This window comes from Cetorhinus maximus, chromosome 18, assembly GCF_964194155.1.
Source record: "Cetorhinus maximus chromosome 18, sCetMax3.hap1.1, whole genome shotgun sequence".
Classification (NCBI taxonomy): domain Eukaryota; kingdom Metazoa; phylum Chordata; class Chondrichthyes; order Lamniformes; family Cetorhinidae; genus Cetorhinus; species Cetorhinus maximus.
In genome coordinates this window covers 70,304,077-70,592,434 of record NC_135896.1, presented here as the reverse complement: position 1 = coordinate 70,592,434, position 288,358 = coordinate 70,304,077, and positions in this window count along the sequence as shown.

The window sequence follows — 288,358 nt, the reverse complement described above, 5'->3', positions numbered from 1 at the left end:
TCCGACTCCAGGCACTGACTCTAGACACCGATTCCAGCTTCCGACTCCAGACCCTGACACCAGACCCCGACTCTTCCAGACCCTGACTCCAGACCCTGACTCCAGATCCTGACTTTGGAACGCCACTCCAGGCACTGACTCCAGACCCCAACTCCTCCTGACTCCGACTCCAGACCCCGACTCCTCTAGACCCCAACTGCAGACCCTGTCTCCAAACCCTGACACCAGACCCCAACTCCTCCAGGCTACGACTCCAGTCCCCTAATCCAGACACCGACTCCTCCAGACCCCGACTCCAGACTCTGACTCCAGACTCTAACACCAGACCCCGACTCCTCTAGATGCCGACTCGCGACCCCGACTCCAGTGTCCGACTCCAGACTCCAACTCCAGACCCCGACTCCAGACCCCGACTCCAGACCCCGACTTGAGACCCCGACACCAGACCCCGACTCCTCAAGACCCCGACTCCTCCAGACCCGGACACGTCCAGACCCCAACTCATGACACCGACCCCTTCCGACCCTGACTCCAGACCCTAAGTCCAGACACCGATTCCAGCTCCGATTCCAGACCCTGACTCCAGACCCCAACTCATCCAGACTCCGACTCCAGAACCCGACTCCAGACCCCAACTCCAGACCTCGACTCCAGACCCCGAGTCCAGACCCCGACACCAGACCTTGACTACTCCAGGCCCCGACTCCAGACGCTGACACCAGACTCCGACTCCTCCAGACACCGACTCCAGACTCCGACCAAGACCCCGACTCCAGACCCCGACACCAGAACTCGACTACTCCAGACCCGAACTCCATACCCCGACTCCATACCCCGACTCCAGACCCCAACTCCAGACCCCGACTCCATACCACGGCACCAGACCTCGACTCTCACAGACGCCGACTCCAGACCCCGACTCCAGACACCGATTCTAGCCTCCGATTCCAGACGCTGACACCAGACCCCAACTCCTCCAGACCCCGACACCAGACCCCGACTCCAGACACCGACTCCAGACACCGACTCCAGACCGTGACTCCAGACCCCGACTCCAGACCCCGACTCCAGACCCCGACTCCAGACCCCGACTCCAGACCCCGACTCCAGACCCCGACTCCAGACCCCGACTCCAGACCCCGACTCCAGACCCCGACTCCAGACCCCGACTCCAGACCCCGACTCCAGACCCCGACTCCAGAGCCCGACTCCATACCACGGCACCAGACCTCGACTCTCCCAGACGCCGACTCCATAGCCTGACTCCAGACCCCGACTCCAGACACCGATTCTAGCCTCCAATTCCAGACGCTGACACCAGACCCCAACTCCTCCAGACCCCGACACCAGACCCCGACTCCAGACACCGACTCCAGACCATCGACTACAGAACCTGACTCCAGACACCGATTCCAGCCTCCGATTCCAGACCATGACACCAGATCCCGACTCTTCCAGACCCCGACTCCAGACCCCGACACCTCCAGACCCTGACTCCAGACCCTGACTCCAGACCCCGATTCCATACCCTGACTCCAGACCCTGACTTCAGACCCCGACTCCAGACCCTGACTCCAGGCCCCGACTCCAGACCCCGACTCCAGACCCCGACTCCAGACCCCGACTCCATACCCTGACTCCAGACACCGATTCCAGCTTTCGACTCCAGACCCTGACACCAGACCCAGACTCCAGACCTTGACTCCTGACCCCGACTCCTCCAGACCCCGACTCCAGACCCCAAATCCAGACCTTGACTCCAGACCAGGAGTCCTGACCCCGACACCAGACCTCGACTCCTCCAGGCCCTGGCTCCAGACCCCGACACCAGACCTCGACTCTTACAGACCCCGACTCAATACCCCAACTCCAGACCCCGACTACAGGCACTGATTCCAGCCTCCGATCCCAGACCCTGACACCAGATCCCGACTCCTCCAGACCCCGACTCCAGACTCCGACTCCAGACCCCGATTCGAGACCCCGTCTCCAGACTCCAGTACCAGTCTCCAGTCCCCAGCTCCAGATCCCGACACCAGACCTCGAATACTCCAGACACCGGCTCCAGACCCCGACTCCAGACACTGACAGCGGACCCCCACTCCGCCAGGCACCGACTCCAGACCCCGACTCCAGACCCCGACTCCAGACCCCGACTCCAGACCCCGACTCCAGACCCCGACTCCAGACCCCGACTCCAGACCCCGACTCCAGACCCCGACTCCAGACCCCGACTCCAGACCCCGACTCCAGACCCCGACTCCAGACCCCGACTCCAGACCCCGACTCCAGACCCCGACTCCAGACCCCGACTCCAGACCCCGACTCCAGACCCCGACTCCAGACCCCGACTCCAGACACCGACTCCAGACCCCGACTCCAGACACCGATTCCAGCCTCCGATTCCAGAACCCGACACCAGTCCTCGACTCCTCCAGACCCCGACACCAGACCCCAAATCCTACAGACCCCGACTCCAGAACCCGACTGCAGACCCCTACTCCAGACCCCGACTCCAGACCCCGTATCCAGATCTCGACTCCAGACCCCGAGTCCAGAACCCGACACCAGACCTCGAATCCTCCAGGCCCCGACTCCAGACCCTGACACCAGACCCCGACTCCAGACACAGATTCCAGCCTCCGATTCCAGACCATGACACCAGATCCCGACTCTACCAGACCCTGACTCCAGACCCCATCTTCAGACCCCGACACCAGACCTTGTCTCCAGGCCCCGACTCCAGACCCCGACACCAGACACCGACTCCAGACGCCAACTCTTCCAGAACCAGACTCAAGGCCCCGACCCCAGATCCCCACACCAGAACCCGCTTCCTCCAGTCCCCGACTCCATACCCCGACTCCATACCCCGACTCCATACCCCGTCTCCATACCCCGACTCCAGACACCGACTCCAGACACCGATTCCAGCTTCCGACTCCAGACCCTGACACCAGACCACGACTCCTCCAGAGCCCGACTCCAGACCCTGACTCCAGACCCCGACTCCTCCAGACCCTGACTCCAGACCCCGACTCCTCCAGACCCTGACTCCAAACCACGACTCCAGACCCCGACTCCAGAACCTGATTCCAGACCCCGACTCCAGACCCCGACTCCAGACCCCGACTCCAGACCCCAACTCCAGACACCGATTCCAGCCTCCGATTCCAGACCATGACACCAGATCCCGACTCTTCCAGACCCCGACTCCAGACCCCGACTTCAGACCCCGACTCAAGACCTTGACTCCAGGCCCCATCTCCAGACACCGACTCCAGACACCGACTCCAGACCCCGACTCCAGACACCGATTCCAGCTTCCGACTCAAGATCCTAACACCAGACCCCGACTACAGACCCCGACTACAGACCTTGACTCCTGACCCCGACTCCTCCAGACCCCGACTCCAGACCCCGACCAGAACCCGAATCCAGACCTTGACTCCAGACCACGAGTCCAGAACCCGACACCAGACCTCGACTCCTCCAGGCCCTGGCTCCAGACCCCGACTCAATACCCTGACTCCAGACCCCGACTACAGACATCGATTCCAGCCTCCGATTGCAGACCCTGACACCAGATCCCGACTCCTCCAGACCCCGACTCCAGACCCCAATTCCAGACGCCGACTCCTCCAGACCCCGACTCCAGACCCCGACTCCAGACCCCGATTCCAGCCTCCGATTCCAGACCCTGACACCAGATCCCAACTCCTCCAGACCCTGACTCCAGACCCCGACTTCTCCAAACCCGGACTTGAGACTCCGAATCCAGACCCCGACTCCAGACCCTGACTCCAGGCTCCAACTCCAGACGCTGACTCCAGACGCTGACTCCAGACCCCGACTCCAGACCCCGAATCCAGACCCCGAGACAAGATCTCGACTCCCCCAGGCCCCGACTCCATACCCCGAATCCATATCCCGAATCCATCCTCCGACTCCAGGCACTGACTCTAGACACCGATTCCAGCTTCCGACTCCAGACCCTGACACCAGACCCCGACTCTTCCAGACCCTGACTCCAGACCCTGACTCCAGATCCTGACTTTGGAACGCCACTCCAGGCACTGACTCCAGACCCCAACTCCTCCTGACTCCGACTCCAGACCCCGACTCCTCTAGACCCCAACTGCAGACCCTGTCTCCAAACCCTGACACCAGACCCCAACTCCTCCAGGCTACGACTCCAGTCCCCTAATCCAGACACCGACTCCTCCAGACCCCGACTCCAGACTCTGACTCCAGACTCTAACACCAGACCCCGACTCCTCTAGATGCCGACTCGCGACCCCGACTCCAGTGTCCGACTCCAGACTCCAACTCCAGACCCCGACTCCAGACCCCGACTCCAGACCCCGACATGAGACCCCGACACCAGACCCCGACTCCTCAAGACCCCGACTCCTCCAGACCCGGACACGTCCAGACCCCAACTCATGACACCGACCCCTTCCGACCCTGACTCCAGACCCTAAGTCCAGACACCGATTCCAGCTCCGATTCCAGACCCTGACTCCAGACCCCAACTCATCCAGACTCCGACTCCAGAACCCGACTCCAGACCCCAACTCCAGACCTCGACTCCAGACCCCGACTCCATACCACGGCACCAGACCTCGACTCTCACAGACGCCGACTCCATTGCCTGACTCCAGACCCCGACTCCAGTCACCGATTCTAGCCTCCGATTCCAGACGCTGACACCAGACCCCAACTCCTCCAGACCCCGACACCAGACCCCGACTCCAGACACCGACTCCAGACCCCGACTCCAGACCCCGACTCCAGACCCCGACTCCAGACCCCGACTCCAGACCCCGACTCCAGACCCCGACTCCAGACCCCGACTCCAGACCCCGACTCCAGACCCCGACTCCAGACCCCGACTCCAGACCCCGACACCAGACCCCGACTCCAGACACCGACTCCAGACCCCGACTACAGAACCTGACTCCAGACACCGATTCCAGCCTCCGATTCCAGACCATGACACCAGATCCCGACTCTTCCAGACCCCGACTCCAGACCCCGACACCTCCAGACCCTGACTCCAGACCCTGACTCCAGACCCCGATTCCATACCCCGACTCCAGACCCCGACTTCAGACCCCGACTCCAGACCCCGACTCCAGGCCCTGACTCCAGACCCCGACTCCAGACCCCGACTCCAGACCCCGACTCCATACCCTGACTCCAGACACCGATTCCAGCTTTCAACTCCAGACCCTGACACCAGACCCAGACTCCAGACCTTGACTCCTGACCCCGACTCCTCCAGACCCCGACTCCAGACCCCAAATCCAGACCTTGACTCCAGACCACGAGTCCTGACCCCGACACCAGACCTCGACTCCTCCTGGCCCTGGCTCCAGACCCCGACACCAGACCTCGACTCTTACAGACCCCGACTCAATACCCCAACTCCAGACCCCGACTACAGACACTGATTCCAGCCTCCGATCCCAGACCCTGACACCAGATCCCGACTCCTCCAGACCCCGACTCCAGACTCCGACTCCAGACCCCGATTCGAGACCCCGTCTCCAGACACTGACACCAGACCCCGACTCCAGTACCAGTCTCCAGTCCCCAGCTCCAGATCCCGACACCAGACCTCGAATACTCCAGACACCGGCTCCAGACACAGACTCCAGACACTGACAGCGGACCCCCACTCCGCCAGGCACCGAATCCAGACCCCGACTCCAGACCCCGACTCCAGACCCCGACTCCAGACCCCGACTCCAGACCCCGACTCCAGACCCCGACTCCAGACCCCGACTCCAGACCCCGACTCCAGACCCCGACTCCAGACACCGACTCCAGACCCCGACTCCAGACCCCGACTCCAGACCCCGACTCCAGACCCCGACTCCAGACCCCGACTCCAGACCCCGACTCCAGACCCCGACTCCAGACCCCGACTCCAGACACCGACTCCAGACACCGACTCCAGAACTCGACTCCTAACCCTGAGTCCAGACCCCGACACCAGACCTCGACTCCTCCAGGCCCCGACTCCAGACGCTGACACCAGAACTCGACTACTCCTGACCCCGACTCCATACCCCGGCACCAGACCTCAACTCTTCCAGACGCCGACTTCATAGCCTGACTCCAGACCCTGACTGCAGACACCGATTCTAGCCTCCGATTCCAGACGCTGACACCAGACCCCAACTCCTGCCGAGTCCAACACCAGAACCTGACTGCAGACCCTGACTGCAGACCCTGACTCCAGACCCTGACTCCAGACCCTGACTCCAGACCCTGACTCCAGACCCTGACTCCAGACCCTGACTGCAGACCCTGACTGCAGACCCTGACTGCAGACCCTGACTGCAGACCCTGACTCCAGACCCTGACTCCAGACCCTGACTCCAGACCCTGACTCCAGACCCTGACTCCAGACCCTGACTCCAGACCCTGACTCCAGACCCTGACTCCAGACCCTGACTCCAGACCCTGACTCCAGACCCCGACTCCAGACCCCGACTCCAGGCCCCGACTCCGGACCCCGACACCAGACCCCGACTCCAGATCCCGACTCCATACCCCAACAAGAGAACTGGACTACTCCAGACCGCAACTCCATACCCCGACTCCAGACCCCGACTCCAGACACCGACACCAGAACTCGACTACTGCAGACCCCGACTCCATACCCCGGCACCAGACCTCGACTCTCCCAGATGCCGACTCCATAGCCTGACACCAGACCCCAACTCCTCCAGACGCCGACTCCAGACCCCCACTCCAGAACCCGACTCCAGACCCCGACTCCAGACCCCGACTCCAGACCCCGACTCCAGACCCTGACTCCAGACCCCGACTCCAGACCCCGACTCCAGACCCCGACTCCAGACCCCGACTCCAGACACCGACTCCAGACCTCGACTCCTGACCCTGAGTCCAGACCCCGACACCAGACCTTGACTCCTCCAGGCCCAGACTCCAGACGCTGACACCAGAACTCGACTACTCCTGACCCCGACTCCACACCCCGGCACCAGACCTCGACTCTTCCAGACGCCGACTCCATAGCCTGACTCCAGACCCTGACTCCAGACACCGATTCTAGCCTCCGATTCCAGACGCTGACACCAGACCCCAACTCCTGCCGAGTCCAACACCAGACCCTGGCTGCAGACCCTGACTGCAGACCCTGACTGCAGACCCTGACTCCAGAACCTGACTCCAGACCCTGGCTGCAGACCCTGGCTGCAGACCCTGACTCCAGACCCTGACTCCAGACCCTGACTCCAGACCCTGACTCCAGACCCTGACTCCAGACCCTGACTCCAGACCCTGACTCCAGACCCTGACTCCAGACCCTGACTCCAGACCCTGACACCAGACCCTGACTCCAGACCCTGACTCCAGACCCTGACTCCAGACCCTGACTCCAGACCCTGACTCCAGACCCTGACTCCAGACCCTGACTCCAGACCCCGACTCCAGACCTCGACTCCTCCAGGCCCTGGCTCCAGACCCCGACACCAGACCTCGACTCCTACAGACCCCGACTCAATACCCCAACTCCAGACCCCGACTACAGACACTGATTCCAGCCTCCGATCCCAGACCCTGACACCAGATCCCGACTCCTCCAGACCCCGACTCCAGACTCCGACTCCAGACCCCGATTAGAGACCCCGTCTCCAGACACTGACACCAGACCCCGACTCCAGTACCAGTCTCCAGTCCCCAGCTCCAGATCCCGACACCAGACCTCGAATACTCCAGACACCGGCTCCAGACACAGACTCCAGACACTGACAGCGGACCCCCACTCCGCCAGGCACCGACTCCAGACCCCGACTCCAGACCCCGACTCCAGACCCCGACTCCAGACCCCGACTCCAGACACCGACTCCAGACCCCGACTCCAGACCCCGACTCCAGACCCCGACTCCAGACCCCGACTCCAGACCCCGACTCCAGACCCCGACTCCAGACCCCGACTCCAGACCCCGACTCCAGACCCCGACTCCAGACCCCGACTCCAGACCCCGACTCCAGACCCCGACTCCAGACCCCGACTCCAGACCCCGACTCCAGACCCCGACTCCAGACACCGACTCCAGACACCGACTCCAGACACCGACTCCAGAACTTGACTCCTAACCTTGAGTCCAGACCCCGACACCAGACCTCGACTCCTCCAGGCCCCGACTCCAGACGCTGACACCAGAACTCGACTACTCCTGACCCCGACTCCACACCCCGGCACCAGACCTCAACTCTTCCAGACGCCGACTTCATAGCCTGACTCCAGACCCTGACTGCAGACACCGATTCTAGCCTCCGATTCCAGACGCTGACACCAGACCCCAACTCCTGCCGAGTCCAACAGCCGAGTCCAACACCAGAACCTGACTGCAGACCCTGACTGCAGACCCTGACTCCAGACCCTGACTCCAGACCCTGACTCCAGACCCTGACTCCAGACCCTGACTGCAGACCCTGACTGCAGACCCTGACTGCAGACCCTGACTGCAGACCCTGACTCCAGACCCTGACTCCAGACCCTGACTCCAGACCCTGACTCCAGACCCTGACTCCAGACCCTGACTCAAGACCCTGACTCCAGACCCTGACTCCAGACCCTGACTCCAGACCCCGACTCCAGGCCCCAACTCCGGACCCCGACACCAGACCCCGACTCCAGATCCCGACTCCATACCCCAACAAGAGAACTGGACTACTCCAGACCGCAACTCCATACCCCGACTCCAGACCCCGACTCCAGACACCGACACCAGAACTCGACTACTGCAGACCCCGACTCCATACCCCGGCACCAGACCTCGACTCTCCCAGATGCCGACTCCATAGCCTGACACCAGACCCCAACTCCTCCAGACGCCGACTCCAGACCCCCACTCCAGAACCCGACTCCAGACCCCGACTCCAGACCCCGACTCCAGACCCCGACTCCAGACCCCGACTCCAGACCCCGACTCCAGACCCCGACTCCAGACCCCGACTCCAGACACCGACTCCAGACCTCGACTCCTGACCCTGAGTCCAGACCCCGACACCAGACCTTGACTCCTCCAGGCCCAGACTCCAGACGCTGACACCAGAACTCGACTACTCCTGACCCCGACTCCACACCCCGGCACCAGACCTCGACTCTTCCAGACCCTGACTCCAGACACCGATTCTAGCCTCCGATTCCAGACGCTGACACCAGACCCCAACTCCTGGCGAGTCCAACACCAGACCGTGGCTGCAGACCCTGACTGCAGACCCTGACTGCAGACCCTGACTCCAGACCCTGACTCCAGACCCTGGCTGCAGACCCTGGCTGCAGACCCTGGCTGCAGACCCTGACTCCAGACCCTGACTCCAGACCCTGACTCCAGACCCTGACTCCAGACCCTGACTCCAGACCCTGACTCCAGACCCTGACTCCAGACCCTGACTCCAGACCCTGACTCCAGACCCTGACTCCAGACCCTGACTCCAGACCCTGACACCAGACCCTGACACCAGACCCTGACTCCAGACCCTGACTCCAGACCCTGACTCCAGACCCTGACTCCAGACCCTGACTCCAGACCCTGTCTCCAGACCCTGACTCCAGACCCCGACTCCAGACCCCGACTCCAGACCCCGACTCCAGACCCCGACTCCAGACCCCGACTCCAGACCCCGACTCCAGACCCCGACTCCAGACCCCGACTCCAGACCCCGACTCCAGACCCCGACTCCTGACCCCGACTCCAGACACCGACTCCAGACCCTGACTCCAGACCCTGACTCCAGACTCCGACACCAGACCTCGACTCCTCCAGGCCCAGACTCCAGACGCTGACACCAGAACTCGACTACTCCTGACCCCGACTCCACACCCCGGCACCAGACCTCGACTCTTCCAGACGCCGACTCCATAGCCTGACTCCAGACCCTGACTCCAGACACCGATTCTAGCCTCCGATTCCAGACGCTGACACCAGACCCCAACTCCTGCCGAGTCCAACACCAGACCCTGGCTGCAGACCCTGACTGCAGACCCTGACTGCAGACCCTGACTCCAGAACCTGACTCCAGACCCTGGCTGCAGACCCTGGCTGCAGACCCTGACTCCAGACCCTGACTCCAGACCCTGACTCCAGACCCTGACTCCAGACCCTGACTCCAGACCCTGACTCCAGACCCTGACTCCAGACCCTGACTCCAGACCCTGACTCCAGACCCTGACTCCAGACCCTGACTCCAGACCCTGACTCCAGACCCCGACTCCAGGCCCCGACTCCAGACCCCGACTCCAGACCCCGACTCCAGATCCCGACTCCATACCCCAACAAGAGAACTGGACTACTCCAGACCACAACTCCATACCCCGACTCCAGACCCCGACTCCAGACACCGACACCAGAACTCGACTACTGCAGACCCCGACTCCATACCCCGGCACCAGACCTCGACTCTCCCAGATGCCGACTCCATAGCCTGACACCAGACCCCAACTCCTCCAGACGCCGACTCCAGACCCCCACTCCAGAACCCGACTCCAGACCCCGACTCCAGACCCCGACTCCAGACCCTGACTCCAGACCCCGACTCCAGACCCGACTCCAGACCCCGACTCCAGACCCCGACTCCAGACCCCGACTCCAGACACCGACTCCAGACCTCGACTCCTGACCCTGAGTCCAGACCCCGACACCAGACCTTGACTCCTCCAGGCCCAGACTCCAGACGCTGACACCAGAACTCGACTACTCCTGACCCCGACTCCATACCCCGGCACCAGACCTCGACTCTTCCAGACGCCGACTCCATAGCCTGACTCCAGACCCTGACTCCAGACACCGATTCTAGCCTCCGATTCCAGACGCTGACACCAGACCCTAACTCCTGCCGAGTCCAACACCAGACCCTGGCTGCAGACCCTGACTGCAGACCCTGACTGCAGACCCTGACTACAGAACCTGACTCCAGACCCTGGCTGCAGACCCTGGCTGCAGACCCTGACTCCAGACCCTGACTCCAGACCCTGACTCCAGACCCCGACTCCAGACCCCGTCTCCAGACCCCGACTCCAGACCCCGACTCCAGACCCCGACTCCAGACCCCGACTCCAGACCCCGACTCCAGACCCCGACTCCAGACCCCGACTCCAGACCCCGACTCCTGACCCCGACTCCAGACACCGACTCCAGACCCTGACTCCAGACCCTGACTCCAGACTCCGACACCAGACCTCGACTCCTCCAGGCCCAGACTCCAGACGCTGACACCAGAACTCGACTACTCCTGACCCCGACTCCACACCCCGGCACCAGACCTCGACTCTTCCAGACGCCGACTCCATAGCCTGACTCCAGACCCTGACTCCAGACACCGATTCTAGCCTCCGATTCCAGACGCTGACACCAGACCCCAACTCCTGCCGAGTCCAACACCAGACCCTGGCTGCAGACCCTGACTGCAGACCCTGACTGCAGACCCTGACTCCAGAACCTGACTCCAGACCCTGGCTGCAGACCCTGGCTGCAGACCCTGACTCCAGACCCTGACTCCAGACCCTGACTCCAGACCCTGACTCCAGACCCTGACTCCAGACCCTGACTCCAGACCCTGACTCCAGACCCTGACTCCAGACCCTGACTCCAGACCCTGACTCCAGACCCTGACTCCAGACCCTGACTCCAGACCCTGACACCAGACCCTGACTCCAGACCCTGACTCCAGACCCCGACTCCAGACCCTGACTCCAGACCCCGACTCCAGACCCCGTCTCCAGACCCCGACTCCAGACCCCGACTCCAGACCCCGACTCCAGACCCCGACTCCAGACCCCGACTCCAGACCCCGACTCCAGACCCCGACTCCAGACCCCGACTCCAGACCCCGACTCCAGACCCCGACTCCAGACCCCGACTCCAGACCCCGACTCCTGACCCCGACTCCAGACACCGACTCCAGACCCTGACTCCAGACCCTGACTCCAGACTCCGACACCAGACCTCGACTCCTCCAGGCCCAGACTCCAGACGCTGACACCAGAACTCGACTACTCCTGACCCCGACTCCACACCCCGGCACCAGACCTCGACTCTTCCAGACGCCGACTCCATAGCCTGACTCCAGACCCTGACTCCAGACACCGATTCTAGCCTCCGATTCCAGACGCTGACACCAGACCCCAACTCCTGCCGAGTCCAACACCAGACCCTGGCTGCAGACCCTGACTGCAGACCCTGACTGCAGACCCTGACTCCAGAACCTGACTCCAGACCCTGGCTGCAGACCCTGGCTGCAGACCCTGACTCCAGACCCTGACTCCAGACCCTGACTCCAGACCCTGACTCCAGACCCTGACTCCAGACCCTGACTCCAGACCCTGACTCCAGACCCTGACTCCAGACCCTGACTCCAGACCCTGTCTCCAGACCCCGACTCCAGACCCCGACTCCAGACCCCGACTCCAGACCCCGACTCCAGACCCCGACTCCAGACCCCGACTCCAGACCCCGACTCCAGACCCCGACTCCAGACCCCGACTCCAGACCCCGACTCCAGACCCCGACTCCAGACCCTGACTCCAGACTCCGACACCAGACCTCGACTCCTCCAGGCCCAGACTCCAGACGCTGACACCAGAACTCGACTACTCCTGACCCCGACTCCACACCCCGGCACCAGACCTCGACTCTTCCAGACGCCGACTCCATAGCCTGACTCCAGACCCTGACTCCAGACACCGATTCTAGCCTCCGATTCCAGACGCTGACACCAGACCCCGACTCCAGACCCCGACTCCAGATCCCGACTCCATACCCCAACAAGAGAACTGGACTACTCCAGACCGCAACTCCATACCCCGACTCCAGACCCCGACTCCAGACACCGACACCAGAACTCGACTACTGCAGACCCCGACTCCATACCCCGGCACCAGACCTCGACTCTCCCAGATGCCGTCTCCATAGCCTGACACCAGACCCCAACTCCTCCAGACGCCGACTCCAGACCCCCACTCCAGAACCCGACTCCAGACCCCGACTCCAGACCCCGACTCCAGACCCCGACTCCAGACCCTGACTCCAGACCCCGACTCCAGACCCCGACTCCAGACCCCGACTCCAGACCCCGACTCCAGACCCCGACTCCAGACACCGACTCCAGACCTCGACTCCTGACCCTGAGTCCAGACCCCGACACCAGACCTTGACTCCTCCAGGCCAAGACTCCAGACGCTGACACCAGAACTCGACTACTCCTGACCCCGACTCCATACCCCGGCACCAGACCTCGACTCTTCCAGACGCCGACTCCATAGCCTGACTCCAGACCCTGACTCCAGACACCGATTCTAGCCTCCGATTCCAGACGCTGACACCAGACCCCAACTCCTGCCGAGTCCAACACCAGACCCTGACTGCAGACCCTGACTGCAGACCCTGACTGCAGACCCTGACTCCAGACCCTGACTCCAGACCCTGACTCCAGACCCTGACTCCAGACCCTGACTCCAGACCCTGACTCCAGACCCTGACTCCAGACCCTGACTCCAGACCCTGACTCCAGACCCCGACTCCAGGCCCCGACTTCGGACCCCGACACCAGACCCCGACTCCAGATCCCGACTCCATTACCCAACAAGAGCACTGGACTACTCCAGACCGCAACTCCATACCCCGACTCCAGACCCCGACTCCAGACACCGACACCAGAACTCGACTACTGCAGACCCCGACTCCATACCCCGGCACCAGACCTCGACTCTCCCAGATGCCGACTCCATAGCCTGACACCAGACCCCAACTCCTCCAGACGCCGACTCCAGACCCCCACACCAGAACCCGACTCCAGACCCCGACTCCAGACCCCGACTCCAGACCCCGACTCCAGACCCCGACTCCAGACCCCGACTCCAGACCCCGACTCCAGACACCGACTCCAGACCCCGACTCCAGACACCGACTCCAGACCTCGACTCCTGACCCTGAGTCCAGACCCCGACACCAGACCTTGACTCCTCCAGGCCCAGACTCCAGACGCTGACACCAGAACTCGACTACTCCTGACCCCGACTCCACACCCCGGCACCAGACCTCGACTCTTCCAGACGCCGACTCCATAGCCTGACTCCAGACCCTGACTCCAGACACCGATTCTAGCCTCCGATTCCAGACGCTGACACCAGACCCCAACTCCTGCCGAGTCCAACACCAGACCGTGGCTGCAGACCCTGACTGCAGACCCTGACTGCAGACCCTGACTCCAGACCCTGACTCCAGACCCTGGCTGCAGACCCTGGCTGCAGACCCTGACTCCAGACCCAGACTCCAGACCCTGACTCCAGACCCTGACTCCAGACCCTGACTCCAGACCCTGACTCCAGACCCTGACTCCAGACCCCGACTCCAGACCCTGACTCCAGACCCCGACTCCAGACCCCGACTCCAGACCCCGACTCCAGACCCCGACTCCAGACCCCGACTCCAGACCCCGACTCCAGACCCCGACTCCAGACCCCGACTCCAGACCCCGACTCCAGACCCCGACTCCAGACCCCGACTCCAGACCCCGACTCCAGACCCCGACTCCAGACCCCGACTCCAGACCCCGACTCCAGACCCCGACTCCTGACCCCGACTACAGACACCGACTCCAGACCCTGACTCCAGACCCTGACTCCAGACCCTTACTCCAGACTCCGACACCAGACCTCGACTCCTCCAGGCCCAGACTCCAGACGCTGACACCAGAACTCGACTACTCCTGACCACGACTCCACACCCCGGCACCAGACCTCGACTCTTCCAGACGCCCACTCCATAGCCTGACTCCAGACCCTGACTCCAGACACCGATTCTAGCCTCCGATTCCAGACGCTGACACCAGACCCCAACTCCTGCCGAGTCCAACACCAGACCCTGGCTGCAGACCCTGACTGCAGACCCTGACTGCAGACCCTGACTCCAGAACCTGACTCCAGACCCTGGCTGCAGACCCTGGCTGCAGACCCTGACTCCAGACCCTGACTCCAGACCCTGACTCCAGACCCTGACTCCAGACCCTGACTCCAGACCCTGACTCCAGACCCTGACTCCAGAACCTGACTCCAGACCCTGACTCCAGACCCCGACTCCAGACCCCGACTCCAGACCCCGACTCCAGACCCCGTCTCCAGACCCCGACTCCAGACCCCGACTCCAGACCCCGACTCCAGACCCCGACTCCAGACCCCGACTCCAGACCCCGACTCCAGACCCCGACTCCAGACCCCGACTCCTGACCCCGACTCCAGACACCGACTCCAGACCCTGACTCCAGACCCTGACTCCAGACTCCGACACCAGACCTCGACTCCTCCAGGCCCAGACTCCAGACGCTGACACCAGAACTCGACTACTCCTGACCCCGACTCCACACCCCGGCACCAGACCTCGACTCGTCCAGACGCCGACTCCATAGCCTGACTCCAGACCCTGACTCCAGACACCGATTCTAGCCTCCGATTCCAGACGCTGACACCAGACCCCAACTCCTGCCGAGTCCAACACCAGACCCTGGCTGCAGACCCTGACTGCAGACCCTGACTGCAGACCCTGACTCCAGAACCTGACTCCAGACCCTGGCTGCAGACCCTGGCTGCAGACCCTGACTCCAGACCCTGACTCCAGACCCTGACTCCAGACCCTGACACCAGACCCTGACACCAGACCCTGACTCCAGACCCTGACTCCAGACCCTGACTCCAGACCCTGACTCCAGACCCTGACTCCAGACCCTGACTCCAGACCCTGACTCCAGACCCCGACTCCAGGCCCCGACTCCAGACCCCGTCTCCAGACCCCGACTCCAGATCCCGACTCCATACCCCAACAAGAGAACTGGACTACTCCAGACCGCAACTCCATACCCCGACTCCAGACCCCGACTCCAGACACAGACACCAGAACTCGACTACTGCAGACCCTGACTCCATACCCCGGCACCAGACCTCGACTCTCCCAGATGCCGACTCCATAGCCTGACACCAGACCCCAACTCCTCCAGACGCCGACTCCAGACCCCCACTCCAGAACCCGACTCCAGACCCCGACTCCAGACCCCGACTCCAGACCCCGACTCCAGACCCCGACTCCAGACCCCGACTCCAGACCCCGACTCCAGACCCCGACTCCAGACCCCGACTCCAGACCCCGACTCCAGACACCGACTCCAGACCTCGACTCCTGACCCTGAGTCCAGACCCCGACACCAGACCTTGACTCCTCCAGGCCCAGACTCCAGACGCTGACACCAGAACTCGACTACTCCTGACCCCGACTCCATACCCCGGCACCAGACCTCGACTCTTCCAGACGCCGACTCCATAGCCTGACTCCAGACCCTGACTCCAGACACCGATTCTAGCCTCCGATTCCAGACGCTGACACCAGACCCCAACTCCTGCCGAGTCCAACACCAGACCCTGGCTGCAGACCCGGACTGCAGACCCTGACTGCAGACCCTGACTCCAGAACCTGACTCCAGACCCTGGCTGCAGACCCTGGCTGCAGACCCTGACTGCAGACCCTGACTCCAGACCCTGACTCCAGACCCTGACTCCAGACCCTGACTCCAGACCCTGACTCCAGACCCTGACTCCAGACCCTGACTCCAGACCCTGACTCCAGACCCTGACTCCAGACCCTGACTCCAGACCCTGACTCCAGACCCCGACTCCAGACCCCGACTCCAGACCCCGACTCCAGACCCCGTCTCCAGACCCCGACTCCAGACCCCGACTCCAGACCCCGACTCCAGACCCCGACTCCAGACCCCGACTCCAGACCCCGACTCCAGACCCCGACTCCAGACCCCGACTCCAGACCCCGACTCCAGACCCCGACTCCTGACCCCGACTCCAGACACCGACTTCAGACCCTGACTCCAGACCCTGACTCCAGACTCCGACACCAGACCTCGACTCCTCCAGGCCCAGACTCCAGACGCTGACACCAGAACTCGACTCTCCTGACCCCGACTCCACACCCCGGCACCAGACCTCGACTCTTCCAGACGCCGACTCCATACCCTGACTCCAGACACCGATTCTAGCCTCCGATTCCAGACGCTGACACCAGACCCCAACTCCTGCCGAGTCCAACACCAGACCCTGGCTGCAGACCCTGACTGCAGACCCTGACTGCAGACCCTGACTCCAGAACCTGACTCCAGACCCTGGCTGCAGACCCTGGCTGCAGACCCTGACTCCAGACCCTGACTCCAGACCCTGACTCCAGACCCTGACACCAGACCCTGACTCCAGACCCTGACTCCAGACCCTGACTCCAGACCCTGACTCCAGACCCTGACTCCAGACCCTGTCTCCAGACCCTGACTCCAGACCCCGACTCCAGACCCCGACTCCAGACCCCGACTCCAGACCCCGACTCCAGACCCCGACTCCAGACCCCGACTCCAGATCCCGACTCCAGACCCCGACTCCAGACCCCGACTCCTGACCCAGACTCCAGACACCGACTCCAGACCCTGACTCCAGACCCTGACTCCAGACTCCGACACCAGGCCTCGACTCCTCCAGGCCCAGACTCCAGACGCTGACACCAGAACTCGACTACTCCTGACCCCGACTCCACACCCCGGCACCAGACCTCGACTCTTCCAGACGCCGACTCCATAGCCTGACTCCAGACCCTGACTCCAGACACCGATTCTAGCCTCCGATTCCAGACGCTGACACCAGACCCCAACTCCTGCCGAGTCCAACACCAGACCCTGGCTGCAGACCCTGACTGCAGACCCTGACTGCAGACCCTGACTCCAGAACCTGACTCCAGACCCTGGCTGCAGACCCTGGCTGCAGACCCTGACTCCAGACCCTGACTCCAGACCCTGACTCCAGACCCTGACTCCAGACCCTGACTCCAGACCCTGACTCCAGACCCTGACTCCAGACCCTGACTCCAGACCCTGACTCCAGACCCTGACTCCAGACCCTGACTCCAGACCCTGACTCCAGACCCTGTCTCCAGACCCCGACTCCAGACCCCGACTCCAGACCCCGACTCCAGACCCCGACTCCAGACCCCGACTCCAGACCCCGACTCCAGACCCCGACTCCAGACCCCGACTCCTGACCCCGACTCCAGACACCGACTCCAGACCCTGACTCCAGACCCTGACTCCAGACTCCGACACCAGACCTCGACTCCTCCAGGCCCAGACTCCAGACGCTGACACCAGAACTCGACTACTCCTGACCCCGACTCCACACCCCGGCACCAGACCTCGACTCTTCCAGACGCCGACTCCATAGCCTGACTCCAGACCCTGACTCCAGACACCGATTCTAGCCTCCGATTCCAGACGCTGACACCAGACCCCAACTCCTGCCGAGTCCAACACCAGACCCTGGCTGCAGACCCTGACTGCAGACCCTGACTGCAGACCCTGACTCCAGAACCTGACTCCAGACCCTGGCTGCAGACCCTGGCTGCAGACCCTGACTCCAGACCCTGACTCCAGACCCTGACTCCAGACCCTGACTCCAGACCCTGACTCCAGACCCTGACTCCAGACCCTGACTCCAGACCCTGACTCCAGACCCTGACTCCAGACCCTCACTCCAGACCCTGACACCAGACCCTGACTCCAGACCCCGACTCCAGACCCCGACTCCAGACCCCGACTCCAGACCCCGACTCCAGACCCCGTCTCCAGACCCCGACTCCAGACCCCGACTCCAGACCCCGACTCCAGACCCCGACTCCAGACCCCGACTCCAGACCCCGACTCCAGACCCCGACTCCAGACCCCGACTCCAGACCCCGACTCCAGACCCCGACTCCAGACCCCGACTCCTGACCCCGACTCCAGACACCGACTCCAGACCCTGACTCCAGACCCTGACTCCAGACTCCGACACCAGACCTCGACTAATCCAGGCCCAGACTCCAGACGCGGACACCAGAACGCGACTACTCCTGACCCCGACTCCACACCCCGGCACCAGACCTCGACGCTTCCAGACGCCGACTCCATAGCCTGACTCCAGACACCGATTCTAGCCTCCGATTCCAGACGCTGACACCAGACCCCAACTCCTGCCGAGTCCAACACCAGACCCTGGCTGCAGACCCTGACTGCAGACCCTGACTGCAGACCCTGACTCCAGAACCTGACTCCAGACCCTGGCTGCAGACCCTGGCTGCAGACCCTGACTCCAGACCCTGACTCCAGACCCTGACTCCAGACCCTGACTCCAGACCCTGACTCCAGACCCTGACTCCAGACCCTGACTCCAGACCCTGACTCCAGACCCTGACTCCAGACCCTGACTCCAGACCCTGACTCCAGACCCTGACTCCAGACCCTGTCTCCAGACCCCGACTCCAGACCCCGACTCCAGACCCCGACTCCAGACCCCGACTCCAGACCCCGACTCCAGACCCCGACTCCTGACCCCGACTCCAGACACCGACTTCAGACCCTGACTCCAGACCCTGACTCCAGACTCCGACACCAGACCTCGACTCCTCCAGGCCCAGACTCCAGACGCTGACACCAGAACTCGACTCTCCAGACCCCGACTCCACACCCCGGCACCAGACCTCGACTCTTCCAGACGCCGACTCCATACCCTGACTCCAGACACCGATTCTAGCCTCCGATTCCAGACGCTGACACCAGACCCCAACTCCTGCCGAGTCCAACACCAGACCCTGGCTGCAGACCCTGACTGCAGACCCTGACTGCAGACCCTGACTCCAGAACCTGACTCCAGACCCTGGCTGCAGACCCTGGCTGCAGACCCTGACTCCAGACCCTGACTCCAGACCCTGACTCCAGACCCTGACACCAGACCCTGACTCCAGACCCTGACTCCAGACCCTGACTCCAGACCCTGACTCCAGACCCTGACTCCAGACCCTGTCTCCAGACCCTGACTCCAGACCCCGACTCCAGACCCCGACTCCAGACCCCGACTCCAGACCCCGACTCCAGACCCCGACTCCAGACCCCGACTCCAGACCCCGACTCCAGACCCCGACTCCAGACCCCGACTCCTGACCCCGACTCCAGACACCGACTCCAGACCCTGACTCCAGACCCTGACTCCAGACTCCGACACCAGGCCTCGACTCCTCCAGGCCCAGACTCCAGACGCTGACACCAGAACTCGACTACTCCTGACCCCGACTCCACACCCCGGCACCAGACCTCGACTCTTCCAGACGCCGACTCCATAGCCTGACTCCAGACCCTGACTCCAGACACCGATTCTAGCCTCCGATTCCAGACGCTGACACCAGACCCCAACTCCTGCCGAGTCCAACACCAGACCCTGGCTGCAGACCCTGACTGCAGACCCTGACTGCAGACCCTGACTCCAGAACCTGACTCCAGACCCTGGCTGCAGACCCTGGCTGCAGACCCTGACTCCAGACCCTGACTCCAGACCCTGACTCCAGACCCTGACTCCAGACCCTGACTCCAGACCCTGACTCCAGACCCTGACTCCAGACCCTGACTCCAGACCCTGACTCCAGACCCTGACTCCAGACCCTGACTCCAGACCCTGACTCCAGACCCTGTCTCCAGACCCCGACTCCAGACCCCGACTCCAGACCCCGACTCCAGACCCCGACTCCAGACCCCGACTCCAGACCCCGACTCCAGACCCCGACTCCAGACCCCGACTCCTGACCCCGACTCCAGACACCGACTCCAGACCCTGACTCCAGACCCTGACTCCAGACTCCGACACCAGACCTCGACTCCTCCAGGCCCAGACTCCAGACGCTGACACCAGAACTCGACTACTCCTGACCCCGACTCCACACCCCGGCACCAGACCTCGACTCTTCCAGACGCCGACTCCATAGCCTGACTCCAGACCCTGACTCCAGACACCGATTCTAGCCTCCGATTCCAGACGCTGACACCAGACCCCAACTCCTGCCGAGTCCAACACCAGACCCTGGCTGCAGACCCTGACTGCAGACCCTGACTGCAGACCCTGACTCCAGAACCTGACTCCAGACCCTGGCTGCAGACCCTGGCTGCAGACCCTGACTCCAGACCCTGACTCCAGACCCTGACTCCAGACCCTGACTCCAGACCCTGACTCCAGACCCTGACTCCAGACCCTGACTCCAGACCCTGACTCCAGACCCTCACTCCAGACCCTGACACCAGACCCTGACTCCAGACCCCGACTCCAGACCCCGACTCCAGACCCCGACTCCAGACCCCGACTCCAGACCCCGTCTCCAGACCCCGACTCCAGACCCCGACTCCAGACCCCGACTCCAGACCCCGACTCCAGACCCCGACTCCAGACCCCGACTCCAGACCCCGACTCCAGACCCCGACTCCAGACCCCGACTCCAGACCCCGACTCCAGACCCCGACTCCTGACCCCGACTCCAGACACCGACTCCAGACCCTGACTCCAGACCCTGACTCCAGACTCCGACACCAGACCTCGACTAATCCAGGCCCAGACTCCAGACGCGGACACCAGAACTCGACTACTCCTGACCCCGACTCCACACCCCGGCACCAGACCTCGACGCTTCCAGACGCCGACTCCATAGCCTGACTCCAGACACCGATTCTAGCCTCCGATTCCAGACGCTGACACCAGACCCCAACTCCTGCCGAGTCCAACACCAGACCCTGGCTGCAGACCCTGACTGCAGACCCTGACTGCAGACCCTGACTCCAGAACCTGACTCCAGACCCTGGCTGCAGACCCTGGCTGCAGACCCTGACTCCAGAACCTGACTCCAGACCCTGACTCCAGACCCTGACTCCAGACCCTGACTCCAGACCCTGACTCCAGACCCTGACTCCAGACCCTGACTCCAGACCCTGACTCCAGACCCTGACTCCAGACCCTGACTCCAGACCCTGACTCCAGACCCTGTCTCCAGACCCCGACTCCAGACCCCGACTCCAGACCCCGACTCCAGACCCCGACTCCAGACCCCGACTCCAGACCCCGACTCCAGACCCCGACTCCAGACCCCGACTCCTGACCCCGACTCCAGACACCGACTCCAGACCCTGACTCCAGACCCTGACTCCAGACTCCGACACCAGACCTCGACTCCTCCAGGCCCAGACTCCAGACGCTGACACCAGAACTCGACTACTCCTGACCCCGACTCCACACCCCGGCACCAGACCTCGACTCTTCCAGACGCCGACTCCATAGCCTGACTCCAGACCCTGACTCCAGACACCGATTCTAGCCTCCGATTCCAGACGCTGACACCAGACCCCAACTCCTGCCGAGTCCAACACCAGACCCTGGCTGCAGACCCTGACTGCAGACCCTGACTGCAGACCCTGACTCCAGAACCTGACTCCAGACCCTGGCTGCAGACCCTGGCTGCAGACCCTGACTCCAGACCCTGACTCCAGACCCTGACTCCAGACCCTGACTCCAGACCCTGACTCCAGACCCTGACTCCAGACCCTGACTCCAGACCCTGACTCCAGACCCTGACACCAGACCCTGACTCCAGACCCTGACTCCAGACCCCGACTCCAGACCCCGACTCCAGACCCCGACTCCAGACCCCGTCTCCAGACCCCGACTCCAGACCCCGACTCCAGACCCCGACTCCAGACCCCGACTCCAGACCCCGACTCCAGACCCCGACTCCAGACCCCGACTCCAGACCCCGACTCCAGACCCCGACTCCAGACCCCGACTCCTGACCCCGACTCCAGACACCGACTCCAGACCCTGACTCCAGACCCTGACTCCAGACTCCGACACCAGACCTCGACTCCTCCAGGCCCAGACTCCAGACGCGGACACCAGAACTCGACTACTCCTGACCCCGACTCCACACCCCGGCACCAGACCTCGACTCTTCCAGACGCCGACTCCATAGCCTGACTCCAGACACCGATTCTAGCCTCCGATTCCAGATGCTGACACCAGACCCCAACTCCTGCCGAGTCCAACACCAGACCCTGGCTGCAGACCCTGACTGCAGACCCTGACTGCAGACCCTGACTCCAGAACCTGACTCCAGACCCTGGCTGCAGACCCTGGCTGCGGACCCTGACTCCAGACCCTGACTCCAGACCCTGACTCCAGACCCTGACTCCAGACCCTGACTCCAGACCCTGACTCCAGACCCTGACTCCAGACCCTGACTCCAGACCCTGACTCCAGACCCTGACTCCAGACCCCGTCTCCAGACCCCGACTCCAGACCCCGACTCCAGACCCCGACTCCAGACCCCGACTCCAGACCCCGACTCCAGACCCCGACTCCAGACCCCGACTCCTGACCCCGACTCCAGACACCGACTCCAGACCCTGACTCCAGACCCTGACTCCAGACTCCGACACCAGACCTCGACTCCTCCAGGCCCAGACTCCAGACGCTGACACCAGAACTCGACTACTCCTGACCCCGACTCCACACCCCGGCACCAGACCTCGACTCTTCCAGACGCCGACTCCATAGCCTGACTCCAGACCCTGACTCCAGACACCGATTCTAGCCTCCGATTCCAGACGCTGACACCAGACCCCAACTCCTGCCGAGTCCAACACCAGACCCTGGCTGCAGACCCTGACTGCAGACCCTGACTGCAGACCCTGACTCCAGAACCTGACTCCAGACCCTGGCTGCAGACCCTGGCTGCAGACCCTGACTCCAGACCCTGACTCCAGACCCTGACTCCAGACCCTGACACCAGACCCTGACTCCAGACCCTGACTCCAGACCCTGACTCCAGACCCTGACTCCAGACCCTGACTCCAGACCCTGACTCCAGACCCTGTCTCCAGACCCCGACTCCAGACCCCGACTCCAGACCCCGACTCCAGACCCCGACTCCAGACCCCGACTCCAGACCCCGACTCCAGACCCCGACTCCAGACCCCGACTCCAGACCCCGACTCCTGACCCCGACTCCAGACACCGACTCCAGACCCTGACTCCAGACCCTGACTCCAGACTCCGACACCAGACCTCGACTCCTCCAGGCCCAGACTCCAGACGCTGACACCAGAACTCGACTACTCCTGACCCCGACTCCACACCCCGGCACCAGACCTCGACTCTTCCAGACGCCGACTCCATAGCCTGACTCCAGACCCTGACTCCAGACACCGATTCTAGCCTCCGATTCCAGACGCTGACACCAGACCCCAACTCCTGCCGAGTCCAACACCAGACCCTGGCTGCAGACCCTGACTGCAGACCCTGACTGCAGACCCTGACTCCAGAACCTGACTCCAGACCCTGGCTGCAGACCCTGGCTGCAGACCCTGACTCCAGACCCTGACTCCAGACCCTGACTCCAGACCCTGACTCCAGACCCTGACTCCAGACCCTGACTCCAGACCCTGACTCCAGACCCTGACTCCAGACCCTGACTCCAGACCCTGACTCCAGACCCTGACTCCAGACCCTGACTCCAGACCCCGACTCCAGACCCTGTCTCCAGACCCCGACTCCAGACCCCGACTCCAGACCCCGACTCCAGACCCCGACTCCAGACCCCGACTCCAGACCCCGACTCCAGACCCCGACTCCAGACCCCGACTCCAGACCCCGACTCCAGACCCCGACTCCTGACCCCGACTCCAGACACCGACTCCAGACCCTGACTCCAGACCCTGACTCCAGACTCCGACACCAGACCTCGACTCCTCCAGGCCCAGACTCCAGACGCTGACACCAGAACTCGACTACTCCTGACCCCGACTCCACACCCCGGCACCAGACCTCGACTCTTCCAGACGCCGACTCCATACCCTGACTCCACACACCGATTCTAGCCTCCGATTCCAGACGCTGACACCAGACCCCAACTCCTGCCGAGTCCAACACCAGACCCTGGCTGCAGACCCTGACTGCAGACCCTGACTGCAGACCCTGACTCCAGAACCTGACTCCAGACCCTGGCTGCAGACCCTGGCTGCAGACCCTGACTCCAGACCCTGACTCCAGACCCTGACTCCAGACCCTGACACCAGACCCTGACTCCAGACCCTGACTCCAGACCCTGACTCCAGACCCTGACTCCAGACCCTGACTCCAGACCCTGACTCCAGACCCTGTCTCCAGACCCTGACTCCAGACCCCGACTCCAGACCCCGACTCCAGACCCCGACTCCAGACCCCGACTCCAGACCCCGACTCCAGACCCCGACTCCAGACCCCGACTCCAGACCCCGACTCCAGACCCCGACTCCAGACCCCGACTCCTGACCCCGACTCCAGACACCGACTCCAGACCCTGACTCCAGACCCTGACTCCAGACTCCGACACCAGACCTCGACTCCTCCAGGCCCAGACTCCAGACGCTGACACCAGAACTCGACTACTCCTGACCCCGACTCCACACCCCGGCACCAGACCTCGACTCTTCCAGACGCCGACTCCATAGCCTGACTCCAGACCCTGACTCCAGACACCGATTCTAGCCTCCGATTCCAGACGCTGACACCAGACCCCAACTCCTGCCGAGTCCAACACCAGACCCTGGCTGCAGACCCTGACTGCAGACCCTGACTGCAGACCCTGACTCCAGAACCTGACTCCAGACCCTGGCTGCAGACCCTGGCTGCAGACCCTGACTCCAGACCCTGACTCCAGACCCTGACTCCAGACCCTGACTCCAGACCCTGACTCCAGACCCTGACTCCAGACCCTGACTCCAGACCCTGACTCCAGACCCCGACTCCAGACCCTGACTCCAGACCCCGACTCCAGACCCCGACTCCAGACCCCGACTCCAGACCCCGTCTCCAGACCCCGACTCCAGACCCCGACTCCAGACCCCGACTCCAGACCCCGACTCCAGACCCCGACTCCAGACCCCGACTCCAGACCCCGACTCCAGACCCCGACTCCAGACCCCGACTCCTGACCCCGACTCCAGACACCGACTCCAGACCCTGACTCCAGACCCTGACTCCAGACTCCGACACCAGACCTCGACTCCTCCAGGCCCAGACTCCAGACGCTGACACCAGAACTCGACTACTCCTGACCCCGACTCCACACCCCGGCACCAGACCTCGACTCTTCCAGACGCCGACTCCATACCCTGACTCCAGACACCGATTCTAGCCTCCGATTCCAGACGCTGACACCAGACCCCAACTCCTGCCGAGTCCAACACCAGACCCTGGCTGCAGACCCTGACTGCAGACCCTGACTGCAGACCCTGACACCAGAACCTGACTCCAGACCCTGGCTGCAGACCCTGGCTGCAGACCCTGACTCCAGACCCTGACTCCAGACCCTGACTCCAGACCCTGACACCAGACCCTGACTCCAGACCCTGACTCCAGACCCTGACTCCAGACCCTGACTCCAGACCCTGACTCCAGACCCTGACTCCAGACCCTGTCTCCAGACCCCGACTCCAGACCCCGACTCCAGACCCCGACTCCAGACCCCGACTCCAGACCCCGACTCCAGACCCCGACTCCAGACCCCGACTCCAGACCCCGACTCCAGACCCCGACTCCTGACCCCGACTCCAGACACCGACTCCAGACCCTGACTCCAGACCCTGACTCCAGACTCCGACACCAGGCCTCGACTCCTCCAGGCCCAGACTCCAGACGCTGACACCAGAACTCGACTACTCCTGACCCCGACTCCACACCCCGGCACCAGACCTCGACTCTTCCAGACGCCGACTCCATAGCCTGACTCCAGACCCTGACTCCAGACACCGATTCTAGCCTCCGATTCCAGACGCTGACACCAGACCCCAACTCCTGCCGAGTCCAACACCAGACCCTGGCTGCAGACCCTGACTGCAGACCCTGACTGCAGACCCTGACTCCAGAACCTGACTCCAGACCCTGGCTGCAGACCCTGGCTGCAGACCCTGACTCCAGACCCTGACTCCAGACCCTGACTCCAGACCCTGACTCCAGACCCTGACTCCAGACCCTGACTCCAGACCCTGACTCCAGACCCTGACTCCAGACCCTGACTCCAGACCCTGACTCCAGACCCTGACTCCAGACCCTGACTCCAGACCCCGACTCCAGACCCCCACACCAGAACCCGACTCCAGACCCCGACTCCAGACCCCGACTCCATACCCCGACTCCAGACCCCGACTCCAGACCCTGACTCCAGACCCTGACTCCAGACCCTCACTCCAGACCCTCACTCCAGACCCTCACTCCAGACCCTGACACCAGACCCTGACTCCAGACCCTGACTCCAGACCCTGACTCCAGACCCTGACTCCAGACCCTGACTCCAGACCCTGACTCCAGACCCCGTCTCCAGACCCCGACTCCAGACCCCGACTCCAGACCCCGACTCCAGACCCCGACTCCAGACCCCGACTCCAGACCCCGACTCCAGACCCCGACTCCAGACCCCGACTCCAGACCCCGACTCCAGACCCCGACTCCTGACCCCGACTCCAGACACCGACTCCAGACCCTGACTCCAGACCCTGACTCCAGACTCCGACACCAGACCTCGACTCCTCCAGGCCCAGACTCCAGACGCTGACACCAGAACTCGACTACTCCTGACCCCGACTCCACACCCCGGCACCAGACCTCGACTCTTCCAGACGCCGACTCCATAGCCTGACTCCAGACCCTGACTCCAGACACCGATTCTAGCCTCCGATTCCAGACGCTGACACCAGACCCCAACTCCTGCCGAGTCCAACACCAGACCCTGGCTGCAGACCCTGACTGCAGACCCTGACTGCAGACCCTGACTCCAGAACCTGACTCCAGACCCTGGCTGCAGACCCTGGCTGCAGACCCTGACTCCAGACCCTGACTCCAGACCCTGACTCCAGACCCTGACTCCAGACCCTGACTCCAGACCCTGACTCCAGACCCTGACTCCAGACCCTGACTCCAGACCCTGACTCCAGACCCTGACTCCAGACCCCGACTCCAGACCCCGACTCCAGACCCCGTCTCCAGACCCCGACTCCAGACCCTGACTCCAGACCCCGACTCCAGACCCCGACTCCAGACCCCGACTCCAGACCCCGACTCCAGACCCCGACTCCAGACCCCGACTCCTGACCCCGACTCCAGACACCGACTCCAGACCCTGACTCCAGACCCTGACTCCAGACTCCGACACCAGACCTCGACTCCTCCAGGCCCAGACTCCAGACGCTGACACCAGAACTCGACTACTCCTGACCCCGACTCCACACCCCGGCACCAGACCTCGACTCTTCCAGACGCCGACTCCATAGCCTGACTCCAGACCCTGACTCCAGACACCGATTCTAGCCTCCGATTCCAGACGCTGACACCAGACCCCAACTCCTGCCGAGTCCAACACCAGACCCTGGCTGCAGACCCTGACTGCAGACCCTGACTGCAGACCCTGACTCCAGAACCTGACTCCAGACCCTGGCTGCAGACCCTGGCTGCAGACCCTGACTCCAGACCCTGACTCCAGACCCTGACTCCAGACCCTGACTCCAGACCCTGACTCCAGACCCTGACTCCAGACCCTGACTCCAGACCCTGACTCCAGACCCTGACTCCAGACCCTGACTCCAGACCCTGACTCCAGACCCTGACTCCAGACCCTGACTCCAGACCCCGACTCCAGGCCCCGACTCCAGACCCCGACTCCAGACCCCGACTCCAGATCCCGACTCCATACCCCAACAAGAGAACTGGACTACTCCAGACCGCAACTCCATACCCCGACTCCAGACCCCGACTCCAGACACCGACACCAGAACTCGACTACTGCAGACCCCGACTCCATACCCCGGCACCAGACCTCGACTCTCCCAGATGCCGACTCCATAGCCTGACACCAGACCCCAACTCCTCCAGACGCCGACTCCAGACCCCCACTCCAGAACCCGACTCCAGACCCCGACTCCAGACCCCGACTCCAGACCCTGACTCCAGACCCCGACTCCAGACCCCGACTCCAGACCCCGACTCCAGACCCCGACTCCAGACCCCGACTCCAGACACCGACTCCAGACCTCGACTCCTGACCCTGAGTCCAGACCCCGACACCAGACCTTGACTCCTCCAGGCCCAGACTCCAGACGCTGACACCAGAACTCGACTACTCCTGACCCCGACTCCATACCCCGGCACCAGACCTCGACTCTTCCAGACGCCGACTCCATAGCCTGACTCCAGACCCTGACTCCAGACACCGATTCCAGACGCTGACACCAGACCCTAACTCCTGCCGAGTCCAACACCAGACCCTGGCTGCAGACCCTGACTGCAGACCCTGACTGCAGACCCTGACTACAGAACCTGACTCCAGACCCTGGCTGCAGACCCTGGCTGCAGACCCTGACTGCAGACCCTGACTCCAGACCCTGACTCCAGACCCTGACTCCAGACCCTGACTCCAGACCCTGACTCCAGACCCTGACTCCAGACCCTGACTCCAGACCCTGACTCCAGACCCTGACTCCAGACCCTGACACCAGACCCTGACTCCAGACCCTGACTCCAGACCCTGACTCCAGACCCTGACTCCAGACCCTGACTCCAGACCCCGTCTCCAGACCCCGACTCCAGACCCCGACTCCAGACCCCGACTCCAGACCCCGACTCCAGACCCCGACTCCAGACCCCGACTCCAGACCCCGACTCCAGACCCCAACTCCAGACCCCGACTCCAGACCCCGACTCCAGACCCCGACTCCAGACCCCGACTCCAGACACCGACTCCAGACCCTGACTCCAGACCCTGACTCCAGACTCCGACACCAGACCTCGACTCCTCCAGGCCCAGACTCCAGACGCTGACACCAGAACTCGACTACTCCTGACCCCGACTCCACACCCCGGCACCAGACCTCGACTCTTCCAGACGCCGACTCCATAGCCTGACTCCAGACCCTGACTCCAGACACCGATTCTAGCCTCCGATTCCAGACGCTGACACCAGACCCCAACTCCTGCCGAGTCCAACACCAGACCCTGGCTGCAGACCCTGACTGCAGACCCTGACTGCAGACCCTGACTCCAGAACCTGACTCCAGACCCTGGCTGCAGACCCTGGCTGCAGACCCTGACTCCAGACCCTGACTCCAGACCCTGACTCCAGACCCTGACTCCAGACCCTGACTCCAGACCCTGACTCCAGACCCTGACTCCAGACCCTGACTCCAGACCCTGACTCCAGACCCTGTCTCCAGACCCCGACTCCAGACCCCGACTCCAGACCCCGACTCCAGACCCCGACTCCAGACCCCGACTCCAGACCCCGACTCCAGACCCCGACTCCAGACCCCGACTCCAGACCCCGACTCCTGACCCCGACTCCAGACCCCGACTCCAGACCCTGACTCCAGACCCTGACTCCAGACTCCGACACCAGACCTCGACTCCTCCAGGCCCAGACTCCAGACGCTGACACCAGAACTCGACTACTCCTGACCCCGACTCCACACCCCGGCACCAGACCTCGACTCTTCCAGACGCCGACTCCATAGCCTGACTCCAGACCCTGACTCCAGACACCGATTCTAGCCTCCGATTCCAGACGCTGACACCAGACCCCGACTCCAGACCCCGACTCCAGATCCCGACTCCATACCCCAACAAGAGAACTGGACTACTCCAGACCGCAACTCCATACCCCGACTCCAGACCCCGACTCCAGACACCGACACCAGAACTCGACTACTGCAGACCCCGACTCCATACCCCGGCACCAGACCTCGACTCTCCCAGATGCCGACTCCATAGCCTGACACCAGACCCCAACTCCTCCAGACGCCGACTCCAGACCCCCACTCCAGAACCCGACTCCAGACCCCGACTCCAGACCCCGACTCCAGACCCCGACTCCAGACCCTGACTCCAGACCCCGACTCCAGACCCCGACTCCAGACCCCGACTCCAGACCCCGACTCCAGACCCCGACTCCAGACACCGACTCCAGACCTCGACTCCTGACCCTGAGTCCAGACCCCGACACCAGACCTTGACTCCTCCAGGCCAAGACTCCAGACGCTGACACCAGAACTCGACTACTCCTGACCCCGACTCCATACCCCGGCACCAGACCTCGACTCTTCCAGACGCCGACTCCATAGCCTGACTCCAGACCCTGACTCCAGACACCGATTCTAGCCTCCGATTCCAGACGCTGACACCAGACCCCAACTCCTGCCGAGTCCAACACCAGACCCTGACTGCAGACCCTGACTGCAGACCCTGACTGCAGACCCTGACTCCAGACCCTGACTCCAGACCCTGACTCCAGACCCTGACTCCAGACCCTGACTCCAGACCCTGACTCCAGACCCTGACTCCAGACCCTGACTCCAGACCCTGACTCCAGACCCCGACTCCAGGCCCCGACTCCGGACCCCGACACCAGACCCCGACTCCAGATCCCGACTCCATTACCCAACAAGAGCACTGGACTACTCCAGACCGCAACTCCATACCCCGACTCCAGACACCGACTCCAGACACCGACACCAGAACTCGACTACTGCAGACCCCGACTCCATACCCCGGCACCAGACCTCGACTCTCCCAGATGCCGACTCCATAGCCTGACACCAGACCCCAACTCCTCCAGACGCCGACTCCAGAACCCCACACCAGAACCCGACTCCAGACCCCGACTCCAGACCCCGACTCCAGACCCCGACTCCAGACCCCGACTCCAGACCCCAACTCCAGACCCCGACTCCAGACCCCGACTCCAGACCCCGACTCCAGACCCCGACTCCAGACACCGACTCCAGACCTCGACTCCTGACCCTGAGTCCAGACCCCGACACCAGACCTTGACTCCTCCAGGCCCAGACTCCAGACGCTGACACCAGAACTCGACTACTCCTGACCCCGACTCCACACCCCGGCACCAGACCTCGACTCTTCCAGACGCCGACTCCATAGCCTGACTCCAGACCCTGACTCCAGACACCGATTCTAGCCTCCGATTCCAGACGCTGACACCAGACCCCAACTCCTGCCGAGTCCAACTCCAGACCGTGGCTGCAGACCCTGACTGCAGACCCTGACTGCAGACCCTGACTCCAGACCCTGACTCCAGACCCTGGCTGCAGACCCTGGCTGCAGACCCTGACTCCAGACCCTGACTCCAGACCCTGACTCCAGACCCTGACTCCAGACCCTGACTCCAGACCCTGACTCCAGACCCTGACTCCAGACCCTGACTCCAGACCCTGACTCCAGACCCCGACTCCAGACCCCGACTCCAGACCCCGACTCCAGACACCGACTCCAGACCCCGACTCCAGACCCCGACTCCAGACCCCGACTCCAGACCCCGACTCCAGACCCCGACTCCAGACCCCGACTCCAGAGCCCGACTCCAGACCCCGACTCCAGACCCCGACTCCAGACCCCGACTCCTGACCCCGACTACAGACACCGACTCCAGACCCTGACTCCAGACCCTGACTCCAGACCCTGACTCCAGACTCCGACACCAGACCTCGACTCCTCCAGGCCCAGACTCCAGACGCTGACACCAGAACTCGACTACTCCTGACCACGACTCCACACCCCGGCACCAGACCTCGACTCTTCCAGACGCCGACTCCATAGCCTGACTCCAGACCCTGACTCCAGACACCGATTCTAGCCTCCGATTCCAGACGCTGACACCAGACCCCAACTCCTGCCGAGTCCAACACCAGACCCTGGCTGCAGACCCTGACTGCAGACCCTGACTGCAGACCCTGACTCCAGAACCTGACTCCAGACCCTGGCTGCAGACCCTGGCTGCAGACCCTGACTCCAGACCCTGACTCCAGACCCTGACTCCAGACCCTGACTCCAGACCCTGACTCCAGACCCTGACTCCAGACCCGGACTCCAGACCCCGACTCCAGACCCCGACTCCAGACCCCGACTCCAGACCCCGACTCCAGACCCCGACTCCAGACCCCGACTCCAGACCCCGACTCCAGACCCCGACTCCAGACCCCGACTCCAGACCCCGACTCCAGACCCCGACTCCAGACCCCGACTCCAGACCCCGACTCCTGACCCCGACTCCAGACCCCGACTCCAGACCCTGACTCCAGACCCTGACTCCATACCCCGGCACCAGACCTCGACTCGTCCAGACGCCGACTCCATAGCCTGACTCCAGACCCTGACTCCAGACACCGATTCCAGCCTCCGATTCCAGACGCTGACACCAGACCCCAACTCCTGCCGAGTCCAACACCAGACCCTGGCTGCAGACCCTGACTGCAGACCCTGACTGCAGACCCTGACTCCAGAACCTGACTCCAGACCCTGGCTGCAGACCCTGGCTGCAGACCCTGACTCCAGACCCTGACTCCAGACCCTGACTCCAGACCCTGACACCAGACCCTGACTCCAGACCCTGACTCCAGACCCTGACTCCAGACCCTGACTCCAGACCCTGACTCCAGACCCTGACTCCAGACCCTGACTCCAGACCCCGACTCCAGACCCCGACTCCAGGCCCCGACTCCAGACCCCGACTCCAGACCCCGACTCCAGATCCCGACTCCATACCCCAACAAGAGAACTGGACTACTCCAGACCGCAACTCCATACCCCGACTCCAGACCCCGACTCCAGACACCGACACCAGAACTCGACTACTGCAGACCCTGACTCCATACCCCGGCACCAGACCTCGACTCTCCCAGATGCCGACTCCATAGCCTGACACCAGACCCCAACTCCTCCAGACGCCGACTCCAGACCCCCACTCCAGAACCCGACTCCAGACCCCGACTCCAGACCCCGACTCCAGACCCCGACTCCAGACCCCGACTCCAGACCCCGACTCCAGACCCCGACTCCAGACCCCGACTCCAGACCCCGACTCCAGACCCCGACTCCAGACACCGACTCCAGACCTCGACTCCTGACCCTGAGTCCAGACCCCGACACCAGACCTTGACTCCTCCAGGCCCAGACTCCAGACGCTGACACCAGAACTCGACTACTCCTGACCCCGACTCCATACCCCGGCACCAGACCTCGACTCTTCCAGACGCCGACTCCATAGCCTGACTCCAGACCCTGACTCCAGACACCGATTCTAGCCTCCGATTCCAGACGCTGACACCAGACCCCAACTCCTGCCGAGTCCAACACCAGACCCTGGCTGCAGACCCGGACTGCAGACCCTGACTGCAGACCCTGACTCCAGAACCTGACTCCAGACCCTGGCTGCAGACCCTGGCTGCAGACCCTGACTGCAGACCCTGACTCCAGACCCTGACTCCAGACCCTGACTCCAGACCCTGACTCCAGACCCTGACTCCAGACCCTGACTCCAGACCCTGACTCCAGACCCTGACTCCAGACCCTGACTCCAGACCCTGACTCCAGACCCTGACTCCAGACCCTGACTCCAGACCCTGACTCCAGACCCTGACTCCAGACCCTGACTCCAGACCCTGACTCCAGACCCTGACTCCAGACCCTGACTCCAGACCCTGACTCCAGACCCTGACTCCAGACCCCGACTCCAGGCCCCGACTCCAGACCCCGACTCCAGACCCCGACTCCAGATCCCGACTCCATACCCCAACAAGAGAACTGGACTACTCCAGACCGCAACTCCATACCCCGACTCCAGACCCCGACTCCAGACACCGACACCAGAACTCGACTACTGCAGACCCCGACTCCATACCCCGGCACCAGACCTCGACTCTCCCAGATGCCGACTCCATAGCCTGACACCAGACCCCAACTCCTCCAGACGCCGACTCCAGACCCCCACTCCAGAACCCGACTCCAGACCCCGACTCCAGACCCCGACTCCAGACCCTGACTCCAGACCCCGACTCCAGACCCCGACTCCAGACCCCGACTCCAGACCCCGACTCCAGACCCCGACTCCAGACACCGACTCCAGACCTCGACTCCTGACCCTGAGTCCAGACCCCGACACCAGACCTTGACTCCTCCAGGCCCAGACTCCAGACGCTGACACCAGAACTCGACTACTCCTGACCCCGACTCCATACCCCGGCACCAGACCTCGACTCTTCCAGACGCCGACTCCATAGCCTGACTCCAGACCCTGACTCCAGACACCGATTCTAGCCTCCGATTCCAGACGCTGACACCAGACCCTAACTCCTGCCGAGTCCAACACCAGACCCTGGCTGCAGACCCTGACTGCAGACCCTGACTGCAGACCCTGACTACAGAACCTGACTCCAGACCCTGGCTGCAGACCCTGGCTGCAGACCCTGACTGCAGACCCTGACTCCAGACCCTGACTCCAGACCCTGACTCCAGACCCTGACTCCAGACCCTGACTCCAGACCCTGACTCCAGACCCTGACTCCAGACCCTGACACCAGACCCTGACTCCAGACCCTGACTCCAGACCCTGACTCCAGACCCTGACTCCAGACCCTGACTCCAGACCCCGTCTCCAGACCCCGACTCCAGACCCCGACTCCAGACCCCGACTCCAGACCCCGACTCCAGACCCCGACTCCAGACCCCGACTCCAGACCCCGACTCCAGACCCCAACTCCAGACCCCGACTCCAGACCCCGACTCCAGACCCCGACTCCAGACCCCGACTCCAGACACCGACTCCAGACCCTGACTCCAGACCCTGACTCCAGACTCCGACACCAGACCTCGACTCCTCCAGGCCCAGACTCCAGACGCTGACACCAGAACTCGACTACTCCTGACCCCGACTCCACACCCCGGCACCAGACCTCGACTCTTCCAGACGCCGACTCCATAGCCTGACTCCAGACCCTGACTCCAGACACCGATTCTAGCCTCCGATTCCAGACGCTGACACCAGACCCCAACTCCTGCCGAGTCCAACACCAGACCCTGGCTGCAGACCCTGACTGCAGACCCTGACTGCAGACCCTGACTCCAGAACCTGACTCCAGACCCTGGCTGCAGACCCTGGCTGCAGACCCTGACTCCAGACCCTGACTCCAGACCCTGACTCCAGACCCTGACTCCAGACCCTGACTCCAGACCCTGACTCCAGACCCTGACTCCAGACCCTGACTCCAGACCCTGACTCCAGACCCTGTCTCCAGACCCCGACTCCAGACCCCGACTCCAGACCCCGACTCCAGACCCCGACTCCAGACCCCGACTCCAGACCCCGACTCCAGACCCCGACTCCAGACCCCGACTCCAGACCCCGACTCCTGACCCCGACTCCAGACCCCGACTCCAGACCCTGACTCCAGACCCTGACTCCAGACTCCGACACCAGACCTCGACTCCTCCAGGCCCAGACTCCAGACGCTGACACCAGAACTCGACTACTCCTGACCCCGACTCCACACCCCGGCACCAGACCTCGACTCTTCCAGACGCCGACTCCATAGCCTGACTCCAGACCCTGACTCCAGACACCGATTCTAGCCTCCGATTCCAGACGCTGACACCAGACCCCGACTCCAGACCCCGACTCCAGATCCCGACTCCATACCCCAACAAGAGAACTGGACTACTCCAGACCGCAACTCCATACCCCGACTCCAGACCCCGACTCCAGACACCGACACCAGAACTCGACTACTGCAGACCCCGACTCCATACCCCGGCACCAGACCTCGACTCTCCCAGATGCCGACTCCATAGCCTGACACCAGACCCCAACTCCTCCAGACGCCGACTCCAGACCCCCACTCCAGAACCCGACTCCAGACCCCGACTCCAGACCCCGACTCCAGACCCCGACTCCAGACCCTGACTCCAGACCCCGACTCCAGACCCCGACTCCAGACCCCGACTCCAGACCCCGACTCCAGACCCCGACTCCAGACACCGACTCCAGACCTCGACTCCTGACCCTGAGTCCAGACCCCGACACCAGACCTTGACTCCTCCAGGCCAAGACTCCAGACGCTGACACCAGAACTCGACTACTCCTGACCCCGACTCCATACCCCGGCACCAGACCTCGACTCTTCCAGACGCCGACTCCATAGCCTGACTCCAGACCCTGACTCCAGACACCGATTCTAGCCTCCGATTCCAGACGCTGACACCAGACCCCAACTCCTGCCGAGTCCAACACCAGACCCTGACTGCAGACCCTGACTGCAGACCCTGACTGCAGACCCTGACTCCAGACCCTGACTCCAGACCCTGACTCCAGACCCTGACTCCAGACCCTGACTCCAGACCCTGACTCCAGACCCTGACTCCAGACCCTGACTCCAGACCCTGACTCCAGACCCCGACTCCAGGCCCCGACTCCGGACCCCGACACCAGACCCCGACTCCAGATCCCGACTCCATTACCCAACAAGAGCACTGGACTACTCCAGACCGCAACTCCATACCCCGACTCCAGACACCGACTCCAGACACCGACACCAGAACTCGACTACTGCAGACCCCGACTCCATACCCCGGCACCAGACCTCGACTCTCCCAGATGCCGACTCCATAGCCTGACACCAGACCCCAACTCCTCCAGACGCCGACTCCAGAACCCCACACCAGAACCCGACTCCAGACCCCGACTCCAGACCCCGACTCCAGACCCCGACTCCAGACCCCGACTCCAGACCCCAACTCCAGACCCCGACTCCAGACCCCGACTCCAGACCCCGACTCCAGACCCCGACTCCAGACACCGACTCCAGACCTCGACTCCTGACCCTGAGTCCAGACCCCGACACCAGACCTTGACTCCTCCAGGCCCAGACTCCAGACGCTGACACCAGAACTCGACTACTCCTGACCCCGACTCCACACCCCGGCACCAGACCTCGACTCTTCCAGACGCCGACTCCATAGCCTGACTCCAGACCCTGACTCCAGACACCGATTCTAGCCTCCGATTCCAGACGCTGACACCAGACCCCAACTCCTGCCGAGTCCAACTCCAGACCGTGGCTGCAGACCCTGACTGCAGACCCTGACTGCAGACCCTGACTCCAGACCCTGACTCCAGACCCTGGCTGCAGACCCTGGCTGCAGACCCTGACTCCAGACCCTGACTCCAGACCCTGACTCCAGACCCTGACTCCAGACCCTGACTCCAGACCCTGACTCCAGACCCTGACTCCAGACCCTGACTCCAGACCCTGACTCCAGACCCTGACTCCAGACCCCGACTCCAGACCCCGACTCCAGACCCCGACTCCAGACCCCGACTCCAGACACCGACTCCAGACCCCGACTCCAGACCCCGACTCCAGACCCCGACTCCAGACCCCGACTCCAGACCCCGACTCCAGACCCCGACTCCAGAGCCCGACTCCAGACCCCGACTCCAGACCCCGACTCCAGACCCCGACTCCTGACCCCGACTACAGACACCGACTCCAGACCCTGACTCCAGACCCTGACTCCAGACCCTGACTCCAGACTCCGACACCAGACCTCGACTCCTCCAGGCCCAGACTCCAGACGCTGACACCAGAACTCGACTACTCCTGACCACGACTCCACACCCCGGCACCAGACCTCGACTCTTCCAGACGCCGACTCCATAGCCTGACTCCAGACCCTGACTCCAGACACCGATTCTAGCCTCCGATTCCAGACGCTGACACCAGACCCCAACTCCTGCCGAGTCCAACACCAGACCCTGGCTGCAGACCCTGACTGCAGACCCTGACTGCAGACCCTGACTCCAGAACCTGACTCCAGACCCTGGCTGCAGACCCTGGCTGCAGACCCTGACTCCAGACCCTGACTCCAGACCCTGACTCCAGACCCTGACTCCAGACCCTGACTCCAGACCCTGACTCCAGACCCGGACTCCAGACCCCGACTCCAGACCCCGACTCCAGACCCCGACTCCAGACCCCGACTCCAGACCCCGACTCCAGACCCCGACTCCAGACCCCGACTCCAGACCCCGACTCCAGACCCCGACTCCAGACCCCGACTCCAGACCCCGACTCCAGACCCCGACTCCAGACCCCGACTCCAGACCCCGACTCCAGACCCCGACTCCTGACCCCGACTCCAGACCCCGACTCCAGACCCTGACTCCAGACTCCGACACCAGACCTCGACTCCTCCAGGCCCAGACTCCAGACGCTGACACCAGAACTCGACTACTCCTGACCCCGACTCCACACCCCGGCACCAGACCTCGACTCGTCCAGACGCCGACTCCATAGCCTGACTCCAGACCCTGACTCCAGACACCGATTCCAGCCTCCGATTCCAGACGCTGACACCAGACCCCAACTCCTGCCGAGTCCAACACCAGACCCTGGCTGCAGACCCTGACTGCAGACCCTGACTGCAGACCCTGACTCCAGAACCTGACTCCAGACCCTGGCTGCAGACCCTGGCTGCAGACCCTGACTCCAGACCCTGACTCCAGACCCTGACTCCAGACCCTGACACCAGACCCTGACTCCAGACCCTGACTCCAGACCCTGACTCCAGACCCTGACTCCAGACCCTGACTCCAGACCCTGACTCCAGACCCTGACTCCAGACCCCGACTCCAGACCCCGACTCCAGGCCCCGACTCCAGACCCCGACTCCAGACCCCGACTCCAGATCCCGACTCCATACCCCAACAAGAGAACTGGACTACTCCAGACCGCAACTCCATACCCCGACTCCAGACCCCGACTCCAGACACCGACACCAGAACTCGACTACTGCAGACCCTGACTCCATACCCCGGCACCAGACCTCGACTCTCCCAGATGCCGACTCCATAGCCTGACACCAGACCCCAACTCCTCCAGACGCCGACTCCAGACCCCCACTCCAGAACCCGACTCCAGACCCCGACTCCAGACCCCGACTCCAGACCCCGACTCCAGACCCCGACTCCAGACCCCGACTCCAGACCCCGACTCCAGACCCCGACTCCAGACCCCGACTCCAGACCCCGACTCCAGACACCGACTCCAGACCTCGACTCCTGACCCTGAGTCCAGACCCCGACACCAGACCTTGACTCCTCCAGGCCCAGACTCCAGACGCTGACACCAGAACTCGACTACTCCTGACCCCGACTCCATACCCCGGCACCAGACCTCGACTCTTCCAGACGCCGACTCCATAGCCTGACTCCAGACCCTGACTCCAGACACCGATTCTAGCCTCCGATTCCAGACGCTGACACCAGACCCCAACTCCTGCCGAGTCCAACACCAGACCCTGGCTGCAGACCCGGACTGCAGACCCTGACTGCAGACCCTGACTCCAGAACCTGACTCCAGACCCTGGCTGCAGACCCTGGCTGCAGACCCTGACTGCAGACCCTGACTCCAGACCCTGACTCCAGACCCTGACTCCAGACCCTGACTCCAGACCCTGACTCCAGACCCTGACTCCAGACCCTGACTCCAGACCCTGACTCCAGACCCTGACTCCAGACCCTGACTCCAGACCCTGACTCCAGACCCTGACTCCAGACCCCGACTCCAGACCCCGACTCCAGACCCCGTCTCCAGACCCCGACTCCAGACCCCGACTCCAGACCCCGACTCCAGACCCCGACTCCAGACCCCGACTCCAGACCCCGACTCCAGACCCCGACTCCAGACCCCGACTCCAGACCCCGACTCCAGACCCCGACTCCTGACCCCGACTCCAGACACCGACTTCAGACCCTGACTCCAGACCCTGACTCCAGACTCCGACACCAGACCTCGACTCCTCCAGGCCCAGACTCCAGACGCTGACACCAGAACTCGACTCTCCTGACCCCGACTCCACACCCCGGCACCAGACCTCGACTCTTCCAGACGCCGACTCCATACCCTGACTCCAGACACCGATTCTAGCCTCCGATTCCAGACGCTGACACCAGACCCCAACTCCTGCCGAGTCCAACACCAGACCCTGGCTGCAGACCCTGACTGCAGACCCTGACTGCAGACCCTGACTCCAGAACCTGACTCCAGACCCTGGCTGCAGACCCTGGCTGCAGACCCTGACTCCAGACCCTGACTCCAGACCCTGACTCCAGACCCTGACACCAGACCCTGACTCCAGACCCTGACTCCAGACCCTGACTCCAGACCCTGACTCCAGACCCTGACTCCAGACCCTGTCTCCAGACCCTGACTCCAGACCCCGACTCCAGACCCCGACTCCAGACCCCGACTCCAGACCCCCGACTCCAGACCCCGACTCCAGACCCCGACTCCAGACCCCGACTCCAGACCCCGACTCCAGACCCCGACTCCTGACCCCGACTCCAGACACCGACTCCAGACCCTGACTCCAGACCCTGACTCCAGACTCCGACACCAGGCCTCGACTCCTCCAGGCCCAGACTCCAGACGCTGACACCAGAACTCGACTACTCCTGACCCCGACTCCATACCCCGGCACCAGACCTCGACTCTTCCAGACGCCGACTCCATAGCCTGACTCCAGACCCTGACTCCAGACACCGATTCTAGCCTCCGATTCCAGACGCTGACACCAGACCCCAACTCCTGCCGAGTCCAACACCAGACCCTGGCTGCAGACCCTGACTGCAGACCCTGACTGCAGACCCTGACTCCAGAACCTGACTCCAGACCCTGGCTGCAGACCCTGGCTGCAGACCCTGACTCCAGACCCTGACTCCAGACCCTGACTCCAGACCCTGACTCCAGACCCTGACTCCAGACCCTGACTCCAGACCCTGACTCCAGACCCTGACTCCAGACCCTGACTCCAGACCCTGACTCCAGACCCTGACTCCAGACCCCGTCTCCAGACCCCGACTCCAGACCCCGACTCCAGACCCCGACTCCAGACCCCGACTCCAGACCCCGACTCCAGACCCCGACTCCAGACCCCGACTCCAGACCCCGACTCCTGACCCCGACTCCAGACACCGACTCCAGACCCTGACTCCAGACCCTGACTCCAGACTCCGACACCAGACCTCGACTCCTCCAGGCCCAGACTCCAGACGCTGACACCAGAACTCGACTACTCCTGACCCCGACTCCACACCCCGGCACCAGACCTCGACTCTTCCAGACGCCGACTCCATAGCCTGACTCCAGACCCTGACTCCAGACACCGATTCTAGCCTCCGATTCCAGACGCTGACACCAGACCCCAACTCCTGCCGAGTCCAACACCAGACCCTGGCTGCAGACCCTGACTGCAGACCCTGACTGCAGACCCTGACTCCAGAACCTGACTCCAGACCCTGGCTGCAGACCCTGGCTGCAGACCCTGACTCCAGACGCTGACTCCAGACCCTGACTCCAGACCCTGACTCCAGACCCTGACTCCAGACCCTGACTCCAGACCCTGACTCCAGACCCTCACTCCAGACCCTGACACCAGACCCTGACTCCAGACCCCGACTCCAGACCCCGACTCCAGACCCCGACTCCAGACCCCGACTCCAGACCCCGTCTCCAGACCCCGACTCCAGACCCCGACTCCAGACCCCGACTCCAGACCCCGACTCCAGACCCCGACTCCAGACCCCGACTCCAGACCCCGACTCCAGACCCCGACTCCAGACCCCGACTCCAGACCCCGACTCCAGACCCCGACTCCAGACCCCGACTCCTGACCCCGACTCCAGACACCGACTCCAGACCCTGACTCCAGACCCTGACTCCAGACTCCGACACCAGACCTCGACTCCTCCAGGCCCAGACTCCAGACGCGGACACCAAAACTCGACTACTCCTGACCCCGACTCCACACCCCGGCACCAGACCTCGACGCTTCCAGACGCCGACTCCATAGCCTGACTCCAGACACCGATTCTAGCCTCCGATTCCAGACGCTGACACCAGACCCCAACTCCTGCCGAGTCCAACACCAGACCCTGGCTGCAGACCCTGACTCCAGACCCTGACTCCAGACCCTGACTCCAGACCCTGACTCCAGACCCTGACTCCAGACCCTGACTCCAGACCCTGACTCCAGACCCTGTCTCCAGACCCCGACTCCAGACCCCGACTCCAGACCCCGACTCCAGACCCCGACTCCAGACCCCGACTCCAGACCCCGACTCCAGACCCCGACTCCAGACCCCGACTCCTGACCCCGACTCCAGACACCGACTCCAGACCCTGACTCCAGACCCTGACTCCAGACCCTGACTCCAGACCCTGACTCCAGACCCTGACTCCAGACCCTGACTCCAGACCCTGACTCCAGACCCTGACTCCAGACCCTGACTCCAGACCCTGACTCCAGACCCTGTCTCCAGACCCCGACTCCAGACCCCGACTCCAGACCCCGACTCCAGACCCCGACTCCAGACCCCGACTCCAGACCCCGACTCCAGACCCCGACTCCAGACCCCGACTCCTGACCCCGACTCCAGACACCGACTCCAGACCCTGACTCCAGACCCTGACTCCAGACTCCGACACCAGATCTCGACTCCTCCAGGCCCAGACTCCAGACGCTGACACCAGAACTCGACTACTCCTGACCCCGACTCCACACCCCGGCACCAGACCTCGACTCTTCCAGACGCCGACTCCATAGCCTGACTCCAGACCCTGACTCCAGACACCGATTCTAGCCTCCGATTCCAGACGCTGACACCAGACCCCAACTCCTGCCGAGTCCAACACCAGACCCTGGCTGCAGACCCTGACTGCAGACCCTGACTGCAGACCCTGACTCCAGAACCTGACTCCAGACCCTGGCTGCAGACCCTGGCTGCAGACCCTGACTCCAGACCCTGACTCCAGACCCTGACTCCAGACCCTGACTCCAGACCCTGACTCCAGACCCTGACTCCAGACCCTGACTCCAGACCCTGACTCCAGACCCTGACACCAGACCCTGACTCCAGACCCTGACTCCAGACCCCGACTCCAGACCCCGACTCCAGACCCCGACTCCAGACCCCGTCTCCAGACCCCGACTCCAGACCCCGACTCCAGACCCCGACTCCAGACCCCGACTCCAGACCCCGACTCCAGACCCCGACTCGAGACCCCGACTCCAGACCCCGACTCCAGACCCCGACTCCAGACCCCGACTCCTGACCCCGACTCCAGACACCGACTCCAGACCCTGACTCCAGACACTGACTCCAGACTCCGACACCAGACCTCGACTCCTCCAGGCCCAGACTCCAGACGCGGACACCAGAACTCGACGACTCCTGACCCCGACTCCACACCCCGGCACCAGACCTCGACTCTTCCAGACGCCGACTCCATAGCCTGACTCCAGACACCGATTCTAGCCTCCGATTCCAGATGCTGACACCAGACCCCAACTCCTGCCGAGTCCAACACCAGACCCTGGCTGCAGACCCTGACTGCAGACCCTGACTGCAGACCCTGACTCCAGAACCTGACTCCAGACCCTGGCTGCAGACCCTGGCTGCAGACCCTGACTCCAGACCCTGACTCCAGACCCTGACTCCAGACCCTGACTCCAGACCCTGACTCCAGACCCTGACTCCAGACCCTGACTCCAGACCCTGACTCCAGACCCTGACTCCAGACCCTGACTCCAGACCCCGTCTCCAGACCCCGTCTCCAGACCCCGACTCCAGACCCCGACTCCAGACCCCGACTCCAGACCCCGACTCCAGACCCCGACTCCAGACCCCGACTCCAGACCCCGACTCCTGACCCCGACTCCAGACACCGACTCCAGACCCTGACTCCAGACCCTGACTCCAGACTCCGACACCAGACCTCGACTCCTCCAGGCCCAGACTCCAGACGCTGACACCAGAACTCGACTACTCCTGACCCCGACTCCACACCCCGGCACCAGACCTCGACTCTTCCAGACGCCGACTCCATAGCCTGACTCCAGACCCTGACTCCAGACACCGATTCTAGCCTCCGATTCCAGACGCTGACACCAGACCCCAACTCCTGCCGAGTCCAACACCAGACCCTGGCTGCAGACCCTGACTGCAGACCCTGATTGCAGACCCTGACTCCAGAACCTGACTCCAGACCCTGGCTGCAGACCCTGACTCCAGACCCTGACTCCAGACCCTGACTCCAGACCCTGACTCCAGACCCTGACACCAGACCCTGACTCCAGACCCTGACTCCAGACCCTGACTCCAGACCCTGACTCCAGACCCTGACTCCAGACCCTGACTCCAGACCCTGTCTCCAGACCCCGACTCCAGACCCCGACTCCAGACCCCGACTCCAGACCCCGACTCCAGACCCCGACTCCAGACCCCGACTCCAGACCCCGACTCCAGACCCCGACTCCAGACCCCGACTCCAGACCCCGACTCCTGACCCCGACTCCAGACACCGACTCCAGACCCTGACTCCAGACCCTGACTCCAGACTCCGACACCAGACCTCGACTCCTCCAGGCCCAGACTCCAGACGCTGACACCAGAACTCGACTACTCCTGACCCCGACTCCACACCCCGGCACCAGACCTCGACTCTTCCAGACGCCGACTCCATAGCCTGACTCCAGACCCTGACTCCAGACACCGATTCTAGCCTCCGATTCCAGACGCTGACACCAGACCCCAACTCCTGCCGAGTCCAACACCAGACCCTGGCTGCAGACCCTGACTGCAGACCCTGACTGCAGACCCTGACTCCAGAACCTGACTCCAGACCCTGGCTGCAGACCCTGGCTGCAGACCCTGACTCCAGACCCTGACTCCAGACCCTGACTCCAGACCCTGACTCCAGACCCTGACTCCAGACCCCGACTCCAGACCCTGTCTCCAGACCCCGACTCCAGACCCCGACTCCAGACCCCGACTCCAGACCCCGACTCCAGACCCCGACTCCAGACCCCGACTCCAGACCCCGACTCCAGACCCCGACTCCAGACCCCGACTCCTGACCCCGACTCCAGACACCGACTCCAGACCCTGACTCCAGACCCTGACTCCAGACTCCGACACCAGACCTCGACTCCTCCAGGCCCAGACTCCAGACGCTGACACCAGAACTCGACTACTCCTGACCCCGACTCCACACCCCGGCACCAGACCTCGACTCTTCCAGACGCCGACTCCATACCCTGACTCCAGACACCGATTCTAGCCTCCGATTCCAGACGCTGACACCAGACCCCAACTCCTGCCGAGTCCAACACCAGACCCTGGCTGCAGACCCTGACTGCAGACCCTGACTGCAGACCCTGACTCCAGAACCTGACTCCAGACCCTGGCTGCAGACCCTGGCTGCAGACCCTGACTCCAGACCCTGACTCCAGACCCTGACTCCAGACCCTGACACCAGACCCTGACTCCAGACCCTGACTCCAGACCCTGACTCCAGACCCTGACTCCAGACCCTGACTCCAGACCCTGACTCCAGACCCTGTCTCCAGACCCTGACTCCAGACCCCGACTCCAGACCCCGACTCCAGACCCCGACTCCAGACCCCGACTCCAGACCCCGACTCCAGACCCCGACTCCAGACCCCGACTCCAGACCCCGACTCCAGACCCCGACTCCTGACCCCGACTCCAGACACCGACTCCAGACCCTGACTCCAGACCCTGACTCCAGACTCCGACACCAGGCCTCGACTCCTCCAGGCCCAGACTCCAGACGCTGACACCAGAACTCGACTACTCCTGACCCCGACTCCACACCCCGGCACCAGACCTCGACTCTTCCAGACGCCGACTCCATAGCCTGACTCCAGACCCTGACTCCAGACACCGATTCTAGCCTCCGATTCCAGACGCTGACACCAGACCCCAACTCCTGCCGAGTCCAACACCAGACCCTGGCTGCAGACCCTGACTGCAGACCCTGACTGCAGACCCTGACTCCAGAACCTGACTCCAGACCCTGGCTGCAGACCCTGGCTGCAGACCCTGACTCCAGACCCTGACTCCAGACCCTGACTCCAGACCCTGACTCCAGACCCTGACTCCAGACCCTGACTCCAGACCCTGACTCCAGACCCTGACTCCAGACCCCGACTCCAGACCCCGACTCCAGACCCCGACTCCAGACCCCGACTCCAGACCCCGACTCCAGACCCCGTCTCCAGACCCCGACTCCAGACCCCGACTCCAGACCCCGACTCCAGACCCCGACTCCAGACCCCGACTCCAGACCCCGACTCCAGACCCCGACTCCAGACGCCGACTCCAGACCCCGACTCCTGACCCCGACTCCAGACACCGACTCCAGACCCTGACTCCAGACCCTGACTCCAGACTCCGACACCAGACCTCGACTCCTCCAGGCCCAGACTCCAGACGCTGACACCAGAACTCGACTACTCCTGACCCCGACTCCACACCCCGGCACCAGACCTCGACTCTTCCAGACGCCGACTCCATACCCTGACTCCACACACCGATTCTAGCCTCCGATTCCAGACGCTGACACCAGACCCCAACTCCTGCCGAGTCCAACACCAGACCCTGGCTGCAGACCCTGACTGCAGACCCTGACTGCAGACCCTGACTCCAGAACCTGACTCCAGACCCTGGCTGCAGACCCTGGCTGCAGACCCTGACTCCAGACCCTGACTCCAGACCCTGACTCCAGACCCTGACACCAGACCCTGACTCCAGACCCTGACTCCAGACCCTGACTCCAGACCCTGACTCCAGACCCTGACTCCAGACCCTGACTCCAGCCCCTGTCTCCAGACCCCGACTCCAGACCCCGACTCCAGACCCCGACTCCAGACCCCGACTCCAGACCCCGACTCCAGACCCCGACTCCAGACCCCGACTCCAGACCCCGACTCCAGACCCCGACTCCTGACCCCGACTCCAGACACCGACTCCAGACCCTGACTCCAGACCCTGACTCCAGACTCCGACACCAGGCCTCGACTCCTCCAGGCCCAGACTCCAGACGCTGACACCAGAACTCGACTACTCCTGACCCCGACTCCATACCCCGGCACCAGACCTCGACTCTTCCAGACGCCGACTCCATAGCCTGACTCCAGACCCTGACTCCAGACACCGATTCTAGCCTCCGATTCCAGACGCTGACACCAGACCCCAACTCCTGCCGAGTCCAACACCAGACCCTGGCTGCAGACCCTGACTGCAGACCCTGACTGCAGACCCTGACTCCAGAACCTGACTCCAGACCCTGGCTGCAGACCCTGACTCCAGACCCTGACTCCAGACCCTGACTCCAGACCCTGACTCCAGACCCTGACTCCAGACCCTGACTCCAGACCCTGACTCCAGACCCTGACTCCAGACCCTGACTCCAGACCCTGACTCCAGACCCTGACTCCAGACCCTGTCTCCAGACCCCGACTCCAGACCCCGACTCCAGACCCCGACTCCAGACCCCGACTCCAGACCCCGACTCCAGACCCCGACTCCAGACCCCGACTCCAGACCCCGACTCCTGACCCCGACTCCAGACACCGACTCCAGACCCTGACTCCAGACCCTGACTCCAGACTCCGACACCAGACCTCGACTCCTCCAGGCCCAGACTCCAGACGCTGACACCAGAACTCGACTACTCCTGACCCCGACTCCACACCCCGGCACCAGACCTCGACTCTTCCAGACGCCGACTCCATAGCCTGACTCCAGACCCTGACTCCAGACACCGATTCTAGCCTCCGATTCCAGACGCTGACACCAGACCCCAACTCCTGCCGAGTCCAACACCAGACCCTGGCTGCAGACCCTGACTGCAGACCCTGACTGCAGACCCTGACTCCAGAACCTGACTCCAGACCCTGGCTGCAGACCCTGGCTGCAGACCCTGACTCCAGACCCTGACTCCAGACCCTGACTCCAGACCCTGACTCCAGACCCTGACTCCAGACCCTGACTCCAGACCCTGACTCCAGACCCTGACTCCAGACCCTGACACCAGACCCTGACTCCAGACCCTGACTCCAGACCCCGACTCCAGACCCCGACTCCAGATCCCGACTCCAGACCCCGTCTCCAGACCCCGACTCCAGACCCCGACTCCAGACCCCGACTCCAGACCCCGACTCCAGACCCCGACTCCAGACCCCGACTCCAGACCCCGACTCCAGACCCCGACTCCAGACCCCGACTCCAGACCCCGACTCCAGACCCCGACTCCTGACCCCGACTCCAGACACCGACTCCAGACCCTGACTCCAGACCCTGACTCCAGACTCCGACACCAGACCTCGACTCCTCCAGGCCCAGACTCCAGACGCGGACACCAGAACTCGACTACTCCTGACCCCGACTCCACACCCCGGCACCAGACCTCGACTCTTCCAGACGCCGACTCCATAGCCTGACTCCAGACACCGATTCTAGCCTCCGATTCCAGACGCTGACACCAGACCCCAACTCCTGCCGAGTCCAACACCAGACCCTGGCTGCAGACCCTGACTGCAGACCCTGACTGCAGACCCTGACTCCAGAACCTGACTCCAGACCCTGGCTGCAGACCCTGGCTGCAGACCCTGACTCCAGACCCTGACTCCAGACCCTGACTCCAGACCCTGACTCCAGACCCTGACTCCAGACCCTGACTCCAGACCCTGACTCCAGACCCTGACTCCAGACCCTGACTCCAGACCCTGACTCCAGACCCTGACTCCAGACCCTGACTCCAGACCCTGTCTCCAGACCCCGACTCCAGACCCCGACTCCAGACCCCGACTCCAGACCCCGACTCCAGACCCCGACTCCAGACCCCGACTCCAGACCCCGACTCCAGACCCCGACTCCTGACCCCGACTCCAGACACCGACTCCAGACCCTGACTCCAGACCCTGACTCCAGACTCCGACACCAGACCTCGACTCCTCCAGGCCCAGACTCCAGACGCTGACACCAGAACTCGACTACTCCTGACCCCGACTCCACACCCCGGCACCAGACCTCGACTCTTCCAGACGCCGACTCCATAGCCTGACTCCAGACCCTGACTCCAGACACCGATTCTAGCCTCCGATTCCAGACGCTGACACCAGACCCCAACTCCTGCCGAGTCCAACACCAGACCCTGGCTGCAGACCCTGACTGCAGACCCTGACTGCAGACCCTGACTCCAGAACCTGACTCCAGACCCTGGCTGCAGACCCTGGCTGCAGACCCTGACTCCAGACCCTGACTCCAGACCCTGACTCCAGACCCTGACTCCAGACCCTGACTCCAGACCCTGACTCCAGACCCTGACTCCAGACCCTGACTCCAGACCCTGACACCAGACCCCGACTCCAGACCCCGACTCCAGACCCCGACTCCTGACCCCGACTCCAGACACCGACTCCAGACCCTGACTCCAGACCCTGACTCCAGACTCCGACACCAGACCTCGACTCCTCCAGGCCCAGACTCCAGACGCGGACACCAGAACTCGACTACTCCTGACCCCGACTCCACACCCCGGCACCAGACCTCGACTCTTCCAGACGCCGACTCCATAGCCTGACTCCAGACACCGATTCTAGCCTCCGATTCCAGACGCTGACACCAGACCCCAACTCCTGCCGAGTCCAACACCAGACCCTGGCTGCAGACCCTGACTGCAGACCCTGACTGCAGACCCTGACTCCAGAACCTGACTCCAGACCCTGGCTGCAGACCCTGGCTGCAGACCCTGACTCCAGACCCTGACTCCAGACCCTGACTCCAGACCCTGACTCCAGACCCTGACTCCAGACCCTGACTCCAGACCCTGACTCCAGACCCTGACTCCAGACCCTGACTCCAGACCCTGACTCCAGACCCTGACTCCAGACCCCGACTCCAGACCCCGTCTCCAGACCCCGACTCCAGACCCCGACTCCAGACCCCGACTCCAGACCCCGACTCCAGACCCCGACTCCAGACCCCGACTCCAGACCCCGACTCCAGACCCCGACTCCTGACCCCGACTCCAGACACCGACTCCAGACCCTGACTCCAGACCCTGACTCCAGACTCCGACACCAGACCTCGACTCCTCCAGGCCCAGACTCCAGACGCTGACACCAGAACTCGACTACTCCTGACCCCGACTCCACACCCCGGCACCAGACCTCGACTCTTCCAGACGCCGACTCCATAGCCTGACTCCAGACCCTGACTCCAGACACCGATTCTAGCCTCCGATTCCAGACGCTGACACCAGACCCCAACTCCTGCCGAGTCCAACACCAGACCCTGGCTGCAGACCCTGACTGCAGACCCTGATTGCAGACCCTGACTCCAGAACCTGACTCCAGACCCTGGCTGCAGACCCTGGCTGCAGACCCTGACTCCAGACCCTGACTCCAGACCCTGACTCCAGACCCTGACACCAGACCCTGACTCCAGACCCTGACTCCAGACCCTGACTCCAGACCCTGACTCCAGACCCTGACTCCAGACCCTGACTCCAGACCCTGTCTCCAGACCCCGACTCCAGACCCCGACTCCAGACCCCGACTCCAGACCCCGACTCCAGACCCCGACTCCAGACCCCGACTCCAGACCCCGACTCCAGACCCCGACTCCAGACCCCGACTCCAGACCCCGACTCCTGACCCCGACTCCAGACACCGACTCCAGACCCTGACTCCAGACCCTGACTCCAGACTCCGACACCAGACCTCGACTCCTCCAGGCCCAGACTCCAGACGCTGACACCAGAACTCGACTACTCCTGACCCCGACTCCACACCCCGGCACCAGACCTCGACTCTTCCAGACGCCGACTCCATAGCCTGACTCCAGACCCTGACTCCAGACACCGATTCTAGCCTCCGATTCCAGACGCTGACACCAGACCCCAACTCCTGCCGAGTCCAACACCAGACCCTGGCTGCAGACCCTGACTGCAGACCCTGACTGCAGACCCTGACTCCAGAACCTGACTCCAGACCCTGGCTGCAGACCCTGGCTGCAGACCCTGACTCCAGACCCTGACTCCAGACCCTGACTCCAGACCCTGACTCCAGACCCTGACTCCAGACCCTGACTCCAGACCCTGACTCCAGACCCTGACTCCAGACCCTGACTCCAGACCCTGACTCCAGACCCTGACTCCAGACCCTGACTCCAGACCCTGACTCCAGACCCTGACTCCAGACCCCGACTCCAGACCCCGTCTCCAGACCCCGACTCCAGACCCCGACTCCAGACCCCGACTCCAGACCCCGACTCCAGACCCCGACTCCAGACCCCGACTCCAGACCCCGACTCCAGACCCCGACTCCTGACCCCGACTCCAGACACCGACTCCAGACCCTGACTCCAGACCCTGACTCCAGACTCCGACACCAGACCTCGACTCCTCCAGGCCCAGACTCCAGACGCTGACACCAGAACTCGACTACTCCTGACCCCGACTCCACACCCCGGCACCAGACCTCGACTCTTCCAGACGCCGACTCCATAGCCTGACTCCAGACCCTGACTCCAGACACCGATTCTAGCCTCCGATTCCAGACGCTGACACCAGACCCCAACTCCTGCCGAGTCCAACACCAGACCCTGGCTGCAGACCCTGACTGCAGACCCTGACTGCAGACCCTGACTCCAGAACCTGACTCCAGACCCTGGCTGCAGACCCTGGCTGCAGACCCTGACTCCAGACCCTGACTCCAGACCCTGACTCCAGACCCTGACTCCAGACCCTGACTCCAGACCCTGACTCCAGACCCTGACTCCAGACCCTCACTCCAGACCCTGACTCCAGACCCTGACTCCAGACCCTGACTCCAGACCCTGACTCCAGAACTCGACTCCTCCAGGCCCCGACTCCAGATCCCGACACCAGACCCCGACTCCAGATCCCGACTCCAGACCCCGACAAGAGAACTGGACTACTCCAGACCCCAACTCCATACCCCGACTCCAGACCCCGACTCCAGACACCGACACCAGAACTCGACTACTGCAGACCCCGACTCCATACCCCGGCACCAGACCTCGACTCTCCCAGATGCCGACTCCATAGCCTGACTCCAGACCCTGACTCCTGACACCGATTCTAGACTCCGATTCCAGACGCTGACACCAGACCCCAACTCCTCCAGACCCCAGCACCAGACCCCGACTCCAGACCCCGACTCCAGACCCCGACTCCAGACCCCGACTCCAGACCCTGACTCCAGACCCCGACACCAGACCTCGACTCCTCCGGGCCCCGACTCCAGACGCTGACACCAGAACTCGACTACTCCTGACCCCGACTCCATACCCCGGCACCAGACCTCGACTCTTCCAGACGCCGACTCCATAGCATGACTCCAGACCCTGACTCCAGACACCGATTCTAGCCTCCGATTCCAGACACTGACACCAGACCCCAACTCCTGCCGAGTCCAACACCAGACCCCGACTCCAGACCCCGACTCCAGACCGCAACTCCAGACCCCGACTCCAGACCCCGACTAAAGACCTCGAGTCCGGACCACGAGTCCAGACCCCGACACCAGACCTTGAATACTCTAGACCCCGACTCCCGACCCCGACTCCAGACCCCGACAGCAGACCCCGACTCCAGACCCCGACTCCTCCAGACCCCGACTCGAGACCCCGACTTGAGACCCCGACACCAGACCCCGACTCCTCAAGGCCCCGACTCTTCCAGACCCGGACACGTCCAGACCCCACCTCCCGACACCGACCACTTCCGACCCCGACTCCATACCCCGACTCCAGACCCGGAGTCCAGACACCGATTTCAGCCTCTGATTCCAGACCCTGACACCAGACCCCGACTCCTCTAGACCCCGACTCCAGACTCCGACTCCAGACCCCGACTCCAGACCCCGACTCCAGACCCCGACTCCAGACCCCGACTCCAGACACCGACTCCAGACCCCGACTCCAGACCCCGACTCCAGACCTCGACTCCAGACCCCGAGTCCAGACCCCGACACCAGACCTCGACTCCTCCAGACCCCGACTCCAGACGCTGACACCAGACCCCGACTCCTCCAGATTCCGACTCCAGACTCCGACCCAGACCCTGACTCCAGACCCCGACTCCAGACCCCGTCTCCAGACCCCGACTCCAGACCTCGACTCCAGACCCCGACTCCAGACCCCGACTCCAGACCCCGACTCCAGACCCCGACTCCAGACCCCGACTCCAGACCCCGACTCCAGACCCCGACTCCAGACCCCGACTCCAGACCCCGACTCCAGACCCCGACTCCAGACCCCGACTCCAGACCTCGACTCCAGACCCCGAGTCCAGACCCCGACACCAGACCTCGACTCCTCCAGGCCCCGACTCCAGACGCTGACACCAGACCCCGACTCCTCCAGATTCCGACTCCAGATTCCGACTCCAGACTCTGACCCAGACCCTGACTCCAGACCCCGACTCCAGACCTCGACTCCACACCCCGACTCCAGACCCCGACTCCAGACCTCGACTCCAGACCCCGAGTCCAGACCCCGACACCAGACCTCGACTCCTCCAGACCCCGACTCCAGACGCTGACACCAGACCCCGACTTCTCCAGATTCCGACTCCAGACTCCGACCCAGACCCTGACTCCAGACCCCGACTCCAGACCCCGACTCCAGACCCCGACTCCAGACCCCGACTCCAGACCCCGACTCCAGACCCCGACTCCAGACCCCGACTCCAGACCCCGACTCCAGACCCCAACTCCAGACCCCGACTCCAGACCCCGACTCCAGACCTCGACTCCAGACCCCGAGTCCAGACCCCGACACCAGACCTCGACTCCTCCAGGCCCCGACTCCAGACGCTGACACCAGACCCCGAATCCTCCAGATTCCGACTCCAGACTCCGACCCAGACCCTGACTCCAGACCCCGACTCCAGACCCCGACTCCAGACCCCGACTCCAGACCCCGACTCCAGACCCCGACTCCAGACCCCGACTCCAGACCCCGACTCCAGACCCCGACTCCAGACCCCGACTCCAGACCCCGACTCCAGACCCCGACTCCAGACCCCGACTCCAGACCCCGACTCCAGACCCCGACTCCAGACCCCGACTCCAGACCCCGACTCCAGACCCCGACTCCAGACCCCGACTCCAGACCCCGTCTCCAGACCTCGACTCCTCCAGGCCCCGACTCCAGACCCTGACACAGGACCCCGACTCCTCCAGACTCTGACTCCAGACCCTGACTCCAGACCCCGACACGAGAACTTGACTACTCCAGACTCCAACTCCAGACTCCGACTCCAGTCCCCGATTCCAGACACCGATTCCAGCCTCCGATTCCAGACCATGACACCAGATCCTGACCCTTCCAGACCCCGACACCTCCAGACCCTGACTCCAGACCCTGACTCCAGACCCCGATTCCATACCCCGACTCCAGACCTCGACTTCAGAACCCGACTTCAGACCCCGACTCCAGACCTTGACTCCAGACCCGACTCCTCCAGACCCCGACTGCTCCAGGCCCCGATTCCTCCAGGCCCAGTTTCCTCCAGGCCCCTACTCCTGTCCCTGACACCAGACCACGACTCTTCCAGACTCCGACTCCAGACTCCGACTCCAGACTCCGACTCCAGACCCCGACACCAGACCTCGACTCCTCCAGTCCCCAACTCCATACCCCGACTCCTGACCCTGGCTCCAGACTCCGATTCCATCCACCGATTCCAGACCCTGACACCAGACCCCGACTCCTCCAGATGTCGATTCCAGACCCCAACTCCTCCAGACCCTGACTCCAGACCCCGACTCCAGACCCCGACTCCAGACCCCAACTCCAGACCCCGACACCAAGCCTTGACTCCTCCAGACACCGACACCAGACCTCGGCTCTTCCACACCCCGACTCCATACCCCGACTCCAGACACTGATTCTAGCCTCTGATTCCAGACGCTGGCACCAGACCCCGAATCCGCCAGACCCCGACTCCAGACCTCATCTCCAGACCCCGAGTCCAGATCCCGACACCAGACCTCGACTACTCCAGGCCCCGATTCCAGACCCTGACTCCAGACCCCGACTCCAGACCCCGACTCTTCCAGAACCCGAATCCAGTCCCCGACACCAGATCCCGACACCAGACCTCGAATACTCCAGACCCCGACTCCAGACATCGACACCAGACACCGACTCCAGTCCCCAATTCCAGACCCAGACTCCAGACATTGACAGCGGACCCCGACTCCAACAGGCCCCGACTCAAGACCCCGACACCAGACCTCGACTCCTCCAGACCCCAACTCCATAACCCGACTCCTGACCCCGACTCCAGACACCGATTCCATCCTTCGATTCCAGACCCTGACACCAGACCCCGACTCCTCCAGATGCTGATTCCAGACCCCAACTCCTCCAGACGCCGACTCCAGACCCCGACTCCAGACCCCGACTCCAGACCCCGACTCCAGACCCCGACTCCAGACCCCGACTCCAGACCCCGACTCCAGACCCCGACTCCACACACCGATTCCAGCCTCCAATTCCAGACCTTGACACCAGATCCCGACTCTTCCAGATCCCGACTCTTCCAGACCCCAACACCTCCATTTCCTGACTCCAGACCCCGACACCAGACCCCGACTCCAGACACTGACACCAGACACCGACTCGTCCATAAACCGACTACAAACCCCGACTCCAGTACCAGACTCCAGTCCCCAGCTCCAGATCCCGACACCAAACCTCAAAATACTCCAGACACCGGCTCCAGACACAGACTCCAGACACTGACAGTGGACCCCACTACGCCAGGTACCGACTCCAGACCCCGACTCCAGACCCCGACTCCAGACCCCGACTCCAGACCCCGACTTCAGACCCCGACTCCAACCCCGACTCCTCCAGACCCCGACTCCAGCCCCCAACTCCAGACCCTGACTCCAGACACTGACACCAGAGCCCGACTCCTCCAGACACCGACGCCAGTCCCCGCCTCCAGACCCTGACGCCAGTCCCCGCCTCCAGAACCCGACTCCTGACCTCGAGTCCAGACCCCGAGACCAGACCCCTACACCAGACCTCGACTTCTCCAGACCCCGACTCCAGAAGCCGCCTCCAGACCCCGACAGCAGACCCCAACTCCAGACCCCGGACTCCTCGGTTCCCCGACTCAATACCCTACTGCAGACACCGACTCCAGATCCTGACTCCAGACCCCGATTCCTCCAGTCCCCGACTCCAACCCCGAATCCATACACCGACTCCGGACACCAACTCCAGACACCGATTCCAGCTTCTGACTCCAGACCCTGACACCAGACCCTGACTCCTCCAGACCCTGACTCCAGACCCTGACTCCACACCCCGACTCCAGACCCCGACTCCAGACCCCGACTCCAGACCCCGACTCAAGACCTTGAGTCCGGACCACGAGTCCAGACCCCGACACCAGATGTTAAATACTCTAGACACCGACTCCCGACCCCGACTCCAGACCCCGACTCCAGACCCCGACTCCTCCAGACCCCGACTCGAGACCCCGACTTGAGACCCCGACACCAGACCCCGACTCCTCAAGGCCCCGACTCTTCCAGACCCGGACACGTCCAGACCCCACCTCCCGACACCGACCACTTCCGACCCCGACTCCATACCCCGACTCCAGACCCGGAGTCCAGACACCGATTTCAGCCTCTGATTCCAGACTCTGACACCAGACCCCGACTCCTCTAGACCCCGACTCGAGACTCCGACTGCAGACCCCGACTCCAGACCCCGATTCGAGACCCTGACTCCTGACACTGACACCAGACCCCGACTCATCCATAAACCGACTCGAAACCCCGACTCCAGTACCAGACTCCAGACCCCAACTCCAGATCCCGACACCAGACCTCGAATACTCCAGACCCCGGCTCCACACACTGACTCCAGTCCCCGATTCCAGACCCAGACTCCAGACACTGACAGCGGACCCCGACTCCGCCAGACACCGACTCCAGACCCCGACTCCAGACCTCGACTCCAGACCCCGACACCAGACCTCGACTCCTCCAGGCTCCGACTCCAGACGCTGACACCAGACCCCGACTCCTCCAGATTTCGACTCCAGACTCCAACCCAGACCCTGACTCCAGACCCCGACACGAGAACTCGACTACTCCAGACCCCGACTCCATACTCCGACACCAGACCTCGACTCTTCCAGACGCCGACTCCATAGCCTTACTCCAGACCCCGACTCCAGACACCGATTCTAGCCTCCGATTCCAGACGCTGACACCAGACCCGAACTCCTCCAGACCCTACACCAGACCCTGACTGCAGACCCCGACTCCAGACCCTGACACGAGAGCCCGACTCCAGACCACGTCTCCAGACCCCGACTCCAGACCCCGACTCCAGACCCCGGCTCCAGACCCCGACTCCAGACCCCGACTCCAGACCCCGACTCCGGACCCCGACTCCGGACCCCGACACCTGACCCCGACTCCTCCAGACTCCGACCCAGACCCCGACTCCAGACCCCAACACCAGTACTCGACTACTCCAGACCCCGACTCCATACCCCGACACCAGACCTCGACTCTTCCAGACGCCGACTCCATAGCCTGACTCCAGACCCCGACTCCAGACCCTGACTCCAGACCCCGACACGAGAACTTGACTACTCTAGACTCCAACTCCAGACTCCAACTCCAGACCCCGATTCCAGACACCGATTCCAGCCTCTGATTCCAGACCATGACACCAGATCCCGACTCTTCCAGACCCTGACACCTCCAGACCCTGACTCCAGACCCTGATTCCATACCCCGACTCCAGACCCCGACTTCAGAACCCGTCTTCAGACCCCGACTCCAGACCTTGACTCCAGACCGGACTCCAGACCCTGACGACTCCAGACTCCGACTCCTCCAGACCCCGACTGCTCCAGGCCCCGATTCCTCCAGACCCAGTTTCCTCCTGGCCCCTACTCCAGTCCCTGACACCAGACCACGACTCCTCCAGACTCTGACTCCAGACTCCGACTCCAGACCCCGACACCAGACCTCGACTCCTCCAGTCCCCAACTCCATACCCCGACTCCTGACGCTGGCTCCAGACACCGATTCCATCCGCCGATTCCAGACCCTGACACCAGACCCCGACTCCTCCAGACGTCGATTCCAGACCCCAACTCCTCCAGACCCTGACTCCAGACCCCGACTCCAGACCCCAACTCCAGACCCCGACACCAAGCCTTGACTCCTCCAGACACTGACACCAGACCTCGGCTCTTCCAGACCCCGACTCCATGCCCCGACTCCAGACACCGATTCTAGCCTCTGATTCCAGACGCTGGCACCAGACCCCAACTCCGCCAGACCCCCACGCCAGACCCCGAATCCTCCAGACCCCGAATCCGCCAGACCCCGACTCCAGACCACGTCTCCAGACCTCGTCTCCAGACCCCGAGTCCAGATCCCGACACCAGACCTCGACTACTCCAGGCCCCGATTCCAGACCCTGACACCAGACCCCGACTCCTCCAGACTCTGACTCCAGACCACGACTCCAGACCACGACTCCAGACCCTGACACGAGACCTTGACTACTCCAGACCCCGACTCCATACCCCGACTCCAGACCCCGACTCCAGACACCGATTCCAGCCTCCGATTCCAGACCATGACACCAGATCCCGACTCTTCCAGACCCCGAATGCAGACCCCGACACCTCCAGACCCTGACTCCAGACCCTGACTCCAGACCCTGACTCCAGACCCTGACTCCAGACCCCGACATCAGACCCCGAGTCCAGACCTTGTGTCCAGGCCCCGACTCCAGACCCCGACTCCAGACCCCGACTCTTCCAGAACCCGAATCCAGTCCCCGACACCAGATCCCGACACCAGACCTCGAATACTCCAGAACCCGACTCCAGACATCGACACCAGACACCGACTCCAGTCCCCGATTCCAGACCCAGACTCCAGACATTGACAGCGGACCCCGACTCCGACAGGCCCCGACTCCAGACCCCGACTCCAGACCCCAACACAAGATCTCGACTCCCCCAGGCCCTGACTACAGACCCGACTCCAGACACCGACTCCCCTCACCGACTCCAGTCCCCGACTCCAGACCCCCACTCCAGACGTTGACTCCAGACAGTGAATCCAGACCCTGACACAAGATCTTGACTCCCCCAGGCCCCGACTCCAGGCCCCAACTCCAGACCCTGACTGCAGTCATCAACTCCAGACCCCTACTCCTGACCCGACTCCAGACCCCGACGACTCCGGAGTCCGACTCCAGACCCCGACACCAGACCTCGACTCCTCCAGACCCTAACTCCATAACCCGACTCCTGACCCCGACTCCAGACACCGATTCCATCCTTCGATTCCAGACCCTGACACCAGACCCCGACTCCTCCAGATGCCGATTCCAGACCCCAACTCCTCCAGACCCCGACTCCAGACCCCGACTCCGGACCCCGACTCCAGACCCCGACTCAAGACCCCGACACCAGACCTCGACTCCGGACCCCGACTCCGGACCCCGACTCCGGACCCCGACTCCGGACCCCGACTCCGGACCCCGACTCCGGACCCCGAGTCCGGACCCCGACTCCGGACCCCGACTCCGGACCCCGACTCCGGACCCCGACTCCAGACCCCGACTCCTGACTCCGACTCCACACACCGATTCCAGCCTCCAATTCCAGACCTTGACACCAGATCCCGACTCTTCCAGATCCCGACTCTTCCAGACCCCGACACCTCCAGACCCTGACTCCAGACCCCGACACCAGACCCCGACTCCAGACCTTGACTCCAGGCCCCGACTCCAGACCCCGACTCTTCCAAACCCCGACTCCAGGCCCCGACCCCAGAACCCGACTCCATACCCCGACTCCAGATCCTGACTCCAGACCCCAATTCCTCCAGTCTCTGACTCCACACCCCGACTCCATACCCCGACTCCATACCCCGACTCCAGACACCAACTCCAGACACCGATTCCAGCTTCCGACTCCAGACCCTGACACCAGACCCCGACTCCAGACCATGACTCCAGATCCCGACTCCTCCAGACCCTGACTCCTGACCTCGAGTCCGGACCACGATTCCAGACCCCGACACCAGACCTCGAATACTCTAGACCCCGACTCCCGACCCCGTCTCCAGAACCCGACATCAGACCCCGATTCAGACCCCGACTCCTCCAGATCCCGAATCGAGACCCCGACTTGAGACCCCGACTCCGGACCCCGACTCCGGACCCTGACTCCAGAACCCGACTGCAGACCCCTACTCCAGACCCCGACTCCAGACCCCGTATCCAGACCTCGACTCCAGACCCCGAGTCCAGATCCTGACACCAGACCTCGAATCCTCCAGGCCCCGACTCCAGACCCTGACACCAGACCCCGACTCCAGACACAGATTCCAGCCTCCGATTCCAGACCATGACACCAGATCCCGACTCTACCAGACCCTGACTCCAGACCCTGACTCCAGACCCCATCTTCAGACCCCGACACCAGACCTTGACTCCAGGCCCCGACTCCAGACCCCGACACCAGACACCGACTCCAGACCCCGACTCCAGACACCAACTCCAGACACCGATTCCAGCTTCCGACTCCAGACCCTGACACCAGACCCCGACTCCAGACCATGACTCCAGATCCCGACTCCTCCAGACCCTGACTCCTGACCTCGAGTCCGGACCACGATTCCAGACACCGACACCAGACCTCGAATAACCTAGACCCCGACTCCCGACCCCGTCTCCAGAACCCGACATCAGACCCCGACTCCTCCAGACCCCGACTCGAGACCACGACTTGAGACCCCGACTCCAGACCACGGTTCCTCAAGACCCTGACTCCTACAGACCCGGACATGTCCAGACCCCACCTCCCGACACCTACCCCTTCCGACCCCGACTCCATACCCCGATTCCAGACCCCGACTCCAGACACCGATTCCAGCCTCCGATTCCAGAACCTGACACCAGTCCTCGACTCCTCCAGACCCCGACACCAGACCCCGAATCCTCCAGACCCCGACTCCAGAACCCGACTGCAGACCCCTACTCCAGACCTCGACTCCAGACCCCGAGTCCAGAACCCAACACCAGACCTCGAATCCTCCAGGCCCCGACTCCAGACCCTGACACCAGACCCCGACTCCAGACACAGATTCCAGCCTCCGATTCCAGACCATGACACCAGATCCCGACTCTACCAGACCCTGACTCCAGACCCCATCTTCAGACCCCGACACCAGACCTTGTCTCCAGGCCCCGACTCCAGACCCCGACACCAGACCCCGACTCTTCCAGAACCCGACTCCAGGCCCCGACCCCAGATCATCACCCCAGATCCTCACTCCAGACCCCGATTCCTCCAGTCCCCGACTCCATACCCCGACTCCATACCCCGACTCCATACACCGACTCCATACCCCGACTCCATACCCCGACTCCATACCCCGACTCCATACCCCGACTCCATACCCCGACTCCATACCCCGACTCCATACCCCGACTCCATACCCCGACTCCATACCCCGACTCCATACCCCGACTCCAGACACCGACTCCAGACACCGATTCCAGCTTCCGACTCCAGACCCTGACACCAGACCACGACTCCTCCAGACCCCGACTCCAGACGCTGACACCAGACCCCAACTCCTCCAGACCCCAACTCCTCCAGACCCCGACACCAGACCCCGACTGCAGACCCCGACTGCAGACCCCGACTGCAGACCCCGACTGCAGACCCCGACTGCAGACCCCGACTCCAGACCCCGACTCCAGACCCCGACTCCAGACCCCGACTCCAGACCCCGACTCCAGACCCCGACTCCAGACCCCGACTCCAGACCCCGACTCCAGACCCCGACTCCAGACCCCGACTCCAGACCCCGACTCCTCCAGACTCTGACTACAGATCCCGACTCCAGACCCCGACACGAGAACTTGACTACTCCAGACCCCGACTCCAGACCCCGACTCCAGACCCTGACTCCAGACACCAATTCCAGCCTCCGATTCCAGACCCTGACACCAGATCCCGACTCCTCCAGACCCCGACTCCAGACCCCGATTCAAGACCCCGACTACAGACACTGACACCAGGCCCCGACTCGTGCATAAACCGACTCCAAACCCCGACTCCAGTACCAGACTCCAGTCCCCAACTCCAGATCCCGACACCAGACCTCGAATACTCCAGACCCCGGCTCCAGATACCGACTCTAGTCCCCGATTCCAGACACAGACTCCAGACACTGACAGCGTACCCCCACTCCGCCAGGCCCCGACTCCAGACCCCGACTCCAGACCCCGACTCCAGACCCCGACTCCAGACCCCGACTCCAGACCGCGACTCCAGACCCCGACTTCAGACCCCGACTCCAGACCCCGACTCCAGACCCCAACTCCAGACACTGACACCAGACCCCGACTCCTCCAGACACCGCCGCCAGTCCCCGCCTCCAGACCCCGACGCCAGTCCCCACCTCCAGAACCCGACTCCTGACCTCGAGTCCAGACCCCGAGACCAGACCCCTACACCAGACCTCGACTTCTCCAGACGCCGACTCCAGACGCCACCTCCAGACCCCGCTTCCAGACCCCGACAGCAGACCCCGACTCCAGACCCCAACACAAGATCTCGACTCCCCCAGGCCCTGACTACAGACCCGACTCCAGACACCGACTCCCCTCACCGACTCCAGTCCCCGACTCCAGACCCCCACTCCAGACGTTGACTCCAGACAGTGAATCCAGACCCTGACACAAGATCTTGACTCCCCCAGGCCCCGACTCCAGGCCCCAACTCCAGACCCTGACTGCAGTCATCAACTCCAGACCCCTACTCCTGACCCGACTCCAGACCCTGACGACTCCGGACTCCGACTCCAGACCCCGACACCAGACCTCGACTCCTCCAGACCCTAACTCCATAACCCGACTCCTGACCCCGACTCCAGACACCGATTCCATCCTTCGATTCCAGACCCTGACACCAGACCCCGACTCCTCCAGATGCCGATTCCAGACCCCAACTCCTCCAGACCCCGACTCCAGACCCCGACTCCAGACCCCGACTCCAGACCCCGACTCAAGACCCCGACACCAGACCTCGACTCCTCCAGACCCCAACTCCATAACCCGACTCCTGACCCCGACTCCAGACACTGATTCCATCCTTCGATTCCAGACCCTGACACCAGACCCCGACTCCTCCAGATGCCGATTCCAGACCCCAACTCCTCCAGACCCCGACTCCTCCAGACCCCGACTCCTCCAGACCCCGACTCCTCCAGACCCCGACTCCTCCAGACCCCGACTCCGGTCCCCGACTCCGGACCCCGACTCCGGACCCCGACTCCGGACCCCGACTCCGGACCCCGACTCCGGACCCCGACTCCGGACCCCGACTCCGGACCCCGACTCCGGACCCCGACTCCGGACCCCGACTCCGGACCCCGACTCCGGACCCCGACTCCAGACCCCGACTCCTGACTCCGACTCCACACACCGATTCCAGCCTCCAATTCCAGACCTTGACACCAGATCCCGACTCTTCCAGATCCCGACTCTTCCAGACCCCGACACCTCCAGACCCTGACTCCAGACCCCGACACCAGACCCCGACTCCAGACCTTGACTCCAGGCCCCGACTCCAGACCCCGACTCTTCCAAACCCCGACTCCAGGCCCCGACCCCAGAACCCGACTCCATACCCCGACTCCAGATCCTGACTCCAGACCCCAATTCCTCCAGTCTCTGACTCCACACCCCGACTCCATACCCCGACTCCATACCCCGACTCCAGACACCAACTCCAGACACCGATTCCAGCTTCCGACTCCAGACCCTGACACCAGACCCCGACTCCAGACCATGACTCCAGATCCCGACTCCTCCAGACCCTGACTCCTGACCTCGAGTCCGGACCACGATTCCAGACCCCGACACCAGACCTCGAATACTCTAGACCCCGACTCCCGACCCCGTCTCCAGAACCCGACATCAGACCCCGATTCAGACCCCGACTCCTCCAGATCCCGAATCGAGACCCCGACTTGAGACCCCGACTCCGGACCCCGACTCCGGACCCTGACTCCAGAACCCGACTGCAGACCCCTACTCCAGACCCCGACTCCAGACCCCGTATCCAGACCTCGACTCCAGACCCCGAGTCCAGATCCTGACACCAGACCTCGAATCCTCCAGGCCCCGACTCCAGACCCTGACACCAGACCCCGACTCCAGACACAGATTCCAGCCTCCGATTCCAGACCATGACACCAGATCCCGACTCTACCAGACCCTGACTCCAGACCCTGACTCCAGACCCCATCTTCAGACCCCGACACCAGACCTTGACTCCAGGCCCCGACTCCAGACCCCGACACCAGACACCGACTCCAGACCCCGACTCCAGACACCAACTCCAGACACCGATTCCAGCTTCCGACTCCAGACCCTGACACCAGACCCCGACTCCAGACCATGACTCCAGATCCCGACTCCTCCAGACCCTGACTCCTGACCTCGAGTCCGGACCACGATTCCAGACACCGACACCAGACCTCGAATAACCTAGACCCCGACTCCCGACCCCGTCTCCAGAACCTGACATCAGACCCCGACTCCTCCAGACCCCGACTCGAGACCACGACTTGAGACCCCGACTCCAGACCACGGTTCCTCAAGACCCTGACTCCTACAGACCCGGACATGTCCAGACCCCACCTCCCGACACCTACCCCTTCCGACCCCGACTCCATACCCCGATTCCAGACCCCGACTCCAGACACCGATTCCAGCCTCCGATTCCAGAACCTGACACCAGTCCTCGACTCCTCCAGACCCCGACACCAGACCCCGAATCCTCCAGACCCCGACTCCAGAACCCGACTGCAGACCCCTACTCCAGACCTCGACTCCAGACCCCGAGTCCAGAACCCAACACCAGACCTCGAATCCTCCAGGCCCCGACTCCAGACCCTGACACCAGACCCCGACTCCAGACACAGATTCCAGCCTCCGATTCCAGACCATGACACCAGATCCCGACTCTACCAGACCCTGACTCCAGACCCCATCTTCAGACCCCGACACCAGACCTTGTCTCCAGGCCCCGACTCCAGACCCCGACACCAGACCCCGACTCTTCCAGAACCCGACTCCAGGCCCCGACCCCAGATCATCACCCCAGATCCTCACTCCAGACCCCGATTCCTCCAGTCCCCGACTCCATACCCCGACTCCATACCCCGACTCCATACACCGACTCCATACCCCGACTCCATACCCCGACTCCATACCCCGACTCCATACCCCGACTCCATACCCCGACTCCATACCCCGACTCCATACCCCGACTCCATACCCCGACTCCATACCCCGACTCCAGACACCGATTCCAGCTTCCGACTCCAGACCCTGACACCAGACCACGACTCCTCCAGACCCCGACTCCAGACGCTGACACCAGACCCCAACTCCTCCAGACCCCAACTCCTCCAGACCCCGACACCAGACCCCGACTGCAGACCCCGACTGCAGACCCCGACTGCAGACCCCGACTGCAGACCCCGACTCCAGACCCCGACTCCAGACCCCGACTCCAGACCCCGACTCCAGACCCCGACTCCAGACCCCGACTCCACACCCCGACTCCACACCCCGACTCCAGACCCCGACTCCAGACCCCGACTCCAGACCCCGACTCCTCCAGACTCTGACTACAGATCCCGACTCCAGACCCCGACACGAGAACTTGACTACTCCAGACCCCGACTCCAGACCCCGACTCCAGACCCTGACTCCAGACACCAATTCCAGCCTCCGATTCCAGACCCTGACACCAGATCCCGACTCCTCCAGACCCCGACTCCAGACCCCGATTCAAGACCCCGACTACAGACACTGACACCAGGCCCCGACTCGTGCATAAACCGACTCCAAACCCCGACTCCAGTACCAGACTCCAGTCCCCAACTCCAGATCCCGACACCAGACCTCGAATACTCCAGACCCCGGCTCCAGATACCGACTCTAGTCCCCGATTCCAGACACAGACTCCAGACACTGACAGCGTACCCCCACTCCGCCAGGCCCCGACTCCAGACCCCGACTCCAGACCCCGACTCCAGACCCCGACTCCAGACCCCGACTCCAGACCGCGACTCCAGACCCCGACTTCAGACCCCGACTCCAGACCCCGACTCCAGACCCCAACTCCAGACACTGACACCAGACCCCGACTCCTCCAGACACCGCCGCCAGTCCCCGCCTCCAGACCCCGACGCCAGTCCCCACCTCCAGAACCCGACTCCTGACCTCGAGTCCAGACCCCGAGACCAGACCCCTACACCAGACCTCGACTTCTCCAGACGCCGACTCCAGACGCCACCTCCAGACCCCGCTTCCAGACCCCGACAGCAGACCCCAACTCCAGACCCCGACTCCTCCAGTCCCTGACTCAATACCCCTACTCCAGACACCGACTCCAGATCCTGACTCCAGACCCCGATTCCTCCAGTCCCCGACTCCAACCCCGACTCCATACCCCGACTCCGGAGACCGACTCCAGACACCGATTCCAGCTTCCGACTCCAGACCCTGACACCAGACCATGACTCCTCCGGACCCTGACTCCAGACCCCGACTCCAGACCCCGACTCCAGACCCCGACTCAAGACCTCGAGTCCGGACCACGAGTCCAGACCCCGACACCAGACCCCGACTCCTCAAGGCCTCGACTTTTCCAGACCCGGACACGTCCAGACCCCAACTCCCGACACCGACCACTTCCGACCCAGACTCCATACCCCGACTCCAGACCCCGACTCCAGACCCCGAGTCCAGCCTCTGATTCCAGACCCTGACACCAGACCCCGACTCCTCTAGACCCCGACTCCAGACGCCGACTCCTCCAGACGCCGACTCCAGACTCCGACTCCAGACCCCAGCTCCAGACCCCGAGTCCAGACCCCGACACCAGACCTCGACTCCTCCCGGCCCCCACTCCAGACGCTGACACCAGACCCCGACTCCTCCAGATTCCGACTCCAGACTCCGACCCAGACTCTGACTCCAGACCCCGACACCTCCAGACCCTGACTCCAGACCCTGATTCCAGACACCGACTCCAGACCCCGACTACAGACCACGACTCCAGACCACGTCTCCAGACCCCGAGTCCAAATCCTGACACCAGACCTCGACTACTCCAGGCCCCTACTCCAGACCCTGACACCAGACCCTGACTCCTCCAGACTCTGACTCCAGACCATGACTCCAGACCCCGACACAAGTCCTTGACTACTCCAGACCCCGACTCCAGACCCCGACTCCAGACCCCGACTCCAGACCCCGACTCCAGACCCCGACTCCAGACCCCGACTCCAGACCCCGACTCCAGACCCTGACTCCAGACACCGATTCCAGCCTCCGATTCCAGACCATGACACCAGATCCCAACTCTTCCAGATCCCGACTCCAGACCCCGACACCCCCAGACCCTGACTCCAGACCCTGACTCCAGACCCCGACATCAGACCCCGAGTCCAGACCTTGACTCCAGACCCCGACTCCAGACACCGACTCAACTCACCGACTCCAGTCCCCGACTCCAGACCCCCACTCCAGACCCCGACTCCAGACGCTGACTCCAGACGCTGACTCCAGACCCCGACTCCAGACCCCGACTCCAGACCCCGACTCCATACCCCGACTCCATACCCCGACTCCATACCCCGACTCCATACCCCGACTCCATACCCCGACTCCATACCCCGACTCCATACCCCGACTCCATACCCCGTCTCCATCCCCCGACTCCAGACACCGACTCCAGACACCGATTCCAGCTTCCGACTTCAGACCCTGACACCAGACCACAGCTCCTCCATACCCCGACTCCATACCCCGACTCCATACCCCGACTCCATACCCCGACTCCATACCCCGTCTCCATACCCCGACTCCAGACACCGACTCCAGACACCGATTCCAGCTTCTGACTCCAGACCCTGACACCAGACCACGACTCCTCCAGACCCCGACTCCAGACGCTGACACCAGACCCCAACTCCTCCAGACCCCAACTCCTCCAGACCCCGACACCAGACCCCGACTGCAGACCCCGACTGCAGACCCCGACTGCAGACCCCGACTCCAGACCCCGACTCCAGACCCCGGCTCCAGACCCCGACTCCAGACTCCGACTCCAGACCCCGACTCCAGACCCCGACTCCAGACCCCGACTCCAGACCCTGACTCCAGACCCTGACTCCAGACCCCGACTCCAGACCCCGACTCCAGACCCTGACTCCTCCAGACTCTGACTACAGATCCCGACTCCAGACCCCGACATGAGAACTTGACTACTCCAGACCCCAACTCCAGACCCCGACTCCAGACCCCGACTCCAGACCCTGACTCCAGACACCGATTCCAGCCTCCAATTCCAGACCCTGACACCAGATCCCGACTCCTCCAGACCCCGACTCCAGACCCCGACTCCAGACCCCGATTCGAGACCCCGACTCCATACCCCGACTCCATACCCCGACTCCAGACACCGACTCCAGACACCGATTCCAGCTTCCGACTCCAGACCCTGACACCAGACCACGACTCCTCCAGACCCCGACTCCAGACGCTGACACCAGACCCCAACTCCTCCAGACCCCAACTCCTCCAGACCCCGACACCAGACCCCGACTGCAGACCCCGACTGCAGACCCCGACTGCAGACCCCGACTGCAGACCCCGACTCCAGACCCCGACTCCAGACCCCGACTCCAGACCCCGACTCCAGACCCCGACTCCAGACCCCGACTCCACACCCCGACTCCAGACCCCGACTCCAGACCCCGACTCCAGACCCCGACTCCAGACCCCGACTCCTCCAGACTCTGACTACAGATCCCGACTCCAGACCCCGACACGAGAACTTGACTACTCCAGACCCCGACTCCAGACCCCGACTCCAGACCCTGACTCCAGACACCAATTCCAGCCTCCGATTCCAGACCCTGACACCAGATCCCGACTCCTCCAGACCCCGACTCCAGACCCCGACTTCTCCTGACCCCGACTTCGACTCCAGACCCCGACTCCAGACCCCGACGCCAGACCCCGACTCCAGACCCCGACTCCAGACCCCGACTCCTCCAGACTCTGACTACAGATCCCGACTCCAGACCCCGACACGAGAACTTGACTACTCCAGACCCCGACTCCAGACCCCGACTCCAGACCCTGACTCCAGACACCAATTCCAGCCTCCGATTCCAGACCCTGACACCAGATCCCGACTCCTCCAGACCCCGACTCCAGACCCCGATTCAAGACCCCGACTACAGACACTGACACCAGGCCCCGACTCGTGCATAAACCGACTCCAAACCCCGACTCCAGTACCAGACTCCAGTCCCCAACTCCAGATCCCGACACCAGACCTCGAATACTCCAGACCCCGGCTCCAGATACCGACTCTAGTCCCCGATTCCAGACACAGACTCCAGACACTGACAGCGTACCCCCACTCCGCCAGGCCCCGACTCCAGACCCCGACTCCAGACCCCGACTCCAGACCCCGACTCCAGACCCCGACTCCAGACCGCGACTCCAGACCCCGACTTCAGACCCCGACTCCAGACCCCGACTCCAGACCCCAACTCCAGACACTGACACCAGACCCCGACTCCTCCAGACACCGCCGCCAGTCCCCGCCTCCAGACCCCGACGCCAGTCCCCACCTCCAGAACCCGACTCCTGACCTCGAGTCCAGACCCCGAGACCAGACCCCTACACCAGACCTCGACTTCTCCAGACGCCGACTCCAGACGCCACCTCCAGACCCCGCTTCCAGACCCCGACAGCAGACCCCAACTCCAGACCCCGACTCCTCCAGTCCCTGACTCAATACCCCTACTCCAGACACCGACTCCAGATCCTGACTCCAGACCCCGATTCCTCCAGTCCCCGACTCCAACCCCGACTCCATACCCCGACTCCGGAGACCGACTCCAGACACCGATTCCAGCTTCCGACTCCAGACCCTGACACCAGACCATGACTCCTCCGGACCCTGACTCCAGACCCCGACTCCAGACCCCGACTCCAGACCCCGACTCAAGACCTCGAGTCCGGACCACGAGTCCAGACCCCGACACCAGACCCCGACTCCTCAAGGCCTCGACTTTTCCAGACCCGGACACGTCCAGACCCCAACTCCCGACACCGACCACTTCCGACCCAGACTCCATACCCCGACTCCAGACCCCGACTCCAGACCCCGAGTCCAGCCTCTGATTCCAGACCCTGACACCAGACCCCGACTCCTCTAGACCCCGACTCCAGACGCCGACTCCTCCAGACGCCGACTCCAGACTCCGACTCCAGACCCCAGCTCCAGACCCCGAGTCCAGACCCCGACACCAGACCTCGACTCCTCCCGGCCCCCACTCCAGACGCTGACACCAGACCCCGACTCCTCCAGATTCCGACTCCAGACTCCGACCCAGACTCTGACTCCAGACCCCGACACCTCCAGACCCTGACTCCAGACCCTGATTCCAGACACCGACTCCAGACCCCGACTACAGACCACGACTCCAGACCACGTCTCCAGACCCCGAGTCCAAATCCTGACACCAGACCTCGACTACTCCAGGCCCCTACTCCAGACCCTGACACCAGACCCTGACTCCTCCAGACTCTGACTCCAGACCATGACTCCAGACCCCGACACAAGTCCTTGACTACTCCAGACCCCGACTCCAGACCCCGACTCCAGACCCCGACTCCAGACCCCGACTCCAGACCCCGACTCCAGACCCTGACTCCAGACACCGATTCCAGCCTCCGATTCCAGACCATGACACCAGATCCCAACTCTTCCAGATCCCGACTCCAGACCCCGACACCCCCAGACCCTGACTCCAGACCCTGACTCCAGACCCCGACATCAGACCCCGAGTCCAGACCTTGACTCCAGACCCCGACTCCAGACACCGACTCAACTCACCGACTCCAGTCCCCGACTCCAGACCCCCACTCCAGACCCCGACTCCAGACGCTGACTCCAGACGCTGACTCCAGACGCTGACTCCAGACCCCGACTCCAGACCCCGACTCCATACCCCGACTCCATACCCCGACTCCATACCCCGACTCCATACCCCGACTCCATACCCCGACTCCATACCCCGACTCCATACCCCGTCTCCATCCCCCGACTCCAGACACCGACTCCAGACACCGATTCCAGCTTCCGACTTCAGACCCTGACACCAGACCACAGCTCCTCCATACCCCGACTCCATACCCCGACTCCATACCCCGACTCCATACCCCGACTCCATACCCCGTCTCCATACCCCGACTCCAGACACCGACTCCAGACACCGATTCCAGCTTCCGACTCCAGACCCTGACACCAGACCACGACTCCTCCAGACCCCGACTCCAGACGCTGACACCAGACCCCAACTCCTCCAGACCCCAACTCCTCCAGACCCCGACACCAGACCCCGACTGCAGACCCCGACTGCAGACCCCGACTGCAGACCCCGACTCCAGACCCCGACTCCAGACCCCGACTCCAGACCCCGACTCCAGACTCCGACTCCAGACCCCGACTCCAGACCCCGACTCCAGACCCCGACTCCAGACCCTGACTCCAGACCCTGACTCCAGACCCCGACTCCAGACCCTGACTCCAGACCCTGACTCCTCCAGACTCTGACTACAGATCCCGACTCCAGACCCCGACATGAGAACTTGACTACTCCAGACCCCAACTCCAGACCCCGACTCCAGACCCCGACTCCAGACCCTGACTCCAGACACCGATTCCAGCCTCCAATTCCAGACCCTGACACCAGATCCCGACTCCTCCAGACCCCGACTCCAGACCCCGACTCCAGACCCCGATTCGAGACCCCGACTACAGACACTGACACCAGGCCCCGACTCCAGACACCGATTCCAGCCTCCAATTCCAGACCCTGACACCAGATCCCGACTCCTCCAGACCCCGACTCCAAACCCCGACTCCAGTACCAGACTCCAGTCCCCAACTCCAGATCCCGACACCAGACCTCGAATACTCCAGACCCCGGCTCCAGACACCGACTCCAGTCCCCGATTCCAGACACAGACTCCAGACACTGACAGCGGACCCCCACTCCGCCAGGCCCCGACTCCAGACCCCGACTCCAGACCCCGACTCCAGACCCCGACTCCAGACCGCGACTCCAGACCCCGACTTCAGACCCCGACTCCAGACCCCGACTCCAGACCCCGACTCCAGACACTGACACCAGACCCCGACTCCTCCAGACACTGCCGCCAGTCCCTGCCTCCAGACCCGGACGCCAGTCCCCGCCTCCAGAACCCGACTCCTGACCTCGAGTCCAGACCCCGAGACCAGACCCCTACATCAGACCTCGACTTCTCCAGACACCGACTCCAGACGCCACCTCCAGACCCCGCTTCCAGACCCCGACAGCAGACCCCAACTCCAGACCCCGACTCCTCCAGTCCCTGACTCAATACCCCTACTCCAGACACCGACTCCAGATCCTGACTCCAGACCCCGATTCCTCCAGTCCCCGACTCCAACCCCGACTCCATACCCCGACTCCGGAGACCGACTCCAGACACCGATTCCAGCTTCCGACTCCAGACCCTGACACCAGACCATGACTCCTCCGGACCCTGACTCCAGACACCGACTCCAGACCCCGACTCCAGACCCCGACTCAAGACCTCGAGTCCGGACCACGAGTCCAGACCCCGACACCAGACCTTGAATACTCTAGACCCCGACTCCCAACCCCGACTCCAGACCCCGACAGCAGACCCCGACTCCTCCAGACCCCAACTCGAGACCCCGACTTGAGACCCCGACACCAGACCCCGACTCCTCAAGGCCCCGACTCTTCCAGACCCGGACACGTCCAGACCCCAACTCCCGACACCGACCACTTCCGACCCAGACTCCATACCCCGACTCCAGACCCCGACTCCAGACCCCGAGTCCAGCCTCTGATTCCAGACCCTGACACCAGACCCCGACTCCTCTAGACCCCGACTCCAGACCCCGACTCCTCCAGACGCCGACTCTAGACTCCGACTCCAGACCCCAGCTCCAGACCCCGAGTCCAGACCCCGACACCAGACCTCGACTCCTCCCGTCCCCCACTCCAGACGCTGACACCAGACCCCGACTCCTCCAGATTCCGACTCCAGACTCCGACCCAGACCCTGACTCCAGACCCCAACACCTCCAGACCCTGACTCCAGACCCTGACTCCAGACACCGTCTCCAGACCCCGACTACAGACCGCGACTCCAGACCACGTCTCCAGACCCCGAGTCCAAATCCTGACACCAGACCTCGACTACTCCAGGCCCCTACTCCAGACCCTGACACCAGACCCCGACTCCTCCAGACTCTGACTCCAGACCACGACTCCAGACCCCGACACAAGTCCTTGACTACTCCAGACCCCGACTCCAGACCCCGACTCCAGACCCCGACTCCAGACCCTGACTCCAGACACCGATTCCAGCCTCTGATTCCAGACCATGACGCCAGATCCCAACTCTTCCAGATCCCGACTCCAGACCCCGACACCTCCAGACCCTGACTCCAGACCCTGACTCCAGACCCCGACATCAGACCCCGAGTCCAGACCTTGACTCCAGACCCCGACTCCAGACACCGACTCAACTCACCGACTCCAGTCCCCGACTCCAGACCCCCACTCCAGACCCCGACTCCAGACCATGACTCCAGACGCTGACTCCAGACCCCGACTCCAGACCCCGACTCCAGACCCCGACTCCAGACCCCGACTCCAGACCCCGACTCCAGACCCCGACTCCAGACCCCGACTCCAGACCCCGACTCCAGACCCCGACTCCAGACCCCGACTCCAGACCCCGACTCCAGACCCCGACTCCATACCCCGACTCCATACCCCGACTCCATACCCCGACTCCATACCCCGACTCCATACCCCGACTCCATACCCCGACTCCATACCCCGACTCCAGACACCAACTCCAGACACCGATTCCAGCTTCCGACTCCAGACCCTGACACCAGACCCCGACTCCAGACCATGACTCCAGATCCCGACTCCTCCAGACCCTGACTCCTGACCTCGAGTCCGGACCACGATTCCAGACCCCGACACCAGACCTCGAATACTCTAGACCCCGACTCCCGACCCCGTCTCCAGAACCCGACATCAGACCCCGATTCAGACCCCGACTCCTCCAGATCCCGAATCGAGACCCCGACTTGAGACCCCGACTCCGGACCCCGACTCCGGACCCTGACTCCAGAACCCGACTGCAGACCCCTACTCCAGACCCCGACTCCAGACCCCGTATCCAGACCTCGACTCCAGACCCCGAGTCCAGATCCTGACACCAGACCTCGAATCCTCCAGGCCCCGACTCCAGACCCTGACACCAGACCCCGACTCCAGACACAGATTCCAGCCTCCGATTCCAGACCATGACACCAGATCCCGACTCTACCAGACCCTGACTCCAGACCCTGACTCCAGACCCCATCTTCAGACCCCGACACCAGACCTTGACTCCAGGCCCCGACTCCAGACCCCGACACCAGACACCGACTCCAGACCCCGACTCCAGACACCAACTCCAGACACCGATTCCAGCTTCCGACTCCAGACCCTGACACCAGACCCCGACTCCAGACCATGACTCCAGATCCCGACTCCTCCAGACCCTGACTCCTGACCTCGAGTCCGGACCACGATTCCAGACACCGACACCAGACCTCGAATAACCTAGACCCCGACTCCCGACCCCGTCTCCAGAACCCGACATCAGACCCCGACTCCTCCAGACCCCGACTCGAGACCACGACTTGAGACCCCGACTCCAGACCACGGTTCCTCAAGACCCTGACTCCTACAGACCCGGACATGTCCAGACCCCACCTCCCGACACCTACCCCTTCCGACCCCGACTCCATACCCCGATTCCAGACCCCGACTCCAGACCCCGACACCAGACCCCGACTCTTCCAGAACCCGACTCCAGGCCCCGACCCCAGATCATCACCCCAGATCCTCACTCCAGACCCCGATTCCTCCAGTCCCCGACTCCATACCCCGACTCCATACCCCGACTCCATACACCGACTCCATACCCCGACTCCATACCCCGACTCCATACCCCGACTCCATACCCCGACTCCATACCCCGACTCCATACCCCGACTCCATACCCCGACTCCATACCCCGACTCCAGACACCGACTCCAGACACCGATTCCAGCTTCCGACTCCAGACCCTGACACCAGACCACGACTCCTCCAGACCCCGACTCCAGACGCTGACACCAGACCCCAACTCCTCCAGACCCCAACTCCTCCAGACCCCGACACCAGACCCCGACTGCAGACCCCGACTGCAGACCCCGACTGCAGACCCCGACTGCAGACCCCGACTGCAGACCCCGACTCCAGACCCCGACTCCAGACCCCGACTCCAGACCCCGACTCCAGACCCCGACTCCAGACCCCGACTCCAGACCCCGACTCCAGACCCCGACTCCAGACCCCGACTCCAGACCCCGACTCCTCCAGACTCTGACTACAGATCCCGACTCCAGACCCCGACACGAGAACTTGACTACTCCAGACCCCGACTCCAGACCCCGACTCCAGACCCTGACTCCAGACACCAATTCCAGCCTCCGATTCCAGACCCTGACACCAGATCCCGACTCCTCCAGACCCCGACTCCAGACCCCGATTCAAGACCCCGACTACAGACACTGACACCAGGCCCCGACTCGTGCATAAACCGACTCCAAACCCCGACTCCAGTACCAGACTCCAGTCCCCAACTCCAGATCCCGACACCAGACCTCGAATACTCCAGACCCCGGCTCCAGATACCGACTCTAGTCCCCGATTCCAGACACAGACTCCAGACACTGACAGCGTACCCCCACTCCGCCAGGCCCCGACTCCAGACCCCGACTCCAGACCCCGACTCCAGACCCCGACTCCAGACCCCGACTCCAGACCGCGACTCCAGACCCCGACTTCAGACCCCGACTCCAGACCCCGACTCCAGACCCCAACTCCAGACACTGACACCAGACCCCGACTCCTCCAGACACCGCCGCCAGTCCCCGCCTCCAGACCCCGACGCCAGTCCCCACCTCCAGAACCCGACTCCTGACCTCGAGTCCAGACCCCGAGACCAGACCCCTACACCAGACCTCGACTTCTCCAGACGCCGACTCCAGACGCCACCTCCAGACCCCGCTTCCAGACCCCGACAGCAGACCCCGACTCCAGACCCCAACACAAGATCTCGACTCCCCCAGGCCCTGACTACAGACCCGACTCCAGACACCGACTCCCCTCACCGACTCCAGTCCCCGACTCCAGACCCCCACTCCAGACGTTGACTCCAGACAGTGAATCCAGACCCTGACACAAGATCTTGACTCCCCCAGGCCCCGACTCCAGGCCCCAACTCCAGACCCTGACTGCAGTCATCAACTCCAGACCCCTACTCCTGACCCGACTCCAGACCCTGACGACTCCGGACTCCGACTCCAGACCCCGACACCAGACCTCGACTCCTCCAGACCCTAACTCCATAACCCGACTCCTGACCCCGACTCCAGACACCGATTCCATCCTTCGATTCCAGACCCTGACACCAGACCCCGACTCCTCCAGATGCCGATTCCAGACCCCAACTCCTCCAGACCCCGACTCCAGACCCCGACTCCAGACCCCGACTCCAGACCCCGACTCAAGACCCCGACACCAGACCTCGACTCCTCCAGACCCCAACTCCATAACCCGACTCCTGACCCCGACTCCAGACACTGATTCCATCCTTCGATTCCAGACCCTGACACCAGACCCCGACTCCTCCAGATGCCGATTCCAGACCCCAACTCCTCCAGACCCCGACTCCTCCAGACCCCGACTCCTCCAGACCCCGACTCCTCCAGACCCCGACTCCGGACCCCGACTCCGGACCCCGACTCCGGACCCCGACTCCGGACCCCGACTCCGGACCCCGACTCCGGACCCCGACTCCGGACCCCGACTCCGGACCCCGACTCCGGACCCCGACTCCGGACCCCGACTCCGGACCCCGACTCCGGACCCCGACTCCGGACCCCGACTCCGGACCCCGACTCCGGACCCCGACTCCAGACCCCGACTCCTGACTCCGACTCCACACACCGATTCCAGCCTCCAATTCCAGACCTTGACACCAGATCCCGACTCTTCCAGATCCCGACTCTTCCAGACCCCGACACCTCCAGACCCTGACTCCAGACCCCGACACCAGACCCCGACTCCAGACCTTGACTCCAGGCCCCGACTCCAGACCCCGACTCTTCCAAACCCCGACTCCAGGCCCCGACCCCAGAACCCGACTCCATACCCCGACTCCAGATCCTGACTCCAGACCCCAATTCCTCCAGTCTCTGACTCCACACCCCGACTCCATACCCCGACTCCATACCCCGACTCCAGACACCAACTCCAGACACCGATTCCAGCTTCCGACTCCAGACCCTGACACCAGACCCCGACTCCAGACCATGACTCCAGATCCCGACTCCTCCAGACCCTGACTCCTGACCTCGAGTCCGGACCACGATTCCAGACCCCGACACCAGACCTCGAATACTCTAGACCCCGACTCCCGACCCCGTCTCCAGAACCCGACATCAGACCCCGATTCAGACCCCGACTCCTCCAGATCCCGAATCGAGACCCCGACTTGAGACCCCGACTCCGGACCCCGACTCCGGACCCTGACTCCAGAACCCGACTGCAGACCCCTACTCCAGACCCCGACTCCAGACCCCGTATCCAGACCTCGACTCCAGACCCCGAGTCCAGATCCTGACACCAGACCTCGAATCCTCCAGGCCCCGACTCCAGACCCTGACACCAGACCCCGACTCCAGACACAGATTCCAGCCTCCGATTCCAGACCATGACACCAGATCCCGACTCTACCAGACCCTGACTCCAGACCCTGACTCCAGACCCCATCTTCAGACCCCGACACCAGACCTTGACTCCAGGCCCCGACTCCAGACCCCGACACCAGACACCGACTCCAGACCCCGACTCCAGACACCAACTCCAGACACCGATTCCAGCTTCCGACTCCAGACCCTGACACCAGACCCCGACTCCAGACCATGACTCCAGATCCCGACTCCTCCAGACCCTGACTCCTGACCTCGAGTCCGGACCACGATTCCAGACACCGACACCAGACCTCGAATAACCTAGACCCCGACTCCCGACCCCGTCTCCAGAACCCGACATCAGACCCCGACTCCTCCAGACCCCGACTCGAGACCACGACTTGAGACCCCGACTCCAGACCACGGTTCCTCAAGACCCTGACTCCTACAGACCCGGACATGTCCAGACCCCACCTCCCGACACCTACCCCTTCCGACCCCGACTCCATACCCCGATTCCAGACCCCGACTCCAGACACCGATTCCAGCCTCCGATTCCAGAACCTGACACCAGTCCTCGACTCCTCCAGACCCCGACACCAGACCCCGAATCCTCCAGACCCCGACTCCAGAACCCGACTGCAGACCCCTACTCCAGACCTCGACTCCAGACCCCGAGTCCAGAACCCAACACCAGACCTCGAATCCTCCAGGCCCCGACTCCAGACCCTGACACCAGACCCCGACTCCAGACACAGATTCCAGCCTCCGATTCCAGACCATGACACCAGATCCCGACTCTACCAGACCCTGACTCCAGACCCCATCTTCAGACCCCGACACCAGACCTTGTCTCCAGGCCCCGACTCCAGACCCCGACACCAGACCCCGACTCTTCCAGAACCCGACTCCAGGCCCCGACCCCAGATCATCACCCCAGATCCTCACTCCAGACCCCGATTCCTCCAGTCCCCGACTCCATACCCCGACTCCATACCCCGACTCCATACACCGACTCCATACCCCGACTCCATACCCCGACTCCATACCCCGACTCCATACCCCGACTCCATACCCCGACTCCATACCCCGACTCCATACCCCGACTCCATACCCCGACTCCATACCCCGACTCCAGACACCGATTCCAGCTTCCGACTCCAGACCCTGACACCAGACCACGACTCCTCCAGACCCCGACTCCAGACGCTGACACCAGACCCCAACTCCTCCAGACCCCAACTCCTCCAGACCCCGACACCAGACCCCGACTGCAGACCCCGACTGCAGACCCCGACTGCAGACCCCGACTGCAGACCCCGACTCCAGACCCCGACTCCAGACCCCGACTCCAGACCCCGACTCCAGACCCCGACTCCAGACCCCGACTCCACACCCCGACTCCAGACCCCGACTCCAGACCCCGACTCCAGACCCCGACTCCAGACCCCGACTCCTCCAGACTCTGACTACAGATCCCGACTCCAGACCCCGACACGAGAACTTGACTACTCCAGACCCCGACTCCAGACCCCGACTCCAGACCCTGACTCCAGACACCAATTCCAGCCTCCGATTCCAGACCCTGACACCAGATCCCGACTCCTCCAGACCCCGACTCCAGACCCCGATTCAAGACCCCGACTACAGACACTGACACCAGGCCCCGACTCGTGCATAAACCGACTCCAAACCCCGACTCCAGTACCAGACTCCAGTCCCCAACTCCAGATCCCGACACCAGACCTCGAATACTCCAGACCCCGGCTCCAGATACCGACTCTAGTCCCCGATTCCAGACACAGACTCCAGACACTGACAGCGTACCCCCACTCCGCCAGGCCCCGACTCCAGACCCCGACTCCAGACCCCGACTCCAGACCCCGACTCCAGACCCCGACTCCAGACCGCGACTCCAGACCCCGACTTCAGACCCCGACTCCAGACCCCGACTCCAGACCCCAACTCCAGACACTGACACCAGACCCCGACTCCTCCAGACACCGCCGCCAGTCCCCGCCTCCAGACCCCGACGCCAGTCCCCACCTCCAGAACCCGACTCCTGACCTCGAGTCCAGACCCCGAGACCAGACCCCTACACCAGACCTCGACTTCTCCAGACGCCGACTCCAGACGCCACCTCCAGACCCCGCTTCCAGACCCCGACAGCAGACCCCAACTCCAGACCCCGACTCCTCCAGTCCCTGACTAAATACCCCTACTCCAGACACCGACTCCAGATCCTGACTCCAGACCCCGATTCCTCCAGTCCCCGACTCCAACCCCGACTCCATACCCCGACTCCGGAGACCGACTCCAGACACCGATTCCAGCTTCCGACTCCAGACCCTGACACCAGACCATGACTCCTCCGGACCCTGACTCCAGACCCCGACTCCAGACCCCGACTCCAGACCCCGACTCAAGACCTCGAGTCCGGACCACGAGTCCAGACCCCGACACCAGACCCCGACTCCTCAAGGCCTCGACTTTTCCAGACCCGGACACGTCCAGACCCCAACTCCCGACACCGACCACTTCCGACCCAGACTCCATACCCCGACTCCAGACCCCGACTCCAGACCCCGAGTCCAGCCTCTGATTCCAGACCCTGACACCAGACCCCGACTCCTCTAGACCCCGACTCCAGACGCCGACTCCTCCAGACGCCGACTCCAGACTCCGACTCCAGACCCCAGCTCCAGACCCCGAGTCCAGACCCCGACACCAGACCTCGACTCCTCCCGGCCCCCACTCCAGACGCTGACACCAGACCCCGACTCCTCCAGATTCCGACTCCAGACTCCGACCCAGACTCTGACTCCAGACCCCGACACCTCCAGACCCTGACTCCAGACCCTGATTCCAGACACCGACTCCAGACCCCGACTACAGACCACGACTCCAGACCACGTCTCCAGACCCCGAGTCCAAATCCTGACACCAGACCTCGACTACTCCAGGCCCCTACTCCAGACCCTGACACCAGACCCTGACTCCTCCAGACTCTGACTCCAGACCATGACTCCAGACCCCGACACAAGTCCTTGACTACTCCAGACCCCGACTCCAGACCCCGACTCCAGACCCCGACTCCAGACCCCGACTCCAGACCCCGACTCCAGACCCCGACTCCAGACCCCGACTCCAGACCCTGACTCCAGACACCGATTCCAGCCTCCGATTCCAGACCATGACACCAGATCCCAACTCTTCCAGATCCCGACTCCAGACCCCGACACCCCCAGACCCTGACTCCAGACCCTGACTCCAGACCCCGACATCAGACCCCGAGTCCAGACCTTGACTCCAGACCCCGACTCCAGACACCGACTCAACTCACCGACTCCAGTCCCCGACTCCAGACCCCCACTCCAGACCCCGACTCCAGACGCTGACTCCAGACGCTGACTCCAGACCCCGACTCCAGACCCCGACTCCAGACCCCGACTCCATACCCCGACTCCATACCCCGACTCCATACCCCGACTCCATACCCCGACTCCATACCCCGACTCCATACCCCGACTCCATACCCCGACTCCATACCCCGTCTCCATCCCCCGACTCCAGACACCGACTCCAGACACCGATTCCAGCTTCCGACTTCAGACCCTGACACCAGACCACAGCTCCTCCATACCCCGACTCCATACCCCGACTCCATACCCCGACTCCATACCCCGACTCCATACCCCGTCTCCATACCCCGACTCCAGACACCGACTCCAGACACCGATTCCAGCTTCTGACTCCAGACCCTGACACCAGACCACGACTCCTCCAGACCCCGACTCCAGACGCTGACACCAGACCCCAACTCCTCCAGACCCCAACTCCTCCAGACCCCGACACCAGACCCCGACTGCAGACCCCGACTGCAGACCCCGACTGCAGACCCCGACTCCAGACCCCGACTCCAGACCCCGGCTCCAGACCCCGACTCCAGACTCCGACTCCAGACCCCGACTCCAGACCCCGACTCCAGACCCCGACTCCAGACCCTGACTCCAGACCCTGACTCCAGACCCCGACTCCAGACCCCGACTCCAGACCCTGACTCCTCCAGACTCTGACTACAGATCCCGACTCCAGACCCCGACATGAGAACTTGACTACTCCAGACCCCAACTCCAGACCCCGACTCCAGACCCCGACTCCAGACCCTGACTCCAGACACCGATTCCAGCCTCCAATTCCAGACCCTGACACCAGATCCCGACTCCTCCAGACCCCGACTCCAGACCCCGACTCCAGACCCCGATTCGAGACCCCGACTCCATACCCCGACTCCATACCCCGACTCCATACCCCGACTCCAGACACCGACTCCAGACACCGATTCCAGCTTCCGACTCCAGACCCTGACACCAGACCACGACTCCTCCAGACCCCGACTCCAGACGCTGACACCAGACCCCAACTCCTCCAGACCCCAACTCCTCCAGACCCCGACACCAGACCCCGACTGCAGACCCCGACTGCAGACCCCGACTGCAGACCCCGACTGCAGACCCCGACTCCAGACCCCGACTCCAGACCCCGACTCCAGACCCCGACTCCAGACCCCGACTCCAGACCCCGACTCCACACCCCGACTCCAGACCCCGACTCCAGACCCCGACTCCAGACCCCGACTCCAGACCCCGACTCCTCCAGACTCTGACTACAGATCCCGACTCCAGACCCCGACACGAGAACTTGACTACTCCAGACCCCGACTCCAGACCCCGACTCCAGACCCTGACTCCAGACACCAATTCCAGCCTCCGATTCCAGACCCTGACACCAGATCCCGACTCCTCCAGACCCCGACTCCAGACCCCGACTTCTCCTGACCCCGACTTCGACTCCAGACCCCGACTCCAGACCCCGACGCCAGACCCCGACTCCAGACCCCGACTCCAGACCCCGACTCCTCCAGACTCTGACTACAGATCCCGACTCCAGACCCCGACACGAGAACTTGACTACTCCAGACCCCGACTCCAGACCCCGACTCCAGACCCTGACTCCAGACACCAATTCCAGCCTCCGATTCCAGACCCTGACACCAGATCCCGACTCCTCCAGACCCCGACTCCAGACCCCGATTCAAGACCCCGACTACAGACACTGACACCAGGCCCCGACTCGTGCATAAACCGACTCCAAACCCCGACTCCAGTACCAGACTCCAGTCCCCAACTCCAGATCCCGACACCAGACCTCGAATACTCCAGACCCCGGCTCCAGATACCGACTCTAGTCCCCGATTCCAGACACAGACTCCAGACACTGACAGCGTACCCCCACTCCGCCAGGCCCCGACTCCAGACCCCGACTCCAGACCCCGACTCCAGACCCCGACTCCAGACCCCGACTCCAGACCGCGACTCCAGACCCCGACTTCAGACCCCGACTCCAGACCCCGACTCCAGACCCCAACTCCAGACACTGACACCAGACCCCGACTCCTCCAGACACCGCCGCCAGTCCCCGCCTCCAGACCCCGACGCCAGTCCCCACCTCCAGAACCCGACTCCTGACCTCGAGTCCAGACCCCGAGACCAGACCCCTACACCAGACCTCGACTTCTCCAGACGCCGACTCCAGACGCCACCTCCAGACCCCGCTTCCAGACCCCGACAGCAGACCCCAACTCCAGACCCCGACTCCTCCAGTCCCTGACTCAATACCCCTACTCCAGACACCGACTCCAGATCCTGACTCCAGACCCCGATTCCTCCAGTCCCCGACTCCAACCCCGACTCCATACCCCGACTCCGGAGACCGACTCCAGACACCGATTCCAGCTTCCGACTCCAGACCCTGACACCAGACCATGACTCCTCCGGACCCTGACTCCAGACCCCGACTCCAGACCCCGACTCCAGACCCCGACTCAAGACCTCGAGTCCGGACCACGAGTCCAGACCCCGACACCAGACCCCGACTCCTCAAGGCCTCGACTTTTCCAGACCCAGACACGTCCAGACCCCAACTCCCGACACCGACCACTTCCGACCCAGACTCCATACCCCGACTCCAGACCCCGACTCCAGACCCCGAGTCCAGCCTCTGATTCCAGACCCTGACACCAGACCCCGACTCCTCTAGACCCCGACTCCAGACGCCGACTCCTCCAGACGCCGACTCCAGACTCCGACTCCAGACCCCAGCTCCAGACCCCGAGTCCAGACCCCGACACCAGACCTCGACTCCTCCCGGCCCCCACTCCAGACGCTGACACCAGACCCCGACTCCTCCAGATTCCGACTCCAGACTCCGACCCAGACTCTGACTCCAGACCCCGACACCTCCAGACCCTGACTCCAGACCCTGATTCCAGACACCGACTCCAGACCCCGACTACAGACCACGACTCCAGACCACGTCTCCAGACCCCGAGTCCAAATCCTGACACCAGACCTCGACTACTCCAGGCCCCTACTCCAGACCCTGACACCAGACCCTGACTCCTCCAGACTCTGACTCCAGACCATGACTCCAGACCCCGACACAAGTCCTTGACTACTCCAGACCCCGACTCCAGACCCCGACTCCAGACCCCGACTCCAGACCCCGACTCCAGACCCTGACTCCAGACACCGATTCCAGCCTCCGATTCCAGACCATGACACCAGATCCCAACTCTTCCAGATCCCGACTCCAGACCCCGACACCCCCAGACCCTGACTCCAGACCCTGACTCCAGACCCCGACATCAGACCCCGAGTCCAGACCTTGACTCCAGACCCCGACTCCAGACACCGACTCAACTCACCGACTCCAGTCCCCGACTCCAGACCCCCACTCCAGACCCCGACTCCAGACGCTGACTCCAGACGCTGACTCCAGACGCTGACTCCAGACCCCGACTCCAGACCCCGACTCCAGACCCCGACTCCATACCCCGACTCCATACCCCGACTCCATACCCCGACTCCATACCCCGACTCCATACCCCGACTCCATACCCCGACTCCATACCCCGTCTCCATCCCCCGACTCCAGACACCGACTCCAGACACCGATTCCAGCTTCCGACTTCAGACCCTGACACCAGACCACAGCTCCTCCATACCCCGACTCCATACCCCGACTCCATACCCCGACTCCATACCCCGACTCCATACCCCGTCTCCATACCCCGACTCCAGACACCGACTCCAGACACCGATTCCAGCTTCCGACTCCAGACCCTGACACCAGACCACGACTCCTCCAGACCCCGACTCCAGACGCTGACACCAGACCCCAACTCCTCCAGACCCCAACTCCTCCAGACCCCGACACCAGACCCCGACTGCAGACCCCGACTGCAGACCCCGACTGCAGACCCCGACTCCAGACCCCGACTCCAGACCCCGACTCCAGACCCCGACTCCAGACTCCGACTCCAGACCCCGACTCCAGACCCCGACTCCAGACCCCGACTCCAGACCCTGACTCCAGACCCTGACTCCAGACCCCGACTCCAGACCCCGACTCCAGACCCTGACTCCTCCAGACTCTGACTACAGATCCCGACTCCAGACCCCGACATGAGAACTTGACTACTCCAGACCCCAACTCCAGACCCCGACTCCAGACCCCGACTCCAGACCCTGACTCCAGACACCGATTCCAGCCTCCAATTCCAGACCCTGACACCAGATCCCGACTCCTCCAGACCCCGACTCCAGACCCCGACTCCAGACCCCGATTCGAGACCCCGACTACAGACACTGACACCAGGCCCCGACTCCAGACACCGATTCCAGCCTCCAATTCCAGACCCTGACACCAGATCCCGACTCCTCCAGACCCCGACTCCAAACCCCGACTCCAGTACCAGACTCCAGTCCCCAACTCCAGATCCCGACACCAGACCTCGAATACTCCAGACCCCGGCTCCAGACACCGACTCCAGTCCCCGATTCCAGACACAGACTCCAGACACTGACAGCGGACCCCCACTCCGCCAGGCCCCGACTCCAGACCCCGACTCCAGACCCCGACTCCAGACCCCGACTCCAGACCGCGACTCCAGACCCCGACTTCAGACCCCGACTCCAGACCCCGACTCCAGACCCCGACTCCAGACACTGACACCAGACCCCGACTCCTCCAGACACTGCCGCCAGTCCCTGCCTCCAGACCCGGACGCCAGTCCCCGCCTCCAGAACCCGACTCCTGACCTCGAGTCCAGACCCCGAGACCAGACCCCTACATCAGACCTCGACTTCTCCAGACACCGACTCCAGACGCCACCTCCAGACCCCGCTTCCAGACCCCGACAGCAGACCCCAACTCCAGACCCCGACTCCTCCAGTCCCTGACTCAATACCCCTACTCCAGACACCGACTCCAGATCCTGACTCCAGACCCCGATTCCTCCAGTCCCCGACTCCAACCCCGACTCCATACCCCGACTCCGGAGACCGACTCCAGACACCGATTCCAGCTTCCGACTCCAGACCCTGACACCAGACCATGACTCCTCCGGACCCTGACTCCAGACACCGACTCCAGACCCCGACTCCAGACCCCGACTCAAGACCTCGAGTCCGGACCACGAGTCCAGACCCCGACACCAGACCTTGAATACTCTAGACCCCGACTCCCAACCCCGACTCCAGACCCCGACAGCAGACCCCGACTCCTCCAGACCCCAACTCGAGACCCCGACTTGAGACCCCGACACCAGACCCCGACTCCAGACCCCGAGTCCAGCCTCTGATTCCAGACCCTGACACCAGACCCCGACTCCTCTAGACCCCGACTCCAGACCCCGACTCCTCCAGACGCCGACTCTAGACTCCGACTCCAGACCCCAGCTCCAGACCCCGAGTCCAGACCCCGACACCAGACCTCGACTCCTCCCGTCCCCCACTCCAGACGCTGACACCAGACCCCGACTCCTCCAGATTCCGACTCCAGACTCCGACCCAGACCCTGACTCCAGACCCCAACACCTCCAGACCCTGACTCCAGACCCTGACTCCAGACACCGACTCCAGACCCCGACTACAGACCGCGACTCCAGACCACGTCTCCAGACCCCGAGTCCAAATCCTGACACCAGACCTCGACTACTCCAGGCCCCTACTCCAGACCCTGACACCAGACCCCGACTCCTCCAGACTCTGACTCCAGACCACGACTCCAGACCCCGACACAAGTCCTTGACTACTCCAGACCCCGACTCCAGACCCCGACTCCAGACCCCGACTCCAGACCCTGACTCCAGACACCGATTCCAGCCTCTGATTCCAGACCATGACGCCAGATCCCAACTCTTCCAGATCCCGACTCCAGACCCCGACACCTCCAGACCCTGACTCCAGACCCTGACTCCAGACCCCGACATCAGACCCCGAGTCCAGACCTTGACTCCAGACCCCGACTCCAGACACCGACTCAACTCACCGACTCCAGTCCCCGACTCCAGACCCCCACTCCAGACCCCGACTCCAGACCATGACTCCAGACGCTGACTCCAGACCCCGACTCCAGACCCCGACTCCAGACCCCGACTCCAGACCCCGACTCCAGACCCCGACTCCAGACCCCGACTCCAGACCCCGACTCCAGACCCCGACTCCAGACCCCGACTGCAGACCCCGACTCCAGACCCCGACTCCAGACCCCGACTCCAGACCCCGACTCCAGACCCCGACTGCAGACCCCGACTGCAGACCCCGACTGCAGACCCCGACTCCAGACCCCGACTCCAGACCCCGAATCCAGACCCCGAATTGAGACCCCGACACAAGATCTCGACTCCCCCAGGCCCCGACTCCATACCCCGAATCCATATCCCGAATCCATCCCCCGACTCCAGGCACCGACTCCAGACACCGATTCCAGCTTCCGACTCCAGACCCTGACACCAGACCCCGACTCTTCCAGACCCCGACTCCAGACCCCGACTCCAGATCCTGACTCGGAACCCCACTCCAGACACCGACTCCAGACCCCGACTCCTCCTGAATCCGACTCCAGACCCCGACTCCAGTGCCCGACTCCAGACTCCAACTCCAGACCCCGACTCCTCCAGACCCCTACTCGAGATTCAGACACCAGACCCCGACTCCTAAAGACCCCGACTCCTCCAGACCCGGAGACGTCCAGACTCCAACTCCTGACACCGACCCCTATCAACCCCGACTCCATACCCCGACTCCAGACCCTGAGTCCAGACACCGATTCCAGCCTCCGATTCCAGACCCTGACACCAGACCCCGACTCATCTAGACCCCGACTCCTCCAGACCCCGAGTCCAGACCCCGACACCAGACCTCGACTCCTCCAGGCCCCGACTCCAGACACTGACACCAGACCCCGACTCCTCCAGACTCCGACTCCAGACCCCGACTCCAGACCCCGAAACCAGAACTCGAGTACTCCAGAACCTGACTCCATACCCCAACACAAGATCTCGACTCCCCCAGGCCCCAACTCCAGGCCCCAACTCCAGGCCCCAACTCCAGGCCCCAACTCCAGGCCCCAACTCCAGGCCCCAACTCCAGGCCCCATCTCCCGACCCCGACTCCAGACCTGACTCCAGACCCCGACGACTCCAGACTCCGACTCCGGACTCCGACTCCAGACCCCGACTCCAGACCCCGACTCCAGACCCCGACTCCAGACCCTGACTCCAGACCCTGACTCCAGACCCCGACTCCAGACCCCGACTCCTCCAGACTCTGACTACAGATCCCGACTCCAGACCCCGACATGAGAACTTGACTACTCCAGACCCCAACTCCAGACCCCGACTCCAGACCCCGAATCCAGACCCTGACTCCAGACACCGATTCCAGCCTCCAATTCCAGACCCTGACACCAGATCCCGACTCCTCCAGACCCCGACTCCAGACCCCGACTCCAGACCCCGATTCGAGACCCCGACTACAGACACTGACACCAGGCCCCGACTCCAGACACCGATTCCAGCCTCCAATTCCAGACCCTGACACCAGATCCCGACTCCTCCAGACCCCGACTCCAAACCCCGACTCCAGTACCAGACTCCAGTCCCCAACTCCAGATCCCGACACCAGACCTCGAATACTCCAGACCCCGGCTCCAGACACCGACTCCAGTCCCCGATTCCAGACACAGACTCCAGACACTGACAGCGGACCCCCACTCCGCCAGGCCCCGACTCCAGACCCCGACTCCAGACCCCGACTCCAGACCCCGACTCCAGACCCCGACTCCAGACCGCGACTCCAGACCCCGACTTCAGACCCCGACTCCAGACCCCGACTCCAGACCCCGACTCCAGACCCCGACTCCAGACACTGACACCAGACCCCGACTCCTCCAGACACCGCCGCCAGTCCCTGCCTCCAGACCCGGACGCCAGTCCCCGCCTCCAGAACCCGACTCCTGACCTCGAGTCCAGACCCCGAGACCAGACCCCTACATCAGACCTCGACTTCTCCAGACACCGACTCCAGACGCCACCTCCAGACCCCGCTTCCAGACCCCGACAGCAGACCCCAACTCCAGACCCCGACTCCTCCAGTCCCTGACTCAATACCCCTACTCCAGACACCGACTCCAGATCCTGACTCCAGACCCCGATTCCTCCAGTCCCCGACTCCAACCCCGACTCCATACCCCGACTCCGGAGACCGACTCCAGACACCGATTCCAGCTTCCGACTCCAGACCCTGACACCAGACCATGACTCCTCCGGACCCTGACTCCAGACACCGACTCCAGACCCCGACTCCAGACCCCGACTCAAGACCTCGAGTCCGGACCACGAGTCCAGACCCCGACACCAGACCTTGAATACTCTAGACCCCGACTCCCAACCCCGACTCCAGACCCCGACAGCAGACCCCGACTCCTCCAGACCCCAACTCGAGACCCCGACTTGAGACCCCGACACCAGACCCCGACTCCTCAAGGCCCCGACTCTTCCAGACCCGGACACGTCCAGACCCCAACTCCCGACACCGACCACTTCCGACCCAGACTCCATACCCCGACTCCAGACCCCGACTCCAGACCCCGAGTCCAGCCTCTGATTCCAGACCCTGACACCAGACCCCGACTCCTCTAGACCCCGACTCCAGACCCCGACTCCTCCAGACGCCGACTCTAGACTCCGACTCCAGACCCCAGCTCCAGACCCTGAGTCCAGACCCCGACACCAGACCTCGACTCCTCCCGTCCCCCACTCCAGACGCTGACACCAGACCCCGACTCCTCCAGATTCCGACTCCAGACTCCGACCCAGACCCTGACTCCAGACCCCAACACCTCCAGACCCTGACTCCAGACCCTGACTCCAGACACCGACTCCAGACCCCGACTACAGACCGCGACTCCAGACCACGTCTCCAGACCCCGAGTCCAAATCCTGACACCAGACCTCGACTACTCCAGGCCCCTACTCCAGACCCTGACACCAGACCCCGACTCCTCCAGACTCTGACTCCAGACCACGACTCCAGACCCCGACACAAGTCCTTGACTACTCCAGACCCCGACTCCAGACCCCGACTCCAGACCCCGACTCCAGACCCTGACTCCAGACACCGATTCCAGCCTCTGATTCCAGACCATGACGCCAGATCCCAACTCTTCCAGATCCCGACTCCAGACCCCGACACCTCCAGACCCTGACTCCAGACCCTGACTCCAGACCCCGACATCAGACCCCGAGTCCAGACCTTGACTCCAGACCCCGACTCCAGACACCGACTCAACTCACCGACTCCAGTCCCCGACTCCAGACCCCCACTCCAGACCCCGACTCCAGACCATGACTCCAGACGCTGACTCCAGACCCCGACTCCAGACCCCGACTCCAGACCCCGACTCCAGACCCCGACTCCAGACCCCGACTCCAGACCCCGACTCCAGACCCCGACTCCAGACCCCGACTCCAGACCCCGACTCCAGACCCCGACTCCAGACCCCGACTGCAGACCCCGACTCCAGACCCCGACTCCAGACCCCGACTCCAGACCCCGACTGCAGACCCCGACTGCAGACCCCGACTGCAGACCCCGACTCCAGACCCCGACTCCAGACCCCGACTCCAGACCCCGAATCCAGACCCCGAATTGAGACCCCGACACAAGATCTCGACTCCCCCAGGCCCCGACTCCATACCCCGAATCCATATCCCGAATCCATCCCCCGACTCCAGGCACCGACTCCAGACACCGATTCCAGCTTCCGACTCCAGACCCTGACACCAGACCCCGACTCTTCCAGACCCCGACTCCAGACCCCGACTCCAGATCCTGACTCGGAACCCCACTCCAGACACCGACTCCAGACCCCGACTCCTCCTGAATCCGACTCCAGACCCCGACTCCAGTGCCCGACTCCAGACTCCAACTCCAGACCCCGACTCCTCCAGACCCCTACTCGAGATTCAGACACCAGACCCCGACTCCTAAAGACCCCGACTCCTCCAGACCCGGAGACGTCCAGACTCCAACTCCTGACACCGACCCCTATCAACCCCGACTCCATACCCCGACTCCAGACCCTGAGTCCAGACACCGATTCCAGCCTCCGATTCCAGACCCTGACACCAGACCCCGACTCATCTAGACCCCGACTCCTCCAGACCCCGAGTCCAGACTCCGACACCAGACCTCGACTCCTCCAGGCCCCGACTCCAGACACTGACACCAGACCCCGACTCCTCCAGACTCCGACTCCAGACCCCGACTCCAGACCCCGAAACCAGAACTCGAGTACTCCAGAACCTGACTCCATACCCCAACACAAGATCTCGACTCCCCCAGGCCCCAACTCCAGGCCCCAACTCCAGGCCCCAACTCCAGGCCCCAACTCCAGGCCCCAACTCCAGGCCCCAACTCCAGGCCCCATCTCCAGACCCCGACTCCAGACCTGACTCCAGACCCCGACGACTCCGGACTCCGACTCCGGACTCCGACTCCAGACTCCGACTCCAGACTCCGACTCCAGACTCCGACCCCAGACCCTGACACCAGATCCCGACTCCTCCAAACTCCGACTCCAGACCCCGACGACTCCAGACTCCGACTCCAGACCCCAATTCCAGCCTCCGATTCCAGACCCTGACACCAGACACTGACAGCGGACCCCGACTCCGCCAGGCACCGACTCCAGTCCCCGCCTCCAGACCCCGACTCCAGACCCCGAATCCAGACCCCGACACAAGATCTCGACTCCCCCAGGCCCCGACTCCAGATGCCAACTCCAGACACCGACTCCAGTCCCCGACTCAAGACCCCCACTCCAGACGCTGACTCCAGATCGCAAATCCAGACCCCAACACAAGATCTCGACTCCCCCAGGCCCCAACTCCAGGCCCCAACTCCAGGCCCCAACTCCAGGCCCCAACTCCAGGCCCCAACTCCAGGCCCCATCTCCAGACCCTGACTCCAGACCCCGACGACTCCGGACTCTGACTCCAGACTCCGACTCCAGACTCCGACTCCAGACTCCGACCCCAGACCCTGACACCAGATCCCGACTCCTCCAAACTCCGACTCCAGACCCCGACACCAGAACTCGACTACTCCAGGCCCCGACTCCATACCCCGACACCAGACACCGATTCTAGCCTCCAATTCCTGATGCTGACACCAGACCCCAACTCCTCATGACCCTGACACCAGATCCCGAATCCTCCGGACCCCGACTCCAGACCCCGACTGCAGACCCCGACTCCAGACCCGGACTCCAGACCCCGTCTCCAGAACTCGACTCCAGACCCCGAGACCAGACCCCGACACCAGACTTCGACTCCTCCAGGCCCCGACTCCCGATCCTGACACCAGACCCCGACTCCTCCCAACTCTGACACCAGACCCTGACTCCAGACCCCAACTCCAGACACTGATTCCAGCCTCTGATTCCATACCATGACATCAGATCCCGACTCTTCCAGACCCCGACTCCAGACCCCGACACTTCCAGACCCTGACTCCAGACCCTGACTCCTGACTCCGACACCAGACCACGACTTCATACCCCGACTCCAGGCCCCGACTCCAGGCCCCGACTCCAGGCCCCGACTCCAGGCCCCGACTCCAGGCCCCGACTCCAGGCCCCGACTCCAGGCCCCGACTCCAGGCCCCGACTCCAGGCCCCGACTCCAGGCCCCGACTCCAGACCCCGACTCCAGATCCTGACTCCAGACCCTGATTCCTCCAGTCACCGACTTAATACCCTGACATCATACCCCGACTCCAGACACCGACTCCACTCACCAATTCCAGTCCCCGACTCAAGACCCCTACTCCAGACGCTGACTCCAGACCGCAAATCCAGAACCCGACACAAGATCTCGACTCCCCCAGGCCCCAACTCCAGGCCCCAACTCCAGACCCCGACTGCAGTCATCGACTCCAGACCCGACTCCAGACCCCAATGATTCCGTACTCCGACACCTCCAGACCCCGACGCCTCCAGGCCCCGATTCCTCCAGGCCCCGACTCCAGTCCCTGACACCAGACCACGACTCCTCCAGACTCCCACTCCAGACTCCGACTCTAGAACCCGACACCAGACCTCGACTCCTCCAGACCCCAACTCCAGACCCCGACTCCAGACACCGATTCCATCTTCCGATTCCAGACCCTGACACCAGACGCCGACTCCTGCCGATGCCGATTCCAGACTACAACTCCTCCAGACCCTGACTCCAGACCCCGACTCCAGACACCGACTCCAGACCCCGACACCAGACCTTGACTCCTCCAGACCCCGACACCAGACCTTGACTCTTACAGACCCCGACTCCTCCAGACTCCGACTCCAGACTCCGACCCAGACCCTGACTACAGACCCCAACTCCAGACATCGATTCTAGCCTCCGATTCCAGACGCTGACACCAGACCCCAACTCCTCCAGACCCCGAATCCCCCAGACCCCGACTCCAGACCCAGACTGCAGACCCTGAGTCCAGACCCTGACACCAGACCCTGACTCCTCCAGACTCTGACTCCAGACCCCGACTCCATATCCCGACTCCATATCCCGACTCCAGACCCCGACTCCAGACCCTGACCCCAGACCCCGACTCCAGACCCCGACCAGACCCCGAATCCAGACCTTGACTCCAGACCGCGAGTCCGGACCCCGACACTAGACCGCGACTCCTCCAGGCCCCAACTCCAGACTCCGACTCCAGACCCCGACACCGGACCTCGACTCTTCCAAACTCCGACTCAATACCCCGACTCCAGACCCCGACTACAGACACCGATTCCAGCCTCCGATTCCAGACCCTGACACCAGATTCTGAAACCTCCAGTCCCCGACTCCATATCCCGACTCCATACCCCGACTCCATGCCACGACTCCATACCACTACTCCATACCCCGACTCCAGACAGCGACTCCAGACACCGATATCAGCTTCCGACTCCAGACCCTGACACCAGACCACGACTCCTCCAGACCCCGACTCCAGACCCTGACTCCAGACCCCGACTCCTCCAGACCCCGACTCCTCCAGACCCCGACTCCAGACCTTGACTCTTCCAGACTGCGACTCCAGACCCCGACTCCAGACTCCGATTCTAGCCTCCGATTCCAGACGCTGACACCAGACCCCGACTCCTCCAGACCCCGACAGCATACCCCGAATCCTCCGGACCCTGACTCCAGACCCTGACTCCAGACCCCGACTCCAGACCACGACACCAGTCCTCGACTCCTCCAGACCCCGACAGTAGACCTCGACTCTTCCAGACTCCGACTCCATACCCCAACTCCAGACCCCGACTCCAATCACCGATTCTAGCCTCCGATTCCAGACACTGACACCAGACCCAGTCTCCTCCGGACCCCGAATCCTCCAGACCCTGACTCCAGAACCCGGCTGCAGACCGCTACTCCAGACCCCGATTCCAGACCCCGACTCCAGACCTCGACTCCAGACCCCGAGTCCAGACCCCGACACCAGACCTCGACTCCTCCAGGACCCGACTCCAGACCCTGACACCAGACTCTGACTCCTGCAGACTCTGACTCCAGACCCCGACTCCAGATCCCGACTCCTGATCTCGAGTCCAGACCCCGAGATCAGACCCCGACACCAGACCTCGACTCCTCCAGACCCCGACTCCTCCAGACCCCGACTCCAGACCCCGACAGCAGACCCCGACTCCTCCAGTCCCCGACTCAATACCCCTACTCCAGACCCCGACTCCAGATCCTGACTCCAGCTTCCGACTCCAGACCCTGACACCAGACCATGACTGCTCCAGACCATGACTATGGACACCGACTCCAGACCTCGAGTCCGGACCATGAGTCCAGACCCCGACACCAGACCGCGAATACTCTAGACCCCGACTCCCAAACCCGACTCATGGCCCGACAGCAGACCACGACTGCAGACCCCGACTCCAGACCCTGACTCCATACCCTGACTCCAGACACCGACTCCACTTACCGACTCCAGGCCCCGACTCCAGACCACCACTCCAGATGCCGACTACAGACCATGACTCAAGACCCCGACTCCAGACTCCAACTCCATAAGGTGACTCCAGACCCCAACTCCAGACCCCGACACACGATCTTGACTCCGCCAGGCCCCGATTCCATAACCCGACTCCATATCCCGACTCCAGGCACCGACTCCAGACACCGATTCCAGCTTCCGACTCCAGACCCTGACACCAGAACCCGATTCCTCCAGACCCCGACTCCGGTCCCCGATTCCATACCCCGACTCCAGACCCCGACACCAGACCTCAACTCCTCCAGACCCTGACACCAGACCTCGACTCTTCCAGACCCCGACTCCAGACCCCGACTCCAGACTCCGATTCTAGTCTCTGATTCCAGACGCTGACACCAGACCCCGACTCCTCCAGACCCCGACAGCATACCCCGAATCCTCCGGACCCTGACTCCAGACCCTGACTCCAGCCCCCGACTCCAGACCACGACACCAGTCCTCGACTCCTCCAGACCCCGACAGTAGACCTCGACTCTTCCAGACCCCGACTCCATACCCCAACTCCAGACCCCGACTCCAATCACCGATTCTAGCCTCCAATTCCAGACACTGACACCAGACCCAGACTCCTCCGGACCCCGACACCAGACCCCGAATCCTCCAGACCCTGACTCCAGAACCCGGCTGCAGACCGCTACTCCAGACCCTGATTCCAGACCCCGACTCCAGACCTCGACTCCAGACCCCGAGTCCAGACCCTGACACCAGACGCCGACTTCTCCCGACGCCGATGCCAGACCCCAACTCCTCCAGACTCTGACTCCAGACCCCGACTCCAGACCCTGACTCCATACCCCGACTCCAGACAGCGACTGCAGACACCGATTCCAGCTTCCGACTCCAGAACCTGACATCAGACCACGACTCCTCCAGACCCCGACTCCAGACCCTGACTCCAGACCCTGACTCCAGACCTCGACTAGACCTCGAATCCAGACCTTGACTCCAGACCCCGAGTCCAGACCCAGACACCAGACCGCGACTCCTCCAGGCCACGACTCCAGACCCCAACTCCAGACCCCGACACCAGACCTCGACACTTCCAGACCCCGACTCCATACCCCGACTCCAGACCCCGACTCCAGACACCGATTCCAGCCTCCGATTCCAGACCCAGACACCAGACACTGACAGCGGACCCCGACTCCGCCTGGCACCGACTCCAGAACCCGCCTCCAGACCCTGACTCCAGACCCCGAATCCAGACCCCGACACAAGATCTTGACTCCCCCAGGCCCCGACTCCAGACCCCGACTACAGACACCAACTCCACTCACCGATTCCAGTCCCCGACTCAAGACCCCTACTCCAGACGCTGACTCCAGACCGCAAATCCAGAACCCGACACAAGATCTCGACTCCCCCAGGCCCCAACTCCAGACCCCGACTGCAGTCATCGACTCCAGACCTGACTCCAGACCCCAATGATTCCGTACTCTGACCCCTCCAGACCCCGATGCCTCCAGGCCCCGATTCCTCCAGGCCCCGACTCCAGTCCCTGACACCAGACCACGACTCCTCCAGACTCCCACTCCAGACTCCGACTCTAGAACCCGACACCAGACCTCGACTCCTCCAGACCCCAACTCCAGACCCTGACTCCAGACACCGATTCCATCTTCCGATTCCAGACCCTGACACCAGACGCCGACTCCTGCCGATGCCGATTCCAGACTACAACTCCTCCAGACCCTGACTCCAGACCCCGACTCCAGACACCGACTCCAGACCCCGACACCAGACCTTGACTCCTCCAGACCCCGACACCAGACCTCGACTCTTACAGACCCCGACTCCTCCAGACTCCGACTCCAGACTCCGACCCAGACCCTGACTACAGACCCCAACTCCAGACATCGATTCTAGCCTCCGATTCCAGACGCTGACACCAGACCCCAACTCCTCCAGACCCCGAATCCCCCAGACCCCGACTCCAGACCCAGACTGCAGGCCCCGAGTCCAGACACCGACACCAGACCTCGACTCCTCCAGGCCCCGACTCCAGACCCTGACACCAGACCCTGACTCCTCCAGACTCTGACTCCAGACCCCGACTCCATATCCCGACTCCATATCCCGACTCCAGACCCCGACTCCAGACCCTGACCCCATACCCCGACTCCAGACCCCGACCAGACCCCGAATCCAGACCTTGACTCCAGACCGCGAGTCCGGACCCCGACACTAGACCGCGACTCCTCCAGGCCCCAACTCCAGACTCCGACTCCAGACCCCGACACCGGACCTCGACTCTTCCAAACTCCGACTCAATACCCCGACTCCAGACCCCGACTACAGACACCAATTCCAGCCTCCGATTCCAGACCCTGACACCAGATTCTGAAACCTCCAGTCCCCGACTCCATATCCCGACTCCATACCCCGACTCCATGCCACGACTCCATACCACGACTCCATACCCCAACTCCAGACAGCGACTCCAGACACCGATATCAGCTTCCGACTCCAGACCCTGACACCAGACCACGACTCCTCCAGACCCCGACTCCAGACCCTGACTCCAGACCCCGACTCCTCCAGACCCCGACTCCTCCAGACCCCGACTCCTCCAGACCCCGACTCCAGACCCCGACTAGACCTCGAATCCAGACCTTGACTCCAGACCCCGAGTCCAGACCCAGACACCAGACCGTGACTCCTCCAGGCCATGACTCCAGACCCCAACTCCAGACCCCGACACCAGACCTCGACACTTCCAGACCCCGACTCCATACCCCGACTCCAGACCCCGACTCCAGACCCCGATTCCAGCCTCCGATTCCAGACCCTGACACCAGACACTGACAGCGGACCCCGACTCCGCCAGGCACTGACTCCAGACCCCGCCTGCAGACCCCGACTCCAGATCCTGACTCCAGACCCTGATTCCTCCAGTCACCGACTTAATACCCTGACTTCATACCCCGACTCCAGACACCGACTCCAGACACCGATTCCAGTTTCTGACTCCAGACCCTGACACCAGACCCCGACTCCTCCAGACCCCGACTCCAGACCCCGACCAGACCCCGAATCCAGGCCTTGACTCCAGACCCCGCGTCCAGATCCCGACACCAGACCGCGACTCCTCCAGGCCCCGACTCCAGACCCCGACTCCAGACCCCGACACCAAACCTCGACTCTTTCAGACCCCGACTCCATACCCCGACTCCAGACGCCGACTCCAGATACCGATTCCAGCCTCCGATTCCAGACCCTGACACCAGACCCCGATTCCTCCAGACCTGGACTCCAGACCTCCACTCCTCCAGGTTCCGACTCCAGACCCCGACACCAGACCCCGACTCCGGACCCCGACACCAGACCTCGACTCTTCCAGACCCCGACTCTATACCCCGACTCCAGACCCCGACTACAGACACCGATTCCTGCCTCCGATTCCAGACCCTGACACCAGATCCCGACTCCACCAGACTCCGACTCCAGACCCCGACTCCAGACCCCGATTCGAGACCCCGACTCCAGTCACAGACACCAGACCCCGACTCGTCCATAAACCGACTCCAAACCCCGACTCCAGTACGAGACTCCAGTCCCCGACTCCAGGTCCCGACACCAGACCTCGAATACTCCAGACCCCGGCTCCAGACACCGACTACAGACACCGACACCAGAACCCGAATCCGGAACCCGACACCAGACCTCGACTCTTCCAGATCCCGACTCAATACCCCGAGCCCAGACCCCGACTACAGACACCTATTCCAGCCTCCGATTCCAGACCCTGACACCAGATCCCGACTCCTCCATACCCCGGCTCCAGACCCTGACTCCTCCAGACCCCGACTCGACACTCTGACTCTAGACCCCGATTCGAGACCCCCGACTCCAGACACTGTCAACAGACCCTGACTCCTCCATAAACCGACTCCAATCCCCGACTCCAGTACCAGACTCCAGTCCCCGACTCCAGGTCCCGACACCAGACCTCGAATACTCCAGACCCTGGCTCTAGACCCCGACTCCGGACCCCGACTGCAGACACCGACTCCACTCACTGACTCCAGTCCCCGACTCCAGACCCCCAGTCCAGATGCTGACTCCAGACCGTGAATCCAGACCCCATCACAAGATCTCGACTCACCCAGTCCCCGACTCCAGACTCGACTCCAGACCCCGACGACTCCAGACTCCGACTCCAGACTCCGACCCAGACCCCGACTCCAGACCCCGACACTAGACCACGACTCCTCCTGACTCCGACTCCAGACTCCGACCCAGACCCCGACTCCAGACCCTGACACCAGAACTCGACTACTCCAGACCGTGACTCCATACCGCGACTCCAGACCCTGACTACAGACAGCGATTCCACCCTCCGATTCCAGACCATGACACCAGATCCCGACTCCTCCAGAGCCCAACTCCTCCAGACCCTGATTCCAGTCCCCGATTCCAGACCCCAACTCCAGACCCCGATTCGAGACCCCGACTCCAGACACTGACACCAGTCCCCAACTCCAGATGCCGACACCAGACCTTGAATACTCCAGACCCCGGCTCCAGACGCCGACTCCAGACACTGACAGCGGACCCCGACTCCGCCAGGCACCGACTCCAGACCCCGACTCCAGACCCCGACTCCAGACCCCGAATCCAGACCCCAACACAAGATCTCGACTCCCCCCCGGCCCCGACTCCAGACCCCGACTCCAGACAACGACTCCACTCACCGACTCCAGGCCCCGACTCCAGACTCCCACTCCAGACACCGACTCCAGACCATGACTCCAGACCCTGTCTCCAGATCCTGACTTCGTAACCCCACTCCAGACACCGATTCCCGACCCCGACTCCTCCAGACTCTGACTCCAGACCCCGACTCCAGTGCCCGACTCCAGACCATGACTCCAGACCCCAACTCCTCTAGACCCCAACTGCAGACCCGGTCGCCAAACCCTGACACCAGACTCCGACTCCTCCAGACTACGACTCCAGTCCCCTAATCCAGACACCGACTCCTCCAGACCCTGACTCCAGACCCCGACTCCAGACCCTAACACCAGAACCCGACTCCTCTAGATGCCGACTCGAGACCCCGACTCCAGACCCCAATGCCTCCAGACCCTGACTCCAGACACTGACACCAGAGCCCGACTCCTCCAGACACCGACGCCAGTCTCTGACGCCAGTCTCTGACTCCAGACCCTGACCCCAGACCCCGACACCAGATCTCGACTCCGCCAGTCACCGACTCCAGGCCCCCACTCCAGACCCCGACTGCAGTCATCAACTCCAGAACCGACTCCAGACCAGACTCCAGAGCCCAACGACTCCAGACTCTGACTCCTCCAGACCCCAATTCCTCCAGGCCCCGACACCAGACCTTGACTCTTCCAGACTGCGACTCCAGACCCCGACTCCAGACTCCGATTCTAGCCTCCGATTCCAGACGCTGACAACAGACCCCGACTCCTTCAGACCCCGACAGCATACCCCGAATCCGCCGGACCCTGACTCCAGACCCTGACTCCAGACCCCGACTCCAGACCACGACACCAGTCCTCGACTCCTCCAGACCCCGACAGTAGACCTCGACTCTTCCAGACTCCGACTCCATACCCCAACTCCAGACCCCGACTCCAATCACCGATTCTAGCCTCCGATTCCAGACCCCAACTCCAGACCCCGATTCGAGACCCCGACTCCAGACACTGACACCAGTCCCCAACTCCAGATGCCGACACCAGACCTTGAATACTCCAGACCCCGGCTCTAGACGCCGACTCCAGACACTGACACCAGACCCCGACTCCAGTCCCCGATTCCAGACGCAGACTCCAGACACTGACAGCGGACCCCGACTCCACCAGGCACCGACTACAGACCCCGACTCCAGACCCCGAATCCAGACCCCAACACAAGATCTCGACTCCCCCCGGCCCCGACTCCAGACCCCGACTCCAGACAACGACTCCACTCACCGACTCCAGGCCCCGACTCCAGACTCCCACTCCAGACACCGACTCCAGACCATGACTCCAGACCCTGTCTCCAGATCCTGACTTCGGAACCCCACTCCAGACACCGATTCCCGACCCCGACTCCTCCAGACTCCGACTCCAGACCCCGACTCCAGTGCCCGACTCCAGACCATGACTCCAGACCCCAACTCCTCTAGACCCCAACTGCAGACCCGGTCGCCAAACCCTGACACCAGACTCCGACTCCTCCAGACTACGACTCCAGTCCCCTAATCCAGACACCGACTCCTCCAGACCCTGACTCCAGACCCCGACTCCAGACCCTAACACCAGAACCCGACTCCTCTAGATGCCGACTCGAGACCCCGACTCCAGACCCCAATGCCTCCAGACCCTGACTCCAGACACTGACACCAGAGCCCGACTCCTCCAGACACCGACGCCAGTCTCTGACTCCAGACCCCGACGCCAGACCCCGACACCAGATCTCGACTCCGCCAGTCACCGACTCCAGGCCCCCACTCCAGACCCCGACTGCAGTCATCGACTCCAGAACCGACTCCAGAGCCCAACGACTCCAGACTCCGACTCCTCCAGACCCCAATTCCTTCAGGCCCCGACACCAGACCTTGACTCTTCCAGACCCCGACTCCAGACTCCGATTCTAGCCTCCGATTCCAGACGCTGACACCAGACCCCGACTCCTCCAGACCCCGACAGCATACCCCGAATCCTCCGGACCCTGACTCCAGACCCTGACTCCAGACCCCGACTCCAGACCACGACACCAGTCCTCGACTCCTCCAGACCCCGACAGTAGACCTCGACTCTTCCAGACTCCGACTCCATACCCCAACTCCAGACCCCGACTCCAATCACCGATTCTAGCCTCCGATTCCAGACACTGACACCAGACCCAGTCTCCTCCGGACCCCGAATCCTCCAGACCCTGACTCCAGAACCCGGTTGCAGACCGCTACTCCAGACCCCGATTCCAGACCCCGACTCCAGACCTCGACTCCAGACCCCGAGTCCAGACCCCGACTCCAGACACTGACACCAGACCCCGACTCATCCATAAGCCGATTCCAAACCCCGACTCCAGTACCAGACTCCAGTTCCCGACTCCAGATTCCGACACCAGACCCCGAATACTCCAGACCCCAGCTCCAGACACCGACACCAGACCCCGACTCTAGTCCCATATTCCAGACCCAGACTCCAGACACTGACAGCAGACTCCGACTCCGCCAGGCACCGACGCCAGACCCCGAATTCAGACCCCGAATCCAGACCCCAACACAAGATCTCGACTCCCCCAGGCCCCGACTCCAGACCCCGACTCCAGATCCCGACTCCAGACCCCGAATCCAGGCCCCAACACAAGATCTCGACTCCCCCATGCCCCGACTCCAGACCCCGACTCCAGACCCCGACTCCACTCACCGACTCCAGTCCCCCACTCAAGACCCCGACTCTTCCAGACCCCGACTCTTCCAGACCCCGACTCCAGGCCCCGACCCCAGACCCCAACTCCAGACCCCGACTCCAGATCCTGACTCCAGACCCCGACTCCAGACCCCGACTCCACTCACCGACTCCAGTCCCCCACTCAAGACCCCGACTCTTCCAGACCCCGACTCTTCCAGACCCCGACTCCAGGCCCCGACCCCAGACCCCAACTCCAGACCCCGACTCCAGATCCTGACTCCAGACCCCGATTCCTCCAGTCCCCAACTCCATACCCCGACTCCATACCATGACTCCATACCCCAACTGCAGACACCGACTCCATACACCGATCCCAGCTTCCGACTCCAGACCCTGACACCAGACCCCGACTCCTCCAGACCCCGACTCCAGACCGTGACTCCAGACCCCAACTCCAGATCCTGACTCCAGACCCCGATTCCTCCAGTCCACAACTCCATACCCCGACTCCATACCCCGACTCCATACCCCGACTCCATACCCCGACTCCATACCCGGACTCCATACCCCGACTCCATACCCCGACTCCATACCCCGACTCCATCCCCCGACTCCAGACACCGACTCCAGACACCGATTCCAGCTTCCGACTCCAGACCCTGACACCAGACCCCAACTCCTCCAGACCCCGACTCCAGACCCTGACTCCAGACCCCGACTCCTCCAGACACTGACTCCACACCACGACTCCAGACCCCGACTCCAGACCCCGACTCCTGACCCCGACTCCAGACCGCGACAGCAGATCCCGACTCCAGATCTGACTCCAGTTTCCGACTCCAGACCCTGACACCAGACCACGACTCCTCCAGACACTGACTCCAGACACCGATTCCAGCTTCTGACTCCAGACCCTGACACCAGACCACGACTCCTCCAGACCCTGACTCCAGACACCGACTCCAGACCCTGACTCCAGACCTCGAGTCCGGACCATGAGTCCAGACCCCGACACCAGATATCGAATACTCTAGATGCCGACTGCCGACCCTGACTCCAGACCCCGACTCCTCCAGACCCCGACTCGAGAGCCCGAGTTGAGACCCTGACTCCAGACCCCAACTCCATACCCCGACTCCAGACACCGATTCCAGCCTCCGATTCCAGACCATGACACCAGATCCCGACTCCTCCAGACCCCGACACCTCCAGACCCCGACACCTCCAGACCCTGACTCCAGACCCTGACTCCAGACCCCGACTCCAGACCCCGACTTCAGACCCCAACTCCAGACTTTGACTCCAGGCCCCAACTCCAGACCCCGACTCCAGACACCGATTCCAGCCTCCAATTCCAGACCCTGACACCAGACCCCGACTCCTCTAGATCCCGACTCCAGACCCCGACTCCTCCAGCCACGACTCCAGACTCCGACTCTAGACCCCGACTCCAGATCCCGACTCCAGACCCCGACTCCAGACCCCGACTCCAGACACCGATTCGTGACCCCGACTCCAGACCCCGACTCCAGACCGCGACAGCAGATCCCGACTCCAGATCTGACTCCAGTTTCCGACTCCAGACCCTGACACCAGACCACGACTCCTCCAGACACTGACTCCAGACACCGATTCCAGCTTCTGACTCCAGACCCTGACACCAGACCACGACTCCTCCAGACCCTGACTCCAGACACCGACTCCAGACCCTGACTCCAGACCTCGAGTCCGGACCATGAGTCCAGACCCCGACACCAGATATCGAATACTCTAGATGCCGACTGCCGACCCTGACTCCAGACCCCGACTGCAGACCACGACTGCAGACCCCGACTCCTCCAGACCCCGACTCGAGAGCCCGAGTTGAGACCCTGACTCCAGACCCCAACTCCATACCCCGACTCCAGACACCGATTCCAGCCTCCGATTCCAGACCATGACACCAGATCCCGACTCCTCCAGACCCCGACACCTCCAGACCCCGACACCTCCAGACCCTGACTCCAGACCCTGACTCCAGACCCCGACTCCAGACCCCGACTTCAGACCCCAACTCCAGACTTTGACTCCAGGCCCCAACTCCAGACCCCGACTCCAGACACCGATTCCAGCCTCCAATTCCAGACCCTGACACCAGACCCCGACTCCTCTAGATCCCGACTCCAGACCCCGACTCCTCCAGCCACGACTCCAGACTCCGACTCTAGACCCCGACTCCAGATCCCGACTCCAGACCCCGACTCCAGACCCCGACTCCAGACACCGATTCGTGACCCCGACTCCAGACACTGACACCAGACCCCGACTCATCCATAAGCCAACTCCAAACCCCGACTCCAGTACCTTACTCCAGTTCCCGGCTCCAGATCCTGACACCAGACCTCGAATACTCCAGACCCCAGCTCCAGCCACCGACACCAGACCCCGACTCTAGTCCCATATTCCAGACCCAGACTCCAGACACTGACAGCAGACTCCGACTCCACCTGGCACCGACTCCAGACCCCGAATTCAGACCCCGAATGCAGACCCCAACACAAGATCTCGACTCCCCAAGGCCCCGACTCCAGACACCGACTCCAGACCCCGAATCCAGGCCCAACACAAGATCTCGACTCCCCCATGCCCCGACTCCAGACCCCGACTCCAGGCACCGACTCCACTCACCGAATCCAGTCCCCGACTCCAGACCCCCACTCCAGACCCCGGCTCCAGACACCGACTCCAGACCTCGAGTCCGGACCACGAGTCCAGACCCTGACACCAGACCTCAAATACTCTAGACTCCGACACCAGACCCTGACAGCAGACCATGACTGCAGACCACTACTCCTCAAGACCCCGACTCCTCCAGACCCGGACACGTCCAGACCCCAACTCCCGACACCGACCCCTTCTGATCTCGACTCCAGACCCCGACTCCATACCCCGACTCCATACCCCGACTCCAGACCCCGACTCCAGACACCGATTCCAGCCTCCGATTCCAGACCCTGACATCAGACACCCACTCCTCTACACCCCGACTCCAGACCCCGACTACTCCAGACCCCGACTCCAGACACCGACTCCAGACTCCGACTCCAGACCCCGACTCCAGACATCGACTCTTCCAGACCCCGACTCCAGACCCCGACTCCAGTCACCGATTCGCGAGCCCGACTCCAGACACTGACACCAGACCCCGACTCGTCCATAAACCGACTCCAAACCCCGACTCCAGTACCAGACTCCAGTCCCCGACTCCAGATCCCGACACCAGACTTCGAATACTCCAGACCCTGGCTCCAGACCCCGACTCCAGTCCCCGATTCCAGACCCAGACTCCAGGCACTGACAGTGGACCCCGACACCGCCAGGTACCGACTCCAGAGCCCGACTCCAGACCGGGAGTCCAGATCCCGCATCCAGACCCCGACACAACTTCTCGACTCCTCCAGACCGCGATTCCAGACCCCGCCTCCAAACCCCGGCAGCAGACCCCGACTCCAGACCACGACTCCTCCAGTATCCGACTCAATACCCCTACTCCAGACCCCGACTCCAGATCCTGACTCCAGACCCCGATTCCTCCAGTCCCCGACTCAATACCCCGACTCCATACCACGACTCCATATCCCCACTCAATACCACGACTCCAGACACCGACTCCAGATCCCGATTCCAGCTTCCAACTCCAGACCCTGACACCAGACCAAGACTGCTCCAGACCCTGACTCCAGTCACTGACTCCAGACCCCGACTCCAGACCCCGACTCCAGACCTCGAGTCTGGACCACGAGTCCAGACCCCGACACCAAACCTCGAATACTCTAGACCCCGACTCCCAACCCCGATTCCAGACCCGGACAGCAGACCATGCCACCAGACCGCGACTCCTCCAGACCCCGGCTCCAGACTCCGACTTGAGACCCCGACTCCAAACCCCGACTCCGAAAAAACCCCGTCTCCAATACCAGACTCACGTCCCCGACTCCAGATCCCGACACCAGACCTCGAATACTCCAGACCCCGGCTCCAGACCCCGACTCCAGTCCCCGATTCCAGACCCAGACTCCAGACACTGACAGCGGACCCTGACTCCACCAGGCACCTTCTCCAGACCCCAACTTCAGACCCCAACTCCAGATCCCGAATCCATACCCCGACAGAAGATCTTGACTTCTCAGACCCCGACTTCAGACCCCGCCTCCAGACCCCAACAGCAGACCTCGAATCCTCCAGTCCCCGACTCAATACCCCTACTCCAGACCCCGACTCCAGATCCTGACTCCAGACACCAATTCCTCCAGTCCCCGACTCAATACCCCGACTCCATAGCCCGACTCCATATCCCGACTCCATACCACGACTCCAGACACTGACTCCAGACACTGACTCCCGCTTCCAACTCCAGACCCTGACACCAGACCACGACTCCTCCAGATCCTGACTCCAGACCCCGAATCCAGACCCCGACTCCAGACCCCAACTCCAGACCCCGACTCCAGATCCTGACTCCAGACCCCGATTCCTCCAGTCCACAACTCCATACCCCGACTCCATACCCCGACACCATATCCCGACTCCAGACACCGACTCCAGACACCGACTCCAGCTTCCGACTCCAGACCCTGACACCAGACCCCTACTCCCCCGACACTGACTCCAGACCACGACTCCAGACCCCGACACCTGACCTCGACTCCTGACCTCGAGTCCAGACCCCAAGACCAGACCCCAACACCAGACCCCGACTCCAGACCCCGACAGCAGACATCGACTCCTCCAGTCCCCGACTCAATACCCCTACTCCAGACCCCGACTCCAGACCCCGACACAAGATCTCGACTCCTCCAGACCCCAATTCCAGACCCCGCCTCCAGACCACGACAGCAGACCCCAACTCCAGACCACGACTCCTCCAGTCCCCGACTCAATACACCTACTCCAGACCCCGACTCCAGATCCTGACTCCAGACCCCGATTCCTCCGGTCCCCGACTCAATACCCCAACTCCATACCCCGACTCCATATCCCGACTCCATACCATGACTCCAGACACCGACTCCAGATCCCGATTCCAGCTTCCGACTCCAGACCCTGACACCAGACCACGACTCCTCCAGACCATGATCCAGTCACCGACTCCATACCCCGACTCCAGACCCAGACTCCAGACCTCGAGTACAGACGACGAGTCCAGACCCCGACACCAGACCTCGAATACTCTAGACCCCAACTCCCGACCCCGATTCCAGACCCCGACAGCAGACCCCGCCTCCAGACCCCGACTCCTCCAGACCCCGACTCCAGACCCCGACTTGAGACCCCGACTCCAGACCCCAAATCCTCAAGACCCCGACTCCTCCAGACCCGGACAATTCCAGACCTCAACTCCAGGCACCGACCCCTTCCGACCCCAACTCCAGACCCCGACTCCGTACCCCGACTCCAGACACCGATTCCAGCCTCCGATTCCAGACCCTGACACCAGACCCCGACTCCTCTAGACCCCAACTCCAGACCGCGAATCCTCCAGACCCCAACTCCTCCAGACTCCGACTCCAGACCCCGACTCCAGACCCTGACTCCAGACCCCGACTCCAGACCTTGACTCTTCCAGACCCCGACTCCATACCCCGACTCCAAACCCCGACTCCATAAACCGACTCCAAACCCCGACTCCAGTACCAGACTCCAGTCCCAGACTCCAAATCCCGACACCAGACTTTGAATACTTCAGACCCTGACTCCAGACCACGACTCCTCCAGACCCTGATCCAGTCACCGACTCCATACCCTGACTCCAGACCCAGACTCCAGACCTCGAGTACAGACGACGAGTCCAGACCCCGACACCAGACCTCGAATACTCTAGACCCCGACTCCCGACCCCGATTCCAGACCCCGACAGCAGACCACGCCTCCAGACCCCGACTCCTCCAGACCCCGACTCCAGACCCCGACTTGAGACCCCGACTCCAGACCCCAAATCCTCAAGACCCCGACTCCTCCAGACCCGGACAATTCCAGACCGCAACTCCAGGCACCGACCCCTTCCGACCCCAACTCCAGACCCCGACTCCGTACCCCGACTCCAGACCCCGACTCCAGACACCGATTCCAGCCTCCGATTCCAGACCCTGACACCAGACCCCGACTCCTCTAGACCCCAACTCCAGACCGCGAATCCTCCAGACCCCAACTCCTCCAGACTCCGACTCCAGACCCCGACTCCAGACCCTGACTCCAGACCCCGACTCCAGACCTTGACTCTTCCAGACCCCGACTCCATACCCCGACTCCAAACCCTGACTCCATAAACCGACTCCAAACCCCGACTCCAGTACCAGACTCCAGTCCCAGACTCCAAATCCCGACACCAGACTTTGAATACTTCAGACCCTGACTCCAGACCTCAACTCCTTCAGACCCCGACTCCAGACACTAACACCAGACCCTGACTCGTCCATAAACCGACTCCAAACCCCGACTCCTGTACCAGACTCCAGTCGCCGACTCCAGATCCCAACACCAGACCTCAAATACTCCAGACCCCGGATCCATACCCCGACTCCAGTCCCCAATTCCAGACCCAGACTCCAGACACTGACAGCGGACCACGACTCCGCCAGGCACCGACTCCAGACCCCGACTCTAGACCCCGACTCCAGATCCCGAATCCAGACCCCGACACAAGATCTCGACTCCTCCAGACCCCGCCTCCAGACCCCGACAGCAGACTCCTACTCCTCCAGTCCCCGACTCAATATACCTACTCCAGACCGCGACTCCAGATCCTGACACCAGACCCCGATTCCTCCAGTCCTCGACTCAATAACCCGACTCCAGACCCCGACTCCAGACCCCGACTCCAGATCCCGAATCCAGACCCCGACACAAGATCTCGACTCCTCCAGACCCCGCCTCCAGACCCCGACAGCAGACCCCTACTCCTCCAGTCCCTGACTCAATACACCTACTCCAGACCGCGACTCCAGATCCTGACACCAGGCCCCGATTCCTCCAGTCCTCGACTCAATAACCCAACTCCAGACCCCGACTCCTGACCTCGAGTACAGACACCGAGACCAGACCCCGACACCAAACCTGGACTCCTCCAGACACCGACTTCAGACCCCGACAGCAGATCCTGACTCCTCCAGTCCCCGACTCAATACCCCTACTCCAGACCCCGACTCCAGATCCTGACTCCAGCTTCCGACTCCAGACCCTGACACCAGACCACAACTCCTCTAGACCCCGACTCCAGACCCCGACTCCAGACCCCGACTCCAGACCCCGACTCCAGACCTCGAGTCCATCCACGAGTCCAGACCCTGACACCAGACCTCGAATACTCTGGACCCCGACTCCCGACCCCGACTTCAGACCCCGACAGCAGACCACGACTGCAGACCCCGACTCGAGACCCTGACTCCTCAAGACCCCGACTCCTCCAGACCCGGACACGTCCAGACCCCAACTCCCGACACTGACCCCTTCCGACCCCGACTCCAGACGCCGACTCCATACCCCGACTCCAGACGCCGATTCCAGCCTCCGATTCCAGACGATGACACCAGATCCTGACTCTTCCCGACCCCGACACCTCCAGACCCTGACTCCAGACCCTGACTCCACACCCCGACTTCAGACCCCAACTCCAGACCTTGACTCCAGGCCCCGATTCGAGACCCCGACTCCAGACACTGACACCAGACCCAGACTCGTCCATAAACCGACTCCAAACCCCGACTCCAGTTCCAGACTCCAGTCCCCGACTCCAGATCCCAACACCGGACCTCGAATACTCCAGACCCTGGCTCCAGACACCGACACCAGACCCCGACTCCAGTCCCATATTCCAGACCCAGACTCCAGACACTGACAGCGGACTCCGACTCCGCCAGGCACCGACTCCAGCCCCGAATCCAGACCCCAACACAAGATCTCGACTCCCCCAGATGCCAACTCCAGACCCCGACTCCAGACCATGACTCCAGACACCGACTCCAGACTCCAACTCCAGACGCTGACTCCAGAGCCCGACTCCAGACCCGGAATCCAGACCCCGACACGAGATCTCGACTCCCCCAGACCCCGACTCCATACCCCGACTCCATACCCCGATTCCATATCCCGACTCCATCCACCAACTCCAGGCACCGACTCCAGACACCGATTCCAGCTTCCGACTCCAGAACCTGACACCAGACCCCGACTCCAGACACCGATTCCAGCCTCTGGTTCCAGACCATGACACCAGATCCCAATTCTTCCAGACCCCGACTCCAGAACCTGACACCTCCAGACCCTGACTCCAGACCCTGACTCCAGACCCCGACTTCATACCCCGACTCCAGACCTTGACTCCAGTCCCCGACACTTCCAGACCCCGACTCCAGTCCCCGACTCTTCCAGACCCCGACTCCAGGCCCCGACCCCAGACCCCGACTCCAGACCCCGACTCCAGATCCTGACTCCAGACAACGATTCCTCCAGACCCCGACTCCAGACCCCGAAAGCAGACCCCGACTCCTTCAGTCCCCGACTCAATACCCCTACTCCAGGCCCCGACCCCAGACCCCGACTCCAGACACCGACTCCAGATGCTGACTCCAGACCCCGATTCCTCCAGTCCGCGACTCCAAACCCCGACTCCATACCCCGACTCCATACCCCTACTCCAGACACCGACTCCAGACACTGATTCCAGCATCCGACTCCAGACCCTGACACCAGACCCCGACTCCTCCAGGTGCCGACTACAGACCCTGACTCCTCCAGACACTGACTGCAGTCCACGACTCCAGACCCCGACTCCAGATCCCGACTCCTGACCTCGAGTCGAGACCCCGAGACCAGACCCCGACACCAGACCTCGACTCCTCCAGACCCCGACTCCAGACCCCGACAGCAGACCCCGACTCCTTCAGTCCCCGACTCAATACCGCTATTCCAGACCCCGACTCCAGATCCTGACTCCAGCTTCCGACTCCAGACCCTGACACCAGACCACGACTCCTCCAGACCCTGACTACAGACACCGACTCCAGACCTTGACTCCAGACCCCGACTCCAGACCTCGAGTCCGGACCACGAGTCCCGACCCCGACACCAGACCTCGAATACTCTAGACCCCGACTCCAGACCCCGACAGCAGACCACGACTGCAGACCCTGACTCCTCCAGACCCCGACTCGAGACCCCGACTTGAGACCCCGACTCCAGACCCCGACTCCTCAAGACCCCGACTCCTCAAGACCCCGACTCCTCAAGACCCCGACTCCTCCAGACCCGGACAAGTCCAGACCCCAACTCCCGAAACCGACGCCTTCTGACCCCGACTCCAGACCCCGACTCCATACCCCGACTCCAGACCCCGACTCCAGACACCGATTCCAGCCTCCGATTCCAGACCCTGACACCAGACCCCAACTCATCTAGACCGCGACTCCAGACCCCGACTCCACCAGACCCCGATTCCAGACTCCGACTCCAGACCCCGACTCCAGACCCCGACTCCAGACCCCAACACCTCCAGACCCTGGCTCCAGACCCTGACTCCACATCCCGACTTCAGACCACGACTCCAGACCTTGACTCCAGGCCCCAACCCCAGACCCCGACTACAGACCCCAACTCTTCCAGACCCCGACTCCTGGCCCCGACCCCAGACCCCAACTCCAGACCACGACTCCAGATACCGATTTCTCCAGTCCACAACTCAATACCCCGACTCCATACCCTGACTCCATACCCCGACCCCATACCATGACTCCAGACACCGACTCCTCCAGACCCGGACACGTCCAGACCCCAACTCCCGACACCGACCCCTTCCGACCCCGACTCCATTCCCCGACTCCATACGCCAACTCCAGACTCAGACTGCAGACACCGATTCCAGCCTACGACTCCAGACCCTGACACCAGACCGCGACTCCTCCAGACCCCGACTCCAGACCCTGACTCCAGACCCCGACTCCTCCAGACAGTGACTCCAGACCATGACTCCAGACCCCGACTCCTGACCTCGAGTCCAGACACCGAGACCAGACCCTGACACCAGACCTGGACTCCTCCAGACACCGACTTCAGACCCCGACAGCAGATCCCGACTCCTCCAGTCCCCGACTCAATACCCCTACTCCAGACCCTGACTCCAGACCCTGACTCCAGCTTCCGACTCCAGACCCTGAGACCAGACCACGACTCCTCTAGACCCCGACACCAGAGTTCGACTCTTCCAGATTTCGACTCCATACCGTGACTCCAGACACCCACTCCAGACACCGATTCTAGCCTCCGATTCCAGAGGCTGACACCAGACCCCGACTCCTCCAGACCATGACACAAGACCCCGAATCCTCCAGAACCCGACTCCAGAACCCAACTCCAGAACCCAACTCCATACCCCGACTCCAGACACCGATTCCAGCCTCTGATTCCAGACCATGACACCAGATCCCGATTCTTCCAGACCCCGACTCCAGAACCTGACACCTCCAGACCCTGACTCCAGACCCTGACTCCAGACCCTGACTTCATACCCCGACTCCAGACCTTGACTCCAGACCCTGACTCCAGTCCCCGACTCTTCCAGACCCCGACTCCAGGCCCCGACCCCAGACCCCGACTCCAGAGCCCGACTCCAGATCCCGACTCCAGACCCCGATTCCTCCAGTCCCCGACTCCAAACCCCGACTCCATACCCCGACTCCAGACACCGACTCCAGACACCGACTCCAGACACCGACTCCAGACACCAATTCCTGCATCTGACTACAGACCCTGACACCAGACCCCGACTCCTCCAGGCGCCGACTACAGACCCTGACTCCTGCAGACACTGACTGCAGACCACGACTCCAGACCCCGACTCCAGATCCCGACTCCTGACCTCGAGTCCAGACCCCAAGACCAGACCCCGAAACCAGACCTCGACTCCTCCAGACCCCGACTCCAGACCCCGGCAGCAGACCCCGACTCCTTCAGTCTCCGACTCAATACCCCTATTCCAGACCCCGACTCCAGATCCTGACTCCAGCTTCCGACTCCAGACCCTGACACCAGACCATGACTTCTCCAGACCCTGACTCCAGACACCGACTCCAGACCCTGACTCCAGACCCCGACTCCAGACACCGATTCCAGCCTCCGATTCAAGACCATGACACCAGATCCCGATTCTTCCTGACCCCGACTCCAGAACCTGACACCTCCAGACCCTGACTCCAGACCCCGACTTCATACCCCGACTCCAGACCTTGACTCCAGACCCCAACTCCAGACCCCGACTCTTCCAGACCCCAACTCCAGGCCCCGATCCCAGACCCCGACTCCAGACCCCGACTCCAGATCCTGACTGCAGATCCCGATTCCTCCAGTCCCCGACTCAAAACCCTGACTCCATACCCCGACTCCATACCCCGACTCCATACCCCGACTCCATACCCCGACTCCATACCCCGACTCCATACCCCGACTCCATACCCCGACTCCATACCCCGACTCCAGACACCGACTCCAGACACCGACTCCAGACACCGACTCCAGACACTGATTCCAGCATCCGACTCCAGACCCTGACACCAGACACCGACTCCTCCAGGTGCCGACTACAGACCCTGACTCCTCCAGACACTGACTGCAGTCCACAACTCCAGACCCCGACTCCAGATCCCGACTCCTGACCTCGAGTCAAGACCCCGAGACCAGACCCCGACAGCAGACCCCGACTCCTTCAGTCCCTGACTCAATACCCCTATTCCAGACCCCGACTCCAGATCCTGACTCCAGCTTCCTACTCCAGACCCTGACACCAGACCACGACTCCTCCAGACCCTGACTCCAGACACCGACTCCAGATCCTGACTCCAGACCCCGATTCCTCCAGTCCCTGACTCCAAACCCCGACTCCATACCCCGACTCCAGACCTCGAGTCCGGACCACGAGTCCAGACCCCGACACCAGACCTCGAATACTCTAGACCCCGACTCCAGACCCCGACAGCAGACCACGACTGGAGACCCCGACTCCTCCAGACCCCGACTCGAGGCCCCGACTTGAGACCCCGACTCCTCCAGACCCGGACAAGTCCAGACCCCAACTCCCGACACCGACGCCTTCCGACCCCGACTCCAGACCCCGACTCCATACCCCGACTCCATACCCCGACTCCAGACCCCGACTCCAGACACCGAATCCAGCCTCCGATTCCGGACCCTGACACCCGAGCCCGACTCATCTAGACCCCGATTCCAGACCCCGACTCCTCCAGACCCCGATTCCAGACCCCGACTCCAGACCCCAACTCCAGACCCCGACTCCAGATACCGATTCTAGCCTCCGATTCCAGACACTGACACCAGACCCCGACTCCTCCAGACCCCGACACCAGACCCCGAATCCTCCAGACCCTGACTCCAGAACCCGGCTGCAGACCCCTACTCCACACCCGGACACCAGACCCCGACTCCAGACCTCGACTCCATACCCCAAGTCCAGACCCCGACACCAGACCTCGACCTCTCCAGTCCCCGGCTCCATACCCTGACACCAGACCCCGACTCCTGCCAACTCTGACTCCAGACCGCCACTCCAGACCCCGACACCAGACCTCGACTACTCCAGACCCCAACTTCAGACACCGATTCCAACCTCCGATTTAAGACCATGGCACCAGATCCTGACTCTTCCAGACCCCGACTCCAGACCCCGACACCTCCAGACTCTGACTCCAGACACTGACTCCACACCCCGGCTTCAGTCCCCGACACCAGACCTTGACTCCTGGCCCCGACTCCAGACGCCGACTCCAGACCCTGACTACAGACCCCGACTCTTCCAGACCCCGACTCATGGCCCTGACACCAGACTCCAACTCCAGACCCCGACTCCAGATCCTGACTCCAGACCCCAATTCTTCCAGTCCACAACTCAATACCCCGACTCCATACCCTGACTCCAGACATCGATTCCAGCTTCTGTCTCCAGACCCTGACACCAGACCCCTACTACAGACATTGACTACAGACCCCGACTCCTCCAGACACTGACTCCAGACCACGACTCCAGACCCCGACTCCAGACCCCGACTCCTGACCTCGAGTCCAGACCCCAAGACAAGACCCCGACACCAGACCTCAACTCCTCCAGACCCCGACTCCAGACCCCGACTCCTGACCCCGACTCCTCCTTTCCCCGACTCAATACCCCTACTCCAGACCCCGACTCCAGATCCTGACTCCAGCTTCCGACTTCAGACCCTGACACCAGACCATGACTCCTCTAGACCCTGACTCCAGACACCGACTCCAGACCCCGACTCCAGACCCCGACTCCAGACCTCGAGTCCGGACCACGAGTCCAGACCCTGACACCAGACCTCGAATGCTCTGGACCCCGACTCCTGACCCCGACTTCAGACCCCGACAGCAGACCACGACTGCAGACCACGACTCCTCCAGACCCCGACTCGAGATCCCGACTCCAGACCCCGACCCCTCAAGACCCCGACTCCTCCAGACCCGGACACGTCCAGACCCCAACTCCCGACACCGACCCCTTCCGACCCCGACTCCAGATGCCGACTCCATACCCCGACTCCAGACGCCGATTCTAGCCTTGATTCCAGACGATGACACCAGATCTTGACTCCTCCCGACCCCGACACCTCCAGACCCTGACTCCAGACCCTGACTCCACACCCCGACTTCAGACCCCAACTCCAGACCTTGACTCCAGGCCCCGATTCGAGACCCCGACTCCAGACACTGACACCAGACCCAGACTCATCCATAAACCGACTCCAAACCCCGACTCCAGTACCAGACTCCAGTCCCCGACTCCAGATCCCAACACCAGACCTCGAATACTCCAGACCCCGGCTCCAGACACCGACACCAGACCCCGACTCCAGTCCCATATTCCAGACCCAGACTCCAGACACTGACAGCAGACTCCGACTCCGCCAGGCATCGACTCCAGCCCCGAATCCAGACCCCAACACAAGATCTCCACTCCCTCAGGCCCCAACTCCAGACACCGACTCCACTCACTGACTCCAGTCCCCGACTCCAGACCCCCACTCCAGACCCCGACTCCAGACCATGACTCCAGACACCGACTCCAGACTCCAACTCCAGATGCTGACTCCAGAGCCCGACTCCAGACCCGGAATCCAGACCCCGACACGTGATCTCGACTCCCCCAGACCCCGACTCCATACCCCGACTCCATACCCCGACTCCATACCCCGACTCCATATCCCAACTCCATATCCCGACTCCATCCACCAACTACAGGCACCGATTCCAGGCACCGATTCCAGCTTCCGACTCCAGACCCTGACACCAGACCCCGACTCCTCCAGACCCCGACTCCAGACCTTGACTCCATACCACGACTCCAGACTCCGACTCCAGACCCCGACTCAAGACCCCGACTCCGGACCCCGACTTCTCCAGACCCCGACTCCAGACCCAGCCTCCAGACACTGACACCAGAGCCCGACTCCTCCAAACACCGATGCCAGTCCCCGACTCCATGCCCCAACTCCAGACCCCGACAGCAGTCATCGACTCCAGATGCTGACTCCTGACCTGACTCCAGACCCTGACCACTCCAGACTCTGACTCCTCCAGACCCCGACTCCTCCAGGCCCCGATTCCTCCAGGCCCCGATTCCTCCAGAACCCAACTCCAGTCCCTGACACCAGACCACAACTCCTCCAGACTCCGACTCCAGACCCCGACACCAGACCTCGACTCCTCTAGACCCCAACTCCATACCCCAACTCCAGACCCGGACTCCAGACACCGATTCCATCCTCCGATTCCAGACCCTGGCTCCTCCATACGCCGATTCCAGACCCCAACTCCTCCAGACCCTGACTCCAGACCCTGACTCCAGACCCCGACTCAAGCCCCCGACACCAGACCCCGACACCAGACCTCGACTCCTCCAGACCCCGACACCAGAGTTCGACTCTTCCAGATTTCGACTCCATACCGCGACTCCAGACCCCGACTCCTGACACCAATTCTAGCTTCCGATTCCAGAGGCTGACACCAGACCCCGACTCCTCCAGACGACGACACAAGACCCCGAATCCTCCAGACCCCGACTCCAGAACCCGACTCCAGAACCCGACTCCATATCCCGACTCCAGACCCCGACTCCAGGCACCGATTCCAGCCTCCGATTCCAGACCATGACACCAGATCCCGATTCTTCCAGACCCCGACTCCAGAACCTGACACCTCCAGACCCTGACTCCAGACCCTGACTCCAGACCCCGACTTCATACCCCGACTCCAGACCTTTCTCCAGGCCCCGACTCCAGTCCTCGACTCCAGTCCCTGACTCTTCCAGACCCCGACTCCAAACCCTGTCTCCATACCCCGACTCCAAACCCCGACTCCATACCCCGACTCCATACCCCTACTCCAGACACCAACTCCTGACACCGATTCCAGCATCCGACTCCAGACCCTGACACCAGACCCGGACTCCTCCAGACACCGACTACAGACCCTGACTCCTCCAGACACTGACTGCAGACCATGACACCAGACCCCGACTCCAGATCCCGACTCCTGACCTCGAGTCGAGACCCCGATACCAGACCCCGACACCAGACCTCGACTCCTCCAGACCCCGACTCCAGACCCCGACAGCAGACCCCGACTCCTCCAGTCCCCGACTCAATACCCCTATTCCAGACTCCGACTCCAGATCCTGACTCCAGCTTCCGACTCCAGACCCTGACACCAGACCACGACTCCTCCAGACCCTGACTCCAGACACCGACTCCAGACCCTGACTCCAGACCCCGACTCCAGACCTCGAGTCCGGACCACGAGTCCAGACCCTGACACCAGACCTCGAATACTCTAGACCCCGACTCCAGACCCCGACAGCAGACCACGACTGCAGACCCTGACTCCTCCAGACCCCGACTCGAGACCCCGACTTGAGACCGCGACTCCAGACCCTGACTCCTCAAGACCCCGACTCCTCCAGACCCGGACAAGTCCAGACTCCAACTCCAGACGCCGACGCCTTCCGACCCCGACTCCAGACCCCGACTCCAGACACCGATTCCAGCCTCCGATTCCAGACCCTGACACCAGACCCCGACTCATCTAGACCCCGACTCCAGACCCTGACTCCTCCAGACCCCGATTCCAGACTCCGACTCCAGACCCCGACTCCAGACACCGATTCTAGCCTCCGATTCCAGACACTGACACCAGACCCCGAAACCTCCAGACCCCGACACCAGACCCTGACTCCAGACCTCGACTCCATACCCCAAGTCCAGACCCCGACACCAGACCTCGACCTCTCCAGACCGCGACTCCAGTCCCCGACACCAGACCTCGACTACTCCAGACCCCGACTTCAGACACCGATTCCAGCCTCCGATTCCAGACCATGACACCAGATCCTGACTCTTCCAGACCCCGACACCTCCAGACTCTGACTCCAGACACTGACTCCACACCCTGACTACAGACCCCGACTCTTCCAGACCCCGACTCCTGGCCCTGACCCCAGACCCCAACTCCAGACCCCGACTCCAGATCCTGACTCCAGACCCCGATTCCTCCAGTCCACAACTCAATACCCCGACTCCATACCCCGACTCCATACCCCGACTCCAGACACCGATTCCAGCTTCTGACTCCAGACCCTGACACCAGACCCCTACTACAGACCTTGACTACAGACCCCGACTCCTCCAGACACCGACTCCAGACCACGACTCCAGACCCCGACTCTAGACCCCGACTCCTGACCTCGAGTCCAGACCCTGAGACCAGACCCAGACACCAGACCTCGACTCCTCCAGACCCCGACTCCAGACCCCGACTCCTGACCCCGACTCCTCCAGTCCCCGACTCAATACCACTACTCCAGACCCCGACTCCAGATCCTGACTCCAGCTTCCGACTCCAGACCCTGACACCGGACCACGACTCCTCCAGACCCTGACTACAGACACCTATTCCAGACCCCGACTCCAGACCCCGAATCCAGACCTCGAGTTCGGACCACGAGTCCAGACCCTGACACCAGACCTCGAATACTCTAGACCCCGACTCCCGACCCCGACTTCAGACCCCGAGACCAGACCCCGACACCAGACCTCGACCTCTCCAGACCGCGACTCCAGTCCCCGACACCAGACCTCGACTACTCCAGACCCCGACTTCAGACACCGATTCCAGCCTCCGATTCCAGACCATGACACCAGATCCTGACTCTTCCAGACCCCGACACCTCCAGACTCTGACTCCAGACACTGACTCCACACCCCGACTTCAGGCCCCGACTCCAGACCTTGACTCCTGGCCCCGACCCCAGACCCCGAATCCAGACCCTGACTACAGACCCCGACTCTTCCAGACCCCGACTCCTGGCCCTGACCCCAGACCCCAACTCCAGACCCCGACTCCAGATCCTGACTCCAGACCCCGATTCCTCCAGTCCACAACTCAATACCCCGACTCCATACCCCGACTCCAGACACCGATTCCAGCTTCTGACTCCAGACCCTGACACCAGACCCCTACTACAGACCTTGACTACAGACCCCGACTCCTCCAGACACCGACTCCAGACCACGACTCCAGACCCCGACTCCAGACCCCGACTCCTGACCTCGAGTCCAGACCCTGAGACCAGACCCAGACACCAGACCTCGACTCCTCCAGACCCCGACTCCGGACCCCGACTCCTCCAGTCCCTGACTCAATACCACTACTCCAGACCCCGACTCCAGATCCTGACTCCAGCTTCCAACTCCAGACCCTGACACCGGACCACGACTCCTCCAGACCCTGACTACAGACACCTACTCCAGACCCCGACTCCAGACCCCGAATCCAGACCTCGAGTCCGGACCACGAGTCCAGACCCTGACACCAGACCTCGAATACTCTAGACCCCGACTCCCGACCCCGACTTCAGACCCCGAGACCAGACCCCGACACCAGACCTCGACTCATCCAGACCCCGACTCCAGACCCCGACAGCAGACCCTGACTCCTCCAGTCCCCGACTCAATACCCCTATTCCAGACCCCGGCTCCAGATCCTGACTTCAGCTTCCGACTCCAGACCCTGACAACAGACCACGACTCCTCCAGACCCTGACTCCAGACACCAACTCCAGAACCTGACTGCAGACCCCGACTCCAGACCTCGAGTCCGGACCACGAGTCCAGACCCCGACACCAGACCTCGAATACTCTAGACCCCGACTCCAGACCCTGACTCCAGACCCTGACAGCAGGCCACGACTGCAGACCCCAACTCCTTCAGACCCCGACTCCAGACCCCGACTCCAGACCACGACTCCTCAAGACCCCGACTCCTCCAGACCTGGATACGTCCAGACCCCAACTCCCAACACCGACGCCTTCCGACCCCGACTCAAGACCCCGACTCCAGACCCCGACACCAGACTTCGACTCTTCCAGAACCCGACTCCATACCCCGATTCCAGACACCGATTCTAGCCTCCGATTCCAGACGCTGACACCAGACTCCGACTCCTCGAGACCCCGACACCAGACCCCGAATCCTCCAGACCCTGACTCCAGAACCCGACTGCAGACCCCGACTCCAGACACTGATTCCAGCCTCCAATTCCAGACAATGACACCAGATCCTGACTCTTCCAGACCTCGACTCCAGACGCTGACATCTCCAGACCCTGACATCTCCAGACCCTGACTCCAGACCCTGACTCCAGACCCCGACTTCAGACCCCGACTCCAGACCTTGACTCCAGGCCCTGACTCCAGACGCTGACTCCAGACCCCGACTCCAGACCCCGACTCTTCCTGACCCCGACTCCAGGCCGCGACCTCAGACCCTGACTCCAGACCCCGACTCCAGATCCTGACTCCAGACCCCGATTCCTCCATTCACCGACTCCATACCCCGACTCCATACCCCGACCACAGACACCGCCTCCAGACACCGATTACAGCTTCCGACTCCTGACCCTGACCCCACACCCCAACTCCTCCAGACCCCGTCTCCAGACCCTGACTCCAGACCCCGACTCCTCCAGACCCTTACTCCAGAGCACGACTCCAGACCCCGACTCCAGACCCCGACTCCTCCAGACCCTTACTCCAGACCACGACTCCAGACCCCGAGACCAGACCCCGACATCAGACCTCGACTCCTCCAGAGCCCGACTCCAGACCCTGCCTCCAGACCATGACAGCATACCCCTACTCCAGACCCCAACTCCAGATCCTGAATCCAGACCCCGATTCCTCCAGTCCCTGACTCAATACCCTGACTTCATACCCCGACTCCATATCCCGACTCCATATCCCGACTCCATACCCCGACTCCAGGCACCGATTCCAGTTTCCGACTCCAGACCCTGACACCAGACCACGACTCCTCCTGACCCCGACTCCTGACCCCGACTCCAGACCCCGACTCCAGACCCCGACTCCAGACCCCGACTCCAGACCCCGACCCCAGACCCCGACTCCTCAAGACCCCGACTCCTCCAGACCTGGATACGTCCAGACCCCAACTCCCGACACCGACGCCTTCCGACCCCGACTCAAGACCCCGACTCCAGACCTCGAGTCCGGACCATGAGTCCATACCCCGACTCCATACCCCGACTCCATACCCCGACTCCATACCCCGACTCCATACCCCGACTGCCGACACCGACTGCCGACACCGACTCCAGACACTGATTCCAGCTTCCAGCTCCAGACCCTTACACCAGACCCCTACTCCCCCAGACACTGACTCCAGACCACGACTCCAGACCCTGACTCCAGACCCCGACTCCTGACCTTGAGTCCAGACCACGACTCCAGACCCCGACTCCTGACCTCGAGTCCAGACCCCGAGACCAGACACCGATTCCAGCCTCCGATTCCAGACCTTGACACCAGACCGCGACTCCTCTAGACCCCGACGCCAGACCCCGACACCTCCAGCCCCCGACTCCAGACTCCGACTCCAGACCCCGACTCCAGACCCCGACTACAGACCCCAACTCCAGACCTTGACTCTTCCAGACCCCAACTCCATACCTCAACTCCAGACCCCGACTCCAGACACCAATTCGCGACCCCGACTCCAGACACTGACACCAGACCGCGACTCGTCCATAAACCGACTCCATACCCCAACTCCAGTACGAGACTCCAGTCCCCGACTCCAGATCCCGACACCAGACCTCCAATACACCAGACCCCGGCTCCAGTCCCATATTCCAGACCCAGACTTCAGACACTGACAGCGGACTCCGACTCCGCCAGGCACCGACTCCAGATCCCGACTCCAGACCCAGAATCCAGACTCCAACACAAGATGTCGACTCCCCCAGGGCCCGACTCCAGACCCCGACTCCAGACCCCGACTCCAGACCCCGACTCCAGACCCCGACTCCAGACCCTGAATCCAGACCCCAACACAAGATCTCGACTCCCCGAGGCCCCGACTCCAGACCCCGACTCCAGACACCAACTCCACTCACCGACTCCAGTCCCCGACTCCAGACCCCCACTCCAGATCCCGACTCCAGACCATGACTCCAGACCACGACTCCAGACTTCAACTCAAGACGCTGACTCCAGAGCCCGACTCCTGACCCGGAATCCAGACCCCGAGACGAGATCTCGACTCCCCCAGGCCCCGACTCCATACCGCGACTCCATATCTCAACTCCATATCCTGACTCCATATCCCGACTCCATCCCCCAACTCCAGGCACCGACTCCATACAACGATTCCAGCTTCCGACTTCAGACCCTGACACCAGACCCCGACTCCTCCAGACCCCGACTCCAGTCACCGACTCCAGATCCTGACTTCGGAACCCCACTCGAAACACTGACTGCAGACCCCGACTCCTCCAGACTCTGACTCCAGACCTCGACTCCAGTGCCCGACTCCAGACCACGACTCCAGACCCTGACTCCTCTAGACCCCAACGGCAGACCCTGTCTCCAAACCCTGACACCAGACCCCGACTCCTCCAGACTACGACTCCAGTCCCCTAATCAAGACACCGACTCCTCCAGACCCCGACTCCAGATCCCGACTCCAGACCCTAACACCAGACCCCGACTCCTCTAGATGCCGACTCGAGACCGCGACTCTAGTCCCCGACTCCAGACTCCGACTCCAGACCCCGACTCAAGACCCCGACTCCGGACCCCGACTCCTCCAGACCTTGACTCCAGACCCTGACTCCAGACACTGACACCAGAGCCCGACTCCTCCAGACACTGACGCCAGTCCCCGACTCCAGACCCCGACGCCTGACCACGACACCAGATCTTGATTCCCCCAGTCCCCGACTCCAGGCCCCAACTCCGGACCCCGACAGCAGTCATCGACTCCAGACCCTGACTCCAGACCCGACTCCAGACCCCGATGACTCCAGACCCCGATTCCTCCAGGCCCCGATTCCTCCAGGCCCTGACTCCAGTCCCTGACACCACACCATGATTCCTCCAGACTCTGACTCCAGACTCCGACTCCAGACCCCGGCACCAGAACTCGACTCCTCCAGACCCCGACTCCAGACACCGATTCCAGCCTCCGATTCCAGACACTAACACCAGACCCTGACACCTCCAGACGCCGAATCCAGACCCCAACTCCTCCAGCCCCCAACTCCCGAACCCGACACCAGACCTCGACTCCTCCAGACCCCGACACCAGACTTCGACTCTTCCAGAACCCGACTCCATACCCCGATTCCAGACACCGATTCTAGCCTCCGATTCCAGACGCTGACACCAGACTCCGACTCCTCGAGACCCCGACACCAGACCCCGAATCCTCCAGACCCTGACTCCAGAACCCGACTGCAGACCCCGACTCCAGACACTGATTCCAGCCTCCAATTCCAGACAATGACACCAGATCCTGACTCTTCCAGACCTCGACTCCAGACGCTGACATCTCCAGACCCTGACATCTCCAGACCCTGACTCCAGACCCTGACTCCAGACCCCGACTTCAGACCCCGACTCCAGACCTTGACTCCAGGCCCTGACTCCAGACGCTGACTCCAGACCCCGACTCCAGACCCCGACTCTTCCTGACCCCGACTCCAGGCCGCGACCTCAGACCCTGACTCCAGACCCCGACTCCAGATCCTGACTCCAGACCCCGATTCCTCCATTCACCGACTCCATACCCCGACTCCATACCCCGACCACAGACACCGCCTCCAGACACCGATTACAGCTTCCGACTCCTGACCCTGACCCCACACCCCAACTCCTCCAGACCCCGTCTCCAGACCCTGACTCCAGACCCCGACTCCTCCAGACCCTTACTCCAGAGCACGACTCCAGACCCCGACTCCAGACCCCGACTCCTCCAGACCCTTACTCCAGACCACGACTCCAGACCCCGAGACCAGACCCCGACATCAGACCTCGACTCCTCCAGAGCCCGACTCCAGACCCTGCCTCCAGACCATGACAGCATACCCCTACTCCAGACCCCAACTCCAGATCCTGAATCCAGACCCCGATTCCTCCAGTCCCTGACTCAATACCCTGACTTCATACCCCGACTCCATATCCCGACTCCATATCCCGACTCCATACCCCGACTCCAGGCACCAATTCCAGTTTCCGACTCCAGACCCTGACACCAGACCACGACTCCTCCTGACCCCGACTCCTGACCCCGACTCCAGACCCCGACTCCAGACCCCGACTCCAGACCCCGACTCCAGACCCCGACTCCAGACCCCGACTCCAGACCCCGACTCCTCAAGACCCCGACTCCTCCAGACCTGGATACGTCCAGACCCCAACTCCCGACACCAACGCCTTCCGACCCCGACTCAAGACCCCGACTCCAGACCTCGAGTCCGGACCACGAGTCCAGACCCTGACACCAGACCTTGAATACTCTAGAACCCGACTCCCAACCCTGACTCCAGACCCTGACTCCTCCAGACCCTGACTCGAGACCATGACTCGAGACCCCAACTCCAGACCCCAACTCCTCAAGACCCCCACTCCTCCAGACCCGGACTCATCCAGACCCCGACTCCCGACACCGACCCCTTCCGACCCCGACTCCATACCCCGACTCCAGACCCCAACTCCAGACACCAATTACAACCTCCGATTCCAGACACTGACACCAGACCCCGACTACTCTAGACCCCGACTCCAGACCCCGACTCCTCCAGACTCCAGACTCCAGACTCCGACTCCAGACTCCGACTCCAGACTCCGACTCCAGACTCCGACTCCAGACTCCGACTCCAGACTCTGACTCCAGACCCCGACTCCAGACCTCGACACCAGAGCCTGAGTCCAGACCCCGACACCAGACCTCAACTGCTCCAGGCCCCGACTAAAGACACTGACACCAGACCCCGACTCGTCCATAAACCAACTCTCAACCCCGACTCCAGTACCAGACTCCAGTCCCCAACTCCAGATCCCGACACCAGACCTCGAATACTCCAGACCCCGTCTCCAGACACCGACTCCAGACACCGACACCAGACCCCGACTCAAGTCCCCGATTCCACACCCAGACTCCAGACACTGACAGCGGACCCGGACTCCGCCAGGCACCGACACCAGACCCCGACTCCAGACCCCGACTCCAGACCCCGACACAAGATCTCGACTCCCCCAGGCCCTGACTCCAGACCCCAACTCCAGACAACGACTCCACTCACCGACTCCAGTTCCCGACTCCAGACATCCACTCCAGAAGCTGACTCCAGACCGCGAATCCAGACCCCGACACAAGATCTCGACTCCCCCAGGCCCCGACTCCAAGCCCCAACTCCAGACCCTGACTGCAGTCATCGACTCCAGACCCCGACTCCAGACCAGACTCCAGATCCCGGCGACTCCAGACTCTGACTCCAGACACCGACTCCTCCAGATTCCGACTCAAGACTCCGACCCAGACCCCGACTCCAGACCCCGACATCAGAACTTGACTACTCCAGACCCCGACTCCATACCCCGACACCAGACGTCGACTCTTCCAGACCCCGACTCCATACCCCGGCTGCATACCCCGACTCCAGACCCCGACTCCAGACACCAATTCTAGCCTCTGATTCCAGATGCTGACACCAGACCCCAACTCCTCCAGACCCCGACACCAGACTCCGAATCCTCCAGACCCCGACTCCAGACCCCGACTCCAGACCTTGACACAAGATCCTGACACCTCCAGACCCCGACTGGAGACTCTGAACCTAGTCCCCAACTCCAGACCCCTGCTCCTCCAGACCCCGACTCCAGACCCTGACTCCAGACCCCAATTCGAGACCCTGACTCCAGACACTGACACGAGACCCAGACTCGTCAATAAACCAATTCCAAACCCTGACTCCAGTCCCCGACTCCAGTCCCCGACTCCCGATCCCGACACCAGACCTCGAATACTCCGGACCCCAGCTCCAGACCCCGACTCCAGACACCGACACCAGACCCCGACTCCAGTCCGCGACACCAGACCCCGACTCCAGATCCCGAATCCAGACCCCGACACAAGATCTCGACTCCTCCAGACCTCGACTCGAGACCCCGCCTCCAGACCCCGACAGCAGACCGGAACTCCTTCCGGCCCCGACTCCAGACCCCGACACCAGACCTCGAGTCCTCCAGACCCTGACTCCATACCCCGAGTGCAGACCCCAACTCCAGACACCGATTCCAGCCTCTGATTCCAGACCCTGACACCAGACCCCGACTCCTCCAGACCCGGACTCCAGACCTCGACTCCTCCAGGCCCCGACACCAGACCCCGGCTCCGGGCCCCAACACCAGACCCCGACTCTTCCAGATCCCGACTCAATAGCCCGACTCCAGACCCCGACTACAGACACCGATTCCAGCCTCTGATTCCAGAGCCTGACACCAGATCCCACCTCCTCCAGACCCCGACTCCACCAGACCCCGGCTCGAGACTCTGACTCTAGACCCCGTCTCCAGACCCCGACTCATCCAGACGCTGACTCATCCAGACCCCGACTCCTCCACACCCTGACTACAGACCCCGACTCCAGACCCCGACTCCAGACCCCGATTCGAGACCCTGACTGCAGACACTGACACCAGACACTGACACCCGACCCCGACTCGTCCATAAACCGACTCCAAACCCCGACTCCAGTACCAGACTCCAGTCCCCGACTCCAGATCCCGACACCAGACCTCGAATACTCCGGACCCCGACTCCAGACACCAACACCAGACCCCGACTCCAGTCCCCGACACCAGACCCCGACTCCAGATCCCGAATCCAGACCCCAACACAAGATCTCGACTCCTCCAGACCCCGACTCCAGACCCCGCCTCCAGACCCCGACAGCAGACCCCGACTCCATACCCCGATGACTCCTGTCCCCGACTCAACACCCCTACTCCAGACCCCGACTCCAGATCCTGACTCCAGACCCCGATTCCCCCAGTCTCTGACTCAATACCCCGACACCATACCCCGACTCCATTTCCCGAGTCCATACCCCGACTCCACACACTGACTCCAGACACCGATTCCAGCTTCCAACTCCAGACCCTGACACCAGACCATGACTCCACCAGACCCTGACTCCAGACACCGACTCCAGACACCGAATCCAGACCTTGAGTCCGGACCACGACTCCAGACCCTGACACCAGACCCTGAATACTCTTGACCCCGACTCCTGACCCCGACTCCACACCCCGAAAGCAGACACCGTCTCCAGACCCCAACTCCTTCAGACATGACTCGAGACCCCGACTCCAGACCCCGACTCCTCAAGACCCCGACCCCTCCAGACCCAGACATGTCCAGACCCCAACTCCCGACACCGACTCCTTCCGAAACCGACTCCAGACCCCGAATCCATATCCTGACTCCTGACACCGACTCCCGACACCGATTCCGGCCGCCCATTCCAGACCCTGACACCAGACCCCGACTCCTCTAGACCCCGACTCCTCCAGACCCCAACTCCAGACTCCAATTCCACACCCCGGCACCAGACCCCGAGTCCACACCCCGACACCAGACCACGAATCCTCCAGGCCCCAACTCCAGACACTGACACCAGACCCCGACTCGTCCATAAACCGACTCCAAACCCCGACTCCAGTACCAGACGCCAGTCCCCGACTCCAGATCCCTACACCAGACCTCGAATACTCCAGACCCCGACTCCACACACCGACACCAGACCCCGACTCCAGTCCCTGAATCCTGACCCAGACTCCAGACACTGACAACGGACCCCGAATCCGCCAGGCACTGACTCCAGACCCCGACTCCAGACCCCGAATCAGGACCCCGACACAAGATCTCGACTCCCCCAGGCTCCAACACCAGATCCTGACTCTAGAAACCGACTCCACTCACTGACTCCAGTCCCCGACTCCAGACCCCCACTCCAGACGCTGACTCCAGACCGCAAATCCAGACCCCGACACAAGATCTAGACTCCCCCAGGCCCCGACCCCATGCCCCAACACCAGACCCCGACTGCAGTCATCGACTCCAGACCCCGACTCCAGACCCGTCTCCAGACCCCGACGACTCCAGACTCCGACTCCATATTCCGACCCAGACCCCGACTCCAGACCCCGACACCAGACCCCAACTCCTCCAGATTCCGACTCCAGACTCTGACCCAGACCCCGACTCCAGACCCCGACACCAGAACCCGACTACTCCAGAACCAGACTCCATACCCCGACACCAGACCTCGACTCTTCCAGACCACGACTCCATGCCCCAGCTCCAGACCCTGACTCCAGACTCCGTAACGAGACCCCAACTCCAGTCCCTGATTCCAGACCCAGACTCCAGACACTGACAGCAGACCCCGACTCCGCCAGGCACCGACTCCAGACCCCGACTCCAGACCTCGACTCCAGACCTCGACTCCAGACCCCGAATCCAGACCCCGACACAAGATCTCGACTCCCCCAGGCCCCGACTCCAGACAACGACTCCACTCACCGACTCCAGTCCCCGACTCCAGACCTCCACTCCAGAAGCTGACTCCAGACCGTGAATCCAGACCCTGACACAAGATCTCGACTCCCCCACGCCCCGACTCCAGGCCCCAACTCCAGACCCCAACTGCAGTCATCGACTCCAGACCCCGACTCCTCCAGTCCCCGACTCAATACCCCTACTCCAGACCCCGACTCCAGATCCTGACTCCAGACCCCGATTCCCCCAGTCTCTGACTCAATACCCCGACACCATACCCCAACTTCATTTCCCAAGCCCATACCCCGACTCCAGACACTGACTCCAGACACCGATTCCAGCTTCCGACTCCAGACCCTGACACCAGACCACGACTCCTCCAGACCCTGACTCCAGACCCTGACTCCAGACACCGACTCCAGACACCGAATCCAGACCCCGAATCTGGACCTCGAGTCCGGACCACGAGTCCAGACCCTGACACCAGACCTCAAATACGCTTGACCCCGACTCCCGACCCCAACTCCAGACCCCGAAAGCAGACTCCGACTCCTCCAGACCCCGACTTCAGACACCGACTCCAGACCCCGACTCCTCAAGAAACCGACCCCTCCAGACCCGGAGATGTCCAGACCTCAACTCCCGACACCGACCCATTCCGACACCGACTCCAGACCCCGAATCCATATACCGACTCCAGACCCCGACTCCCGACACTGATTCTGGCCTCCCATTCCAGACCCTGACACCAAACCCCGACTGCTCTAGACCCCGACTCCTCCAGACACCGACTCCAGAACCCGACTCCAGACCCCGACACCAGACCCCGAGTCCACACCCCGACACCAGACCTCGACTCCTCCAGGCCCCGACTCCAGACACTGACACCAGACCCCGACTCATCCATAAATCGACTCCAAACCCCGACTCCAGATCCCAACACCAGACCTCGAATTCTCCAGACCCGGACTCCACACACCGACACCGGATCCCGACTCCAGTCCCTGATTCCTGACCCAGACTCCAGACACTGACAATGGACCCCAACTCCGCCAGGCACCGACTCCAGACCTTGACTCTAGCAATTGACTCCACTCACCGACTCCAGTCCCCGACTCCAGACACCCACTCCAGACGCTGACTCCAGACCGCGAATCCAGATCCCGACACAAGATCTCGACTCCCCCAGGCCCCGACTCCAGGCCCCAACTCCAGACCCCGACTGCAGTCATCGACTGCAGACCCCGACACCCGACCTGACTCCAGAACCCGACGATCCAGACTCCAAATCCAGACTCCGACCCAGACCCCGACTCGATAGCCCGACACCAGACTCCAACTCCAGACTCCGACCCAGACCCCGAATCCTCCAGACCCCGACTCCAGTGCCCGACTGCAGACCCATACTCCAGACCCCGACTCCAGACCCTGACTCCAGACCTCAACTCCAGACCCTGAGTCCAGACCTCGACACCAGACCTCGGCTCCTCAAGGCCCCGACTCCAGACCCCGACACAAGACCTCGACTACTCCAAACCCCGACTCCATAGCCCGACTCCAGACCCCGATTCCAGACACCGATTCCAGCCTCCGATTCAAGACGATGACACCAGATCCCGACTCTTCCAGATCCCGAATCCAGACCCTGACACCTCCAGACCCTGACTCCAGACCCCGACTCCAGACCCCGACTCCAGACCTTGACTCCAGGCCCCGACTCCGGACCTCGACTCCAGACCCCGACTCCAGACCCCGACTCTCCAGCCCCTGACTCCAGGCCCCGACCCCAGACCCCAACTCCAGATCCCAACTCCCGATCCTGACTCCAGACCCCGATTCCTCCGGTCGACAACTCAATTCCACGACTCCATACACCGACTCCATACCCCGACTCCATACCCCGACTCCATACCCCGACTAAAGACACCGACTCCAGACACCGATTCCAGCTTCCGTCTCCAGACCCTGACACCAGACCCTGACTCCTCCAGACCCCGACTCCTCCCGACCCCGACTCCAGACCCTAACTCCAGACCCCGACTCCTCCAGACACTGACTCCAGACCATGACTCCAGACCCTGACTCCAGACCCCAACTCCAGACCTCGAGTCCAGACCCCAAGACCAGACCCCGATACCAGACTTGGACTCCTCCAGACCACGACTCCAGACCCCACCTCCAGACCCTAACAGCAGACCCCGACTCCTCCAGTCCCCGACTCAATAACCCTACTCCAGACCTCGACAACAGACCCCGAGTCCAGACCCCGACACCAGACCTCGACTCCTCCAGGCCCCAACTTTATAACCCTACTCCAGACCCCGACTCCAGACCCCACCTCCAGACCTCGACTCCAGACCCCGAGTCCAGACCCCGACACAAGACCTCGACTCCTCCAGACCCAGACACCAGACCTCGATTCTTCCAGACCCCGACTCCATACCCCGACTCCAGACCCGGACACCAGAACCGGACTCCTCCAGACCCCGACACCAGACCCCGAATCCTCCAGACCATGACTCCAGCCCCCGACTGCAGACCCAGACTCGAGACACTGACTCCAGACCCCGACTCCAGACCCCGAGTCCAGACCCCGACACCAGAACTGGACTCCACCAAGCCTCGACTCCAGACCCTGGCACCAGACCCCAACTCCTCCAGACTCTGACTCCAGACCGCGACTCCAGACCCCGACACAAGACCTCGACTACGCCAGACCCCGACTCCAGACCCCGACTTCAGACCCCGACTCCAGACCTTGACTCCAGGCCCCGACTACAGACCCCAACTCCAGACCCCGACTCTTCCAGACCTCGACTCAAAACCCCAACTCCAGACCCTGACTCCTGTCCACGAGTCCAGACCCCGACTCCTCCAGTCCACGACTCAATACCCCTACTCCAGTCCCCAGCTCCAGAATCTGACTCCAGACCCCGATTCCTCCAGTCCCCGATTCCTCCAGTCCCCAACTCAATACCCTGACTCCATACCCCGACTCCATATCCCGACTCAATACCCCGACTCCAGACACCGATTCCAGCTTCCGACTCAGGACCCTGGCAACAGATCACAACTCCTCCAGACCCTGACTCCAGACACTGACTCCAGACCCCGATTCCAGACCCCGACTCCAGACCTCGAGTCCAGACCACGAGTCCAGAACCCGACACCAGACCTCAAATACTCTAGACACCGACTCCCGACCCTGACTCCAGACCCCGACAGCAGACCCTGACTCCAGATCCCGACTCCTCCAGACCCCGACTCAAGACCCCGACTTGAGACCCCGACTCCAGACCCCGACTCCTCAAGATCCCGACTCCTCCAGACCCGGACACATCCAGACCCCGACTCCCGACACCAACCATTTCCGACCCCGACTCCATACCCCGACTCCAGACCCCAACTCCAGACACCGATTGCAGCCTCCGATTCCAGACCCTGACACCAGACCCCGACTCCTCTAGACCCCGACTCCAGACCCCAACTCCTCCAGACCCCGACTCCAGACCCCGACTCCAGACCCCGACTCCATAACCCGACTCCAGATCCTGACTCCAGACCTCGACTCCAGACCCCGAGTCCAGACCCCGAGTCCAGACCCCGACACCAGACCTCGACTGCTCCAGGCCCCGACTGCAGACACTGACACCAGACCCCGACACGTCCATAAACCGACTCTCAACCCCGACTCCAGTACCAGACTCCAGTCCCCGACTCCAGATCCCGACACCAGACCTCGAATACTCCAGACCCCGGCTACAGACCCCAACTCCAGACCCCGACTCCAGACACTGACACCAGACCCCGACTCCAGTCCCCTATTCCAGACCCAGACTCCAGACACTGACAGCAGACCCCGACTCCAGACCCCGAATCCAGACCCCGACACAAGATCTCGACTCCCCCACGCCCCGACTCCAGGCCCCAACTCCAGACCCCGACTGCAGTCATCGACTCCAGACCCTGACTCCAGACCTGACTCCAGACCCCGACGACTCCAGACTCTGACCCAGACCCCGACTCCAGACCTCGACATCAGAACTCGACTACTACAGACCCCGACTCCAGACCCCGAATCCAGACCCCGACACAAGATCTCGACTCCCCCAGGCCCCGACTCCAGACCCCGACTCCAGAAAATGACTCCACTCACCGACTCCAGTCCCCAACTCCAGACCTCCACTCCAGAAGCTGACTCCAGTCATCGAATCCAGACCCCGACACAAGATCTCGACTCCCCCACGCCCCGAATCCAGGCCCCAACTCCAGACCCCGACTGCAGTCATCGACTCCAGACCCCGACTCCAGACCCGACTCCAGACCCCGACATCAGAACTCGACTACTCCAGACCCTGACTCCATAGCCCGACACCAGACCTCGACTCTTCCAGACCCCGACTCCAGAAACCGATTCTAGCCTCCGATTCCAGACGCTGACACCAGACCCCAACTCCTCCAGACCCCGACACCAGACCCCGAATCCTCCAGACCCCGACTCCAGACCCCGACTGCAGGCCCCGACTCCAGACCCGGACTCAAGACCCCGGCTCCAGACCTTGACACAAGATCCCAACACCTCGAGACTCCGATTCTAGAGCCCGACTCCAGACCCCTGCTCCTTCAGACCCCGACTCCAGACCACGACTCGAGACCCCAATTTGAGACCCTGACTCCAGACACTGACACGAGACCCAGACTCGTCAATAAACCGATTCCAAACCCTGACTCCAGTACCAGACTCCAGTCCCCGACTCCAGATCCCGACACCAGACCTCGAATACTCCGGACCCCGGCTCCAGACCCCGACTCCAGACACCGACACCAGACCCCGACTCCAGTCCCCGACACCAGATCCCGAATCCAGACCCCGACAGAAGAACTCGACTCCTCCAGACCCCAACTCCAGACCCCGCCTCCAGACCCCGACAGCAGACCCCGACTCCAGACCCTGACTCCTCCAGTCCCCGACTCAATACCCCTACTCCAGACACCGACTCCAGATCCCGACTCCAGACCCCGGCACCAGACCCCGAGTCCACACCCCGACACCAGACCTCGACTCCTCCAGTCCCCGACTCCAGACACTGACACCAGACCCCGACTCGTCCATAAACCGACTCCAGTACCAGACTCCAGTCCCCGACTCCAGATCCCAACACCAGACCTCGAATACTCCAGACCCCGACTCCACACACCGACACCAGACCCCGACTCCAGTCCCCGATTCCTGACCCAGACTCCAGACACTGACAATGGACCCCGACTCCACCAGGCACCGACTCCAGACCCCAAATCCAGACCCCGACACAAGATCTCGACTCCCCCAGGCTCCGACACCAGACCTTGACTCTAGAAATCGACTCCACTCACCGACTCCAGACCCCCAATCCAGATCGCGAATCCAGACCCCGACACAAGATCTAGACTCCCCCAGGCCCCGACTCCATGCCCCAACACCAGACCCCGACTGCAGTCATCGACTCCAGACCCCGACTCCACACCCGTCTGCAGACCCCGACGACTCCAGACTCTGACTCCAGACTCCGACCCAGACCCCGACTCCAGACCCCGACTCCTCCAGACCAGGAATCTAGACCTCCACTCCTCCAGACCCTGACTCCATACCCCGACTCCAGACCCCGACTCCAGACACCGATTCCAGCCTCCGATTCCAGACGCTGATACCAGACCCCGACTTCTCCAGACCCGGACTCCAGACCTCGACTCCTCCAGGCCCCGTCTCCAGACCCCGACAGCAGACCCCGGCTCCGGGCTCCAACACCAGACCTCGACACTTCCAGATCCCGACTCAGTAGCCCGACTCCAGACCCCGACTACAGACACCGATTCCAGCCTCCGATTCCAGAGCCTGACACCAGATCCCGCCTCCTCCAGACCCCGACTCCACCAGACCCCGACTCGAGACTCTGACTCTAGACCCCGACTCCAGACCCCGACTCCTCCAGACCCTGACTCCTCCAGACCCTGACTACAGACCCCGACTCCAGACCCCGATTCGAGACCCTGACTCCAGACACTGACACCAGACACTGACACCCGACCCCGACTCGTCCATAAACCGACTCCAAACCCCGACTCCAGTACCAGACTCCAGATCCCGACACCAGACCTTGAATACTCCAGACCCCGGCTCCAGAGCCCGACTCCAGACACCGACACCAGACCCCAACTCCAGTCCCCGATTCCCGACCCAGACTCCAGACACTGACAGTGGACCCCGACTCTGCCAGGCACCGACTCCAGACCCTGAATCCAGACCCCGACACAAGATCTCGACTCCACCAGGCACCGACTCTAGACCCCGACAGCAGACAACGACTCCAGTCACCGACTCCCGTCCCTGACTCTAGACCCCCACTCCAGACGCTGACTCCAGACCGCGAATCCAGACCCCGACACAAGATCTCGACTCCCCCAGGCCCCGACTCCAGACCCCAACTCCAGACGCCGACTGCAGTTATCGACTGCAGACCCCGACTCTAGACCTGACTCCAGAACCCGACGACTCCAGACTCCAAATCCAGACTCCGACCCAGACCCCGACTCGATAGCCCAACACCAGACCCCGACTCCTCCAGACTCCGACTCCACACTCCGACCCCGAATCCTCCAGACCCCGACTCCATTGCCCGACTGCAGACCCCTACTCCAGACTCCGACTCCAGACCCTGACTCCAGACCTCGACTCCAGACCCCGAGTCCAGACCCCGACACCAGACCTCGGCTCCTCCAGGCCCCGACTCCAGACCCTGATACGAGACCTCGACTACTCCAAACCCCGACTCCATAGCCCGACTCCAGACCCCGATTCCAGCCTCCGATTCAAGACCATGACACCAGATCCTGACTCTTCCAGACCCCGAATCCAGACCCTGACACCTGCAGACCCTGACTCCAGACCCCGACTCCAGACCCCGACTCCATACCCCGACTCCATACCCCGACTCAAGACACCGACTCCAGACACCGACTCCAGACCCTAACACCAGACCCCGACTCCTCCTGACCCCGACTCCTCCAGACCCCGACTCCAGACCCTAACTCCAGACGCCGACTCCTCCAGACACTGACTCCTGACCACGACTCCAGACCCCGACTCCAGACCCCGACTCCAGACCCCGACTCCTGACCTCGAGTCCAGACCCCGAGACCAGACCCCGATACCAGACTTCGACTCCTCCAGAACGCGACAGCAGACCCCGACTCCTACTGTCCCCGACTCAATAACCCTACTCCAGACCTCGACTCCAGACCCCGAGTCCAGACCCCGACACCAGACCAGGACTCAACCAAGCCTCGACACCCTACCCTGGCACAAGACCCCGACTCCTCCAGACTCTGCATCCAGACCGCGACTCCAGACCCCGACACGAGACCTCGACTACGCCAGACCCCGACTCCAGACCCCGACTCCAGACACCGATTCCAGCATCCGGTTTCAGACCATGACACCAGATCCCGAATCTTCCAGACCCCGACATCTCCAGACCCTGACTCCAGACCCTGACTCCAGACCCTGACTCCAGACCATGACTTCAGACCCCGACTCCAGACCCTGACTCCAGACTCCGACTCCAGACCCTGACTCCAGACCTCGACTCCAGTCCCCGACTCCAGACCCTGACTCCAGACCCTGACGCCAGACCTTGACACCAGATCCTGACACTTCCAGACCCCGACTCCAGACCCCTGCTCCTCCAGACCCTGACTCCAGACCCCGATTCCAGACCCCGACTCCAGACCCCGATTCGAGACCCTGACTCCAGACACTGACACGAGACCCCGACTCGTCAATAAACCGACTCTAAACCCTGACTCCAGTACCAGACTCCAGTCCCCGACTCCAGATCCCGACACCAGACCTTGAATACTCTGGACCCCAGCTCGAGACCCCGACTCCAGACACCGACACCAGACACCGACTCCAGTCCCCGACTCCAGACCCCGACGCCAGATCCCGAATCGAAACCCCGACACCTCCAGTTCACGACTCAATACCCCAACACCATTCCCCGACTCCATTTCCCGAGTCCATACCCCGACTCCAGACACTGACTCCAGACACCGATTCCAGCTTCCGACTCAAGACCCTGACACCAGACCACGACTCATCCAGACCCTGACTCCAGACACCAACTACAGACACCGATTCCAGACCCCGACTCCAGACCCCGACTCCAGACACCGATTCCAGCCTCCGATTCCAGACGCTGACACCAGACCCCAACTCCTCCAGACCCCGACACCAGACCCCGAATCCTCCAGACCCCGACTCCAGACCCCGACTGCAGGCCCCGACTCCAGACCCGGACTCAAGACCCCGGCTCCAGACCTTGACACAAGATCCCAACACCTCGAGACTCCGATTCTAGAGCCCGACTCCAGACCCCTGCTCCTTCAGACCCCGACTCCAGACCACGACTCGAGACCCCGACAGCAGACCCCGACTCCAGACCCCGAATCCAGACCCCGACACAAGATCTCGACTCCCCCACGCCCCGACTCCAGGCCCCAACTCCAGACCCCGACTGCAGTCATCGACTCCAGACCCTGACTCCAGACCTGACTCCAGACCCCGACGACTCCAGACTCTGACCCAGACCCCGACTCCAGACCTCGACATCAGAACTCGACTACTACAGACCCCGACTCCAGACCCCGAATCCAGACCCCGACACAAGATCTCGACTCCCCCAGGCCCCGACTCCAGACCCCGACTCCAGAAAATGACTCCACTCACCGACTCCAGTCCCCAACTCCAGACCTCCACTCCAGAAGCTGACTCCAGTCATCGAATCCAGACCCCGACACAAGATCTCGACTCCCCCACGCCCCGAATCCAGGCCCCAACTCCAGACCCCGACTGCAGTCATCGACTCCAGACCCCGACTCCAGACCCGACTCCAGACCCCGACATCAGAACTCGACTACTCCAGACCCTGACTCCATAGCCCGACACCAGACCTCGACTCTTCCAGACCCCGACTCCAGAAACCGATTCTAGCCTCCGATTCCAGACGCTGACACCAGACCCCAACTCCTCCAGACCCCGACACCAGACCCCGAATCCTCCAGACCCCGACTCCAGACCCCGACTGCAGGCCCCGACTCCAGACCCGGACTCAAGACCCCGGCTCCAGACCTTGACACAAGATCCCAACACCTCGAGACTCCGATTCTAGAGCCCGACTCCAGACCCCTGCTCCTTCAGACCCCGACTCCAGACCACGACTCGAGACCCCAATTTGAGACCCTGACTCCAGACACTGACACGAGACCCAGACTCGTCAATAAACCGATTCCAAACCCTGACTCCAGTACCAGACTCCAGTCCCCGACTCCAGATCCCGACACCAGACCTCGAATACTCCGGACCCCGGCTCCAGACCCCGACTCCAGACACCGACACCAGACCCCGACTCCAGTCCCCGACACCAGATCCCGAATCCAGACCCCGACAGAAGAACTCGACTCCTCCAGACCCCAACTCCAGACCCCGCCTCCAGACCCCGACAGCAGACCCCGACTCCAGACCCTGACTCCTCCAGTCCCCGACTCAATACCCCTACTCCAGACACCGACTCCAGATCCCGACTCCAGACCCCGGCACCAGACCCCGAGTCCACACCCCGACACCAGACCTCGACTCCTCCAGTCCCCGACTCCAGACACTGACACCAGACCCCGACTCGTCCATAAACCGACTCCAGTACCAGACTCCAGTCCCCGACTCCAGATCCCAACACCAGACCTCGAATACTCCAGACCCCGACTCCACACACCGACACCAGACCCCGACTCCAGTCCCCGATTCCTGACCCAGACTCCAGACACTGACAATGGACCCCGACTCCACCAGGCACCGACTCCAGACCCCAAATCCAGACCCCGACACAAGATCTCGACTCCCCCAGGCTCCGACACCAGACCTTGACTCTAGAAATCGACTCCACTCACCGACTCCAGACCCCCAATCCAGATCGCGAATCCAGACCCCGACACAAGATCTAGACTCCCCCAGGCCCCGACTCCATGCCCCAACACCAGACCCCGACTGCAGTCATCGACTCCAGACCCCGACTCCACACCCGTCTGCAGACCCCGACGACTCCAGACTCTGACTCCAGACTCCGACCCAGACCCCGACTCCAGACCCCGACTCCTCCAGACCAGGAATCTAGACCTCCACTCCTCCAGACCCTGACTCCATACCCCGACTCCAGACCCCGACTCCAGACACCGATTCCAGCCTCCGATTCCAGACGCTGATACCAGACCCCGACTTCTCCAGACCCGGACTCCAGACCTCGACTCCTCCAGGCCCCGTCTCCAGACCCCGACAGCAGACCCCGGCTCCGGGCTCCAACACCAGACCTCGACACTTCCAGATCCCGACTCAGTAGCCCGACTCCAGACCCCGACTACAGACACCGATTCCAGCCTCCGATTCCAGAGCCTGACACCAGATCCCGCCTCCTCCAGACCCCGACTCCACCAGACCCCGACTCGAGACTCTGACTCTAGACCCCGACTCCAGACCCCGACTCCTCCAGACCCTGACTCCTCCAGACCCTGACTACAGACCCCGACTCCAGACCCCGATTCGAGACCCTGACTCCAGACACTGACACCAGACACTGACACCCGACCCCGACTCGTCCATAAACCGACTCCAAACCCCGACTCCAGTACCAGACTCCAGATCCCGACACCAGACCTTGAATACTCCAGACCCCGGCTCCAGAGCCCGACTCCAGACACCGACACCAGACCCCAACTCCAGTCCCCGATTCCCGACCCAGACTCCAGACACTGACAGCGGACCCCGACTCTGCCAGGCACCGACTCCAGACCCTGAATCCAGACCCCGACACAAGATCTCGACTCCACCAGGCACCGACTCTAGACCCCGACAGCAGACAACGACTCCAGTCACCGACTCCCGTCCCTGACTCTAGACCCCCACTCCAGACGCTGACTCCAGACCGCGAATCCAGACCCCGACACAAGATCTCGACTCCCCCAGGCCCCGACTCCAGACCCCAACTCCAGACGCCGACTGCAGTTATCGACTGCAGACCCCGACTCTAGACCTGACTCCAGAACCCGACGACTCCAGACTCCAAATCCAGACTCCGACCCAGACCCCGACTCGATAGCCCAACACCAGACCCCGACTCCTCCAGACTCCGACTCCACACTCCGACCCCGAATCCTCCAGACCCCGACTCCATTGCCCGACTGCAGACCCCTACTCCAGACTCCGACTCCAGACCCTGACTCCAGACCTCGACTCCAGACCCCGAGTCCAGACCCCGACACCAGACCTCGGCTCCTCCAGGCCCCGACTCCAGACCCTGATACGAGACCTCGACTACTCCAAACCCCGACTCCATAGCCCGACTCCAGACCCCGATTCCAGCCTCCGATTCAAGACCATGACACCAGATCCTGACTCTTCCAGACCCCGAATCCAGACCCTGACACCTGCAGACCCTGACTCCAGACCCCGACTCCAGACCCCGACTCCATACCCCGACTCCATACCCCGACTCAAGACACCGACTCCAGACACCGACTCCAGACCCTAACACCAGACCCCGACTCCTCCTGACCCCGACTCCTCCAGACCCCGACTCCAGACCCTAACTCCAGACGCCGACTCCTCCAGACACTGACTCCTGACCACGACTCCAGACCCCGACTCCAGACCCCGACTCCAGACCCCGACTCCTGACCTCGAGTCCAGACCCCGAGACCAGACCCCGATACCAGACTTCGACTCCTCCAGAACGCGACAGCAGACCCCGACTCCTACTGTCCCCGACTCAATAACCCTACTCCAGACCTCGACTCCAGACCCCGAGTCCAGACCCCGACACCAGACCAGGACTCAACCAAGCCTCGACACCCTACCCTGGCACAAGACCCCGACTCCTCCAGACTCTGCATCCAGACCGCGACTCCAGACCCCGACACGAGACCTCGACTACGCCAGACCCCGACTCCAGACCCCGACTCCAGACACCGATTCCAGCATCCGGTTTCAGACCATGACACCAGATCCCGAATCTTCCAGACCCCGACATCTCCAGACCCTGACTCCAGACCCTGACTCCAGACCCTGACTCCAGACCACGACTTCAGACCCCGACTCCAGACCCTGACTCCAGACTCCGACTCCAGACCCTGACTCCAGACCTCGACTCCAGTCCCCGACTCCAGACCCTGACTCCAGACCCTGACGCCAGACCTTGACACCAGATCCTGACACTTCCAGACCCCGACTCCAGACCCCTGCTCCTCCAGACCCTGACTCCAGACCCCGATTCCAGACCCCGACTCCAGACCCCGATTCGAGACCCTGACTCCAGACACTGACACGAGACCCCGACTCGTCAATAAACCGACTCTAAACCCTGACTCCAGTACCAGACTCCAGTCCCCGACTCCAGATCCCGACACCAGACCTTGAATACTCTGGACCCCAGCTCGAGACCCCGACTCCAGACACCGACACCAGACACCGACTCCAGTCCCCGACTCCAGACCCCGACGCCAGATCCCGAATCGAAACCCCGACACCTCCAGTTCACGACTCAATACCCCAACACCATTCCCCGACTCCATTTCCCGAGTCCATACCCCGACTCCAGACACTGACTCCAGACACCGATTCCAGCTTCCGACTCAAGACCCTGACACCAGACCACGACTCATCCAGACCCCGACTCCAGACCCCGACTCCATACCCCGACTCCATACCCCGACTCAAGACACCGACTCCAGACACCGACTCCAGACCCTAACACCAGACCCCGACTCCTCCTGACCCCGACTCCTCCAGACCCCGACTCCAGACCCTAACTCCAGACGCCGACTCCTCCAGACACTGACTCCTGACCACGACTCCAGACCCCGACTCCAGACCCCGACTCCAGACCCCGACTCCAGACCCCGACTCCTGACCTCGAGTCCAGACCCCGAGACCAGACCCCGATACCAGACTTCGACTCCTCCAGAACGCGACAGCAGACCCCGACTCCTACTGTCCCCGACTCAATAACCCTACTCCAGACCTCGACTCCAGACCCCGAGTCCAGACCCCGACACCAGACCAGGACTCAACCAAGCCTCGACTCCCTACCCTGGCACAAGACCCCGACTCCTCCAGACTCTGCATCCAGACCGCGACTCCAGACCCCGACACGAGACCTCGACTACGCCAGACCCCGACTCCAGACCCCGACTCCAGACACCGATTCCAGCATCCGGTTTCAGACCATGACACCAGATCCCGAATCTTCCAGACCCCGACATCTCCAGACCCTGACTCCAGACCCTGACTCCAGACCACGACTTCAGACCCCGACTCCAGACCCTGACTCCAGACTCCGACTCCAGACCCTGACTCCAGACCTCGACTCCAGTCCCCGACTCCAGACCCTGACTCCAGACCCTGACGCCAGACCTTGACACCAGATCCTGACACTTCCAGACCCCGACTCCAGACCCCTGCTCCTCCAGACCCTGACTCCAGACCCCGATTCCAGACCCCGACTCCAGACCCCGATTCGAGACCCTGACTCCAGACACTGACACGAGACCCCGACTCGTCAATAAACCGACTCTAAACCCTGACTCCAGTACCAGACTCCAGTCCCCGACTCCAGATCCCGACACCAGACCTTGAATACCCTGGACCCCAGCTCGAGACCCCGACTCCAGACACCGACACCAGACACCGACTCCAGTCCCCGACTCCAGACCCCGACGCCAGATCCCGAATCGAAACCCTGACAACTCCAGTTCCCGACTCAATACCCCAACACCATTCCCCGACTCCATTTCCCGAGTCCATACCCCGACTCCAGACACTGACTCCAGACACCGATTCCAGCTTCCGACTCAAGACCCTGACACCAGACCAAGACTCATCCAGACCCTGACTCCAGACACCAACTACAGACCCCGATTCCAGACCCCGACTCCAGACCCCGACTCCAGACACCGATTCCAGCCTCCGATTCCAGACGCTGACACCAGACCCCGACTTCTCCAGACCCGGACTCCAGACCTCGACTCCTCCAGGCCCCGTCTCCAGACCCCGACAGCAGACCCCGGCTCCGGGCTCCAACACCAGACCTCGACACTTCCAGATCCCGACTCAGTAGCCCGACTCCAGACCCCGACTACAGACACCGATTCCAGCCTCCGATTCCAGAGCCTGACACCAGATCCCGCCTCCTCCAGACCCCGACTCCACCAGACCCCGACTCGAGACTCTGACTCTAGACCCCGACTCCAGACCCCGACTCCTCCAGACCCTGACTCCTCCAGACCCTGACTACAGACCCCGACTCCAGACCCCGATTCGAGACCCTGACTCCAGACACTGACACCAGACACTGACACCCGACCCCGACTCGTCCATAAACCGACTCCAAACCCCGACTCCAGAGCCCGACTCCAGACACCGACACCAGACCCCAACTCCAGTCCCCGATTCCCGACCCAGACTCCAGACACTGACAGCGGACCCCGACTCTGCCAGGCACCGACTCCAGACCCTGAATCCAGACCCCCACACAAGATCTCGACTCCACCAGGCACCGACTCTAGACCCCGACAGCAGACAACGACTCCAGTCACCGACTCCCGTCCCCGACTCTAGACCCCCACTCCAGACGCTGACTCCAGACCGCGAATCCAGACCCCGACACAAGATCTCGACTCCCCCAGGCCCCGACTCCAGACCCCAACTCCAGACGCCGACTGTAGTTATCGACTGCAGACCCCGACTCTAGACCTGACTCCAGAACCCGACGACTCCAGACTCCAAATCCAGACTCCGACCCAGACCCCGACTCGATAGCCCAACACCAGACCCCGACTCCTCCAGACTCCGACTCCACACTCCGACCCCGAATCCTCCAGACCCCGACTCCATTGCCCGACTGCAGACCCCTACTCCAGACTCCGACTCCAGACCCTGACTCCAGACCTCGACTCCAGACCCCGAGTCCAGACCCCGACACCAGACCTCGGCTCCTCCAGGCCCCGACTCCAGACCCCGATACGAGACCTCGACTACTCCAAACCCCGACTCCATAGCCCGACTCCAGACCCCGATTCCAGCCTCCGATTCAAGACCATGACACCAGATCCCGACTCTTCCAGACCCCGAATCCAGACCCTGACACCTGCAGACCCTGACTCCAGACCCCGACTCCAGACCCCGACTCCATACCCCGACTCCATACCCCGACTCAAGACACCGACTCCAGACACCGACTCCAGACCCTAACACCAGACCCCGACTCCTCCAGACCCCGACTCCTCCTGACCCCGACTCCAGACCCTAACTCCAGACGCCGACTCCTCCAGACACTGACTCCTGACCACGACTCCAGACCCCGACTCCAGACCCCGACTCCAGACCCCGACTCCTGACCTAGAGTCCAGACCCCGAGACCAGACCCCGATACCAGACTTCGACTCCTCCAGAACGCGACAGCAGACCCCGACTCCTACTGTCCCCGACTCAATAACCCTACTCCAGACCTCGACTCCAGACCCCGAGTCCAGACCCCGACACCAGACCAGGACTCAACCAAGCCTCGACTCCCTACCCTGGCACAAGACCCCGACTCCTCCAGACTCTGCATCCAGACCGCGACTCCAGACCCCGACACGAGACCTCGACTACGCCAGACCCCGACTCCAGACCCCGACTCCAGACACCGATTCCAGCATCCGGTTTCAGACCATGACACCAGATCCCGAATCTTCCAGACCCCGACATCTCCAGACCCTGACTCCAGACCCTGACTCCAGACCCTGACTCCAGACCACGACTTCAGACCCCGACTCCAGACCCTGACTCCAGACTCCGACTCCAGACCCTGACTCCAGACCTCGACTCCAGTCCCCGACTCCAGACCCTGACTCCAGACCCTGACGCCAGACCTTGACACCAGATCCTGACACTTCCAGACCCCGACTCCAGACCCCTGCTCCTCCAGACCCTGACTCCAGACCCCGATTCCAGACCCCGACTCCAGACCCCGATTCGAGACCCTGACTCCAGACACTGACATGAGACCCCGACTCGTCAATAAACCGACTCTAAACCCTGACTCCAGTACCAGACTCCAGTCCCCGACTCCAGATCCCGACACCAGACCTTGAATACTCTGGACCGCAGCTCGAGACCCCGACTCCAGACACCGACACCAGACACCGACTCCAGTCCCCAACTCCAGACCCCGATTCCAGACCCCGACTCCAGACCTCGAGTCAGGACCATGAGTCCAGACCCCGACACCAGACCTCAAATACTCTAGACCCCGACTCCCGACCCCGACTCCAGACCCCGACAGCAGACCCTGGCTCCAGACCCCGACTCCTCCAGACCCCGACTCAACACCCCGACTTGAGACCCCAACTCCTCAAGACCCCGACTCCTCCAGACCCGGACGCGTCCAGACCCCGACTCCTGACACCGACCCCTTCCGACCCCGACTCCATACCCCGACTCCAGACCCCAACACCAGACACCGATTGATGCCTCCGATTCCAAAACCTGAGACCAGACCCTGACGACTCTAGGCCCCGACGACTCTAGACCCCGACGACTCTAGACCCCGACTCCAGAACCCGACTCCTCCAGACCCTGACTCCAGACTCCGACTCCAGACCCTGACTCCAGACCTCGACTCCAGACCTCGACTCCAGTCCCCGACTCCAGACCCTGACTCCAGACCCTGACGCCAGACCTTGACACCAGATCCTGACACCTCCAGACCCCGACTCCAGACCCCTGCTCCTCCAGACCCTGACTCCAGACCCCGATTCCAGACCCCGACTCCAGACCCCGATTCGAGACCCTGACTCCAGACACTGACACGAGACCCCGACTCATCAATAAACTGACTCTAAACCCTGACTCCAGTACCAGACTCCAGTCCCCGACTCCAGATCCCGACACCAGACCTTGAATACTCTGGACCCCAGCTCGAGACCCCGACTCCAGACACCGACACCAGACCCCGACTCTAGTCCCCGACTCCAGACCCCGACGCCAGATCCCGAATCGAAACCCCGACACCTCCAGTTCCCGACTCAATACCCCAACACCATTCCCTAACTCCATTTCCCGAGTCCATACCCCGACTCCAGACACTGACTCCAGACACCGATTCCAGCTTCCGACTCAAGACCCTGACACCAGACCATGACTCATCCAGACCCTGACTCCAGACACCAACTACAGACCCCGATTCCAGACCCCGACTCCAGACCTCGAGTCCGGACCACGAGTCCAGACCCCGACACCAGACCTCAAATACTCTAGACCCCGAATCCCGACCCCGATCCAGACCCCGACAGCAGACCCTGACTCCAGACCCCGACTCCTCCACACCCTGAATCAAGACCCTGACTTGAGACCCCGACTCCAGACCCCGACTCTCAAGACCCCGACTCCTCCAGACCCGGAGACGTCCAGACCCCCACTCCCGACACAGACACCTTCCGACCCTGACTCCATACCCCGACTCCAGACCCCAACGCCAGACACCGATTCCAGCCACTGATTCCAGACCCTGACACCAGACCCCGACTACTCTAGACCCCGACTCCAGACCCCAACTCCTCCAGACCCCGACACCAGACTCTGACTCCAGACCCCGACTGCAGACCGTGACTCCAGACCCTGACTCCAGACCTCGACTCCAGACCCCGACTCCAGAACCCGACACCAGACCCCGACTCCAGACGCCAAATCCAGGCCCCGACACAAGATCTCGACTCCCCCAGGCCCCGACACCAGACCCCGAATCCTCCAGACCCCGACTCCAGACCCCGACTCCAGACCCCGACTGCAGACCCCGACTCCAGAGCCCGACTCCAGAGCCCGACTCCAGATCCCGACACCAGACCTTGAATGCTCCGGACCCCGGCTCCAGACACCGACACCAGACCCCGACTCCAGATCCCGAATCCAGACCCCGACACAAGATCTCGACTCCTCCAGACCCCGTCTCCAGACCCCGCCTCCAGACCCCGACAGCAGACCCCGACTCCAGACCCCGACACCTCCAGTCCCCGACTCAATACCCCTACTTCAGACACCGACTCCAGATACTGACACCAGACCCCGATTCACCCAGTCTCCGACTCAATACCCCGACACCATACCCCGACTCCATTTCACGAGTCCATACCCCGACTCCAGACACTGACTCCAGACACCAATTCCAGCTTCCGACTCCAGACCCTGACACCAGACCACGACTCCTCCAGACCCTGACTCCAGACACCGACTCCAGACACCGAATCCAGACCCCGAATCCAGACCTCAAGTCCGGACCACGAGTCCAGACCCTGACACCAGACCTTGAATACTCTTGACCCCGACTCCCGACCCCGAAAGCAGACTCCGACTCCAGACCCCAACTCCTCCACACCCCGACTCGAGACCCCGACTCGAGACCCCGACTCCAGACCCCAACTCCTCAAGACACCGACCCCTCCAGACCCGGACACGTCCAGACCCCAACTCCCGACACCGACCCATTCCGACACCGACTCCAGAACCCGAATCCATATCCCGACTCCAGACCCCGACTCCCGACACCAATTCCTGCCTCCCATTCCAGACCCTGACACCAAACCCCGACTGCTCTAGACCCCGACTCCTCCAGACCCCGACTCCAGACACTGACACCAGACCCCGACTCGTCCATAAACCGACTCCAGTACCAGACTCCAGTCCCCGACTCCAGATCCCAACACCAGACCTCGAATACTCCAGACCCCGACTCCACTCACCGACACCAGACCCCGACTCCAGTCCCCGATTCCTGACCCAGACTCCAGACACTGACAATGGACCCCGACTCCACCAGGCACCGAATCCAGACCCCGAATCCAGACCCCGACACAAGATCTCGACTCCCCCAGGCTCCAACACCAGACCTTGACTCTAGAAATCGACTCCACTCACCGACTCCAGACCCCCAATCCAGATCGCGAATCCAGACCCCGACACAAGATCTAGACTCCCCCAGGCCCCGACTCCATGCCCCAACACCAGACCCCGACTGCAGTCATCGACTCCAGACCCCGACTCCACACCTGTCTGCAGACCCCGACGACTCCAGACTCTGACTCCAGACTCCGACCCAGACCCCGACTCCAGACCCCGACTCCTCCAGCCCTCCACTCCTCCAGACCCTGACTCCATACCCCGACTCCAGACCCAGACTCCAGACACCGATTCCAGCCTCCGATTCCAGACGCTGACACCAGACCCCGACTTCTCCAGACCCGGACTCCAGACCTCGACTCCTCCAGGCCCCGTCTCCAGACCCCGACAGCAGACCCCGGCTCCGGGCCCCAACACCAGACCGCGACACTTCCAGATCCCGACTCAGTAGCCCGACTCCAGACCCCGACTACAGACACCGATTCCAGCCTCCGATTCCAGAGCCTGACACCAGATCCCGCCTCCTCCAGACCCCGACTCCACCAGACCCCGACTCGAGACTCTGACTCTAGACCCCGACTCCTCCAGACCCCGACTCCTCCAGACCCTGACTACAGACCCCGACTCCAGACCCCGATTCGAGACCCTGACTCCAGACACTGACACCAGGCACTGACACCCGACCCCGACTCGTCCATAAACCGACTCCAAACCCCGACTCCAGTACCAGACTCCAGATCCCGACACCAGACCTTGAATACTCCAGACCCCGGCTCCAGAGCCCGACTCCAGACACCGACACCAGACCCCGACTCCAGTCCCCGATTCCCGACCCAGACTCCAGACACTGACAGTGGACCCCGACTCTGCCAGGCACCGACTCCAGACCCTGAATCCAGACCCCGACACAAGATCTCGACTCCACCAGGCACCGACTCTAGACCCCGACAGCAGACAACGACTCCAGTCACCGACTCCCGTCCCTGACTCCAGACCCCCACTCCAGACGCTGACTCCAGACCGCGAATCCAGACCCCGACACAAGATCTCGACTCCCCCAGGCCCCGACTCCAGACCCCGACTGCAGTTATCGACTGCAGACCCCGACTCTAGACCTGACTCCAGAACCCGACGACTCCAGACTCCAAATCCAGACTCCGACCCAGACCCCGACTTGATAGCCCGACACCAGACCCCGACTCCTCCAGACTCCGACTCCACACTCCGACCCAGACCCCGAATCCTCCAGACCCCGACTCCATTGCCCGACTGCAGACCCCTACTCCAGACTCCGACTCCAGACCCTGACTCCAGACCTCGACTCCAGACCCCGAGACCAGACCTCGGCTCCTCCAGGCCCCGACTCCAGACCCCGACTCCATAACCCGACTCCATACCCCGACTCAAGATACCGACTCAAGAGACCGACTCCAGACACCGACTCCAGACCCTAACACCAGACCCCGACTCCTCCTGACCCCGACTCCTCCAGACCCCGACTCCAGACCCTAACTCCAGACGCCAACTCCTCCAGACACTGACTCCTGACCACGACTCCAGACCCCGACTCCAGACCCCGACTCCTGACCTCGAGTCCAGACCCCGAGACCAGACCCCGATACCAGACTTCGACTCCTCCAGACCGCGACTCCAGACCCCACCTCCAGACCCCGACTCCTACTGTCCCCGACTCAATAACCCTACTCCAGACCATGACTCCAGACCCCGAGTCCAGACCCCGACACCAGACCAGGACTCGACCAAGCCTCGACTCCCTACCCTGGCACAAGACCCCGACTCCTCCAGACTCTGCATCCAGACCGCAACTCCAGACCCCGACACGAGACCTCGACTACGCCAGACCCCGACTCCAGACCCCGACTCCAGACACCGATTCCAGCATCCGGTTTCAGACCATGACACCAGATCCCGACTCTTCCAGACCCCGACTCCAGACCCCGACATCTCCAGACCCTGACTCCAGACCCTGACTCCAGACTCCGACTTCAGACCCCGACTCCAGACCTTGACTCCAGGCACCGACTACAGACCCCAACTCCAGACCCCGACTCTTCCAGACCATGACTCCAAACCCCGACTCCAGTCTCTAACTCCAGATCCTGTCTCCAGACCCCGATTCCTCCAGTCCCCGACTCAATACCCTGACTCCATACCCCGACTCCATATCCCGACTCAATACCCCGACTCCAGACACCGATTCCAGCTTCCGACTCAAGACCCTGGCACCAGACCACGACTCCTCCAGACCCTGACTCCAGACACCGACTCCAGACCCCGATTCCAGACCCCGACTCCAGACCTCGAGTCAGGACCACGAGTCCAGACCCCGACACCAGACCCCAAATACTCTAGACCCCGACTCCAGACCCCGACAGCAGACCCTGGCTCCAGACCCCGACTCCTCCAGACCCCGACTCAACACCCCGCCTTGAGACCCCGACTCCTCAAGACCCCGACTCCTCCAGACCCGGACACGTCCAGACCCCGACTCCTGACACCGACCCCTTCCGACCCCGACTCCATAGCCCGACTCCAGACCCCAACACCAGACACCGATTGCAGCCTCCGAATCCAGACCCTGACACCAGACCCCGACGACTCTAGACCCCGACGACTCTAGACCCCGATGACTCTAGACCCCGACTCCTCCAGACCCTGACTCCAGACTCCAACTCCAGACCCTGACTCCAGACCTCGACTCCAGTCCCCGACTCCAGACCCTGACTCCAGACCCTGACGCCAGACCTTGACACCAGATCCTGACACCTCCATACCCCGACTCCAGACCCCTGCTCCTCCAGACCCTGACTCCAGACCCCGATTCCAGACCCCGACTCCAGACCCCGATTCGAGACCCTGACTCCAGACACTGACACGAGACCCCGACTCGTCAATAAACCGACTCTAAACCCTGACTCCAGTACCAGACTCCAGTCCCCGACTCCAGATCCCGACTCCAGACCCCGACACCAGACCTCGACTGCTCCCGGCCCCGACTATGGTCACTGACACAAGACCCCCTCTCGTCCATAAACCGACTCTCAACCCCGTCTCCAGTACCAGACTCGAGTCCCCGACTCCAGAGCCCGAAACCAGACCTCGATTACTCCAGACCCCGGCACCAGACCCCGACTCCAGACACCGACACCAGACCCCGACTCCAGTCCCCGAATCCAGACCCAGACTCCAGACACTGACAGCAGACCCCGACTCCGCCAGGCACCGACTCCAGACCCCGACACCAGACCCCGACTCCAGACGCCGAATCCAGGCCCCGACACAAGATCTCGACTCCCCCAGGCCCCGACACCAGACCCCGAATCCTCCAGACCCCGAATCCAGACCCCGACTGCAGACCCCGACTCCAGAGCCCGACTCCAGATCCCGACACCAGACCTTGAATGCTCCAGACCCCGACTCCAGACCCCGACACCAGACCCCGAATCCAGACCCCGACACAAGATCTCGACTCCTCCAGACCCCGTCTCCAGACCCCGCCTCCAGACCCCGACAGCAGACCCCGACTCCAGACCCCGACACCTCCAGTCCCCGACTCAATACCCCTACTTCAGACACCGACTCCAGATACTGACACCAGACCCCGATTCACCCAGTCTCCGACTCAATACCCCGACACCATACCCCGACTCCATTTCACGAGTCCATACCCCGACTCCAGACACCGATTCCAGCTTCCGACTCCAGACCCTGACACCAGACCACGACTCCTCCAGACCCTGACTCCAGACACCGACTCCAGACACCGAATCCAGACCCCGAATCCAGACCTCGAGTCCGGACCACGAGTCCAGACCCTGACACCAGACCTTGAATACTCTTGACCCCGACTCCCGACCCCGAAAGCAGACTCCGACTCCAGACCCCAACTCCTCCACACCCCGACTCGAGACCCCGACTCCAGACCCCGACTCCTCAAGACACCGACCCCTCCAGACCCAGACACGTCCAGACCCCAACTCCCGACACCGACCCATTCCGACACCGACTCCAGAACCCGAATCCATATCCCGACTCCAGACCCCGACTCCCGACACCAATTCCTGCCTTCCATTCCAGACCCTGACAACAAATCCCGACTGCTCTAGACCCCGACTCCTCCCAGACCCCGACTCCAGACACTGACACCAGACCCCGACTCGTCCATAAACCGACTCCAGTACCAGACTCCAGTCCCCGACTCCAGATCCCAACACCAGACCTCGAATACTCCAGACCCCGACTCCACACACCGACACCAGACCCCGACTCCAGTCCCCGATTCCTGACCCAGACTCCAGACACTGACAATGGACCCCGACTCCACCAGGCACCGACTCCAGACCCCAAATCCAGACCCCGACACAAGATCTCGACTCCCCCAGGCTCCAACACCAGACCTTGACTCTAGAAATCGACTCCACTCACCGACTCCAGACCCCCAATCCAGATCGCGAATCCAGACCCCGACACAAGATCTAGACTCCCCCAGGCCCCGACTCCATGCCCCAACACCAGACCCCGACTGCAGTCATCGACTCCAGACCCCGACTCCACACCCGTCTGCAGACCCCGACGACTCCAGACTCTGACTCCAGACTCCGACCCAGACCCCGACTCCAGACCCCGACTCCTCCAGACCTCCACTCCTCCAGACCCTGACTCCATACCCCGACTCCAGACCCAGACTCCAGACACCGATTCCAGCCTCCGATTCAAGACGCTGACACCAGACCCCGACTTCTCCAGACCCGGACTCCAGACCTCGACTCCTCCAGGCCCTGTCTCCAGACCCCGACAGCAGACCCCGGCTCCGGGCCCCAACACCAGACCGCGACACTTCCAGATCCCGACTCAGTAGCCCGACTCCAGACCCCGACTCCAGACCCCGACTCCACCAGACCCCGACTCGAGACTCTGACTCTAGACCCCGACTCCTCCAGACCCCGACTCCTCCAGACCCCGACTCCTCCAGACCCTGACTACAGACCCCGACTCCAGACCCTGATTCAAGACCCTGACTCCAGACACTGACACCAGGCACTGACACCCGACCCCGACTCGTCCATAAACCGACTCCAAACCCCGACTCCAGTACCAGACTCCAGACCTTGAATACTCCAGACCCCGGCTCCAGAGCCCGACTCCAGACACCGACACCAGACCCCGACTCCAGTCCCCGATTCTCGACCCAGACTCCAGACACTGACAATGGACCCCGACTCCACCAGGCACCGAATCCAGACCCCGAATCCAGACCCCGACACAAGATCTCGACTCCCCCAGGCTCCAACACCAGACCTTGACTCTAGAAATCGACTCCACTCACCGACTCCAGACCCCCAATCCAGATCGCGAATCCAGACCCCGACACAAGATCTAGACTCCCCCAGGCCCCGACTCCATGCCCCAACACCAGACCCCGACTGCAGTCATCGACTCCAGACCCCGACTCCACACCCGTCTGCAGACCCCGACGACTCCAGACTCTGACTCCAGACTCCGACCCAGACCCCGACTCCAGACCCCGACTCCTCCAGACCTCCACTCCTCCAGACCCTGACTCCATACCCCGACTCCAGACCCAGACTCCAGACACCGATTCCAGCCTCCGATTCAAGACGCTGACACCAGACCCCGACTTCTCCAGACCCGGACTCCAGACCTCGACTCCTCCAGGCCCTGTCTCCAGACCCCGACAGCAGACCCCGGCTCCGGGCCCCAACACCAGACCGCGACACTTCCAGATCCCGACTCAGTAGCCCGACTCCAGACCCCGACTCCAGACCCCGACTCCACCAGACCCCGACTCGAGACTCTGACTCTAGACCCCGACTCCTCCAGACCCCGACTCCTCCAGACCCCGACTCCTCCAGACCCTGACTACAGACCCCGACTCCAGACCCTGATTCAAGACCCTGACTCCAGACACTGACACCAGGCACTGACACCCGACCCCGACTCGTCCATAAACCGACTCCAAACCCCGACTCCAGTACCAGACTCCAGACCTTGAATACTCCAGACCCCGGCTCCAGAGCCCGACTCCAGACACCGACACCAGACCCCGACTCCAGTCCCCGATTCTCGACCCAGACTCCAGACACTGACAGTGGACCCCGACTCTGCCAGGCACCGACTCCAGACCCTGAATCCAGACCCCGACACAAGATCTCGACTCCACCAGGCACCGACTCTAGACCCCGACAGCAGACAACGACTCCAGTCACCGACTCCCGTCCCCGACTCTAGACCCCCACTCCAGACGCTGACTCCAGACCACGAATCCAGACCCCGACACAAGATCTCGACTCCCCCAGGCCCCGACTCCAGACCCCAACTCCAGACCCCGACTGCAGTTATCGACTGCAGACCCCGACTCTAGACCTGACTCCAGAACCCGACGACTCCAGGCTCCAAATCCAGACTCCGACCCCGACCCCGACTCGATAGCCCGACACCAGACCCCGACTCCTCCAGACTCCGACTCCACACTCCGACCCAGACCCCGAATCCTCCAGACCCCAACTCCATTGCCCAACTGCAGACCCCTACTCCAGACTCCGACTCCAGACCCTGACTCCAGACCTCGACTCCACCAGGCCCCGACTCCAGACCCCGATACGAGACCTCGACTACTCCAAACCCCGACTCCATAGCCCGACTCCAGACCCCGATTCCAGCCTCCGATTCAAGACCATGACACCAGATCCCGACTCTTCCAGACCCCAAATCCAGACCCTGACACCTGCAGACCCTGACTCCAGACCCCGACTCAAGATACCGACTCAAGACACCGATTCCAGACACCGACTCCAGACCCTAACACCAGACCCCGACTCCTCCTGACCCCGACTCCTCCAGACCCCGACTCCAGACCCTAACTCCAGACGCTGACTCCTCCAGACACTGACTCCTGACCACGACTCCAGACCCCGACTCCAGACCCCGACTCCAGACCCCGACTCCAGACCCCGACTCCTGACCTCGAGTCCAGACCCCGAGACCAGACCCCGACTCCAGACCCTGACTCCAGACCCTGACGCCAGACCTTGACACCAGATCCTGACACCTCCAGACCCCGACTCCAGACCCCTGCTCCTCCAGACCCTGACTCCAGACCCCGATTCCAGACCCCGACTCCAGACCCCGATTCGAGACCCTGACTCCAGACACTGACACGAGACCCCGACTCGTCAATAAACCGACTCTAAACCCTGACTCCAGTACCAGACTCCAGTCCCCGACTCCAGATCCCGACACCAGACCTTGAATACTCCGGACTCCAGCTCTAGACCTAGACTCCAGACACCGACTCCAGACTCCGACTCCAGACCCCGACTCCAGACCCCGACTCCTCCAGTTCCCGACTCAATACCCCAACACCATTCCCCGACTCCATTTCCCGAGTCCATACCCCGACTCCAGACACTGACTCCAGACACCGATTCCAGCTTCCGACTCCAGACCCTGACACCAGACCACGACTCCTCCAGACCCTGACTCCAGACACCGACTCCAGACGCCGAATCCAGACCCTGAAGCCAGACCTCGAGTCCGGACCACGAGTCCAGACCCCAACACCAGACCTCAAATACTCTAGACCCCGACTCCCGACTCCGACTCCAGACCCCGACAGCAGACCCTGACTCCAGACCCCTACTCCTCCAGACCCCGACTCCAGACCCCAACTTGAGACCCCTACTCCAGTCGCCGACTCCAGATCCCGAATCCAGACCTCGACTCCAGACCCCGAGTCCAGACCCCAACACCAGACCTGGACTCCACCAGGCCTCGACTCCAGACCCTGGCACCCAGACCCCGACTCCTCCAGGCTCTGACTCCAGACTGCGACTCCAGACCCCGACACGAGACCTCGACTACGCCTGACCCCGACTCCAGGCCCCGACTCCAGCTCCCGACTCCAGACCCTGACTCTTCCAGACCACTACTCCAGACCCCGACTCCAGACCCCGACTCCTGACCTTGAGTCCAGACCACGACAGCAGACCGCGACTCCAGACCCCGACTCCTCCAGTCCCCGACTCACTTCCCCTACTCCAGTCCCCAACTCCAGATCCCGACTCCAGACCCCGATTGCTCCAGTCCCCGACTCAATACCCTCACTCCATACCCCGACTCCATATCCCGACTCAACACCCCGACTCCAGATACCGATTCCAGCTTCCGACTCAAGACCCTGACACCAGACCATGACTCCTCCAGACCCTGACTCCAGACACCGACTCCAGACCCCGACTCCAGACCTCGAGTCCAGACCACGAGTCCAGACCCCGACACCAGACCTCAAATACTCTAGACCCCGACTCCCTTCCCTGACTCCAGACCCTGACAGCAGACCCTGACTCCAGACCCCGACTCCTCCACACCCTGACTCAAGACCCCAACTTGAGACCCCAACTCCAGACACCGGCTCCTCAAGACCCCGACTCCTCCAAACCCGGACACGTCCAGACCCCAACTCCAGACACCGACCCCTTACGACCCCGACTCCATACCCCGACTCCAGACACCAACACCAGACACCGATTCCAGCCACCGATTACAGACCCCGACTCCAGACCCCGACTCCTCCAGACCCCGAATCCAGACCCCGACTACTCCAGACCCCGACTCCAGACTCTGACTCCAGACCCCGACTCCAGACCCCGACTGCAGACCCTGACTCCAGACCTCAACTCCAGACCCCGAGTCCAGACCACGACACCAGACCTCGACTGCTCCAGGCCCCGACTACAGACACTGACACCAGACCCCGACTCGTCCATAAACCGACTCTCAACCCCGACTCCAGTACCAGACTCCAGTCGCTGACTCCAGACCCTGACACCAGACCACGACTCCTCCAGACCCCGACTCCAGATGCCGAATCCAGACCCCAAAACCAGACCTCGAGTCCGGACCACAAGTCCAGACCCCAACACCAGACCTCGAATACTCAAGACCCCGACTCCCGACTCTGACTCCAGACCCCGACAGCAGACCCCGACTCCAGACCCTGACTCCTCCAGACCCCGACTCGAGACCCCGACTCGAGACCCCGACTTGAGACCCCGACTCCAGTCACCAACTCCAGATCCCGAATCCAGACCTCGACTCCAGACCGCGAGTCCAGACCCCGACACCAGACCTGGACTCCACCAGGCCTCGACTCCAGACCCTGGCACCAGATCCCGATTCCTCCAGGCTCTTACTCCAGACCGCGACTCCAGACCCCGACACGAGACCTCGACTACGCCAGACCCCGACTCCAGACCCCGACTCCAGACACCGATTCCAGCCTCCGATTCCAGACCATGACACCAGATCCCGACTCTTCCAGACCCCGACTCCAGACCCCGAGTCCTCCAGTCCCCGACTCAATTCCCCTACTCCATACCCCAACTCCAGATCCTGACTCCACACCCCGATTGCTCCAGTCCCCGACTCAATACCCTCACTCCATACCCCGACTCCATATCCCGACTCAATACCCCGACTCCAGACACCGATTCCAGCTTCTGACTCAAGACCCTGACACCAGACCACGACTCCTCCAGACCCTGAATCCAGACACCGACTCCAGACCCCGATTCCAGACCCCGACTCCAGACCTCGAGTCCGGACCACGAGTCCAGACCCCGACACCAGACCTCAAATACTCTAGACCCTGACTCCCAACCCCGACTCCAGACCCCGACAGCAGACCCTGACTCCAGACCCCGACTCCTCCACACCCTGAACCAAGACCCCGACTTGAGACCCCGACTCCAGACCCCGACTCCTCAAGACCCCGACTCCTCCAGACCCGGACACGTCCAGACCCCAACTCCCGACACCGACCCCTTCCGACCCTGACTCCATACCCCGACTCCAGACCCCAACGCCAGACACCGATTCCAGCCACCGATTCCAGCCACCAATTCCAGATCCTGACACCAGACCCCGACTACTCTAGACCCCGAATCCAGACCCTGACTCCTCCAGACCCCGACTCCAGACCCCGACTGCAGACCCTGACTCCAGACCTCGATTCCAGACCCCGAGTCCAGACCCCGACACCAGACCTCAACTGCTCCAGGCCCCGACTGCACACACTGACACAAGACCCCGACTCATCCATAAACCGACTCTCAAACCTGACTCCAGTGCCAGACTCCAGTCCCCGACTCCAGATCCCGAAACCAGACCTGGAATACTCCAGACACCGGCTCCAGACCCCGACTCCCGACTTTCACTCCAGACCCCGACTCCTCCAGACCCCGACTCGAGACCCCGACTCCAGTCGCCGACTCCAGATCCCGAATCCAGACCTCGACTCCAGACCCCGAGTCCAGACCCCGACACCAGACCTGGACTCCACCAGGCCTCGACTCCAGACCCTGGCACCAGACCCCGACTCCTCCAGACTCTGACTCCAGAACGCGACTCCAGACCCCGACATGAGACCTCGACTACGCCAGACCCCGACTCCAGATGCCGACTCCAGACAACGATTCCAGCATCCGGTTCCAGACCATGACACCAGATCCCGACTCTTCCAGACCCCGACTCCAGACACCGACACCTCCAGACCCTGACTCCAGACCCCGACTCCAGACCTTGACTCCAGGGCCCGACTTCAGAACCCGACTCCAGACCCCGACTCCAGACCCTGACTCCAGACCCCGACTCTTCCAGACTACGACTCCAGACCCTGACTCCAGACCCCGACTCCTGACCTCGAGTCCAGACCCCGACAGCAGACCCCGACTCCAGACCCCGACTCCTCCAGTCCCTGACTCAATACCCTGACTCCATAACCCGACTCCATATCCCGACTCTATACCCCGACTCCAGACACCGATTCCAGCTTCCGACTCAAGACCCTGACACCAGACCACGACTCATCCAGACCCTGACTCCAGACACCAACTACAGACCCTGATTCCAGACCCCGACTCCAGACCTCGAGTCCGGACCACGAGTCCAGACCCCGACACCAGACCTCAAATACTCTAGACCCCGACTCCCGACCCCGATCCAGACCCCGACAGCAGACCCTGACTCCAGACCCCGACTCCTCCACACCCTGAATCAAGACCCCGACTTGAGACCCCGACTCCTCAAGACCCCGACTCCTCCAGACCCGGACACGTCCAGACCCCCACTCCCGACACAGACACCTTCCGACCCCGACTCCATACCCCGACTCCAGACCCCAACGCCAGACACTGATTCCAGCCACCGATTCCAGACCCTGACACCAGACCCCGACTCCTCCTGCCCCCGACACCAGACTCTGACTCCAGACCCCGACTCCAGACCCCGACTGCAGACCTTGACTCCAGACCTCGACTCCAGACCCCGAGTCCAGACCCTGACACCAGACCTCGACTGCTTCCGGCCCCGACTACGGTCACTGACACAAGACCCCCACTCGTCCATAAACCGACTCTCAACCCCATCTCCAGTACCAGACTCGAGTCCCCGACTCCAGAGCCCGAAACCAGACCTCGATTACTCCAGACCCCGGCACCAGACCCAGACTCCAGACACCGACTCCAGACCCCGACACCAGACCCCAACTCCAGACGCCGAATCCAGGCCCCGACACAAGATCTCGACTCCCCCAGGCCCCGACACCAGACCCCGAATCCTCCAGACCCCGACTTCAGACCCCGACTGCAGACCCCGACTCCAGAGCCCGACTCCAGATCCCGACACCAGACCTTGAATGCTCCGGACCCCAGCTCCAGACACCGACACCAGACCCCGACACCTCCAGTCCCCGACTCAATACCCCTACTACAGACACCGACTCCAGATACTGACACCAGACCCCGATTCACCCAGTCTCCGACTCAATACCCCGACACCATACCCCGACTCCATTTCACGAGTCTATACCCCGACTCCAGACACTGACTCCAGACCCCGAGACAAGACCACGACACCAGACCTCGACTGCTCCAGGCCCCGACTACTGACACTGACACCAGACCCCGACTCATCCATAAACTGACTCTCAACCCCGACTCCAGTACCAGAATCCAGTCCCTGGCTCCAGATCCCGACACCAGACCTCGAATACTCCAGACCCCGACTCCAGACACAGACACAAGACCCCGACTCAAGTCCCCACTTCCAGACCCAGACTCCAGACACTGACAGCGGACCCGGACTCCGCCAGGCACAGACTCCAGACCCCAACTCCAGACCCCGACACAAGATCTCGACTCCCCCAGGACCCGAATATAGACCCCGACTCCAGACAACGACTCCACTCACCGACTCCAGTCCCCGACTCCAGACCTCCACTCCAGAAGCTGACTCCAGACTGCGAATCCAGACCCCGACACAAGATCTCAAATCCCCCAGGCCCCGACTCCAGGCCCCAACTCCAGACCCCGACTGCAGTAATCGACTCCAGACCCCGACTCCAGACCCGACAACTCCAGACTCCGACTTCAGACCCTGACTCCTCCAGGTTCCGACTCCAGACTCCAACCCAGACCACGACTCCAGATCCCGACACCAGACCTCGACTCTTCCAGACCCCGACTCCAGACCCCGACTCCAGACACCGATTCTAGCCTCCGATTCCAGACGCTGACACCAGACCCCAACTCCTCCAGACCCCGACACCAGACCCTGAATCCTCCAGACCCTGACTCCAGACAACAACTGCAGACCCCGACTCCAGACCCCGACTCCAGACCTTGACACCAGATCCCGACACCTCCAAACCCCGACTTGAGACTCTGACTCAAGATCCCGACTCCAGACCCCTGCTCCTCCAGACCCCAACTCCAGACCCCGAATCCAGACCCCGATTCGAGACCCTGACTCCAGACACTGACACGAGACCCAGACTCATCAATAAACCGATTCCAAACCCTGACTCCAGTACCAGACTCCAGTCCCCGACTCCAGATCCCGACACCAGACCTCGAATACTCCAGACCCCGACTCCAGATACCGACACCAGACCCCGACTCCAGTCCGCGACACCAGACCCCGACTCCAGACCCCGAATCCAGACCCCGACACAAGATCTCGACTCCTCCAGACCCCGACTCCAGAACCCACCTCCAGACCCCGACAGCAGTCCCCGACTCCAGACCCCGACTCCAGATCCTGACTCCAGACCCCAATTCCCCCAGTCTCTGACTCAATACCCCGACACCATACCCCGACTCCATTTCCCGAGTCCATACCCCGACTCCAGACACTGACTCCAGGCACCGATTCCTGCTTCCGACTCCAGACCCTGACACCAGACCATGACTCCTCCAGATCCTGACTCCAGACACCGACTACAGACGCCGAATCCAGACCCCGAATCCAGACCTCGAGTCCGGACCACGAGTCCAGACCCCGACACCAGACCTCGCATACTCTTGACCCCGACTCCCGACCCCGACTCCAGGCCCCAAAAGCAGACCCCGACTCCAGACCCCGACTCCTCCAGACCCCGACTCGAGACCCCGACTTGAGACCCCGACTCCAGACCCCGACTCCTCAAGACCCCGACTCCTCCAGACCCGGACACGTCCAGACCCCAACTCCCGACACCGACCCCTTCCGACACCCCGACTCCTCCAGACCCCGACTCGAGACCCCGACTTGAGACCCTGACTCCAGACCCCGACTCCTCAAGACCCTGACTCCTCTAGACCCCGACTCCTCCAGACCCCGACTCCAGACCCCGACTCCAGACCATGACTCCAGACCCCGGCACCAGACCCCGAGTTCACACCCCGGCGCCAGACCGTGAATCCTCCAGGCCCCGACTCCGAACACTGACACCAGACCCCGACTCGTCCATAAACCGACTCCAAACCCCGACTCCCGTACCAGACGCCAGTCCCCGACTCCAGATCCCAACACCAGACCTTGAAAACTCCAGACCCCAACTCCACACAGCGACACCAGACCCCGACTCCAGTCCCCGATTCCTGACCCAGACTCCAGACACTGACAACGGACCCCGACTCCGCCAGGCACCGACTCCAGACCCCGACTCCAAACCCCGACTCCAGACCCCGAATCCAGACCCCGACACAAGATCTTGACTGCCCCAGGCTCTGACACCAGACCCCGACTCTAGAAACCGACTCCACTCACCGACTCCAGTCCCCGACTCCAGACCCCCACTCCAGACGCTGACTCCAGACCCATCTCCAGACCCCAACGACACCAGACTCTGACTCCAGACTCCGGCCCAAGCCCCGACTCCAGACCCCGACACCAGACCCCGACTCCTCCAGACCCCGACTCCAGACCCCGACCAGACCCTGAAACCAGACCTTGACTCCAGACCACGAGTCCAGGCCCCGACTCCAGACCCCGGCTCCGGGCCCCAACACCAGACCTCGACTCTTCCAGACCCTGACTCAGTAGCCCGACTCCAGACCTCGACTACAGACACCGATTCCAGCCTCTGATTCCAGAGCCTGACTCCAGATCCCGACTCCTCCAGACCCCGACTCCAGACCCCGACTCCTCCAGACCCCGACTCGAGACTCCGACTCTACACCCCGACTCCAGACCCCGACTCCTCGAAACCCTGACTCCTCCAGACCCTGACTCCAGACACTGACACCAGACACTGACACCCGACCCCGACTCGTCCATAAACCGACTCCAAACCCCGACTCCAGTACCAGACACCAGTCCCCGACTCCAGAACCCGACACCAGACCTCCAATACTCCAGACCCCGGCTCCAGACCCCGACTCCAGACACTGACACCAGACCCCGACTCCAGTCCCCGATTCCTGACCCAGACTCCAGACACTGACAGCGGACCACGACTCTGCCAGGCACCGACTCCAGACCCTGAATCCAGACCCTGACACAAAATCTCGACTCCACCAGGCACCGACTCTAGACCCCGACTGCAGACACCGACTCCAGTCACCGACTCCAGTCCCCGACTCCATACCCCACTCCAGACTCTGACTCCAGACCGTGAATCCAGACCCTGACACAAGATCTCGACTCCCCCAGGCCCCGACTACAGGCCCCAACTCCAGACCCCGACTGCAGTCATCGACTGCAGACCCCGACTCCAGACCTGAGTCAAGAACCCGACGACTCCGAACTCCAAATCCAGACTCCGACCCATCCCCGACTCGATAGCCCGACACCAGACCCCGACTCCTCCAGACTCTGACTCCAGACTCTGACCCACACCCCGAATCCTCCAGACCCCGACTCCAGTGCCCGACTGCAGACCCCTACTCCAGACCTCGACTCCAGACCTTGACTCCAGACCCCGTGTCCAGACCCCGCCACCAGACCTCGGCTCCTCCAGGCCCCGACTCCTGACCCTGTCACGAGACCTCGACTACTCCAAACCCCGACTCCATAGCCCGACTCCAGACCCCGATTCCAGACACTGATTCCAGAATCCGATTCAAGACCATGACACCAGATCCCTACTCTTCCAGACCCCGAATCCAGACCCCGACACCTCCAGACCCTGACTCCAGACCCCGATTCCAGACCCCGAGTCCAGACCTTGACTCCAGGCCCTGACTCCTGACCCCGACTCCAGACCCCGACTCCAGAACCCGACTCTCCACTCACCAACTCCAGTCCCCAACTCCAGAACCCCACTCCAGATGCTGACTCCAGACCTCGACTCCAGACCCCGCGTCCAGACCCCGCCACCAGACCTCGGCTCCTCCAGGCCCCGACTCCTGACCCCGACACGAGACCTCGACTACTCCAAACACCGACCCCATAGCCCGACTCCAGACCCCGATTCCAGACACCGATTCCAGAATCCGATTCAAGACCATGACACCAGATCCCTACTCTTCCAGACCCCGAATCCAGACCCCGACAACTCCAGACCCTGACTCCAGACCCCAACTCCAGACACCGATTCCAGCCTCCGGTTCCAGACCATGACACCAGATCCCGACTCTTCCAGACCCCGACTCCAGACCCTGACACCTCCAGACCCTGACTCTAGACACCGACTTCAGACCCCGACTCCAGACCTCGAGTCCGGACCACGAGTCCAGCCCCCGACACCAGACCTCGCATACTCTTGACCCCGACTCCCGACCCCGACTCCAGGCCCCAAAAGCAGACCCCGACTCCAGACCCCGACTCCTCCAGACCATGACTCGAGACCCCAACTCCAGACCCCGACTCCAGACCCCGACTCCTCAAGACCCCGACTCCTCCAGACCCGGACACGTCCAGACCCCAACTCCCGACACCGAACCCTTCCGACACCCCGACTCCTCCAGAACCCAACTCGTGACCCCGACTCCAGACCCCGGCAGCATACCCCGAGTCCACACCCCGACGCCAGACCTTGACTCCTCCAGGCCCCGACTCCAGACACTGACATAAACCGACTCCAAACCCCGACTCCTGTACCAGACGCCAGACCCCGACTCCAGATCCCAACACCAGACCTCGAAAACTCCGGACCCCGACTCCACACAGCAACACCAGACCCCGACTCCAGTCCCCGATTCCTGACCCAGACTCCAGACACTGACAATGGACCCCGACTCCGCCAGGCACCGACTCCAGGCCCCGGCTCCAGAGCCCGACTCCAGACCCCGAATCCAGACCCCGACACAAGGTCTCGACTCCCCCAGGCTCCGACACCAGAACCCGATTCTAGAAACTGACTCCAATCACTGACTCCAGTCCCCGACTCCAGACCCCCACTCCAGACGCTGACTCCAGACCGATCTCCAGACCCCAACGACTCCAGACTCCGACCCAAACCCTGACTCCAGACCCCGACACCAGACCCCGACTCCTCCAGACTCCGACTCCAGACTCCGACCCAGACCCTGACTCCAGACCCCGACATCAGAACTCGACTACTGCATACCCTGACTCCATACCCTGACTCCAGACCCTGACACCAGACCTAGACTCCTCCAGGCTGCGACTCCAGACCCTGACACCAGACCCCGACTCCTCTAGAACCCAACACCAGACCCCGAATCCTCCAGACCCCGGCTCCAGACCCCGACTCCAGACACCGACACCAGACCCCGACTCCAGTCCCCGATTCCCGACCCAGACTCCAGACACTGACAGCGGACCCCGACTCTGCCAGGCACTGACTCCAGACCCTGAATCCAGACCCCGACACAAAATCTTGACTCCACCAGGTACCGACTCTAGACCCCGACTGCAGACACCGACTCCAGTCCCCGACTCCAGACCCCCACTCCAGACGCTGACTCCAGGCCGCGAATCCAGACCCTGACACAAGATCTCGACTCCCCCAGGCCCTGACTACAGGCCCCAACTCCAGACCCCGACTGCAGTCATCGACTGCAGACCCCGACTCCAGACCTGATTCAAGAACCCGACGACTCCAGACTCCAAATCCAGACTCCGACCCATCCCTGACTCGATAGCCCGACACCAGACCCCGACTCCTCCAGACTCTGACTCCAGACTCCGACCCACATCCCGAATCCTCCAGACCCCGACTCCAGTGCCCGACTGCAGACCCCTACTCAAGACCTCGACTCCAGACCTCGACTCCAGACCCCGACTCTTCCAGTCCCCGACTCAATACCCCTTCTCCATACCCCGACTCCAGATCCGGACTCCAGACCCCGGTTCCTCCAGTCCCCGACTCAATACCCCGACTCCATACCCTGACTCCAGACCCCGACTCCAGGCACCGGTTCCATCCTCCGATTCCAAACCCTGACACCAGACCTCGACTCCTACAGATGCCGATTCCAGACCCCAACTCCTCCAGACCCTGACTCCAGACCCCGACTCCAAGCCCCGACTCCAGAACCCGACACCAGACCCCGACAGCAGTCCCCGACTCCAGACCCCGACTCCAGACCCTGACTCCAGACCCCGATTCCCCCAGTCTCTGACTCAATACCCCGACACCATACCCCGACTCCATTTCCCGAGTCCATACCCCGACTCCAGACACTGACTCCAGACACCGATTCCTGCTTCCGACTCCAGACCCTGACACCAGACCACGACTCCTCCAGATCCTGACTCCAGACACCGACTACAGACGCCGAATCCAGACCCCGACTCCAGGCCTTGAGTCCGGACCACGAGTCCAGACCCCGACACCAGACCTCGCATACTCTTGACCCCGATTCCTGACCCCGACTCCAGGCCCCAAAAGCAGACCCCGACTCCAGACCCCGACTCCTCCAGACCCCGACTCGAGACCCCGACTTGAGACGCCGACTCCAGACCCCGACTCCTCAAGACCCCGACTCCTCCAGACCCGGACACGTCCAGACCCCAACTCCCGACACCGACCCCTTCCGACACCCCGACTCCTCCAGACCCCGACTCGAGACCCCGACTTGAGACCCTGACTCCAGACCCCGACTCCTCAAGACCCAGACTCCTCTAGACCCCGACTCCTCCAGACCCTGACTCCAGACCCCGACTCCAGACCCCGACTCCAGACCCCAGCACCAGACCCCGAGTCCACACCCCGACGCCAGACCTTGACTCCTCCAGGCCCCGACTCCGGACACTGACACCAGACCCCGACTCGTCCATAAACCGACTCCAAACCCCGACTCCTGTACCAGACGCCAGTCCCCAACTCCAGATCCCAACACCAGACCTCGAAAACTCCAGACCCCGACTCCACACAGCGACACCAGACCCCGACTCCAGTCCCCGATTCCTGACCCAGACTCCAGACACTGACAACGGACCCCGACTCCGCCAGGCACCGACTCCAGACCCCGTCTCCAGACCCCGACTCCAGACCCCGACTCCAGACCCTGAATCCAGACCCCGACACAAGATCTCGACTCCCCCGGGCTCTGACACCAGACCCCGACTCTAGAAACCGACTCCACTCACCGACTCCAGTCCCCGACTCCAGACCCCCACTCCAGACGCTGACTCCAGACCCATCTCCAGACCCCAACGACACCAGACTCTGACTCCAGACTCCGACCCAAACCCCGACTCCAGACCCCGACACCAGACCCCGATTCCTCCAGACCCCGACTCCAGACCCCGACCAGACCCTGAAACCAGACCTTGACTCCAGACCACGAGTCCAGGCCCCGACTCCAGACCCAGGCTCCGGGCCCCAACACCAGACCTCGACTCTTCCAGACCCTGACTCAGTAGCCCGACTCCAGACCTCGACTACAGACACCGATTCCAGCCTCTGATTCCAGAGCCTGACTCCAGATCCCGACTCCTCCAGACCCCGACTCCAGACCCCGACTCCAGACCCCGACTCCTCCAGACCCCGATGCGAGACTCGGACTCTACACCCCGACTCCAGACACCGACTCCTCCAAACCCTGACTCCAGACCCTGACTCCAGACCCTGACTCCAGACCCCGACTCCAGACCCCGATTCGAGACCCTGACTCCAGACACTGACACCAGACACTGACACCCGACCCCGACTCGTCCATAAACTGACTCCAAACCCCGACTCCAGTACCAGACTCCAGTCCCCGACTCCAGAACCCGACACCAGACCTCCAATACTCCAGACCCCGGCTCCAGACCCCGACTCCAGACACCGACACCAGACCCCGACTCCAGTCCCCGATTCCCGACCCAGACTCCAGACACTGACAGCGGACCACGACTCTGCCAGGCACCGACTCCAGACCCTGAATCCAGACCCTGACACAAAATCTCGACTCCACCAGGCACCGACTCTAGACCCCGACTGCAGACACCGACTCCAGTCCCCGACTCCATACCCCACTCCAGACGCTGACTCCAGACCGCGAATCCAGACCCTGACACAAGATCTCGACTCCCCCAGGCCCCGACTACAGGCCCCAACTCCAGACCCCGACTGCAGTCATCGACTGCAGACCCCGACTCCAGACCTGAGTCAAGAACCCGACGACTCCGGACTCCAAATCCAGACTCCGACCCATCCCCGACTCAATAGCCCGACACCAGACCCCGACTCCTCCAGACTCTGACTCCAGACTCCGACCCACACCCCGAATCCTCCAGACCCCGACTCCAGTGCCCGACTGCAGACCCCTACTCCAGACCTCGACTCCAGACCCCGCGTCCAGACCCCGCCACCAGACCTCAGCTCCTCCAGGCCCCGACTCCTGACCCCGACACGAGACCTCGACTACTCCAAACCCCGACTCCATAGCCCGACTCCAGACCCCGATTCCAGACACCGATTCCAGCATCCGATTCAAGACCATGACACCAGATCCCTACTCTTCCAGACCCCAAATACAGACCCCGACACCTCCAGACCCTGACTCCAGACCCCGACTCCAGACCCCGAGTCCAGACCTTGACTCCAGGCCCCGACTCCGGACCCCGACTCCAGAACCCGACTCTCCACTCACCGACTCCAGTCCCCGACTCCAGACCCCCACTCCAGATGCTGACTCCAGACCTCGACTCCAGACCCCGCGTCCAGACCCCGCCACCAAACCTTGGCTCCTCCAGGCCCCGACTCCTGACCCCGACACGAGACCTCGACTACTCCAAACCCCGACCCCATAGTCCGACTCCAGACCCCAATTCCAGACACCGATTCCAGCATCTGATTCAAGACCATGACACCAGATCCCTACTCTTCCAGACCCCGAATCCAGACCCCGACAACTCCAGACCCTGACTCCAGACCCCAACTCCAGACACCGATTCCAGCCTCCGGTTCCAGACCATGACACCAGATCCCGACTCTTCCAGAACCCGATTCTCCAGCCCCCGACTCCAGGCCCCGACCCCAGACCCCAACTCCACATCCCGACTCCAGATCCTGACTCCAGACCCCGATTCCTCCAGTCGACAACTCAATTCCCCGACTCCATACACCGACTCCATATCCCGACTCCATACCCCGACTCCATACCCTGACTCCATACCCCGACTTCATACCCCGACTCCATACCCCGACTCAAGACACCGACTCCAGACACCGATTCCAGCTTCCGACTCCAGACCCTGACACCAGTCCCCGACTCGTCCAGACCCCGACACCTCCAGACCCTAACTCCATACCCCGACTCCTCCAGTCCCCGACTCAATAACCCTACTCCAGACCTCAAGTCCAAACCCCGACTCCAGTCCCCGACTCCAGATCCTGACACCAGACCTCGAATACTCCAGATCCCAGCTCCATACCCCGACACCAGACACCGACACCAGACCCCGACTCCAGTCCCCGATTCCCGACCCAGACTCCAGACACTGACAGCGGACCACGACTTTGCCAGGCACCGACTCCAGACCCTGAATCCAGACCCTGACACAAAATCTCGACTCCACCAGGCACCGACTCTAGACCCCGACTGCAGACACCGACTCCAGTCACCGACTCCAGACCCCGACTCCAGATACCGAATCCAGACCCCGACACAAGATCTCGACTCCCCCAGCCCTGACACCAGACCCCGACTGCAGACACCGACTCCACTCACCGACTCCAGTCCCTGACTCCAGACCCCTACTCCAGATGCTGACTCCAGACCTCGACTCCAGACCCCGACTCCAGACCCCACCACCAGACCTCGGCTCCTCCAGGCCCTGACTCCTGACCCCGACACGATACCTCGACTACTCCAAACCCCGACTCCATAGCCCGACTCCAGACCCCGATTCCAGCATCCGATTCAAGACCATGACACCAGATCCCTACTCTTCCAGACCCCGAATCCAGACCCCCATTCCAGACCCCGACTCCAGAACCCGAGTCCAGACTCCGACTCCAGAACCCGAGTCCAGACCCCGACACCAGACCTCGACTCCTCCAGGCCCCGAATCCAGACCCTGACGCCAGACCCCGACATCTCCAGACCCCGACATCTCCAGACTCCGAATCCAGACCCCGACTCCAGACCCCGACACCAGACTTCAACTAATCCAGACCCCGACTCCATACCCCGACTTCAGACCCCCACTCCAGACACCGATTCCAGCCTCCGATTCCAGACCATGACACCACATCCCGACTCCTCCAGAACCCGACTCCTCCAGACCCTGAGTCCAGACCCCGACACCAGACCGCGACTCCTCCAAGCCCCGACACCAGATCCCGACTCCTTCAGAGCATGACTCCAGACCCCGACTCCTCCAGACCCTGAATGGAGACTCCGACTCCAGAGCCCGACTCCTCCAGACCCTGACTCCAGACCCTGACTCCAGAACCCGATTCGAGACCCCGACTCCAGACACTGACAACAGTACCAGACTCCAGTTCCCGACTCCAGATCTCGACACCAGACCGTGAATACTCCATACCCCGGCTCCAGACCCCGGCTCCAGACTCCGCCTCCAGACCCCAACAGCAGACCTCGACTCCAGACCCTGACTCCTCCAGTCCCCGACTCAATACCCCTACTCCAGACCCCGACTCCAGATCCTGACTCCAGACCCCGATTCCCCCAGTCTCTGACTCAATACCCCGACACCATACCCCGACTCCATTTCCAGAGTCCATACCCCGACTCCAGACCCAGACTCCAGACACCGATTCCAGCTTCCGACTCTAGACCCTGACACCCGACCACGACTCCCCCAGATCCTGACTCCAGACACCAACTACAGATGCCGAATCCAGACCCCGAATCCAGACCTCGAGTCCGGACCACGAGTCCAGCCCCCGACACCAGACCTCACATACTCTTGACCCTGACTCCCGACCCCGACTCCAGGCCCCGAAAGCAGACCCCGACTCCAGACCCCGACTCCTCCAGACCCCAACTCGAGACCCCAACTCCAGACCCCAACTCCAGACCCCGACTCCTCAAGACCCCGACTCCTCCAGACCCGGACACGTCCAGACCCCAACTCCCGACACCGAACCCTTCCGACACCCCGACTCCTCCAGAACCTGACTCGAGACCTTGACTCCAGACCCCAACTCCTCAAGACCCCGACTCCTCTAGACCCCGACTCCTCCAGACCCCGACTCCAGACCCCGTCTCCAGACCCCGGCACCATACCCCGAGTCCACACCCCAACGCCAGACCTTGACTCCTCCAGGCCCCGACTCCAGACACTGACACCAGCCCCCGACTCGTCCATAAACCGATTCCAAACCCCAACTCCTGTACCAGACGCCAGTCCCCGACTCCAGATCCCAACACCAGACCTCGAAAACTCCAGACCCCGACTCCACACAGCAACACCAGACCCCGACTCCAGTCCCTGATTCCTGACCCAGACTCCAGACACTGACAATGGACCCTGACTCCGCCAGGCACTGACTCCATGCCCCGACTCCAGACCCCGACTCCAGACCCCGATTCGAGACCCTGACTCCAGACACTGACACCAGACACTGACACTAGACACTGACACCCGACCCCGACTCGTCCATAAACCGACTCCAAACCCCGACTCCAGTACCAGACTCCAGTCCCCGACTCCAGATCCCGACACCAGACCTCGAATACTCCAGACCCCGGCTCCAGACCCCGACTCCAGACACCGACACCAGACCCCGACTCCAGTCCCTGATTCCCGACCCAGACTCCAGACACTGACAGCAGACCATGACTCTGCCAGGCACCGACTCCAGACCCTGAATCCAGACACCGACACAAAATCTCGACTCCACCAGGCACCGACTCTAGACCCCGACTGCAGACACCGACTCCAGTCACCGACTCCAATCCCGGACTCCAGACCCCCACGCCAGACGCTGACTCCAGACTGCGAATCCAGATGCCGACACAAGATCTCGACTCCCCCAGGCCCCGACTCCTGGCCCCAACTCCAGACCCCGACTGCAGTCATCGGCTCCAGACCCCGACTCCAGACCCGACTCCAGACCCCAACGACTCCAGACTCAGACTCCGACCCAGAACCTGACTCCAGACCCCAACACCAGACCCCGACTCCTCCAGACTCCGACTCCAGACTCCGACCCAGAACCCGACTCCAGACCCCAACACCGGAACTCGACTACTCCAGGCCCCGACTCCGGACTCCAACTCCAGACGCCGACTCCAGACCCCGACTCCAGACCCCGAATCCAGACCCCGAAACAAGATCTCGACTCTCCCAGGCCCCGACTCCAGACCCCAACTCCAGACACCGACTCCACTCACCGACTCCAGTACCCGACTCTAGTCTCCCACTCCAGACTCCAACTCCAGACGCTGACTCCAGACGCCGACTCCAGACACCGAATCCAGACCCCAACACAAGATCTCGACTCCCGCAGGCTCCAACTTCATACCCCGACTCCATCCTCCGACTCCAGGCACCGACTCCAGACACCAACGCCAGCTTCCGATTCCAGGCCCTGACACCAGACCCCAACTCCTCCAGACCCAGACTCCAGTCCTCGACTCCAGACACCGCCTCCTCCAGACCCTGACTCCAGACCTCAACTCCGGACACCGACTCCAGACCCCAAATCGAGAACCCGCCACCAGACACTGACACCAGACCCCGACTCGTCCATAAACCGACTACAAATCCTGCCTCCAGTACCAGTCTCCAGACCCCGACTCCAGATCCCGACACCAGACCATGAATACTCCAGACCCCGACTCCAGACACCGACACCAGACCCCAACTCCAGTCCCCGATTCCAGACCCAGACTCCAGACACTGACAGCAGACCCCGTCTCCGCCTGGAACCGACTCCAGACCCCGACTCCAGACCCCGACACAAGATCTCGACTCCCCCAGGCCCCGACTCCAGACCCCGACTCCAGACACCGACTGAACTCACCGACACCAGTCCCCGACTCCAGACCCCCACTCCAGACACTGACTCCAGATCTCCACTCCCCCAGGCCCCGACTCCAGGCCCCAACTTCAGACCCCGACTGCAGTCATCACTCCAGACCCCGACTCCAGACCCGACTCCAGACACCGACGACTCCAAACTCCGACTCCGACTCCAGACTCCGACCCAGACCGCGACTCCAGACTCCAACATCAGACCCCGACTCCTCCAGACTCCGAATCCAGACTCCAACCCAGACCCCGACTCCAGACCCCGACACCAGAACTCAACAACTCCAGACCCCGACTCCATAGCCCGACACCAGACCTCAACTCTTCCAGACTCCGACTCCATACCCCGATTCCAGACCCCGACTCCAGACGCCGACTCTAGTGTCCAAATCCAGACGCTGACACCAGACCCCAACTCCTCCAGACCCCGAATCCTCCAGACCCAGACCCCGACTGCAGACCCCGACTCCAGACCCCGACTCCAGACCCTGACTCCAAATCCCAAATCCAGACCCCGACACAATATCTTGGCTCCCCCAGGCCACGACTCCAGACCCCGACTGCAGACACCGACTCTAGACAATGACACCAGACCCCGACTCCAGTCCCCGATTCCAGACCCAGACTCCAGACACTGACAGCGGACCCCGACTCCACCAGGCACCGACTCCAGACCCCGATACAAGATCTCAACTCCCCCAGGCCCCGACTCCAGACACCGACACCACTCACCGACTCCAGTCCCCAACTCCAGATCCCCACTCCAGATGCTGACTCCAGACCGTGAATCCTGACGCCGACACAAGATCTCGACTCGCCCAGGCACCGACTCCAGGCCCCAACTATAGACTCCAACTGCAGCCATCGACTCCAGACCCCAACTCCAGACCCGACTTCAGACCCCGACTCCAGACACCGAATCCAGACCCCAACACAAAATCTCAACTCCCGCAGGCTCCGACTTCATACCCCGACTCCATCCTCCGACTCCAGGCACCGACTCCAGACACCGACGCCAGCTTCCGATTCCAGACCCTGACACCAGACCCCGACTCCTCCAGACGACGATTCCACACCCCAACTCCTCCAGAGCCTGACTCCAGACCCCGAACCCAGACCCCGACTCCAGACCCCGACACCAGACCCCGAATACTCCAGACCCCGACTCCAGACCCCGACTCCAGATCCCGACTTCAGACCTCGACTCCAGACCTTGACTCCAGGCACCGACTCTAGTCTCCGACTCCAGACCCTGACTCCAGACCCCGACTCTTCCAGACCCTGACTCCAGACCACGACTCCAGACCCCGACTCCAGACCCCGATACCTGACCACGATTCCAGACCCCGACACCAGACCCCGACACCAGACCTCGACTCCTCCAGACCCCGACTCCAGACCCCGCCTCCAGACCCTGGCAACAGGCCCCAACTCCAAACCCCGACTCCTCCTATCCCCGACTCAATACCCCTACTCCAGACCCCGACTCCAGATCCTGACTCCAGACCCCGATTCCTCCAGGCCCCGACTCAGTACACTGACTCCATTCCCCGGCTCCATATCCCAACTCCATACCCGGACTCCAGACCCCGACTCCAGACATCGACTCCAGACACCAATTCCAGTTTCCGACTCCAGACCCTGACACCAGACCACGACTCCTGCAGACCCTGACTCCAGAGACCGACTCCAGACCCCGTCTCCAGACCCCGACTTCAGACCTCGAGTCCGGACCACGAGTACCGACCCAGACACCAGACCTTGTATACTCTAGACCCCGACTCCCGACCCCGACTCCAGACCCTGACTCCTCCAGACCTCGACTCTAGACCTCGACTTGAGACCCCGACTCCAGACCCCAACTCCCGACACCGACCTCTTCTGAACCCGACTCCAGACGCCGACTCCAGACACCGACTCCATACCCCGACTCCAGACCCCGACTCCAGACACCGAATCCAGCCTCCGATTCCAGACCCTGACTCCTCCAGACCCCGACTCCTTCAGACCCTGACTCAAGACTCCGACTCCAGACCCCGACACCAAACCTCGACTCCTCCAGGCCCCGACTCCAGAACCTTATACCAGACCCCGACTCCTCCCGACTCTGACTCCAGACTCCAACTCCAGACCCCGACTCCAGACCCCGACTTCAGACCACGACTACAGGCCTTGACTCCAGGCCACGTCTCCGGACCCCGACTCCGCCAGGCACTGACTCCAGACCCCAAATCCAGACCCAGACACAAGATTTTGACTCCCCCAGGCCCCGACTCCAGACCCCGACTGCAGACACCGACTCCACTCACCGACCCCAGTCCCCGACTCCAGACCCCCACTCCAGATGCTGACTCCAGACCCCGACTCCAGACCCCGACTCCTCCAGACCAAGACTCCAGACCCTGACTCCAGACCCCGACACCAGATCTCGACTCCCCCAGTTCCCGACTCCAGACCCTGACACCAGACCCCGATTCCTCCAGACTCCGACTCCAGACTCCAACTCCAGACCCCGACTCCAGACCCCGACACCAGACCTCGACTAATCCAGACACCGACTCCATACCATGACTTCAGGCACTGATTCCAGCCTCCTATTCCAGACCATGACACCACATCCCGACTCCTCCAGACCCCGACTCCTCCAGACCCTGATTCCAGACCCTGACTCCAGACTTCGACCAGACCCCGAATCCAGACCTTGATTCCAGACCCCGAGTCCAGACCCCGACACCAGACCGCGACGCCACCAAGCCACGACACCAGATACCGACTCCTCCAGACCCCAACTCCAGACCCCGAATCCTCCAGACACCGAATGGAGACTCCGACTCCAGGCCCCGACTCCAGACCCCGACTCCTCCAGACCCTGACTCCAGACCCTGACTCCAGACCCTGACTCCAGACCCTGACTCCAGACCCTGGCTCCATACCCTGACTCCAGACCCCGACTCCAGAACCCGATTCGAGACCCCGACTCCAGACACTGACACCAGACCCAGACTCGTCCATAAACCGACTCCAAACCCTGACTCCAGTACCAGACTCAAGTCCCCGACTCCAGATCCCGACACCATCTCCATACCTCGACTCCCTACCCCGACTCCATACCCCGACTCAAGACACCGACTCCAGACACCGATTCCAGATTCCGACTCCAGACCCTGACACCAGGCCCCGACTCCTCCAGACCCCGACTCCTCCAGACCCTGACTCCAGACACTGACTCCAGACCCCGACTCCTCCAGACCCTGACTCCAGACCACCACTCCAGACCCTGACTCCAGACCCCGACTCCTGACCTCGAGTCCAGACCCCGAGACGAGAGCCCGACACCAGACCTCGACTCCTCCAGACGCCAAATCCAGACCACACCTCCAGACCCCGACAGCAGACCCCGACTCCAGACACCGACTCCACTCACCGACTCCAGTCCCCGACTCCAGACCCCCACTCCAGACGCTGACTCCAGACCGCGAATCCAGACGCCGACACAAGATCTTGACTCCCCCAGGCCCCGACTCCTGGCCCCAACTCCAGACCCCGACTGCAGTCATCGACTCCAGACCCCGACTCCAGACCCCGACTCCAGACCCGACTCCAGACCCCGACGAGTCCAGACCCTGACTCCAGACCACCACTCCAGACCCTGACTCCAGACCCCGACTCCTGACCTCGAGTCCAGACCCCGAGACGAGACCCCGACACCAGACCTCGACTCCTCCAGACCCCGACTCCAGACCATACCTCCAGACCCCGACAGCAGACCCCGACTCCTGACACTGACTCCACTCACTGACTCCAGTCCCGGACTCCAGACCCCCACTCCAGACGCTGACTCCAGACCGCGAATCCAGACGCCGACACAAGATCTCGACTCCCCCACGCCCCGACTCCTGGCCCCAACTCCAGACCCCGACTGCAGTCATCGACACCAGACCCCGACTCCAGACCCGACTCCAGACCCGACTCCAGACCCCGACGACTCCAGACTCAGACTCCGACCCAGACCCCGACTCCAGACCCCGACACCAGACCCCGACTCCTCCAGACTCCGACTCCAGACCCCGACTCCGGACTCCAACTCCAGACGCTGACTCCAGACCCCGACTCCAGACCCCGAATCTGGACACCGACACAAGATCTCGACTCTCCCAGGCCCCGGCTCCAGACACCCACTCCACTCACCGACTCCAGTCCCCGACTCCAGACCCCCACTCCAGACTCCAACTCCAGACGCTGACTCCAGACCCCGACTCCAGACACGGAATCCAGACCCCGACGCAAGATCTCGACTCCAGACACCGACGACTCCAGACCCTGACTACAGACCACCACTCCAGACCCTGACTCCAGACCCCAACTCCTGACCTTGAGTCCAGACCCCGAGACCAGACCTCGAAAGCAGACCTCGACTCCTCCAGAACCCGACTCCAGACCACACCTCCAGACCCCGACAGCAGACCCCGACTCCTGACACCGACTCCACTCACCGACTCCAATCCCGGACTCCAGACCCCCACGCCAGACGCTGACTCCAGACCGCGAATCCAGATGCCGACACAAGATCTCGACTCCCCCAGGCCCCGATTCCTGGCCCCAACTCCAGACCCCGACTGCAGTAATCGACTCCAGACCCCGACTCCAGACCCGACTCCAGACCCCGACGACTCCAGACTCAGACTCCGACCCAGACCCCGACTCCAGACCCCGACACCAGACCCCGACTCCTCCAGACTCCGACTCCAGACTCCGACCCAGAGCCCGACTCCAGACCCCGACACCGGAACTCGACTACTCCAGGCCCCGACTCTGGACTCCAACTCCAGACGCTGACTCCAGACCCCGAATCCGGACACCGACACAAGATCTCGACTCTCCCAGGCCCCGACTCCAGACACCAACTCCACTCACCGACTCCAGTCCCCGACTCCAGACCCCCACTCCAGACTCCAACTCCAGATGCTGACTCCAGACCCCGACTGCAGACACCGAATCCAGACCCCGACACAAGATCTCGACTCCCTCAGGCCCCGACTCCATATCCCGACTCCATCCCCCGACTCCAGGCACCGACTCCAGACACCGATTCCAGCTTCCGATTCCAGTCCCTGACACCAGACCACGACTCCTCCAGACCCAGACTCCAAACCTCGACTCCCGCAGGACCCGACTCCAGACCCCGACACCAGACCCCGACTGCGGACCCCGACACCAGACCTCGACTCTTCCAGACCCAGACTCAATACCCCGACTCCAGACCCCGACTCCTCCAGACCCTGACTCCACACCCCGACTCCAGACCCCGACTCTAGACCCCGACATCAGACACTGACACCAGACCCCAACTCGTCCATAAACCGACTACAAACCCTGCCTCCAGTACCAGACTCCAGACCCCGACTCCAGATCCCGACACCAGACCACGAATACTCTAGACCCTGGCTCCAGACCCTGACTCCAGACACCGACACCAGACCCCGACTCCAGTCCCCGATTCCAGACCCAGACTCCAGACACTGACTGCGGACCCCGTCTCCGCCAGGAACCGACTCCAGACCCCGACTCCAGTCCCCGACTCCAGACCCCGACACAAGATCTCGACTCCCCCAGGCCCAGACTCCAGACCCCGACTCCAGACACTGACTCCACACACCGACTCCACACACCGACTCCAGTCCCCGACTCCAGGCCCCCACTCCAGACGCTGACTCCAGACCGCGAATCCAGACCCCGACACAAGATCTCTACTCCCCCAGGCCTCGACTCCAGACCCCGACTGCAGTCATCGACTCCAGACCCCGACTCCAGACCTGACTCCAGACCTCGACACCAGACGTCGACTCCACCAGCCTCCGAATCGAGACTCCGACGCAGACCCCGACTCCAGACCCCGACACCAGAACTCGACTACTCCAGACCCCGACTCCATAGCCCGACACCAGACCTCGACTCTTCCAGACCCCGACTCCATACCCCGATTCCAGACCCCGACTCCAGACACCGATTCCAGCATCCGATTCCAGACGCTGACACCAGACCCCAACTCCTCCAGACCCCGTCACCAGACCCCGAATCGTCCAGACCCCAACCCCAGACCCGACTGCAGACCCCGACTCCAGACCCCGAGTCCGGACCCCGACACCAGACCTCGACTCCTCCAGGCCCCACCTCCAGACCATGACACCAGATCCTGACTCTTCCAGACCCCGACTCCAGACCCCGACTCCAGTCCCCGACTCCAGATACCCAGTCCAGACGCTGACTCCAGACCGCGAATTCAGACCGAGACACAAAATCTCTACTCCCCCAGGCCCCGACTCCAGGCCCCAACTCCAGACCCCGACGACTCCAGACTCCGACTCCAGACGCCGACCCCGACTCCAGTCCCCGACACCAGACCCCGACTCCTCCAGACTCCGAATCCAGACTCCGACCCAGACCCGACTCCAGACCCCGACACCACAACTCGACTACTCCAGACCCCTACTCCATAGCCCGACACCAGACCTCGACTCTTCCAGACCCCGACTCCATACCGCGATTCCAGACCCCGTCTCCAGACACCGATTCTAGCGTCCGATTCCAGACGCTGACACCAGACCCCAACTCCTCCAGACACCGACACCAGACCCTGAATCCTCCGGACCACGACCCCAGACCCCGACTGCAGACCCCGACTGCAGACCCCGACTCCAGACCCCGACTGCAGACCCCGACTCCAGACCTCGACTCCAGACCCCAAGTCCAGACGCCGACACCAGACCTCGACTCCTCCAGGCCCCAACTCCAGACCATGACACCAGATCCCGACTCTTCCAGACCACGACTTCATACCCCGACACCTCCAGACCCTGACTCCAGACCCTGACTCCAGACCCTGACTCCAGACCCCGACTCCAGACCCCGACTTCAGACCACGACTACAGACCTTGACTCCATGCCCCGTCTCCAGACACCGACTCCAGACCCTGACTCCAGACCCCAAGTCCTCCAGACCCCGACTCCAGGCCCCGACTCCAGACTCCGACTCCTGACCCCGACTCCAGATCTTGACTCCAGACCCCGATTCATCCAGTCCCCGACTCAATACCCCGACTCCATACCCCGACTCCATACCCCGACTCCGTAACCCGACTCCATACCACGACTCCATACCCCGACTCCAGACACCGACTCCAGACCCCGACTTCAGACCACGACGACAGACCTTGACTCCAGGCCCCATCTCCAGACACCGACTCCAGACCCTGACTCCAGACCCCAACTCCTCCAGACCCCGACTCCAGACTCCGACTCCTGACCCCGACTCCCGATCCTGACTCCAGACCCCGATTCATCCAGTCCCCGACTCAATACCCCGACTCCATACCCCGACTCCATAACCTGACTCCATACCACAACTCCATACCCCGACTCCAGACACCGATTCCAGCTTCCGACTCCAGACACTGACACCAGACCCCGACCAGACCCCGAATCCAGACCTTGTCTCCAGACCTCGATTCCAGACCCCAACACCAGACCACGACTCCTCCAGGCCCCGACTCCAGACCCCGACTCCAGACCCCAACACCAGACCACGACTCTTCCAGACTCCGACTCCATACCCAGGCTCCAGACCCCGACTCCAGACACCGATTCAAGCCTCCGATTCCAGACCCTGACACCAGACCCCGACTCCTCCTGACCCAGACTCCAGACCTCGACTCCTCCTTGCCCCGACTCCAGACCCCAACACCAGACCCCGACTCCGGACTCCGACACCAGACCTCCACTCTTCCAGACGCCGACTCAATACCCCGACTCCACACCCCGACTACAGACACCAATTCCATCCTCTGATTCCAGACCCTGACACCAGATCCCGACTCCTCCAGACCCCGACTCCAGACCCCAACTCCTCCAGACCCCGACTCGAGACTCCGACTCTAAACCCTGACTCCAGACCCTGACTCCTCCAGGCCCTGACCCCAGACTCCGACTCCTGACCCCGACTCCAGATCTTGACTCCAGACCCCGATTCATCCAGTCCCTGACTCAATACCCCGACTACATACCCCGACTACATACCCCGACTCCATACCCCGACTCCAGTCACCAACTCCAGACCCCGACTTCAGACAACGACTACAGACCTTGACTCCAGGACCCGTCTCCAGACACCGACTCCAGACCCTGACTCCAGACCCCAACTCCTCCAGACCCCGACTCCAGCCCCCAACCCCAGACTCTGACTCCTGACCCCGACTCCCGATCCTGACTCCAGACCCCGATTCATCCAGTCCCCGACTCAATACCCCGACTCCATACACCGACTCCATAACCTGACTCCATACCACAACTCCATACCCCGACTCCAGACACCGACTCCAGACACCGATTCCAGCTTCCGACTCCAGACACTGACACCAGACCCTGACTCCAGACCCCAACCAGACCCCGAATCCAGACCTTGTCTCCAGACCTCAATTCCAGACCCCAACACCAGACCACGACTCTTCCAGACCCTGGCTCCATACCCAGACTCCAGACCCCGACTCCTCCAGACCCTGACACCAGACCTCGACACTTCAAGAACCGGACTCCATACCGCCATTCCAGACCCCGACTCCAGACACTGATTCTCGCCACTTATTCCAGACCCCGACACCAGTCCCCGAAACCTCCAGACACCGACTGCAGACCCCGACTCCAGATCCCGACTCCAGACCTTGACACCAGATCCCGACACCTCCAGACCCCGACTCGAGACTCCGACTCTAGACCCCGACTCCAGACCCCTGCTCCTCCAGACCCCGACTCCAGACCCCGAATCCAGACCCCGATTTGAGACCCCGACTCCAGACCCCGACTCCAGACCTTGACACCAGATCCCGACACCTCCAGACACCGATTCCAGACCTCGACTCTTCCAGACCCCTACACCGTACCCCGACTCCAGACCCCGACTCCAGACACCGATTCTAGCCTCAGATTCCAGACGCTGACACCAGACCCCGACTCCTCCAGACACCGACACCAGACCCCGAATCCTCCAGACCCTGACTCCAGTCCCCGACTGCAGACCCCAACTCCAGACCCCGACTCCAGACCCCGACTCCAGACCTCGACTCCAGACCCCGAGTCCAGACCCCGACACTAGACCTCGACTCCTCCAGGCCCCGAATCCGGACACTGACAGCAGACCCCGGCTCCTCCAGACTCTGACTCCAGACCAAATCTCCAGACGCCGACACGAGACCTCAAGTACTCCAGACCACGACTCCTTACCCCGACTTCAGACACCGATTCCAGCCTCCAGTTCCAGACCATGTTACCAGATCCCGACTCTTCCAGACCACGACTCCAGACCTCGACATCTCCAGACCCTGACTCCAGACCCTGACTCTAGACCCCGACTTCAGACACAGACTCCAGACCTTGACTCGTGGCCCCGACTCCAGACCCCGACTCCAGTCCCCGACTCTTCCAGACCCCGACTCTAGGCCCCGACGCCAGACACCGACTCCAGATCCTGACTCCAGACCCCGATTCCTCCATGCCACGACTCCATACCACGACTCCAGACACCGACTCCAGACACGGATTCCAGCATCCGACTCCAGACCCTGACACCAGACCCCGACTCCTCCAGACCCCGACTCCAGACCCTGACTCCAGACCACGAGTCCAGACCCCGACTCCATACCCCCACTCCAGACAGCGATTCCATCCTACAATTCCAGACCCTGACACCAGACCACGACTCCTCCAGATGCTGATTCCAGACCCAAACTCCTCCAGACCCTGACTCCAGGCCCCGACCCCAGAACCCGACTCCAGAACCCGAGTCCAGATCCTGACTCCAGACCACGATTCCTCCAGTGCACGACTCAATACCCCGACTCCATACCACGACTCCATACCCCGACTCCAGACACCGACTCCAGACACCGATTCCAGCTTCCGACTCCAGACCCTGACACCAGACCCCGACTCCTCCAGACCCCGACTCCAGACCCTGACTCCAGACCCCGACTCCTCCAAACCCTGAATCCAGACCACAAGTCCAGACCCCGACAGCAGACCCCGTCTCCATACCCACACTCCAGACACCTATTCCATCCTCCGATTCCAGACCCTGACACCAGATCCCGACTCCTCCAAATGCCGATTCCAGAACCAAACTCCTCCAGACCCCGACTCCAGACCCCGACTCCAGACCCCGACTCCAGACCACGACTCCAGACCACGACACCAGACCTCGACTCCTCCAGACCCCAACACCAGACCTCGCCACTTCCAGACCCCGACTCCATACCCCGACTCCAGATCAAGACTCCAGACACCGATTCTAGCCTCCGATTCCAGATGCTGACACGAGACCTAGACTCCTCCAGATCCCGACACCAGTCCCCGACTGCAGACACCGACTCGAGACCCCGACTCCAGACACCGATTCTAGCCTCCGATTCCAGATGCTGACACCAGACCCCGACTCCTCCAGATCCCAACTCCAGTCCCCGACTGCAGACCCCGACTCCAGACACCGATTCTAGCCTCCGATTCCAGGTGCTGACACAAGACCCCGACTCCTCCAGACCCCGACACCAGACCTCAACTCCTCCAGACCCCGACACCAGACCTCGACACTTCCAGACCCCGACTCCAGACCCCGACTCCAGACACCGATTCTAGCTTCCAATTCCAGATGCTGACATCAGACCCGGCTCCTCCAGACCCCGACTCCAGACCCCGACTCCAGACCCCGACAACAGTCCCCGACTGCAGACCCCGACTGCAGACCCCGACTCCAGACCCCGACTCCAGACACTGAATCCAGACACCGATTCTAGCCTCCGATTCCAGACGCTGACACCGGACCCCGACTCCTCCAGACCCCGACTGCAGTCCCCGACTGCAGACCCCGACTCCAGACCCCGACTCCAGACATCGATTCTAGCCTCCTATTCCAGACGCTGACACCAGACACTGACTCCTCCAGACCCCGACACGAGACCCCAAAACTTCCAGACCCCGACTCCAGTCCCCGACTCCAGACCCCGACTCCAGACCCTGACTCCAGACATCGACTACAGACCCCGAGTCCAGACCCGACTCCAGACCCCGACGAATCCAGACTCCGACTCCTCCACACCCCGACTCCTCCAGGCCCCGATTCCTCCAGGCCACGATTCCTCCAGGCCCCTACTCCAGACCCCGACACCAGACCTCGACTCCTCCAGACCCCGACTCCATATCCCGACTCCAGACCCCGAATGCAGACACCGATTCCATCCTTCGATTCCAGACCCTGACACCAGACCCCGACTCCTCCAGATGCCGATTCCCGACACCAACTCCTCCAGACCCTGACTCCAGACCCTGACTCCAGACCCCGACTCCAGACCCTGACTCCAGACCCCGGCTCCAGACCCCGACTCCAGACCCTGACTCCAGACCCCGACTCCAGACCCCGACTCCAGACCCCGACTCCAGATCCCGACTCCTCCAGACCCCGACACCAGACTTTGACTCTTCCAGACCCCGACTCCATACGCCAACTCCAGACCCCAACTACAGACACCGATTCTAGCCTCCGATACCAGACGCTGACACCAGACACCGACTCCTCCAGAGCCCGACACCAGACCCCGAATCCTCCAGACCCCGACTCCAGTCCCTCACTGCAAACCCCGACTCAAGACCCTGACTCCAGACCCCGACTCCATACCTCAACTCCAGACCCTGAGTCCAGACCCCGACACCAGACCTCGACTTTTCCAGGGCTCGAATCCAGACACTGACACCAGACCCTGACTCCTGCAGACTCTGACTCCAGACTGCGGCTCCAGAACCCGACACGAGACCTCGACTACTCCAGACCCCGACTCCATACCCTGACTCCAGACCCCGACTCCAGGCAACGATTCCAGCCTCCGATTCCAGACACCGACTGCTCTAGACCCGACTCCTCCAGACCCCGACTCCATACTCTGACTCCAGACTCTGATTCCAGACCCCGACTCCAGACCCTGACTCCAGACCCTGACTCCAGACCTCAACTCCAGACCCCGAGTCCAGACCCCAACACCAGACCTCGACTCCTCCAGGCCCCGACTCCAGACATTGACACCAAACCCCGACTCGTCCATAAACCGACTCCAAACCCCGACTCCAGTACCAGACTCCGGTCCCCGACTGCAGATCTCGACACCAGACCTCGAATACTCCAGACCCCGGCTCCAGACCCTGACTCCAGACACCGACACCAGACACCGACTCCAGTCCCCAATTCCAGACCCAGACTCCAGACACTGACAGCGGACCCCGACACCACCAGGCATCAAGTCCAGACCCCGACTCCAGACTCCGACTCCCGACACCGATACCAGCCTCCGGTTCCAGACCATGACTCCAGATCCCGACTCTTCCAGACCCTGACTCCAGACCCCGACACCTCCAGACCCTGACTCCAGGCCCCTACTCCAGGCTCCGACTCCAGACCCCGACTCCAGACCCCGACTCCAGACTTCAACTCTTCCAGTGCCCGACTCAATACCCCGACTCAATACCCCGACTCAATACCCCGACTCCATACCCCGACTCCATACCGCGACTCCATACCGCGACTCCATACCCCGACTCCAGACACCGACTCCCGACACCGATTCCAGCTTCCGACTCCAGACCCTGACAACAGACCCCGACTCCTCCAGACCCCGACTCCAGACCCTGACTCCAGACCCCGACTCCTCCAGACCCTGACTCCATACCCTGACTCCAGACCTCGACTCTTCCAGACCCCGAGTCCATACCCCGACTCCAGACCCCGACTCCAGACACAGATTCTAGCCTCCGATTCCAGATGCTGACACCAGACCCCGACTCCTCCAGACCCCAACACCAGACCCCGAATCCTCCAGACCCCGACTCCAGACCCCGAATGCAGACCCCGACTTCAGAACCCGACTCCAGGCCCCGACTCCAGACCCCGACTCTTCCAGACCCCGACTCTTCCAGACCCCGACTCCATGCCCCGACTCCAGACCCCGACTCCAGATCCTGACACCAGACACCGATTCCTCCAGTCCCCTACTCAATACCCCGACTCCATAGCCTGACTCCATACCCTGACTCCATACCCCGACTCCAGACACCGTCTCCAGACACCGATTCCAGCTTCCGACTCCCGACCCTGGCACCAGACCCCGACTCCTCCGACCCCGACTGCAGACCCTGACTCCAGACCCTGACTCCTCCAGACCCTGACTCCAGACCACGACTTCAGACCCCGACTCCAGACCCCGACTCCTGACCATGAATCCTGACCCCGTGACCAGACCCCGACACCAGACCTCGACCTCCAGACCCCGACTCCAGACCCTGCCTCCAGACCCCGACAGCAGACCCCGACTCCAGACCCCGACTCCTCCATTCACCGACTCAATACCCCTACTCCATACCGCGAGTGCAGATCCTAACTCCAGACACCGATTCCACCAGTCCCCGACTCAATACCCCAACTCCATACCCCGACTCCATATCCCAACTCCATAACCCGACTCCAGACACCGATTCCAGCTTCCGACTCATAACCCTGACACCAGACCAGGACTCCTCCAGACCCTGACTCCAGACACCGACTCCAGACCCCGACACCAGATCCCGTCTCCTGACCTCGAGTCCAGACCCCAAGACCAGACCCCAACACCAGACCTCGACTCCTCCAGACACCGACTCCAAACCCCGCCTCCAGACCCCGACAGCAGGCACCGACTCCAGACCCCGACTCCTCCAGTACCCGACTCAATACCCCTACTCCAGACCCCTACTCCAGATACTGACTCCAGACCCCAATTCGCCAGTCCCCGACTCAATACCCCGACTCCATACCCCGACTCCATACCCCGACTCCATATCCCGACTCCATATCCCGACTCCATACCCAGACTGCAGACCCCGACTCCAGACCCTGACTCCAGACATCGACTCCAGACACCGATTCCAGCTTCCGACTCCAGACCCTGACACCACACCACGACTCCTGCAGACCCTGACTCCAGACACCGACTCCAGACCCCGACTCCAGACCCCGACTCCAGACCTCGAGTCCGGACCACGAGTCAAGACCCAGACACCAGACCTCAAATACTGTACACCCCGACTCCTGACCCCGACTCCAGACCCCGACTTGAGACCCCGACTCCAGACCCCGACTCCTAAAGACCCCGAATCCTCCAGACCCGGACATGTCCAGACCCCAACTCCTGACACCTACCCCTTCTGACCCCGACTCCAGACCCCGACTCCATACCCCGACTCCATACCCCGACTCCAGACACCGATTCCAGCCCCTGACACCAGACCCCGAGTCCTCCAGACCGCGACTCCTCCAGACCCCGACTCCTCCAGACCCCGACTCCTCCAGACCCTGACTCCTCCAGACCCTGACTCCTCCAGACCCCGACTCCTCCAGACCCCGACTCCTCCAGACCCCGACTCCTCCAGACCCCGACTCCAGACCCCGACTCCAGACCCCGACTCCAGACCCCGACTCCAGACCCCGACTCCAGACCCCGACTCCAGACACCGACACCAGACCTCGACTCCTCCAGGCCCGGACTCCAGATCCTGACACCAGACCCCGACTCCTCCATGCTCTGACGCCAGACTCCAACTCCAGACCCCGACTCCAGACCCCGACACCTGACCTCGACTAATCCAGGCCCCGACTCCATACCCCGACTTCAGACCCCGACTCCAGACACCGATTCCAGCCTCCGATTCCAGACCATGACGCCACATCCCGACTCCTCTAGACCCTGACTCCTCCAGAACCTGACTTCAGACTCCGACTCCAGACCCCAACCAGACCCCGAATCCAGACCTTGACTCCAGACCCCGAGTCCAGATGCCGACACCAGACCGCGACTCCTCTAGGCCCCGACTTCAGATCCCGACTCCTCCAGACCCCTACTACAGACCCCGACTCCTCCAGACCCTGACTCGAGACTCCGACTCCAGACTCCGACTACCGAACCCGACTCCTCCAGACCCTTACTCCAAACCCTGACTCCAGACCCCGATTCGAGACCCCGACTCCAGACTCTGACACCAGACCCCGACTCATCCATAAACCGACTCCAAACCCAGACTCCAGTCCCCGACTCCAGATCCCGACACCAGACCACGAATACTCCAGACCCCAGCTCCAGACCCCGACTCCAGACAATGACACCAGACCCCGACTCCAGTCCCCGATTCCAGACCCAGACTCCAGACACTGACAGCGGACCCCGACTCCCTCAGGCACCGACTCCAGACCCTGACTCCAGACCCCGACTCCTAATCCAGACCCCGACACAAAATCTCGACTCCCCCAGGCCCCGACTCCAGACACCGACTCCACTCACCAACTCCAGTCCCCGACTCCAGACGCCCACTCCAGACACTAACTCCAGACCGCGAATCCAGACCCCGACACAAGATCTCGACTCCCCCAGGCCCTGACTCCAGGCCGCATCTCCAGACCCCGACTGCAGTCATTGACTCCAGACTCCGTCTCCAGACTCCGACCCAGACCCCGACTCCAGACCCTGACACCAGACCCCGACTCCTCCAGACTCTGACTCCAGACCGCGACACGAGACCTCGACTACTCCAGACCCCGACTCCTTACCCCGACTCCAGACCCCGACGACTCCAGACTCCGACTCCAGACTCCGACCCAGACCCCAACTCCAGCCCCCGACACCAAACCCCGACTCCTCCAGACTCCGACTCCAGACCCGGACCCAGACACCGACTCCAGACCCTGACACCAGACCCCGACTCCTCCATACTCTGACTCCAGACTGCGACTCCAGACCCCGACACGAGACCTCAACTACTCCAGACCCCGACTCCATACCCCGACTCCAGACACAGACTCCAGACACTGATACCAGCCTCCGGTTCCAGACCATGACACCAGATCCCGACTCTTCCAGACCCTGACTCCAGACCCCGACACCTCCAGACCCTGACTCCAGGCCCCGACTCCAGGCGCCGACTCCAGACCACGACACCGGACCCCGACTCCAGACCCCAACTGTTCCAGACCCCGACTCCAGGCCCCGACCCCAGACCCCGACTCCAGACCCCGACTCCAGATCCTGACTCCAGACCGCGATTCCTCCAGTGCCCGACTCCATACCCCGACTCCATACCCCGACTCCATACCACGACTCCATACCCCGACTCCAGACACCGACTCCAGACACTGATTCCAGCTTCCGACTCCAGACCCTGACACCAGACCCCGACTCCTCCAGACCCTGACTCCATACCCTGACTCCAGACCTCCACTCTTCCAGACCACGAGTCCATACCCCGACTCCAGTCTCCGACTCCTCCAGACCCCGACTCCAGTCTCCGACTCCTCCAGACCCCGACTCCTCCAGGCCCTGATTCCTCCAGGCCCCGATTCCTCCAGGCCCCGACTCCAGACCCCGAATCCAGACACTGATTCCATCCTCCGATTCCAGACCCTGTCACCAGACACCGACTCCTCCAGAAGCCGATTCCAGACCCCAGCTTCTCCACCCCATGACTCCAGACTCCGACCCAGACCCCGACACCAGCCCCCGACACCAAACCCCGACTTCTCCAGACTCCGACTCCTGACTCCGACCCAGACCCCGATTCCAGACCCTGACAGCAGACCCCGACTCCTCCAGACTCAGACTCCAGACCCCGACACGAGACCTCGACTACTCCAGACCCCGACTCCATACCCCGACTCCAGATACAGACTCCAGACACCGATACCAGCCTCCAGTTCCAGACCATGACACCATATCCCGACTCTTCCAGACCCTGACTCCAGACCCCGACACCTCCAGACCCTGACTCCAGGCCCCGACTGCAGGCTCCGACTCCAGACCACGACTCCAGACCCCGGCTCCAGGCCCCAACTCTTCCAAACCCCGACTCCAGGCCCCGACCCCAGACCCCGACTCCAGACCCCGACTCCAGATCCTGACTCCAGACCGCGATTCCTCCAGTGCCCGACTCAATACCCTGACTCCATACCACGACTCCATACCCCGACTCCAGACACCGACTCCAGACACCGATTCCAGCTTCCGACTTCAGACCCTGACACCCGAGCCCGACTCCTCCAGACCCTGACTCCATACCCTGACTCCAGACCTCCACTCTTCCAGATCCCGAGTCCATACCCCGACTCCAGGCTCCGACTCTTCCAGACCCCGACTCCAGGCCCCGACCTCAGACACCGACTTTAGACCCCGACTCCAGATCCTGACTCCAGACCCCGATTCCTCCAGTGCCCGACTCAATACCCCGACTCCATGCCATGACTCCATACCCCAACTCCAGACACCGACTCCAGACATGGATTCCAGCTTCCGACTCCATACCCTGACACCAGACCCCGACTCCTCCAGACCCCGACTCCAGACCCTGACTCCAGACCCCGACTCCTCCAGACCCTGACTCCAGACCACGAGTCCAGACCCCGAAACCAGACCTCGACTCCACACCCCCACTCCAGACACCGATTTCATCCACCGATTCCAGACCCTGACACCAGACCCCGACTCCTCCAGACGCCGATTCCAGACCCAAACTCCTCCAGACCCTGACTCCAGTTCCCGACTCCAGACCCCGACTCCAGACCCCGACTCCAGACACCGACACCAGACCTCGACTCCTCCAGACCCCGACACCAGACCTCGACACTTCCAGACCCCAAGTCCATACCCCGACTCCAGACCCCGACTCCAGACAACGATTCTAGCCTCCGATTCCAGACGCTGACACCAGACCCCGACTCCTCCAGACCCCGATTCCAGTCCCCGACTCCAGACCCCGACTCCAGACCCCGACTCCAGACCCCGACTCCAGACACCGATTCTAGCCTCCGATTCCAGACGCTGACACCAGACCCCGACTCCTCCAGACCCCGACAACAGTCCCCGACTGCAGACCCCGTCTCCAGACCCTGACTCCAGACATCGATTCTAGCCTCCTATTCCAGATGCTGACACAAGACCCAGACTCCTCCAGACACCGACACCAGACCCCGAAACTTCCAGACCCCGACTCCAGTCCCCAACTCCAGACCCTGACTCCAGACCCCGACTCCAGACATCGACTACAGACCCCGAGTCCAGACCCAAATCCAGACCCCGACGAATCCAGACTCCGACTCCTCCAGACCCCGAATCCTCCAGACCCCGATTCCTCCAGGCCCCGATTCCTCCAGGCCCCTACTCCAGGACCCCGACACCAGACCTCGACTCCTCCAGACCCCGACTCCAGACCCCGAATGCAGACACCGATTCCATCCTTCGATTCCAGACCCTGACACCAGACCCCGACTCCTCCAGACGCCGATTCCTGACCCCAACTCCTCCAGACCCTGACTCCAGACCCCAACTCCTCCAGACCCCGACACCAGACTTCGACTCTTCCAGTGCCCGACTCCATACCCCCACTCCATACCACGACTCCATACCCCGACTCCAGACACCGACTCCCAACACCGATTCCAGCTTCCGACTCCAGACCCTGACACCAGACCCCGACTCCTCTAGACCCCGACTCCAGACCCTCACTCCAGACCCCGACTCCTCCAGACCCTGACTCCATACCCTGACTCCAGACCTCGACTCTTCCAGACCCCGAGTCCATACCCCGACTCCAGACCCCAACTCCAGACACCGATTCTAGCCTCCGATTCCAGACGCTGACACCACACCCCCACTCCTCCAGACCCCGACACCAGACCCCAAATCCTCCAGACCCCGACTCCAGACCCCGAATGCAGACCCCGACTCCTGTCCCTGACTTCAGAACCCGACTCCAGGCCCCGACTCCAGAACCCGACTCCAGACCCCGAATCTTCCAGACCCCGACTCCATGCCCCAACCCCAGACCCCAACTCCAGATCCTGACACCGGACACCGATTCCTCCAGTCCCCGACTCAATTCCCCGACTCCATAGCCCGACTCCATACCCTGACTCCATACCCTGACTCCAGACACCGTCTCCAGACACCAATTCCAGCTTCCGACTCCCGACCCTGACACCAGACCCCGACTCCTCCGACCCCGACTGCAGACCCTGACTCCAGACCCTGACTCCTCCAGACCCTGACTCCTCCAGACCCTGACTCCAGACCACAACTTCAGACCCCGACTCCAGACCACGACTCCTGACCATGAATCCTGACCCCGTGACGAGACCCCGACACCAGACCTCGACAGCAGACCCCGAGTCCAGACCCCGACTCCTCCAGTCACTGACTCAATACCCCTACTCCATACCGTGAGTGCAGATCCTAACTCCAGACACCGATTCCACCAGTCCCCGACTCAATACCCCAACTCCATACCCCGACTCCATATCCCGACTCCATAACCCAACTCCAGACACCGACTCCAGACACCGATTCCAGCTTCCGACTCATAACCCTGACACCAGACCAGGACTCCTCCAGACCCTGACTCCAGACACCGACTCCAGACCCCGACTCCAGATCCCGTCTCCTGACCTCGAGTCCAGACCCCAAGACCAGACCCCCACACCAGACCTCGACTCCTCCAGACACCGACTCCAAACCCTGCCTCCAGACCCCAACAGCAGGTCCCGACTCCAGACCCCGACTCTTCCAGTACCCAACTCAATACCCCTACTCCAGACCCCTACTCCAGATCCTGACTCCAGACCCCGATTCCTCCAGTGCCCGACTCAATACCCTGACTCCGTAACCCAACTCCAGACACTGACTCCAGACACCGATTCCAGCTTCCGACTCCAGACCCTGACACCAGACCACGACTCCTCCAGACCATGACTCCAGACCATGACTCCAGACACCGACTCCAGACGCCGAATCCAGACCCCGACTCCTGACCCCGAGACCAGACCCCGACACCAGACCTTGACTCCTCCATACCCCGAATCCAGACCCCACCTCCAGACCCCGACAGCAGACCCCGACTCCAGATCCTGACCCCAGACCCCGATTCCTCCAGTCCCCGACTCCATACCCTGGCTCCATATCCCAACTCCATACCCTGACTCCAGACACCAAATCCAGACACCGATTCCAGCTTCCGACTCCAGACCCTGACACCAGACCACGACTCATCCAGACCCTGGCTCCAGAGACCAACTCCAGACCCTGACTCCAAACCCCGACTCCAGACCTCGAGTCCGGACCATGAGTCCAGACCCCGACACCAGACCTCGAATACTCCAGACTCTGACTCCCGACCCCGACTCCAGACCCCGACAGCAGACCCCGACTCCTCCAGACCCCGACTCCTCCAGACCCGGACAGGTCCAGACCCCAACTCCCGACACCGACCCCTTCCGACCCCGACTCCAGACCCCGACAGCAGGCCCCAACTCCAGACCCCGACTCCTCCAGTCCCTGACTCCATACCCCGACTCCATATCCTGACTCCATACCCGGACTCCAGACCCCGACTCCAGACATCGACTCCAGACACCGATTCCAGCTTCCGACTCCAGACCCTGACACCAGACCACGACTCCTGCAGACCCTGACTCCAGACACCGACTCCAGACCCCGACTCCAAACCCTGACTCCAGACCTCGAGTCCGGACCACGAGTCCAGACCCAGACATCAGACCTCGAATACTCTAGACTCCGACTCCCGACCCCGACTCCTTAAGACCCCGACTCGAGTCCACAACTTGAGAACCCAACTCCAGACCCGACTCCTCAAGACCCCGACTCCTCCAGACCCGGACACGTCCAAACCCCAACCCCCGACACCGACCCCTTCTGACCCCGACTCCAGACCCCGACTCCAGACCCCGACACCAGACCCTGACTCCAGACACCGATTCCAGCCTCCGATTCCAGACCCTGACACCAGACCCCATCTCCTCCGGACCCCGACTCCTGCAGACCCCAACTCCAGACCTCGACTCCAGACCCCGAGTCCAGACCCCGACACTAGACCTCGACTCCTCCAGGCCCCGACTCCAGACCCTGACACCTGACCCCGACTCCTCAAGACTCCGACTCCAAACCCCGACTCCAGACCACGACAGCAGACCTCGACTAATCCAGACCCCGATTCGAGACCCCGATTTGAGACCCCGACTCCAGACACCAACACCAGACCACGACTCCAGTCCCCGACTCCAGACCCCCACTCCAGACACCGATTCCAGCCTCCGTTTCCAGACCATGACAGCAGATCCCGACACCTCCAGACCCCGACTCCTCCTGACCCTGACTACAGACCCCAACTCCAGACCCCGACCAGACCCTGAATCCAGACCTTGACTCCAGACCCCGAGTCCAGACCCCGACACCAGACCGCGATTCCTCCAGGCCCCGACACCAGATCCCGACTCTGACCCCGACTCCTCCAGACCCCGACTCGAGACTCCGACTCCAGACCCCGACTCCAGACCCCGACTCCTCCAGACCCCGACTCCAGACCCCGAATCCTCCAGACCCTGACTCCAGTCCCCGACTCCAGACCCCGATTCGAGACCCAGACTCCAGACACTGACAGTGGACCCCGACTCCGCCAGGCAGCGACTCCAGACCCTGACTCTAGACCCAGACTCCAGACCCCGACTCCAGACCCCTAATCCTAACCCCAACACAAGATCTCGACTCCCCCAGGCCCCGACTCCAGACACCGACTCCACTCCCGGACTCCAGACCTCCACTCCAGACGCTGACTCCAGACCGCGAATACAGACCCCGACACAAGATCTCGACTCCCCCAGGCCCCGACTCAAGGCCCCAACTCCAGACCCCAACTGCACTCATCGACTCCAGACCCACACTCCAGACCAGACTCCAGACCCCGACGAATCCAGACTCCGACTCCAGACCCCGACTCCAGACACCGACTCCTCCAGACTCTGACTCCAGACTCCGACCCAGACCCCCACTGCAGACCTCAACACCAGAACTCGACTACTCCAGACCCCGACTCCATACTCCAACTCCGGACGCTGACTCCAGACACTGAATCCAGACCCTGACTCAAGATCTCGACTCCCCCAGGCCCCGACTTCAGACCCCGACTCCAGACACTGACTCCACTCACTGACTCCAGTCCTCGACTCCAGACCCACACTCCAGACTCCAACTCCAGACACTGACTCCAGACCCCGACTCCAGACACCGAATCCAGACCCCGGCACAAGATCTCGACTCCCCCAGGCCCCGACTCCATACCCCGACTCCATATCCCGACTCCATCCCCTGACTCCAGGCACCGATTCCAGACACCGATTCCAGCTTCCGATTCCAGACCCTGACACCAGACCCTGACTCCTCCAGACCCCGACTCCAGACCCCGACTCCATACCCCGACTCCATACCCCGACTCCTCCAGACCCCGACTTTCCAGACCCCGACTCCAGACTCCGACTCCAGACCCCGACTCCAGACCCCGACTCCAGACCCCTACTCCAGACCCCGACTCCAGACCCCGACTCCAGACCCCGACTCCAGACCCCGACTCCAGACCCCGACTCCAGACCCCGACTCCAGACCCCGACTCCAGACCCCGACGCCAGACCCCGACTCCAGACCCCGACTCCAGACCCCGACTCCAGACCCCGACTCCAGACCCCGACTTCAGACCTCGACTCCAGACCCCGAGACTACACCCCGACACTAGACCTCGACTCCACCAGGCCCTGACTCCAGACCCTGGCACCAGACCCCGACTCCTCCAGACTCTGACTCCGACTACAGACCCCGACTCCAGAACCCGATTCGAGACCCCGCCTCCAGACATTGACACCAGACCCCGACTCCAGTCCCTGACTCCAGACCCCCACTCAAGACACCGATTCCAGCCTCCGATTGCAGACCATGACACCAGATCCTGACTCCTCCAGACCCCGACTCCTGACCCTGACTCCAGACCCCAACTCCAGACCCCGACTAGACCCCGAATCCAGTCCTTGACTCCAGACCCCGAGTCCAGACCCCGACACCAGACCGCAATTCCTCCAGGCCCCGACACCAATCCCGACTCCTGCCCCCAACTCCTCCAGACCCCGACTCGAGACTCCGACTCCAGACCCCGACTCCTCCAGGCCCTGACTCCCGACCCCAAATCCAGACCCCGATTCGAGACCCCGACTCCAGACACTACACCAGACCCTGACTCGTCCATAAACCGACTCCAAGCCCCGCCTCCAGTACCAGACTCCAGTCTCCGACTCCAGATCCCGACACCAGACCTCAAATACTCCAGACCCCGACTCCAGACACCGACACTAGACCCCGAATCCAATCCCCGATTCCAGACCCAGACTCCAGATAGCCGTCCCCGACTCCACCAGGCACTGACTCCAGACCCCGACTCCAGACCCCGACTCCAGACCCCGACTCCAGACCCCGACTCCAGACCCCGACTCCAGACACCGACTCCAGACACCGACTCCAGACTGCTAATCCAGACCCCGACACAAGATCTTGACTCCCCCAGGCCCCGACTCCAGACACCGACTCCACTCACCGACTCCAGTCCCGGACTACAGACACCCACTCCAGACGCAGACTCCAGACCGCGAATCCAGATCCCGACACAAGATCTCGACTCTCCCAGGCACCGACTCCAGGCCACAACTCCAGACCCCGACTGCAGTCATCGAGTCCAGACCCCGACTCCAGACCCGACTCCATACCCCAACGACTCCAGACTCCGACTCCAGACTCCGACCCCGACACCAGACCCCGACTCCTCCAGACTCTGACTCCAGACTCTGACCCAGACCCCGACTCCAGACCCCGACTCCAGACCCCGACTACAGACAGCGATTCCAGACTCCAACACCAGACGCTGACTCCAGACCCGACTCCAGACCCCGAATCCAGACCCCGACACAAGATCTCGACTCCCCCAGGTCCCGACTCCAGACCCCGACTCCAGACACCGACTCCACTCACCAACTCCAGTCCCCGACTCCAGACTCCAACTCCAGATGCTGACTCCAGACCCCAACTCCAGACCCCGAATCCAGACCCCCACACAAGATCTCGACTCCCCCATGCCCCGACTCCATACCCCGACTCCATATCCCGACTCCATCACCCGACTCCAGACCTCGACTCCAGACACTGATTCCAGCCTCCGATTCCAGACCCTGACCCCAGACCCCGACTCCAGACCACGACTCCAGACCCCGACACGAGTCCTTGACTACTCCAGACCCCGACTCCAGACCCCGACTCCAGACCCTGACTCCAGACACCGATTCCAGCCTCCGATTCCAGACCATGACACCAGATCCTAAGTCTTCCAGATCCCGACTCCAGACCCCGACACATCCAGACCCTGACTCCAGACCCCAACATCAGACCCCGAGTCCAGACCTTGACTCCAGACTCCAACTCCAGATGCTGACTCCAGACCCCAATTCCAGACCCCGACACCTCCAGACCCCGACTCCAGACCCCGACTCCAGACCCCGACTCCATACCCCGACTTCATACCCCGACTCCAGGCATCGACTCCAGACACTGATTCCAGCTTCCGACTCCAGACCCTAACACCAGACTGCGACTCCAGACCTTGACTCCTGACCCCGACTCCTCCAGACCCCGAATGCAGACCTTGACTCCAGACGACAAGTCCAGACTCCGACACCAGACCCCGACTCCTCCAGGCCCTGGCTCCAGACCCCGACGCCAGTCCGCGAATCCAGACCCCGACTCCTGACATCGAGTCCAGACCCCGAGACCAGACCCCTACACCAGACCTCGACTTCTCCAGACCCCGACTCCAGACCCCGCCTCCAGACCCCGACAGCAGACCCCAAGTCCAGACCACGACTCCTCCAGTCCCCGACTCAATACCCCTACTCCAGACACCGACTCCAGATCCTGACTCCAGACCCCGATTCCTCCAGCCCCCTACTCCAACCCCGACTCCATATCCCGACTCCATACCCCGACTCCGGACACTGACTCCGGACCTCGAGTCTGGACCCCGACTCCGGACCTCGAGTCTGGACCACGAGTCCAGACCCCGACACCAGACCTCGAATACTCTAGACCCCGACTCCCAACCCTCTACTCCAGACCCCAACTCCAGACCCCGACTCCAGATCCCGACTCCAGACCCCGACTCCAGACCCCGACTCCATACCCCGACTCCATACCCCGACTCCATACCCCGACTCCATACCCCGACTCCATACCCCGACTCCATACCCCGACTCCATACCCCGACTCCATACCCCGACTCCATACCCCGACTCCAGACCCCAACTCCAGACCCCGACTCCATACCCCGACTCCAGACACCGACTCCAGACACCGACTCCAGACACCGACTCCAGACACTGATTCCAGCTTCCGACTCAAGACCCTGACACCAGACCCCGACTCCAGACCTTGACACCCGACCCCGACTCCTCCAGACACTGACTCCAGACCACGATTCCAGACACCGACTCCAGAGCCCGACAACAGACCTTGACACCCGACCCCGACTCCTCCAGACACCGACTCCAGACCCTGACTCCAGACCCCGACTCCGGACCTCGAGTCTGGACCACGAGTCCAGACCCCGACACCAGACCTCGAATACTCTAGACCCCGACTCCCAACCCTCTACTCCAGACCCCGACAGCAGACCCCGACTCCAGACCCCGACTCCTCCAGACGCCGATTCGAGACCCCGACTTGAGACCCCGACTTGAGACCCCGACTCCTCAAGACCCCGACTCCTCCAGACCCGGACACGACCAGACCCCACCTCCCAACACCCACCCCTTCCGACCCCGACTCCGTACCCCGACTCCAGACCCTGATTCCAGGCACCGATTCCAGCCTCCGATTCCAGACCCTGACACCAGACCCCGACTCCTCTAGACCCTGACTCCAGACCCCGACTCCTCCAGACCCCGAGTCCTCCAGACCCCGAGTCCTCCAGACGCCGGCTCCAGACTCCGACTCCAGACCCCAACTCCAGACCTCGACTCCAGACCCCGAGTCCAGACCCTGACACCAGACCTTGACTCCTCCAGGCCCCGACTCCAGACGCTGACACCAGACCCCGACTCCAGACTCTGATACAGACCCCGACTCCAGACCCCGACACCAGGACTCGAATACTCCAGACCCCGACTCCATACCCCGACACCAGACCTCGACTCTTCCAGATGCCGACTCCATAGCCTGACTCTAGACCCCGACTCCAGACACCGATTCTAGCCTTCGATCCCAGACGCTGGCACCAGACCCCAACTCCTCCAGACCCCAACACCAGACCCTGACTGCAGACCCCGACTCCAGACCCCGACTCCAGACCTCGACTCCTCCAGGCCCCGACTCCCGACCCTGACACCAGACACCGACTCCTCCAGACTCTGTCTCCAGATCCCGACTCCAGCCTCCGATTCCAGACCATGACACCTCCAGACCCTGACTCCAGACCCTGACTCCAGACCCCGATTCCATACCCCGACTCCATACCCCGACTCCAGGCCCCAACTCCAGACCCTGACGGCAGTCATCAACTCCAGACCCCTACTCCTGACCCAACTCCAGACCCCGACGACTCCGGAACCCGACTCCAGACCCCGACACCAGACCTCGACTCCTCCAGACCCCAACTCCATAACCCGACTCCTGACCCCGACTCCAGACACCGATTCCATCCTTCTATTACAGACCCTGACACCAGACCCGGACTCCTCCAGATGCCGATTCCAGACCCCAACTCCTCCAGACCCCGACTGCAGACCGCGACTTCAGACCCCGACTCAAGACCCCGACACCAGACCTCGACTCCTCCAGACCCCAACTCCATAACCCGACTCCTGACCCCAACTCCAGACACCGATTCCATCCTTGGATTCCAGACCTTGACAATAGACCCCGACTCCTCCAGTCCCTGACTCCAACCCCGACTCCATACCCCGACTCTATATCCCGACTCCATACCCCAACTCCGGACACCGACTCCGGACACCGACTCCAGACACCGATTCCAGCTTCCGACTCCAGACCCTGACACCAGATCATGACTCCTCCAGACCCTGACTCCAGACACCGACTCCAGACCCCGACTCTAGACCCCGACTCCAGACCTCGAGTCCAGACCACGATTGCAGACCCCGACACCAGACCTCGAATACTCTAGACCCCGACTCCCGACCCCGACTCCAGACCCCGACAGCAGACCCCGACTCCAGACCCCGACTTCTCCAGACCCTGACTCAAGACCCCGACTTGAGACCCCGACACCAGGCCCCGACTCCTCAAGACCCCGACTCCTCCAGACCTGGACACGTCCAGACCTCACCTCCCGACACCGACACCTTCCGATCCCGACTCCATACCCCGACTCCAGACCCTGATTCCAGACACCGATTCCAGCCTCCGATTCCAGACCCTGACACCAGACCCTGACTCCTCCAGACTCCGACTCCAGACCCCGACTCCAGACCCCAAATCTAGGCCCCGACTACAGACCTCAACTCCAGACCCCGACTCCAGACCCCAACTCCAGACCCCAACTCTAGACCCCGACTCCCGACCCTGACTCCAGACCCCGACTCCATACCCCGACTTCATACCCCGACTCCAGGCATCGACTCCAGACACTGATTCCAGCTTCCGACTCCAGACCCTAACGCCAGACTGCGACTCCAGACCTTGACTCCTGACCCCGACTCCTCCAGACCCCGAATCCAGACCTTGACTCCAGACCACAAGTCCAGACTCCGACACCAGACCTCGACTCCTCCAGGCCCTGGCTCCAGACCCCGACGCCAGTCCGCGAATCCAGACCCCGACTCCTGACATCGAGTCCAGACCCTGAGACCAGACCCCTACACCAGACCTCGACTTCTCCAGACCCCGACTCCAGACCCCGCCTCCAGACCCCGACAGCAGACCCCAAGTCCAGACCCTGACTCCTCCAGTCCCCGACTCAATACCCCTACTCCAGACACCGACTCCAGATCCTGACTCCAGACCCCGATTCCTCCAGTACCCGACTCCATATCCCGACTCCATACCCCGACTCCGGACACTGACTCCAGACACCAATTCCAGCTTCTGACTCCAGACCCTGACACAAGACCACGACTGCTCCAGACCCTGACTCCAGACACCGACTCCAGACCCCGACTCCAGACCCCGACTCCGGACCTCGAGTCTGGACCACGAGTCCAGACCCCGACACCAGACCTCGAATACTCTAGACCCTGACTCCCAACCCTCTACTCCAGACCCCGACTCCAGACCCCGACTCCAGACCCCGACTCCATACCCCGACTCCAGACCCCGACTCCATACCCCGACTCCATACCCCGACTCCATACCCCGACTCCATACCCCGACTCCATACCCCGACTCCATACCCCGACTCCATACCCCGACTCCATACCCCGACTCCATAACCCGACTCCAGACACCGACTCCAGACACTGATTCCAGCTTCCGACTCAAGACCCTGACACCAGACCCCGACTCCAGACCTTGACACCCGACCCCGACTCCTCCAGACACTGACTCCAGACCACGATTCCAGACCCCGACTCCAGAGCCCGACAACAGACCTTGACACCCGACCCCGACTCCTCCAGACACCGACTCCAGACCCCGACTCCAGACCCCGACTCCGGACCTCGAGTCTGGACCACGAGTCCAGACCCCGACACCAGACCTTGAATACTCTAGACCCCGACTCCCAACCCTCTACTCCAGACCCCGACAGCAGACCCCGACTCCAGACCCCGACTCCTCCAGATGCCGACTCGAGACCCCGACTTGAGACCCCGACTCCTCAAGACCCCGACTCCTCCAGACCCGGACACGACCAGACCCCACCTCCCGACACCCACCCCTTCCGACCCCGACTCCATACCCCGACTCCAGACCCTGATTCCAGGCACCGATTCCAGCCTCCGATTCCAGACCCTGACACCAGACCCCGACTCCTCTAGACCCCGACTCCAGACCCTGACTCCTCCAGACCCCGAGTCCTCCAGACCCCGAGTCCTCCAGACGCCGGCTCCAGACTCCGACTCCAGACTCTGACTCCAGACCCCAACTCCAGACCTCGACTCCAGACCCCGAGTCCAGACCCTGACACCAGACCTTGACTCCTCCAGGCCCCGACTCCAGACGCTGACACCAGACCCCGACTCCAGACTCTGATACAGACCCCGACTCCAGACCCCGACACCAGGACTCGAATACTCCAGACCCCGACTCCATACCCCGACACCAGACCTCGACTCTTCCAGATGCCGACTCCATAGCCTGACTCTAGACCCCGACTCCAGACACCGATTCTAGCCTTCGATCCCAGACGCTGGCACCAGACCCCAACTCCTCCAGACCCCAACACCAGACCCTGACTGCAGACCCCGACTCCAGACCCCGACTCCAGACCTCGACTCCTCCAGGCCCCGACTCCCGACCCTGACACCAGACACCGACTCCTCCAGACTCTGTCTCCAGATCCCGACTCCAGCCTCCGATTCCAGACCATGACACCTCCAGACCCTGACTCCAGACCCTGACTCCAGACCCCGATTCCATACCCCGACTCCATACCCCGACTCCAGGCCCCAACTCCAGACCCTGACGGCAGTCATCAACTCCAGACCCCTACTCCTGACCCAACTCCAGACCCCGACGACTCCGGAACCCGACTCCAGACCCCGACACCAGACCTCGACTCCTCCAGACCCCAACTCCATAACCCTACTCCTGACCCCGACTCCAGACACCGATTCCATCCTTCTATTACAGACCCTGACACCAGACCCGGACTCCTCCAGATGCCGATTCCAGACCCCAACTCCTCCAGACCCCGACTGCAGACCGCGACTTCAGACCCCGACTCAAGACCCCGACACCAGACCTCGACTCCTCCAGACCCCAACTCCATAACCCGACTCCTGACCCCAACTCCAGACACCGATTCCATCCTTGGATTCCAGACCTTGACAATAGACCCCGACTCCTCCAGTCCCTGACTCCAACCCCGACTCCATACCCCGACTCTATATCCCGACTCCATACCCCAACTCCGGACACCGACTCCGGACACCGACTCCAGACACCGATTCCAGCTTCCGACTCCAGACCCTGACACCAGATCATGACTCCTCCAGACCCTGACTCCAGACACCGACTCCAGACCCCGACTCTAGACCCCGACTCCAGACCTCGAGTCCAGACCACGATTGCAGACCCCGACACCAGACCTCGAATACTCTAGACCCCGACTCCCGACCCCGACTCCAGACCCCGACACCAGACCCCGACTCCTCCAGACTCCGAATCCAGACTCCGACCCAGACCCGACTCCAGACCCCGACACCACAACTCGACTACTCCAGACCCCTACTCCATAGCCCGACACCAGACCTCGACTCTTCCAGACCCCGACTCCATACCGCGATTCCAGACCCCGTCTCCAGACACCGATTCTAGCGTCCGATTCCAGACGCTGACACCAGACCCCAACTCCTCCAGACACCGACACCAGACCCTGAATCCTCCGGACCACGACCCCAGACCCCGACTGCAGACCCCGACTGCAGACCCCGACTCCAGACCCCGACTCCAGACCCCGACTCCAGACCTCGACTCCAGACCCCAAGTCCAGACGCCGACACCAGACCTCGACTCCTCCAGGCCCCAACTCCAGACCATGACACCAGATCCCGACTCTTCCAGACCACGACTTCATACCCCGACACCTCCAGACCCTGACTCCAGACCCTGACTCCAGACCCTGACTCCAGACCCCGACTCCAGACCCCGACTTCAGACCACGACTACAGACCTTGACTCCATGCCCCGTCTCCAGACACCGACTCCAGACCCTGACTCCAGACCCCAAGTCCTCCAGACCCCGACTCCAGGCCCCGACTCCAGACTCCGACTCCTGACCCCGACTCCAGATCTTGACTCCAGACCCCGATTCATCCAGTCCCCGACTCAATACCCCGACTCCATACCCCGACTCCATACCCCGACTCCGTAACCCGACTCCATACCACGACTCCATACCCCGACTCCAGACACCGACTCCAGACCCCGACTTCAGACCACGACGACAGACCTTGACTCCAGGCCCCATCTCCAGACACCGACTCCAGACCCTGACTCCAGACCCCAACTCCTCCAGACCCCGACTCCAGACTCCGACTCCTGACCCCGACTCCCGATCCTGACTCCAGACCCCGATTCATCCAGTCCCCGACTCAATACCCCGACTCCATACCCCGACTCCATAACCTGACTCCATACCACAACTCCATACCCCGACTCCAGACACCGATTCCAGCTTCCGACTCCAGACACTGACACCAGACCCCGACCAGACCCCGAATCCAGACCTTGTCTCCAGACCTCGATTCCAGACCCCAACACCAGACCACGACTCCTCCAGGCCCCGACTCCAGACCCCGACTCCAGACCCCAACACCAGACCACGACTCTTCCAGACTCCGACTCCATACCCAGGCTCCAGACCCCGACTCCAGACACCGATTCAAGCCTCCGATTCCAGACCCTGACACCAGACCCCGACTCCTCCTGACCCAGACTCCAGACCTCGACTCCTCCTTGCCCCGACTCCAGACCCCAACACCAGACCCCGACTCCGGACTCCGACACCAGACCTCCACTCTTCCAGACGCCGACTCAATACCCCGACTCCACACCCCGACTACAGACACCAATTCCATCCTCTGATTCCAGACCCTGACACCAGATCCCGACTCCTCCAGACCCCGACTCCAGACCCCAACTCCTCCAGACCCCGACTCGAGACTCCGACTCTAAACCCTGACTCCAGACCCTGACTCCTCCAGGCCCTGACCCCAGACTCCGACTCCTGACCCCGACTCCAGATCTTGACTCCAGACCCCGATTCATCCAGTCCCTGACTCAATACCCCGACTACATACCCCGACTACATACCCCGACTCCATACCCCGACTCCAGTCACCAACTCCAGACCCCGACTTCAGACAACGACTACAGACCTTGACTCCAGGACCCGTCTCCAGACACCGACTCCAGACCCTGACTCCAGACCCCAACTCCTCCAGACCCCGACTCCAGCCCCCGACCCCAGACTCTGACTCCTGACCCCGACTCCCGATCCTGACTCCAGACCCCGATTCATCCAGTCCCCGACTCAATACCCCGACTCCATACACCGACTCCATAACCTGACTCCATACCACAACTCCATACCCCGACTCCAGACACCGACTCCAGACACCGATTCCAGCTTCCGACTCCAGACACTGACACCAGACCCTGACTCCAGACCCCAACCAGACCCCGAATCCAGACCTTGTCTCCAGACCTCAATTCCAGACCCCAACACCAGACCACGACTCTTCCAGACCCTGGCTCCATACCCAGACTCCAGACCCCGACTCCAGACCCTGACACCAGACCTCAACTCCTCCAGACCCCGACACCAGACCTCGACACTTCCAGAACCGGACTCCATACCGCCATTCCAGACCCCGACTCCAGACACTGATTCTCGCCACTTATTCCAGACCCCGACACCAGTCCCCGAAACCTCCAGACACCGACTGCAGACCCCGACTCCAGATCCCGACTCCAGACCTTGACACCAGATCCCGACACCTCCAGACCCCGACTCGAGACTCCGACTCTAGACCCCGACTCCAGACCTCGAGTCCAGACCACGATTGCAGACCCCGACACCAGACCTCGAATACTCTAGACCCCGACTCCCGACCCCGACTCCAGACCCCGACACCAGACCCCGACTCCTCCAGACTCCGAATCCAGACTCCGACCCAGACCCGACTCCAGACCCCGACACCACAACTCGACTACTCCAGACCCCTACTCCATAGCCCGACACCAGACCTCGACTCTTCCAGACCCCGACTCCAGACCCCGACTCCAGACATCGATTCTAGCCTCCTATTCCAGACGCTGACACCAGACACTGACTCCTCCAGACCCCGACACGAGACCCCGAAACTTCCAGACCCCGACTCCAGTCCCCGACTCCAGACCCCGACTCCAGACCCTGACTCCAGACATCGACTACAGACCCCGAGTCCAGACCCGACTCCAGACCCCGACGAATCCAGACTCCGACTCCTCCACACCCCGACTCCTCCAGGCCCCGATTCCTCCAGGCCACGATTCCTCCAGGCCCCTACTCCAGACCCCGACACCAGACCTCGACTCCTCCAGACCCCGACTCCATATCCCGACTCCAGACCCCGAATGCAGACACCGATTCCATCCTTCGATTCCAGACCCTGACACCAGACCCCGACTCCTCCAGATGCCGATTCCCGACACCAACTCCTCCAGACCCTGACTCCAGACCCTGACTCCAGACCCCGACTCCAGACCCTGACTCCAGACCCCGGCTCCAGACCCCGACTCCAGACCCTGACTCCAGACCCCGACTCCAGACCCCGACTCCAGACCCCGACTCCAGATCCCGACTCCTCCAGACCCCGACACCAGACTTTGACTCTTCCAGACCCCGACTCCATACGCCAACTCCAGACCCCAACTACAGACACCGATTCTAGCCTCCGATACCAGACGCTGACACCAGACACCGACTCCTCCAGAGCCCGACACCAGACCCCGAATCCTCCAGACCCCGACTCCAGTCCCTCACTGCAAACCCCGACTCAAGACCCTGACTCCAGACCCCGACTCCATACCTCAACTCCAGACCCTGAGTCCAGACCCCGACACCAGACCTCGACTTTTCCAGGGCTCGAATCCAGACACTGACACCAGACCCTGACTCCTGCAGACTCTGACTCCAGACTGCGGCTCCAGAACCCGACACGAGACCTCGACTACTCCAGACCCCGACTCCATACCCTGACTCCAGACCCCGACTCCAGGCAACGATTCCAGCCTCCGATTCCAGACACCGACTGCTCTAGACCCGACTCCTCCAGACCCCGACTCCATACTCTGACTCCAGACTCTGATTCCAGACCCCGACTCCAGACCCTGACTCCAGACCCTGACTCCAGACCTCAACTCCAGACCCCGAGTCCAGACCCCAACACCAGACCTCGACTCCTCCAGGCCCCGACTCCAGACATTGACACCAAACCCCGACTCGTCCATAAACCGACTCCAAACCCCGACTCCAGTACCAGACTCCGGTCCCCGACTGCAGATCTCGACACCAGACCTCGAATACTCCAGACCCCGGCTCCAGACCCTGACTCCAGACACCGACACCAGACACCGACTCCAGTCCCCAATTCCAGACCCAGACTCCAGACACTGACAGCGGACCCCGACACCACCAGGCATCAAGTCCAGACCCCGACTCCAGACACCGATACCAGCCTCCGGTTCCAGACCATGACTCCAGATCCCGACTCTTCCAGACCCTGACTCCAGACCCCGACACCTCCAGACCCTGACTCCAGGCCCCTACTCCAGGCTCCGACTCCAGACCCCGACTCCAGACCCCGACTCCAGACTTCAACTCTTCCAGTGCCCGACTCAATACCCCGACTCAATACCCCGACTCAATACCCCGACTCCATACCCCGACTCCATACCGCGACTCCATACCGCGACTCCATACCCCGACTCCAGACACCGACTCCCGACACCGATTCCAGCTTCCGACTCCAGACCCTGACAACAGACCCCGACTCCTCCAGACCCCGACTCCAGACCCTGACTCCAGACCCCGACTCCTCCAGACCCTGACTCCATACCCTGACTCCAGACCTCGACTCTTCCAGACCCCGAGTCCATACCCCGACTCCAGACCCCGACTCCAGACACAGATTCTAGCCTCCGATTCCAGATGCTGACACCAGACCCCGACTCCTCCAGACCCCAACACCAGACCCCGAATCCTCCAGACCCCGACTCCAGACCCCGAATGCAGACCCCGACTTCAGAACCCGACTCCAGGCCCCGACTCCAGAACCCGACTCCAGACCCCGACTCTTCCAGACCCCGACTCTTCCAGACCCCGACTCCATGCCCCGACTCCAGACCCCGACTCCAGATCCTGACACCAGACACCGATTCCTCCAGTCCCCTACTCAATACCCCGACTCCATAGCCTGACTCCATACCCTGACTCCATACCCCGACTCCAGACACCGTCTCCAGACACCGATTCCAGCTTCCGACTCCCGACCCTGGCACCAGACCCCGACTCCTCCGACCCCGACTGCAGACCCTGACTCCAGACCCTGACTCCTCCAGACCCTGACTCCAGACCACGACTTCAGACCCCGACTCCAGACCCCGACTCCTGACCATGAATTCTGACCCCGTGACCAGACCCCGACACCAGACCTCGACCTCCAGACCCCGACTCCAGACCCTGCCTCCAGACCCCGACAGCAGACCCCGACTCCAGACCCCGACTCCTCCATTCACCGACTCAATACCCCTACTCCATACCGCGAGTGCAGATCCTAACTCCAGACACCGATTCCACCAGTCCCCGACTCAATACCCCAACTCCATACCCCGACTCCATATCCCGACTCCATAACCCGACTCCAGACACCGATTCCAGCTTCCGACTCATAACCCTGACACCAGACCAGGACTCCTCCAGACCCTGACTCCAGACACCGACTCCAGACCCCGACACCAGATCCCGTCTCCTGACCTCGAGTCCAGACCCCAAGACCAGACCCCAACACCAGACCTCGACTCCTCCAGACACCGACTCCAAACCCCGCCTCCAGACCCCGACAGCAGGCACCGACTCCAGACCCCGACTCCTCCAGTACCCGACTCAATACCCCTACTCCAGACCCCTACTCCAGATACTGACTCCAGACCCCAATTCGCCAGTCCCCGACTCAATACCCCGACTCCATACCCCGACTCCATACCCCGACTCCATATCCCGACTCCATATCCCGACTCCATACCCAGACTGCAGACCCCGACTCCAGACCCTGACTCCAGACATCGACTCCAGACACCGATTCCAGCTTCCGACTCCAGACCCTGACACCACACCACGACTCCTGCAGACCCTGACTCCAGACACCGACTCCAGACCCCGACTCCAGACCCCGACTCCAGACCTCGAGTCCGGACCACGAGTCAAGACCCAGACACCAGACCTCAAATACTGTACACCCCGACTCCTGACCCCGACTCCAGACCCCGACTTGAGACCCCGACTCCAGACCCCGACTCCTAAAGACCCCGAATCCTCCAGACCCGGACATGTCCAGACCCCAACTCCTGACACCTACCCCTTCTGACCCCGACTCCAGACCCCGACTCCATACCCCGACTCCATACCCCGACTCCAGACACCGATTCCAGCCCCTGACACCAGACCCCGAGTCCTCCAGACCGCGACTCCTCCAGACCCCGACTCCTCCAGACCCCGACTCCTCCAGACCCTGACTCCTCCAGACCCTGACTCCTCCAGACCCCGACTCCTCCAGACCCCGACTCCTCCAGACCCCGACTCCTCCAGACCCCGACTCCAGACCCCGACTCCAGACCCCGACTCCAGACCCCGACTCCAGACACCGACACCAGACCTCGACTCCTCCAGGCCCGGACTCCAGATCCTGACACCAGACCCTGACTCCTCCATGCTCTGACGCCAGACTCCAACTCCAGACCCCGACTCCAGACCCCGACACCTGACCTCGACTAATCCAGGCCCCGACTCCATACCCTGACTTCAGACCCCGACTCCAGACACCGATTCCAGCCTCCGATTCCAGACCATGACGCCACATCCCGACTCCTCTAGACCCTGACTCCTCCAGAACCTGACTTCAGACTCCGACTCCAGACCCCAACCAGACCCCGAATCCAGACCTTGACTCCAGACCCCGAGTCCAGATGCCGACACCAGACCGCGACTCCTCTAGGCCCCGACTTCAGATCCCGACTCCTCCAGACCCCTACTACAGACCCCGACTCCTCCAGACCCTGACTCGAGACTCCGACTCCAGACTCCGACTACCGAACCCGACTCCTCCAGACCCTTACTCCAAACCCTGACTCCAGACCCCGATTCGAGACCCCGACTCCAGACTCTGACACCAGACCCCGACTCATCCATAAACCGACTCCAAACCCAGACTCCAGTCCCCGACTCCAGATCCCGACACCAGACCACGAATACTCCAGACCCCAGCTCCAGACCCCGACTCCAGACAATGACACCAGACCCCGACTCCAGTCCCCGATTCCAGACCCAGACTCCAGACACTGACAGCGGACCCCGACTCCCTCAGGCACCGACTCCAGACCCTGACTCCAGACCCCGACTCCTAATCCAGACCCCGACACAAAATCTCGACTCCCCCAGGCCCCGACTCCAGACACCGACTCCACTCACCAACTCCAGTCCCCGACTCCAGACGCCCACTCCAGACACTAACTCCAGACCGCGAATCCAGACCCCGACACAAGATCTCGACTCCCCCAGGCCCCGACTCCAGGCCGCATCTCCAGACCCCGACTGCAGTCATTGACTCCAGACTCCGTCTCCAGACTCCGACCCAGACCCCGACTCCAGACCCTGACACCAGACCCCGACTCCTCCAGACTCTGACTCCAGACCGCGACACGAGACCTCGACTACTCCAGACCCCGACTCCTTACCCCGACTCCAGACCCCGACGACTCCAGACTCCGACTCCAGACTCCGACCCAGACCCCAACTCCAGCCCCCGACACCAAACCCCGACTCCTCCAGACTCCGACTCCAGACCCGGACCCAGACACCGACTCCAGACCCTGACACCAGACCCCGACTCCTCCATACTCTGACTCCAGACTGCGACTCCAGACCCCGACACGAGACCTCAACTACTCCAGACCCCGACTCCATACCCCGACTCCAGACACAGACTCCAGACACTGATACCAGCCTCCGGTTCCAGACCATGACACCAGATCCCGACTCTTCCAGACCCTGACTCCAGACCCCGACACCTCCAGACCCTGACTCCAGGCCCCGACTCCAGGCGCCGACTCCAGACCACGACACCGGACCCCGACTCCAGACCCCAACTGTTCCAGACCCCGACTCCAGGCCCCGACCCCAGACCCCGACTCCAGACCCCGACTCCAGATCCTGACTCCAGACCGCGATTCCTCCAGTGCCCGACTCCATACCCCGACTCCATACCCCGACTCCATACCACGACTCCATACCCCGACTCCAGACACCGACTCCAGACACTGATTCCAGCTTCCGACTCCAGACCCTGACACCAGACCCCGACTCCTCCAGACCCTGACTCCATACCCTGACTCCAGACCTCCACTCTTCCAGACCACGAGTCCATACCCCGACTCCAGTCTCCGACTCCTCCAGACCCCGACTCCAGTCTCCGACTCCTCCAGACCCCGACTCCTCCAGGCCCTGATTCCTCCAGGCCCCGATTCCTCCAGGCCCCGACTCCAGACCCCGAATCCAGACACTGATTCCATCCTCCGATTCCAGACCCTGTCACCAGACACCGACTCCTCCAGAAGCCGATTCCAGACCCCAGCTTCTCCACCCCATGACTCCAGACTCCGACCCAGACCCCGACACCAGCCCCCGACACCAAACCCCGACTTCTCCAGACTCCGACTCCTGACTCCGACCCAGACCCCGATTCCAGACCCTGACAGCAGACCCCGACTCCTCCAGACTCAGACTCCAGACCCCGACACGAGACCTCGACTACTCCAGACCCCGACTCCATACCCCGACTCCAGATACAGACTCCAGACACCGATACCAGCCTCCAGTTCCAGACCATGACACCATATCCCGACTCTTCCAGACCCTGACTCCAGACCCCGACACCTCCAGACCCTGACTCCAGGCCCCGACTGCAGGCTCCGACTCCAGACCACGACTCCAGACCCCGGCTCCAGGCCCCAACTCTTCCAAACCCCGACTCCAGGCCCCGACCCCAGACCCCGACTCCAGACCCCGACTCCAGATCCTGACTCCAGACCGCGATTCCTCCAGTGCCCGACTCAATACCCTGACTCCATACCACGACTCCATACCCCGACTCCAGACACCGACTCCAGACACCGATTCCAGCTTCCGACTTCAGACCCTGACACCCGAGCCCGACTCCTCCAGACCCTGACTCCATACCCTGACTCCAGACCTCCACTCTTCCAGATCCCGAGTCCATACCCCGACTCCAGGCTCCGACTCTTCCAGGCCCCGACTCCAGGCCCCGACCCCAGACACCGACTTTAGACCCCGACTCCAGATCCTGACTCCAGACCCCGATTCCTCCAGTGCCCGACTCAATACCCCGACTCCATGCCACGACTCCATACCCCAACTCCAGACACCGACTCCAGACACGGATTCCAGCTTCCGACTCCATACCCTGACACCAGACCCCGACTCCTCCAGACCCCGACTCCAGACCCTGACTCCAGACCCCGACTCCAGACCCCGACTCCTCCAGACCCTGACTCCAGACCACGAGTCCAGACCCCGAAACCAGACCTCGACTCCACACCCCCACTCCAGACACCGATTTCATCCACCGATTCCAGACCCTGACACCAGACCCCGACTCCTCCAGACGCCGATTCCAGACCCAAACTCCTCCAGACCCTGACTCCAGTTCCCGACTCCAGACCCCGACTCCAGACCCCGACTCCAGACCCCGACTCCAGACACCGACACCAGACCTCGACTCCTCCAGACCCCGACACCAGACCTCGACACTTCCAGACCCCAAGTCCATACCCCGACTCCAGACCCCGACTCCAGACAACGATTCTAGCCTCCGATTCCAGACGCTGACACCAGACCCCGACTCCTCCAGACCCCGATTCCAGTCCCCGACTCCAGACCCCGACTCCAGACCCCGACTCCAGACCCCGACTCCAGACACCGATTCTAGCCTCCGATTCCAGACGCTGACACCAGACCCCGACTCCTCCAGACCCCGACAACAGTCCCCGACTGCAGACCCCGTCTCCAGACCCTGACTCCAGACATCGATTCTAGCCTCCTATTCCAGATGCTGACACAAGACCCAGACTCCTCCAGACACCGACACCAGACCCCGAAACTTCCAGACCCCGACTCCAGTCCCCAACTCCAGACCCTGACTCCAGACCCCGACTCCAGACATCGACTACAGACCCCGAGTCCAGACCCAAATCCAGACCCCGACGAATCCAGACTCCGACTCCTCCAGACCCCGAATCCTCCAGACCCCGATTCCTCCAGGCCCCGATTCCTCCAGGCCCCTACTCCAGGACCCCGACACCAGACCTCGACTCCTCCAGACCCCGACTCCAGACCCCGAATGCAGACACCGATTCCATCCTTCGATTCCAGACCCTGACACCAGACCCCGACTCCTCCAGACGCCGATTCCTGACCCCAACTCCTCCAGACCCTGACTCCAGACCCCAACTCCTCCAGACCCCGACACCAGACTTCGACTCTTCCAGTGCCCGACTCCATACCCCCACTCCATACCACGACTCCATACCCCGACTCCAGACACCGACTCCCAACACCGACTCCAGCTTCCGACTCCAGACCCTGACACCAGACCCCGACTCCTCTAGACCCCGACTCCAGACCCTCACTCCAGACCCCGACTCCTCCAGACCCTGACTCCATACCCTGACTCCAGACCTCGACTCTTCCAGACCCCGAGTCCATACCCCGACTCCAGACCCCAACTCCAGACACCGATTCTAGCCTCCGATTCCAGACGCTGACACCACACCCCCACTCCTCCAGACCCCGACACCAGACCCCAAATCCTCCAGACCCCGACTCCAGACCCCGAATGCAGACCCCGACTCCTGTCCCTGACTTCAGAACCCGACTCCAGGCCCCGACTCCAGAACCCGACTCCAGACCCCGAATCTTCCAGACCCCGACTCCATGCCCCAACCCCAGACCCCAACTCCAGATCCTGACACCGGACACCGATTCCTCCAGTCCCCGACTCAATTCCCCGACTCCATAGCCCGACTCCATACCCTGACTCCATACCCTGACTCCAGACACCGTCTCCAGACACCAATTCCAGCTTCCGACTCCCGACCCTGACACCAGACCCCGACTCCTCCGACCCCGACTGCAGACCCTGACTCCAGACCCTGACTCCTCCAGACCCTGACTCCTCCAGACCCTGACTCCAGACCACAACTTCAGACCCCGACTCCAGACCACGACTCCTGACCATGAATCCTGACCCCGTGACGAGACCCCGACACCAGACCTCGACAGCAGACCCCGAGTCCAGACCCCGACTCCTCCAGTCACTGACTCAATACCCCTACTCCATACCGTGAGTGCAGATCCTAACTCCAGACACCGATTCCACCAGTCCCCGACTCAATACCCCAACTCCATACCCCGACTCCATATCCCGACTCCATAACCCAACTCCAGACACCGACTCCAGACACCGATTCCAGCTTCCGACTCATAACCCTGACACCAGACCAGGACTCCTCCAGACCCTGACTCCAGACACCGACTCCAGACCCCGACTCCAGATCCCGTCTCCTGACCTCGAGTCCAGACCCCAAGACCAGACCCCCACACCAGACCTCGACTCCTCCAGACACCGACTCCAAACCCTGCCTCCAGACCCCAACAGCAGGTCCCGACTCCAGACCCCGACTCTTCCAGTACCCAACTCAATACCCCTACTCCAGACCCCTACTCCAGATCCTGACTCCAGACCCCGATTCCTCCAGTGCCCGACTCAATACCCTGACTCCGTAACCCAACTCCAGACACTGACTCCAGACACCGATTCCAGCTTCCGACTCCAGACCCTGACACCAGACCACGACTCCTCCAGACCATGACTCCAGACCATGACTCCAGACACCGACTCCAGACGCCGAATCCAGACCCCGACTCCTGACCCCGAGACCAGACCCCGACACCAGACCTTGACTCCTCCATACCCCGAATCCAGACCCCACCTCCAGACCCCGACAGCAGACCCCGACTCCAGATCCTGACCCCAGACCCCGATTCCTCCAGTCCCCGACTCCATACCCTGGCTCCATATCCCAACTCCATACCCTGACTCCAGACACCAAATCCAGACACCGATTCCAGCTTCTGACTCCAGACCCTGACACCAGACCACGACTCATCCAGACCCTGGCTCCAGAGACCAACTCCAGACCCTGACTCCAAACCCCGACTCCAGACCTCGAGTCCGGACCACGAGTCCAGACCCCGACACCAGACCTCGAATACTCCAGACTCTGACTCCCGACCCCGACTCCAGACCCCGACAGCAGACCCCGACTCCTCCAGACCCCGACTCCTCCAGACCCGGACAGGTCCAGACCCCAACTCCCGACACCGACCCCTTCCGACCCCGACTCCAGACCCCGACAGCAGGCCCCAACTCCAGACCCCGACTCCTCCAGTCCCTGACTCCATACCCCGACTCCATATCCTGACTCCATACCCGGACTCCAGACCCCGACTCCAGACATCGACTCCAGACACCGATTCCAGCTTCCGACTCCAGACCCTGACACCAGACCACGACTCCTGCAGACCCTGACTCCAGACACCGACTCCAGACCCCGACTCCAAACCCTGACTCCAGACCTCGAGTCCGGACCACGAGTCCAGACCCAGACATCAGACCTCGAATACTCTAGACTCCGACTCCCGACCCCGACTCCTTAAGACCCCGACTCGAGTCCACAACTTGAGAACCCAACTCCAGACCCGACTCCTCAAGACCCCGACTCCTCCAGACCCGGACACGTCCAAACCCCAACCCCCGACACCGACCCCTTCTGACCCCGACTCCAGACCCCGACTCCAGACCCCGACACCAGACCCTGACTCCAGACACCGATTCCAGCCTCCGATTCCAGACCCTGACACCAGACCCCATCTCCTCCGGACCCCGACTCCTGCAGACCCCAACTCCAGACCTCGACTCCAGACCCCGAGTCCAGACCCCGACACTAGACCTCGACTCCTCCAGGCCCCGACTCCAGACCCTGACACCTGACCCCGACTCCTCAAGACTCCGACTCCAAACCCCGACTCCAGACCACGACAGCAGACCTCGACTAATCCAGACCCCGATTCGAGACCCCGATTTGAGACCCCGACTCCAGACACCAACACCAGACCACGACTCCAGTCCCCGACTCCAGACCCCCACTCCAGACACCGATTCCAGCCTCCGTTTCCAGACCATGACAGCAGATCCCGACACCTCCAGACCCCGACTCCTCCTGACCCTGACTACAGACCCCAACTCCAGACCCCGACCAGACCCTGAATCCAGACCTTGACTCCAGACCCCGAGTCCAGACCCCGACACCAGACCGCGATTCCTCCAGGCCCCGACACCAGATCCCGACTCTGACCCCGACTCCTCCAGACCCCGACTCGAGACTCCGACTCCAGACCCCGACTCCAGACCCCGACTCCTCCAGACCCCGAATCCTCCAGACCCTGACTCCAGTCCCCGACTCCAGACCCCGATTCGAGACCCAGACTCCAGACACTGACAGTGGACCCCGACTCCGCCAGGCAGCGACTCCAGACCCTGACTCTAGACCCAGACTCCAGACCCCGACTCCAGACCCCTAATCCTAACCCCAACACAAGATCTCGACTCCCCCAGGCCCCGACTCCAGACACCGACTCCACTCCCGGACTCCAGACCTCCACTCCAGACGCTGACTCCAGACCGCGAATACAGACCCCGACACAAGATCTCGACTCCCCCAGGCCCCGACTCAAGGCCCCAACTCCAGACCCCAACTGCACTCATCGACTCCAGACCCACACTCCAGACCAGACTCCAGACCCCGACGAATCCAGACTCCGACTCCAGACCCCGACTCCAGACACCGACTCCTCCAGACTCTGACTCCAGACTCCGACCCAGACCCCCACTGCAGACCTCAACACCAGAACTCGACTACTCCAGACCCCGACTCCATACTCCAACTCCGGACGCTGACTCCAGACACTGAATCCAGACCCTGACTCAAGATCTCGACTCCCCCAGGCCCCGACTTCAGACCCCGACTCCAGACACTGACTCCACTCACTGACTCCAGTCCTCGACTCCAGACCCACACTCCAGACTCCAACTCCAGACACTGACTCCAGACCCCGACTCCAGACACCGAATCCAGACCCCGGCACAAGATCTCGACTCCCCCAGGCCCCGACTCCATACCCCGACTCCATATCCCGACTCCATCCCCTGACTCCAGGCACCGATTCCAGACACCGATTCCAGCTTCCGATTCCAGACCCTGACACCAGACCCTGACTCCTCCAGACCCCGACTCCAGACCCCGACTCCATACCCCGACTCCATACCCCGACTCCTCCAGACCCCGACTTTCCAGACCCCGACTCCAGACCCCGACTCCAGACCCCGACTCCAGACCCCGACTCCAGACCCCTACTCCAGACCCCGACTCCAGACCCCGACTCCAGACCCCGACTCCAGACCCCGACTCCAGACCCCGACTCCAGACCCCGACTCCAGACCCCGACTCCAGACCCCGACTCCAGACCCCGACACCAGACCACGATTCCTCCAGACTCCAGATCCAGACTCCGACCAAGACCCCGACTCCAGACCCCAACACCAGAACTCGACTACTCCGGACCCCAACTCCATACCCCGACATCAGACCTCGACTCTTCCACACCCCGACTCCACACCCCGACTCCAGACCCCGAGTCCAGACCCCGACTCCAGATCCCGACTACAGATCCTGGCTCCAGATCCCGATTCATCCAGTCCCCGACTCAATACCCCGACTCCGTATCCCGAATCCATACCCGGACTCCATACCCCGACTCCAGACACCGACTCCAGAAACCGATTCCAGCTTCCGACTCCAGACCCTGACACAAGACCCCGACTCCTCCAGACCCCGACTCCTGAACCTGACTCCAGACCCCGACACCGGACCGCGACTCCAGACACCAATTCCAGCCTCCGATTCCAGACCCTGACACCAGATCCCGACTGCTCCAGACACCGACTCCAGACCCCGACTCCAGACCCCGACTCCTCCAGACCCCGACTCGAGACTCCGACTCTAGACCCTGACTCCAAACCCCAACTCCTCCAGACCCTGTTTCCAGAACCCGACTCCAGACACCGACTAAAGACCCCGATTCGCGACCCCGATGCCAGACACAGTCACCAGACCCCGACTCATCCATAAACCGACTCCAAACCTCGACTCCAGTACCAGACTCCAGTCCCCAACTCCAGATCCCGACACCAGACCTCGAATACTCCAGATCCCGGCTCCAGACCCCGAACCCAGACACCGACACCAGACCACGAATCCAGTCCCCGATTCCAGATCCAGACTCCAGACACAGACAGCAGACCCCGACTCCGCCAGGCACCGACTCCATACACCGACCCCAGACCCCGACTCCACACCCCGACTCCAAACCCCGACTCCATACCCCGACTCAAGACACCAACTCCAGACACCGATTCCAGCTTCCGACTCCAGACCCTGACTCCAGACCCCGACTCCTCCAGACCCTGACTCCAGACCACGACTCCAGACCCCGACTCCAGACCCCAACTCCTGACCACGAGTCCAGACCCCGACTCCAGACCCCGACTCCAGACACTGACACCAGATCCCGACTCCAGTCCCCGATTCCAGACCCAGACTCCAGACACTGACAGCGGACCCCGACTCCACAAGGCATCAACTCCAGACCCCGACTCCAGACTCTGACTCCAGATCCCGAATCCAGACCCCGACACAAGATCTCGACTCACCCAGGCCCCGACTCCAGACCACGACTCCAGACACCAACTCCACTCACCGACTCCAGTCCCCGACTCCAGACCCCCACTCGAGACGCTGACTCCAGATCCGACACCAGACCCCGACTCCAGTCCCCGATATCAGAACCAGACTCCAGACATTGACAGTGGACCCCGACACCGCAAGGCACCGACTCCAGACCCCGACTCCATACCCCGACTCCATACCCCGACTCCATACCCCGACTCCAGACCCCGACTCCAAACCCCGACTCCATACCCCGACTCCATACCCCGACTCCATACCCCGACTCAAGACACCGATTCCAGCTTCCGACTCAAGACCCTGACTCCAGAGACCCACTCCAGACCCCGACTCCTGACCCCGACTCCAGATCTCGAGTCCAGACGACGAGTCTAGACCCCGACACCAGACCTCGAATAGTCTAGACCCCGACTCCCAACCCCGACTCCAGACCCCGACAGCAGACCCCAACTCCAGACCCCGACTCCTCCAGACCCAGACTCAAGACCCCGATTTGAGACCCTGACTCCAGCCCCCGACTCCTCCAGACACGGACACGTCCAGACCCCAACTCCCGACACTGACCCCTTCCGACCCCGACTCATCCAGACCCCGACTCCATACCCTGACTCCAGACCCCGACTCCAGGCAACGATTCCAGCCTCCGATTCCAGACACCGACTGCTCTAGACCTGACTCCTCCAGACCCCGACTCCATACTCTGACTCCAGACTCTGATTCCAGACCCCGACTCCAGACCCCGACTCCAGACCCTGACTCCAGACCCTGACTCCAGACCTCAACTCCAGACCCCGAGTCCAGACCCCAACACCAGACCTCGACTCCTCCAGGCCCCGACTCCAAACATTGACACCAAACCCCGACTAGTCCATAAACCGACTCCAAACACCGACTCCAGTACCAGACTCCGGTCCCTGACTGCAGATCCCGACACCAGACCTCGAATACTCCAGACCCCGGCTCCAGACCCTGACTCCAGACACCGACACCAGACACCGACTCCAGTCCCCAATTCCAGACTCAGACTCCAGACACTGACAGCAGACCCCGACACCACCAGGCATCAAGTCCAGACCCCGACTCCAGACACCGATACCAGCCTCCGGTTCCAGACCATGACTCCAGATCCCGACTCTTCTAGACCCCGACTCAACACCTCGACTCCAGACCCCGACTACAGGCACTGATTCCAGCCTCCGATTCCAGACCCTGACACCAGATCACGACTCCTCCGGACCCGGACTCCAGACCCAAACTCCTCCAGACCCTGACTCCAGACCCCGACTCCAGACCCCGACTCCAGACCCCGACTCCTCCAGACCCTGACTCCAGACCCCGACTCCAGACCCCAATTCGAGACACGGACACCAGACACTGACACCAGACCCCGATTCGTCCATAAACCGACTCCAAACCCCGACTCCAGTAACAGGCTCCAGTCCCCGACTCCAGATCCTGACACCAGACCTCGAATACGCCAGACCCCGGCTCCAGACCCCGACTACAGACACCGACACCAGACACCGAATCCAGTCCCCAATTCCAGGCCAAGACTCCAGACACTGACAGTGGACCCCGACTCCGCCAGCCACCGACTCAAGACCCCGACTCCAGACCCTGACTCGAGACCCCGACTCCAGAACCTGACACAAGATCTCGACTCCCCCAGGCCCTGACTCCAGACCCCGATTCCAGACACCAACTCCACTCACCGACTCCAGTCCCCAACTCCAGACCTCCACTCCAGACGCTGACTCCAGACCGCGAATCCAGATCCCGACACAAGATCTCTACTCCCACAGGCCCCGACTCCAGGCGCCGACTCCAGATCCCGACTGCTGTCATTGACTCCAGACCCCGACGGCTCCAGAGTCCGAATCCAGACTCCGACCCAGTCCCCGACTCCAGACCCCAACACCAGACCCCGATTCCTCCAGACTCCGACCAAGACCCCGACTCCAGACCCCAACACCAGAACTCGACTACTCCGGACCCCAACTCCATACCCCGACACCAGACCTCGACTCTTCCAGACCCCGACTCCACACCCCGACTCCAGACCCCGACTCCCGATCCCGACTCCAGACCTCAACTCCAGACCCCAAGTCCAGACCCCGACTCCAGACCCCGACTCCAGATCCTGACTCCAGATCCTGATTCATCCAGTTCCCGACTCAATACCCGGACTCCATATCCCGACTCCATACCACGACTCCAGACACCGACTCCAGACACCGACTCCAGACACCGATTCCAGCTTCCGACTCCAGACACTGACACCAGACCCCGACTCCTCCAGACCCCGACTCCTGACCCTGACTCCAGACTCCGAATCCTCCAGAACCCGACTCCATACCCTGACACCGGACTGCAACTCCTCCAGGACCCGACTCCAGACCCCGACACCAGCCCTCAACACCAGACCTCAACTCTTCCAGACCCCGACTCCATACCACGACACCAGACCCCGACTCCAGACACCGATTGCAGCCTCCGATTCCAGACCCTGACACCAGACCCCGACTCCTCCAAACCCTGACTCCAGACCCCAACACCAGACCCCGTCTCCGGAACCCGACACCAGACCTCGACTCTTCCAGACCACGACTCAATACCCCGACTCCAGACTCCGACTACAGACACCGATTCCAGCCTCCGATTCCAGACCCTGACACCAGATCCCGACTCCTCCAGACCCCGACTCCAGACCCCGAATCCAGACCCCGACTCCTCCAGACCCCGACTCGAGACTCCGACTCTAGACCCCGACTCCAAACCCCGACTCCTCCAGACCCTGTTTCCAGAACCCGACTCCAGACGCCAACTAAAGACCCCGATTCGCGACCCCGACGCCAGACACAGTCACCAGACCCCGCCTCATCCATATACCGACTCCAAACCTCGACTCCAGTACCGGACTCCAGTCCCCAACTCCAGATCCCGACACCAGACCTCGAATACTCCAGATACCGGCTCCAGACCCTGAACCCAGACACCGACACCAGACTACGAATCCAGTCCCCAATTCCAGACCCAGACTCCAGACACAGACAGCAGACCCCGACTCTGCCAGGCACTGACTCCAGACCCCGACCCCAGACACCGACTCCACACCCCGACTCCAAACCCCGACTCCATACCCCGACTCCATACCCCGACTCAAGACACCAACTCCAGACACCGATTCCAGCTTCCAACTCCAGACCCTGACTCCAGACCCCGACTCCTCCAGATCCTGACTCCAGACCCCGACTCCAGACCCCGACTCCTGACCACGAGTCCAGACCCCGGCTCCAGACCCCGACTCCAGACACTGACAACAGACCCCGACTCCAGTCCCCGATTCCAGACCCAGACTCCAGACACTGACAGCGGACCCCGACTCCACCAGGCATCAACTCCAGACCCCGACTCCAGACTCTGACTCCAGATCCCGAATCCAGACCCCGACACAAGATCTCGACTCACCCAGGCCCCGACACCAGACCCCGACTCCAGACACCAACTCCACTCACCGACTCCAGTCCCCGACTCCAGACCCCCACTCGAGACGCTGACTCCAGATCCCGACACCAGACCCCGACTCCAGTCCCCGATATCAGAACCAGACTCCAGACATTGACAGTGGACCCTGACACCACAAGGCACCGACTCCAGACCCCGACTCCATACCCCGACTCCATACCCCGACTCCATACCCCGACTCCATACCCTGACCCCATACCCCGACCCCATACCCTGACTCCATACCCTGACTCCATACCCCGACTCAAGACACCGACTCCAGACACCGATTACAGCTTCCGACTCAAGACCCTGACTCCAGAGACCCACTCCAGACCCCGACTCCAGATCTCGAGTCCAGACGACGAGTCTAGACCCCGACACCAGACCTCGAATAGTCTAGACCCCGACTCCCGACCCCGACTCCAGACCCCGACAGCAGACCCCAACTCCAGACCCCGACTCCTCCAGACCCAGACTCAAGACCCCGATTTGAGACCCCGACTCCAGCCCCCGACTCCTCCAGACCCCGACTCCTCCAGACCCCGACTCCTCCAGACCCCGACTCCTCCAGACACGGACACGTCCAGACCCCAACTCCCGACACCGACCCCTTCCGACCCCGACTCTTCCAGACCCCGACTCCAGGCAACGATTCCAGCCTCCGATTCCAGACACCGACTGCTCTAGACCCCGACTCCTCCAGACCCCGACTCCAGACACAGACTCCAGACACCGATTCCAGCCTCCGATTCCAGACCCTGACTCCAGACCCTGACTCCAGACCTCAACTCCAGACCCCGAGTCCAGATCCTGACACCAGACCTCGACTCCTCCAGGTCCCGACTCCAGACACTGACACCAAACCCCGACTCGTCCATAAACCGACTCCAAACCCCAACTCCAGTACCAGACTCCGGTCCCCGACTGCAGATCCCGACACCAGACCTCGAATACTCCAGACCCCGGCTCCAGACCCTGACTCCAGACACCGACACCAGACACCGACTCCAGTCCCCGATTCCAGACCCAGACTCCAGACACTGACAGCGGACCCCGACACCGCCAGTCATCAACTCCAGACCCCGACTCCAGATCCCGAATCCAGACCCCGACACAAGATCTCGACTCCCCCAGGCCCCGACTCCAGACCCCGACTCCAGACGCAACTACACTCAACGACTCCAGTCCCCGACTCCAGACCCCGACACCTCCAGACCCTAACTCCTGACCCTGACTCCAGACCCCGACTCCAGACCCCGACATCAGACCACGACTACAGACCTTGACTCCAGGCCCCATCTCCAGACCCTGACTCCAGACCCTGACTCCAGGCCCCGACTCCAGACCCCGACTGCAGACCCCGACTCCTCCAGACCCGGACACGTCCAGACACCAACTCCCGACACCGACACATTCCGACCCCGACTCCAGACCCTGACTACAGACCCCAACTACAGACACCGATTCCAGCCTCCGATTCCACACCCTGACACCAGACCTCGACTCCTCCAGTCCCCGACTCCAGACCCTGACACCAGACCCCGACTCCTCCAGACTCTGACACCAGACCGCGACTCCAGACACCGATTCCAGCCTCCAATTCCAGACCATGACACCAGATCCCGACACCTCCAGACCCTGACTCCAGACCCTGACTCCAGACCCCGACTCCAGACCGTGACTCCAGACCCCGACTCTTCCAGACCCCGAACCCAGACCCCAACTCCAGACACCGACTCCAGATCCTGACTCCAGACCCCGATTCCTCCAGTCCCCAACTCAATACCCCGACTCCATACCCCGACTCCATACCCTGACTCGATACCCCGACTCCATACCGCGACTCCATACCGCGACTCCATACCCCGACTCCAGACACCGACTCCAGACACCGATTCCAGCTTCCGACTCCAGACCCTGACACCAGACACCGACTCCTCCAGACCCCGACTCCAGTCCCTGACTCCAGACCCCGACTACTCCAGACTCTGACTCCAGACCACGACTCCAGACCCCGACTCCTGACCTCGAGTCCAGACCCCGAGACCAGACCCCGACACCAGAAATCGACTCCTCCAGACCCCGACTCCAGACCCCACCTCCAGAACCCGACATCAGACCCCGACTCCAGACCCTGTCTCCTCCAGTCCCCGACTCAATTCCCTGACTCCATTTTCCGACTCCATAATCCCGACTCCATACCCCAACTCCCGACACTGACCCCTTCCGACCCTGACTCCAAACCCAGACTCCATACCCCGACTCCAGACCCCAGCTCCTGACACCGATTCCAGCCTCCAATTCCAGACCTGCCACCAGACCCCGACTCTTCTAGACCCCGACTCCAGACCCCGACTCCTCCAGACCCCAACTCCAGACCCCGAGTCCAGACCCTGACACCAGACCTCGACTCCTCCAGGCCCCTACTCCAGACACTGCCACCAGACCCCGACTCGTCGAAAATCTGACTCCAAACCCCGAATCCAGTACGAGACTCTAGTCCCCGACTCCAGATCCCAACACCAGACCTCGAATCCTCCAGACCCCGGCTCCAGACACCGACTCCAGACAACGACACCAGATCCCGACTCCAGTCCCCGATTCCAGACCCCGACTCCAGATGCCGACATCTCGACTCGTCCAGGCCCCGACCCCAGGCCCCAGCTCCAGACCCCGACTGCAGTCATTGACTCCAGACCCCGACTCCAAACCCGACTCCAGACACCGACGACTCCAAACTCCGACTCCAGACTCCAATCCAGACCCTGAATCCTGACCACGACACCAGACCCAGACTCATCCAGACTCCGACTCCAGACTCCGACCCAGACTTTGACTCCAGACCCTGACACCAGACACCGACTCCAGACCCTGAATGCAGACCCCAACACAAGATCTCGACTCCCCCATGCCCCGACTTCAGACCCCTACTCCAGACACCGACTCCACTCACCGACTCCAGTCCATGACTCCAGACTCCGACTCCAGACCCCGACACAAGATCTCGACTCCCCCAGGCCCCGACTCCATAACTCAACTCTGTTTCCTGACTCCATTCCCTGACTCCAGGCACCGACTCTGGACACCGATTCCAGCTTCCGACTCCAGACCCTGACACCAGACCCCGACTTCAGACCTCGACTCCAGACCTGGACTCCAGGCCCCGACTCCAGACCCCGACTGCAGACCACGACTCCAGACCCTGACTCATCCAGACCCCGACTCCAGGCCCCGACCCCAGACCCCAACTCCAGACCCCGACTCCAGATCCTGACTCCAGAACCCGATTCCTCCAGTCCCCGACTCCATACCCCGACTCCATACCCCGACTCCATACCCCGACTCCATACCCCGACTCCATATCCCGACTCCATACCCTGACTCCATTCCCCGACTCCAGACACCGACTCCAGACACCAATTCCAGCTTCCAACTCCAGACCCTGACACCAGACACCGACTCCTCCTGACCCCGACTCCAGACCCTGACTCCAGACCCTGACTCCTCCACACCCTGACTCCAGACCACGACTCCAGACCCCGACTCCAGACCCCGACTTCTGACATCGAGACCAGACCCCGAGACCAGACTCCGACATCTGACCTCGACTCCTCCAGACCCCGACAGCAGACCCCGAACCCAGACCCTGACTCCTCCAGTCCCCGACTCAATACCCCGACTCCATACCCCGACTCCATAATCCCGACTCCATACCCCAACTCAAGGCACTGACTGCAGACTTCGATTCCAGCTTCCGACTCCAGACCCTGACACCAGACCACGACTCCTCCAGACCCTGACTCCAGACACCGACTCCAGACCCCGACTCCAGACCCTGAGTCCGGACCACGAGTCCAGACCCCGACACCAGACCTCAAATACTCTAGACCCCTTCTCCCGACCCCGACTCCAGACCCCGACAGCAGACCCCGACTCCAGACCCCGACTCCTCGAGACCCCTCCTTGAGACCCCGACTCGAGTCCCTGACTCCAGACCCCGACTCCACAAGACCCCGACTCCTCCAGACCCGGACACGTCCAGACCCAAACTCCCGACACCGACCCTTTCCGACCCCGACTCCAAACCCAGACTCCATACCCCGACTCCAGACCCCGACTCCTGACACCGATTCCAGCCTCCAATTCCAGACCTGCCACCAGACCGCGACTCTTCTAGACCCCGACTCCAGACCCCGACTCCTCCAGACCCCGACTCCAGACTCCGACACCAGACCACGACTCCAGACCCCGACTACAGACCTCGACTCCAGACCCTGAGTCCAGACCCTGACACCAGACCTCGACTCCTCCAGGCCCCTACTCCAGACACTGACACCAGACCCTGACTCGTCCATAATCTGAATCCAAACCCTGACTCCAGTACGAGACTCCAGTCCCCGACTCCAGATCCCGACACCAGACCTCGAATCCTCCAGACACCGGCTACATACACCGACTCCAGACAATGACACCAGATCCCGACTCCAGTCCCCGATTCCAAACCCCGACTCCAGACCCCGAATCCAGACCCCGACATCTCGACTCCCCCAGGCCCCAACGCCAGGCCCCAACTCCAGACCCCGACTGCAGTCATCGACTCCAGGCCCCGACTTCAGACCCGACTCCAGACCCCGACGACTCCAGACTCCGACTCCAGACTCCGATCCAGACTCCGACTCCTGACCCCGACACCAGACCCTGACTCATTCCAGACTCCGACTCCAGACTCCGACCCAGACTCCGACTCCAGACCCTGACACCAGAACTCGACTACTCCATACCCCGAATCCATACCCCGACTCCAGACCCCGACTACAGACACCGATTCCAGACTCCGATTCCAGAACATGACACCAGATCCCAACTCTTCCAGAGCCCAACTCCTCCAGACCCTGACTCCAGACCCCGATTCCAGACTCCGACTCCAAACCCTGATTCGAGACCCCGACTCCAGACACTGACACCAGACCCCGACTCGTCCATAAACCGACTCCAAGCCCCGACTCCAGTACCAGACTCCAGTCCCCGACTCCAGACCCTGATTCGAGACCCAGACTCCAGACACTGACAGCGGACCCCGACTCTGACCGGCACTGCCTCCAGAGCCCGACTCCAGACCCCGATTCCAGACCCCGAATCCAGACCCCGACACAAGATCTCGACTCCCCCAGGCCCCGACTCCATACCCCGACTCTGTTTGCTGACTCCATTTCCCGACTCCAGGCACCGCCTCCAGACACTGATTACAGCTTCCGACTCCAGACCCTGACACCAGACCATGACTCCTCCAGACCCCGACTCCAGACCCCGACTCCTCCAGTGCCCGACTCCAGATCCTGACTCCAGTGCCCGACTCCAGATCCTGACTCCAGTGCCCGACTCCAGACCATGACTCCAGACCCCGACTCCTCTAAACCCCAACTGCAGACCCTGTCTCCAACCCTGAGACCAGACCCTGACTCCTCAAGACAACGACTCCAGTCCTCTAATCCAGACCCCGACTCCTCCAGACCCTGACTCCAGACTCCGACTCCAGACCCTAACACCAGAGCACGACTCCTCCAGACACCGACGCCAGTCCTGGACTCCAGACCCCGATGCCAGATCCCGACACCAGATCTCGTCTCCCCCAGTCCCTGACTCCAGGACCCAACTCCAGACCACGACTCCACCCAGCACTGACTCCAGACCCCGAATCCAGACCCTGACATCTCGACACCCCCAGTCCCCGACCCCAGGCCCCAACTCCAGACCCGTTGCAGTCATCGAATCCAGACCCTGACTCCAGACCCGACTCCAGACTCCGACGACTCCAGACTCCGACTCCAGACTCCGGCCCAGACCCCGACTCCAGCCCCCGACACCAAACCCCGACTCCTCCAGACTCCGACTCCAGACTCCGACCCAGACCCCGACTCCAGACCATGACACCAGATCCTGACTCTTCCAGAAACCGACTCCAGACTCTGACACCTCCAGACCCTGACACCAGACCCTGACTTCAGACCCCGACTCCAGATCCCGACTTCAGACCACGACTACAGACCATGACTCCAGGCCCCGTCTCCAGACCCCGACTCCAGAACCCGACTCCAGACCCCGACACCAGAACTCGACTACTCCAGACCCCGAATCCATACCCTGACTCCAGACCCCGACTACAGACACCAATTCCAGACTCTGATTCCAGACCATGACACCAGATCCCAACTCCTCCAGAGCCCAACTCCTCCAGACCCTGACTCCAGACCCCGATTCCAGACCTCGACTCCAGACCCTGATTTGAGACCCAGTTTCCAGACACTGACAGCGGACCCCGACTCAGCCAGACCCCGACTCCAGACCCCGACTCCAAACCCCGACTCCAAACCCCGACTCCAGACCAGACTCCAGACCCCGATGACTCCAGAGTCCGACTCCAGACTCCGATCCAGACCCCTACTCCAGACCCCGACACCAGACCCCGACTCCTCCAGACTCCGACTCCAGACTCTGACCCATACTCCGACTCCAGACCCTGACACCAGAACTCGACTACTCCAGACCCCGAATCCATACCCTGACTCTAGACCCCTACTACAGACACCGATTCCAGCCTCTGATTTCAGACCATGACACCAGATCCCAAATCCTCCAGAGCCCAACTCCTCCTGACCCTGACTCCGGACACCGATTCAAGACCCTGACTCCAGACCCCGATTCGAGACACCAATTCCAGACACTGACACCAGACCCCGACTCATCCATAAACTGACTCCAAACCCCAACTCCAGTACCAGACTCCATGCCCCGACTCCAGATACCGATTCCCGCCTCCGATTCCAGACCATGACACCAGATCCCAACTCCTCCAGAGCCCAACACCTCCAGACCCTGACTCCAGACCCTGATTCCAGACCCCAACTCCAGACCCCGATTCGAGACCCAGTTTCCAGACACTGACAGCGGACCCCGACTCTGCCAGGCACTGACTCCGGACCCCGACTCCAGACCCGGACTCCAGACCCTACTCCAGACCCCGACTACTCCAGACTCTGACTCCAGACTCCAATCCAGACTCCGACTCCAGACCCTGACACCAGAACTCGACTACTCCCGAACCCGAATCCATACCCCGACTCTAGATCTCAACTACAGACACTGATTCCAGCCTCCGATTCCACACCATGACACCAGATCCAAACTCCTCCAGATCCCAACTCCTCCAGACCCTGACTCCAGACCCAGATTCCAGACCCCGACTCCAGACCCCGATTCGAGACCCCGACTCCAGACACTGACACCAGACACTGACACCAGACACCGACTCGTCCATAAACCGACTCCAAACCCCGACTCTAGTACCAGACTCCAGTCCCCGACTCCAAACCCAGACTACAGACACTAACAGCGGACTCCGACTCTGCCAGGCACTAACTCCAGACCCCGACTCCAGACACTGACTCCAGACACCGACACAAGATCTCGACTCCCCCAGGCCCCGACTCCAGACACCAACTCCACTCACCAACTCCAGTCCCTGACTCCAGACCCCCACTCCATTTCCCGACTCCAGACCATGACTCCAGACCCCGAATCCAGACCCCGACACAAGATCTCGACTCCCCCAGGCCCCGACTCCAGACACCGACTCCACTCACCGACAATAGTCCCTGGCTCCAGACCCCCACTCCAGACCATGACTCCAGGCCCCAGATCCAGACCCCGACACAAGATCTCAACTCCCCCAGGCCCCAACTCCATACCCCGACTCCATTTCCTGACTCCATCCCCCGACTCCAGGCACCGACTCCAAACACCGATTCCAGCTTCTGACTCCAGACCCTGACACCAGACCCCGACTCCTCCACACCCCGACTCCAGACCCCAACTCCTCCAGACTCAGACTCCAGATCCTGACTCCAGACACTGACACCAGAGCCCGACTCCTCCAGACACCGATGCCAGTCCCCGACTCCAGACCCCGACGCCAGATCCCAACACCAGATCTTGACTCTTCCACTCCCCGACTCCAGGCCCAAACTCCAGACCGTGTCTGCAGTCATCGACTCCGACACTGACTCCAGACCCAACTCCAGACCCCGACGATTCCAGACTCCGACTCCTCCAGACCCCGACTCCTCCAGGCCCTGATTCCTCCAGGCACAGATTCCCCCAGGCTCCGACTACAGACACCGACACCAGACCTCGACTCCTCCAGACCCCGACTCCTCCAGACTCTGACTCGAGACCCAGTTTCCAGACACTGACAGCGGACCCCGACTCTGCCAGGCACTGACTCCGGACCCCGACTCCATACCCCGACTCCAGACCCCGACTCCAGAAACCGATTCCATCCTCTGAATCCAGACCCTGACACCAGACCCGACCCCTCCAGGGGCCGATTCCAGACCTCAACTCCTCCAGACCCTGACTCCGGACCCCGACTCCAGACCCCGACACCAGACCTCGACTCCTCCAGACCCCGACACCAGACCTCGACTCCTCCAGACCCCGACTCCATACCCCGAATCCAGACCCTGACTCCAGACAATGATTCTAGCCTCCAATTCCAGATGCTGACACCAGACCCCGACTCCTCCAGACCCCGACACCTGACCCCAAATCTTCCAGACCCCGACTGCAGACCCCGACTCCAGACCCCAACTCCAGACCTCGAATCCAGACCCCGATTCCAGACCCTCACACCAGACCCCGACTGCTCCAGATTCTGACTCCAGACTACGTCTCGAGACCCCGACATGAGACACCGACTACTCCAGAACCCGACTCCATACCCCAACTCCAGACCTCGACTCCAGACACTGATTCCAGTCTCCGGTTCCAGCCCATGACACCAGATCCCGACTCTTCCAGACCCCGACTGCAGACCCCAACACCTCCAGACCCCGACTCTTCCAGACCCCGACTCCAGGCCCCGACTCCAGATCCTGACTCCAGACCCCAATTTATCCAGTCCCCGACTCCATACCCCGACTCCATACCCCGACTCCATACCCCGACTCCATACCCCGAATCCATACCTCAACTCCATACCCCGACTCCAGACACCGACTCCAGACACCGACTCCAGACACCGACTCCAGACACCGATTCAAGCTTCCGATTCCAGACCCTGATACCAGACCCCGACTCCTCAAGACCCCGACTCCAGACCCCGACTCCTCCAGAACCCGACTCCAGACTCCAATTCCAGACCGTGACTCCAGACCCCGACTTCAAACCTCGACTCCAGACCCCGACACCAGACCTTGACTCCTCCAGCCTCCGATTCCAGACCCTGACACCAGACCCCGATTCCTCCAGACCCCGCCTCCAGACACCGACTCCAGACCCCGACTCCAGGCTCCGACTCCAGACCCCGACTCCAGACCTCGACTCCTCCAGGCCCCGACTCCAGACCCTGACACCAGACCACGACTCCTCCTGACTCCGACTCCAGACGCCGAACCAGTCCCCGACTCCAGACCCCGACACCAGACCTCGACTACTCCAGAACACGACTCCATACCCCCACTCCAGACCTCGATTCCAGACACTGATTCCAGTCTCCGGTTCCAGCCCATGACACCAGATCCCGACTCTTCCAGACCCCGACTGCAGACCCCAACACCTCCAGACCCCGACTCTTCCAGACCCCGACTCCAGGCCCCGACTCCAGATCCTGACTCCAGACCCCAATTTATCCAGTCCTCGACTCCATACCCCGACTCCATACCCCGACTCCATACCCCGACTCCATACCCCGACTCCATACCCCGACTCCATACCCCGACTCCATACCCCGACTCCATACCCCGACTCCAGACACCGACTCCAGACACCGATTCAAGCTTCCGATTCCAGACCCTGATACCAGACCCCGACTCCTCAAGACCCCGACTCCAGACCCCGACTCCTCCAGACCCCGACTCCAGACTCCAACTCCAGACCGTGACTCCAGACCCCGACTTCAAACCTCGACTCCAGACCCCGACACCAGACCTTGACTCCTCCAGGCCCCGACTCCAGACCCTGACACCAGACCTCAACTAATGCAGACCCCGACTCCTTACCCCAACCCCAGACCCCGACTCCAGACACCGATTCCAGCCTCCGATTCCAGACCATGACACCAGATCCCGACTCCTCCTGACCCTGACTCCAGACCCCGACCAGACCCCGAATCCATACCATTGCTCGAGACCACAAGTCCAGAACCCGACTCCATACCGCGACTCTACCAGACCCCAACTCCAGACCCCGACACCAGACTCCAGTGCCCGACTGCAGACCCTGACTCCAGTAACCGAATCCAGACTCCGAGTCCAGAACCAGACACAAGACCTCGCCTCCTCCAAACACCGACTCCAGGCCCTGACTCCAGTCCCCGACTCCACACAATGACTCCAGACCCTGACTCCAGAACCTGACACCATCCCCGACTCCAGACCCCGACTCCCCCAAACCCCGACTCCATACCCTGACTCCAGACCCCGACTCCAGGCACCGATTCCAGCCTCCGATTCCAGACCCTGACACCAGACCCCGATTCCCCCAGACCCCGCCTCCAGACACCGACTCCAGACCCCGACTCCAGGCTCCGACTCCAGATCCCGACTCCAGACCTCGACTCCTCCAGGCCCCGACTCCAGACCCTGACACCAGACCCCGACTCCTCCTGACTCCGACTCCAGACGCCGAACCAGTCCCCGACTCCAGACCCCGACACCAGACCTCGACTACTCCAGAACTCGACTCCATACCCCCACTCCAGACCCCGAATACAGACACCGATTCCAGCCTCCGATTCCAGACCATGACACCAGATCCTGACTCCTCCAGACCCCGACTCCAGACCCTGACTCAACCAGACCCTGACTCCAGACCCCGACTCCAGACCCCACTCCAGACCCCGAATCGTGACCCCCAACTCCAGACACTGACACCAGACCACGACTCATCCATAAACCGACTCCAAACCCCGACTCCAGTACCAGACTCCAGTCCTGACTCCAGAACCCGACACCAGACCTCGAATACTCCAGACCCATGCTCCAGACCCCGACTCCAGACACCGGCAACCAGACCCCGACGCCAGTACCCGATTCCAGACCTAGACTCCAGACAGTGATAACGGACCCGGACTCTGCCAGGCACCGACTCCAGTCCCCGACTCCAGACCCCCACTCCAGAGCCCGTCTCCAGACCATAACTCCAGACCCCGACTCCAGACCCCGAATCCAGATCCCGACACAAGATCTCGACTCCCCTAGGCCCCGACTCCATATCCCAATTCCATACCCCGACTTCAGACTCCGACTCCAGACCCCGACTCCATACCCCGACTCCAGACACGCGACTGCAGTCACCGATTCCAGCCACCGATTCCAAATCATGACACCAGATCCCGACTCCTCCAGACCCCGACTCCAGACCCCGACTCATCCAGAACCTGACTCCAGACCCCGACTCCAGACCCCGATTCGAGACCCCGAGTCCAGACCTTGACTCCAGACACAGAGTCCAGACCCCGACATCAGACCTCGACTCCTCCAGGCCCCCACTCCAGACCCCGTCTCCAGACCCCGACTCCTGACCCCAACTCCAGATCCTGACTCCAGATCCTGAGTCCTCCTGTCCCCGACTCAATACCATGACTCCATAAACTGATTCCATACCCCGAGTACATACCCCGACTCCAGATACCGACTCCAGACTGTGATTCCAGCCTCTGATTCCAAACCCTGACTCCATATCCTGACTTTGGAACCACACTCCAGACACCGACTCCAGACCCCGACTCCTCGAGACTCTGACTACAGACCTCGACACCAGACACTGACTCCAGTCCCCGACTCCTCCAGACCACGACTCCAGACCCCAACTCCAGTCCCTGACTCCAGTCCCCGACTCCACACACCAACTCCAGACTCCAACTCCACACACCGACTCCAGACCCTGACACCAGACCACGACTCCAGACGCCGAATGCAGACCCTGACTCCATATCCCGACTCCAGACCCCGACTCCAGACACCGATTCCAGCCTCCGATTCCAGACCATGACACCAGATCCTGAGTCCTCCAGACCCCGACTCCTTCAGATTCTGACTCCAGACCCCGACTCCAGTGCCAGACTGCAGACCATGACTCCAGTCACCGATTCCAGCCTCCGATTCCAGACCTAGATACCAGACCTCGCCTCCTCCAAACACCAACTCCAGTCCCTGACTCCAGTCCCCGACTCCACACAACGACTCCAGACCCTGACTCCAGATCCTGACACCAAACCCCGACTCCAGACCCCGACTCCCCCAAACCCCGACTCCATACCCTGTCTCCAGACCCCGACTCCAGACACCGATTCCAGCCTCCGATTCCAGACCCTGACACCAGACCACGATTCCTCCAGACCCCGACTCCAGACCCCGACTCCAGGCTCCGTCTCCAGACCCCGACTCCAGTCCTCGACTCCTCCAGGCCCCGACTCCAGACCCTGACACCAGACCCCGACTCCTCCTGACTCCGACTCCAGACTCCGACCCAGTCCCCAACTCCAGAACCCGACACCAGACCTCAACTACTCCAGAACCCGACTCCATACCCCGACTCCAGACCTCGACTACAGATACTGATTCCAGCCTCTGATTCCAGACCATGACACCAGATTCCAACTCCTCCAGACCCTGACTTCAGACCCCGACTCCTCCAGTCCCTGACTCCAGACCCCGACTCCAGACCCCCACTCCACACCCTGATTCAAGAACCCGACTCCAGACACTGACACCAGACTCCGACTCGTCCATAAACCGACTCCAAACCCCGACTCCAGTACCAGACTCCAGTCCCCTACTCCAGATCCCGACACCAGACCTCAAATACTCCAGACCCCGGCTACAAACCCCGACACCAGACACCGACAACCACACCCCGACTCCAGTCCCCGATTCGAGACCCAGACTCCAGACACTGATAGCAGACCCCGACTCTGCCCGGCACTGACTCCAGACCATGACTCCAGACCCCAGCTCCAGACCCCGAATCCAGACCCCGACACAAGATCTCGACTCCCCCAGGCCCTGACTCCAGACCCCGACTCCAGACACCGACTCCACTCACCGACTCCATCCCTGACTCCAGACCCCCACTCCAATCCCCGACTCCAGACACCAACTCCAGTCTCCATCTCCAGATGCTGACTTCAGACCCCGACTCCAGACCCCAAATCCAGACCCCGACACAAGATCTCGACTCCCCCAGGCCCTGACTCCATACCACGACTCTCTATCCTGACTCCATAGCCTGACTCCAGACACCGACTCCTGACGCCGATTCCAGCTTCTGACTCCAGACCCTGACACCAGACCCCGAATCCTCCAGACACCAACTCCAGACACCGCCTCCAGACACCGACTCCTCCAGACCATGACTGCAGACGCCGACTCCAGACCCCGATTCCAGACCTCGAGTCCCGACCGCGAGTCCAGACACCGACACCAGACCTTGAATCCTCCAGACCCCGACTCCAGACCCCGACAGCAGACCCCAACTCCAGACCCCGACTCCTCCAGACCCCGACTCGAGACCCCGACTTGAGACGCTGACTCCAGACCCCGACGTCGCAAGACCCCGACTGCTCCAGACCTGGACACGTCCAGACCACAACTCCCGACATCGACTCCTCCTGACCCCATCTCCAGAACACGACTCCAGACCCCGACTCCAGATCCTGACTTCAGAACCCCACTCCAGACACCGACTCCAGACCCCGACTCCTCCAGACTCCGACTCCAGATCCCCGACTGCTGTGCCCAACTCCAGACCTCGACTCAAGACACCGACTCCAGACCCCAACTCATCCAGAACCTGACTCCAGACCCCGACTCCAGACCACAACTCCATACCCGACTCCATATCCCGACTCCATACCCCGACTCCAGACCCCGACTCCAGACCTCGAGTCCAGACCCCGAGTCCAGACCCTGACACCAGACCTCGAATCCTCCAGTTCCTGACTCCAGACCCCGACTCCTGAACCCAACTCCTGACCCCGTCTCCAGATCCTGACTCCAGATCCTGAGTCCTCCAGTCCCCGACTCAATACCCCGACTCCATACACCAATTCCATACCCCGACTACATACCCCGACTCCAGACACCGACTCCAGACTGCGATTCCAGCCTCTGATTCCAGACCCCAACTCCAGATCCTGACTTTGGAACTCCACTACTGACACCGACTCCAGACCGCGACTTCTCGAGACTCCGACTCCAGACCCCGACTCCAGACACTGACTCCAATCCCCGACTCCACACACCGACTCCAGACCCCGACTCCATACCCCGACTCCAAACCCGAATCCAGACACCGATTCCAGCCTCTGATTCCAGACCCTGACAACAGACCCCGACTCTTCCAGACCCCGACTCCAGAGCCCGACTCCTCCAGACCCCGACTCAGACTCCAGACTCCGACTCCAGACTATGACTCCTGACCTCGACTACTCCAGGACCCGACTCCAGACCCTGACACCAGACCCCGACTCCTCCTGACTCTGACTCCAGACTCTGACCCAGTCCTCGACTCCAGACCCCGACACCAGACCTCGACTACTCCAGAACCCTACTCCATACCCCCACTCCAGACCCCGAATACAGACACCGATTCCAGCCTCCGATTCCAGACCATGACACCAGATCCCTACCCCTTCCGACCCCGACTCCAGAAACTGACTCAACCAGATCCTGACTCCAGACCCCAACTCCAGATACCAACTCCAGACCCTGATGTGAGACCCCGACTCCAGACCTTGACTCCTCCAGGCCCCTTCTTCAGACCCCGACTCTGGACCCCGACTCCAGATCCTGACTTCGGATCCCCACTCCAGACACCGGCTCCAGACCGCGACTCCTCCAGACTCTGACTCCAGACCCAGACTCCAGACCCCGACTCCAGACCCAGACTCCAGAGCCAGACACAGGGCCACGACTGCTCCAAACCCCAACTCCAGTCTCCGACTCCACACACCGACTCCAGAACCCGACTCCACACACCGACTCCAGACCCTGACACCAGACCCCGACTACTCCAGACTCCGACTCCAGACCCCGACTCCAGACCCCGACTCCAGACCCCGATTCCAGATCCTGACTTCTGAACCCCACTCCAGACACCGGCTCCAGACCGTGACTCCTCCAGACTACGACTCCAGACCCGGACTCCAGTGCCCGACCCCAGACCCAGACTCCAGACCCCGACTCCAGACCCAGACCTCGACTCCTCCAAACCCCGACTGCAGTCTCCGACTCCTCACACCGACTCCAGAACCCGACTCCACACAACTACTCCAGACACTGACTGCAGACCCCGATTCCTCCAGTCCCCGACTCAATACAACGACTCCATACCCCGACTCCATACCCTGACTCCAGACCCCAAATCCATACCCCGACTCCCTATCCTGACTCCATAGCCCGACTCCAGACACCGACTCCAGAAACCGATTCCAGCTTCCGACTCCAGATCCTGACACCAGACCCCGACTTCTCCAGACCCCGACTCCAGACCCCGCCTCCAGACACCGACTCCTCCAGACCATGACTGCAGATGCCAACTCCAGACCCCGACTCCAGACCCTGATTCCAGACCGCGAGTCCAGACCACGAGTCCAGACCCCGACATCAGACCTTGAATCCTCCAGACCCCGACTCCAGACCCTGACTCCAGACCCCTACTCCTCCAGACCCCGACTCAAGACCCCGACTTGAGACGCTGACTCCAGACCCCGACATCGCAATACCCCGACTCCTCCAGACCCGGACACGTCCAGACCGCAACTCCCGACACCGACTCCTCCTGAGCCCATCTCCATACCACGACTCCAGACCCCGACTCCAGATCCTGACTTCAGAACCCCACTCCAGACACCGACTCCAGACCCCGACTCCTCCAGACTCCGACTCCAGATCCCCGACTGCTGTGCCCGAATCCAGACCCCGAGTCCAGACTCAGACACCGGACCTCAACTCCTTCAAACCCTGACTCCAGTCCCTGACTCCAGTCCCTGACTCCACACACTGACTCCAGACCCTGACTCCAGACCCCGAGTCCAGACTCAGACACCAGACCTCAACTCCTCCAAACCCCGACTCCAGTCCCTGACTCCAGTCCCTGACTCCACACACAGACTCCAGACCCCGACTCCAGACCCCGACTCCAGACCCCGACTCCAGACCCTGACTCCAGACCCTGACACCAGACCCCGACTCCAGACCCCGAATGCAGACCCCGACTCCATACCCCGACTGCAGACATCGATTACAGCCTCCGATTCCAGACCCTGACACCAGTCCCCGACTCCTCCAGACTCCGGCTCCAGACTTCGACTCCAGACGCCGACTCCAGACCCCGACTGCAGATCTCGACTCCAGACCCCGAGTCCAGACCCCGACACCAGACCTCGACTCCTCCAGACCCGACTCCAGACCCTGACACCAGTCCCCGACTCCTCCAGACTCCGACTCCAGACCCCGACTCCACACCACGACACCAGACCTCGACTACTCCAGACCCCGACTCCATACCCCGACTCCAGACCCCAATTGCAGACACCGATTCCAGCCTCCAATGCCAGACCATTTCACCAGATCCTGACTCCTCCAGACCCCGACTCCAGACCCCAATTCGAGACCCCAAGTCCAGACCTTGACTCCAGACGCCGGGTCCAGACACCGACACCAGACCTCGACTCCTCCAGACCCCGACTCCAGACCCCGACTCCTGACCCTGACTCCAGATCCTGACTTCAGATCCCGAGTCCTCCAGTCCCTGACTCAATACCCCGACTCAATACACCGATTCCATACCCTGACTACATACCCCGACTCCAGACACCGACTCCAGACTGAGATTCCAACCTCCGATTCCAGACCATGACTCCAGATCCTGACTTTGGAACCCCACTCCAGACACCCACTCCAGACCCCGACTCCTCGAGACTCTGACTCCAGACCCCGACTCCAGACACTGACTCCAGTCCCCGACTCCTCCAGACCACGACTCCAGACCCCGACTCCAGTCCCTGACTCCAGTCCCCGACTCCACACACCAACTCCAGACCCCGACTCCACACACCGACTCCAGAACCTGACTCCAGACCCTGACACCAGACCACGACTCCAGACCCCGAATGCAGACCCCGACTCCATACCCCGACTCCATACCCCGACTCCATACCCCGACTCCAGACCCCGACTCCAGACACTGATTCCAGCCTCCGATTCCAGACCATGACACCAGATCCCGACTCCTCCAGACCCCGACTGCAGTGCCCGACTACAGACCCTGACTCCAGTCACCGAATCCAGACTCCGAGTCCAGACCCAGACACCAGACCTCGACTACTCCAGACCCTGACTCCATACCCCGACTCCAGACCCCAACTGCAGACACTGATTAAAGCCTCCAATTCCAGACCATTTCACCAGATCCCAACTCCTCCAGACCCCGACTCATCCAGAACCTGACTCCAGACCCCGACTCGAGACACCGATTCGAGACCCCAAATCCAGACCTTGACTCCAGACACCGAGTCCAGACCCTGACACCAGACCTCGACTCCTCCAGACCCCGACTCCAGACCCCGACTCCTGACCCTGACCCCAGATCCTGACTTCAGATCCCGAGTCCTCCAGTCCCCGACTCCATACACCAATTCCATACCCTGACTACATACCTCGACTCCAGACACCGACTCCAGACCGAGATTCCAGCCTCCGATTCCAGACCATGACTCCAGATCCTGACTTTGGAACACCACTCCAGACACCCACTCCAGACCTCGACTCCTCGAGACTCCAGATCCTGACTCCGGACCCCGAATCCTGACCCCGACACAAGATCACGACTCCCCCAGGCACCGACTCCAGACCCCGACTCCAGACACCGACTCCACACACTGACTCCAGTCCCTGACTCCAGACACCCACTCCAGACCCCGACTCCAGACCATAACTCCAGACCGCGACTCCAGACTCCGACACCAGACCCCGACACCAGACCTCGACTACTCCAGACCCTGACTCCATACCCCGACTCCAGAACCCGATTCCAGACACCGATTCCCACCTCCGATTCCAGACCATGACACCAGTTCCTGACTCCTCCAGACCCCGACTCCTCCAGACCTTGACTCCAGACCCCGAGTCCAGACTCCGACACCAGACCTCGACTCCTCCAGGCCCCGACTCCAGACCCCGACTCCAGACTCCGACTCCAGACCCTGACTCAAGACCACGATTCCTCCAGTCCCCGACTCAATACAATGACTCCATACCCCGACTCCATACCCAGACTCCAGACACCGACTCCAGAAACCGATTCCATCTTCCGACTCCAGACAATGACACCAGACCCCGACTACTCCAGACCCTGACTCCAGACACCAACTCTAGACCCCAACTCCTCCAGACCCTGACTCCAGATCACAACTCCAGACCCCGACTCCATATCCTTACTTCGGAACCCCACTCCAGACAATGACTCCAGACCATGACGCCAGTGCCTGACTCCAGACCCCGACTCCAGTCCCCAAATCCAGACCCCAAGTCCAGACCGAGACCTCGACTCCACCAAACCCCGACTCCAGTCCCCGACTCCACACACCGACTCCAGATCCCGACTCCACACTCTGACTCCAGAACCTGACTCCAGACCCTGTCAACAGACCCCGACTCCAGACCCCAACTCCCCCAAAACCCAACTCCAGACCCCGACTCCATACCCCGACTCCAGACCCTGACTCCAGGCACCGATTCCAGCCTCTGATTCCAGACCCTGACACCAGACCCCGACTCTTCCAGACCCCGACTCCAGAGCCCGACTCCTCCAGACCCCAATTCTGACTCCAGACCCCGACTCCAGACCCCAACTCCATACCCCGACTCCAGACCTCGACTACTCTAGACCCCGACTCCATACCCCGACTCCAGACACCAACTACAGACACCGATTCCAGCCTCCGATTCCAGACCATGACACCAGATACCGACTCCTCCAGACCCCGTCTTCAGACCCTGACTCCTCCAGACCCTCACTCCAGACCCCGACTCCAGTCCCCGACTCCGACCCCGATTCGTGACCCCGAACCCAGACACTGACACCAGACCCTGACTCGTCCATAAACTGACTCCAAACCCCAACTCCAGTAGCAGACTCCAGTCCCTGACTCCAGATCCCGACACCAGACCTCGAATACTCCAGACCCATGCTCCAGACCCCGAGTCCAGACACCGTGAACCAGACCCCGATGCCAGTCTCCGATTTCAGACCTAGACTCCAGACAGTGATAAGGGACCCCGACTCCGCCAGGCACCGACTCCAGATCCCGACTCCAGACCCCGAAGCCTGGCCCCGACACAAGATCACGACGCCCACAGGCCCCGACTCCAGACACCGACTCCAGTCCCCGACTCCAGACCCCGTCTCCAGACCATGACTCCAGACTCCAACTCCAGACCCTGACTCCTGACACCGACTGCAGACACCGACTCCAGTCCCCGACTCCAGTCCCCGACTCCAGACCCCCACTCCAGACCCCGTCTCCAGACCATAACTCCAGACCCCGACTCCAGATCCCAACTCCAGACCCCGAATCCAGATCCCGACTCCATACCCCGACTCCAGACACCAATTTTAGCTTCCGACTCCAGACCCTGACACCAAACCGCGACTCCTCCAGACCCCGAGTCCAGACCCCGAGTCCAGACCCCGAGTCCAGACCCCGAGTCCAGACCCCGAGTCCAGACCACGAGTCCAGACCCCGACACCAGACCACGAATCTTCCAGACCCCGACTCCCGACCCCGACTCCAGACCCCAACAGCAGACCCCGACCCCAGACACCGACTCGAGACCCCAACTCCTCCAGACCCCGACTCGATACCCCGACTCGAGACCCCGACTCAAGACCCCGACTAGAGACCCCGACTAGAGACCCTTACTCCAGACCCCAGTTCCTCAAGACCCCGACTCCTCCACACCCGGACACGCCCAGACCCCAACTCCCGACACCGACTCCTCCAGAACCCGACTCCAGAATCCGACTCCAGATTCTGACTTTGGAACCCCACTCCAGACACCGGCTCCAGACCGCGACTCCTCCAGACTCCGACTCCAGACCCTTCCTCCAGTGCCCGACTCCAGATCCGGACTCCAGACCCCGACTCCAGACTCTGAGTCCAGACCCAGACACCAGACCATGACTCATCCAAACACCGACTCCAGTATCCGACTCCACACACCGACTCCAGAACCCGACTCCACACACCTACTCCAGACATTGACTACAGACCACGATTCCTCCAGTTCCCGACTCAATACAACGACTCCATACCCCGACTCCATACCGAGACTCCAGACACCGATTCCATCTTCCGACTCCAGACACTGACACCAGACCCTGACTACTCCAGACCCTGACTCCAGACACCAACTCTAGACCCCAACTCCTCCAGACCCTGACTCCAGATCATAACTCCAGACCCCAACTCCAGATCCTTACTTAGGAAACCCACTCCAGACCCCGACTCCAGAACCCAACTCCAGACCGCGACTCCAGATCCTGACTTCCGATCCCCACTCCAGACAGTGGCTCCAGACCGCGATTCCTCCAGACTCCGACTCCAGACCCGGACTCCAGACCCCGACTCCAGACCCTGACTCCAGACCCAGACACAAGACCTTGACTGCTCCAAACCCCAACTCCAGTCTCCGACTCCACACACCGACTCCAGAACCCGACTCCACACACTGACTCCAGACCCCGACACCAGACCCCGTGTACTCCAGACTCCGACTCCAGACTCCAACTCCAGACCCCATCTCCAGACCCCGACTTCAGACCCCGACTCCAGATCCTGACTTCTGAAACCCACTCCAGTGCCCGACCCCAGACCCGGACTCCAGACACCAACTCCAGACCCAGACACCAGACCTCAACTCCTCCAAACACCGACTCCAGTCTCCGACTCCACACACCGACTCCAGAACCAGACTCCACACAACTACTCCAGACACTGACTACAGACCCCGATTCCTCCAGACCCCGACTCAATACAACGACTCCATACCCCGACTCCATACCCAGACTCGATACGTCAACTCCATACCCCGACTTCCCATCCTGACTCCATAGCCCGACTCCAGACACCGACTCCAGAAACCGATTCCAGCTTCCGAATCCAGATCCTGACACCAGACCCCGACTCCTCCAGAGCCCGACTCCAGATCCCGCCTCCAGACACCGACTCCTCCAGACCATGACTGCAGACGCCGACTCCAGACCCCGACTCCAGACCCTGATTCCAGACCTTGAGTCCAGAACGCAAGTCCAGACCCTGACATCAGACCTTGAATCCTCCAGACCCCGACTCCAGACCCCGACTCCAGACCCCGACTCCAGACCCCGACTCCAGACCCCGACTCCAGACCCCAACTCCTCCAGACCCCGACTCGAGACCCCGACTCGAGACCCCGACTTGAGACGCTGACTCCAGACCCCGACATTGCAATACCCCAACTCCTCCAGACCCGGACATGTCCAGACCGCCACTCCCGACACCGACTCCTCCTGACCCCATCTCCATACCACGACTCCAGACCCCGACTCCAGATCCTGACTTCGGAACCCCACTCCAGACACCGACTCCAGACCCCGACTCCTCCAGACTCCGACTCCAGATCCCCGACTGCTGTGCCCGAATCCAGACCCCGACTCCAGACCCTGAGTCCAGACTCAGACACCAGACCTCAACTCCTCCAAACCCCGACTCCAGTCCCTGACTCCAGTCCCTGACTCCACACACCGACTCCAGACCCCGACTCCAGACCCCGACTCCAGACCCTGACACCAGACCCCGACTCCAGACCCCGAATGCAGACCCCGACTCCATACCCTGACTCCAGACATCGATTCCAGCCTCCGATTCCAGACCCTGACACCAGAACCCGACTCATCCATACCCCGACTCCAGTCCCCGACTCCTCCAGACTCCGGCTCCAGACTTCGACTCCAGACGCCGACTCCAGACCCCGACTGCAGATCTCGACTCCAGACCCTGAGTCCAGACCCTGACACCAGACATCGACTCCTCCAGACCCGACTCCAGACCCTGACACCAGTCCCCAACTCCTCCAGACTCCGACTCCAGACCCCGACTCCACACCACGACACCAGACCTCGACTACTCCAGACCCCGACTCCATACCCCGACTCCAGACCCCAACTGCAGACACCGATTCCAGCCTCCAATTCCAGACCATTTCACCAGATCCTGACTCCTCCAGACCCCGACTCCAGACCCCGACTCATCCAGAACCTGACTCCAGACCCCAACTCCAGACCCCGATTCGAGACCCCAAGTCCAGACCTTGACTCCAGACACCGAGTCCAGACCCCGACACCAGACCTCGACTCCTCCAGACCCCGACTCCAGACCCCGACTCCTGACCCTGACTCCAGATCCTGACTTCAGATCCCGAGTCCTCCAGTCCCCGACTCAATATCCCGTCTCCATAAACCGATTCCATACCCCGACTCCAGACTGAGATTACAGCCTCCGATTCCAGACCATGACTCCAGATCCTGACTTTGGAACCCCACTCCAGACACCCACTCCAGACCCCGACTCCTCGATACTCTGACTCCAGACCCCGACTCCAGACACTGACTCCAGTCCCCGACTCCTCCAGACCACGACTCCAGACCCCGACTCCAGTCCCTGACTCCAGTCCCCGACTCCACACACTGACTCCAGACCCCAACTCCACACACCGACTCCAGACCCTGACTCCAGACCCTGACTCCAGACCCTGACTCCAGACCCTGACACCAGACCACGACTCCAGACCCCGAATGCAGACCCCGACTCCATACCACGACTCCAGACACTGATTCCAGCCTCCGATTCCAGACCATGACACCAGATCCCGACACCTCCAGACCCCGACTCCAGACCCCGACTCCTCCAGACCCTGACTCCAGACCCCGACTGCAGTGCCTGAATACAGACCCTGACTCCAGTCACCGAATCCAGACTCCGAGTCCAGACCCAGACACCAGACCTCGCCTCCTCCAAACACCGACTCCAGTCCCTGACTCCAGTCCCCGACTCCACACACCGACTCCACACAACGACCCCAGACCCTGACTCCAGAACCTGACACCGGACACCGACTCCAGACCACGACTCCCCCAGACCCCGACTCCATACCCTGACTCCAGACCCCGCCTCCAGACACCGATTCCAGCCTCCGATTCTAGACCGTCACCAAACCCCGATTCCTCCAGATCCCGCCTCCAGACCCCAACTCCTCCAGGCCCCGACTCCAGACCCTGACACCAGACCCCGACTCCTCCTGACTCCTACTCCAGACTCCAACCCAGTCCCCGACTCCAGACCCCGACACCAGACCTCGACTACTCCAGACCCCGACTCCATACTCCCACACCAGACCCCGAATACAGACACCGATTCCAGCCTCCGATTTCAGACCATGACACCAGATCCCGACTCCTCCAGACCCCGACTCCAGACCCTGACTCAACCAGACCCTGACTCCAGACACCTACTCCAGACCCCGATTTGAGACCCTGACTCCAGACCTTGACTACAGACACTGAGTCCAGACCCCGACACCAGACCTCGACTCCTCCAGGCCCCGACTCCAGACCCCAACTCCAGACCCTGACTCCTGACCCCGACTCCAGATCCTGACTCCAGATCCCAATTCCTCCAGTCCCCGACTCAATACCCCGACTCCATACACCGATTCCATACCCCGACTACATACCCCAACTCCAGACATGACTCCAGACCCCGATTCCAGCCTTCAATTCAAGACCCTGACTCCAGATCCTGACTTTGAAACCACACTCCAGACACTGACTCCAGACCCCGACTCCTCGAGACTCCGACTCCAGAACCTGACTCCAGACACTGACTCCAGACCACGACTCCAGATCCCGATACCAGACCTTGAATACTCCAGACCCATGCTCCAGACCCCGTCTCCAGACACCGACAACCAGACGCCGACGCCAGTCCCCGATTCCAGACCTAGACTCCAAACAGTGATAACGGACCCTGGTTCAGCCAGGCACTGACTCCAGATCCCCACTCCAGACACTGACACAAGGTCACAACTCCCCCAAGCACCGACTCCAGACCCCGACTCCACTCACCGACTCCAGCCCCCAACTCCAGACCCCCAAACCAGACCCCGACTCCAGACCATAACTCCAGACCCCGAATCCAGATCCCGACACAAGATCTCGACTCCCCCATGCCCCGACTCCATCCCCCGACTCCATATCCCGACCCAAGACCCCGACTCCAGACCCCAACACTAGACCTCAACTCCTCCAGGCCCCGACTCCAGGCCCTGATACCAGACCCCGACTCCTCCAGACTCCGACTCCAGACTCCGACTCCGGACCCCGACTCCAGACCACAACTCCAGACCCCGACTCCAGATCCTGACTCCAGACCCCGATTCCTCCAGTCCCCGATTCAATACAACGACTCCATACCCCCACTCCATACCCATATTCCAGACACCGACTCCAGACACCGATTCCATCTTCCATCTCCAGACACTGACACCAGACCCCGACTACTCCAGACCCTGACTCCAGACACCAACTCTAGACCCCAACTCCCCCAGACCCTGACTCCAGATCACAACTCCAGACCCTGACTCCAAATCCTTACTTTGGAACCCCACTCCAGACACCGACTCCAGACCCCGACTCCAGTGCCTGACTCCAGACCCCGACTCCAGACCCCAAATCCAGACCCGGAGTCCAGACCCAGAACTCGACTCCTCCAAACTCTGACTCCAGTCCCTGACTCCAGTCCCCGACTCCACACACCGACTACAGATCCCGACTCCACACTCCGACTCCAGACCCTGACTCCAGACCATGACTACAGACCCCAACTCCCGCAAACCACAACTCCAGACCCCGACTCCATACCCCGACTACAGACCCCGACTCCAGACACCGATTCCAGCCTCTGATTCCAGACCCTGACAACAGACCCCGACTCTTCCAGACCCCGACTCCAGAGCCCAACTCCTCCAGACCCCGACTCCGACTCCAGACTCCGACTTCAGACTACGACTCCTGACCTCGACTCCTCCAGGACCCGACTCCAGACCCTGACACCAGACCCCGACTCCTCCTGACTCTGACTCCAGACTCCGACCCAGTCCTTGAATCCAGACCCCGACACCAGACCTCGACTACTCCAGAACCCTACTCCATACCCCCACTCCAGACCCCGAATACAGACACCGATTCCAGCCTTCGATTAAAGACCATGACACCAGATCCCGATCCTCCAGACCCCGACTCCAGACCCTGACTCAACCAGATCATGACACCAGACCCCGACTCCAGATACCAACTCCAGACCCCGATGTGAGACCCCGACTCCAGACCTTGACTCTTCCAGGCCCCTACTTCGGACCCCGACTCCAGATCCTGACTCCAGATCCCGATTCCTCCAGTCCCCGACTCAATACCCCGACTCCATACACCGGTTCCATACCCCAACGACATACCCCGACTACAGACACCGACTCCAGACCACAATTCCAGCCTCCGATACCAGACCCTGACTCCAGATCCTGACTTTGGAACCACACTCCAGACACCGACTCCAGACCGTGACTTCTCGAGACTCCGACTCCAGACCCCGACTCCAGACACTGACTCCAGTCCCCGACTCCTCCAGACCTCGACTCCAGATCCCGACACCAGACCTCGAATACTCCAGACCCATTCTCCAGACCCCGTCTCCAGACACCGACAACCAGACCCCGACGCCAGTCCCCGATTCCAGACCTAGACTCCAGACAGTGATAACGGATCCCGACTCCGCCAGGCACTGACTCCAGATCCCGACTCCGGACCCCGAATCCAGACCCCGACACAAGATCACGACTCCCCCAGGCACCGACGCCAGACCCCGACTCCAGACACCGACTCCACTCACCGACTCCAGACCCCGACTCCAGACACCCACTCCAGACCCCGATTCCAGACCATAACTCCAGACCGCGACTCCAGACTCCGACACCAGTCTGCGACTCCAGACCCCGAATCCAGATCCCGACACAAGATCTAGACTCCCCCAGGCCCCGACTCCATACCCTGACACCATATCCTGACTCCAGACCCCGACTCCAGACCCAGGGTCCAGACCCCGACACCAGACCTCGACTCCTCCAGACCCCGACTCCAGACTCCGACTCCAGACCCCAACTCCAGACCCCGACTCCAGACCCGACACCAGACCTCGACTGCTCCAGACCCCGACTCCAGAACCCAATTCCAGACACCGATTCCAGCCTCCGATTCCAGACCATGACACCAGTTCCTGACTCCTCCAGACCCCGACTCCTCCAGACCCTGACTCCAGACCCCGTCTCCAGACGCCGACTCCAGACCCGACTTCACACCCCAAATCCTGACCTTGACTCCAGACCCCGAGTCCAGACTCCAACACCAGACCTTGACTACTCCAGGCCCCGACTCCAGATCCCGACTCCAGACCCCGACTCCAGATCCTGACTCCAGACCCCGATTCCTCCAGTCCCCGACTCAATACAACGACTCCATACCCCGACTCCATACCCAGACTCCAGACACTGACTCCAGAAACCAATTCCATCTTCCGACTCCAGACAATGACACCAGACCCCGAGTACTCCAGACCCTGACTCCAGACACCAACTCTAGACCCCAAATGCTCCAGACCCTGACTCCAGATCACAACTCCAGACCCCGACTCCAGATCCTTTCTTCGGAACCCCACTCCAGACACCGACTCCAGACCCTGACTCCAGTGCCTGACTCCAGACCCCGACTCCAGTCCACAAATCCGGACCCTGAGTCCAGACCCAGACCTCGACTCCACCAAACCCCGACTCCAGTCCCTGACTCCACACACCGACTCCAGATTCCGACTCCACACTCCGACTCCAGAACCTGACTCCAGACCCTGTCAACAGACCCCGACTCCAGACCCCAACTCCCCCAAACCCCAACTCCAGACCCCGACTCCATACCCCGACTCCATACCCCGACTCCATACCCCGACTCCAGACCCCGACTCCAGACACCGATTCTAGCCTCTGATTCCAGACCCTGACACCAGACCCTGACTCTTCCAGACCCCGACTCCAGAGCCCTACTCCTCCAGACCCCGACTCCAGACACAGACTCCACTCACCGACTCGAGTACCCGACTCCAGACCCCCTCTCCAGACCCCGTCTCCAGACCATAACTCCAGACCCCGACTCCATACTCCAACTCCAGACCCCGACTCCAGACCCCGAATCCAGATCCCGACACAAGATCTCGACTCCCCCAGGCCCCGACTCCAGACACCGATTCCAGCTTCCGACTCCAGACCCTGACACCAAACCCCGACTCCTCCAGATCCCGACTCCAGACCCCGAGTCCAGACCCCGACACCAGACCGCGAATTCTCCAGACACCGACTCCCGACCCCGACTCCAGACCCCAACAGCAGACCCCGACCCCAGACACCGACTCGAGACCCCAACTCCTCCTGACCCCGACTCGATACCCCAACTCGAGACCCCGACTCGAGACCCCGACTAGAGACCCTTACTCCAGACCCCAGTTCCTCATGTCCCCGACTCCTCCACACCCGGATACGTCCAGACCCCAACTCCCGACACCGACTCCTCCAGAACCCGAATCCAGAACCCAACATCAGACCCCGACTCCAGACCCCGACTCCAGATCCTGACTTCGGAACCCCACTCCAGACACCGGCTCCAGACCGCGACTCCTCCAGACTCCGACTCCAGACCCGGACTCCAGTGCCCGACTCCAGACCCGGACTCCAGACCCCGACTCCAGACCCTGAGTCCAGACCCAGACATCAGACATCGACTCCTCCAAACCCCGACTCCAGTCTCCGACTCCACACACCGACTCAAGAACCCGACTCCACACACCGACTCCAGACCCTGACTACAGACCCCGATTCCTACAGTTCCCGACTCAATACAACGACTCCATACCCCAACTCCATACCCAGACTCCAGACACCAACTCCAGACACCGATTCCATCTTCCGACTCCAGATACTGACACCAGACCCCAACAACTCCAGACCCTGACTCCTGACACCAACTCTCGACCCCAACTCCTCCAGACCCTGACTCCAGATCACAACTCCAGACCCCGACTCCAGATCCTTACTTCGGAACCCTCTCCAGACCTCGACTCCAGAATCCGACACCAGTCCCCGACTCCAGATCCTGACTTCGGATCCCCACTCCAGACACCGGCTCCAGACCGCGACTCCTCCAGACTCCGACTCCAGACCCGGACTCCAGACCCCGACTCCAGACCCCGACTCCAGACCCTGAGTCCAGTGCCCGACCCCAGACCCGGACTCCAGACCCCGAATCCAGATCCCGACTCCAGACCCCGAATCCAGATCCTGACACAAGATCTCGACTCCCCCAGGCCCCGACTCCATACCCCGACTCCAAACCCGACTCCAGACCCCGAGTCCAGGCCCCGACACCAGACCTTGACTCCTCCAGACCCCGACTCCAGACTCTGACTCCAGACCCCGACTCCAGACCCCGACACCAGACCTCGACTACTCCAGACCCCGACTCCCTACCCTGACTCCAGAACCCGATTCCAGACACCGATTCCAGCCTCCGATTCCAGAACATGACACCAGTTCCTGACTCCTCTAGACCACGACTCCTCCTGACCCTGACTCCAGACCCCGACTCCAGACGCCGACTCCAGACCCGACTTCACACCCCGAATCCTGACCTTGACTCCAGACCCCGAGTCCAGACTCCGACACCAGACCTTGACTCCTCCAGGCCCCTACTCCAGTCCCCGACTCCAGACCCCGACTCCAGATCCTGACTCCAGACCCCAATTCCTCCAGTCCCTGACTCAATACAATGACTCCATACCCCGACTCCACACCCTGACTCCATACCCAGACTCCAGACACCGATTCCATCTTCCGACTCCAGACACTGACACCAGACCCTGACTCCAGACACCAACTCCAGACCCCGACTCCAGATCCTTACTTCGGGACACCGACTCCAGACCCCGGCTCCAGTGCCTGACTCCAGACCACAACTCCAGACCCCAAATCCAGACCCCGAGTCCAGACCCAGACCTCGACTCCTCCAAACCCCAACTCCAGTCCCTGACTCCAGTTCCCGACTCCACACACCGACTCCAGATCCCGACTCCACACTCCGACTCCAGAGCCTGACTCCAGACCCCGAGTCGTCCAGACCCTGACTCCATACCCCGACTCCGGACCCCGACTGCAGTCACCGATTCCAGCCTCTGATTCCAGACCCTGACACCAGACCCCGACTCTTCCAGACCCCGACTCCAGAGCCCGACTCCTCCAGACCCCGACTCCGACTCCAGACCCCGACTCCATACCCCAACTCCAGACCTCGATGACTCCAGACCCCAACTCCATACCCCGACTACAGACACCGATTCCAGCTTCCGATTCCAGACCATGACACCAGATCCCGACTCCTCCAGACCCTGACTTCAGACCCTGACTCCTCCAGACCCTCACTCCAGACACCGACTCCAGACCCCGACTCTGACCCCGATTCGTGACCCCGAGTCCAGACACTGACACCAGACGCCGACTCGTCCATAAACCGACTCCAAACCCCAACTCCAGTACCAGACTCCAGTCCCCTACTCCAGATCCCGACACCTGACCTCGAATACTCCGGACCCATGCTCCATACCCCGACTCCAGACACCGTCAACCAGACCCCGACGCCAGTCCTCGATTCCAGACCTAGACTCCAGACAGTGATAACGGACCCCAACTTCGCCCGGCACCAACTCCAGATCCCAACTACAGACCCCGAATCCAGACCCCGACACAAGATCACGACTCCCCCAGGCCCCGACTCCAGACCCCAACTTCAGACACCGACTCCACTCACCGACTCCAGTCCCCGACTCCAGACCCTCACTCCAGACCCCCTCTCCAGACCATAACTCCAGACCCCGACTCCAGATCCTGACTTTGGAACCCCACTCCAGACGCCGCCTCCAGACGCCGACTCCACCAGACTCCGACTCCAGACCCCGTCTCCAGTGCCCGACTGCAGACCCTGACTCCAGACACCGAATCCAGACCCCAAGTCCAGACCCAGACACCAGAACCTCGCCTCCTCCAAACACCGAATCCAGTCCCTGACTCCAGTCCCCGACTCCACACACCGATTCCAGACCCCAACTCCACACAATGACTCCAGACCCTTACTCCAGAACCTGACACCAGACCCCGACTCCAGACCCCGACTCCCACAAACCCCGACTCCATACCCTGACTCCAGACACCCACTCCAGACACCGATTCCAGCCTCCGATTCCAGACCCTGACACCAGACCCCGATTCCTCCAGACCCCGCCTCCAAACCCCGACTCCTCCAAACCCCGACTCCTCCAGACCCCGACTCCAGACTCCGACTCCAGACTCCGACTCCAGACCCCGACTCCAGACCTCAACTCCTCCTGACTCTGACTCCAGACTCCGACACAGACCCCGACTCCAGACCCCGACACCAGACCTCGACTACTCCAGACCCCCACTCCAGACCCCAACTACAGAGACCGATTCCAGCCTCTGATTCCAGAGCAAGTCACCAGATCCCGACTCCTCCAGACCCCGATTCATCCAGACCCTGACTCCAGACCCCGACTCCAGACCCCGATTCAAGACCCCGACTCCAGACACTGACACCAGACCCCAACTCATCCATAAACCGACTCCAAACCCCGACTCCAGGTGCCGACACCAGACCTCGAATACTCCAGTCCACGGCACCAGACCCCGACTCCAGACACCGACACCAGACCCCGACTCCAGTCCTCGATTCCAGACTCATACCCCAGACACTGACAGCAGACCCCGACTTGAGACCCCGACTCGAGACCCCGAATCCAGACCCCGACACAAGATCTCAACTTCCCCAGGTGCCGACTCCAGACCACGACTCCAGACACCGACTCCACTTACTGACTCCAGTCCTCGACTCCAGACCCCCACTCCAGACCCCGACTCCAGACCATGACTACAGAACCTTACTCCAGACTCCAACTCCAGACGCTGACTCCAGACCCTGACTCCAGACCCCGCATCCAGACCCCGACACAAGATGTCGACTCCCCCAGGCCCTGACTCCATACCCCGACTCCATATCCCGACTCCATACCCCGACTCCAGACACCGATTCCGTTTTCCGACTCCAGACCCTGACACCAGACCCCGACTCCTCAAGACCCCGACTCCAGACCCCGACTCCAGACCCCGAGTCCTCCAGTCCCTGACTTCAGACACCGACTCCAGACCCCGACTCCAGACCTCGAGTCCAGACACCGAGTCCAGACCCCGACACCAGATCTTGAATCCTCCAGACCCCGACTCCCGACCCCGACTCCAGAACCCTACAGCAGACCCCGACTCCAGACCCCAACTCCAGACCCCGACTCCTCCAGATCCCGACTCGAGACCCCGACTTGAGACCCTGACTCCAGACCCCGACTCCTCCAGAGCGGCACACGTCCAAACCCCAACTGCCGACACCGACTCCTCCAGACCCCGACTCCAGACCCCAACTCCAGATCCTGATTTCGGAACCCCACTCCAGACACCGACTCCAGACGCCGATTCCTCCAGACTCTGACTACAGACCCTTACTCCAGTGCCCGTCACCAGACCCCGACTCCAGACCCCGAGACCAGACCCAGACACCAGACCTCGACTCCTCCAAACCCCAACTCCAGGCCCTGACTCCAGTCCCCGAATCCACACACCGACTCCAGACCCCGACTCCACACACCGACTCCAGACCCTGACTCCAGACCCTGACACCAGATCCCAACTCCAGACCCCAACTCCCCAAAACCCCGACTCGAGACCCCGACTCCATACTGCAACTCCTGACCCCAACTCCAGACACGGATTCCAGCCTCCGATTCCAGAGCCTGACAACAAACCCCTACTCCTCCAGACTCCGACTCCTCCAGACCCCGACTCCAGACTCCGACTCCAGTCCCCGAGACCAGACCCTGACTCCAGACCCTGACTCCAGACCTCGACTCCAGACCCCGACTCCAGACCCCGACACGAGACCTCGATACCTCCAGGCCCCGACTCCAGACCCTGACACCAGAACCTGACTCCTAAAGATTCCGACTCCAGACTCCGACTCCAGACCCGGACTCCAGACACCAATTCCAGCCTCCGATTCCAGACCATGACACCAGATCCAGAATCCTCCAGACCCCGACTCTAGATCCCGATTCGAGACCCCGACTCCAGACCTTGACTCCAGACTCTGAGTCCAGACCCCGACACGAGACCCCGACTCGAGACCCCGACTTGAGACCCTGACTCCAGACCCCGACTCCTCCAGAGCGGGACACGTCCAGACCCCAACTGCCGACACCGACTTCTCCAGACCCCGACTCCAGACCCCAACTCCAGATCCTGATTTCGGAACCCCACTCCAGGCACTGACTCCAGACCCCGATTCCTCCAGACTCTGACTACAGACCCTTACTCCAGTGCCCGTCTCCAGACCCCAACTCCAGACGCCGACTCCAGACGCCGACTCCAGACGCCGACTCCAGACCCCGACTCCAGACCCAGACACCAGACCTCGACTCCTCCAAACCCCGACTCCAGGCCCTGACTCCAGTCCCCGACTCCACACACCGACTCCAGACCCCGACTCCACACACCGACTCCAGACCCTGACTCCAGACCCTGACACCAGACGTCGACTCCTCCAGGCCCCGACCCCAGACTCCGACCCCAGACCCTGACTGCAGAGCACGACACCAGACCTCGACTACTCCAGACCCCGACTCCAGACACGGATTCCATCCTCCGATTCCAGAGCCTGACACCAAACCCCTACTCCTCCAGACCACGCCTCCAGACTCCGACTCCTCCAGACCCCGACTCCAGACTCCGACTCCAGTCCACGACTCCAGACCCTGACTCCAGACCCTGACTCCAGACCCTGACTCCAGACCTCGACTCCAGACTCCGACTCCAGACTCCGACTCCAGACCCCAACACGAGACCTCGATGCCTCCAGGCCCCGACTCCAGACCCTGACACCAGAACCCGACTCCTAAAGACTCCGAGTCCCGACTCCGACTCCAGACCCCGACTGCAGAGCCCGACAACAGACCTCGACTACTCCAGACCCCGACTCCATACCCCGACTCCAGAACATGACACCAGATCCTGAATCCTCCAGACCCTGACTCTAGACCCCGATTCGAGACCCCGACTCCAGACCTTGACTCCAGACCCCGAGTCCAGACCCCGACACGAGACCCTGACTCGAGACCCCGACTTGAGACCCTGACTCCAGACCCCGACTCCTCCAGAGCGGGACACGTCCAGACCCCAACTGCCGACACCGACTCCTCCAGACCCCGACTCCAGACCCCAACTCCCGATCCTGATTTCGGAACCCCACTCCAGACACCGACTCCAGACCCCGATTCCTCCAGACTCTGACTACAGACCCTTACTCCAGTGCCCGTCTCCAGACCCCGACTCCAGACCCTGACTCCAGTCCCCGACTCCACACACCGACTCCAGACCCCGACTCCACACACCGACTCCAGACCCTGACTCCAGACCCTGACACCAGATCCCAACTCCTGAACCCAACTCCCCAAAACCCCGACTCGAGACCCCGACTCCATACCCCGACTCCAGACCCCGACTCCAGACATGGATTCCAGCCTCCGATTCCAGAGCCTGACACCAAACCCCTACTCCTCCAGTCCACGCATCCAGTCCCCGACTGCAGAACCTGACTCCAGACCCTGACTCCAGACCCTTACTCCAGACCCTGACTCCAGACCCTTACTCCAGACCTCGACTCCAGGCCCCGACTCCAGACCCCGACACGAGACCTCGATGGCTCCAGGCCCCGACTCCAGACCGTGACACCAGAACCCGACTCCTAAAGACTCCGACTCCAGACCCCGACTGCAGAGCCCGACAACAGACCTCGACTACTCCAGACCCCGACTCCATACCCCGACTCCATACCCCGACTCCAGACCCAGACTCCAGACACTGATTCCAGCCTCCGATTCCAGACCACGACACCAGATCCCGAATCCTCCAGACCCCGACTCTAGACCCCGACTCCAGACCTTGACTCCAGACCCCAAGTCCAGACCCTGACAAGAGACCTCGACTCCTCCAGGCCCCGACTCCAGACCCCGACTCCAGACCCCCACTCCAGATCCTGACTCCGGACCGCGACTCCTCCAGAGTCCGACTCCAGACTCCGACCCAGACCCCGACTCCAGACCCCGACTCCATACCCCCACTCCAGACCCCGACTACAGACACCGATTCCAGCCTCCGATTCCAGACCATGACACCAGATCCCGACTCCTCCAAACCCCGATTCCACACACCGACTCAACACCCTGACTCCAGAACCTGACACCAGACCCCAACTTCAGACCCGACTCCCCACATTCCCGACTCAATACCCCAACTCCAGTCCCCGACTCCAGACATGGATTCCAGCCTCCGATTCCAGACCGTGACACCAAACCACGACTCCTCCAGACCCCGCCTCCAGACCCTGACACCTCCAGACCCCGACTCCAGACTCTGACTCCAGACCCCGACTCCAGACCCTGACTAAAGACCCCGACTCCAGTCCTGGACTCCAGACCCTGAGTCCAGACCCCGACACCAGACCTCGACTCCTCCAGCCCACGACTCCAGACCCTGACACCAGACCCTGATTCCTCCAGACTCCGACACCAGACTCCGACCCCAGACCCTGACTGCAGAGCCCGATACCAGACAAAGATTCCAGCCTCCGATTCCAGACCATGACACCAGATCCTGACTCCTCCAGACCCCGACTCCGGATCCCGACTCTAGATCCCGATTCGAGACCCTGACTCCAGCCCTTGACTCCAGACCCCGAGTCCAGACCCCGACACAAGACCTCCACTCCTCCAGGCCCCGACTCCAGACCACGACTCCAGATCCTTACTCCAGACCTTGACTCCTCCAGGCCCCGACTCCAGACCCTGACATCAGACTCCGACTCCTCCAGACCCCGGCTCCAGACCCCGACACTAGACCCCGATTCGAGAACCCAACTCCAGACCTTGACTCCAGACCCCGAGTCCAGACCCCGACACGAGACCTCGACTCCTCCAGTCCTCGACTCCAGACCCCGACTCCAGACCCCGACTCCAGATCCTTACTCCAGACCTCGACTCCTCCAGACTCCGACTCCAGACTCCGACCCAGACCCCGACTCCAGACCCTGACTCCATACCCCCACTCCAGACCCCGACTACAGACACTGATTCCAGCCACTGATTCCAGACCATGACACTATATCCCGACTCCTCCAGACCCCGACTCCAGACCCCGACTCCTCCACACCCTGACTCCAGACCCCGACTCCAGACCTCGAATACTCCAGGCCCCGGCTCCAGACCCCGACTCCCGACACCAACACCAGACCCCGAATCCAGTCCCCGATTCCAGTCCCAGACTCCAGACACTGACAGCGGACCCCAACTCTGCCAGGCACTGACTCCAGACCCCGACTCCAGACACCGACTCCAGACCCCGACTCCACACCCCGACTCCAGACCCCGAATCCAGACCCCAACACAAGATCTCCGCTCCCCCATGCCCTGATTCCATACCCTGACTACATATCCCGACTCCATACCCCAACTCCAGAAACCAACTCCAGACACCGATTCCAGCTTCCGACTCCAGACCCTGACACCAGACCCCAACTCCTCCAGACCCGGACTCCAGACCCCGACTCCTCCAGACCCAGACTCCAGACGCCGATTCCAGACCCCCACTCCAAACCCCGACCCCAGACCTCGAGTCCAGACTCCGACTCCAGACCCCGACAGCAAACCCTAACTCCAGACCCCGACTCCAGACCCCGACTCCTCCAGACCCCGACTCGAGACCCCGACTTGAGACCCTGACACCAGACCCTGACTCCTCAAGTCACCGACTCCTCCAGAGCCGGACATGTCCAGACCCCAACACCCGACACCGACTCCTTCAGACCCCGACTCCAGATCCCGACTCCAGACCCTGCCTCCAGTGCCCGACTCCAGACACCGACTCCAGTCCCCAGCTCCCCCAGACTTCGACTCCAGAACCTGACTCCAGTCCCTGACTCCACACACCGACTCCACACACCGACTCCAGTCCCTGACTCCTGACCTTGACACCAGACCCCAACTCCAGACCCCCACTTCCCAAAACCCCAATTCCAGACCCCGACTCCATCCCCCGACTCCAGACACAGATTCCAGCCTCCGATTCCAGACCCTGACACCAAATCCCAACTCCTCCAGACCCCGCCTCCAGACCCCAACTCCTCCAGACCCCGAATCCAGACTCCGACTCCAGACCCCGACTCCAGATCCCGACTCCAGACCTCGACTCCAGACCCCGAGTCCAGACCCCGACACCAGACCTCGACTTCTCCAGGCCCCGACTCCAGACCCAGACACCAGACAATGACTCCTCCGGACTCCGACTCCAGACCCCGACTGCAGAGCCCGAGACGAGACCTCGAATACTCCAGACCCCGACTCCATACCCCGACTGCAGACCCCGACTCCAGACACCGATTCCAGCCTCCGATTCCAGACCATGACACCAGATCGCTACTCCTCCAGACCCCGACTCCAGTCTCTGACTCTGGACACCGATTCGATACTCCGACTCCAGACCCCGACACCAGACCTCGACTACTCCATACCCCGACTCCATACCCCCACTCCAGACCCCGACTACAGACACCAATTCCAGCCTCCGATTCCAGACCATGACACTAGATCCCGACTCCTCCAGACCCCCACTCCCGACCCCGATTCTGACCCCGACTCCAGACCCCGACTCCAGACCCCGACTCCAGACCCCGACTCCAGACCCCGACTCCAGACTCTGACTCCTCCTGACCCCGACTCGAGACCCCGACTCGAGACCCCGACTTGAGACCTGACTCCAGACCCCGACTCTTCAAGACCCCGACTCCTCCAGAGCGGGACACGTGCAGACCCCAAAACCCGACACTGACTCCTCCAGACCCCGACTCCAGACCCCGACTCCATACCCCGACTCCAGACCCCGACTCTTGACATGGATTCCAGCCTCCGATTCCAGACCCTGACACCAAACCACGACTCCTCCAGACCCCGCCTCCAGACTCCGACTCCTCCAGAGCCCGAGTCCAGACTCTGACTCCAGACCCCGACTCCAGACCCGGACTCCAGACCCCGACTCCTGACCTCGACTCCAGAGCCCGAGTCCAGACCCCGACATCAGACCTCGACTCCTCCAGACCCTGACACCTGACCCCGACACCAACTCCAGACGCTGACTCCAGACCCCGACTCCAGAACCCAACTGCAGAGGCCGACACCTGACCTCGACTACTGCAGACCCTGACACCATACCCCGAGTCCATATCCCGACTCCATACCCCGCTTCCAGACACCGATTCCAGCTTCCGACTCCAGACCCTGACACCAGACACAGACTCCTCCAGACACCGACTCCAGACCCCGACTCCTCCAGACCCTGAATCCAGACGCCGACTCCAGACCTCGAGTCCAGACCCCGAGTCCAGACCCCGACACCAGACCTCGAATCCTCCAGACCCCGACTCCAGACCCCGACAGCAGACCCCGACTCCAGACCCCGACTCCAGACGCCGACTCGAGACCCCGACATGAGACCCCGACTCCAGACCCCGACTCCAGACCCCGACTCCAAACCCAGACACCAGACCTTGACTCCTCCAAACCCCGACTCCAGGCCCTGACTCCAGTCCCCGAGTCCACACAACGACACCAGAGCCCAACTCCACACACCGACCCCAGATACTGACTCCAGACCCTGACATCAGACCCCAACTCCAGGCCCCAACTCCCCAAAACCCCGACTCCAGACCCCAACTCCATACCCCGACTCCAGACCCCGACTCCAGACTCCTACTCCTCAAGACCCCGACTCCAGACCTCGAGTCCAGACCCCGAGTCCAGACCCCGACACCAGACCTTGAATCCTCCAGACCCGGACTCCCGACCCCGACTCCAGACCCCGACAGCAGACCCCGACTCCAGACCCCGACTCCAGACTCCAACTCCTCAAGACCTCGACTCCAGACGCTGACTCGAGACCCCGACTTGAGACCCTGACTCCAGACCCCGACTCCTCAAGACCCCGACTCCTCCAGAGCCGGACACGTCCAGACCCCAACTCCCGACACCAACTCCTCCAGACCCCGACTCCAGGCCCCGACTCCAGACCCCGACTCCAGGTCCTGACATCGGAACCCCACTCCAGACATTGACTCCAGACCCCGACTCCTCCAGACCCTGACTCCAGTGCCCGACTCCAGACCCCAACCCCAGACCCCGACTCCAGACCCCGAGTCCAGGCCCAGACACCAGACCTCGACTCCTCCAAACCCCGACTCCAGGCCCTGACACCAGTCCCCGACTCCACATACCAACTCCAGACTCCGACTCCAAACACCGACTCCAGACCCTAACTCCTGACCCTGACACCAGACCCCAATTCCAGACACCGACTCCCCAAAACCACGACTCCAGACTCCGACTCCATAACCCGACTCGAGACCCTTACTCCAGACATGGATTCCAGCCTCCGATTCCAGACCCTGACACCAAACCCCGACTCCTCCAGACTCTGACTCCAGACTCCGACTCTAGCCCCCGACTCCAGACCCTGACTCCAGAAACCGATTGCAGCCTCCGATTAAAGACCCTGACACCAGACCCCGACTCCTCCAGACCCCGACTCCAGACCCCGAATCCAGACCCCGACACAAGATCTCAACTGCCCCAGGCCCCGACTCCAGACCCCGACTCCAGACACTGACTCCACTCACCGACTCCAGTCCCTGACTCCAGACCCCCACTCCAGACCCCGACTCCAGACCCCGACAAAAGATCTCGACTCCCCCAGGCCCCGACTCCATACCCCGACTCAGTTTCCTGACTCTATTCCCCGACTCCAGGCACAGACTCCAGACACCGATTCCAGCTTCCGACTCCAGACCCTGACACCAGACCCCGACTCCTCCAGACCCGACTCCAGACCCTGACTCCTCCAGACTCCGACTCCAGATCCTGACACCAGTTCCCGACTCCAGACCATGACTCGAGACCCCGACTCCTCCAGACTCTGACTCCAGACCCTGACTCCAGTGCCTGACTCCAGACGCTGACTCCAGACCCAGACACCAGACCTCGACTCCTCCAAACCCCAACTCCAGGCCCTGACTCCAGTCCCCGAGTCCACACAATGACACCAGAGCCCGACTCCACACACCGACCCCAGATACTGACTCCAGACCCCAACCCCAGACCCCGACTCCAGACCCCGAGTCCAGGCCCAGACACCAGACCTCGACTCCTCCAAACCCCGACTCCAGGCCCTGTCACCAGTCCCCAACTCCACATACCAACTCCAGACTCCGACTCCAAACACCGACTCCAGACCCTGACTCCTGACATTGACACCAGACCTCAATTCCAGACACCGACTCCCCAAAACCACGACTCCAGACCCCGACTCCAGACACCGACTCCACTCACCGACTCCAGTCCCTGACTCCAGACCCCCACTCCAGAGCCCGACTCCAGACCCCGACAAAAGATCTCGACTCCCCCAGGCCCCGACTCCATACCCCGACTCCGTTTCCTGACTCTATTGCCTGACTCCAGGCACAGACTCCAGACACCGATTCCAGCTTCTGACTCCAGACCCTGACACCAGACCCCGACTCCTCCAGACCCGACTCCAGACCCTGACTCCTCCAGACTTCGACTCCAGATCCTGACTCCAGTTTCCGACTCCAGACCACGACTCCAGACCCCGACTCCTCTAGACCCCAACTGCAGACCCTGTCTCCAAACCTTGACACCAGACCCCGACTCCTCCAGACTACGACTCCAGTCCCCTAATCCAGACCCCGACTCCTCCAGACCCCGACTCCAGAACCCGACTCCAGACCCCGACTCCTCCAGACCCCGACTCCATACACAGACTCCAGACCCCGACTACAGACACTGATTCCAGCCTCCGATTCCAGACCATGACACCAGATTCCGACTCCTCCAGACCCCGACTTCAGACCCCGACTCCTCCAGACCCTCACTCCAGACCACGACTCCAGACCACGACTCCAGACCCCGATTCGAGACCCCGACTCCAGACACTGACACCAGACCCCGAGTCGTCCATAAACCGACTCCAAACCCTGACTCCAGTACCAGACTCCAGTCCCTGACTCCAGGTCCCGACACCAGACCTCGAATACTCCAGACCCCGGCTCCAGACCCCGACTCCAGACACTGACACCAGACCCCGACTCCAGTCCCTGATTCCAGACCCAGACTCCAGACACTGACAGTGGACCCCGACTCCGCCAGGCACTGACTCCAGACCCCGACTCCAGACCCCGACTCCAGACCCCGACTCCATACCCCGACTCCAGACACCGATTCCAGCCTCCAATTCCAGCCTCCGAACCCAGACCCTGACACCAGACCCCGAGTCATCCAGACCCCGACTCCAGACCCCGACTCCTCCAGACCCCGACTCCAGACTTCGACTCCAGACGCCGACTCCAGACCATGACTCCAGACCTCGACTTCAGACCCTGAGTACAGACCCCGACACCAGACCTCGACTCATACAGGCCCCGACTCCTGACCCTGACACAGGTCCCCGACTCCTCCAGACTCCGACTCCAGACTCCGACTCCAGACACCGACGCCAGTCCTCGAATACTCCAGACCCCGACTCCAGACCCCAACTGCAGACACCAATTCCAGCCTCCGATTCCAGACCATGACACCAGAACCCGACTCCTCCAGACCCTGACGCCAGACCCCGACACATCCAGAACCTGACTCCAGATCCCGACTCCAGACCCTGATTCGAGACCCTGACTCCAGACCTTGACTCCAGACACCGAGTCCAGACCCCGACAAGAGACCTTGACTCCTCCAGGCCCCGACTCCAGACCCCGACTCCTGACCCCGACTCCAAATCCTGACTCCAGATCCCTATTCCTCCAGTCCCCGACTCAATACTCCGACTCCATACACCGATTCCATACCCCGACTACGTACCCCGACTCCAGACACCGATTCCAGCCTCCGATTCCAGACCCCGACTCCAGATCCTGACTTTGGAACCCCACTCCAGACACCGACTGCAGACATCGACTCCTCAAGACTCCGACTCCAGACCCCGACTCCAGACCCTGACTCCAGTCCCCGACTCCTCCTGACCATGACTCCAGACCCCGACTCCAGACCCTGACTCCAGATCCTGACTTTGGAACCCCACTCCAGATGCCAACTCCAGATCGCGACTCCACCAGACTCTGACTCCAGACCCTGACTCCAGTGCCCGACTGCAGACCCTGACTCCAGTCACCGATTCCAGCCTCCGATTCCAGACCCCGACTTTGGAACCCCACTCCAGACACCGACTGCAGACCCCGACTCATCGAGACTCCGACTCCAGACACCGACTCCAGACCCTGACTCCAGTCCCTGACTCTTCCAGACCACGACTCCAGACCCCGACTCCTGACCCCGACTCCAGATCCTGACTTTGGAACCCCACTCCAGACGCCAACTCCAGACCGCGACTCCACCAGACTCCGACTCCAGAACCCGACTCCAGTGCCCGACTGCAGACCCTGACTCCAGTCACCGAATCCAGACCCCTGTCCGGACCCAGACACCAGACCTCGCCTTCTCCAAACACCGACTCCAGTCCCTGACTCCAGTCCCCGACTCCACACACCGACTCCAGACCCCGACTCCACACATCGATTCCAGACCCTGACTCCAGAACCTGACACCAGACCCTGACTCCAGACCCCGACTCCCCCAAACCCCGACTCCATACCCTGACTCCAGACCCCGACTCCAGACACCGATTCCAGCCTCCGATTCCAGACCCTGACACCAGACCCCGATTCCTCCAGACCCCGCCTCCAGACCCCGACTTCTCCAGACCCTCACTCCAGACCACGACTCCAGACCACGACTCCAGACCCCGATTCGAGACCCCGACTCCAGACACTGACACCAGACCCCGAGTCGTCCATAAACCGACTCCAAACCCTGACTCCAGTACCAGACTCCAGTCCCCGACTCCAGGTCCCGACACCAGACCTCGAATACTCCAGACCCCGGCTCCAGACCCCGACTCCAGACACTGACACCAGACCCCGACTCCAGTCCCCGATTCCAGACCCAGACTCCAGACACTGACAGTGGACCCCGACTCCGCCAGGCACTGACTCCAGACCCCGACTCCAGACCCCGACTCCAGACCCCGACTCCATACCCCGACTCCAGACACCGATTCCAGCCTCCAATTCCAGCCTCCGAACCCAGACCCTGACACCAGACCCCGAGTCATCCAGACCCCGACTCCAGACCCCGACTCCTCCAGACCCCGACTCCAGACTTCGACTCCAGACGCCGACTCCAGACCATGACTCCAGACCTCGACTTCAGACCCTGAGTACAGACCCCGACACCAGACCTCGACTCATACAGGCCCCGACTCCTGACCCTGACACAGGTCCCCGACTCCTCCAGACTCCGACTCCAGACTCCGACTCCAGACACCGACGCCAGTCCTCGAATACTCCAGACCCCGACTCCAGACCCCAACTGCAGACACCAATTCCAGCCTCCGATTCCAGACCATGACACCAGAACCCGACTCCTCCAGACCCTGACGCCAGACCCCGACACATCCAGAACCTGACTCCAGATCCCGACTCCAGACCCTGATTCGAGACCCCGACTCCAGACCTTGACTCCAGACACCGAGTCCAGACCCCGACAAGAGACCTTGACTCCTCCAGGCCCCGACTCCAGACCCCGACTCCTGACCCCGACTCCAAATCCTGACTCCAGATCCCTATTCCTCCAGTCCCCGACTCAATACTCCGACTCCATACACCGATTCCATACCCCGACTACGTACCCCGACTCCAGACACCGATTCCAGCCTTCGATTCCAGACCCCGACTCCAGATCCTGACTTTGGAACCCCACTCCGGACACCGACTGCAGACACCGACTCCTCGAGACTCCGACTCCAGACCCTGACTCCAGACCCTGACTCCAGTCCCCGACTCCTCCTGACCACGACTCCAGACCCCGACTCCAGACCCTGATTCCAGATCCTGACTTTGGAACCCCACTCCAGATGCCAACTCCAGATCGCGACTCCACCAGACTCTGACTCCAGACCCTGACTCCAGTGCCCGACTGCAGACCCTGACTCCAGTCACCGATTCCAGCCTCCGATTCCAGACCCCGACTTTGGAACCCCACTCCAGACACCGACTGCAGACCCTGACTCCTCGAGACTCCAACTCCAGACACTGACTCCAGTCCCTGACTCCTCCAGACCATGACTCCAGACCCCGACTCCTGACCCCGACTCCAGATCCTGACTTTGGAACCCCACTCCAGACGCCAACTCCAGACCGCGACTCCACCAGACTCCGACTCCAGAACCCGACTCCAGTGCCCGACTGCAGACCCTGACTCCAGTCACCGAATCCAGACCCCTGTCCGGACCCAGACACCAGACCTCGCCTTCTCCAAACACCGACTCCAGTCCCTGACTCCAGTCCCCGACTCCACACACCGACTCCAGACCCCGACTCCACACATCGATTCCAGACCCTGACTCCAGAACCTGACACCAGACCCTGACTCCAGACCCCGACTCCCCCAAACCCCGACTCCATACCCTGACTCCAGACCCCGACTCCAGACACCGATTCCAGCCTCCGATTCCAGACCCTGACACCAGACCCCGATTCCTCCAGACCCCGCCTCCAGACCCCGACTTCTCCATACCCCGACTCCAGACCCCGACTCCAGACCTTGACTCCTCCAGGCCCCGATTTCAGACCCTGACATCAGACCCCGACTCCTCCTGACTCAGACTCCAGACTCCGACCCAGACCCCGACTCCAGAGCCCAACACCAGACCTCGACTACTCCAGATCCCGACTCCATACCCCCACTCCTGACCCTGACTACAGACACCGATTCCAGCCTCCGATTCCAGACCCTGACACGAGATCCTGACTCCTCCAGACCCCAACTCATCCAGACCCTGACTCCAGACCCCGACTCCAGACCCCGACTCCAGACCCCGACTCCAGACCCCGACTCCAGACCCCGACTCCAGACCCCGACTCCAGACCCCGACTCCAGACACTGACACCAGATCCCGACTCATCCATAAACCGACTCCAAACCCCGACTCCAGTACCAGACTCCATTCCCCGACTCCAGATGCCGACACCAGACCTGGAATACTCCAGACGCCGACTCCGGACCCCGACTCCCCCAAACCCCAACTCCAGACCATGACTCCATACCCCAACTCCAGACACCGATTCCAGCCTCTGATTCCAGACCCTGACACCAGTCCCCGACTCTTCCAGACCCCGACTCCAGACTCTGACTACTCCAGGCCCCAACTCTGACTCCAGACCATGACTCCAGACCCCAACTCCATACCCCGACTCCAGACCTCGACTACTCCAGACCCCGACTCCATACACAGATTCCAGACCCAGACTACAGACACCGATTCCAGACCATGGCACCAGATTCCGACTCCTCCAGACCCCGACTTCAGACCCCGACTCCTCCAGACCCTCACTCCAGACCCCGAGTCCAGACCCCGAGTCCAGACCCCGATTCGAGAACCCGACTCCAGACACTGACACCAGACACCGACTCAGCCATAAACCGACTCCAAACCCCGACTCCAGTACCAGACTCCAGTCCCCGACTCCAGTTCCCGACACCAGACCTCGAATACTCCAGACCCCGGCTCCAGACCCCTACTCCAGACACTGATACCAGACCCCGACTCCACCAGGCACAGACTCCAGACCCCTACTCCAGACCCCTACTCCAGACCCCGGCACAAGATCTCGACTTCCGCAGGAGCCGACACCAGACCCGGACTCCAGAAACCGACTGCGCTTACCGACTCCAGTCCCCGACTCCAGACCCCCACTCCAGACCATTACTCCAGACCCGGACTCCAGACTCCAACTCCAGACGCTGACTCCAGACCTTGACTCAGACCCCGAATCCAGACCCCGACACAAGATCGCGACTCCCCCAGGTCCTGACTCCATACCCCGACTCTATATCCTGACTCCATACCCCGACTCCAGACACCGACTCCAGACACTGATTCCAGCTTCCGACTCTAGACACTGACACCAGACCCCGACTCCTCAAGACCCCGACCCCGGACGCCGACTCCAGACCCCGACTCCTCCAGATCGTGACTTCAGACGCCGACTCCAGACCCCGACTCCAGACCCCGACTCCAGACCCTGACTCCAGACCCCGACTCCTCCACACCCCGACTCCAGACCCCGACTCGAGACCCCGATTTGAGACACTGACAACAGAACCCGACTCCTCCAGAGCAGGACACGTCCAGACCCCAACTCCCGACACCGACTCCTCCAGACCCCTACTCCAGACCCCAACTCCAGATCCTGATTTTGGAACCCCACTCCAGACACCGAATCCAGACCCCGACTTCTCCTGACTCCTACTCCAGACCCTAACTCCAGTGCCTGACTCCAGACCCCGACTCCAGACAGCGAGTCCAGACCCAGACACCAGACTTCGACTCCTCCAAACCCCGCATCCAGGCCCTGACTCCAGTCCCCGACTCCACACATCGACTCCAGACCCCGAATCCACACACCGACTCCAGACACTGACTCCAGACCCTGACACTAGATCACAACTCCAGATCCAAACTCCCCAAAACCCCGACTACAGACCGCGACTCCATACCCCGACTCCAGACCCCGACTACAGACACCCATTCCAGCCTCCGATTCCAAACCCAGACACCAAACCCCGACTCCTCCAGACCACGCCTCCAGACTGCAACTCCAGTCCCCGACTCCATACCCTGACTCCACACACCGACTCCAGACCCTGACTCCAGACCCTGACACCAGACCCCGACTCCAGACCCCGAATGCAGACCCCGACTCCATACCCCAACTCCAGACCCCGACTCCAGACACCGATTCCAGCCTCCGATTCCAGTCCCTGACACCAGACCCCGACTCATCCAGACCCCGACTCCAGACCCCGACTCCTCCAGACCCTGACTCCAGACCCCGACTCATCCAGAACCTGACTCCAGATCCCGACTCCAGACCCCGACTCCAGACCCTGATTCGAGACCCCAACTCCAGACCTTGACTCCAGACACCGAGTCCAAACCCCGACAAGAGACCTTGACTCCTCCAGGGCCCGACTCCAGACCCCAACTCCTGACCCCGACTCCAAATCCTGACTCCAGATCCCAATTCCTCCAGTCCCCGACTCAATACTCCGACTCCATACACGGATTCCATACCCCGACTACATACCCTGACTCCAGACACCGACTCCAGACCCCGACTCCTCGAGACTCCAACTCCATACCCCGACTCCAGACCCTGATTCCAGTCCCCGATTCCTCCAGACCATGACTCCAGACCCCGACTCCAGACCCTGACTCCAGATCCTGACTTTGGAACCCCACTCCAGATGACGACTCCAGACCCCGACTCCACCAGACGCCGACTCCAGACCCTGATTCCAGTCCCCGATTCCTCCAGACCATGACTCCAGACCCCGACTCCAGACCCTGACTCCAGATCCTGACTTTGGAACCCCACTCCAGATGACGACTCCAGACCCCGACTCCACCAGACGCCGACTCCAGACCCCGACTCCAGTGCCCGACTGCAGACCCTGACTCCAGTCACCAAATCCAGACCCCGAGTCCAGACCCAGACACCAGATCTCGCCACCTCCAAACACCGACTCCAGTCCCTGACTCCAGTCCCCGACTCCACACACCGACTCCAGACCCCGACTCCACACAATGACTCCAGACCCTGACTTCAGAACCTGACACCAGACCCCGACTCCAGACCCCGACTCCCCCAAAACCCGACTCCATACCCTGACTCCAGACCCCGACTCCAGACACCGATTCCAGCCTCCGATTCCAGACCCTGACACCAGACCCCGATTCCTCCAGACCCCGCCTCCAGACCCTGACTCCTCCAGACCCTGACACCGACTCCGTCAGACCCTGACTCCAGACCCTGACTCCAGACACCGACTCCAGACCCTGCCTCCAGTGCCCGACTCCAGACACCGACTCCAGTCCCCGGCTCCTCCAGACTTCGACTCCAGAACCTGACTCCAGTCCCCGACTCCACACATCGACTCCACACACCGACTCCAGTCCCTGACTGCTGACCTTGACACCAGACCCCAACTCCAGACCCCCACTTCCCAAAACCCCGATTCCAGACCCCGACTCCAGAACCTGACTCCAGTCCCCGACTCCACACATCGACTCCACACACCGACTCCAGTCCCTGACTGCTGACCTTGACACCAGACCCCAACTCCAGACCCCCACTTCCCAAAACCCAGATTCCAGACCCCAACTCCAGACCCTGACTCCAGACCCCGACTCCAGACACGGATTCCAGCCTCCGATTCCAGACCCTGACACCAAATCCCGACTCCTCCAGACCCCGAATCCAGACTCTGACTCCAGACCCCGACTCCAGACCTCGACTCCAGACCCCGAGTCCAGACCCCGACACCAGACCTCGACTTCTCCAGGCCCCGACTCCAGACCCAGACACCAGACAACGACTACTCCGGACTCCGACTTCAGACCCTGACTGCAGAGCCCGAGACCAGACCTCGACTACTCCAGACCCCGACTCCATACCCCGACTCCAGACCCCGACTCCAGACACCGATTCCAGCCTCCGATTCCAGACCATGACACCAGATCCCTACTCCTCCAGACCCCGACTCCCGACCCCGACTCCAGACCCCGACTCCAGACCCCGACTCCAGACCCCGACTCCAGACCCCGACTCCAGACTCCGACTCCTCCAGACCCCGACTCGAGACCCCGACTTGAGACCCTGACTCCAGACCCCGACTCTTCAAGACCCCGACTCCTCCAGAGCGGGACACATGCAGACCCCAAAACCCGACACCGACTCCTCCAGACCCCGACTCCAGACTCCGACTCCAGACCCCCACACCAGATCCTGACTTCGGAACCGCACTCCAGACACCGACACCAGACCCCGACTCCTCCAGACTCTGACTCCAGACCCTGACTCCAGTGCCCGACTCCAGACGCCGACTCCAGACCCAGACACCAGACCTCGACTACTCCAAACCCAGACTCCAGGCCCTGACTCCAGTCCCCGAGTCCACACACCGACACCAGGGCCAGATTCCACACACCGACCCCAGATACTGACTCCAGACCCTGACATCAGACCCCAGCTCCAGGCCCCGACTCCCCAAAACCCCGACTCCAGACCCCGACTCCATACCCCGACTCCAGACACAGATTCCAGCCTCCGATTCCAGACCCTGACACCAAACCACGACTCCTCCAGACCCCGCCTCCAGACCCCGACTCCACCAGACCCCGAGTCCAGACTCCGACTCCAGACACCGACTCCAGACCCGGTCTCAAGACCCCGACTCCTGACCTCGACTCCAGACCGCGAGTCCAGACCCCGACATCAGACCTCGACTCCTCCAGGCCGTGACTCCAGACCTTGACACCTGACCCCGACACCAACTCCAGACGCTGACTCCAGACCCCGACTCCAGACCCCAACTGCAGAGGCCGACACCAGACCTCGACTACTGCAGACCCTGACACCATACCCCGAGTCCATATCCCGACTCCATACCCCGCTTCCAGACACTGATTCCAGCTTCCGACTCCAGACCCTGACACCAGACACGGACTCCTCCAGACACCGACTCCAGACCCCGACTCCAGACCCCGACTCCTCCAGACCCTTAATCCAGACGCCGACTCAAGACCCCGACTCCAGACCCCGACTCCAGACATCGAATCCAGACCCCGAGTCCAGACCCCGACACCAGACCTCGAATCCTCCAGACCCTGACTCCAGAAACCGATTGCAGCCTCCGATTACAGACCCTGACACCAGACCCCAACTCCTCCAGACCCCGACTCCAGACCCCGACACAAGATCTCGACTCCCCCAGGCCCCGACTCCAGACCCCGACTCCAGACACCGACTCCACTCACCTACTCCAGTCCCTGACTCCAGACCCCCACTCCAGACCCCGACTCCAGACCCCGACAAAAGATCTCAACTCCCCCAGGCCCCGACTCCATACCCCGACTCCGTTTCCTGACTCCATTCCCCGACTCCAGGCACAGATTCCAGACACCGATTCCAGCTTCCGACTCCAGACCCTGACACCAGACCCTGACTCCTCCAGACCATGACTCCAGATCCTGACTCCAGTTCCAGACTCCAGACCACGACTCCAGACCCCGACTCCTCTAGACCCCAACTGCAGACCCTGTCTCCAAACCTTGACACCAGACCCCGACTCCTCCAGACTACGACTCCAGTCCCCTAATCCAGACCCCGACTCCTCCAGACCCCGACTCCAGAACCCAACTCCAGACCCCGACTCCAGACCCCGACTCCTCCAGACCCCGACTACAGACCCTGACTCCAGACACAGACACCAGAGCACGACACCACCAGACACCGACGCCAGTCCCGGACGCCAGACTCCGACGCCAGATCCCGACACCAGATCTCGACTCCCCAAGTCCCCGACTCCAGGACCAAACTCCAGACCGCGACTCCACTTGGCACCGACTCCAGACCCTGACACCAGACCCCGACTCCAGACCCTGACTCCAGACCCCGACTCCAGACCCCGACTCCAGACCCGACTTCACACCCTGACTCCAGAACTTGACTCCAGACCCCGAGTCCAGATTCCACACCTGTACTCGACTCCTCCAGGCCCCGTCTCCAGTTCCTGACTCCAGACCCCGACTCCAGACTCCAAATCCAGACCCCGAGTCCACACCCAGACCTCAACTCCTCCAAACCCTGACTCCAGTCCATGACTCCAGTCCCCGACTCCACACACTGACTCCAGATCCCGACTCCACACACACCGAGTCCAGACCCTGACTCCAGACCCTGACAACAGACCCCGACTCCCACAAATCCCGACTCCAGACCTCGTCTCCATACACCGACTCCAGACCCCGACTCCAGACACTGATTCAAGCCTCTGATTCCAGACCCTGACACCAGACCCTGACTCATCCAGACCCCGACTCCTCCAGACCCCGACTATGACTCCAGAACCCGACTCCAGACCTCTACTACTCTAGACCACGACTCCATACCCCAACTCCAGAACCCGACTACAGTCACCGATTCCAGCCTCTGATTCCAAACCATGACACCAGATCCCGACTCCTCCAGACCCCGACTCCAAACCCCGACTCCAGATCCTGACTCCAGACCCCGATTTATCCAGTCCCTGACTCAATACCCCGACTCCATACCCCGACTCCATACCCTGACTCCAGACACCAACTCCAGACACCGACTCCAGCTTCCTACTCCAGACCCTGACACCAGACCCCGACTACAGACCCTGACTCCAGACCCCGACTCCTCCAGAACCTGACTCCAGACCACGACTCCAGACCCCGACGCCAGAACCCGACTCCTGACCTCGAGTCCAGACCCCGAGACCAGACCCCGACACCAGACCTCGACTCCTCCAGAACCTGACTCCAGACCCCGCCTCCAGACCCCGACAGCAGACCCCCACTCCAGACCCCAAGTCCTCCAGTCACCGACTCAATACCCCGACTCCATATCCCGACTCCATACCCTGACTCCAGACACCGACTCCAGACCCCGACACCAGACCCCGACTCCAGACCTCGAGTCCAGACCACGAGTCCAGACCCCTACACCAGACCTCGAATACTCTAGACCCTGACTCCCGACCCCGACTCCAGACCCCGACAGCAGACTCTGACTCCAGACCCCGACTCCTCCAGACCCCGACTCCAGACCCCGACTTGAGACCCCGACTCCAGACCCCGACTCCTCAAGACCCCGACTCCTCCAGACCCGGACACGTCCAGACCCCAACTCCCGACACCGACCCCTTCCGATCCCGACTCCAGACCCCGACTCCTCCAGACCCCGACTCCAGACCCTGACTCCAGACACAGACACCAGAGCATGACACCACCAGACACCGACGCCAGTCCCGGACGCCAGGCCCCGACGCCAGATCCCGACACCAGATCTCGACTCCCCAAGTCCCCGACTCCAGGACCAAACTCCAGACTGCGACTCCACTCGGCACCGACTCCAGACCCTGACACCAGACCCCGACTCCAGACCCTGACTCCAGACCCCGACTCCAGACCCCGACTCCAGACCCGACTTCACACCCTGACTCCAGAACTTGACTCCAGACCCCGAGTCCAGACTCCGACACCTGTACTCGACTCCTCCAGGCCCCGTCTCCAGTTCATGACTCCAGACCCCGACTCCAGACGCCAAATCCAGACCCCGAGTCCACACCCAGACCTCAACTCCTCCAAACCCTGACTCCAGTCCATGACTCCAGTCCCCGACTCCACACACCGACTCCAGATCCCGACTCCACACACACCAAGTCCAGACCCTGACTCCAGACCCTGACAACAGACCCCGACTCCAGACCCCGACTCCCACAAATCCCGACTCCAGACCTCGTCTCCATACACCGACTCCAGACCCCGACTCCAGACACTGATTCAAGCCTCTGATTCCAGACCCTGACACCAGACCCTGACTCTTCCAGACCCCGACTCCAGACCCTGACTCCTCCAGACCCCGACTATGACTCCAGACCCCGACTCCAGACCTCGACTACTCTAGACCACAACTCCATACCCCGACTCCAGAACCCGACTACAGTCACCGATTCCAGCCTCCGATTCCAAACCATGACACCAGATCCCAACTCCTCCAGACCCCGACTCCAAACCCCGACTCCAGATCCTGACTCCAGACCCCGATTTATCCAGTCCCTGACTCAATACCCCGACTCCATACCCCGACTCCATACCCCAACTCCAGACACCGACTCCAGCTTCCTACTCCAGACCCTGACACCAGAACTTGACTCCAGACCCCGAGTCCAGACTCCGACACCTGTACTCGACTCCTCCAGGCCCCGTCTCCAGTTCATGACTCCAGACCCCGACTCCAGACGCCAAATCCAGACCCCGAGTCCAGACACTGATTCAAGCCTCTGATTCCAGACCCTGACACCAGACCCTGACTCTTCCAGACCCCGACTCCAGACCCTGACTCCTCCAGACCCCGACTATGACTCCAGACCCCGACTCCAGACCTCGACTACTCTAGACCACAACTCCATACCCCGACTCCAGAACCCGACTACAGTCACCGATTCCAGCCTCCGATTCCAAACCATGACACCAGATCCCAACTCCTCCAGACCCCGACTCCAAACCCCGACTCCAGATCCTGACTCCAGACCCCGATTTATCCAGTCCCTGACTCAATACCCCGACTCCATACCCCGACTCCAGACCCCGACTCCAGACCCCGACTCCAGACCCGACTTCACACCCTGACTCCAGAACTTGACTCCAGACCCCGAGTCCAGACTCCGACACCTGTACTCGACTCCTCCAGGCCCCGTCTCCAGTTCATGACTCCAGACCCCGACTCCAGACGCCAAATCCAGACCCCGAGTCCACACCCAGACCTCAACTCCTCCAAACCCTGACTCCAGTCCATGACTCCAGTCCCCGACTCCACACACCGACTCCAGATCCCGACTCCACACACACCAAGTCCAGACCCTGACTCCAGACCCTGACAACAGACCCCGACTCCAGACCCCGACTCCCACAAATCCCGACTCCAGACCTCGTCTCCATACACCGACTCCAGACCCCGACTCCAGACACTGATTCAAGCCTCTGATTCCAGACCCTGACACCAGACCCTGACTCTTCCAGACCCCGACTCCAGACCCTGACTCCTCCAGACCCCGACTATGACTCCAGACCCCGACTCCAGACCTCGACTACTCTAGACCACAACTCCATACCCCGACTCCAGAACCCGACTACAGTCACCGATTCCAGCCTCCGATTCCAAACCATGACACCAGATCCCAACTCCTCCAGACCCCGACTCCAAACCCCGACTCCAGATCCTGACTCCAGACCCCGATTTATCCAGTCCCTGACTCAATACCCCGACTCCATACCCCGACTCCATACCCCAACTCCAGACACCGACTCCAGCTTCCTACTCCAGACCCTGACACCAGACCCCGACTCCAGACCCTGACTCCAGACCCTGACACCAGACCCCGACTCCAGACCCTGACTCCAGACCCTGACACCAGACCCCGACTCCAGACCCCAACTCCTCCACACCCCGACTCCAGACCCCGACTCGAGACCCCGACTTGAGATCCTGACTCCAGACCCCAACTCCTCCAGAGCTGAACACGTCCAGACCCCAACTCCCGACACCGACTCCTCCATACCCCGACTCCATACCCCGACTCCATACCCCAACTCCAGACACCGACTCCAGCTTCCTACTCCAGACCCTGACTCCAGACCCTGACACCAGACCCCGACTCCAGACCCTGACTCCAGACCCTGACACCAGACCCCGACTCCAGACCCCGACTCCAGACCCCAACTCCTCCACACCCCGACTCCAGACCCCGACTCGAGACCCCAACTTGAGATCCTGACTCCAGACCCCAACTCCTCCAGAGCTGAACACGTCCAGACCCCAACTCCCGACACCGACTCCTCCAGACCCCGACTCCAGACCCCAACTCCAGATCCTGATTTTGGAACCCCACTCCAGACACTGAATCCAGACCCCAACTTCTCCTGACTCCGATTCCAGACCCTAACTCCATGTGCCCAACTCCAGACCCCGACTCCAGACACCAAGTCCAGACTCAGACACCAGACCTCGACTCCTCCAAACCCCGCATCCAGGCCCTGACTCCAGTCCCCGACTCCACACACCAACTCCAGACCCCGACTCCACACACCGACTTCAGACACTGACTCCAGACCCTGACACTAGATCCCAACTCCAGACCCAAACTCCCCAAAACCCTGACTCGAGACCACGACTCCATACCCCAACTCCAGACCCCGACTACAGACACCCATTCCAGCCTCCAATTCCAGACCCAGACACCAAACCCCAACTCCTCCAGACCACGCCTCCAGACTCCAACTCCAGTCCCCATCTCCATACCCCGACTCCACACACCGACACCAGACTCTGACTCCAGACCCTGACACCAGAGCCCGACTCCAGACCCCGAATGCAGACCCCTACTCCATACCCCAACTCCAGACCCCGACTCCTCCAGACCCCGACTCCAGACTTCGACTCCAGACTCCGACTCCAGACCCCGACTCCAATCCTCGACTTCAGACCCCGGCTCCATACCCCGACTCCAGACCCCGACTGCAGACACCGATTCCAGCCTCTGATTCCAGACCATGATAACAGATCCCTACTCCTCTAGACCCCGACTCCAGTCCCCGACTCATCCAGAACCTGACTCCAGATCCCGACTCCAGACCCCGACTCCAGACCCTGATTCGAGATCCCGACTCCAGACCTTGACTCCAGACACCGAGTCCAAACCCCGACAAGAGACCTTGACTCCTCCAGGCCCCGACTCCATACCCCGACTCCAGACCCCGACTCCTGACCCCGACTCCAAATCCTGACTCCAGATCCCGATTCCTCCAGTCCCCGACTCTATACTCCGACTCCATACCCCGACTACATACCCTGACTCCAGACACCGACTCCAGACCCTGACTCCTCGAGACTCCGACTCCAGACCCCGACTCCAGACCCTGACTCCAGTCCCCGACTCCTCCAGACCATGACTCCAGACCCCGACTCCAGACCCTGACTCCAGATTCTGACTTTGGAACCCCACTCCAGATGACGACTCCAGACCCCGACTCCACCAGATGCCGACTCCAGACCCCGACGCCAGTGCCCCACTGCAGACCCTGACTCCAGTCACCGAATCCAGACTCCGAGTCCAGACCCAGACACCAGATCTCGCCTCCTCCAAACACCGACTCCTGTCCCTGACTCCAGTCCCCGACTCCACACACCGACTCCAGACCCCGACTCCACACAATGACTCCAGACCCTGACTCCAGAACCTGACACCAGACCCCGACTCCAGAGCCCGACTCCCCCAAAACCCGAATCCATACCCTGACTCCAGACCCCAACTCCAGACACCGATTCCAGCCTCCGATTACAGACCCTGACACCAGGCCCTGCCTCCAGACCCCGACTCCTCCAGACCATGACTCCTCCAGGCCCTGACTCCAGACCCTGACACCAGACCCCGACTCCTCCTGACTCCGACTCCAGACTCCGACCCAGACCCTGACTCCAGACCCCGACACCAGACCTCGACTACTCCACACCCCGACTCCATACCCCCACTCCAGACCATGACTCCAGACCCGGACTCCAGACTCCAACTCCAGACGCTGACTCCAGATGCTGACCCAGACCCCAAATCCAGACCCCGACACAAGATCGCGACTCCCCCAGGCCCTGACTCCATACCCTGACTCCATATCCCGACTCCAGACCCCGACTCCAGATCCCGACAGCAGACCCCGACTCCAGACCCAGACTCCTCCAGACCCTGACTCCAGACCCCAACTCCAGACCCCGACTTGAGACCCTGACTCCAGACCCCGACTCCTCCAGAGCCGGACACGTCCAGACCCCAACACCCGACACCGACTCCTCCAGACCCCGACTCCAGACCCCAACTCCAGATCCTGATTTCGGAACCCCACTCCAGGCACCGAATCCAGACCCCGACTCCTCCAGACTCTGACTCCAGACCCTAACTCCAGTGCCCGACTCCAGACCCCGACTCCACACCCCGACTCCAGACCCCGAGTCCAGACCCAGACACCAGACCTCGACTCCTCCAAACCCCGACTCCAGGCCCTGACTCCAGTCCCCGACTCCACACACCGACTCCAGACCCCGACTCCTACACTGACTCCAGACCCTGACTCCAGACCCTGACACTAGATCCCAACTCCAGACCCCAACTCCCCAAAACCCCGACTCGAGACCCCGACTCCAGACCTTGACTCCAGACCCCGACTCCAGACATGGATTCCAGCCTCCGATTCCAGACCCTGACACCAAACCCCAACTCCTCCAGACCACGCCTCCAGACTCCAACTCCAGTCCCCGATTCCATACCCCGACTCCAGACCCCGACTCCAGACACTGATTCCAGCCTCCGATTCCAGACCATGACACCAGATCCCGAATACTCCAGACCCCGACTCTAGACCCCGATTCGAGACCCCGACTCCAGACCTTGACTCCAGACCCCGAGTCCAGACCCCGACACGAGACACCGACTCCAGACACTGATTCCAGCTTCCGAATCCAGACCCTAACACCGGACCCCGACTCCTCCAGACCCCACCTCCAGCCACTGATTCCTCCAGATCCTGACTGCAGACCCCAAGTCCAGACCCCGACAGCAGACCTCGACTCTTCCAAACCCCGACTCCAGTCCCTGACTCCAGTCCCCGACTCCACACACCGACTCCAGACCCCGAGTCCAGACCCAGACACCAGACCCCGATTCGAGACCCCGACTCCAGACACTGACACCAGACCCCGACTCATCCATAAAACAACTCCAAACCCTGACTCCAGTACCAAACTCCAGTCCCCGACTCCAGGTCCCGACACCAGACCTCGAATACTCCAGACCCCGGCTCCAGACCCCGGCTCCAGACACTGACACCAGACCACGACTTCAGTCCCCGATTCCAGACCCAGACTCCAGACACTGACAGTGGACCCCGACTCCGCCAGGCACTGACTCCAGACCCCGACTCCAGACCCCGACTCCAGACCCCGACACAAGATCTCGACTTCCCCAGGAGCCAACTCCAGACCCCGACTCCAGACACCGACTGCGCTTACCGACTCCAGTCCCCGACTCCAGACCCCCACTCCAGACCCCGACTCCAGACCGTCACTCCAGACCCGGACTCCAGACTCCAACTCCAGACGCTGACTCCAGACCCCGACTCCAGACCCCGAATCCAGTCCCGACACAAGATCGCGACTCCCCCAGGCCCTGACTCCATACCCCGACTGCATATCCCGACTACATACCCCGACTCCAGACACGACACAAGATCTCGGCTTCCCCAGGAGCCGACACCAGACCCCGACTCCAGACACTGACACAAGATCGCGACTCCCCCAGGCCCTGACTCCATACACCGACTCCATATCCTGACTCCATACCCCGACTCCAGACACTGACCCCAGACACCGATTCCAGCTTCCGACTCCAGACTCCGACTCCTCAAGACCCGACTCCGGACCCCGACTCCAGACCCCGACTCCTCCAGACCGTGACTTCAGACGCCGACTTCAGACCCCGACTCCAGACCCCAACTCCAGACCCCGACCCCTCCAGACCCCGACTCCAGACCCCGACTCGAGACCCCGACTTGAGACCCTAACTCCAGACCCCAACTCCTCCAGAGCCGGACACATCCAGACCCCAACTCCTGACACCGACTCCTCCAGACCCCGACTCCAGACGCCAACTCCAGATCCTGATTTTGGAACCCCACTCCAGACACCGAATCCAGACCCCCGACTCCTCCTGACTCTGACTCCAGACCCTAACTCCAGTGCCCGACTCCAGACCCCGACTCCGGACACCGAGTCCAGACCCAGACAGCAGACCTTGACTCCTCCAAACCCCACCTCCAGGCCCTGACTCCAGTCCCCGACTCCACACACCAATTCCAGCGCCCAACTCCACACACCGACTCCAGTCCCAGACTCCAGATACTGACAGCGGACCTGGAGTCTGCCAGGCACTGACTCCAGACCCCGACTCCAGACACCGACTCCAGACCCCGAGTCCAGACCCTGACACGAGACCTCAACTCCTCCAGGCTCTGACTCCAGACACCGACTCCGGACCCCGACTCCAGATCCTTACTCCAGACCTCGACTCCTCCAGGCCCGGACGCCAGACCCTGACACCAGACCCTGACTCCTCCAGACTCCAACTCCTGACTCTGACTCAGACCCCGACTCCAGACCCTGACTCCATACCCCCACTCCAGACCCCTACTACAGACAGCAATTCAAGCCTCCGATTCCAGACCATGACACTAGATCCCGACTCCTCCAGACCCAGACTCCAGACCCCGACTCCAGACCTCGAATACTCCAGGACCCGGCTCCAGACCCCGACTCCAGACACCGACACCAGACCCCAACACCAGGCCCCGATTCCAGTCCCAGACTCCAGACACTGACAGCGGACACCGAGTCCGCCAGGCACTGACTCCAGACCCCGACTCCAGACCCCGACTCCAGACCCCGACTCCAGACCCCGACTCCAGACCCCGACTCCAGACCCCGACTCCAGACCTCGAATCCTCCATATCCCGACCCCAACACCAGATCCCGACAGCAGACCCCGACTCCAGAACCCGACTCCAGACACCGACTCCTCCAGACCCTGACTCGCGATCCCGACTCGAGACCCCGACTTGAGACCCTGACTCCAGACCCCGACTCCTCAAGACCCCGTCTCCTACAGAGCAGGACACGTCCAGACCCCAAAACCCGACACCGACTCCTCCAGACCCCGACGCCAGACTCCGACTCCAGACACCGACTCCAGATCCTGACTTTGGAACCCCACTCCAGACATCGACTCCAGACCCCGAATCTTACAGACTCTGACTCCAGACCCCGACTCCAGACCCCGACTCCAGACCCAGACACCAGACCTCGACTCCTCCAATTCCCGACTCCAGGCCCTGACTCCTGTCCCCGAATCCAGACCCCGACTCCAGACTCCGACTCCAGACTCCGACTCCAGACACTGACATCAGACCCCGACTCGTCCATAAACCGTCTCCAAACCACGACTCCAGATCCCGACACCAGACCTCGAATACTCCAGACCCCGGCTCCAGACTCCGACTCCAGACACCGATACCATATTCCAACACCAGACCCTGACACCAGACACCGACTTCTCCAGACCCCAACTCAAGACCCCGACTCCTCCAGTCCCTGACTCCAGAGGCCGACTCCAGACCCCGACTCCAGACCCTGACTCCACACCCCGACTCCAGACCTCGAATCCTCCAGAACCCGACTCCCGAATCCAGATCCCAACAGCAGACCCCGACTCCAGACCCCGACTCCAGACACCGACAGCAGACCCCAACTCCAGACCCCGACTCCTCAAGACCCAGACTCCTCCAGAGCGGGACACGTCCAGAAACCCAAAACCCGACACCGACTCCTCCAGACCGCGACTCCGGACTCCGACTCCAGACCCCAACTCCAGATCCAGACTTCGGAACCCCACTCCAGACACTGACTCGAGACCCCGACTCCTCTAGACTCCGACTCCAGACCCCGACTCCAGACCCCGACTCCAGACCCAGACACCAGACCTCGACTCCTCCAATTCCCGACTCCAGGCCCTGACTCCTGTCCCCGAATCCAGACCCCGACTCCAGACTCCGACTCCAGACTCCGACTCCAGACACTGACATCAGACCCCGACTCGTCCATAAACCGTCTCCAAACCACGACTCCAGATCCCGACACCAGACCTCGAATACTCCAGACCCCGGCTCCAGACTCCGACTCCAGACACCGATACCATATTCCAACACCAGACCCTGACACCAGACACCGACTTCTCCAGACCCCAACTCAAGACCCCGACTCCTCCAGTCCCTGACTCCAGAGGCCGACTCCAGACCCCGACTCCAGACCCTGACTCCACACCCCGACTCCAGACCTCGAATCCTCCAGAACCCGACTCCCGACTCCAGATCCCAACAGCAGACCCCGACTCCAGACCCCGACTCCAGACACCGACAGCAGACCCCAACTCCAGACCCCGACTCCTCAAGACCCAGACTCCTCCAGAGCGGGACACGTCCAGAAACCCAAAACCCGACACCGACTCCTCCAGACCGCGACTCCGGACTCCGACTCCAGACCCCAACTCCAGATCCAGACTTCGGAACCCCACTCCAGACACTGACTCGAGACCCCGACTCCTCTAGACTCCGACTCCAGACCCCGACTCCATACCCCGACTCCAGATCATGACTCCAGACCCCAGATCCAGACTCCAACTCCAGACCCCGACTCCAGACACCAATTCCAGCCTCCGATTCCAGACCATGACACCAGATCCTGACTCCTCCACACCCCGACTCTAGACCCCGACTCTAGACCCCGACTCCAGAACATGACTCCAGACCCCGAGTCCAGACCCCGACATGAGGCCTCAACTCCTCCAGGCCCCGACTCCAGACACCGACTCCGGACCCCGACTCCAGATCCTTACTCCAGACCTCGACTCCTCCAGGCCCCGACTCCAGGCCCTGACACCAGCCCCTGACTCCTCCACACTCCAACTCCGGACTCCAATCCAGACCCCGACTCCACATCCTGACTCCATACCCCCACTCCAGACCCCGACTACAGACACCGATTCCAGCCTCCGAATCCAGAGCATGACACTAGATCCCGACTCTTCCAGACCCCGACTCCTCCAGACCCTGACTCCAGATAATGACTCCAGTCCCCGATTCCAGTCCCAGAATCGAGACACTGACAGCGGACCCCGAGTCCGCCAGGCACTGACTCCAGACCCTGACTCCAGACACCAACTCCAGACCCCGACTCCAGACACGGATTCCAGCCTCCGATTCCAGATGCTGACACCAAACCCCGACTCCTCCAGACCCCGACTCCTCCAGAACCCGACTCCAGACTCTGACTCCAGACCCCGACTCCAGACCCCGACTCCAGACCCCGACTCCAGACCCCGACTCCAGATCCCGACTCCAGACCCCGAGTCCATACAATATCTCGACTTCCCCTGGCGCGGACTCCAGACCCCGACTCAAGACACCGACACCGCTTACCTACTCCAGTCCCCGACTACAGACCCCCACTCCAGGCCCCGACTCCAGACCCCGACTCCAGAGTCCAACTCCAGACCCCGACTCCAGACCCCGACTCCAGACCCCGACTCCAGACCCCGAATCGAGACCCCGACACAAGATCTCGACTCCCCCATGCCCTGACTCCATACCCTGACTACATATCGCGATTCCAGACCCCGACTCCAGACACCAACTCCAGACACCGATTCCAGCTTCCACTCCAGACCCTGACACCAGAACCCGACTCCTCCAGACCCGGATTCCAGATCCCGACTCTAGACCCCGACTTGAGACCCTGACTCCGGACCCCGACTCCTCAAGACCCAGACTCCTCCAGAGCCGGACACGTCCAGACCCCAACTCCCAACACCGACTCCTTCAGACCCCGACTCCAGAACCCGACTCCAGACCGCGACTCCAGACCCTGCCTGAATGTGCCCGACTCCAGACACCGACTCCAGACCCCGATTCCTCCGGACTTCGACTCCGGACCCAGACTCCAGTCCCCACTCCACACACCGACTCCACACATCGACTCCAGATCCTGACTCCAGACCCTGACACCAGACCCCAACTCCAGACCCCTACTCCCCAAAACCCCGATTCCAGACTTCGACTCCATACTCCGACTCCAGACCCCGACTCCAGACATGGATTTCAGCCTCTGATTCCAGACCCTGACACCAAACCCCGACTCCTCCAGACCCCGCCTCCAGACTCCGACTCCTCCAGACCCTGACTCGCGATCCAGACTCGAGACCCCAAATTGAGACCCTGACTCCAGACCCCGACTCCTCAAGACCCCGTCTCCTCCAGAGCAGGACATGTCCAGACCCCAAAACCCGACACTGACTCCTCCAGACACCGACTCCAGACACCAACTCCAGATCCTGACTTTGGAACCCCACTCCAGACACTGACTCCAGACCCCGAATCTTCCAGACTCCGACTCCAGACCCTGACTCCAGACCCTGACTCCAGTCCCAGACTCCTCCAATTCCAGACTACAGGCCCTGACTCCAGGCCCCGACTCCAGACTCCAACTCCAGACACTGACATCAGACCCCGACTCGTCCATAAACCGTCTCCAATCCCCGACTCCAGATCCCGACACAAGACCTCGAATACTGCAGACCCCGGCTCCAGACTCCGACTCCAGACACCGATACCAGATTCCAACACCAGACCCTGACACAAGACCCCGACTCCTCCAGACCCCGACTCAAGACACCGACTCCTCCAGTCCCTGACTCCAGAGGCCGACTCCAGACCCCGACTCCAGACCCCGACTCCAGACCTCGAATCCTCCAGAACCCGACTCCCGACCCCGACTCCAGATCCCAACAGCAGACCCCGACTCCAGACCCCGACTCCAGACCCCGACTCCAGACACCGACAGCAGACCCTGACTCCAGACCCCGACTCCTCCAGACCCCGACTCCTCCAGACCCCGACTCCAGATCCGACTGCAGACCCCGACTCCAGACCCCGACTCCAGACCCTGACTCGACACCCCGACTAGAGACCCTGACTCCAGACCCCGACTCCTCAAGACCACGACTCCTCCAGAGCGGGACACGTCCAGAAACCCAAAACCCGACACCGACTCCTCCAGACCCCAACTCCAGATCCAGACTTCGGAACCCCACTCCAGACACCGACTCCAGACCCCGACTCCTCTAGACTCTGACTCCAGACCCTGACTCCAGTGCCCGACTCCAGACACTGACTCCAGATCCTGACACCAGACACCAACTCCAGACCACCACTCCCCAAAACCCCGATTCCAGTCCCCGACTCCATACCCCAACTCCAGACCCCGACTCCAGACATGGATTTCAGCCTCCGATTCCAGACCCTGACACCAAACCCCAACTCCTCCATACCCCACCTCCAGACCCCGACTCCTCCAGACCCCGACTCCAGACTCCGACTCCAGACCCCGACTCCAGACCCCGACTCCAGACCCTGACTCCAGACCTCGACTCCAGACCCCGAGTCCAGACCCCGACACCAGACCTCGACTTCTCCAGGCCCCGACTCCAGACCCTGACACCAGACACCAGGCACCGACTCTTCCAGACTCCGACTCCAGACTCCGACTCCAGACCCCGACTGCAGAGCCCAACACCAGACCTCGACTACTCCAGACCATGACTCCATACCCCGACTCCAGACCCCGACTACAGACACCGATTCCACCCTCCGATTCCAGACGATGACACCAGACCTCGACTACTCCAGACCCCGACTCCATACCCCCACTCCAGACCCCGACTCTTGACGGCGATTCGATACCCCGACTCCAGACCCCGACACCAGACCTCGACTACTCCAGACCCCGACTCCATACCCCCACTCCAGACCCCGACTACAGACACCGATTCAAGCCTCCAATTCAAGACCATGACACCAGATCCAGACTCCTCCAGACCCAGACTCTAGACCCTGACCCCTCCAGACCCTGACTCCAGACCCCGACTCCAGACACTGACACCAAACCCCGACTCGTCCATAAACCGACTCCAGATCCCGACACCAGACCTCAAATACTCCAGACACTGGCTCAAGACTCCGACTCCAGACACCCACACCAGACCACAACTCAAACCCCCGATTCCAGACCCAGACTCCAGACACTGACAGCGGACCCCGAATCCGCCAGGCACTGACTCCAGACCCCGACTCCAGACCCTGACTCCAGACCCCGAATCCAGACAGCAACACAAGATCTCGACTTCCCCAGGCACTGACTCCAGGCCCTGTCTCCAGACACTGACTCTGCTTACCAACTCCAGTCCCCGACTCCAGACCCCCACTCCAGACACCGACTCCAGACCCTGACTCCAGACCCCGACTCCAGACTCCAACTCCAGACGCTGACTACAGACTCCGACTCCAGACCCCGAGTCCAGACCCAGACACCAGACCTCGACTACTCCAGACCCTGACTCCAAACTCCAACTCCAGCCCCGACTCCAGACACCAATTCCAGCCTCCGATTCCAGACCATGACACCAGATCCCGAATCCTAAAGACCCCGACTCTAGACCACGACTCTAGACCCCGATTCGAGACCCCGACTCCAGACCTTGACTCCAGACCCCGAGTCCAGACCCCGACACGAGACATCAACTCCTACAGGCTCCGACTCCAGACACCGACTCCGGACCCCGACTCCAGATCCTTACTCCAGACCTCGACTCCTCCAGGCCCCGACTCCAGACCCTGACACCAGACCCCGACTCCTCCAGACTCCGACTCAGACCCCGACTCCACACCCTGACTCCATACCCCCACTCCAGACCCCGACTACAGACACCGATTCCAGCCTCTGATTCCAGACCATGACACCAGATCCCGACTCCTCCAGACCCCGACTCCTCCAGACCCTGACTCCAGACCCCGACTCCAGACCTCGAATACTCCAAGTCCCGACTCCAGACACCGACACCAGACGCCGACTCCAGTCCCCGATTCCAGT